This window comes from Sceloporus occidentalis, unplaced genomic scaffold (assembly GCF_023333645.1).
Source record: "Sceloporus occidentalis isolate IW3139 unplaced genomic scaffold, rSceOcc1.0.p SCAF_189, whole genome shotgun sequence".
In the NCBI taxonomy this organism is placed as follows: domain Eukaryota; kingdom Metazoa; phylum Chordata; class Lepidosauria; order Squamata; family Phrynosomatidae; genus Sceloporus; species Sceloporus occidentalis.
The window spans coordinates 266,208-483,854 of NW_028317169.1; the positions used below are offsets into that span (position 1 = coordinate 266,208).

At 38.5% G+C, this 217,647-nt stretch overlaps 2 protein-coding genes across 2 annotated transcripts; one reads left to right on the forward strand and one right to left on the reverse strand.

Annotated features, from left to right (window-relative positions):
* Positions 1–46,638: 46,638 nt before the first annotated feature.
* On the forward strand, positions 46,639–189,191 carry LOC149278422 (ADAMTS-like protein 3). The gene is made up of 23 exons (XM_089501981.1): positions 46,639–49,671; positions 59,975–60,100; positions 119,302–119,429; positions 121,106–121,151; positions 126,156–126,392; positions 146,056–146,182; positions 154,351–154,425; positions 160,177–160,334; positions 162,917–163,028; positions 163,672–163,810; positions 165,203–165,253; positions 166,612–166,816; positions 167,263–167,410; positions 167,947–168,031; positions 170,691–170,980; positions 171,555–171,684; positions 179,060–179,255; positions 180,053–180,232; positions 180,523–180,676; positions 182,199–183,246; positions 186,535–186,662; positions 187,337–187,465; positions 189,076–189,191. The coding sequence occupies exons 1-23, from the start codon at positions 46,639–46,641 to the stop codon at positions 189,189–189,191; spliced, it is 7,041 nt and encodes a 2,346-aa protein (XP_089358107.1).
* Positions 189,192–190,583: 1,392 nt separating this feature from the next.
* On the reverse strand, positions 190,584–192,770 carry LOC149278423 (zinc finger protein 862-like). Its single transcript, XM_089501982.1, has one exon. It carries the CDS (start codon positions 192,768–192,770, stop codon positions 190,584–190,586), a length of 2,187 nt encoding a protein of 728 aa, XP_089358108.1.
* Positions 192,771–217,647: the final 24,877 nt, after the last annotated feature.

The following is a 217,647-nucleotide window of genomic DNA, read 5'->3' on the forward strand; positions in this document are numbered from 1 at the left end:
CCTCGCCACGGACTTTGTGGTTGCCATCTGCTATTAGGAACCATCTACCTTTTCGGCTCACGGGTCAGCCGTGATAGATAGCCTGGTAACATATTTTTTTTAAGAGTTATAATGGCATGCTTTAAGATAGACAGGAAGGATCCAGTAAAAAGTGATTTAAGATGTTTGGATAGGGACAATAGTGGAAGAGAGAGAGACTGTGTAAGATAAAAAGGGATAGGATCAAGGGGACAAGTAAATGAACAGGAGAGAAAAAAGAAGAGCATTAAAAAATTCCTATGTAGTTATTGGAGAGAACTGGCTTAGGGTAAAGGAAGAAGGAGTGTTGAGATGTGTGTGTGTAAAGGCAGGGGTGTGTGGTGAGGGCAGTGTATAAATGTGTATGTATTGACAGGCGTATGTTAGTATGTGTAGATATATATGTATATATGTGTGTGTGTGTAAGGGCAGTGTATGTATGTATATGTCTGTATAACAACCAGCCAATAACCGGTAAGGTACATCGCTTGCCGTGATTGGCTGGTTGTTGTACGCTGGGTAGAGGGGTAGTCTTATACGGCGAGTATAGTCCAAACTCTATATTTGAACTGGAAAAGTTGGGGGTCGTCTTATACGCCCAGTCGTCTTATACGCCGGAATATACGGTATATACAGTATATGTGTGTTTGTGAGCTTGTGTGTGTGTATGGACAGGTGTGTGTAAGAGCGGAACCTTGAGCACATTTCTATTATGTTAACACTTCAGAGCTGCAGCATGGTTCCCCATGTAATTTTTTTTCCAGCTTTGGAGGACAATGATACACAGATAGCCAGACTTCACACAGTTCCATTCCACATCTCAGACCTTCTTTAGAATAAGTGTATTTGTGTGCTTGTAAGCTGGTGTGTGTATGTATGTGCATATGTGTGTGTAATGGCAATGTATGTGTATATGCGTGTTAATGGCAGTGTATGTGCATATGGGTGTTAATGGGCAGATGTGTGTAAGGGCAGTGTATGTGTATATGTGTGTTAATGGGTAGGTGTGTGTAAGGGCAGTGTGTATGGTCAGGTCTGTGTAAGAGCAATGCAGGTATATGTGTGTTTGTAAGCTGGTGTGTGTATCTGTATATGCAGATGTGTGTTTCTTGTAATTAAAGTTGTTGTGCTAAAGATATTAAAGTCAAACAGTGACACCATAACTTGATTTCTGAGTGCAATTTAGACAGGTCCAAAACTGTCCAGACACGTTATGTGTTACTGTAACATTGATGAGTTATAACATCAATACTGCTCTGGAGTCATCTGGCTAATGGATATATACAGGAAAGGTTCTTAACAAGTCAAACTATACATTCTGCCATATCTGTGAAAAATAAGGAACTAAATAGCATGTTGTATTACACAGGTTACATTTTTCTTGATGCTTTGTTACTGGAGTTGTTAAGTACTTGACGATAGCGTTTCAAATCTACAAGATCAGCATGTTAAAATAGGGATCAAAATAGCCTTGGCACACTGTGATAGGTAAAAGTAACAATTTATATTATGAATATCTTATCTATGGCCACGCTGAATGGGTTGACTGTAAAATGAAAATGTAAGAATTCCTCTAGGGGGAGCTTTATACACAAAAAAAATTATACTTTAGCATCGGGAGAAATCATTAAAAGTATTGAAATGCACTTAAATCAGAGATCTTCCTGTCTCGTGACAGTTGTGGTGCTATTAGTGTTAAGCTATACCTTACTCCCCAGGGTAATTTGAAAACATATTTTGCTTTTAACCCTAGTGCTACTGTATTATCTAAAGACTCCTAAGGTGGGAGATAAAAAAAAACTATTTTACCTCAATGAGAGAAACCCCTTTGTTCCCCTTATATTCCATGTGAGTGCACTTCTTACAACTCATCGCAGACATGGGTGTAGTGACAATAATAATTCTTTGAAATAAGTAACCCTATCATTATGAAGTACACCCTAGGACATGATAGGACCAGGTACTTTTTATACCATCCATAATTTTAAGGGTTCTCTTGATATTGATTACTGTAGCAGAGAACCTAAAACAGTCTATAAATCAATGAACTGCAGATCACAAATCATAATAGTAGGGGGATAATATTATATACTGTTCTTATGACTTAAAAGTAGGATGTTCGAGATGGATTTGTTGGTGTAATATATGTGTGTATATATACACACATATATTATTTGTTTTATATAGGGCCATCATATTCCTGTACAATGGATAAACATGACATAACAAGTAGTAAATAACATAACAATTCGGCTTACAGAAAAAAGAGGTAAGGAGGGCCCTGTTGATTGAGCTTACAATCTACTACTCTCTTCTACTAAATATCTTTTTAGTGCTTAGCATTGTTGTAAAAAGCCACGCTAATTAGCTGCAGACATTGCCTATATAATTATATGTGTATTACAATGCTCAAAAAACATTATATATGGTTAAAGTTTAATTTGGATTCTTATGGAGGTTCACAACAGAACATCTAATACTTCTGAAATAAAACACACATTGAATTTCTTCATTCATGATGTTTTATTGTTGACCTTGGTTGTAGGTTAAAGTTATGGTATATCTCATGCATTGTTCATAATAGGATATCTCTAGTCTTTAAACTTACTCAGATTTAGCTGTGAGTTGGAGTATCCTTCATGTTTCTGTTTAGCCATTGTGAGACAGGCTGGACCAGGATCAAGGAATTGTATTTCAACAAGAGTCAGCTAGAGGCCAAAACGTTGACTGCCTCTGTTATGGGGTCTTCAGTTGTCCACATATGTAAGAGCCTCTAATCTTTTCACATTTGTCTTATTTACAGTGGTATTTGACCTGCATCTCTTATACGTTATACCCTTATACAAAACAACAGAGTGCTTGGATTATAGATACTGGTTACACCTGCTTTGCTACGACGGCTTTGGTCTGTGACCATGACCCACCCCATTTTCTGTGGAACTTAATCTGGAATTATTGACCTGCAGCCATCCAGTGGTTTTCCGGTCTGTTCCAATAAAAAGGTTCTGTTCTTTTCATCCTCCTGGCATATACAGTAGTTTATGTACCTTAAAATATCACAAGCTGTAATAAACTTGTGCTAGCTTCGGCCAAGATGCACCCTAGGATAATGCAGTTAATTGATATTCAAGAGCATTTGACTTAACTTTAAAATAAATATTGGCAACAATTCTCTAACAACTCTATGGCTATATCCAACCGAACAAGCCACAGTGACTCATTTTGCAGAGCTGGGTCCCTCTGTAGTGAGAGAAAGATATGTCAACCATGAAGGTGTTTCCCCTGGCTGTGGCACAAATTTCACATTTAACACTTTATTATTATGGGCAGCAAATCTGGGTGAGAGAGGGGAGAGGTAATTTATCAAGGTTCCACTCTGCTTTTAAGCCAATAAAAAATTGCCTTGTCTTGCACCTAATTTTTATTTTATTTTCTCATTTCATTTTTCACAATGGAAACATAAAATATTTCCACGGACAAATCAAATGGTATTTATGCCTAAATCCATGAAATTATTCATGCCTCTGAACCTTAAAAATGGAACAAAAGGTGAGGGTGGCGATCATTTCCTATTATAACTCAAATTATTTAAACATACATCTTAGGTGTTTTAAATATCGTGTGCTCAAACAAATGCTTTTTTATCACATCATTCTCCATATGTGCCAATATTTTTTTTTCTCTACTTCTCTAGGAAAAAAACCCCTTCTACGCTCTTTTCTGGTATCCTGATATTCTTAAATCGGGTAGCCCAGCAAAAGCATAGCCAACATAAGACCTCCTGTAAATTGCCTTAGTACTCATGTAGGCTTTTAAAATAAGCTTCCAAAATAAACCCTTAAAGAAAAACCCTGTTCTAAGAAGAGTATTGGTGCATTGTCTAATCAAGTGCATCCTTAGTCATATAAAATATCTAATATATTGGATATGAGTTGGCTGTGTTCAAAAATGACACAAAAGGTGAATAAAAAGGACTAATTGGGAGGTTCCTGAGAGTCAGGACCAAATAACTAGATTTTGCTAATGCACCTAGGCAACACAACTGGACAATAGAAGATGCAATGCGAGGGAGGTGATCACAAGCTGGGTAACCCAGACTAGGTACATGCATAGGGCACTGCTGTCTAATTTGTAAGCACCCCTCTAGCACAGGACATCAGGTATGGAGAGAAAATGTGGTGTACAGGATGCACTACAAGGCAACCTCAAGTAACCAAAAACAGATCAAATTTCTATTATGTTTATAAACCTTGTCAACTTTAATGAGGAAGAAAATGTACTATTTTTATCATATGTTCTAATGTTTAGATGTTTTTCATTAGATGTACTTCATGCTTCATATTGCTGCTAAATATCTATTTGGGTACATATATATCTATATCTCTGGTGCAAAACTTGTAATGGGGGTTCTGGGGAGAGAAAAACTGCAGTTTGTCTGTAGCACCAAGACACCTTAAGAAGACCACAAACTCAAGCACAGTACCTAAAGCACTGTATGACCACTAAATGTCAGATGGTCAACCATAGCAGCTAAAACGTAATGTGTTATTTCTGCTAATTCTATTTCAGTGTTCCACTGCTTCCATTCACAATGCTGATTTTACCAGTTCCCCATTCGGATGTAAGTTAATTCTCATTCTTCTTGGGCCCATGGGCACATCGCTTATAATTCCACCCTATGTCTGGCTTCCTAGTAATATTGCTGCACTAAACACCTTGCAATCCATGGGCCTCCTTATATACCGTATTTGCTCGATTATAAGACGAGGTTTTTTTCAGAGCAAATGCTCTGAAAAATACCCCTCGTCTTCTAATCGGGGTCGTCTTCTAATCAGACCTCAAATAGAGGTCTGATTAGGAGACTAAGATCCAGATCCCCCGCACCGCTGCAGGGGACCTGGATCCTCCTGTCTCCCCCCCCCCCACACACACACACACACACACACACACACACTTACCGGTGCTTCCTGCTGTATTGCCGGGGCAGCGGGTTGACGTCTACGCGATCCGCGTAGACAACGTCCGCTGCAGCCGGAAGGAGGTGTGGCTAGCAGCGGGGGTTGTCTGCGTCCGTCGCGTAGACCTTCCCCGACTGTCAGAGATCAGTGCCACACCGGTGCAGGGAACTCTGATCTCTGACAGCCGGGGAAGGTATCCGCGACGGACGCAGAAAAACCCCCGCTGCCAACTCCACCTCCTTCCGGCTGCAGCGGAAGGCGATGTCAACCCGCTGACCCGGCTGGAAGCACCGGTAAGAGAGGGCTGAGGGGAGAGAGGGGGGAGAGAGTGTGTGTGTGTGTGTGTTAGTTAAATGGGGGTATAGGGTGTGTGTGTGTGTTAAATGGGGGCATAGGGCATTTCTGGAGTGGCGTTAAGGGGGCATTTAATAGAGCACTCTGCCTCCTGAAATGCCTTATACCTCCCTATATGCCACTCTGCCCCATAATATGCCTTTTAACCCCCTAAATGCCAGAGTGGCATATAGGGGTATAAGGCATTTCTGGAGGCAGAGTGCTCTATACAATGCCTTTTAACTCCCTTAATGCCATTCTGCCTCCTGAAATGCCTTATACCTCCCTATATGCCACTCTGCCCCATAATATGCATTTTAACCCCCTAAATGCCAGAATGGGATATAGGGGTATAAGGCATTTCTGGAGGCAGAGTGGCACATAGGGGGTCAAAAGGCATACCATGGGGCACAGTGGCATATAGAGGGTTAAAAGGCATATCATGGGCCACAGTGCCATATTGGTGTGGCAAGCCTGGGGGCAGATGTGCGTAACTGGGGGACAGGTTGGAAAATACAAGAAATAAAAACAAAAAAAATATTTTTCTCAATCATAGCTTTTATTAAAAAAAATAGTTTACATGAATTAACATTTACTGGTAAAACTTTTTTCCTTTGGGGTCGTCTTATATTCAGGCTTTTTCTTTTTTTCCTACGTTAATATTCAGATTTTGGGGGGTCGTCTTATAATCGAGCAAATACGGTATTTGCAAGGAAGAAGTCTGCAAATCCCGTTTCACTCTTTGATATATCAACACACTTAAAAAAATTAAATAAACCGATTTTAATTTTTAACAGAAGACATTTTCCATAAGGCAATAGACTGTGTTGCCTATCACTTATCACTCTAAGTCACTTATATTAAAATGTGTATATTATATTAACAGTGGTTTGCAATCCATTGTTATAACTTGTCCCCTCTGGCTGTCAAAGGTTAAAATGGAAACATTTTAAAGAAACTGAGATGGAAATCCGTCAGATCAGGTTGCCCAGGGGCCTCTTAAAACCCAGGAGCTACCAGGAACCCTGCCTTTTTATTTTGGCTCATGCTACTGTATTACAGGAGCATGTCTGTCTGTTCATAGAGGCTTTTCCATAGGGAGCTCTTAAAACAGCGCCTCCTTGCCTTTCACTGTGACGGCCAGTAGGTGGTGCCAGAGGGGGACAGTCAGCTGCTCACACTGTCACAAGCAAACCTGTTGCATTCGCATTCATCCCCTTGACTGGTGCAGGAGGCAGTAGCTTCCAGCTGTAGCCAGGAGCTGTATAGTCCCCCTGCTGAGGGTTAGGTCTGAGCCACACACTTTGTGATCACAATGATGCCCTCTGCTCTCAGCCAGGTCCTCAAAGATCACAGGAGACTATGAAGATCTGAAGACACATTACTCTTTGCACTGTCTAGACTGGGTCCTAACTTTCCGGTCTATAGGTACTTCCAGTATATATCTATGTATGGTACAGACTTGGGAGTCAGTCCTATCGAAGGTGAGTTGTCAAATTTTCGGTATCATTTTTTTCCAGTGAGATCAATGATTTAGTCTGGCAGTTACTGTGTCAGGAATGTAGGAATGTCAGTTATTTGAAAATCATGCATGCCATATTTTCTTTGCACAGTGACATTTTTATTTGTATCATTATTGTAAATATTTTTGTGTGCTTTCATTTATTTTTACTAATGGATTATTTCTATTAAAATGACTCAATGTTAATGCTTTTTTTATTCGAAAGTTGTTACACACTTCTCTTGATCTTGCAATATTTTAAGTAAGAAATTTAGCACATGAAATCCCAGTGTTTATACTTAGTCTGGTTTGGAAAGAGTTAATCAGCCCAGTGCAAGCAGAGCCTATACACTCCCCTGCAGCTGCTGTTGCTATAACTTTTTAAGTGAAGCATTCTGCCCTTGATATAGATCACTGTCATTCCTTTAAGGAATTTAACCCTTTGACTTTCAGAGTACATCACCACCATTTCAACAATGAAGTGGTGCCCATTGAATGTTAGATTATTTCCCATCAGATGAACAACCACAGGGTATGGTATCTTTATATAGCTCATCAAATCAATCAATATTACCAACAGACTAACAAATCTTTTCAGTAGCGGTGCTTGGCGGGTTAACTAAAACTTTAAAACAGGGCAAATTGTGACTAACAAATTTTTAACCCCTTTTGTGGCTAGTTTTATGTAAAGCCAAAAAAAAAAGCAAAATTGCAGGTTACAGGTGCAGGCAATTAAAGGTAGCGGTTGATCATCACTGACAATATTAGCGCCTGTGAATAGGATACACTGTGGCTTAGCACTCCCCATGCTTACCACTGTAGTATGGATTCAATGGGCATTTGTAAATTGTATAGAACATAGTACTATCTTTTCTCTAGTTTGTCTTGAATCTTTTATTATCTGTAGATTGTAAGCTCTTATGAATACCCGCTATTTCCTACTACTTTAGTAACCCCCTTTGAGCTTCCGCTATACTGCCTGTAGGATATATTTCTCTGTCGGTTACGTAGTCACACAGTGATGTTATAAAAATACATAACTACAACATTCCATTTTCAAGATGCCCTAATTTTACACCTGGGGAAAAAGATAAAGGCAAATGCCAACTTCTCTTAGCCCATGCCAATTTTACCGACCTAATATTCTAATGGCAATCAGATTAATATGACGATTAACCGCTCTTTAAATTAAACACATACTGCTGTATCATGTTATAAAAAAAACACATACACTGTAATTTGTGAAATCTGATCCTGTTTTACAAATTAACTGAGATAATTATACAGAAGTATGTGAAAATTATTTCATTTAATAGGCATTTGTCTGAAAGTCTTTACCATTTCCTTACCAGAGCAGTGGAATAAAGGCTATGGCATAGTGATAGTTTCCATAGTTGGCATTACTTGCATTTTATAGTGTCAGTGAACAAAAATGCAAAATATCTGCAGATTTAGATAAAATGAGTGGCAGGTGCACTGGGTATCTGAAAGCCTTTCCATACCTGTTTAATGAGGCAACCTTCTATAGAATATGTAGAGGGATATCAAAACAGGGATATGATTTGGATTCTCAAATGTCTTTCCAGTTACTGGAGATCACTTGTTCATATTAGGGGCAGATGGCAGATGGAACCCCCAAAGATCTGGGTGTAAAGCTTTCTGGGTGCCAGAAATGCATCACACCCGGCCCTCATCGTTAGCATGGTTCACACTGCCAGTATGGTGAATCTGGGTCCCAGTGGTCATATCCATAAAGCAGCTCTATGTCCCTCCTAATACAAATTATTGGAGTCGCCTCCCCCAACTTGGTATGCCCATGCAAAGGGTCTTCAGCACAAATCATTTTGGTGCCCAATGTTTCATTTAATTTTTATGTATAACAGTCTAATAGATTTCTGTAAACATAATAAATTATGCTAAAATTCAAAGGCATGAAAGTTCCCATGTTAAAAAGGCACACAAGTGTCCCAGGAAGGCTAGGTTTCCACTTGGGTTTTTGTCCTGCGTTATTTTCTTGATGAAAAACGCCAAGAAAACTGCCACTGCATTTACCTGCGTTTTGGCGTTTTTTCTGGAGTTTTTCCTGGCTATTTAGCCTTTCTGTGGAAATTGCTTTTTTGACCTTAGGCAGTTTTTCCAGCCTTTACAAGTTAGAATTTTCACCCAGCTAAAAGGGATTAGGATAAATGGCAAGTATCTGCCCCCTCCTGATGTCATTTCCTTGGTAGAGTTCTACTTAAACGCCCCGGCGGACCCTTTTGTCTCTTTTCTGTGGTTTGTAAGGCATGCTTTATTCCGAATGTCTGCTCCTCTAGGAAGATTGGCCCCAAATGATGGTGCAAATTGTTTGCTGTTGCTTTTGGCAGGCAGGATCCAGTTGGGTATGTTTGTTTGTAATGGCATGTTTGTTCCAAATGGTGTAAAATTCAATATGAACTTTTGTTTTGTGTGAAACTGTTTGTTTCCAGCCTATTTCTCGTAGGACACACAGATACTGGGTGCATCCTCTGCATTGTAACTGTGGAAAAAACGCCATAAAAAACGCCAAGGCAAAACCCACATGGCTTTTTCATGGCGTTTTTTCTCTCCCATAGACTTCTATTGGAGAAAAACTCCAGAGTGTCAACATGCTGCGATTTTGAAAAACTGCCACAGAGCCCAAAAAAGCAGTAAAACGCCAAAGAGGACTGAAAAAACGCCAAACAGAAAAACGCCAAGTGGATATGGCATTGTGCGATTTCCTATTGAAGAACATCTAACATCTGGCCGCAGCGTTTTTTCACTAATAAAACGCCGTGTGGCTGAATTGGCGTTATTATGGGCGTTTTTGCAAAAAAAAAAAAAAACAAGTGGAAACCTAGCCGAAGGCTTCTAAAATAACAAACTTTCATATGCATTGTTCAAACTTTTTTTATTTTTATTTATAAGTTTACTCACCTTTGGGAGAGGCTGCAGTTTTAAAGGCAACAAGTATTCACGCATTTTGTTACATGAAAAAATATATAAACTATTAACATGTCTATTTTTAAAGTGTTACTTTACGGTAAATTGTTTCAAACCTGCCAAACTTTTGCACAGTACTGTATATTCATATATCTTGCATAGAAGATAGCTAGGAGTGGGCAAAGGGGCAAAACCATATAGGGGATTCTGTAGAAACCAAAAGGCTCTGGTGCAAAAATTGCCCCTAACTTCACCAAGCAACATGTACCACAGTGCCATCTTTGCCCTCAAACAGCTTGTTAGTGCCACCTTTGCCTCAAGCAGCTTATTAGTGCCATTCTAACCCTCAAAAGGCCTGCCTTTGGCATCTTTGCCCCCAGCTTGTCAGTGCCCCCAGACAGCTTGTCTGTGCCATATTTGTCCCCAAACAGCTAGTCTGTGCCATCTTTGCCCCTTGCCCACCAACATACACTCTGGCACACATGTAAACACACATACATTTACATATGCCAACAGACACTCATACTCACTAACACACATGTACACACTCATTCTAACACACACACTCCATCTCACATCACTTAAATATGCATACTCTCACGCACATGAACACATACATGCACAAGCAGGTCAGACAGGGCCTTTCTGAACAATTTTGAAGTAGCACGAGGAGACAGGAACGAGTGGTCGCAGGGGTCTCCTGGGCCCCCTAGAGAGACAAGCCCCATCACAGTTGCAACACCTGTAGTTACGCCACTGAGAATCTCTCCATGCATTTTCAAGGGGGATGCAATGTAAATGTAAAAGGGCCCTCTCAGCAATCATTAAAGTGCATATGATGGCTGGAGTGTCCCTTTTAATGTAGGGTGCTTAAACGTTTAATACCTCTCAAATGAATACATTGATTTGGTAGTATAACATGAACTGGGAATGTTTTTCTTAGAAGGTTTAAATGTTCTCCATCATACCTGAAACTGACAGTCATGCATTTTTTAGGAGTTGTACTATGTTGGCCTCACTGCCCCTCTCTCTGTAATCTGAGTATGGTATGAGAGATGGTTGGTTGCTTACCAGCGGTTGTCTTTTGATGTCAGCCCGGCAGGAGCACTAGGTGCACACAGACAGGTAATGAGAGCACGTGTTCTATTTAAGTGGGGTTAAGTTGCTGTTAATTGCGTTCTCTAGTATCCTAAGCAAAAAATCCTTGGCAGATCTCTCATTATATTCTAAACTGTGAAGATTTAATCACATAAAACAACACAGAAACTTTTTAACAATCTTTTTCAGTTTCAGTGGCTGCTTTTGCATCAAGTGTTAAAGAATTATTTCTGGAAATAATTTGGGAATATCATAGTACTAGGTATGATATTTCTAATGATGCATTTAGTTTCGTAATGTTACATTTAGAAAAGTATGTGGGGCATAGAAACACTTTGTTAAAACATAGGAAAGGATTGAGTAACTTCAAACTACTGGTAGTTTTAGAGAAACTTTGAAATAGCTTCCGTGCATCATTTTTAGGTAACATTTGTGAGAGTGACTGTAATTATGCAGAAAAATGAAATTTGATGGCAGATAAGAATCCATCCAGTTTGCTTGTTTTTCCTTCTGTGAAGACCACAAACCTTATCTGGTATCTTTAAAGTGCACCTCAGATGGAGTGCTAGAGGATGCTTATACTTCCCCAGGAAAAAAAAAAACATTGTTTCTCATGCTTTTGGGCATTTTCCATCTGTTTCCATAGTGATTATTTTTATTTTATTTTTTTGCTCCTCAAATAAAGAAAAAAATATTTGAAGCAAAGAGCTTAGGGAGGTTTGTATGATAAGAAATAAGTAATATGTGTATATAGTTAACACGTACAGGATATACAGTTGTGTAAAAACAGGGAACCTGAGTGAATTAAAAAACAAATAATGCAGATCCTGACATAATTTAATAAAGAAATATATGCAAAACCAAATGTTCCTGTTTGAAAAAGTAGTCGCCCTCTTACATACCTTACAACATTTTAGAAGTCCAAATCGAGACACCTGTGATAGGATGTGAGGATGTGTGGTCAGACACAGAGGGGCACAATAACACCCGAGAGGGACCATGCTTATCATATTCAGAGCACTGAGCTTAAGAGTGCTGTGAGGTGGCCTCGTAGGAGCTGCAACAACACACACATTCATTCCAACTCCCTGTGCCAGTCAGGTGAGATCAGAGGTGCCTGAAAAATAGGGACACCTGGGAGGTATACAGTAGGGGGTTTAACAGTCAAACATAGAAAATGGAATTGTAGCAACAACATTCCAAAGCCAGCCGGTTCATGATCAAAGAACTGTTATAAACAAACATTAGCAGATTAGCTTAATTTTACCGATTTTCAGAATTTAAACCATACTTGTTCTTCATAACTATGTCCCAATGTACTGTCTTTAATCCTCACTAATTAGTACTTTTCAAACATTTTAAATGAGCAGACGGATACTTATTTTGGCAAGGCCCCATCCCTAAAAAATATTTTACGTGAGCGTAGCCTATTAATATCTAGGTAAATGATTGAGATGTTGGAAGAAATATGTTATCTGCACAATTCAATTTATAAACCAATTTCTGCTGTTTGTATACACATTATTTTGGCATCTGTGCTATGCAACACTGTGATGCACTCATACTCAGTAAGCATTCAGAGCTCCTAGAAAACAGGGATGGGGGGGGTGTAAGTTTCATAGTCTATTCACAATTGAATGGGGAGACACAGGAGATTAAGGAGAGGTAGGGCAATGACGCTCATACAATTGTCATGTTTCTTACCAAACCACCAAACCAGTCACGACATTTGTTGATACCATTTTCAGTAACGTATTCACATTGCAGCATGGACTTCAAGTTGAACTTCTGCAGAGTGTCAAGAGTCTTTTTCCCCCTTCATCTCCTTTTCCTTCTGTTCCTCCAGCTTTTTTAATTTATTTTTTTACGCCTTTTCTCTGCATTCTGCCTCTTAGTCTTTTTCCTTTTTGTTCTGTACTTTCTTTAACCCTATCTCTTTTGGCACTTCACTTGCTCACACATTTTCCTCACTTTTTTCTGTCTTCTTCCCCTTCTTCTTTTTTCTTTGATCTTTCTTGCCTGCTTTTTACATTTTTAATCCTCACATATGTTTAAATATATACACACACACAATATTTTCCGCATCCTCCATGTTCCTTGTGTCCTGTAGATCCCTCACTGAGCGGTGATCTGATCATCTCCCACAACATGCGGTAATCATCCTCCCTCACTGCCACCAAGAAGTGATGTCATTTTGGGGCATGCAGTGTTAGTGAGGGAAGATTATTGCCGTGTGTTGCAGTGCACGACCGGACAGGTGAGAGATATGGACCGTTCAGAACGCCGGGGCCCTGGAGCAATTGCTGCATGTGCTCTGCTGTTAATCCGGCTCCCTACAACCCACAAAATGATCTGACCTAAATCAGTATGAGGATGTGCAACAATGCAGAAAATCAGAGGACAAAAGTTTTTTAAAACAACTGTAAATGGCTTATTGCACGATTTGTTGTTAGGGTCATTTTAAGTCCTCAAGATTGTAAACTTGCGAGCCGGACAATTATGTATCGGTTTGTCTTCGTCTGTTAATTCTGTTTTTTTTTTCATACCCCTTGAATATATGTATTGTATTAAGCGCTGTGTAAATTGTTGGCGCTATATAAATCAAAGTTAATAGTAATTGATCACATTTTGAACACAAATGTTTCACATTTTGGGATGTGCTTTACTGTGTTGATGCTATGAAGAATTCACAGCAGGGGCATGCTCTCTGGTTCCAGGTGAAAACAAGAAGAAAAAAATTAATGAAAACATATTTTTTCATATTCTTTGGAAAAATCAAACCATTCAACACTTTATTTTTCAAGGTTTTTTTAATCTCTTACCATACTTAAGTGAATCTCCTGTGGATACAGATTACAGGGAATGATCATTTGACAATTTAAATTACCAAATGAAAACTGACCACTAAACTCGTATGTTTTCATTTCATTTGTCTAGACTGTTCAGTTTTTTCAAATAAATTTTCTCTCGCTGTAGACTACACTTGCATTGAAAAACCTGATGACCCCATTCGACAATTGCTCACTTATACATATATAGACAACACTTTATGGTTTCAGACCAGGGGAATGTTAGGAAAAGGTGGAATTGGCTTTTGCTATTCTTCACATTAAATAAGTCTGCTTTGGCAGGCATGATTTCCCTGTTAGTTTTGAACAATCCCGCTGGAGGTGATTAAATTGGCTGGAGGTCATGATCGCTAGTTATAGGCCCTAGGCACAAGTGAATTTTGTTATATGTTCCTTTTCATTTTATCAGGATCAGAGTCAAAACAATTAGTTTACAGTTATTGCATTGACTGAATGTAGAGGAATGTAAGACGTTAAGAATAAACTATAATACAGCACTACAAATGTTGGTTTAGAATAAAAAGGCAATATATGTGTATAACCCCTTTGAGAGAATGATGTGCATACGTGTAATGCAGCGCATGCGATTAGCATGTACCTTAAAAATAATTTAAAGGAACGATGTCATGATCAGATCATCAGGGTTCTTTCAAATTATAAAGATCAAAAGGGAATCTCTAATCTCTAAATGTGGCACTGCCCTATGATAGACAGTAATGCAAAATGAAAAATAGTTGAGAAAGTAGTAAAAAAAACCCCAAAAAAGCAAAATAGAAATAAATTATAAAAAGAACAAAAAATGGCCAAACATCTTGTACCCCTCCCAATGGAAATATAAAATTTTTCAAAAGTTTCCCGCGTAATTACTTTTAAAAAATGAATTCAGTAAATTGGTTTCCTCCAAAGAACTATGCATGTATTTCGTTATTCTTAAAGTATGTTTCTGAAAAAAGGGAAAAATGTGAGATCAATCTAAACCTTAAGGGTCAGAGGCTTAGATGTAATGTAAGGAAGTTTTGCTTTACTGAGAGAGTGGTAGCTAAACGGAGCAGCCTCCCAACAATACAGTCCTTACATCTGAAAAATGTAGGTGGGCCAAACTTTTCTTATCTGCCATCAAATTCTGCGTTTCTATGTAACTTGCGTTCTTTATTTATTTATTTTTTGCAGCGTGCATATCATATAGAAGAAATTGCAAAGAGTGTACGAAAAATTATTTTTGACACACTTGTGATAATAGCTTTGTGGTCAGATAGGTGCATGAAAAGCGATGGCAAAATTGTGAAAAAAACATATTTTTTAAATTTCTGCTAACATATGTATAAATAAATATATAAACTTGGTTTAAAAGAAGGCCTTGCATGTGGTAAATATAACATTTGGGTGTGTACTTAAAATGAGTAAGAGGAAAGTTACTGTTGTACAAGGACTATCGTAGGGCAGTGCCACACGATTGGTCTATAATTCCATATGTGCTAAATGGTCAATAGTTAATTGCTTTGTTAACTATGAACTGACCCTAAGTAATATGAGAAATCCCCGCTGTAAGGTTTGCCAATGGAACATATAATGGGTTTTCCATGAATTTAGATTTTTACACTATATATATACAGTCGGAAAATATGCATCTATACTTTTCCATCTATGCAACATCAGTGGTAGTATACAGTTCTCTGGTATGGCATTAGCAATATACTTGTTCATGCTTACTGACTCAAAAGCTTAGCCACGTGGCACTGAATACGTTAAAAGCATTGTACTATATTGTTTGCCTGCTATCCACTTACAAATATTTATGGCTTTTTATGTCCCATCATAGAATATGCTATAACCGGCATTATAGTTGTAAGATCCTTGTTGCATTGGTCAGGTAGCAAAGCATCATGGGAGTTGTAGTTATGCAGGAAAAGGTATCTTGTTGTCTATCCATGAAGTCAGACAAGACGGCTCTTTTTTCGTTTCATAAAATTATTACTTTCCTTAAAATACATTTTAAAAAAATAAATCAGAGTAACCCGTTTCTACTATTTCTAGTCTTTGATCTATTTTTGCTGTAGCTGTCCATTAGTGTTTTTACACTAGCTTTTAGGTACAGTTTTTTTGTTTTGGTTTTTTTAAATTTAATTTTTTTTTTCATCATAATTTTCGGGCATCATATGCTTAATGTTATTAATAAAATTGTTATAAAAAACAAACACACAAAAACACTATGGTGGTGAGAGTTCTACAAGTAATGGGTTGCGACGTGATACACATTCTTATATTTTTTCTTCCCAGTTTGAGCATCAAGAAATGTAACCTTTAATTGTTGCAAACTATATTAATCTTTTTAAGCAAGTATTGGAAATGCAACTGTGATAAGAGCTCTTACCTGACAGACGTGTGTTCCTGGTCTTGCAGATACATATGTGCTATTTCTGACCAATAATAGATTTTTGGTGAGAGAAGGCACTTAAGGGGTTTTCCTAACAATCATCTGTCATCAGATTTTTGTATAATTATATTTATATTATGGGTCATACTGAAGCTGTTTCCTCTTACTTACTTCCGCCAGGTTAAAACAAGAATGAGGACGTGCTGTCAAATCAAGATGACAAGTTTAAAGTTGGTAGCGTGGATAGTATTAGTTGATCTAACATGTACACTTTTTCAGGTAAGATCATTTTCCAGTAATAATCACCATGCTGTACTAACCTACACTCAATTGGATGTTACATATAAAAGTGATTTTCATGAACACTAAAGTTATTGCTATAACAAGAAATGGTATGATCCAATCTGTGAGAGCATTTACTTTAGTCGAGTATTTTACACCTCTCCTTTTACATTAGTAATGAATGGTGTAGATGCCATTAATAAATTGGTTCAGACCCACGTGTGCGTGTATGGAAATTGGTTTGATTGATTTCAAGTAGGCAATCAGTGGCAAGAAATTTTAGACCTAGGAGGAGGACGACAGCTTCTAGATGAGGTATCCAGAGTACCTTTGAATATGCATTCTCCTATAGTGGGGGTTACTTAATTTGTAAATAAGATAATTTTGTATGTATAGGACGTTGTGATATTAGGGCTATTGAGACAGTAAAAGCGGTTCTCTCAGTATTGGTGCCCATGCCCTAAAGTGTCACAATCTTGATAGGAATCCCCCCAACCCAGATCACTTCTGCTCCTGATGCTTTGTGTTTTATGAGAAAGGTAAAGTGAAAGATATGAAAGTGCAAGGATGCATGTGCCGCTCTTTGGAGTGTTTTATTTATTTTTTGTCAGAAGAATGAGTTGTCGACTTTTTTTTGTATCTAACACAAGGGTATGTTTCTTTCTTGTTTTAAGGTCTAATGCATGACCATGAGAACATGTGACTAGGTAAAAAGATATCGATGACTTCCTTGACATTTCATACCTTGCCAGGTTGTTCCTAAAAGAAATAGTTGTCAAAATAATGTGACCGTGCAGGCATGCACTAAGACCTCAGGGTAGCCTACACTCGGAAAGTTCCCAGGTATGATGGCCGAAGAGTCCCTTTAAAGGAGATCTCTGGCCATGCTTACAGTCATCAGACTATATCATTATATATATAGTTTTTTTAATAAATTTTAATTCAATTGCAAGAAATGCATTGATAATATTAAAAAGCATTCTAGGTCCAAAATCAAACTAGTTTGAAAGAAGGGAAAACCCCACACATTTCGAATAGTCTGGAGAACGTAGCCCTCAGCATAGACTTTTGTATTGACCTTTTTAATAGACTGTTCTCCTCCCTCTCGATTGTTGACTGTCTGACTTTAAGCTTCCTCTCTGTGACATAATTTACTTTGAACACTGCAGACGTCTCTTTCTGGTTGGTTGGAGAGTTGAGCTCAGTGCAGTCCGGGATAACCTGCCTGCAGCATTGCTTAGAACAGACTCCAGGTATGATGTCATAAATTGAAATCACAGGTGGCATGAAACTGAGGAGCAGAGGCTAATGAGAGGGCATACAGAGTTAAAGAGAAATGCAGTGATAAAACCGAATTTGCACAACTGCTGCCCGTAAATGGCTTTGCATGCACCTGCTCTCAGTCGGTGCAGCTCAGGTTACAGATTATCCCGGTCTGTTCCGGACAGATCTGCAATAACGCACACAATTTTGTTGCTCCATTGAATAAATATTTATACGTTTTGATACACATTATTTTCCAACAAGAATGAATTACATAATAAAATGTCTACATAACCCTACAGCCTATTAAACCATATGCAATATGTATAGATGATACAATAATCACTCAATGTACTGATTCTATTATATACCGTATTTGCTCGATTATAAGACGACCCTGATTATAAGACGACCCCCCAAAATCTGAATATTAACTTAGGAAAAAAAGAAAAAGCCTGAATATAAGACGACCCTAAAGGAAAAAAGTTTTACCAGTAAATGTTAATTCATGTAAACTATTTTTTTAAATAAAAGCTATGATTGAGAAAAATATTTTTTTTGTTTTTATTTCCTTGTATTTTCCAACCTGTCCCCCAGTTACGCACATCTGCCCCCAGGCTTGCCACACCAATATGGCACTGTGGCCCATGATATGCCTTTTAACCCTCTATATGCCACTGTGCCCCATGGTATGCCTTTTGACCCCCTATGTGCCACTCTGCCTCCAGAAATGCCTTATACCCCTATATCCCATTCTGGCATTTAGGGGGTTAAAATGCATATTATGGGGCAGAGTGGCATATAGGGAGGTATAAGGCATTCCAGGAGGCAGTGGCATTAAGGGAGTTAAAAGGCATTGTATAGAGCACTCTATAAGGCATTTCAGGAGGCAGAGTGCTCTATTAAATGCCCCCTTAACGCCACTCTGCTTCCTGAAATGCCTTATAACTCCCTATATGCCACTCTGCCCCATAATATGCCTTTTAACCCCCTAAGTGCCAGAGTGGCATATAGGGGTATAAGGCATTCCAGAAATGCCCTATGTCCCCCATTTAACACACACACGCACACACACTTACCGGTGCTTCCAAATTCCTGCTGTATTGCCGGGGCAGCGGGTTGACGTCTCCTTCCGCTGCAGCCGGAAGGAGGTGGAGTTGGCAGCGGGGGGTTGTCTGCGTCCGTCGCGGATACCTTTCCCGGCTGTCAGAGATCAGAGTTCCGGCACCTGTGCGGGGAACTCTGATTTCTGACAGTCGGGGAAGGTATCCGCGACGGACGCAGACAACCCCCGCTGCTAGCCACACCTCCTTCCGGCTGCAGCGGACGTTGTCTACGCGGATCGCGTAGACGTCAACCCGCTGCCCCGGCAATACAGCAGGAAGCACCGGTAAGTAAGTGTGGGGGGGGGGGGAGACAGGAGGATCCAGGTCCCCTGCAGCGGTGCGGGGGATCTGGATCTTAGTCTCATAATCAGACCTCTATTTGAGGTCTGATTAGAAGACGACCCCGATTAGAAGACGAGGGGTATTTTTCAGAGCATTTGCTCTGAAAAAAACCTCGTCTTATAATCGAGCAAATACGGTAATAGCTATTATCAGAATTAGAATCAACACATCCATTCAGTGAGCAATCTTGGGTTTTTCTTTGACTTTTCATTAGTTATTATTGATCATATCTCAACCAAGAACAGCTCGAGTAAACATTTTTGCATAGCAAAGGTTTAATGATTTAACAGATGCTCAGAGATCATCATTAATTTATTAATCATTAAAACCCCTTAGTGTAAGGATTTGAACAAGTTGAGTTTTACGTTTTTTCTTTTAAATTTGTGGAGCAAAACTTAAAAAAATGGAGTACTCAACCAAGGGAATGATCCGATTAGGAGTAATGATTCATAGATTGATTGCTACAAAGAATATATGCTTGTGTCTTTGTTACCACCAGTAGCTTTTGGTGGTAAATTCTAAATCCCTTGACTACGATTTCTTTCTACACAAGGGAGGAGGACGGCAATCGCCTGCAAGGAAACAGGAAAGTCTGTCTGTGCCTTCTGTTGTAATCATGACAGAAGGTAGCAATGATTTCATGATGTGGCTGAATGCACAGATGTGTGGTGGAGTAGGAGGACAAAGATATGTGCTATTGGATGGGAATATACAACCAGGAACAGAGGTGCAGGGACTTTGGTGCTTTTAGCCCAATAAAAGCTCTGGAAAGGCCACAAAACTATGTTACTTACTGGCAAATCCAGGCAAGCATACAAAAGCATGTACCGTAGTATTTTAGTACAGCTGCAGATTCCCTCCATATGCGTTTGCCCCCTTCATTTGCCCCCCCATATTAGACTTGTACATTCAGATTCATACAATTCTCCGCCATGCAACAAACAAAAACAAAGCAAAAATCCCAGAATTTTCATTCAAATTTCGTGAGACGCTCATTCACTTTTTCTCACTCTTATTCTCATTCACTCTCTCACACTCTGTGAATGTCTCCCTACCTTCTCTGCCAACTATTTCTTCTCTAGAATTGTCTTCATCTTGTTCTTCTGTCTTTCGTCTTTTTGGTTTTATCTTTGTCTGCATCTCCGCGGACATGGCGTTACAGTGATCTTCCGCAAGTATCCGGGGAGATGGTCTTCCAAATGTAAAAAGTTCCCAATTTTCATCCTAAACATATGTTTAGGAAATGGTATTCGTTGTCAAACAAGGGGGCCAAAAATTTACACCTGTCTAGTGCATATATGCTCTACTAAGATCTCTCCTGTCTGCAGGGGAGGGCTGGCAGCCTAAGGCCTGGGGGGCAAGTCAAGTCAAGTGGCCCATTGTGCCACCGAATCAGCCCATCTTTTCCTGATTTTCTAACGCATATTGATTATAAAAATACAAATATGATTCAAATGTGGTTTAACATAAGTAAATTTAATAGCAACAAAGGATGGTAAAAAAACGCAAAACCTAATGTCCCCCTGATGCTCAGCCAGGTAAATATCCCCCATGATACTGGCTGAGAATTATGGGATGTATAGTACACAGCACCAGGGAAAGTGTTTTTAAGGCTAATATGAGTACCCTACCAGGATCAAGTGGGCCCATACGCTCTCAAATATTAATTCCCTGTAAGAGCTGATTGGGGACATAGCTGACACTGGAGAGCTGAATGTGGACAGTAATGACATGGGGGGCTGAAAGGGGACAGAGGTGACACTGGGAGGGGCTGATTGGGGACAGAGGTGACACTGGGGAGCTGAATGGGGACAGCAATGTCATGGGGGGCTTAAAGGGGACAGAGGTGACACTGGAGAGCTGAATGGGGACAGTAATGACATGGGGGCTGAATGGGTACAGAGGTGACACTGGAGAGCGTCCGGCTTGCCATATTAAATAAAAAAAAATTAAAGTAGCGCCGGCCGGCGGCATCAGCAGCACGCATCGGCCGTTATTGGCCGCATAGTGACGGGAGCAGCGTGAGGGGTGAAAGCTCCGTGCGAGGGGGCGGAGCTTTCATCCCTCACGCTGGCATTGCTCCCATCACTAGGCGGCCATCGCACACGGCCGCTGGGTGCTGATGCTGCTGGCCGGCGCTGCTTTAATACCTTTTTTTAAATTTAATATGGCAAGCCGGGTCGCCCGGCGGCATCAGCACCCAGCTGCCTGTCTGTTTGTTTGTCTATTCCTGACTGCCTGTTCTCCCTATGATTCATTTTAAAATAAACCCACAAAGCTGTTCATAGCGGTTCTACCTACCTCTATTCACTTATCTAAAAACACATCTGTCAGGTCCTTCAGTGTAGTAGCGGGCTAAGCAATATATGGCCATATAATGGGACATAATCCCTGTTATTTATGATTAAGAAAGCAAGGCTTTTTAAATAGTATTTGCAGTATGTAATTTTTGGGTGTGCGCTGATTCCTTGCTTTGTTTTATAATCACCATAGCAATCAAGTGAATGTTTTTCTTATTGCTTCACTCTGAGCTCTTCCTACCAGAATTGAATTGATAACATCTAGTAAAATCTTTTGGGGCTGTCCCAGGGTCCACTTAATAATTATTGGTTTGACTAATTAAATAGAGACGATAACAAATAAAATCTGTGTGCTGAGCATAGAGTGTATACTGATTCAGATTTAAAACATGCTTTTATTTACGTAGACTAAATCCTTGCTTAATTACAATTTATTGTTGATTCTGATGCAAAGCAGGTTCAACCTCTCCTTTATGGATGAAATCATTGAGATCTCCCCTGTGTTGAGCCTGTTCTGCTAGTATTTACTTTTTCTGGAAGATCTGATCACCCCTCGCCCCCATTCTCCTGCCATTTTTAATCGTTTAATCTAGAGACAGCCAAACAATTGATTAAATTTAGACATGCTGTCAATTTTAATAACATCTGCTAACATAATCTGTTTCGGAACTTATATTTATAACAGGCTGAGAAGTTTCCATTATACAGTCCTCTGTGTCTCGCTAGCACATCATCAGCACTTTTTTTTTTTTTTTCTTCTGTGCATGGGAATATTTGGTCTTATCAGACATTCAAAAAAAATCCTCTATAAAGAAAAAAGTGTGTGTGTGTATGTAAGGGGGACTTCTAAATCATTCTCATAACTTAAATTACACGTCTGTCCATTTGAAATGAGTTCTCGTATTTGTGGAAAGACCAAGTATTTTCTCACATATGGATTGTGTAGTGGTGTTTTTATATCATCGGCTTCTGTTCTGTTAAAGCTGTACGGAAGGCCCAGAGCTGATGTGGTATTAAGTACTACTATGGTTTCCTTTTCTCTGATTTCACACTGGAAAAGCTTCTGTTTTTCCTATGTACAATATATTGGCTACTTTCCTACAGTCTTCAATATCTCACACGAGAAAAAAATCTGGGACTCGATGTAAAACCTATAGAAAATGTTTATGAAATCACCTTATAAAGTTTCTAAATATATTAGAAAAGTTATTCTACTGTAGCATTATACCGGAAGCAGGAAGGTAAGTGGTCTGAAATTAAAGGAGGAGAGAATGAGGCTAAAATGAAATAACATGATGAGTGGGTTGTAGTGAAGGCCAGCACAATGGTAATGGAAAGATATCAAGTCAAGTGACCTGTACCCATGATGCTGTGGGGACGACATTTGAAACTCTGTATTTTTGTTTTTTTCTTTGGGGATTTACGGTAGCGTCATTTTATTAGTGTTTCCCGAGGCAGTGATTCTTGATTCCAGTCCTTATTTAAAGAGACAGTCTAATGTCCCTGGCAACCCCAATAGAAACGAATGGATATTAAAGTTCTCTGTCAGTAACCCTAACCCTCTGTGAGTACTTTAATATGCATTCTTCAAGAAGAAAAAAATATCTAAAATACTTGACCTAGATGCTGCAGAAGATTCCCTCTACCACAGTCTAGCATTTATTGCCACTGATTGGCTATTTGATTTTATGGTAGCACTTGCCGTGCATGTGGGTCCGAACAGATCCATAACCGCAACAGTCGGAGATAAATCAATAAAATAAAAGTGTTCATACGGTTTTCTTGCATAACACGATAAAGAGCACAATTAATGTTTTGTCTTAGTAGAACAGCATCTTTAAACAATTCTATATTTGCCATAATATATGCAACATATGGTGGATACATCAATCTACAGAAGACTTAAAAGACATTTCTTTTAGAGTTCCTACTGTGACGACAACCTTCTGTAACAATGTTGACATAATGAAATGCTCCAGGGTGTTTTCCAACTTGGAAGGCCACACTGTTCAAAGTACATCCCATCCTAAGGGCCATAATGGCCACATCCCCCTCCACCACCAGATTTACATTGCTTGCTTAGAGTGACTTACTTACATTGACACTAAACTGCTAAATTACTCATTTGATGTTACTACTACTTGTTTAGTGATTAATGTGCTGGAAGGTACTTTTACAAACTAGTTTCCTCAAGATAAAAATATTACTGTAAACAAAAATGTTGAGAATGGGCAAATCCCAACAATTCACACAAGGTACCTAAACACTAGTAAACATTACCATTACCAGCAAATCTAGCGTAAAAAACAAACAAACCAAAATGTTTGTTGAATCAGATGAGATGACTCGTAAAATAACCTGTTGAATGGTTTCTCTAAAAGTGTAAACTAAATTGCCATGATTTTCAAATTAACTTTAAAGTTTATTTTCTCATAAGTGTTCATGTTGACAGTTTGATAAAAGATGAATCCTGCAATGTCGAATCACACAAAGTGCGCAGTTCTGGCGCCCTTTTGGTCTTACTCTTTCGTGACGGCCTTTTTCCTGTACTGTGAAGCAGTGCCACAGAGGAAATATTTCTGAAAAGTGCTCAACTCAACTGAACATAAATCTTTCTAAGTTGGTCACAGAAAAACAAGAAAGCTGCAGTTCCTGCCTTCGACCAAACCTTTAAGGACAGCAGCTGTGTAAATCACAAGTTATCTCTCTTTAACATGTCCGAGATATTAGGAAATTACATTTCAAAGACCACAGAAGCCGTACGAGGCCTCTCTTCACTCTTCTCTAATTGAGCTTGTTTGGAGGAGTTAAGACTAAACCTGCGTTATAAAGTGCTGGTTGTTCTGTTGTGAAATCCACCTGAATTTGTTCAGTATGCCTAAGCACGCAATTAAATACCTTCATAACCTACAGGTTAAAGTCGTATTTGTGTTCATGGTAATGTTACGGTTTCAAATTGGATCTAGTCCAATACGTGAAAAAGGGCAGGCCAGCATGATGGAATATCCTGATTAAAGAGATACCGTGCCAGAGATAAAACTATGACAGATTCCAACACTGAAAACAATCTACCATTTGTCTTGTCATTATTTTATTGTTCTGGTTTTCAGGAGTCATTCAGATTTATATTTCCTGTCTCTGACATTACATCTGCCCCAACCATAGACAAAACCAGTGCATTCTATGCAAATTGACCAGTTCTTTAATGAAGAATGCATTGGAATACCACAAGGAGGAAGTTGTAATTGGCTTCCTGTTCTCTGCGCGCATTGTTTTAGCAGGCCCTGCAAGAAACTTCAGTAGTAGATAATGTTAACTATTTAGTACCTTTCTAAAACTATTAGCGCATATATATATATATATATATATATATATATATATATATATATATATATATATATATATATGTATCCAGAAAAACCACAAAAAGTCACATATAGAACAACAGAAAATAACCAAGGTCATTTTCACGTTAATACCTAAAATCATACTCCAGCCCCTATCATGTAAAATGCATATTGGATATCATTTTAAGATAAGTGTTATTAGAAAAAAAAACCCTGAAATCTTTTCTTTTTAACATAGGCAATGTGGTTATTTTAATGGTAGTGATTTATAAAATAAAGTGGCTGGGTTATTTTTACAATGCCATTGGCTACGGCAATAATTAGAATGGTATTTAAATCAAAAGTTGATTTTGAAATATAATTTACCTATAAAGTTAAGAAGGGTTTTGGGGAGAATATTATTATGGCTAAATATTTTGTTGTTTTGAGGTTAAATTATGAAACAAAAGATGTATCTGTTTCTTTATTCTTTATGAAACCTCTATTTTTGCACATACCAACATACACAGACCCAAACAGTACATTAGATTTTTATATCTGTATAAAAATTACACTTGAGGTTACATCTGATAAGAACCGGTCACACCAGCTGGAAGCTGCTCTAGAATTGAAGTGTTTTCTTTTTCTTACTGGTCCATTTTATAAGGAAAAGTAGAGACAGTCTCAAGCCTTGCCAAATGTATGTTATGTCTGAAGTTTTACTGATAAAGATTGGATCTGTGCCTTTAAGAAAAGCCTGCTTTGGCGTCATAACAATATAAAATGTTTTGGGGGGGTTTGTCCGTAAAATATGTGTTTTTAGTATTAGTATTATTATTATTGTTCGTATTATCTTTTATTTATATTGCTTCAACTGTTTACTCGGCGCTTCTTATAGTCCATACATTCAAAGAGTATGAAAAAACTAGAATTGACTGACTAAGACAAACTGACACCCTGCTCATAAGCTTACAATCTAGAGATATATTCACACTTTCACTGGAACTTGTGTGCTTTTCTGTACCTATACATGGTAACACAAGGTCTGATTACACATAGTGCTAAGTTACACAATGAGGGAGGAAGACATTTTGTAGTGGAACACACATTTCCATCTAACAGAGGCATGCATGTGGGGAACAAATAGTGCACCTTTGATTAGACCCAGTGTTTCAAGAGGCCCTCAAAGCCATATTATCTATTCATTAACGAGCAAGTTTCATTAACATGAAGCATACTTGGGAGCCGACTCCTTCATACGATTTAATGATATATGATCATGACAACTGGTGCTTTTTCTCACTGATATGTCACATCCTAAACCCCTGCTTGAACATGGTTGACCAAATTAAGGAAATATTTACCTATCGACAAGTAGTGATTTTTGTTAGGACGATTTGGTTGCCATCATTATTAAGTCACTACAACATTACAGGGTTGGTAGTCTCTGGGTCAACTTACTTATGACATTCCAGCACAAGTGGAGCGGCTACACTCTTGCACTGTTATTTTAGTGTTTTATTGTCTTGTTCCCCCCCCCCCCAGAAATACAGAGTAGTGTACTACTGCCTGAAATCCTAGTGAACAGGATTCTGCTCAGGAAGCCCAGCAAACCGCTGACAAACTATGTCTCCATGGAATGTTTCGAGAGTTTTCTGTAACTATATATTTATAACAAGGAAATTTTGGGATGATAAATCAATACTCAAGGAAAATCAAATGCTTCTAATTTCCTTACTGTTTTGGCCCGTACCCATTGCTTGAAAACATTGTGTGTCCATCCCAGTTTCTTTTAGAAAGTAGCATTACCTAATGATACCCTATAACGTGCCTAACCTATGCTGGCCTCCAAGTCTGGCAATTCTCTTTGAAATATGCTCTCCTCCTGTATTATTTACAGGCTATGACGTGTCTCAGAATAGTCAGGTAAAATAAAACCACTGCCATAGAAAAAAAAGCACATTTAATTAGCATTTCATGTCTTCTGGCAATATATTTCACGTCAGTATCACCTGTGCTTTTTAACACAAACTGAAATCCTTTTAGCAGAGCTCTGCCCTGATATCCTGCGGAATGGAGAAGCCGTCAAGGGATTTTTTTACAACCGCTTTTCAACCCCCCCCCCTTTCTTCAGGCATCTCCGATTCACCTGAGGGCATGTTAATTAAATAAGTTGAGGATGTGTTGTGAACAAATACAGCTTCTATTTTAAAAAGAAAAGGCTTTTGGAGGTACAGGCAGTTCGTGTAAATATCGAATTTGTTGGGTGTGTAAAACCAGTTTCTGTTTCTGTGCTGCAGATGGGAGAAATGCCGTCTCTTAGAAATTTTTTTACTCTGGCCATTGGGACCATTAATGAATAACATGTATATGTCTGTGCATATACATACATCCTCAGTATATCCTCTGGTGTGAGTCTTTATATGTTTATGGTAATTTGGATTGCTTTTCTACCTGTGTTAATATATATTGATATATTTAATTGGGTGTTATTGATGGTAATAATAATGTCAGGTCGCATAAAAAAATGTCAGAAGTTCAGTAAATAGGTAATATTGACTTGTCCATAGGTATATGAAGCTGTGGGTTGGCATGTTGGCCACACTCAAAATATTTTATGGCAGGGACCAAAATGGTGAAAAAAATCCCCTCCACCTAAAATTAAGAAATAACGGAGACATTGCTAAACACTAACTTACATCCACCAGGCAAGCCTAAAGACTTATTTGGCCCACAGCTGTCCATGAGTGGTGGTCTGGCTTCTGTACCTCTGTCCTGGGCTTTGTATAAACGCTGTCTAGCACAGCAGACATTATCTCTAAGGGATCCATGTGTAAAGTTAATATAGAGGCAAACGAGGCGATAGCTACCCAAAATCCCTTGCACTACAGAATTCTGTGGGGAGAACAAGTCTTTAGGTTTGCCTGGTGAATTTAAGTTAGTGTTTAGCAATGCCTCCGTTATTGCTTAATTTTAAAGGGAAGGGTTTTTTTTTTTTAATCACCTTTCTTGTCCCTGCTATAATATAATCTACCTTTAAAATAATTATGCTTGAGACTCCATTCCTTATCCAAAATTAAAGATGTCTTTACAGAAAAACCTAAAAATCTGTGTTTCAAGAAGGATGATCACGTCTCTGGTACTGAAAGGGTTAATACTTGAGAATCGATATGTGTTGTAAATGCTTTCAGGCATGGGTACTGTATTATTTTTTTTTTATTATGTTCACTGTTGCGCAGGTTTTGTTTCTATTGTCTTCTTATCTCCTGCGCCTTCATAACCGTGTGAAACCAGGGATTTTAGTTTTCTCAGCATCTGTTCTTATTTCTATACCATAAAAACGTTTTATCAGGTGCACCAGACCATCTCCATTGGCAAAGAGTCTAGAAAAATGAAATTGTTTTAGCAAAGTTTCCCTACATCTTGCATTTCACTCTGAGCTTTTGCAATAAAATCACACAACAGGTAACTGTTCCGGTGAATATTTTGATATAAAATTCATATTTATGCCACGCATAAAGAATTAATGCTAGAATGATGAGAATCACCATTTTTCATTATATACATATCCCTTGACCATTTTGAGGATTTGCTGCTATATCACATTTACAGCATTTAGATTACTTGCCTCTCCTAGTCCTTAAAGCAAAGTACAGAAATCAAACATGGCTGAGAAGGTGTAAGACATAAGCCACTTTATTTCATACTCTTTCCAACAGGCCAAGTGGAACTACAGCTTAAACCTCTGCATGGGCAAATGCCAAAAACAGACCCAAGAAAACATTTTTACAAAGAGCAACATGGAAATTCACTTTAGGTTAATGTGTAATAGAGAATTACAATTTATGTTCAGGAGGTAAATAAACACAGGCCGAAACCTCAATAAGATGGGTGAGTGGGGAGACAGGATGGTGTGGGATGGTGGCCAAGAATATGGGAATTTATTAGACACAAATGCTAGGAGCATTACACCGTCCTGCTGCCTTTTCTGGAAAGGATGTTGAAGGTTTTGGCTACGCTTTCCAGTGGACACTGTTATTTTTATAATTTTTTTAAATGTACAATAAAAAGTATCAGAACAAAAAAATAATAATAATAATTTAAATGAAGCAGTGTGTACTTCAGTGGTTCTAGGCTGCTTTCCCTGAGTGACCCAGCTTAAAGACTATCTGGTCGCTGACAGTCACTGCTCTCCATAGTAGTATATGGTATCTTCAGAATTAAGTTCTCATTAACTTAATGATAGTGGAGCAAATAAAAAGAAGTTCAAAACAACTAGTACTGGCAGCTTCTGCATGTGCCTTATCAGATAGCTTTATAATAGATCCTTGGATCATTTTAAAAAATAGGCTCGCAACAGAAGCTATATTTACAGAAATGCACTTCTGACTTTATAAGAGCCTAAAATAAATGCCTAGCAGGGTTACATATCTATCCCTGAATAGTTAATGGCTTTATACATTCTTTGAATAAAAATAATGCAAGTATTACTAGTTGGGTAAACGTCAAATTTATTTTTTACCCTTAATAAAATGCAATAGTAATTTCAGAACACATACAGCAAAGTTTTCGATTACACTCCATTAGCTCCTTGCTTCAGATGCAGATTTCATCAGTGACGCTAAGAACTTTTGTTTTTTAGGACTACGTATTTTTGCCAACTATAGTGGCTCCATGGTGTAACTATTCCAACATTACGGCAGTTGCTATATATACTATTCTGTAAAGGAAAAAAATATTTTAATGATTAGTTAATTGAAAACCTTTGGAAGACTGCATTTAATTTATTATATAGCCTCCCTTACACTTAAGATTACTATCATTTTAGGAACAGAATTACCTGTCAGACTGCTGTTCCCATAGGATTATAACAGATCTCGAGTACCTTCACTCACTCTGATTTATGTGTATGTATAATGTATGTATTTTATAATTGTTTTAAAACCAAAACGTTGAAGCACATGAGAGTCTAAAGATAATACGTCCGAAAGCAAGATACAGCAAAAGTCACTGACATCATTCAAACAGAATTCACACATATAATATGAATCGGTACCTTGGACTCTGCGAGAACCAAAGGCAATGAAGTTGCGCTTTAAATACATGACAGCTGAGGGATACCTTTTTCTTTCTTCTTGTGTTCCCCTTCCAAATGCATGGAGAGATTCTGGAGAATCCCCCGGTATGCATTTGCCCCATTCCCCACTCCCACCTATTTGTTCAGGAGGTGCGTTCAATGGGAGCACTTTCTTGCTACTGACTGGGTGCATCAAGTACCACTGAAACCTCAGGGCACAGAAGAGGCCTGCAGTTCTGAAGTTGCATCTTTTCTTGACGGTAACTGGTTTCCCCCCCGGGTTTGAAGAATGCATATTGAAGTATTAACAAAGTATTTTAATATGCATTGTTGTCGAATATACTGCATGGGCTAACATCTCATAGCAACTCTATAAAGATTGTGAGTAAGAAGAGATCGTTGGTACCTACAAAAATAGTTAATGAAGGGAGTGAGGAAATACTCGCACCACTAGCATGCCTTTTAGTGTTTTATTTACGTATTCAGAATCTCATGGTGTTTATGACCCGTGGTATTGGTGATTTTAAAGGTAGCTATGAGCAACAGTTCTAAATCTACAATTTTACCAAGCTTTGGCAAACCATGGACTCTGGTTCAGAAGCATTGTATTAGGAGATCGAGTTATGCTTTTTGAAGGCAAGGGTAATTTACAAACCAGCTTATAGAGAACTGTCAGAATGAGAACTGATTTCCATTTAGCAGCGTCTGTCTCTTTTTAGGTTCCCATAATTTTAGAATGTACAGTTCTGTCACGCAGGGTCTGTAGACAATCCAGACCATTTCTTTCCGTTGGAATCCAAAAGGCACAATCGTGCGTCCTGGCATGTTTGAACAGCTGACAGAATGAGACTGGAGGGCCGCAGGCAAACTGTGCTAGGTAGCTGGAGTATTTGTCATAGACGTCTCAAAGACTGACAAAATAGCAAGTTCTTCCAGGACAGAAAAAGGCTATAGATAGAAGAATAACATTATCGTTTCCAGTAGCCAGACAAAAAATGTTTATATTAGAATTAAAGAGCTGTATTAAGCTTCCTACGGCAATACTTCATATTGCATATATGTTGTTTTTAGGTAAATGTTACGAGGCTACATGTGCTGAGAGAGAAAAGAGTCAAGGCACTTTTGTCATCAAGAAACCTCAAAATTGTTATAAAAATGTTACCTTTAATGGCTGAGAGACTAGCATTTAACACAAGCCTCCCAAGGCACTGAGGTCCCTTCAACTATATTTTTAAACAAAACATATTATGTTTAAAATGCCTGGAGGAGGGACGCTTTTGTGATTTCTTTATGACAAAATGACTGCTGGCCACCATATTTAGAACTTGACCATTTAAAGGACCATGAATGATGGAGAAGAGGTATATATAATGCAGGCAAAGGTGAAACAAATTTGTAAAATACGATGTTAAAGGAACACTCATGCCCTTCCATTTAATTAACATTAGAAAATAATAAATTTGACGCCCTGGGCCCGGAGTGTTTTTCTGTGGTTACGAAGCCATTCCTGCATGTTCAATCCTAAAATAAGCCACCTGAAAAGAATCCATTACAACATATATCCCTTTAATATTACTGGCGGCTGAAGAGGGATACCTTTTTTTTTTTTTGAAGCACACAGGAGGGACTGGGGCAGTACCATAAAGCTACCTTTCACGGCCACCCATATGATGTATTGAAACTGGACATATTATATATATGACTCTTCCTCAATAATTTGTGAGGTGGCCATGCGGGAGATATTCTGATCACCCAAAACTTTAGAGGATCATCCCTGCCCGCTAATGCAGCACTTTGGGGCAACTCTGTTAGACGGCAGGGTAGTGCCCACTTAAAATGGGACACTTGGGAGATGTAGAATCATGAGAATTGGTGTCAAGAGACAGCTGTGGCAATTAATTAATGTCCATTTTAGTGTGTGTGTATGTGTGTATATATATAAGGACAGATGAAGCCTAGTACATAAGCTCTCTGTTTAGCAGGTGTTTCACTCCCTTGTGGGAGCATGCCTGACCATTTAATGTATATTGTGCATGTACAATTGCCATCTGCCTCACTCATTTCTATTGGTCCAATTTGTTCTCTTCCTTTCTTTTTCCATCTACTTGTTGGCATGATTTATACAAGATACAGAAGTAGCAAGCTTTTCTATGCCAAAGATCTGTGTGCAAATTTCCATGTACAAAAAAATGAAATCTTAGATTTACTAAGATTAAGTTCTTAATGACATAATTTGCAGCACATGTTACAAATACGCGTGGTTATGAATAGATTGTCTGTGGAGGATAAACATCTGATATTTCAAATGGACTTTAATGTAATTTTGTCTTTTTAACGGGAAGAAACTTTGTGAAACAATGTGCATCAAGATTAAGGAATTAACCCGCTCAGTGGGCTCTCCCAAGCTTAAGTATTTTAAGTTACAGTATATATATCGATGATAAAGCTTTCAGTTTAAATATACACAAGGCTTCCAGTTCTTTCAAATATTGAACAATTTGGAGCAGTTGTTAGGTTAAACAGTACATTTCTGTAGAACAGTGTCAGGTACAGATTGGGGTGTTTCCTGCTGCCGTCAGCGGGACGGCCCACCGACGTCAGCGGGGCGGCCGTGTCCCGCAAGGGAAGGCTCCGGGTAGCCGGAGCCCAGAAGTTCCCAGGTATGGTGATGATGAACAAACCCCAATCCAAAGTGGCATTTAAACACATGGCTCTTTAGGGCAGTACCCATGACCCCCAAGCCCAGAGGGGGCAATGCCACTGTGACAAAGAAAGCATTAAAGTATGCTGTGTAATCATTATGGTGTTACACAGCATGTGTGAAATAAGTGTAAGTATTTAATAACAAGGGCCCAGTGGTATCGTAAGCTGACTGCCTCTTTTTAGATGTAAACAGTGTGTATGTGGGTGTATGTTTCCATCTATACTTTAAAACAAATGATATTGCGTGAAACACTAGCTATAACTGCAGGCAAAATGTGGACACACACCAAACTTAAATACCACGTGCTGTGTGCCACACACAAAATGTTATTCCCTGTAGTACACCTGCAAATATGCTATGAAACAATCAATCATAACATATATGCTACAAAACGTATTCTAGTCCAAACAGACATACCACATGCGTTAATGATTTATGGAAATCATAAACATTTACATACAACACGCCTGGGAAGTTTCAAACTGACCTGAGACCTTTCAAATTATTATACATATCCAGCTATGGAGAAACGGCAATAATTGGATCCTATAACTTGTACGCTAAAATCCGTGCCAGAAGACGTTTTGTATTTTCCTGCCTCTACCCCTAATTTTGTCCTGTTTATGGATTAAATAAATTCCTTTTGGTCTGCACTTTGTATGATGGCTGTCTGTCTTTCTTACCTCGGACTACCTGCAAGCAGCCAACATCCACATTTTGACATAATTAGTTGGCGATGAGGTAAGAAACCAGGATTATAATTTGAAGAAGGAAGAAGGATATCTGATATAATACCATCAGGAAAAAAAACAGACATTTTGTGGACAACTGACAGCAAAGATAAAAAAAAACAAACCCTCACAATTAATGAAATGATCGATGTCTGGGACCCTGTTGGGATTTATATTCATATATTGTATATATTGTTGTATGCTGACTTTACACTATCATTTTAGCAACAGTTGCTGAGTTCTCCGTAGTTTTATCTTTTGCAGAGGATGCCTGTGTTATTCAAAAGTTAAATCATTACAGAATTAAAATACAGGCTGTAATAGATATTAAAGAAGATAACATCTATCATCTGGAACTGTACCATCTGCCTTCAAGCATGCGCTAATCACACCAATTCTAAAGAATCCTTCCTCAGATCCCGTCTGTTTGTCTAACTACCGCCCTATCTCTCTGCTTCCTTTTACCTCTAAGCTGCTTGAACGGATTGTGTACAACCGCCTCATTAACTTCCTCTCCTCTAATTCCCTCCTTGACCCTCTACAGTCTGGTTTCAAACCCCTTCACTCTACTGAAACAGCTCTAACAAAAGTCTCCAATGACTTGCTCTCTGCCAAAGCAAAAGGTCACTACTCTATTCTAATTCTACTGGATCTCTCTGCTGCTTTCGATACTGTTGATCACCACCTTCTTCTAGACTCACTTGCTTCTATAGGCATTCGAGATACAGCTCTCTCCTGGATCTCCTCATATCTGTCTAACCGTTCCTTCTCTGTCAACTTCTCTGGCAAGACATCATCGCCCCTTCCACTTTCGGTTGGTGTCCCCCAAGGTTCAGTCCTTGGCCCTCTGCTGTTCTCTCTTTATACTTCATCTCTTGGCAAACTAATCAACTCATTTGGCCTCCAGTATCACCTATATGCAGATGATACCCAAATCTACCTGTCTTCTCCTGATCTCTCTCCATCTCTCCTGTCCCATATTACCAATTGCTTGTCTGTTATTTCTTCATGGATGTCACAACACTACCTGAAACTTAATCTTTCTAAAACTGAACTCATTATCTTCCCTCCCTCCATCTCCACTCCACTACCTGAATTCTCTATCACCATTAACAACACGACTATCTCTCCTACTAACCAGGTCCGATGCCTTGGGGTCATCCTTGACTCAAACCTCTCCTTCATCCCTCACATTCAGTCCCTCGCCAGATCCTGCCGCTTGCACCTAAAAAACATCTCTCGTATCCGCCCATTCCTCACCCAAGAATCCACAAAAACCCTGGTTCATTCCCTTATCATTTCCCGTCTTGACTACTGCAACACTCTTCTGGTTGGCACTCCACTGTCTCGACTCTCTCCTCTACAGTCTATCCTTAATGCGGCTGCTAGGCTCATCTTCCTTGCACGTCGCTCCTCTTCTGCTTCCCCCCTCTGTGAAACCCTCCACTGGCTCCCAATTACCTTTAGAATTAAATTTAAGATCCTGGTACTGACATATAAGGCCATCCATAATACTGCTCCTCCGTACATTTCTGACCTCATTAGCAAATACTCTCCTACTCGATCCCTACGTTCCTCCCATGGGCTAAGGCTCTCCTCCTCACTCATCACCTCTTCCTTTTCCCGTCTACAAGATTTCACTCGAGCTGCCCCATATCTCTGGAATCTTCTCCCAAGGAACCTTCAGCATTCTCCCTCCCTCCCAACATTCAAGAAACATCTAAAAACCCACTTCTTCAGAGAAGCATACCATCTTAGCTGCTAGAACTTCCTTGTCATCGATACAACCCTCTCACCCTTTCTCTATGCCTTATGTTTGTCACCCCATTTCCCTCTAGATTGTAAGCTTGCGAGCAGGGCTCTCTCCACCAAATGTATCGGTTTGTCTTAGTCTGTCAATTCTTGTCTTGTCATATCCCTTGAATTTATGTATTGTATTAAGCGCTGCGTAAACTGTTGGCGCTATATAAATAAAGGATAATAATAATAAAAGATAACGTGTATCTTGGAATATCGACGCACCTACAGCAGTAAATCCACATTTGTCTACACAGCTAGCATTTTCTCCTTTTACCGATTCTCTCCTTTTCAAAGAGAGAAATAGAAAATATATGAACAGATACTGTACAAACTAAGAGGGCAGCAATACTAAAAACACTAGAACACAAACAGAAGTATTAAGCATACAGTACATGTAGAGAGACAGACACACACACAATGAAAGCACCTTCACGCATAGAGTATACCTGGCATTATTTCAACTGGTCAAATGGCTTTTACAATACTTTTTATGTGACTCTGGGCTATTAATTTGGTTTCTTTTAATTTACTATTGAGTAAGGCATTTAGCAGGGCATGTGATCATACAATTTAATTTACGAACACATATCCTGTTTCCACTCTACATTATTTCACTTTTATTACAAAAATACTTTGTAGTGACTCATTATAATAAAAGTGTGTGACAGATGGATTTACTTAACAAATTAGGGAGTGCAGCACATCAAAAACACAGTCATGTAATATTTTAATTTCACTGTGTCATCTTCTTCTGATACGACCTCCTGGCTCCAACCAGGTGCAGAGCTATAGCCTGATCTCCGGACAGGCACTCGTATTAACACAACCAGACACATCAACTCACATGCCCGCCACCAGCCACTCAACACTAACACCCATACACACACTAACATAGCAACATTAACACTAACACACATCTGGGCACACAATAACACACAGACTTAAAAACACACAACCAGGCATTCACACTAACATGCACACTCAACATACCCAGACATATACAACATAAGCAGATACACGGTAACATCTCTTTCTTTCTTTTCGTGTTTTTCCATATAAATGAAGTTTGATTACTACTTCTTCATATAATTTCAAGATTAATATATACTGGTATTTTTTCACCTACTTTTGAGAAGACTCACCGTGCGCTTTCAATCACTATTTTTTGGTTGTATGTCTTTCTCGGTAAGGACAATTGCCCCATTTCCCCCTCTGGGATCCCTGGAGCCAAACCTTTCGTCTAAAGCTATTTTAAGTCACTCACTTTGTTACCTCCTATGAACAAACCTCAGAGCAAACAATTTCCTGATTTCCAGTACTAAGCATTGAAATAAGCATTGAGTGAATGAACCGCAGGAACAAATAAATCAATGGAAGATAAAAGCCATTCTTCCCATTTTTTTCACTGCCGTAAAACCCCAAACCTTATTCAGTTCTTGGTTTTGTTTTATATTGGATATAGCCTGATGCCTATCCCATTCATGCTTCAATTCTCTCACTGCATGAACCGTGCAAATAGCTGGGTGAGAATTCGGTTTGTAATTCCATGAAATGGTGTTGGCTAATATAACTCTTGCTTTGTAGTGTTAAAAGTCATGAATAAAGTTTGAGATTTTGGCAGAATTCATGTTTTCATAGCCCAAGGAATACTATTCTATTTCTGTGATCATTACATATGTGCATGTACAGTATTTATATATAGTTGCGGTACAAATAAGGAATAATTAGACTAAAGACAAATGAAGGGAGTTATATAAATGAGGATAAAGCCAACTGCCTAAATAAATACTTATAAGGGAAGGGATCTTAAAAATAGTAAAATGTGTCTCAGAGGGAGAAGTTCTACTTGAATTGTTCAACGTAAAAAAAGACAAATCCACGGGACCGATTGGGATACACCCAACGTTATTACAATAGCCTCAGTGTGTTCTGGCAAAACTTAGCAGACTTATTAAACCAAAAAGTAGGATAGAAGACTGCTAACTACAGACCAGTAAGTCTTACATTGGCAAACTAGATGGGCCAAATGATTCTTATCTGCCATAAAATTCTGTGTTCCTGTGTTTGGCCTTAATCAGCTTTTAAATGCATTGCGACAAAATATCAGTCATATTTCACAACAGACTTTTATTGAGACATCTTATGGCAAGTCCAGGGAGCGGTCACCTCGTTCTTGTTTGCCGAGAGCAGTTGGAGAGATCTCTGAGCCAATACAGACCACTGTTGTAGGGTTTCTTTGATCTGCATGACCACCTTTAATTAATGTGTAGTTATTTGTAATGTTACAGGTCTTCATCTGCAAGCCACTGTAAATGTAATGCTCCACAATCAACTTAAGATAAGCATGTCAGACATTTTATCTTCCACTGAATGTGGGGATTGTCTGAAGCTTCAATAATCATTCATCTACTCCAGTCTGGTGATGTCAGTTGCCAAATGGGATTAGTCTACTATATATACACTAGGATTCTAGTCATCAAAATATCACACTCAGAAGTGGAACATTAGTCCTCCGCCATCTGTAGGTTTAACCCTTTGCTGTCAAACCAAAGTCCCTAGTGAGCTTCTGTCTCATGAGGTTATCCAGGTTCCCCTCCTCCACCCACTAGTGTAGCTCAGCCCGCATCCCCACCTCACCTTTTGGACGAAATGACATTTAAAATCCCTGGCAGAAATTACATTTAATTTAGAGCTGTCCTATGTAGAATCATGCTTTGGCCATGTCTGGAAAATACAAGCGTGGCCAACAGTGAGTAATCTGCTCTGTTTTCCCTAGTGAAGTAGTTCCTGCTTCTGTATTCAAAAAGAACACAGACTTCATATTTTTTTTATATAACAACTTTTGTATAATTGTATATGGGCGTGTGCGCATGATCTTTAGTATTGGACATCAACCATAGGGGGTTATTATTATAATCTCTGTTCCATTCCCAATAACACTAGCCTGATGTAACTTTAACTACAATTCAAGCCAGTGGCAGATAATGCCAAATTGTACCCCAGTGAATAATATTTTTCCATGCTCAGTAACACAATGGTCTGGTCTTCAAAGCCAAGGAAATTTGAGGTAAAATACTTCACTTTAACACATTTGTTTTGTTTTTTCTTAACTAAAATAGATGGACTAGCTTATCGCTTCTCATAATTTCTTTAACATTTTAAAACAGATGTATAGTTTTGCCTGCACCTTGATTTGTCTACAAGGATTTTTTTTTACAATGAGCTTCACCAGCAAGAGTAGACCTCTGTGCTCTGCCTAATCTGATTACTTGTTGGCCATTTTCTTCCTATGCCCCTCTTATAAAATCTTCAAATAAAAAAAAAAACGTAAACCCAGCCCTTTCATTAAATACATATTGTGTGGTAAAGAGAATACATTACTTAACATATAATGTAAACTGCAGTTGTCAGGTCATTTGCACCACAAAACACTCAAAACACGTGCGAAAGACGAACAGACGTACTGGTGTCGTGCTGTTATGTGTCTGTCCTCTTGATGTGAAGGTCCTTATAGCGGGGTATGCCTGTAGGAAATGGGTATACATGAAAAAAGTATTGTTCCTCTTATTCTAAACATAATACAGCTCCCTTATAACATTTTTTCCACATTGTGTCTTAAACACAATCAAGCAACAGTCGTTTTGAAATCATCTTCTTAACCCCGATTGACATCTGGCTTTTTCTTTTTATGCATGTGATTATCACACAGCAGGTTGAACTTTTGCTTCCTCTAAGCGAGCTTAACTAAAGCATCTTGTTGTTTGCTGTTGGACGGATCTGAACTGTTCGATCTCGCACAGTTTTAATATTGCAGGATATGCAATTAATAATCCCCTCGCCTGTTTTATGTCATCGCAATTGTAAGCTGTGTGTATCATTTGCCAAAGGTTAACTGGAAGTCTGACTCACTTTCCCAATAGTTTAAACTCCTGCTTAACTGTTGGATTTTAGCCGTATGACTTAAAACTTTTCTCCGTCTGTCGCCAATAATTTCATTGGCACGCAGTTTTCCTTTAGTTTAAGATACTAGCACTATTTCCATGCACCGATTCTCTTACATACATACATAAACAGTACAGTGCAACAGTTTTAGGTAAGTATAAAAAATGCAGTAAAGTAAGAATGTTTTCACCAACATGAATGCTAATTTTTATTTTTATAATTTAACAAAAGAAAAGTGAATGAACAGCAGAAAGAGCTAATTATTTCATGCAACCACCCTTTGCCTTCAAAACAGCATAAATTGTTTTAGGTACATTTGCAAGTCAGGGATTTTGTAGGCATATAGTTAGACGTATGATTAAACAATAATACCAAACAGGTGCTTACGATCATCAATTTAATATGTAGGTTGACACATGATCATTTAATGAAACAGAAAGTATAAAACTGGGTAAGGAACAGCCAAACTCACAAGTGTGGTTTCTGAAAACAGTTTAACCCCTTAATGACCGCTCAAAATGCATTGTTTTCAATGGGTTTAGGGACCGCCCATTGTCCTTAAGGGGTTAATGTCAAAAGTCATACACCAGGGCAAGACTGAGCACAGCAACAAGACACAAGGTAGTTATGCTACATCAGCAAGGTCTCTCCCAGGCAAAATTTGAAGACAGACAGCGGTTTCCAGATGTTCTGTCCAAGCTCCTTTAAAAAATCAAAAAGAAAAGGCAGTGTTGAGGACGGTAGATGCAGTGATCGGCCAAGGAAACTTGATGAAAGGCTTATCGTGCTTACTTCCCTTTGCAATCAGAAGATGTCCAGCAATGCCATCAGCTCAGTTGGACCCTGGTAAACCCATCTACTAGTGGTACTAGCGAAGTGGTCTTCATGAACGGCTTACGGCTAAAAAGCCATATCTCCGACATGGAAGGAAGGCCAAGCTACTCAACTGTTCACAAAACCACAGGAACTTGGTTGTAGAAAAATGGCAGCAGGTGCTCTGCACTGAAAGTCAAAATTTGAAGTATTTGGCTGTAGCAGAAGGCAAGAGTGAAGGGTGATGGAGGTTCAATCCAACTTTAGGGCTGCATTTCTGCAAATTGAGTTATGGATTTAATCAGAATTAATGATCTCCTCAATTAGCATGTTGTCTGGTGCGTGGCAAATTTCCAGACACAATAACGTGTTTTGAAGTAACTGTGCCAATAAGGGCGCTAAACCCAAGATAAGGAGCGCAAATATTTACTCTGTGGGGGGAACAAAAAAAAGCTTTAGAGCGTAGTACTAAGCCTTGGATATCAAGTGCTAACACCTAAACTTAGCCAAGGCTTAGTACTACGCTTCGAACATGTATATAGTGAGGAGGGAGGGGGCTATATAGTGAGGAGGGAGGGAGGGGGGTATATAGTGAGGAGGGGGGGTAGATAGTGAGAAGGGAGGGAGAGGGGGGGTAGATAGTGAGAAGAGAGGGGGGTAGATAGTGAGAAGGGAGGGAGAGGGGGGTAGATAGTGAGAATGAGTGAGAGAATGAATGAATGTGTGGATGAATTGTCTGAATGAGGGAGATAATTAATGAGGTGGTGAGAATGCATTAATGAATGTGTAAATTTTTTGTAAATGAGAGAGAATAAATGATTGTGTGAATTAATTATGTGAATGAAAGTGTGAATTAGTGAGTGACTGTTAAAGTGTTTGTGTGTATGCTAGATGTAAAATTGATTTGTGGAAAGGCAAAGATGGCACAAGTACGATGTTTGAGCCTTGGGGACCAAGATGACACAGGCAGGGTGTTTATGGGACAAAGATGGCACAGGCCGGGCTGTTTGGGGACGAAGTTGACTTATGCTGGGCTGTTTGGGGACAAAGATGGTAAATCCTATGTGTGTAATCTGGGTGCTGGTCAGGTTCAATGTGGGCAGTGTGTACTCCAGAGCTGGCTTTGCGTTGTGCAACCTGTGATCTATGCCTGTAGTTTTATCTCTTGCTATGTTTCCATACATTATTATTGTATACCTGCAAATACGGGATTTGTATGTCTGATTCTATGCCTCCAGTGCTGAGTTCACATGTGAACAATAATAATAACAATATTTATAAATATATATATCATTGCTAACAGCAATCACACTCCTATCATGCCAAGTCAGCTAGTACATGCTGGAATCTGGGTATGCCTGGGCATGATAGGAGTATGATTGCTGTTAACAATCATATATATATATATATATATATATATATATATCATTGGTATTGAATTTTTTGTCCTATTTTGCTGTGTTACTTACTTTAAATAAAAGTGTGAGATTTTTTTTATGATGGGGGTCATATTTGGTTTCGGACAGGTAAATGCTGGATTTTTGGTTTCAGTCCATAATTTTCGTTTCGGTGCATCCCTAAGCCAGACAATGAAGTGGTAGGCCTACACCACATCAATGTTTGGGTTAGTATATAGTGATAGGAGTTATGCTGCACTATTATCAGTATAGTGATGGGGATTACGCTGTACCACCGTCAATGTCTGCCTCAGTATATAGTGTTAGGTGTTATGCTGTACCCTGTCAATGTCGGCCTCAGTATATAGTGATAGGTGTTATGCTGTACCCCCATTAATGTCTGCCTCAGTATATAGTGATAGGTGTAATGCTGTACCACCGTCAATGTCTGCCTCAGTATATAGTGGTAGGTGTTATGCTGTACCCCGTCAATGTCGGCCTCAGTATATAGTGATAGGTGTTATGCTGTACCCCCATTAATGTCTGCCTCAGTATCTAATGATAACAGTAATGCCGTGCCACCTTCAATGTCTGCGCCAGTATATAACCATAGAAGCTTTGTAGTTTTAAAGTGTTGGGGGGGGGGTGCCACATACACGATCCGCCCCAGGTGCCAAATACTCTAGGTACGCCCCTGCATATATTTATATATTTATATATATAAGTACTATATTCAGACAGTTGTATTTTCTGTTCTCAGAAATACACATTGAACAATAATCATAGTTGTTAGAGATTCCCAAGAAATGATCATCCCCGCAATAACATAAGCTGAGTTTAATAACATAATCACTGAAGGTGATTTAAGTGAATTTTTCCATATTAACCAAATTATGGAACATGGTCTAATGTAAGGAAACTGGATAAGGACATAGAAAGCATGCATATGGGGTTAATTAGAAATTGGCTTTTTTGTATTTGAGATTGGAGGGGCCGGTACCCTTAACCAACTGTGTGTGTCATGAGCCATAACATGTATACATACACACACACATACACACACACACACAGCTCCAATTTAGTTACTGTAGCTTTTTTTTCAAATATTTTTATTAAAGTTTTAAAAAAAAATTGTAACATAACAAATTATACATAGTAAATACAAAAGCATACTTATTGTGTTGACGTTGACTCCATGTTACCTTTAGTAGCACCTCACATGTAGCTCACAATGACGTTCATTGTTATATGAATCCAGTAAAGCCTAAATCAAACATCCTGGAAATATGTACACAAAAGTCACGACAGGCTATCAACTTTAAACTAGGATCTGCAATCCACTTGCTGCCAGATACCACTTGGGCATACTTAAAAATACATCTGCATGATGGGCCAGACATTTTCATGGCAGTATCCCAAACAATGCAGAAGTTTATCTGTGTCCGCCATGTTCAAGGATTAGAGCAGCGTGGTGCCTTTTTGCGCTCTGTAACATGTATCTGTATATATTAAGTGAACGTATATCCAGACAATTTGGAAACATTTCTTCTCTTTTTCTTCATATTATTTACATGCTGTACTGTGGTTACTTTTAATTGTTGTACCATCAGCTTCATGTAAACCGTTCTTAGGTCTGCTGACTGACATGGATTCAGAATGTTAACTGAGGACAGCACGCGACTTTGAGTCAATTTGATGTCCGTATTAGTAGACTTTTTTTTTTTTGTATCCATATCTGTCTGTTACAGTGTTGGCCATCATTTTCTTCATCTTTAAATGTACGTGTAATGTCTGGAATATGCCATATTCTTTGCGTTAACCCTTTCACCCCGCAAGAAGGGCACCAAGATGAACTTGTGAAAGTGATTGTGACAGCTGGATTGTTCTTAAACTCTGTTTCCTTTTCTTTAAATTAGCAGTCCTGTCATTTTTTCCTTATAAATGCAATCAAGGTTTTCCCAGGGGTTGTAGCATATTTGAATTTGTACGTGATATTAAATACATTGATATAAAACATCCCTCTCCAATCTTTTAATCGTCTGTTTAACATTGTTTTACTGTGACGGCGGGATGGGATGTTCTTTAACTAAATTCAAGGCTGCGATAAATATTAGCACCTAAGAATAAGCTGGAGAATGAGCTTGAGTATGTCAGTAAATAGAAAAAAGACCCTGGTTCATTAGAGACTAAACTTGTAAACTTGGTGTACATGTAGCAAGCTGGCTTCAGGGCAAGAGGTTGATTACCTTAAGTAGGGTTTTAAAATGTATAGGAAAACTAAAAGAAAACATGCAAAATATTTAAATATATAAAAATTAGCATTGTTCTGCTGAGATTTTAAGACACTTTACTTTAACTTTCATGTTGGTAAAATTGATTTAGTGGAGCACATGTGGTGATCAAACAAGTAAAGGGTATAATCATTGAAACCAAACCAAAATCTATAATCCCACATTAGGTTTCCTAAGCACAGAGTGGCTACAGTATACGTAATTAAAGTATTTAATCTCTTACTGCAGCCTTCTGCTCTTGTTGTTATAATGTTCAGCCCATTCCTTTGTGATCTAGAACTTCATCGCCATTTTCATATGCACAGTTTCATCCTTCAGAAAAGGCTGAACTGGGGATAACGAGCCGGCCCTGGCACTTTAACGCCTGTGGCCGCCTAATGGGATAAGTGCAGCCAATGGCTGGATATGACAAGCCGCACAGTTGTGTTTTTGTGCTCACGCAGTGTGCTGGGCTTGTTTGGCACTGCAGCACGTGATCTGCTGCTGGAGTGACAGATCGAGTGTCGCCCAGAGGCCTACCAGACATTTGCTTGGTGAACCAGATGGCCAGTCCAGGCCGGGTTTCAGACACAATATGTGGTCAACACTATTTATGTTCCCTAAAATCAAACTAATGAGGTAGCTTAGTTTATTATACTTTAATTCAAGAGTTCGTTTTTGGAACCACATGTGGATTTTTTTTTATATTTTATTGACATTATTTTGTATTGAAATGTTCTAGACGTTTCCGAAAGAGAAAGTAAGAAAGTGTAGAGGTTTAACTCAGAATAATTGAATTGGGGGGGGGGGGAATTTGAGGAATGACTGAATGTAAAGACAATTATCTCTAGGGTGACAGATCCAATTTAAAAGTAGTGTTTGTAGAAAAGCACCGAGGAATGAGAATAAGCAGTGGGATTTTTATGTTTGAGCTACAGTGTTGAATTTTATTCAGAAGGAAATGGCAAGACAGTGAAGGGATTATCATGGTGTGTCCGATTGAGAAGTTTGGCAACAATATCTTGTTGGACTTGGAGTGTGGACAGGCAGGTTAGAGGGATATTAACTAGGAGGATGTAGCAGTAGTCAAGGAGAGAGAGAGATGATGAGTTAGTGGATTAGAGTCTTGGCAGCTCTGAGTCATAAAGGAATGTTTTCTAGAGATGTTCTGTAGGTGAGGCCAATAAGTATTTTTTTTCACAAAGTATATGAAATTAAACTGAGGAACTAAAGGCAAAGATAAATATGACACAAGTGTATTGTTAAAAATAAACCTTGTTATAAATACACATTTATGATAACTGTTTGTTAATGCCATTCTAAGCAAATAAATTAGATACTGTCACGGGAGCCGCCGCGGCACTTACCTCGCGTGCTCGCGGCAGCTCCCTCCATCCTGCCGCTGGCGCCGTGCGGTCACGTCGGGGTCGCGGCTCCGCTCCCACCGCGACCCGATGTTGGCTGGGCGTCACGCGCGCCGCCGCGGCGCGCACGCCAGGGGCTCCCGGCGGCGCGCCCGTCAATGCCGCCGACGCCGTACGGTCGCAGCGAGGTCGCGGCTTCACCGCCGCCGCAACCGGACGCCGGCAGGGAAGTCCTGCCTCCACGGCCTCACTCGGGCTTGCGCCTGCTCGCCAGGGACGAGCAGGCGCGTCACCACCTTCCCCCACCGGGATCGCGGATCGGACCACTGCCGCGATGACGTCACGCGGCGCACGTCACGCACGCCGCGCACGGCACGCCGCGGCCTCATTGTGAGTAGACGGTTTCCTATTTAAAGGCCATTTGTTTTATCTGCTTTACCCGTTCAAAGTTTATTGCTTTTTGGGGTGTGCTGTTCTTTATGATATTACCTTGCCTTGTGTACCGACCATTGCCTGCTCTTTGACTACGATTCTGATCTGCCTGCCTCGACCTCGGACCTGTTATACCGTTTTGCCTCTTATCTGCCTGCCTCGACCTCGGACCTGTTATACCGTGTTGCCTCTTATCTGCCTGCCTCGACCTCGGATACGTTTTTGACCTCGCTGTTTGCCGTTGCACTTTTGACCGGACTACGCTACGTCCATATATCTGCATAGTTGGATCCTCCCCTGCTACCTGACCCCGTGACAATTTTGAACGGGTCTTACATGGATCCCGCGGATATGGCACGGCTGCAAGCACGTCAAGACCTCCAGGACCAGCGTCTTGCCGCTCAGGCCGCTCAACTTCAAACCCTGGAGCAAAAGGTCGACGCCATGACAGACCTGCTACGTTCCTTGACATCGCTACCTACCGTGAGTTCTCCACATCGCAGAGACACGCCATACGAGGACACGGGGGCCGTCGCCAGGTTTCCTCTGCCCGATAAATATTCTGGGGATCCGAAGGAGTGCCGTGGCTTCCTCAACCAATGTATGCTCCACTTCCGGAATAATCCCCAAGCGTTCCTGACGTCCTCCAAAAGGGTCTCGTTCATTATTTCACTTTTGAAAGGCGACGCATTGCTATGGGCATCTCCCCTTGTTGAACAAGAATCATACCTCCTTGAGGACTGTCCCGCTTTTATGGAAGCTCTCCGAACCGTCTTCGACGCTCCTGGTCGTAAGGAGACCGCAGAGTCCTCGTTGCTTGATCTCCACCAAGGGCGCAAAACCTTGGCTCAATACACCGTGGAATTCCGCACCCTAGCCCATGAGACCAACTGGGAAGAGGGCGCTCTCAAGGCTGCCTTCAAACGCGGTCTCAACGAGAAAATCAAAGACGCTCTCGTCTTCCACGACACCCCCACGGAGCTTGAGGATCTCATAGCCCTATGTCTAAGAGTGGATAAACGTATCCAAGAGCGGTTGCAAGACCACAGCCGCGGAAGAAAAACGGGACTGTTTGCCTCCGGTCTCACTAGAGCTACGTCCTCTACGTCCCCCTCGTCCATTGCCGATGAACCCATGGAGATCGGGAACGTTCGTCGTCTCTCCGAGGCTGAAAAAAAGCACAGACGGACACATGGACTATGTATGTACTGTGGGCAAGCAGACCACCTTTTGTCTTCCTGTCCCACCAGGCCGGTAAAAGACAACGCTTAGGTTGTACCGGAGAAGGCACCCTAAGCACATATCGCCTTACTTCTCCTCCCGCTACTCGATTGACGGTGCCTATCTCCATCCGCTGGGAGGATCATGTGGTGACCACCCGCGCCTTCATAGATTCCGGAGCTGCGGGCGTGTTCATGGATCTCCAGTGGGCCAAGGATAATCACGTACCGCTCCGCACCAAAGACACGCCTTCTCTGGTGGCGTCCGTGGATGGCTCCCTTCTGGGATCAGGGCTCGTGACACAGGAATCCATACCCCTAACCCTGCTGGTGGGGGTAACCCACCAGGAACAGCTCACGTTCGAGATGATCGAGTCTCCTCATGCCTCACTCATCCTGGGTCATCCCTGGCTACGCCAACACAACCCTCACATCGATTGGGACAGAGGAGACATACTGGCATGGAGCAACCGGTGCCATGTGTCTTGTGTTGTGCCTTGTCGCCGAGTCAATCTCGTCCTTGAGATCACGCCCACAGATCCCAGAACCCTGGTACCAAAGCACTACTGGGACTACTTGGATGTGTTTTCCAAAAAGGATGCGGAGAAGTTACCACCACATCGGCCCTACGATTGTGCCATCGAACTGTTACCTGGGTCCAACCCACCAAGGGGTCGTACGTACCCTCTCTCCGAACCGGAGAACAAAGCCCTCGAAACATACATCAAGGAAAGCCTAGACAAAGGCTTCATACGCCCATCCTCTTCACCTGCCGGAGCTGGATTCTTCTTCGTGGCCAAGAAGGAGGGGTCCCTAAGGCCATGCATCGATTACAGGGGTCTGAACCGTATCACGGTTAAGAACCGATATCCGCTTCCCCTCATCACAGAGATCTACGACCTCCTGAAAGGGGCCACCTGTTTCACCAAACTGGATCTCAGGGGTGCCTACAATCTGATTCGCGTTAAGTCCGGGGACGAGTGGAAGACGGCCTTCAACACCCGCTTCGGGCACTACGAATATAGAGTCATGCCCTTCGGGTTGTGCAACGCTCCTGCGGTCTTCCAGGCCTTCATCAACGACGTCTTCAGAGATATGCTTTTGTCCCACGTCATAGTTTACTTGGACGACATCCTCGTCTATTCCCCTACACTCGACGCACACCGACGTCACCTAAAGGCTGTTCTACAGAGACTACGGGAGAACGGTTTGTACGCCAAGGCCGAAAAATGCGTCTTCGAGAAGAACCGTTTGCCCTTCCTTGGGTACATCGTCTCCTCCGAAGGTCTTCACATGGACCCTGCAAAACTCGAGGCCATAACCGCATGGCCCCTCCCGCAAACGCTCAAGGCCATCCAACGTTTTCTGGGCTTCGCCAATTATTATAGACGCTTTATCAGAAATTACGCTACCATAGCCGCTCCCATCACTGCTATGACTAAAAACGGAGTTGACCCGTCTCTGTGGACCACATACGCCCGTCAGGCGTTCGACCGTCTCAAACAAGCCTTCGTCTCTGCCCCCATACTACGGCGGCCGGATCCTTCCAAACAATATCTCCTAGAGGTTGATGCCTCCGAAACCGGAGCAGGGGCTGTGTTGTCGCAACGACATGACCAGACCACGAAATATCATCCCTGTGCCTTCTTTTCTAAAGGTTTCTCCACGGCTGAACGGAACTACGACGTTGGGAACCGCGAACTCCTAGCCGTCAAAATGGCGTTCGAGGAGTGGCGCCACCTGTTAGAAGGCACGGAACAACCCGTAGTCGTCATGACCGACCACAAGAACCTGTTGTACATCGAGAGCGCCAAGAGGTTAAGTCCTCGACAAGCACGGTGGTCGCTTTTTTTTAACCGGTTCAATTTCTACATTACATACAGACCGGGCTCCAAAAACATCAAGGCCGATGCACTCTCCCGACAACATGACAGCCACCGAGACCACCAAACCGACGAGCCCATCATACCGTCCACACGCCTCATCGCCGGATTGTCCCTCCGCACTATGAGCAAAATCCGCATGTCCCAAGGGACCGCCCCGTCTTCCGGACGTCCTCCTCCGGGTCGTCTTTACGTACCTCCCAGTCTCCGCCCGGACGTCCTTCACTGGGGACATAAGTCCCTTCTCGCAGGTCACTCTGGTTTTCGGAAGACGGACTACCACATACGGAGAGCGTTCTGGTGGCCATCCCTTACCAAAGACATTCGAGCGTACCTCGCTGCCTGTCACACCTGCGCATGCCAAAAGACCTCTCGAAGACGTCCTCAAGGTCTCCTGCATCCGCTTCCCATTCCCACGGTCCCCTGGACACACGTGTCAATGGATTTCATCGTGGATCTTCCCAAGTCGCAAGGTAACACCACCATTCTGGTGGTTGTCGACCGCTTCTCCAAACAGGCGCACTTCATCGCCTTACCACGCCTTCCTTCGTCTCTACAACTGGCCGACGTCTTCCTCAACCATATTGTCCGTCTACACGGACTCCCTCTCCACATGGTGTCGGATCGAGGGACACAGTTCATATCCCGCTACTGGAGATGCCTCTGCCATAGACTCGGCATACAGCTCCATTTATCGTCGGCATATCACCCTCAGACCAATGGACAGACTGAAAGAACAAATCAAACGCTCAAACAATACCTGCGGATGTTCAGCAACGCACGCCAAAACAACTGGTCCTCTCTCCTCCCACTCGCAGAGGTGGCATACAACGGTTCTCTTCATGAGTCCATCGGCTGTACTCCGTTTTTTGCTGCCTTGGGCTATCACCCTGTCGTGTTACCTCCTCCGTCTTCCCGGTCTTCCTCGGTGCCTGCGGTTGACTGTCGTGTGTCTGACATGGACAAGCATTGGCAGCGCCTCCGGGATCTCCTCCAGAAAGCCCAACGACGCCACAAACGATGTGCCGACTCCAGGAGATCGCCTCCTCCGGCTTACCAAGTGGGTGACCGTGTCTGGTTGTCAACGCGACACATCCGATTACGCCAGTCGTCCAGGACTCTGGGGCCCCGTTTTATCGGTCCTTTCCGCATCCGTGCCGTGCTCAACGACGTGACGGTGTCCCTTGCTCTGCCACCTACCATGAGGATACCTAGGTCCTTCCACGTCTCGTTGTTGAAGCCGTTTGTGTCCAACCAGTTCTCCGGTCCCGTTCGATCTCCCGCTCCCCTCGACGTCCAGGGTCATGAGGAGTACCTCGTTGACGGGATCCTTGATTCCCGTAGGGTTCGCAACGGCTTGCAGTACCTTGTGGCCTGGAAGGGGTACGGTCCTGAGGAGCGGACTTGGGTTCCGGCTTGCTTCGTGCACGCTCCCCGTTGTGTCGCCCGTTTCCACGCGCTATTTCCCTCTCGTCCGGCTCCGTCGCGCTCGGGGCGCGCTCCTGGCGGGGGGGGTACTGTCACGGGAGCCGCCGCGGCACTTACCTCGCGTGCTCGCGGCAGCTCCCTCCATCCTGCCGCTGGCGCCGTGCGGTCACGTCGGGGTCGCGGCTCCGCTCCCACCGCGACCCGATGTTGGCTGGGCGTCACGCGCGCCGCCGCGGCGCGCACGCCAGGGGCTCCCGGCGGCGCGCCCGTCAATGCCGCCGACGCCGTACGGTCGCAGCGAGGTCGCGGCTTCACCGCCGGCAGGGAAGTCCTGCCTCCACGGCCTCACTCGGGCTTGCGCCTGCTCGCCAGGGACGAGCAGGCGCGTCACCACCTTCCCCCACCGGGATCGCGGATCGGACCACTGCCGCGATGACGTCACGCCGCGCACGGCACGCCGCGGCCTCATTGTGAGTAGACGGTTTCCTATTTAAAGGCCATTTGTTTTATCTGCTTTACCCGTTCAAAGTTTATTGCTTTTTGGGGTGTGCTGTTCTTTATGATATTACCTTGCCTTGTGTACCGACCATTGCCTGCTCTTTGACTACGATTCTGATCTGCCTGCCTCGACCCCGGACCTGTTATACCGTTTTGCCTCTTATCTGCCTGCCTCGACCTCGGACCTGTTATACCGTGTTGCCTCTTATCTGCCTGCCTCGACCTCGGATACGTTTTTGACCTCGCTGTTTGCCGTTGCACTTTTGACCGGACTACGCTACGTCCATATATCTGCATAGTTGGATCCTCCCCTGCTACCTGACCCCGTGACAGATACAGAATATATACGGTATATGTGTATATGTGTGTATATATATATATATATATATATATATATATATATACATTACTGTGCAAAAATTTTTAGTCAGAATACAGAAAAGAGAGTAACTCTGCACAAGGAAATGCTCAGACCCGTGAAACATCCATTGGTGATTAATAAAAAAAAATAAAAAATCGGCACTTACGAAAAAGAATTGTAGAAAAATGCTTCACTGAAATCCAAACAATAAACAAACAAAAAGCATAGAATAATACTGCAAAAATGTGAAAGAATTCTGTAAAGTAACAATCCTTTCACACATAAACATGTTAATAGTTTACTTTTATCATTCAACAAAATGTAAAGTAAACAGACCACCCTTTTGCCTTTGAAACAGCATCAATTCTAAGTACACTTTCACCCAGTGTTTTAGAGATCTAACCACAGTGCTTCTGTGGATTTAGGCAGCCTCAGCTAATGTTGAGATCAGGGGACCATATCATCACTTTCATCACTCATTCTTCTTTACATTGATAATTGTTCTTATTGCCTTTGGCTTTATGTTTGGAGGCATTGCCATGCAGTATAATACATTTGTGGCCAATTATATGCCTCTCTGATGGTATTGCATGATATATAAGTATCTGCCTGTACTTCTCAGCATTAATGACACCATTAATTATGGCCAAATCCCAAACTCCATTTTCAGAAATGCAGCCCCAAACTTGCAAGGAACCTCCATCAGTGGCGACTCTAGAAACAATATATAGGGGGGGCACACAAGATACCACAGTCAAACTGGGGGGGCATTCATAATTTCCACCATTAAATCATACCACTTCATACTGAAGTCACTACACCTTAAGGAGGGCATTTTATCTCTGGATAAGTATAAATTAAATAATTCCAACTGCCAGGAAACAGATAACCAAACACACACACCAACACGGGCTCTGTCACACCAACACCCAGACACACACACCAGGACAGGCTCTGTCACACCGACACCCAGACACACACACCATTACAGGCTCTGACACCCAGACACACACACCAGGACAGGCTCTGCCAAACCAATACCCAAACACATACCAGGACAGGCTCTGCCACACCGACAACCAAACACACACACAGGACAGGCTATGCCATACGGACACCAAAACACACACACACCAGGACAGGCTGTGCCGCACCAACACCTATACGCACACACACCCCAGGACAGGCTCTGGTACACTGATAACCAAAAACACACAAACAGCAGGACACAATCTACGTCACTGAGATCTACATCAGGATGGATTTTTCACACTGCATTGTTGTTTATACCCCCTTAGTGTTTTTGACCCTTGTGTATTGATGCCCCTGCCAGCACCCTTTTAGTATAGATTAATGTGGTGCCCCCACACCCTTGTATAATCGCCTCCAGCCACCACTATTTGTATTAATGCCCCCAGCAAGCCCCTCCTTTTATTATTGATTTATGTGGTGGCCCATCACATATACGCATTAGACATGCTTGTGATCTCAGCACTGAAGGTATATATCAAATCAACAGAATCAGACATACAGATCCTGTATTTGCAGGTATACAATAACAATATATAAAACGTACCATTGCAGGTATAGATCAAATAAATACATGAAAACAGCATTGCAGTTATTACCGTATTTGCTCGATTATAAGACAACCCTGATTATAAGACGACCCCCCAAAATCTGAATATTAATTTAGGAAAAAAAGAAAAAGCCTGAATATAAGACGACCCTATAGGAAAAAAGTTTCCTATAGTAAATGTTAATTCATGTAAACTATTTTTTTTAATAAAAGCTATGATTGAGAAAAATATTTTGTTTTTAATTCCTTTTATTTTCCAACCTGCCCCCAGTTATGCACATCAGCCCCCAGGCTTGTCACTCTGCCCCATAAATGCCTTAAACCCCTATATGCCACTGGGCCCCATGATATGCCTTTTAACCCTCTAAATGCCACTGGGCCCCATGATATGCCTTTTAACCCTCTATATGCCACTGTGCCCCATTATATGCCTTTTGACCCCCTATGTGCCACTGTGCTTCCAGACATGCCTTATACCCATATATGCCACTCTGGCATTTAGGGGGTTAAAAGGCATATTATGGGGCAAAGTGGCATATAGGGAGGTATTAGGGATTTCAGGAGGCAGAGTGGCATTAAGGGGGTTAAAAGGCATTTCTGGAGGCAGAGTGGCATTAAGGGGGTTAAAAGGCATTTCATAGAGCACTCTGCCTACAGAAATGCCTTATGCCCCCAATGTAACACCCCCCCCCCCAAAAAAAAACTTACCGGTGCTTCTGACTTCCGGTGTGTTGTCCGGGCAGCGTGTAGACTTCCGCTGCAGCCGGAAGGAGGTGCGGCTAGCAGGGGGGTTGTCTGCGTCCATCGTGCAGACCTTCCCCCGTTGTCAGAGAGAATTCCCCGGTGAGTGCCATCTTTGCCCTTCCACAATTACACATCTATGATACACACATACTCATTAAATCATGCTCTCCCTCATTCAGACTATTCATCCACATATTAACTCATGCTCTCCCTCATTCAGACTATTCATCCACATATTAACGCATGCTCTCCCTCATTCAGACAATTCATTCACATATTAACTCATGCTCTTCCTCATTCAGACAATTCATTCACATATTAACTCATGCTCTCCCTCATTCAGACAATTCATTCACACATTAATGCATACTCTCACGCATTCACACAATGCATCCACACATTAATTCATACTCACTCATTAACATGTACCCCTTCTGCCTCCCTTATCACATTCTACCCCTTCTGCCTCCCTTATCACATTCTACCCCTTCTGCCTCCCTTATCTCTTTCTACCCCTTCTGCCTCCCTTATCACTTTCTACCCCTTCTCCCTCCCTTATCACATTCTAACCCCTCTCCCTCCTCTTTCCCTACTCACCCCCTTTGTATTTCACTCACCTTTAAAGTCCTGCGGCGGGAGAACGAGGCTTCTGTCTTCACTCCTGAGCGCCTGATATGATGTCATATACCGGCGCTCAGTATGAAACGCCGGCACTGCGGCGGAGGTAGAGGCCTCGTGGAGGAGAGTGAGGGGGGACCGAGCGGTTGCTAGGCGCCCCTCTCTCTCCTCCGCGTCCAAAAAACAAAAAAATTGTTTCAGGCTGCCCAGGACTTAAAGTCCCATTGCGGGACTGTCCTGGGCAATCCGCTGGATGGTTCCAAATTCGGCGGGGGGGCAACAGGGGGGGCAAGGAATAACCTAGGGGGGGCAATTGCCCCCCCCCTTGCCCCCCTGTAGCGACGCCACTGACCTCCATCATGCTTGTTGCATGTAAACACTTATTCTTGTACTGCTCTTCAGTCCTTTTGTGAACAAACCACTGTCTGCTACAGCCAAATATTTCAAATTTTGACTCATCAGTCCAGAGCACCTGCTGTAATTTTTCTGCAACTCAGTTCCTATGTTTTCATGAACAGTTGAGTTGGAGGTATGGTTTTTTGGCCGCAGGTTTTCCTGCCTTTACTGTCTTCTGACAAGGCTTCATGGACAGTAGATGGGTCTACCAGGATCCCACAGCTTTCTGCCAATGCAAAGCTGATGGCACTGCTGGATATCTTCCGAATGTGAAATTAACCAAGCATGATGTATCTTTCCTCTGCTCCACTAAGTTTCCTTGCTGGACCACTACATCTAAGGTCCTCAACATTGGCCTTTTTGTGCTTCTTCAGAAGAGCTTGGACAGAACTTCTGGAAATCCCTGTCTGCCTTGATTTTCTGTCTGATGACTTTGCTGATGTAGTATAACTACCTTGTGTCTTGTTGCTGTACTCAGTCTTGCCATGGTGTAATGACCTTTGACTTCAGCAACCTTTTTTAATGAGTTTGGCTGCTCCTCATCCAGTTTTGTTCTTCCTACACATCTGTTTTTGTTTCAGTTTATGATTGTGTTTTAACCTACATATTAAATTGATGATCATTAGCACCTATCTGATATGATTGTTTAAGCATCTAACTATATCCCTACAAAATATATTACGTTGTGCAAGGAATTGTGCAAGGAATTAATGCTGTTTTGAAGACAAATATTGATTTAGATTTCTCTTGCGCTCACTCATAAGCATTTTGTTAAATGATAAAAATAAACTATAAACATATCTATTTTTTTACAGCATTTATATATAATATTAGAAAGCAGGTGATGGAAAGGAAAACAAATATATGTGGATATAATTGAGATTACTCATAACATCTTGAGTTGATCTCTGAGGAAGACCCTATACAGTATCTGTAAAGTTTCTGAAGATTTTATTATTTCTGGAGGAGACAGATGTTTAGATCATTGCAGCAGAAATATCTTGATTATTGAATCAATTGATTATTGAATATGTAAGTAAAAATCAGTTTTAGAGGGGCATAATGAAAGGACCGAAAAAGTGTACAGAAAAGTGACCTTGTTGCTGCTGACTGGATGTCATCCTTTTCAGTGCACACATGGTTCCCTACTGTACTGCAAGCACTGCTTAGTTTGATTAGGTTCAACAAAGATTTTGTAAGTATAAACAACCATTTTGCTCAGTTTTCACTTCTGTAAAACCCTGAAATCTTATTTGACCCTTGATGTTTCTTTTTTGGGATAACCTATCTGATACATGTTTTAATTCCCTGACTGATTACATCTCTACCACCAACCTCTGCTGGAAGGCTGTTCCACCACATTCTTCCTTACCTAAGCCCTCTAGATTTAGATTCTTGTCCTCTCATTTCTCCCTCTTGTCATTTAATGAATTCCTTTATCTGTTTAACTGTTTCTTCTAGATCCTCATGTCTCTCTTTTCTCTCAGGTTTGGGCATGACTAATTGACTTGCCAGCCTTATTGACCTGTTATTGTTTACAACTAGGCAGTTGTTTTTAAGCATTAAGCACAAACTTACAAGTAGATGACTGAGCTGTGATCTGCTCCTCTCTGACAGTCACGGTACCTTCAGGTTTATGGAACTGTCAGAAATGAATGAGGCACCAAACCTCCTCTGAAATACACGAACATTCTTTTATCTCAGACAAAACAAGTCTTTGCTTGCAGATTACATGATACAGAAAGATGGACATGGTGTGTCTCCTATTTTTCTAGTGGGAATATCAAACTGCTTTAATGTTAAATGAGGGTCATCTTGTTGGCTGAAAGTGGAATGGTACATTGTCAGCAGCAAATGCAGTTTAGTGCATGCGTCATTAATGGATTCTGATAAGTTTCAACACCGCATAGTGATATCGGGAAATTCACTGTCCACACACAGCTTTCCTGCATACTACCAGCCTTGTGTTTAGCTATAGTTTAATTTCATTATATATATTTGAGATCATTCATATCTTTAACTTTCCTTCTGAAACACATAGCCTTAATAGCAGATGTCTGTGCCGTCTAGTAGGACAGCAGAACAAATAGAAATAATAAAACTGGGATTTTTATTGGGAAACTGTCACAAAAATAACACTTGTTTGGAGCAGACAATGTATTGCTCTAAAATGCCACCTGTCTGCCTAATTAAACTAGACCTGTTGCCCATAAACCACTTCAAACCACTTTTAAGACAGTGTTAATATGTATACATCATGTTAAGGATTTCAAATGATTTAACTATTTTAAAGTTATTTTTTTATCATACATCACTGGCCATCTCATACATGGATGTTTGACATGTATGTTCCCATGTAAAATGCTGCTCTGTTGATGTAATCCCATCCCTGAAACTTTCAGTTGGTGGACAAAACTTGCTTTTTGTACAGATATTCTATATTATACCCCTGCACTTTATACATAATATACACACACACACACACACACACACACATACATCATAATAGCCTTCTAGTTCCTAGCTCTAGCCCTAAAAATAATATAAATATGTCCAGATATGTCTGGATCAGTAATCTCCAAGCCTTCCACTGTCCCATTTCTTCTTCAGTACTTCCCTATGATTGCATGGTATATTTCAAATTGGGAACATAGGGTAGCAAAGAAAATTCAAGCAGTCAATATATCTGTGTATTTGAGAGTTCACAGTTTTCAAAGCTAGCAGGATTTCCTGTGTTACTTGGCATTAGTTCATTCCACTTAATGAAGCCTAATGCTTTAAATTTGCTAATCTACTTGTTTGTGGTGATGAGGAGCACTGGATGCCTTTGTCTGGTTTCAATTATCTCCCAGCTTTCGTGTTGTTTGAGCCTCCTGAAAACTGGTATAAGGTTCATTCACTTGTGGTGAAGCAGAATAAATGGGCTTCCTAGAGAGATCAGCTCATTGTAAATGTGTGAAGGGAATGTATGATTATGTGAGTCCAAACCACTTCCTGAAAGCAACTTGTAATAAGACCAAATTAGTGTGTAGAGAGGTAAGGCCGAAAAAAGGAAGCCTCTGTACAATGAACAAGTTTCCCACATCACCGTCTTAATCAGGAACACTTATTAAGGTGCATTCTTCATACTTCAAGGCAATGCTTGACTGAGTACAATGTATCTGTGTGAATGAATAATTTGAATTATGGCCTACTTCTACTACCATGTAACCCTATTAAGCTAATTATGATTTAACTGGAAGAGTACAAACAAGAGCTACAAGATGAGACCTTTGAGTGCTCGATGTTGGGGCACGTTTTTTCAGGGCCAGGTTAGTTTTCATAATTGTGCTATGGTGAGATTTGGGTGACCCCATCGGCAGTGTTTAGGCTGATGTTTAGGTAGTTCACACTTTACCTTGAGAAACCTATATTTTTGGGGGGGAAGCTACTCATAAGTACCTAATTTAAAACAAACCATGTATCCGATCACATGGATAATATTTCTTAAATTCCACCATTATATAGATGTATAGATATATACTGTATATACGATACTATACATTTGGAGAGCAGGGTGGGACAATGCTACATTCTCATTCAGAGAAAAGAAAAAAAAATTCATGCCAGGTTTTGCAAAAGACTGGATGGTTGGAGGATCCAGTTCAAGATTCTTATGAAGCCTGCGTCAGGTGGAGGACATTTAACATCTCACAATCATGGAGTTCAGGAGAGAGGAAGTTCCCACTACAAAGAGAGACCCTGAAAAGTTGATCCCTGAACCAAGTGGGCCATTACTTGTCTGGACCCGAGTGTTTTGCCTGAGGGAGGTTTTCCAGAGCCTGGCAGGAAAGTAGTAGTTAGCGGGTGTTAAAACTTATATATATTTGCACACAAATATTTTCGGTAGTACGCAAAGCTACATAAAAGGTAAGTAAGCTTGAGTAAGCCGCACTCACTTACAACTCCTGTAACTACATCCCTTTAAACAAAAGCGACACATCCAAGCAAAGCTTTTTTGGCTTGTTAATTACAAGTAAGGCTTTAAAACCTTCCACAGGGTGTCAGTGAGTGTGTTTGAACCACCATTACCTCAGTCGACCTCAAATGGAGGCCTTCCAGAAACTAAGAAATGTCCACTAACCTCCTCGTTACATCTCTGTTGACCTGGTTTGTGGTTTAAACCATTGGGCTTCCTGTGTGGTTCGGTTGGCTTTTTTTGCATCAGCAAAATGTATATTGCATAATAAAGAAATGGTGTGAGAAAGAAAAGCCAGGGGTCTTTCTGTATATGGGAATGTGCGCATAGATTTATGATTTTAAAAAGACGTGTGGTAATTCCTAATTAATTGAATTATATGGTAGATGTTTTTATAGGTTAAGCCAGTTCCAGTTGTAGATTGGATTCTACAAAGATTTACCCCTTACTGTGTGTGTATGTATGTATGTGTGTTTGTGTGTGTGTGTGTGTATAATATATATATATATATATATATATATATACAGAGTGGATATAAAAAGTCTACACACCCCTGTTAAAATGCCAAGTTCTTGTGATTTTAAAGAATGAGACAAAGATAAATCATGTCAGAACTTTTTCCACCTTTAACTTGACCTATAACGTGAACAATTCAATTACAAAACAAGCTGAAATCTTTGAGGAGGAAAAAAAATAAAAAAAACGTCACAATAACCTGGTTGCATCAGTGTGCACACCCTCTTATAACTGGGGCTGTGTTCAGAATTAACCAATCACGTTCAAACTCATGTTAAATAGAAGTCATTACACACCTGCCATCATTTAAAGTGACTCTGATTAATCACAAATAAAGTTCAGCTGTTCTAGGATTTGCTTAGTTGCATCTCAGAGCAACTTGGCAGAGAGTTTCTAAAGCATCAGAGGGATCTCATTGTTGAAAGGTAGCAGTCAGAAGAAGAGTACAAAAGAATTTGCAAAGCTTTAGATATACCATGGAACACAGTGAAGACAGTCATCATCAAGTGGAGACAATATGGCACAACAGAGACATTACCAAGAACTGAACGTCCCTCCAAAATTGATAAGACGTGAAGAAAACTGGTCAGGGAGGCTTGCAAGAGGCCTATTGCAACATTAAAAGTTAATTTAATAGAAGTTCATCTTTCAGCATGACAACGACCTAAATCACACATCCAAATCCACAAAAGCATGGCTTCACCAGAAGAAGATTAACGTTTTGGAATGGCCCAGCCAGAGCCCCAGACCCCAATCCAATTGAACATCTGTTGGGAGATCTGAAGAGTCCTCGCAATCTGACAGATTTGGAGTGCTTTTGCAAAGAAGAGCGGGCATAGACTCCTACCCAAAAAGACTGATTGCTGTAATAAAATCAAAAGGTGCTTCAACAAAGTATTAGTTTAAGGGTGTGTACACTTATGCAACCAGGTTATTGTGAGTTTTTATTTAAATCCCCCCCCTCAAAGATTTTAGCTTGTTTTGCAGTAATGTTTTCTTTTAATTGGAAAAAAGGATAGCACAATTTCAATGGTACAAAAGCATTGTGTTTGGTCTAAATATTGTGTGTGCATCTTTGTAGTTCTAAAAGTATATTAATTGATAAAATTATTAAACAGTTGTGAAAAGGGACCCCTTCCCTCCCTTGAAATATCAAACCATTATAGAGGGACTTCTTTACTCCACGAAGGTGTGGGACTTGGTGTATATTGCGAGAATGGAGAGTTGGTGACTAGGGACAATGTCTCAATGCGGTGAGCAAGAGGTGCAAGCCATTTGTAGATGAATGGCCTTAGGTAGGATCCCATTATTGTCTTTGCAGAGAAACTAGATACAACTCCATATATTAAATTAATGGAATATTTCAGCATTTTTGGAGGGGGTAATGAGTTTTTGAGTCATATGGTACATATTATTTTCTCTACTCTTATATAGTAGAATTTACCGATCCTCGTATTAGTAGAGTAATGTTAATTGTACATATACAGCATATCCTTATACATCCATTCCTTGTTGCATTCACACATTTGTTCTTTTATTTGCTTTATTAGGCCGCCGCAGCACCAGAGCAGGCTCAAGGAGCGTACTTTCTGCCTGAATTTGCACTGTCCCCACAGGGAAGTTTCCTGGAAGATACAACTGGAGAACAGTATCTTACTTATCGTTTTGATGATCAGGTAGGTGGCCAACAACAAATAATTCACATAGAAAAGACAAATAATCTCTATACAAAATTGAATGCAGGACACATCTATACAGAATCAGTATTTCAACTTCTCGCTAGCTAATGTATTTATATTAAAACGGAGAGTCAAGTAAGAACTGGTCCATGTTTACATGTGTGTGAAAATCATTTATTTAACTTTTGTACCTTTTATATTGTATATGTAAACTAAAAAAATGAATTTTTAATAGAAATGTAAAGTCTAATTTATGAATCAGTACCAGTGTTTATCCCTCTCATTTAAATGTTTTTCTTCCAAAATATTGCATACACTGTGTTTCAATTTAGTGTGGATAATCTAAATATCCCTACGATGCTGTGTTGCCGGAGGTTCTTCAGACATCGTGGTTGCACGGATCAGCCTTATATACAAGGATCATTATATAATTTGCTGAGGTGATCATAGCTCTTCTGGGGTTCTTTAGAACAGTGGTTTGAAAAGATTTTTTTCTGATCCATGCAGGCACATCAGTGTTTTGATGGCCACACTGGCAAATTGCATGTGCTTACGGTATACTGCAATTTTTACAATGGCCTCCCATACTGGCCATGGATGACTGTGGCGGCTGCATTTGACAAATGTTGTTCTAGATGTTTGGAAAATATTCATTACAGGCAAGTTACCCTGTGAAATTCCTGAAACTCTCTCTGAACACTCAACTACTGGCCTCCATTTACAAGTCTGGCAGTAAAATGCTAGTTAGATGGCATCCCTTTTTCTAATTCATTACATGAATTTAGAGGCCCAGCAGATCTCATTGGTTAATACCTTAATAAGATAAACCACGTTGAACTATGCATATACCAGCCGAAACTTGTACCTGGCTGTTGTGGTTGATTACTTTTGGAAGAAACCAAGTGAGACGTCGATCAAAAGGAATCGTAGAAGACAATGTATTTATAGCAGTCTCTAACAGAGCTTCTGTTCAATTTATAGCAACTAATTTTAATACTGTTAAATATAAAAACACTTGCTCTGTAATAGCAGGGTACTTTTATATCCATGTGTGCTTAAGCAGCCAAATATTGACTAGCCGTATGACCTTTACTAACACTGTGTGTATCATTTTAGTCTAGTTTTTCCACTAAGATGAGCAGTGATGCTGTTAAGAAGGGACATATTCTAAAAAACACTTTTGCATAGGTACAACACATACTAACTTTAACTGATTCCTTGCTGTAGTGCTCACCCTAGAAGGAACCCTGGTTCTAGTGGTAACTGGTAGAGGTGGTTAATTCTGCATATTTTCACAACATTCTATATTTAAAATATTATTTTAACTGATTATTTTTTAATGTTCTCAAACTGAAGGAATGGAGAGTCGTGTCTGCAGCTGTGTGATTGCTGCCTTCAAACTGTAATGGAATCAAGTGAAATAAGGTTTTGTTCCATGTTTTTATTTCTCACTTTGTTGGTGGTACACTGTTTTACCTACCGCAATCATTTATTTCCAGAATTCTACTATGAAGGATTTGGTTTTCTTACAGAAATTAAGAATTTCTGTTTAACTGACACTTGAGGTGTCGCTTCCAAAGTTTAAACTGTTCCACGCATCAGACCACCAACTAGGAGAACTGTCAAGATACTTTTCTAGGCAGCTTGTTCACTGGCTTATTCTTGGATGGAGAAAGCCCTTTGTGGTCACACAGACCTGCCTTGCATTGTGTCACCCTACCCTGGCAGGGCATTATTTAAGACTTTCAGTAATTGAAACCTTGACTATATCTGCATTCTTTTTTATTTATACCCACATCCATCATCGCTCTAGATGGATATTTTTGTCTATCTTTTATTTAGCTTTTGTAGCTATATATATTGTATATATGGACTCAAAACAATACATTCTTTATAGAAATGTAAAATCTAATTTATGTATTTTTTCCAAAATATGTCATTCATATGCTTTGTTTAAATTTAGTGTGGATAATCTAAATATCGCTACAATACGCTATGAAATTTCACTGTGTTATCATTAGCATTTTCCATACAATCAAGTTTTATAGTAGTTTTGCATTTCTTTTAATAAACAAATAGCTCTTAAAGCAGGTCTGTCTTGTTTCCAAATTCTACATTTTACAGCCCAGTCTACCAGATGAAGCTATGTAATTGTGTTTACTGATTAAAATAAGCATTATTTACATGTGTAGACTATGGGAGCAGCCGTCTTTAACTCCACGTTCTCAGGCTCTAAAGTAATTTATCATGAATATCTCTTGATAAATTATTGCTTTTCTTTGTTTGAAGCTGTTTAGTCCCAATTCCCTAGCACTTTCTGTTCTGTTCTTGATGATCCCGGCTATAGTTAGACTTAATTTAAATGCAAGTAAACCTTTCCAAAGCTAAAGAGACACCACTTAAACCCTACCCTGGCATTACACGTGAAAGTCTTTCTCTTAGATTCTCTGTCCAGCTTTTCACTGTGCACGATTTGCGCGTGTTACTGTCTGTCTTACATTTCTGGACTCGGTCATGAAACCCAGTACTAATTTCAGTAATTTCAGTGATTTGGATCATTAGCTGTCGAAATGCTTAACTCCAGATCCTCCAGTGTCTCTAAGATTCAGTGTTTTCATAGCAGATAAGGATACCGAGAAAAATCTCATTTTGACATGGTAAACTCTCATTTTCACAAGAAATACAAGATCACGGTCTTATTTGAAGTAGTAGCCCAATCCACTTTGGTTCAGAGTCGGTGTAAAGAATAAGTCTTTGTAGTTAATCTCAGACAGACCCTTAACATTTCTCATGTTGCAAAAATGGCGTAGTAAATTTGCTGCTCTGCTGAAATTAACCCTTTTCTAACTAAATACAGCATTACAAACATCATTCTTAGTACTGTCAAAAGCCCATATCCTTCCAAAAATACTTAGTGAAGTAAAAATTATGTTTCATTCATAATTTGTGCTGGAAATACTAAATTGGTATGTGACAAAAAGTGTTTATTTGCTTATCATACAACTGATTACAATTAATGTTCTGTGTGAGCATGTTTATCACGGTCCTACTTTGAGTCCTACGGCAGATACCTTCTGGCAGATAGCAGTTCTTCTGAGTCCAAACAAGAAAACAGGTTGGTGTAGCATCTGTTGGAATATTATCTGACAGAACCCCCTACTCTGATAAAATAAATAGCTGATGGAGTCATCAGATGGAGCATGTGTTCTCATAGTCTGATCTCTTCTATACGAGCCATCATATAGTGATCTAAAATGAAGCAAAACCGGAAACATCACATGACAAAAAAAATCTTTGTTAAATCCTTTTATATAAGCACAGATGATGCACATTATGGGCATCATTATCCCATGATTGCTTTTTCAAGTTTACCATCTAACCTACGTCACTACATTTTGGAAGTGCTAATCATCAGGCTTGCATGAACACAGTTAAATGAAACCTGGGGTGTATCAAGCTTTTTTTCCCTGCTTTATACTTGCAATGGAAATATTGGAAAGAATGCAGAATGTTTTGTGTTTGCTGCTTCGAGTTACATATTTCCTAATCAGTCTTCATTATTACTGTATGCATGATTAAAGGTAGTGCGGTGACACCCAGGCAAGGAATTCGAGTGAACCGAGAGACACACACAGATGTCATTGTCTGAGAACCTAAAATAAAATTCTTGGGTCCTGAACCAAAAATGGCATCTTTTGTTTTTGGAGTAACACTAAAAAGTTTTAGCCAGTTAGTGACGAGAAAGAGGGAACTTTTCTTCCAGTGAATGGTGCTCACACTATGTCTGGGAAAGGGATTACAAGTTATTAAAAATGAGAGATTATTTTGTTCCAGGACTTCAACCCCCGGGGGGCTAGTTTTCTTTCTAAATATTTTTTAAATATTTTGTGTGTAGAATCATGTAGAATCAAGCTCTGATTGAACCGAAGGTAATGGTGAGTAGGTCTCCAGGTGGTGTTAAAAAAGTTAAAAGTTTGTGCATTCTAATATCTCTGAAAACAATATTTATAAAGCACAACATCGCTGTTGCGAAAATTGCATGCTAAAGAGAGATGCCTTGGCCAAGGCAACAGTATGGAGTGGGGTTAACATGCATTGTATTTTGCAGATAGCTACCAGGCAGGCAGTTGAGAATACTGGGAGTTGTAGTTAAACAAAAATGAAAAGCTCCAATTCTGTAATTAATAAGCAACTTCAGGACATTCATAAAGTTACAGGTCACTTATGGCAATCCTTGAGTAGTGAATATTTTTTTTCCCAAAGTGCCAGTCCTGAATCACTTACTTCTTTTACCTGCTATGAGAACCAACGATGTCAAAATGTGATAACTGATACAATATGTTGGGTCCAGCTTCGCTGTATCTGGTGCAATTTACTGTACTTCACGCTTGAATGGCCCTCACATAGAACGTGGCTAAAAACTACATGTAATCACATGCTCAATTAAGGCCCAATCCTGCTTAGTGCTGCATGGCATGTGTTTCATATCATATAACAGGGCAACAAGGAAGTCTACTTGATACCTTCTGACATCAACACACACCAGAGTCAGATTGATATGAAAAGGCTGAGCCAAAACTCATACGAAACATGTTTGTCCTTATTACCCAGCTGTTGCCCTGAAATCGCCCTAGACTATACTCTTTTACAAGCCGGGCTGTCAGCACTTTGCTTGACGTGTGTCATTTCTCACTTCATTTATAATCTGGTTTCTCTGGAGTATGTTGTCACTTTATAAACAAATTGCAATAAGATGTTGAAGTTCTTCCAAATTGGGCATCTGTCTAGTTAGTGCAACAAATTATATGTTAATATGTGTTGAATGTTTTTGGCTTGTTAAAACATCAGAAAATTAAAAAGTTAAAGTCTTCATTATGAGTAGAATGCACTAAATAAAGCAAGCTTGTCCCTTCTTTTTCAGTCTGTTAACCATTTAGTTAGATTAAACACATGAAAAAAGAACTACATAAAGTATTTTTCAGCAGATATTCTTTCTGTTTAGCAGTAATGGAGAAAATGGGCCTGGGAAAGGATTCCCCAACTGGCCTATGGTCTGTGCTGCCCACAAAAACAGGACAGAGGGGCAGCTACATTAGACAACAGGACACTTGGTAGGTATATGAGATTGTAAGACAAAAAGGTCACCCAATTTTGGACGGTCAGTGTTGCTTTGACTTTATTTTGCCTATTTCTTTTAGACTTGGCTAAATAAAAACTTCTGAAGCAGGACTCGAATATGACATATCAATTACCGTAACTGTTAGACAATGAAGCTTGCCGTTTCCAGGAGTGCGCTTTTTTGGCGCACATTTACATGGTTGTAGGGAACATTTTCCATTTCCGACATTTGTCGGTGAGGACAGTTCAGTATTGACCTCTTGTGAGTGTAACATTGTCTTCAAACAAATTGGAAACTTTTAGATGTATCAGCCAGACCTTGCTTAAACAGTTTCTTCATATAGGATAATCGTCAAAAATGTTCCACCTTATCTGTGTAATGGTTAAGGGTTTTGTAATTTATATAAACATCTTATAGAATTGACCTTGTAGACATTGGGTCATATTTGCATTTCTATAGCCCCTGTGTTACAGATGGACTGTAAAACATATTTGTCATGTAATGAAATGCCACAAGGCATTTGTTTTGGTGCACAAAGGGTGCTTCATCTAGGATAATTTCAGCGGGTTGATTAATAGAACACAAATGGGATAGATTCCTTTTTCTGTAGAAACATAATGTGCTCATATGGAAAAAATTCCTTGCATTCACTTTAAATCACTGGTTATCTTCTTGGTGCTATAGTGACGTGTACTGTACATTTAGCCCATAGAGAGTTGTTAACATGTTCTGTATCATTTATGCATACCGTACATTATAATTAAAAAAAAAAACACGCTATTGTGTCAGCTGCAGGTTGACTTAACTCAGTCGCTGCTCATTAGCTGTTAGAATTTTTAATACAAACTGTTAGGAACCAAATCCCATATTATGAAGTATCCTTACAGCCCTTGATAGATATAGGTCATATTAATAATGACCAGTTCTGGTTCAACTTTGGAGATGCAGATAACATTCCTGTGGATTCCACGTCATTACTCCAAATTTATAACTTCATCCCAGAACTAATTGTTATAAATATGGCCAATAGTATTAGAACATTAGAATGGAGAAACAATCCAACATTCTCTTTTAGTCGTGACTGCCAGCAAACCTCAGCTCCTATTGGCTCTGTGGATACTCTATTACCAGCCAATAGAAGATTGAGATCTAGGTATGAGGGCTAAGCCTGGTTTAATTGCTTCGTTGCTGGGGAGAAAAACACAGGAAAAAAAGCTTGGACTCTTTCTCGTGGTATTTCTTCCACAACTGAGAGAAATAGAGTTTTTCATACAAAAGAAAATATTTATTCTTCATATTTTTTACATTTGTAACAAATCCTCAAAGCCAGTGCCACGAACAGTCCTTAGCTGGTTTTCTTTGACTCAAGTGTTACCTACTCAGTCACAATCTTAGTTCTTATAATATTTTTTTTGAGAATGAGAGAAATATTAATCACCGCATGAAATGGATTTATTGTGCTTGGCTCCTTTCTGTGTTAGCTATTTGGCCACAAGGGAGACGGATTACACACTTGTTACACTTTATTGGCTGTACTTTCCTAAACACCAAACATACTTATCAGATGTTTTTTTTTTTATTATTGGATTATTAGTACTTGATGAAAAGTGCCTTTGTTTTGTTATTATCGAGCCAGACTGGATTGTGTATTACAGCATCCATCATCAGTTTAGGACGGCTTAGTAACAGCCCATTATGTCAAGAGTATAAATTAGCATTCCTTACAGTGTGACGTCAATGGAGCTTGGAGAGATAAATAGTATTTTATCCTATTTTAACATTTTTAAAATGTTCTCTTGTAGAGCAGTATGTATATATCTTTTTTTTTCTTTCTAATTTTGGGTAGCAAAGGCACTAATTAGGAGTCTTGGGTATCATCACATCAATGTACAGCATGAATAAGTCAGCTTCAGGTTGTGTGACCCAGAGACTCTGTCTCTTCCCCCTTAGACACTGATATTTGAAGCAAAAACCCTGATACTCCTGAGAGTTCCCAGGTATGTTTATAACAGATCTGCCACTTTAAAATAATTCATATGTAGATTTTAGAAAAAGAACTGTATGCATTTTTATTTTATGTAGATTCTAATATATATTTCTAGCAACAAGTTACCATGTAGCTGGATATGTTTATTTTTAATTAAAATGTATTTTTAATTAAAAAAGGTTTGTCAGTTTGGTATAAGCAGTAACTGCACAAAATAATAATAATAATCCTAAGAGTCCACGCAAAGTAAGTGCAAAGTGTTGAAAAATTTGAGCATTAGTGGGGTTACTATTATTTATTATATTACTATTAAACCTCACCTACTTTATACCAAGGCCCTGACCTTTACTGCCCCTTCTATAATTCCCAACATGTCTGTAAGGTGAAGAGGAGTATTTGTACACATGCCAAGACTTGTGGAAGTTATTGCTGGCCATGGACCATTGACGGGGCATAACTAGAAACCACAGGGCCCCAGTGCTTCACAAACCTGCCATTACCATCTTTGTCCTCAAACAGCCTGCCTGTGCCACCTTTGTCCTCAAACAGCCTGCCTATGCCACCTTTGTCCTCAGCCTGCCTGTGCCATCTTTTTCCTCAGCCTGCCTGTGCCACCTTTGTCCTCAAACAGCCTGTCTGTGCCATCGTTGTCCTCAAACAGCATGCCTGTGCCATCTTTGTCCTCAAACAGACTGCCTGTGCTACACATACACGCATACATACGTAAATGTACAAATTCATTTTAACATGGGATCATGTAACATGACCAAGCTGTGATCCCACTTCCCTAGGCTGGTTCAGTTGCCTCGCTATTGATCTATGAGATCAAAGGGTCGTGAATCAGTGGTCACATGTACTTGGCAATTATTTGTAGAGTGTTTGTTGGACATAAACTCTTAAAAATGCAATGTTAACCAATTTCCTTCTGAACCTGGCTTCCTCTGACTACCCAATTTGTGTACCGTACCCAGCATCAGCTGAATACCTGTCCTGTATACCTCATCTAGCATACTGGGGCTGCCTGCTCCATGTATTTGCCTGTGGCATCTCCTATCTACAAGTATCTGGTCTTACGACTTTGCTATCCTACAGCACAGATATACTGTATTAACCTCTACCTGAGCGTCCATACTATTGGGACCGTCAAAGTCCTTGGTCTGCTATCTCAGGGCTCATCCCTTGGGTAGGTTATCAGGGTCAATAACTCCTGTGGTGTGTGCTCTTGGGTTTAGGCAATCATGATATGACATGGGCCGGTCACAGGAGAGGTCTCTGATCTCCCAAACTAGCCCATTTACACTGCATAGTGGTGGCTGTAGAGGGGGCCTAGAGCAGCACCAAAGATTAATAAGTATTTGTCTGTGATACTGATGGTTTTTATTCCAACCAAGGTCACACAGGCTGTAGCAGGCTCCATATCATGTACTGTTTTGTTCCAGTTAAGCCTCCAAATAAAAAGCATTGTTGTTATTTAATAGTTTAAATATCTGTTTGGAGAGCTTAATGACGGATGTATTAATTATATGTAGGGTCCTACAGGGGGATTGCACCATGGGAACAACTCTATAGGCTTGTAGAAGTGGTAAGTGCCTATGTATATTGTCGGGGCTATATCAATACAACATAATATCTAGAACAGATTTTAGTTTTAAAACAGACATGAATGTAAAGAAGGGTGTACATGTTCAAGGGCTAGATTGACTCATGCACATATTATCTATATTGTTTATATTAAAGAAAATATCACTCAGTTTATGTGTGTGGGAGGACCTATTTTTATACAGAACATTCTGCAATTACCATGGTAATCGTCTAGTGTTGTGGTTATCCTCTTTTTTATACTAAAAGATAATAAGCTACTTACATTATGTTATGTTCAAGTTTTGTTAGTGGTGATTTTGACAGTATTCAAAAAGTATATTAGAATTGTGAGTTATCTTGGTGGTGAATCATATATTGGATTTCCAGGGGTCATCCTGGGTCATGTATTGATGTTTCACTGTAGAATGAAGTAATGGCTACATATTTCCTGAGTGCACCTTTTTATGTAAGTAATGCAACCATGTGCATATTACAGTACAGCGCTTTGCTTATTTGTCACACTGGTTTTAGGTCATTCAACTAAGTGTAATACAAGACAAAAACTATGAGTAAATACAAAATGCAGCTTTTAAATAATATTTTTTATTTATTGAACGTAAAGAGTTATGCAAAAACTAAATCACCCATGTGAAAAAGTAATTGCCCTAAAAACTAATAAATGGTTGTGCCGCCCTTGGCGACAACAACTGCAGTCAAATGCTTGCAATAATTGACAATGAGTCTTTTACATTGCTGTAGAGGAATTTTGTCCATTCTTCTTGGCAGAATTGTTTCATTCAGCCCCATTGGAGGGTTTTTCGAACGTGAACTGTCTTTTCTAAAATCATGCCAAAGTATCTCAATCGGATTCAAGTCAGAACTTTGACTAGCCCACTCCAAAACTTTAATTTTGCTTCTTTTGAGCTAATCAGAGGTGGACTTGCCTGTGTGCTTCCGAACATTGTCCTACTGCGTAACCCACCTGTGCTTGAGCTTTAGGTCACGAACTGATGGTAGGACATTCTCCCCATTCTCCTTCTGGATTTTCTGGTAGGGAGCAGAATTCATGGTTCTATCAATTGTGGCAAATCTTTCAGGCCCTGAAGAAGCAAATCAGCCCCAGACCGTCACACTATCACCAGTGTGTTTTAACTGTTGGTATAACCTTCTTAGTGTGGAATCCTGTGTTATCTTTACACCAGATGTAACGGGACCCACGTCTACCAAAAAGTTCCACCTTTGACTAATCAGCCCACAGAATATTAACCCAAAATCTTGGGCATCATCAGGATGTTTTTGGCAAAATGGCATTTTTTGTTTACAAACGTCTTTGTCTCGTGTTAAAATTAGTTGGATGATCTAAAACATTTACGTATGACAAATGTGCAATAATAAAAGAAATCAGGAAGGAGCAAATGTCTTTTCACATTACTGTATGTTGTGTTTTAGTGATAATGGAACATTGGGTCCTCTTGATTTGCAGGTCTCCTCTTCTCTTCAGGATCTCAACACCAAGTGTGTACATTTTTCTTTCCTTTTGAATTATGAGGGTTCAACATCTGAAAACTAACCAGCAAACTGGCTTTAATTCAGAGCCTGGCAGGTACCTCTCTCCACACAGTAGCTGGAGAGCTATGAGTAGGCTGTGGAAAGGCAGGGCTCTCTGCCACAGAATTAACGACAGGGATGACTATCCCTTTACACATGAAAATGGTTTATTATAGTAATGCAGTCATCTCTTGGATTACACACTGAGGGACAGGCTTTATATGCTCTGAAGCCACTGGAATTTAAGACTGGGTGAAAACCACCATTATGAGCCATAACGGGATATTTAACACAGTGCTGTCTTTCTTTTGACTTAGGGGGAAATTAAATATATAATCCTAAATGACCGATAAAGATCTTGATAATGGTTCCTCTGATATTTACCATTAAGTTAAAAAAAAAAAACTAAGTTGTAGTAAGCCAATTCCTAACATACAAGGTGCTTTTTCCATGCTATCACTTCATCAGATAATAATGGGAATGTTTTAAGCATACCACAAACATCTAATGCTAGCATATGCTGGTAGATACAGTTACAGGCCTGGAACCTGTGAGTGACATTTTTCAATTTCCTCTGGACATCGAGAAACCAAACATTCTTAGCAGATGGTGTGGTGCCTATATAAACTTTTATGTTGGCTAAACAATCAAACATGAATGCCTTTTCATGAAATCCTTTAAAAAAAAAATCTCCACTTTTCAAGTTAGCAATATTGGGTTTATGGGATTAGTTCAGGATCTATGTTCATTATTTCAGTGTATAACCAGCCTTGATGTGGCAAACAAGGAATCTTGCAGAACTTCAAGGATATCAACAGGTTCTGTTATAACAGGGTTTCTCTTCATATAATTGCCTCTGTTTTGGCCTAGATTGACCATCTGGTACACCAGGCACTGGCCTACTAGGCGCCATATTCACCTTATCTGCAGTGTGTAGCCTAGTGTGCGGCTGCGGATATCCAGCCGTCGGTTGCACTACAGTACTTTGCAAAAAGTTTTAGGCAGGTGTGACATGCTGTAAAGTAAGAATCCTTTCAAAAATAGGCACGTTAATAGCTTATTTTTATCATTTAACTAAATGCAAAGTGAGTGAACAGAAGAAAAGTCAAATCAATATTTGGTGTCACCCCCTTTGCAGTCAAAACAGTATTAATTATTCTAGGTATACTTGCACACAGTTTTCTGTTGTTCTAAACATCGTGGAGAACTAATAACAGTTCTTCTGTGGATTTAGGCGGCTTCAGTTGCTGCTCTCTCTTCATGTAATCCCAGACTGACAATGATGTTGAGATCAGGGCTCTGTGGGGGCCATACCATCGTTTCCAGGACTCTTGTTCTTCTTTACCCTGAAGATAGTTTCTAATGACTTTGGCTGTATATATGGGGTTTTTGTCATGCTGCCGATTACATTTTGGGCCTCTCAGATGGTATTGCATGATGGATAAATCTCTGCCTGTACATCGCATCATTGAGGAGACCCTTAATTCTGACCAAATGCCCAACTCCATTTGCAGAAATGCAGCAATAAAGTTGGAAGGAACCTTCACCATTGCCTGCAAACACCCATTCTTGTACTGCTCTTCAGCCCTTTGCCAAACAAACTGCCTTCTGCTACAGCTTGGTGGTGAATAACGCTATCCTATAAATTAATGGGTAAAAAAGTATACAAATACAGTAAACAAACCAGTGTTTCTTTTCTGGCATCACTATCCATACATCTGAGCATCACAAGAGTTTTAGACCTGTCCACTACACTTGTCCATGTTAAAACCATAGAATGCAGGGCAGGAATAATGGCAGGGAAAAAAATCTACGGTACTCTCTCTGTTCCTGTGAAAACACTTAGAATGCTCCATATTTAATATTATGATATGAATATAAACAGGAAAATATGAGCTTGGGTTAACATTAGCTGTACTGAATAAAAATGTGGGTAAACATGAGTGTTAGCAATAAATCATTCTTACATAGACTGATTACATATACACATTTGACTTGATGAATGGTTGTGCAAGGATTCAGACAGTATGGATCCCTCTGGTATAACGGGATCCTAAAGCTTAGAACACTTTTAGATTTGTATCACAGATATTATAATTTATAGGCAACAGCAGTAAATTCCAGATGTTATAGATAACATATATATATATATATATATAATATATATATATATGCCTAGATATATATATATATATATTAAGTGTTTTACTAGAAAATATAGACCGAAATATGCATATATATACACAACTCGGATTTAAATAAATACTGATAGTTATGTAAAATGATGCAATTGCATATACAGAATTTCTCTTGCCCCCCTTCAAATGCATTGCTTTTTCCCCCACTGCCCTGCTATTTGCTTTGGCAAAATCTAGTTTCAAACGATAAACTCGCTTCCGGTCAGTTACGGTGATGATTCTGTAAGGATTGCGGGGAGGTGTAACAAAACCATGCTTCAATGGGGTGTTCTGCTGCAGCGCTGGAGCTGCAGCTTGTACTAAAGGTAAGTAGTATTTTTTGCATGTTGAATGCAATGGAGTGTCCCTTTAATAATCGCGTTACCATGTTTTCCTTTATTTTTTCCAAGAACAAGTAACAAGATACATTTACTTCCTGGACAAGGTATATTTATCACCCATATTAGCTGTTTTCATATGCTAATGCCAACAATTAATTTATGCTATGTCATTTAGTGTAATGATTTGTCCAATAAGTTAATTGTACTTAGCTTAAGCATTTTAGTTTATTGCAAAGACAAAAGGAAAAGGCCAAAATAGTTTTTTTAGACAAATTGAGAGATTGGTGTCTCGGTGGCGTTAAAAACCGTTAAAAAGCTTTTGAGAAATTCTATACCCTGCCTGAAACTTGAGCCTAGAAAAGAAATAAATCAAATCAACCCTGGCATTTTTCCACAACAGTGTTTCTACAATCTGTTCAAAAGACATATATTAATGGAGTTAGTAGCTTGTCACTTGTTCAGGTGGCTTGTAAATAGAGATGTTTGTATAACACCATTACAAGAGGAAATAGTAAAAAAAGGAAATGGGGAAATTAAGACCCTCGCTGGGGCCTTAGCAGTAAAATCAGAAGGTTGGAAGCGCTAAATCATATATTTCTGCATGAAGGCAAGCAATAGTGTAGTCTATTTTGTCAAACATTGGCATATTTCCAATAATGTACACATTAGTATCAGAATACACCACATTGTTATGGCTTGATCAGAATTACACAACTTCAGCCAGTTATCAACCAATAAATTCTATGCATTATACTTGTGTATCTAAGAAATTATTGTTCAAACTAAGGACGCACAGAATACACTATCCATCTTCCAATTTGCATTACCTGGTTACATAAAGATTTATCAATATATTAACATACCAAATTTTCCTAAAGGCGTCTAGTCCCAGACCTTAAACAGCAATGACTCTTTTGAGATAGGAGATGTGCCATGAGATTCATCTGACCTTTGAGCCATCTCAGCTCTTGGTTTAAGATAGGTCGAACTACTTGCCCCTGCTTTCTGCCCAGTTCCCTTTTGCTAAAGGCTGTCTGGACCTAGCCCTGTCCATACAGTTGAGAAGCCCTGCCGTTATACTGTATATACTGCACATATCTACAGTATGTAGAAGTGAAATTCTGTATAAAACATTAGCATAATGGTAAATATAATTTTTATTTAAATGTGGCCTTTGGGAGTTCATAGAATGGTCTCTACGTATTGGTTGGTTTGGCAAGAGTTTCAGAATTGTATAGGATTACAAGCATTTAGCAGAACAAGCCGTTTTGTTTAGTGTTGTCTAGAGAGGTATGTTAAAGGGGAAAAAAGTATAGTGGTCTTTTGAGCTATAAATTTATTTAAAGAATTTATTTCTCAGCTGGTGCCGGTAGTGTGTTTATTATCTCTACCATTACATTTTAGTTATACTGTTTACATAGTTGAAGAAACGGCTTTAGGTCATTCCTTTTTGTTTTATTATTCCTGTGTACTAAACCTGTGAAGACACATGCCTTAAAGTGTTCATCAGTGGTGATTAATCACAAAATTTATTTTTATTAAACCCCTAAACCTGGGGTGTCCAAGTTTTTTTTTTCTGAAGTGTGCCACTTCAATACAAGTGTATGTGAGCATGGGCCACATACCCAGACACATACACATTCCAATATACCCAGACAAACACACTTACACACCCAAAGACACATGCCCCCACACTCACATACCCAGACACACAAACACTTTCTCCATGCAGGGGAGTAGCTTTTGGCCATGCACACTACTGCCCTTTTTCCCCAGAAACTTCCTGCCAACTTAAGACTGTTTGCACACCTAGCCTGCCTCCATGGCTGCCTAGCCATATCCCTCATGAAGCTTCTCCCCCACGAGAAGGATAGCTTCAAGTATCTTTCCCTTGAAAGTTTCCAGGTATGCACACAACGGACAACAATTGCAGCCTCCAGGTCCTCAGAGAAAGGAAGTTTAGATTAACAGAATAAGGCTTAACCAAGTTTTGTCATTGCTGACTATTTAATCATCAAGAAGAAAAATATCAAGACTTCTCCTTTAATTCGTGCTGCGTCAAGAGATTGATTACATTGTCCAAAGCAGTGTAATTTGTATGTTTTTGGCGAGGGGCGAATCATTATTTTATTTTGGCCTCATTATTTCCTTTGAGAGACATAGAACCAAGACCGAAAAAATATATATAAAAAAGAAAATTATGTGCCTGGAGGGAAGCCTTGGGAAATTTTGAAACCACAACTTGGAAACAACAGAAGTTAACCATTTAACTTTTTGAAAGACTTGTATTACATCAGTGGACATGATATTCAGTTGTATATTTTATCATTCAAATGTCAGAATGAAGGATATGCTACTTATGCTACTTTTTAAGTGGAGGAGTCAAGAGCACTTGAGAAATGCAACACCTGCTCTCCAATTAAATTACTTTCGTTATCCATATTTACTGGAAATTATATTCTAATCATATAACTAAAGTAAAGAAAGTATGGAGAGAGATGTCATTAGCTTCCATTGGGAAAAAAATCTTGTTTCTATACAAAATAGTAACAAGAGTCACGATATTAATTTAAAGCTAAATGCAAAGTTATGCTCTGCTCCAAGATGTTTTCCTTCTGTAGCTCTTTGCTTGTCATCAAAAACCTGCCATGGAAAGGAGATTAAAATCAGCCCTAACACTTTAAGGCCAGTGGCCAATAAAACAGGTACAAATGGTTGCTTCTTGGATAGACTTGGCGACACGCTACGTCCTTACACTTATGTAGCATGCAACCTTCTAAATCCAGCTGGTGACCACACACTAAAAGACGAGATCTACTGCCTGATTACACCGTGTCTATTTTTTTAATGATCGTTGACTTCTGTTAAGTTCTTAATTAGTTCAATTTATGCATTTCTTAATACCGTTTCAAATAATCATCTTGACCTTACAATATTGACTATTTAGGTTAGTGAGTCTTCAGTAGATCTTAAACATTCTGTAAGTTATTTTGGAACATTCTTTAACAACATGTTTTCCTAATAGTACTACACTAAGCCTATTGGAACTACTAAAAGGTTAACCCATGCATCCTAAGTCTTTAAAAAATAAAAAAGCTTTGCCCACCTTAAAAAAAAAAAAAGATGTTAAACCGTGTAAGCTTTCGGGACCTAAGACCTTTCTATAGACCCAAAAATGAATGTGCCTTCAACATCTCTATATTGGCCCCAATAAAAGATATATCAACTTCAACTAGGCCTACATCTTCTCTTGGGCCAAAACAGCTACATCAATTTATTATATTATACTTAGTATAGTTAACAATTTACATCTTAAAAAAAACCCAAAACATTCTCTTGTATTTGGCCATACAACCTTCTTGTATTTTATTTTATTTTATTTTTTTTGCTTCATATGCCTTATTCGGGGAAAATGCAAGGCTGGTCCAACATTCTAACGCTCACTTTCTGTTGTTGAACTATTCACAGGCAATGTTTTCCATGTGCTGTTCTGATGGGGAAAGAAATTAATTTGTACTATAGTTTTTAGGAACACTGTACAATTTAGCGTTTGCTCAGGAGACCCAACATGTTCATCCAAACTAAGAGCTGAAACGTCTTGAATCCAAAGGAATTTGAGAATGGATACAAATCAGTATAAATAATAATAATAATTGTTGCAAAAATAGCTGCTCATTACAAGGTAACTCCACGTGTTTATTGGGAAGTAAAGTTTTATGATAATAAAACACTGAGTAGGGTGAGATCATACTATTCCCAGAAAACAGGCTGTATAGTTTTATTGAATCTGTAAGCCAGATCACAATGCACTTAATAGACAGACCCAGTTATACTGTTTATTTGATTAGTAAGCTAGAACTGATAAAATTTAACGGTGAATTGTTCAAACTTCAGTATCAAAGTTATGATATTAGGTTAAAAAAAAACCACCTTACAGTTGTAGTACAATGATACCTGGTATGAATTATAATATATGGCAGTGCATATTGTCTATTAAATGAGTAGGATAGGCATAAATCTATCCTGAATCTAAGATGGGGCCAAGGTCTGAGTCTTAAAGGTTAGACTTGTTGGGCCAAATGGTCCTTACATGCCGTCAAATTCTATGTTGCTGTGTAAAGCAGTTTAGAGTGTAGAAGTTTGGCAAACATAAAGTCTGTCTTCAGTCTTCCCTCTTTTGGCCATATATCTATCACCTGTGTGTTTATTTAGTACAGTATTGTTTATTGGGAAAAAGTGGTTAAATTGTGATATTAGGACCACTTGGGTGCTTTGCATCCATGAGAATAGGTATTTGAACCCCTTTAACAGATTGCAAATATTCTCCATAAGAACATAATTGTGTTCAGTATAGATTGGAAGTTGCTCATATTATACTTTTCCAAAGCAATATGCTTTACATCTCTTTACAAACAAGTTAAATACCTTGGCCAAAAAACCCTACTCTCAGCAATTGCTGAAAAGCCTGTTCACATCCTGGACAGCAGCATATACTTTAAAATGGTCCCTGGACCATGTAGATGAGTATTTTGATTGAAGAAAAGTTCTTAATTGACGCCACCTTAATTGCTTCCAGACAACTGGATTGACTTCACCTTTGTTAGTTATTATATTGTCTTGTAACATGTTTAACCGCAAAACCAGATGAAAATTAATTTACGCATGTCTTATATTAATGAGTTTTTGCAATGAAATCGAATCACTTAAAGGAGTAATTCATTCTTAGGACTTTTTCTTTCCAGCTCATTTTGCAAAGTCTGGCTTTTTTTATTACCTTTTACTCTACCAGCGTCTGTAATTAAGTTAATAGTATGGGCTAGAATGTGTTATGTTGGAAATTCAGTTGCTATCAATTATTATGCTCTTCCGTTCTCAAAAGTGGCAATGTGCCTCTGGATATCCTCTGTTCAGTCCCCGCACAATCGAATGCCTATAGGCACAGGTGGGTGTCTCTGTCATTGAGCCCATTAGGGTAACCATACTTTCCAACTGGGATTCAGTGATGGGGTGTGCTTGTGTGGTGGCACGACATCCGCAGTGGTGTATCAGTCACATTTGCATAAGCACCAGCTAAACAATATATGCTTGTGTGCAGTGGTGTATACTGGCCCTGGCATAGGGCGACAGTTCCATGGGGCAGCAACCTCTCTGCTGCATAACAGGGAGGCTGAGTACTCTACCCTAGTTAAATAGGGCATCACTGATCTCCCCTGCTGGTCCATTAATGCTATGGAGGGCTGTGAGGAATAGTTTTCCTTCTGCACCACACTTCTTTAATAGTGTAACGCCGGGATGTGACATCATTAACGCAAAGCGTTGTGTGCTTGAATGTTAATATTTCATTGAATCTTCTATAGAAACTCTAGATTTCATGTTTGGATACACACGTATATGTATGCACATACATGCTGTCTCATTTAAAAGATAGAAGAAAAAACAAAACGTCTTCATAATGCCTTCCCCTATAGCCGCTCCTCTAACTGCATCCCCAAAAATTTGACTATTTGAAATGTTAGGATGGATGGTGGAAGCATGAGAGAGGGAGGTTCAGTACTGTAGCCAAACCAATGTAATAGCATTTAACAATTAACTTAGGTAATATTAAAACATATAATTTGACAACATATAAGAACTGTTTGGCCATCTAGTGTGATTCGTGATGTAGAGACTAAGACTCGGTTTTAGATTCAGAAAAGTCTTATGCTAAACACGGATATTATGATGACAGCCCATAAATGATGTACAATCAGGACTTGTGTCTACAGCATCCTGAGAGGACTTGCTACCCACATCTAGCAAATACAACTTCTGTCCAATATGAAAAAAACTACTAAAATATATTATCATAAGTGAACTTATCGCTCATATCCAAGCATTAAATGATGGCTAGTGTCATGACTTCTAGAAATCTAGATTTCTGTATTCATTTAGGATGTAGGCCATCAACATTACAGCAAACCATACACTTGAATTGAGTCCCTGAATTCCTTTCAAATACCCAGTGGAATGTTTGCAGCTATGGTGGTCGTGCAGCATAAAAAGGGTTCTGAATGTGGTTTGGTAAAATCCTCTTCTGTTTCCTGTGAATATAAATGGTGAAGGTTGAACCACTTCAAAAATAGTATATATGCTTTACTTTAGTACCATAAAAAAATCTTCTTTCCCCTAATTCACAACTTGTTGTAACCCATGGTGATTTGTAAACTTTATGAATACAAATTCTTAAACTATAAATTTTAAGATAAAACCAAAAAGCAAAGACATCTGTGAAATTCCTTTTCTTGACATAAAGATTGGGGAACTGAAGTTATGTTTTTCCTTCTGTTTTGTTTGAAAGGAATTTAGAATAATAAAAAAAAAATAGGAAAGGATTGAGGTCTGTGGGCTGGCATTGGATGGTAAAATTGTCCAAAATTTTTTTGACTAAGTTATAAATGCAAAATGTTTTCAGTTATTATTAAATCCATGACATATCTCAGTAGTAACCAGAAAAAAATATGAAATAGCACAGGGGTGTTTGTTCGACTGTGACAGTCCTTCGGACAGTAGTGTGGACACCTATGCCTACTCTTAATTCAATTCATCCAACTGTAGCCTGCAATTTTGTTTTTTCATGGTATCATACTTCGACAGTGTTCCTTGCATTTGGAGGTTTAATCCATCTTTCGTCTTTTCCCATGCCAACAACTGTCCTAATTTGTGCTGGACAGTCCCAATTTTGCCACTCTATCCCACTGTCCTGCTGAACTCTACCTCCTCACTTTTTAGAACAGTGGTAGAGCTTGGCGGGACAACAGGATTGTCCACGCAGTGTCCATGGGACCTCAAAGAACATTATGCCTATGCGTTTTAGTGCTGCGGCACTACCTCACAAGCTCCGCTCGAGTTGGAAGGTATGCTTTCCTTTAATAATGCCCCTTTTTAGGAGCAAAGAGTGTTTGGTGTGTATGGCTGTATTATACAACCCTAATCCTCAAAATAATACATATAGAAACAGCAGAAATGTTATCAACAAATATGTGTAAATAACATATATTTTAATCTTCTAACTCCCCCCCCCGCTTACTTGTAAAATAGTCACATATAAGGTTCTACCCCAGCCACACTACCTGACCATCTTAAATGTTGGGAGATATGTTGTATGGAGAGTGACTAAGCTCTTCTGGGAATCCGGTCTACCATTTTCCATGGGCAGTAATGTGTTCATAAATATTTGGGTGTTTTTGATGTAAAAGTGCTGCTTTTTAAATAATTTCCCTACTTGGCACATGATCCCTGTTGTCTGCAAACACAGGAAAGCATGACAGGTCAGTGGGACAGCAGGACAGTGCCTAAAAATCGAGACTGTCCAACTTAAGCTCCATTAGATCTGGCACACCGTGTCTGGAGAAAAGATGATGTATACAATAATGTAAAGTATTTCCCCCTTCCAAATTTATTCTATTTTTGTCAGATTTAAATGTTCCAGATCTTCCAACTAATTTTAATACAAAACAATGACACAGTGAGCAAACACAAAAAACACCTATATCACCCATGTAAAAAATTAATTGCCCTCCTAAACCTAGTAACTGGTTGTGCCACCCTTGGCAGCAACAACTGCAATCAAACGTTTGTGATAAATAGCAATGAGCCTTTTACATCGCTATGGAGGATTTTTGGCCTACTCTTCTTGGCAAATTTAAATCCAGCCACATTGGAGGGTTTTTGAGCATGAACTGCCTTTTTAAGATCATGCCACAGCATCCCAGTTGGATTCAAGTCAGGACTTTCACCAGGCCATTCAGAGGGTGACTTTGCTTGTGTGCTTCAGATCACTGTCCTGCTGCATAATCTAACCGATGGCTGGACTTTCTGGTAGGGAGCAGAATTCATGGTTCCATCAATTATGGCAAGTCTCCCAGGTCCTGAAGCAGTAGAGCAGCCCCAGACCATCACACTACCACAGCGTGTTGGACTGTTGGTATGATGTCCTTATTGTGGAATGCTGTGTTAGCATTTTTTGTTTACTCGGGTTATATTTGTTATTTATTAAAATTAGTGTGACAAATATGCAGAAATTGAAGAAATTGAGAAGAGGCAAATACTTTTTTACTGCACAGTTTATATATATCTACTGTTATGAAGCTAACACTCATAAGTAGCATTTGTGCAAGAGAAAATAATATATGAACAACCAATGTGGCAGATCTGTGAAACTCTGTTGTTTCAGTACACTCCTTGTATACGTTTAATTTTTTTAAAATAACGATAAGTTGCTATCCTTATAGGCCCAGTGACAAGTAGATTCGGAAGTTCCTTAACGCTCTCTGAAATCTTATATTTGACGCATTACGCAAAATTCTAAGCTAAACAGATAGGTAAAAGAAAAAAAAATAATAAACATTCTTTTTTTTTTTTTAAATGAACAATTTGTGCTTTACAAATTCCTTTTGAAATTATGTTAATCTGATGGTTCTCTGGAAAGCTCCAGGTCAAGAGGTGAAGGAAACATGAAATGTTTAGAAAACAGAAAAACTTTATTTATTTTGCCAGTGAAGGCCTGCAGATCCTGTGTTTATTTGGTGCCTAAAATACCTTTGCTCTTGAAGAATATGGGTCAAAAATTCCTTCTTTCAGAGTTTTGCTTTACTGAAAAAAAACTTTCTCTAACGTGCACTCTTTCACTTGAAGGATTATAGTTGGTTGCTATTGACATAAGTGTGTGTACTAGAAAAAGTGCAAACTGGGATCAATTGCCTAGTGTCGTGGGAAACTGTGGGTTCATAAACCTCTGGTCTTTTACCCCTGCTGTGGCTATACATATGTTTAAGTGACTATTGTTTAAGAAAGAAATTCACTCCAGAGTGTATTTAACTCAATCTTGAGTTGTAACCTACTTTGTAGTAGCAGGCTGTAGGAGAGGTACCCACCACATCTCACGCTAAAAGTTACAGATAACACTAAATACCAAACCGTTTAGTTTTTGCTTCAAATTATGTGTTTTTACGGTAGCACTTTCTATCTCCTAGTGTAAATCCCATTGAATCCAGAAGTGACTGAAACATTCTGATTGTCTTGTTAGGACGAAGCCATCTTTTTCAAGGATAAACTTTAATGAAGGTTATTTGAGAGTTGGCATTTAAGCACCCCAGTCTTCTATAGACAGGGTCCTATTCAACAGCTACTGGACTAGAGGTTGAGATATGATAAGTGAATGAATCCTTTAAACCAGTGACCAATCTCATAGACCAGCCAACACCAACATTTCATTGGCTCCCATGGTCTTAAAACAATACAAATTTAAAACTTAAAAGTTACTTTAAATTAGGCAACTGAAGCTTTCCTTCTACAAAATTACATTTTACTGATAGCTGAAGTATATTGAAATTTGTGTCAGTATACCAGCAATTGACTCAATTATGCTGATGCGTTCGTTTTCCTTGGGGAAGTCATCATCATTATGATAAAAAAACGGTCGTACTTAAGTTAGAATAAAACTGTCTATAAAGATCTGAAAAAAAGAGGCACAGGTGTGTTGTATCCTTCTCTGCGCATGTGAGGTACAGTAGCTTGGTGTGGCTTGTATGGTCTGTAGTCTGGACATAATATTCACAAGTAAACACCGCCATGCTGAAGGGCATGCCGGTTAATGATCTTGTGCCTGTTTTTTTTAGTTACACAGAGGATGCAATGACATGGCCTGTGGAGTGTTTTACATGTGCAGACCAGTTTAAGCCCCGTTATACAATCCCATTTGTTTTTTTGTCTGTATTGTCAGCCTGTGATTCCACCAAAAATGAAGACCATTATTGACACTGGAGAGTATTGCCTTGTTTTAATGTTTCTAATGTTCTATTACGACTTTATTGTACTGTTCTGGATGCTATATACTTTCTCTGAGAGAAAATTCCTTAAATAGAGTTGGTACGTACTGTGCTCCATAATATTGAATGTTCCCCCCTTAAGCTTTCTCTTGTAGCCTATTGATTTTAGATGCTGGCCGGGTAGCTGCATCCCTCTAATTTAAGGGTAGATTAACAATCAGGCGTATGCCCTGGACCCCTGATGACAAGAGACCCCGTGAACAGCTTACTTGTCACTGTGCCATTTAAATATTTGCCTACACCTGACAGCAGGACCAAGTGATGGTGATGGTGATGGTGATGTGGGAACCGTCTTGGTCTATCTCCTGCAGCAGGGGTATTTTAAACTAAACAGGATCCATTCCTGGAGGATGGTTTCATGTTACAGGATCAGCCAGTAAGATACTGGCTTCTGGCAATGAGAACAGAAGCTGCCTGGCTGTCTCTAAGAGAAGGGGAAGGCTCAGGGTTAGCAGGGTGCAGTCACAGGGGCAGAGATACTCTGTGCAAATAAGATCTTGGATCCATGTGTATGAAAGTTGTTGTGCATGGATAGCCCTCTGTATTTATGTACGGATGCATGTGGCTACATATATGTTATATATGTTAATGCCGACTGCCTAGCAAAAGCTGGGAGCAAATGTTTGACATGGTTAAAGCAGGTTTGTCAGCAATTTTTTAATGTAAGGACTATACAACAGGAAAAATATAACACATATCTGTTATGTAATTCTGTGTACCAATTTAAGAAACAATAATTTACATTGTGAATGTAAGCTTTCAGATTGCCCACAAGAACGTTATACATTTGCAAGTATGTTTTTCACTATTTCTCTACAAATCTTCACTTGTAATCTGTATTTTTCAGACTGGGGTCAACTTTTAGATAAACTCACTCTAGAGATCTACACGGTCAAACTTTCACCAGAATAATAAAAAAAAAAGAATGACTTTGCTTTAATTCTAAATCCCTATAGATTCACACATGTCACTTTTACCAACTCAAGGTATAATCTGACATTTGATATATTAGCCTCGCATAACGTCTGCATACATTTCTAGAATCTCAAAATAGCTGAGCAAATTAATTCAGTCTGTTTTTAAATAAACATTTTTAGACAAAAGTGAATAGGATGTAAAATACAGTCCTTTCCATGTACCTCCCAGAGAAACCTAAAATACTTGGAATTTCGGTTTAATTTTTTTTTCTCAGTAATTGCCTTTAGTATTTGTCTATGGTATCAAGCACAGCATCCAAACCAGACTGGGGATCTGTTGATAATTAAATACATACATTTGTTGTTTTAGTGTTAATGTATTAGTTCACCCTTGCCATGCCACGTAACAATTAGATATATTGACATGCTGACGTGTCACCAATCTGATTATCTCATACAATCAATTCACAATATACAACATTAAGTGAGAACTCAATCAAAAATGTATATTTGTGTGCGTGTATAGATTTATTATTACAAACGCCAATCTATCACAAATAACCCCAGTTTTTTTTTTGTTCGATAAGAAACAATCGTCATGCATAACTGATTTTATTTTGTTTAGCCTTTGATACCAATAGCATAAAATAATGCATTTTTGTCAATTTCTTTATCAGATATATCAGAAATGTTCAGTGCAAAAACACTGATTAGATTCATTAAACAAAAAAGAAAACCATACATTCTAAAAATATTTTGAAAATGGACAAGACTCAAACTATACTGTTAAACAAAACCAGCAGATTGCAGCCACCATCAGCACTAGTTGGCAAAACAAATATGCCCGTCTTTTTGGCTTTGAAATAGTTAAACTGTACGAAAAGGTTTATGCTGTTTATAGAATGAAATGCACAGCAAAAGTGCATATTTTTGGCTAGAAACAAGCATCCATTATATAACTATAATATGTTTAGCCTCGGAGTAACCTTTCTTTGTAATAATACACAACCATAGGTGGTAAAAGGAACAATTTCTTTTGGCAAACTGAAGTACTCATGATGTCCATCAGCACTACACCAACATAGCTCCAAATTAAAAGAGAATAGAAGTATAAACATGTTGGGAAAATTAAAATAGTTTCATCAGTTTAACATAGTGCAGATCGTTTTTTCTTCTGCTGTGTTGGGCATGAGTTATACTGTTATCTGTGGGTGATCAGCAAGACATTGCCAATGAAATATAGGCAAATGATGGCCATAGTAAATGACCTTGCTAGGTCACTTACTATGGCCATCATTTGCCTATATTTCATGTATGAGGTATATGAGGTATACAGTAAGTTAACTTTCTTTTGCAGGAGAAGCTCACTGGGTTTGGCCTATCAGCAGCTCCCGGTTCAGTGCACAAACCCATTTATCACTCTAATACCACTTTTTCAATGACATTTTCTAATGCCCTGTTCTTAACATGTCAAGTCCACCAAAATCTAATTAGCAAAAGATGCATGTTTCAAGTATATTACACCATTCCACTGGAAAACATCTGTAACAGGCATGACCTGAGTAGAAACAGGTCTGTAGAGCATTAGGGTGATCACATTGATCAATACTCAGAGATAATAGTGGTCCTTATTTCCTTATGTCTAGTGCTCACCATCTGCCTGCTCTTTAACTTAAACTTTTGTTCATGTCATTCATGACTTTGAGGGTAATTTTCTGATGCAATGTTTTTCTTTACTCCTGTAAACTAGTGTTCCTATAAATGGTTATTTTTAGAGTGGCCTCTTCCCAGCTTTGGAAATTTCCTTTAAAATGGCCAAACCTACATTAAATGCGCAAAAAAAAAAAGTTTTAAAAACCATAGCAATGGAAACCTGTGCGGTTTGGAATAACGTTAGGAAGTTAGGAAAGCAAATAAAAAATGACAGTGAAAATTTCCATGTTTTTTCTGAACAAGGCAACGAGTTGTTTACAACTCCTTTATTTCACTGCAAATGAGAATAGATACACTTCTGTCCATCTTGCTTTGTTTTTAATTATTCAACAAAACATAAAATGTGTTGTATAAACAGGTATGAACACAAATCATTCACTTATCATGTCAATATATGTATGTGTTTTTACTTTATTAGTGTTTTGTGCATAGAAAACAATATGTTTCTATGTGTCCTTGCTATTGGCTTCATGATTGGTTGCTCAATTTGCAATCTCTGTAACTTGCTTTAGAACTGTTTTAATAGCCGATCAAATGCTCTGCATTAAACATTTTAGTTTTTTTCTTTAAAGTTCATATCAAAGATGCTTTATCTTCTCGCTCTCCCTTTTTTCTCTCCCTCTTCTTTCTCTCTCTCTTTTCAATATATACAGATAAGCATGTTTAATAAGTTGCTTTCATATAGGGTCTAAAAGTGACCGAGTACGTAGATTCTTATGGTTTACTGTAAACATTTTGTCTACTTTATTACTCTGGCTGTGACTCGAGATTGTTTTATAGTATGAAACTGCTTAAATTAAAATGAACATTAAAAAAACAATAATACATTTAAATAAATAGCTTACTAGTGATAAAATAGGAAAATACAAATCAAATGATACTTCCTCTCTTAAAATGTAGCTTCGTATTAGTGTGTTTATTTTGTCTTCATTGCTCATGTTAGCTTATACTGACACGTGTGCACACATTTACGCTGTATCACGTCACACCCTGGTATTTATGAGAGAAGCATCAAAAGCCAGTGTCAGGTGTCACTTCCTGACTCAAGGCTTTCACTGTTATCTTTAATCCAAGAGTTTTAGTACATACCATGTGTAGACACTGGAACTGGGACATGACCTGTAGGTGACATGAATGCAGCAACCTGCATGTTTCCTGTTCTAGCCTTTAAAAACATTTATAATTTCCATATTATTTTTATTAAAAAGTTTATATTTTCAGCCATCGAGGAGACTAGTTAAAGTCTCTGAGATCCCACCTGCCATTAAGTGGACACATTATAACTAATGAGGCTCTGTCATGTGCCTGGACAGACTTCAAATGTGGGTTCCTCCACTTTAGCAGCTAAAATGACTTAAAAGGCCCTCCAAAGCCATTTAGGATCACCTGTCAAGAAGCCAGCAATGCAGACGATGCTAGCGTTGAACAAATTGTTTCATTCTTTCTCTGCAAGTATTTATGACACACATTTGCTTTCATTTTAAGAGGTTTTGGCACTTGATGCTGCTATTAGGCCAATTTATTATTTGAATTTTTCTCAGCCTGTGCCTTGGAGGCAAAGAGCTAGGAGTCATGGTTCAGCTGTTAGTTCTGTCTGCCACCTGCCATGTCATGTCTCTTTCATTTAAAGTGAGTCTCCCCCACTGGACATCAGGCTTGTTCATTTTAGAATCATTAGCTTTGATGGATTCCGCATCAAATAGTCAGGTGTTTTTCATTATATGGTCTGGGTTGGATCTGCAACACCTATGCCATTCTCTGTTAGCTACTTGTACCGTAATAGCTGCTGGACTGTACGGTTTCTTCTCCAATTCGTAAAATCAGTTTTCATAATTTACTCTTGTTATTCTGGTTGCGCAAAATATTTAACTTCTTTGATGTTCATTTGTTTTTGTGGTCATAATATATGGGACTAGAAAAAGAGAAGCAGATTGTGATCTATGTCAATAAATCACTTTGAGTTGTGGCATGAAAGCATATGTCTTATATAGGGTTCCTCCCATGTGTAATGAAAGCATAGAAACCATAGTATATATGTATGTTGGTATACACACGTCGCTTATACCATATCAAAGGTATAATTCAAGATGACTGCTCCTTGTAGCCTTACTTCAGTGTTTTTTGCAAAATCCAATTAAAGTCCATCTATATGCAAATACAATAAAGCTGTTAGGACTTACTTTGGGGACATACTTTCGTTTTTGAAGGGCCCGATTCCATCTGCTCTGCTGAACATAACACTCTGATAACTAACATTGGCATTAAAATATCATCTAAAGAATACAGAAGCCGATTATAAAAAAAAAAAAAAAAAAAAGTTATACCCAACTTTGTTCAATTGCTGTTATCCTTATCTGATTAATTATAGTTTGTAGTCATGTGACATAAGCAAATCAACGTCTGTGTCATTTTATAACTGTCATTAAATAACACAACAGCCCATTTGACTTTGTTTAACGTACCGGTACTTGTGCAAACAGCTTGTATTTTGTCTAGGTGGAGAAGTGTATTTTAAGCTTTCTACACAGTGCTATCCTAAACTGGAGTTGCTTGGTTTGAAGTTTGACTATTCCTAGTCCCTAACTACAATGTTTCCCATTGTAATCCATGTAAATTGAATTTGAGGGGAACCTTTCCTGTATGGGTGGTCCCTTCCGAGAGATCAGATCAGAGACATCTCTGCCACTTGAAGAAAATCTATGTATTATCTGAAGGAAATGAATATTTACTTTTACATGTAATTTGGAGAACTGTGTATTTTGACACAAAAGTACACAGAAAAAAAAAACACTACGTTGTGTGTTAGCTGAAGGAATACCACATTTATCTTTTATTTGACTCTGCAAATAGTAACCCAATGTGCATAAATAACACATTTCATATACAGGATATATATTTACATATATCCTGCTTAGTGTAAACTGTATAGCTCCCAAATGAACCTTCGTGCCAGTAGAAAAGCGATCACTGTAGAGATATATGTCCACTATTTCTAGTTTTGGCATTAAATTAAACTGAAATGTATATGCCAGAGAAGGAAATTGTTCAGGATATTAACATAAAACACCAAACGGTTTATAATACAGTATAATGCAATATTTAACATCTAACTTCAGAATTTGTTCTATTTTTTTTCGATGGTATTTTGTGTAATGGTAGCTAGTTGAAGGAGGATATTCCAAGTTATATTAATTGATTTGTCCTTGTATGGTAAATACATCAAAGCTAGGATTTGGATATATATATATATATATATAAAACACTTTCAAAAAGATGGTCAGCACTCTAGGTCTTTAAATTGACAATTTCATTTTATTCAAAGTCAAGTCGACGTTTCAGTCATTACTGACTTTCATCAGGAATGACTGAAACGTCGACTTGACTTTGAATAAAATGAAATTGTCAATTTAAAGACCTAGAGTGCTGACCATCTTTTTGAAAGTGTTTTATATGGAAACTGCTGGTTACTAGCACCGGGCTTGGAATATTTGGAATGGTGTGCAATGGACTCTGTGAGTAAATGGATATATATATATATATATATATATATGTATATATATATATATGTATATATATGTAAAAGGGTGAAGCCGTATTAGTCCAGTAGACACAATGTCAAAAAATAGAGAATTGCAGAGTATGCGGTGATACCTTTTTTATTGGACTAACATAATATTTAAAAAGACAAGCTTTGGAGAGTTATCCTCCCTTCATCAGGTCCGAAGCAATACTAATCAACATGATAGAGGTTACAACTTAAAACAAGTGGTGGTATTAGAGAAGGGGGGGTGTCGTAAATAATAGGTCTGGAGGTGAGAAATGCAGAGAGGTAGAGAGATAACCGAGGGACAGAACAAATAAACTTAGGGAAACCAATAACCACAGTAAAACATCAAAGATAATAACAGCAATTAGACACACATTGGATGTTTAGATGAAGTTCATATGAAGTTCTGGTAGTGTGTAAGGAAGCCAGAATCCCCATTAAGTCCCTCTTTTATGGTGTTAAAATGTGTAATCATTTTCATCTCAAATGTTTTTCTTTCCTGAGAGTCTCTGAAATTTCCTTTGAGTACTTTAATTTTTAGGTTTTGGATGGAGTGATTGTGTGAAATGATGTCCATATTTTTCTTCCTCATGGTTTTTGATGGAGCTTCGGTGCAGATTCATTCTAAGGTGCAGCTTAAACCCAGTTTCTCCAATGTAGCACCCTTTGTCACATGCAGAGCATTGTATCATGTACACCACGTTTGCCGATGTACATGAGTAAGAATCTTTGATGATGTATGTTTTGTTGTTGTGACTGTCACATATATGTTGGCAAAGTTTGCAGCGGGATTTGTGGCATGGTACAGTGCCATTCTGTGTATGCTCCTGTTCTGGGGCCAGTTTGCTGCGCACTAATCTTTTCCTTTATATATATAATATATATATATATATATATATATATATCTTTATTTTGTTGGGATCACAAACTCTGCACATTTTCAGAAAGGTGATCAATTCATAATTTTCATGATTATTAATAATAATGAAATAATAAATTACATAGATACATTTGGAAATTATTTTTTTGCTCTTCGGTTTAAAATCTTACAAATCCATTTTTCAATGTCAACTATACTGTTCAATATAGTATTTATTAAAAACAAATAATATTTATTGTAGTTGCAATGGTGTGCAATAGACTGAAAATGTGTTTAGTTTTGAGGGCATCCTGGTCCCATAGAACATTTAAGTCTATATATATTTCCATGTGAACAGAGTGGGATAAGGTCACCTTTCTCGTCGTGTTTACTTCAGACTGTACATCCTTCGTTACTTAAAGGTTCTGTCTTAGCTATGATTTATAGGTTTGCAAAATCCTAAAGTATATTTGGAGAACTTAAATGAAGGAAGAACATAATGCACCAGCATTTTACTGTAATTATTTTGACACAACAGTCCTATATTATTGTAGCAGATGTTAAAAGTATCAAGAGCCAATATGTGGTTTTTCACCATAACCAGATTGGATTTCCTTTTTCCTGAAACGTTCGTACCCAAACACTGCCTGCTTGTTAGCAGTTTAATAAAACACCGCTCCAATACGACTGCTGATACGAAAGACTGAACTCGCTGTTCATTTGGCTGTAAAAATTGGGCTATAAATATACTAGTATAGGAAATTAGCCATGTGTGTATATTGTTGTCAATAGTGAAGCACAAGACTTTATTGCAGCTCTTATGATGCTGGTGGCGCTTTGGGTACGGTGAGCGGGTCTGGCCATGCTCTACCTGACACTAGTTGCAACTCAGGTATTCTGATTTCAACATCAGAAATGTTGGGGGTATATATATATATATATATATATATATATATATATATGATTCATTCATGCATTCATTCATTTATGTTTAACACTTTTTAGCATTTAGTGCATTCATGTTAATTTTAACAACTTAAAAACTTTGTGTTCTGCAAAACAAAATCTATAAAGACAATGTGAACGACACAGAGGAATCAGCTGGGAATGACCTTGGCAAGCCCTAAAAGTGGCACTGTTATCTAGAGATGTTTCTGGCACTTTAAAAAATCTAAAGTGTTCTTTGTGATAAATTCCCCACTTTGTTCTTATTTGGCACCTTGCGGCTGCTTTGTGATGGTGTTTTAAATTAGTGATGATGTAACCTGTTAGAGTAACAGTAATTTTAGCTGTTACCAAAATTGCTTCTTCTGAGAAAAAAGCCATAATGGGTGTATTATTTTGGTCTGGAATTCTACCTAATTAGAAAGAATGATCTCTTTTGTAAAAAGTTTATTTTCCTTTAATAAATCTTTCTTTTTGTATATGTGCTATGACAAAATTAATTAAATATGACAAACTTTACTTGTAATTTAACCAGTGCAAAGAAATTCTGTTACTGTATCTCTGGGAAGTTTAATAAGCGGTGCGGTTTTTGTGAAGCATCTGTCCACAAAGCTAGAGATGGTTCTCATAACTCTTACTTGTTATCCATTTAATTTTAACCACTAATGAGGTTTAATTTTGTTTTCATCTGTAACACTGAAACTGTGTCAGAAATAAGAAACAGACTGGAAAAGTGTTGCGTTGCCTAAATACAGACTTTGATGATGAATAGTTAGAGGACACTCTTTATAAAAAGTACATTATTCTCAGTTGTATTATTCCTATGTAAGTGGTAGGGTTTTCACTTCTTGACTGTTTATATTATAGGCAGATCTAATTTAGGGTAGGTGCTGTGAGATTTAATACTGCAGTTTTCTAATCTCTTTCCAAGTACTGCTAAGAAATACAAATATCTTTCTTTAGCTCAGTATGCCCAGTTTCAAGTGATGTGTTTATGACGGGTAGTGCACCCGTCAACTGACCCCCTGCACCGTATTCTGTCCTAGGCTAGTGTGCCGCTGCTATATTGGCTGATTACAAAGGTAATCTATGCTCGCCCCAAACAGACCATTTAGGCTATGGAAGACTGTGCCAAGAGGGCATAGCATCCATCGAATGCAATAAAAGGTGCTGTCTACGTTTATCAGGACTCCCAGCAGAGAGGACGGTGCTGGTGGTTGACGACCACCTCAGCAGAGAGGTGTGTTACAATTTGCACTGTTTAGTGTTTTTAGTGTGTATTTTGTGCGTTGGAAATATATGGCATAACAATTTATAATTTTGAATATGGCTTTTTTGGAGCCATTGCTGGTTTCTGAAATCTCTGCAATAGGAGGTGGCTGCTCAAGGAAATCTAACAGGTCTTTTTAGGATTATTATTTATTATTTTTATTATTGTGATTTTTATTAAATGGAAGCCAAGTGGTTAAAGTGGATTAAAGCTTATTCTATGTATAAGCCCATGTGATATTTTTTTTTACTTCACTTGAGTCACTGACTACCATCTCCTGGCATCTATCAAATGAAAAAATGCTCTACTTTACCCCAGGGTTAGCATCACTAGGATTTAGTAAGCAACTTACGAAAGGCACAAATGGAAAGGCTGCATTGATTAAGAAGTACAAGTCTGGATTGTGTCATCTTTTGTAAGTGGTCCTGATTAAAATGACAATCCAGACAGGTAATAGTCTGTTGAACCTGAGGGGCCGGCAAGACATTGGGGTAGCTGGGCTGTAATAGAGCTCTTAACCTTTTTTGTGACAAGGGCTATACACCAATCCACTGCTAAACTACTTAAAAAGCAGCATAATTAACAGAGGCATATTTAATATCAAAGAGTCATTGTTTGGGTGTGGAATTTCTTTGTGCGAGATGGAATGGGAATCTCTCCTTTTCTAATTGAGGTTCTTAAAAGGCACAAGCATATCTTTCTATTCTCAAGAGTAATGTGCGTGTTCGCATCAAAATGTAAATGTTCAGACTCTTTAAGGGTGATGCAGCATCTGCTAAACAGATGTGGCCATCCTGTGTGCTCTCCAAAAATCAGAATCTGACAGGAATAGCATTATCCCTTTCTTTTAACAAATACAAGATGTTAGTGTTTAAATCTGTCCTGAGAGATTGCTTTATATTAGCCCCGTTTGCAGTACAATTGCACACTGTTAATATCTCGACCTGTACAAACGCTAGGATATATTTCGGCAGACGCACTCGTAATTTTGATGGCAAATTGGTTTTGGCAATATCTGAATTCTCTTTGATTGGATTCAACCATCCCGGTAATATGTGCAAATACTAACACATGTGTTAGAGAGTCAAACAGTGGCACAGGTGTTAAGCTCACACTATTTGAGAAAGTATAGTTTTCTCTGACCCTGAAACACAACTCCTCGAAAAGAGACGCTAACGTATAGAATCTAGGATTGGTAATGTGTTCTGAATAAGTTGGGATAATTGTTTCTCCACCTTGCCTTGGAAGACCACAGGTACAGGTCACATTTTAACAGTTCATGCATAGAAATTGTTTTATAGTAACGGAAGTTTCTCCATGTGAAAAGCAAAGTCATATAAGCATGACACATGTAACCTATACGCTGCTCATAAACATGTGAATGAATTATACAGGCAGCAAACATACTATACACACTTACATACTTGCCATATGCCATAAACCTTATACAAATACATGGCATGCCCTGGTGAAATAAGACACATACTTTGCACTGATTTCTCATATGAGAAATACAGTTTGGATTGTAAGCTTTCAAATAGGGCAGAGACTAGACAACCTAAGTTTGTAATACCTTTTATTAGAGTGTATTAAATATTGAAATCAGTGAATAATTTTCATCTAACATTGGGAGCGTGCATCGAGCCACTGCTTTTTAACCATCAGAGAAGTTGGGAAAATGTCCATCTAATCAAGTCAAATAAAATCAGTAAGATGTAATCCTCTGGAGAACATACTGCAAACATTGCAAGTCCAGCTGTGAAGGATGTATTCATCCTGATGTCTTCGGGGGAGTTCCATCCCGGGAGGCCATCCAACTTGCAGATGAGCACTACTGCTTGGAAAGGAAACCCCAAAATGTGTGCAAAGTGAGGAAATGATTAATCAGGAACAACAATATTTGAATGGTCTTCAGGAACAATGGTAAGCCTGGTCCATGTGTGTGTGGAAGCTATAGATTTGTGCTGCCACCTGTGTTTTGCTATGCATGAACGCAAATGATAAAAGTAGTTATGTTCAAGGTTGTTTAGTTCTATGTTATTTATTTCATATTTAAACCGCTTTTAAAGACACCAATCAAAAAGATTAAAACAGACTTTTATTCTGTAATATGCTGTTAAAATTGGTTACATCTTTAGTGTCTTTTATGGTTGTTTCAGATCACATTGGGCTCTTTGTGTGCCGAATGGCAGTGTATACTAAATGAGGTACAGCTGTGCTAAGTGTATAGTGAAGGCTTGGTCAAACTGAAATAAATCTACCGAGTTAGTTAATTTTGGGACTGCTTTGATAAATGCTCCCATGAGATGTTAACTTTTCAGCGAAAATCTGTCTGTCTCAACAGATTTCCATTAAATTACCCAGCAAGTAGTGACTTGTCTTAAATAGTATACCAATATATGCAAAGCCATGAATTGCATTAAAATGTATTAGTAGTTTAAAAGGATGATGTGTTTTATTATTATTTATTATTAAAGAAAGGGTAGTAATGCACACATTTTTTTCAATGAGGCTTAGTAAATAAAGAGTATTTTTTTCCCAGCTAAACCAGTAGATGCTGATCGCTTAGTTTTTCGGCAGCTACTGACCATTGCCGGCAGGAAGTTTTGCAAAGGAGTCTAGATTTGCATGCACCCAATAATTTAACCTCTAGTGGCATATGTCTGCCACAAGAGCATGCTAGCCGGCTGAATAGCATAATGGGCCAATATGTGTAGACGTGATAATATAAGAATGTGGTAGTTCCTCTCTGGCATCATCGATCATGCAGTACACTTTGATATCACAAAACAGAATCATACTCCATGGGGAAAATGCTGTAACTTATTACTAAGAATACAGTTAGCAAGATGCAGTTAGCAATTTAAAAATTAGTGTGTTTAATGCTAACATTGAGTCTCGAGACACAGGGTGTGTACATCTGTCTATGGGTGCAAGAGATAGAATATGAGATTGATTCGCAAACACTCAAGTTCTTTGGAATCTGCATTAGGTGTAAGTCACTATCAATTGTAAAGATCTCTTACAGACTAGTCACTGCAAACATTTCTCACCTTGGTATCATAGTGTTCTGGAGATGATTAAACCTTATTTTATGACAACAAATGCATGCAAGATAACGTACTTCTATTTTAAGCCATGTGAAAACATTCAGCTATTACGTACATAGTATGGTGGAGGAAGGAAATGTAATTATGGAGTGTCTATGTTGCATTTGTAGACATGTGTCCAGGCCGTGCATCTGTATATCCACTTTAACCACAGGTGTTGACCTTATACACAACCTTACCTAAATCAGAACCTTATACGATTCTAAGCTTGTTTGAGCAGGGCCCTCCTCACCTGTTGTTTCTGTAAATCAAATTGTTATGTTATATACTACTTATTATGTCTAGTCTACCTATTGTACAGAACTACAGAATATGATGGAGCTATATAAAACAATAAATAATAATACAAGCACATCAGTCAAACCAGGCTTATTGAAACATGAAGACAGGGCAACAGAACCGTTTTTTGTACTCTGCCGTGTTTCAGAGGAACAATGATCTCCAGTTACAACCCATCATTCTCTGCTGGTAGTGCCCACTGAGTAAAGGTTATTGCTCAATCATGTCTCTAATGAGAGATTTATTTATACATCGACAACACAGCAATGGGCACCTCAACTTTTTTGTTTCCTTTTAAACATCAAAGGGCCAAAGGGCAATGGCCTTAAATGTAGGACAATGAAGACCTAAGTAGAATTTCCCCCTTCCCCAGAACACGATTACTCTGTAATAGGAATTAGGGTATGAATGAGCTTGATTCCTTGATGTATGGGGTAGGGTTAGGTAAATAACGCTTTTAACTGGACTAGTATATGGAAAACGGACAGTGTTCTGCTCCATTCCAATAAGTGCTGCCCTACACTTATTTTATTTCCTTCTGAGAGTCTGGTCAACCCAGTAAATGGGGTATATGGGTATAGCATGGGCTTGCCAGCTGTCCTGGTGCAACGATTAGCTTTTAGCTGGCTTTTAATATGATATTAAATACTTGAGGGCCACAGTTATGTATTAAAGAATAATTTACTAATAAACGCCCTTTGTTATTTTTTACAACCGGTCAGCAAAATCAAACTCAGAGTTCTTGTATTGCTGTGCTTGAAGTTCATTCTTTCCTAAATACACCCTGCCTTCCTTTAAACACATTCCTTTTATGCTTTGGCATCACGGGCCATGTTATATAAAAGAATTATTGGAGCAATGTTCTGGCATCTCTCAGTAACAGGAAAACAGCTTGTTTTTCTTATCTACGAAAGGCACATAAAATTGGCCTCTGTGGCTGAAGGGATACACTAGGAGCTGTACCATGCACCGGCTGTCAGTAAATCAATCTCTTAGATATATATCTATCTATTATGTTTGTAGAATTGTGCGATTTGTTAATCTGTGTCTTTGGTCCAGTTACCTTGCATGCTCAAATAGATTGTTTAAGTTCATTTTAAAGGTAGAAAATACATGAATGGTAACATGCAGAGACACGTGACTGCACTGATGGCCGAGGGGTAGGTCACTCATCTAAAGTGTTGCCTTTTGTTTACTAAGAGAGGTTGGTTGCCTTTTGAATTACGGGCCCTCGGTGGTTATCACTAACAGTGTTGCGTTGGACTAAGGCCTACTGCCAGATGCGCCAAATTTATGGGAACCAGATAAGAAGGGCTGCTATGGAAAATTGTTAATCTATGGATGAATTTAAGAATCCATCACTGAAGTGGAGGACATATTGCGTTAAACTTTCTTTTGACTCTGGCATTATTTGGTTATTGCAGGAAAATGTAGGTGCCCAGATGCCCAGCTCATCCCAATACCCACTCAAAAAAACAAAACATTTTTAAATATTTTTTATTATATGTTCATCTTACTTATTTTACAACAGTCCCAATTACTAAAGCAGACCACTTATGCCTGGACTTTTTCTGCCACACCTAGAGAGCTACAGCTGTGTTATTTAACCCCACTAGACCAGACCAGGTGTCTCCAATTAACACTTGCCTAAAAGATTAGTACAGCCATTATTATCATTAAAACAATTCAATTATGAATATGTTGTGCTTTAAAATCATGTTTGTTCTGTGCTCAAAAGTTTGGAAACCTATCAAGCGTAAAGAAGCAATTAAAATATAACTGTCTGTTCTAACGGCACATTATCCAGATCCTTTCTGGAATTCTCAGTCACGTTGTGCAGCAGGTGAATGTATCTTAGAAGTTCTGCTCACCAAAAGACCTCTTCTCTGACTGTAAAAAGTCAACAAAATATTCATTTAAAAGGGCAGAAATTACTTTAATTCAACATTTCCCTGTATTTTAAGGATATTAAAGATAAAGAAATACCTGGCAATTTCCCACGGTAGGCTAGCGGGAATAGTTTTGGAAGGAGGTGAGGTTAGCTGTGTGTAGAGAAAGAAATAGCAGCCGGGTGGGAAGTGGGCATGGTCAAAAGCTGCTCCCCTGCACAGAGAAAGAAGAAATTGACTTGGAGACCCGGGGAAGCAGGGCTTTTCCCGGAGATTTCAAGTCAAACCCGGAAAGTTCAGAGGTATGAAAACTAAAATTTGGGAAGGTCATACCTTGTCTAGCACTTTCAAATTTACTCAGGCTTTAACCATGGTGGCAACAGAGGTTGTTTATTTTAGAAGATGGCATGCTATGTGTGCCCAGTTGGTTGAAACTGATGTTGATAACCAGATGCCTCCCCAGAGGCATGCCCAGTTAAATATTGGAGTCCTTGTTGTGTTATGTGCCTGATGGATTGTGTGAATTTGGTAGTTCCAGTGAACTACTATTAAAAGATCTTTCTTGAAAGCAAATCTTGGTGCAGACTTGTTGGCTTTAGAACGTATTGTTTTGTTTGGATTTTAGTCTGCCAGGGACAAAACTTGGAGACAGTCTTTTCACTTTAATGGCTTATATAGCAGACTATTTCAGTTACATTTAGGTGATCCAAGTGCCCAATTTATGACATGTCATGTACCTGGAAAATGCATTCTCAGAACATTTACTTTTTTGGAGCCAACAAAACCATCTAACGAATTAGAAAAATAAAGCATATGATTGAGTATGACTACGGGATTATAAATGGCTGTTATGGTTCCCTATGGGAATCATAGTGTATTTAAAGATTATGTATATTAAACATTGTTTTCCTGTGAAACACATTCCAAAAGCTTAATTACAATATACAACTCAGACCTTTATGGTTCCGTCAAGTGTCATACAACTCGCGTTATCCTTAAAATATACATGGGTTAATAGATGAATGGTTGGATAGATAGATAAAGGTATGATTTGGAAGCCATTAGTTATGGTGTCTATCCTGCGCCTGATTAAGGCCCTCTAGAGCCCCTAAGCACATGGCCTTTGCCCCAACTAACATGACGTAAACACTTGTTGGATCGGCGGCTCTAATAATGTGCCTAATGGATAATTCAGTACAGTGTCTAACCATAAGCCCCCATGGCTCTTAAAAATTAAGTCTGGCTTCCAAATTCTTTGAATTCTTTACAAAATGTGCCTGTCTTTTGAGTTTCTTCTGTTCTCTGTAACCTTATAATGTGCAAGATCCTTGTGTATTTAAACTACTGCATGCAGAAAAGCTGTTTTAACGATCCCTGGATGTTTTCTGTTGTTCACCGTTGTAGCATTATAGAAAAGACAAAACAGCTATTATCTAGGATTTCTGTGTGCCACTGAATTGTTGCTACTTATAAAGACATTTATAAGTCCTTAAGGCTTTCTTGTGTTTTCTCATGCACAAATAAATAAAAAAAACAAAAAAAAAACACATTGGCACGGTCTAAACTTCGTGCTTTTTACATTAACGAGTCTCTGCAGAAAAGGAAGTTACTTGGTGAATGTAGCCGGTATTGTTGGCATTTTGTCAAATGTAGGGCTGCAACAACTAATCGATAAAATCGATAATAATCGATAATGAAAATCGTTGCCAACGAATTTCATTATCGATTAGTTGAATCGATTTTTATCGATTATAAAATGAGGGTTTTTTCAGAGCATTTGCTCTGAAAAATACCCCTCATTATATAATCTGTTTCAGTGACTCACAGCAGCAGCTCCTACTTACCAGTCCCTCCCTGTAATCACTGTGACAACTGGCCCCGCCCCCTTCCTTCTGCCAGAACCACATGGCTGTGACACTGGGGAGGACGGAGAGACATATCTGGGGGTATAAGGCATACAGGGTATATAAGGCATATGTGGGGAGGGCAGTGTGGCATGTCTGGGGAGGATGGAGTGGTGTATAAGGCATATCTGGGGTAGAGTGGAGTGGCATATGTGGGGAGGGCAGCGTGGCATGTCTGGGAGGCAATGTGGCATGTCTGGGGAGGATGGAGTGGTGTATCGGGCTATAAGGCATATCAGGCACCACATTGGCATATCTGGGGGTAGCGTGGAGTGGCATATGTGGGAGGCAGCGTGGAGTGGCATATGTGGGAGGCAGCGTGGAGTGGCATATGTGGGAGGCAGCGTGGAGTGGCATATGTGGGAGGCAGCTTGGAGTGACATATGTGGGAGGCAGCGTGGAGTGGCAAATGTGGGAGGCAGCATGGCATATGTGGGAGGCAGCGTGGCATGTCTGGGAGGCAGCGTGGCATGTCTGGGAGGCAGTGTGGTAAACTCAAATGTGCATAAATTGGGGGGGGGCTGGTTGGGAAATAAAGACAAGAAATGCATTTTATCAAAGTTTTTTTTATTCTGCTGTTTGTATTTAACATCATTTGTTTATTAAATTATTTTAAATAAATGAAAAATTTACATTCATTTTTTTAATCGATTAATCGAAAAAATAATCGGCCAACTAATCGATTATGAAAATAATCGTTAGTTGCAGCCCTAGTCAAATGTAATATTCGGTCACACAGAAAATCCAGACCTAATTTTGGGTCTCTGTAATATCTGGTAGTCCTTGTTACTTGGGAGTCAATTAAGACTAAATCTGTTCAATAATCCTAATTTAGTATATCATGTGTTGAATTACCCCTTGGACATTGTGTACATAATTGAAATGTTGGGATTACTGAATAGGAATTGAGATACCTGAATTATTATTTGCTACTTCTTTGTTTACAGCAAGTTAATTTAATTAAGTTATCTAATAATGTGGAATAAAAATAAATATATATATATATATATATGTGTGTGTGTGTGTAACCTGTTTTGCCAACGACCTGTCGGCCAAAGCAGGCCGAATTCTGTAGTATGTGATGATGGACGGGTATTTCAAGGTTGTTTTAACAGAGAAAAATGTTGTTAAATGTAAGGACATGCTGGCACGAGACAAAATAAGTTTGGTGGAAGCAAAACAAACACAATTACAGGTGTGATATGAAGCCTGACATTGGCAGTACCATACAGTCCAAGGACAAAAAAAAACCTAACCTCTGATACTTTTCTTATGTAGATTTTTTTTCTTTGCTTGTTAAAAGTAAGAAGAAACAAGTGAGTTATTGCAGGAATGTCCAAATTAAATGTTCTAGTGGAGATCAGTGGTTTTCAAATCGCTCTTTAGGGAATAGGGGGGTCTGCAGTGAAAGCCAAGCCTGGCTGTGTATCTGTATTATCCAGTGCTGGTTTCCTTTTGATAGTTTACGGGGAGCAAAGTCGCAAGCTAATAGTTATGTATCTGCATCACTTGGTGTCTCTGAAGAATGTATGCCTCATGTTTAACCCCAGTTAGATCAGTCATCTGTATTAAGTGGAGTCAGTGTTACTTACTAAAATTGATGAGACCACAACTGTATTGAAGGCACACTCCATTGCGGACACGGAGCTAGGGGATGAGGAAAATGGGCAAGGGCGTAGGGGGGGGATGATGTGGAACCCCTATTGTAAATGTCCCCATTTGCAAGGGGACTAAATGATAATTTAAAGAGGACACTTGGCTATCATATGCCAAAACCCCTTAATGACCAGTGACATGCCAGGCACAACAAGCAAAAACAGTCAGTTAACGACCAATGATAGGCCTGGCAACATTGCAGCGTCCTTTAAAAAAAAATAAACAAGTTCTCAAGAGGATTTCCATGCAAGTCAATAGAGGCCAGCTTCATAATCACAATGTGATTATTAGAATATAAAAAATTTGATTATTGAAAAAAAATGGAAATAAAATAAATTGGTTAAAAATTAAAAAAAAAGTTTGGTAACATTTAAAAATAATTATGCAGTGATGTCACCATAAAAGGAACCATCCAGTTCCAACAAAATGAATATAAAAAAAAGTAAAAGTACAAGCCTTTCAAATACCCATGGGGTGTCTACTTTAAAAAAATCATGTTTGATGAGGAAAGTTGAATTGGCTGGGTTCAAAGATGTCCCAAATAGGGTACAGGCGCATACTGACCAGATGTCAAAATGAAAAAAATGCACTTCCAAAATGTGGCCTTTTAACCTCCTAACAACCCGACAAACCCATGCATGGGGTGTTGCACGTATCGGGGTGTTGTTTCACAGTGACGTATACCAGGAGCTTTTAATTCCTACCTGAACTACAATTTGTGTGAAAAAAATTACTACCACAAACCAGCAAAAGGCTGGTGGTAGAATGTGTGCATGGGAAGGGTTAAATACAGCATTTGAAATACCTTGGGGTGTCTCAAAAATATATGGTTTGATGGGGTGAATATACCGTATTATAAGACGACCCCTCAAATTTTGGATGCTGGGATTCGGAGGTATCATAGGGGATGAACCGAGGTCTGATTACAAGACGACCTCGATTATAAGACGAGGTCGATTTTTCAGAAGTTTTTTTCTGGAAAAAACCTTGTCTTATAATCGAGCAAATACGGTAATTAGCCAGCTTCAAAGATGTCCCAAATACCACATGGGGCAGAGTTACCAGATTTTGAAAAAAAATGGTTTTGAAATTGCAAAAAAAATATAAAATCATTGGGTATTTCTAAAATCAGGACAAATATTAGAATCCACATTTTTTTTTCATTAGCTTTTGTAGATAAGTAAAGGATTTTTCAAATACAAGTAAGAAAGTTTTGGGTTTTTTTCTTTTCAGTTTTTCACCATATTTATTATTTTTTTAATAGGACATTAGATATGATAAAAAATGATATCCGAAAAAAGCCCTTCTTATTCTGAAAACAAAAAAAAGAATATATAATTTATGTGTGTGCACTAAATGGGAGAGATGAAAATTACAGCTAAACATGAGCACTGCAAAAGTGTTAAAACAGTTTTGGTCACGAAGGGTGCAACCCCCCCCAAAACAGCCCGGACCTTAAGGGGTTAAAGTGTAAGGGAGTGTCCATGTAGCTCATACGTTACATGTGGCTTAATTATCTTGAAAGCTAATGTTTAGATGGTGGTTTATGTTATGTCTCTTTCACTAGAGAAACTATAAAGTGAGGGCATTAATGGGGACTGGGATTCTTGCCCTGCATAATGCCTTGATTTGATTCTTGAAGACTCTAAGCACATTTACTTTTATGTATTTGCAATTGGACATATATTTACAGACAACACAAAAAATGCATACTAGGAGAAGTAGTATTTTTGAGGCAGCTTTTTGTTTTATTTTATGGGTATACTGGGGAGGTACTTTCATCTCTCAGGGACAGTCCATCTATGATATGCACTTTATTGTATATGATAGCTAAGATGTGCCATTAAATTTGTGGTGCCCCCATTGCAAATGCATGGAGAGATTCTGCAGAATTTTCACCATATGCATTTTCCCTTCTTCCTACTCCAGCATACACCTTTTTCTGTATTGGAGAAGTGTTTGGCCGAACACATCTCCAGACACATGATACACCAACCTCCTGTGTGTATGCGAGAAAAGCGCTGCCATTGATTCCAGAGCTGCAGCGGCTACCTAAGCTAAGTACTTTTATTTTTTTTTAGAATGGCATATTAAAGTAATCACAAAGTACTTTAATATACATTCCTTTTTAGTGGGGCTGTCAAGGACAGTAAACTCCCCCTTTTATCTTACCTACCAGCTACACCCCTCTGCCGTCTCAATCATCCCTGTGCCTCTCTAGCTCTAATATTGGTAGAGAACACTGGGAATGTTTGCAAGTATGACTGCTGGCCTTTTATGATGTCCCCATTTGGTAATAATGTTGAGTGTGAAGGTAGTTTGTATGCCAAATGTGTTTTGGCCTCTTTATTACCGGGCATTTGGCTTGGCTTGTTGGAAAGTCCCCACTTGACCCTGGAATTGATCCATGACATTCAGCTCAGAGCCACCTTTACCACACAACATTTGGAGCAGCTGCTCAGAAGCCAACCACTCCGTTAGAGAGTCACTGCTGATTAACCCAAGTAATGGAAATTCGACTGTGAAATTACACCTGCTATTAGCAATAAAGCGGGTGATGTTTTACTGAACAAATGTAAATCAGTTTCTTTCATGGAAAGGGATAAACAAAACAGGTCTAGGTCTACCAAGAAAGGAATACAAACTCTTACTCTTGACCTTTTTTATACAGCAAATCTGGTTATTTGGCTGAACCATATACCATAGATGACAGCCATTCAACTCCTCCTACGTGTATTTTATTTAAAAAAAACAAAAAACTGGATAGGACAAGAAGGTCTTTTGCTACCAGAGATCTCAGCTGCACTGGGATATAGAGTCCCTTACTTTTAAACCATACATCTCTAAAAAAGTTACGCTCAAAAACAAAAAGCACAAGCAATGGGAAGTTTAATTAAATGTGATGTGAATTTGGTATCCCCACCTCAAACTTGGTGAAAAAGCATCCTAGTTTTGATTTAGCATATTTATAAAACACTCAGAACTTATCTTTTTATAATATTTTGTAAATCTTCTACCTTTCTATACATTGCTATTTTTATATATTTTTAATATAATAATTTTCATTTTCTCCACGAAGGTCTTTTTCTTCCTTCTAATACGGTTAAACAGATTCTCTGCTTGCTGACGTTTATCATAAGCTGGAATTGACCTGTGGTTTAAAAGCTACTACCAGGAATTCTCTTTAGTGCTCTGTGAGCGTGTGTTACTCGGTGGAATTTCCAAAGTATGTGGTCAGGCTTCTAATTGACTGGGAGGTATAATCCCAGAACACTTCTTGCATCTTTTGAACTTATTTAAATGCCAATAATTCCTACAAGATGTACATCTTAATTTACCTATACTGTACACATCTGTTTTAGATCACTTGTTTTTCAGCTTTGATTATACATATACCCATATACGAGTTTGAAAGGAAGCAACATTTTTTTATATGTAACTTATATGAGGACATATAAGGGAAGCTAAAAAAACATGTTTATCACCAGCATAAAGCCTACAGTATTCCTAATATGCTTTGGCCAATATCATTGCTGTATAGAAAGCAACACACACTTGAGTGTTTCTTCCCCAATGAAAACCCTGTCTCCCTTTATCTAACAGCCGATATTCCTCCAGTAGCACTGTGGCCTGCAGAATGTTTCTATGTGAAACACTCTGCAAGACTACTAAGCTTCACCCCTTTCTTTTAGAGACAGATTAGCCTGCCTAGCAGCTGCTGAATCAAAAACCCAGCAGCTAGTGCTGAATACACTGTGAATGAATGAATGTGCTTAAGTGTAAAGACTAGCCACTGCCAAATGTCAGGTGTAAGTAAACAAGCGGCATTACTCTATGAAATTCCACTTGTCTTATTGAAAAAAGGGATCAACTTGGTTTGCTCATGAATGGGAAAAATATGCCATAACTGTGGAACTACTTAAGAGGGATGTTGTTTTCTGCATGGCTTGCAGACTGTTTGACTTGACCCACAAGTACCCTGCCAATGATTATGTTCGTAGTTAAAGCTTTCATCACTTACATGTAGAAAAAATGTTCTCTACCTGTGCAAACTATATATATCCTGGTATCATTAATAACTACCATAGTTATCATTATTATTAGTATTATTATTATTATTTATTATCTTTTGTATATATAGCGTCTACAATTTACGCATCACTTCTTATACTTCATGCATTCAAAAGGTATGACAAAAATTAAATTAACAAAGACAAACCATTACATTTGCAAATAGAGCCTTGCTTGGAGGCTTCCAATTTAGAGTTTTAAAGTTTTTAATCCATGCATAATCCAAATATATACTTCAGACAATAAACTATTAAATAAAATGATGATACAGTAGACCGTATTGGTTTTTAAAGAAAACTAGGAGTGTTACAAACTCTAGAAGGCTGCAAGTTAAGCAATGTATACGTAAGATATGAAAAACCATAACTCATTGTAGAAATATAGCAAATGTATTCTTACAAGGGTTGCCATGTATTATTTTGTTCCATTTGCTTTTAGGGAGCAGCCATGGGGACAAATTGTAACTTTGTTTTAGAGTTGTCTGGCACAGGTTTGGCTAAACAGTAGCTGAAAAAACACATCAGGCCCAATTAACACCTTACTGATACTTCCCTGTTACAAACATTTTCAGGGCATGACTGTTTACGTCGATGGCCAACTGCCAGACGTTAATAGGATAAACAGCAAAGGACCGCTAATACACACAACAACTGTATCATGTAGCTGCTTTTAACTACCCAAAAGCTTATCTTTTTCTTTGTTTGCCCAAAAATAGGTTTCAACTAAAGATCCCATTTAATATAGAAATTTAGATACATTAGTTTGGTGTTTTCATTCACCTTTCAAGTTTTCAATAATAATTACACAGTATATACCATCACATGAATCTCCTTATATGTTATATTTAATTTTAATTTATACCTGCAGAGTTTCCCAATAGAAATGACTATGGTGTGGTATTAAGTCAGTGGCATATACTTATATATATTCACATATATAGATACTGTTAATGATGGAGTCTACGTGTCCGCATTGAAAGGGTTACATTTTCACGGCGTATTGTGCATTTCCTTTTGCACCCTTGCAAGGTGTTCAGTTTCTTTCCATGTGTCTTGTGGATTAAAGACAAAGTTTTTATGGTGTGGAATGAGTGTGTAAAAAATCTATCCAATTAAATTGTTCTAATACTCTGCGTAACTCATTGAATCGATTAGCGGAAGTAGTTTTTATTTAATCTCAATTTTGTAGGGCTCAGAGTCCAGAATCTACAAACACTTCTTAGGGATTAATTTGAAAACCTGTTAAATAGCACTCGTTATAATTTGTCAGAATAACATATTATCATTTTTAATCAGTCGGTTCCTTAGCCACTTAGGTTAGTGTTAAATTTTTAGAAGTATTAAGCAAAACATGTTAGTGGGCTTAGTCTCTAACACAAATGATGAAAAGAATATTTTGTTAGGCATATGTGTGTCACCCTCAGACATCCTATGATGAGGTTCATCACCTCTGGTAGCCAATGTCTCAGACTGTATAATGTGTGTGTGTGTGTATAATTCTGCATATGTGAACAATGGATCTCCTCCCCTGGCTGGCAGCACCTGTGCACTGGGGGAAATGCATAGGGCCCTATTATGTGGAATACCTCCATGCATTTGCAATCGCTGTAGGTGGCTGGCCATGAGTTATGCTCATTGTTGAGGAGGATATGCTGCTCAGCATCAAGGACAATTTTAATCAAGTTTTTAAATTTGTTAAAGGTTTTTTTCCTGTCTGATGCTTAACCGGATGCTGTTCTCTTTATCTGATCCACAAAGGCTGGTGGACCGATAATAAATTCTCCCTAGCTATATGAACCTTCAAACTGTAGCTTATTGGTTAAGACTATCGAGGTCTGTTATGGAAGACCCCATACATGTTATGGTACGGGTCACTTAATACTCAGAGTGTAAGAGAAATAAACGTTTTAAAAAATAGCTTTTGAAATAACAAAATATATTTTTTCTAAAGCCATTGGGATTTTGATAAAGTGCTGTAAGCACGTGGAACAATAACCATGGTAACCAATGAAATATTCCAACATAGCGGCCTGGATTGCTCTCCATAAATGGCCTTAGGTCATGTTTACCAAACTATGTTGTCTTTGGCTTTCCAGTAGAAAACTGAAGGTGACTTCTTATATAAGCTGAAACTTTTGCTAGCTTATGTTATCTCATATATGTTCCTTTGTGTCTTTATTTCGCTGCACACTCCTTTTAGCTGGACTGTTGGACCTATTGCTGTTCCTTGACTACTTTCAGGATTATGAGTTGCAAATAGGCTTGCTTTAATACTGAAGATTATTATGAGGCAGGGCTAATAAATGGGGGCCCCTAAATACAGTTTGCAAGAATTAACAGTTTGGAGGGTAAAAAAATCCTAAAGGGGATTTTTTTACTTTTTTGATGACTCTATAAATATGTTTTGAAACCTCCTTTGGCTTTTTCTTCTTTTTAGTTTCTAGTTGTGTCATGGTGGGACTTCCGCTACCTAACATTATGGCTGACACTATCATTATACATAATACATCTAGAGTTATGCATATGGAACTCTACAGTGGCTTTTCAGTTTCTATCATCCTGTCTACAAATCTAAAAATGACAATGGATCAGATGAAGCAAACCAACGATTCAATGTCAGCGCTTGCTGGTTTGTGATATTTTAATAATTTCCAGATAACTGTATTGCAAGGTCATGCTAATTTTAACGTGTGGCTTTTAATGTATGCTCAAACTGGCTGCCTTTCAAACTACAAACATGAGCTCTGATAGAGTTTGAGATTTAATTAAGAGTTAGTTGGCACAGGATATTTTTGGTTCACAAATTGTAGTTTGCTAGGAACATTAGTTTTATACATGGCTCCTTCTCAAGAATGTTATCATAAATTGTGTGTGATAATGCACTAACTCCTTGTCTCCTTGGTTTTAAAACTTAAAATCAATAAAATCCTTTCCCTATTCCTAACCTTCCTTAAAATCCTTTTTCCTCATTAGGCATTATGGGTGGGCGAATCAGCGTTCCCTCAGCACCACACTTGTCAGATTTCATGGGCACCTGGGGCGGATCCGGTATGTGGCACCCCCCACACACAAACACTTTAAAACTGCATAGCTTCTATCGTTATATACTGGCGCAGACATTGAAGGTGGTACAGCATTACTGTTATCATTATATACTGAGGCAGACATTGACGGTGGTACAGCATTACACCTATCACTATATACTGAGGCAGACATTGATGGGGGTACAGCATAACACCTATCACTATATACTGAGGCCGACATTGACGGGGGTACAGCATAACACCTAACACTATATACTGAGGCAGACATTGACGGTGGTACAGCGTAATCCCTATCACTATACATTGAGCCAGACACTGATAATCGTGCAGCATAACTCCTATCACTATATACTAACCCAAACATTGATGTGGTGTAGGCCTACCACTTCATTGTATACAAAAAACAAAATACTGTCTGCGCTTCTCATCCTAATAAAGTTGGCAACAAATATATAAACATAATATAAATGAGAGGTTTTGGTTATATGAATTGGCCAAAGCATAATTAAGCTCACCCGCCACGTACATTGTACAGCCAACACACTGTATTTGCTGCATGCTCACACTGTTTGGTAGGCCTCATATTATACATTTGTATTATTTGAGCCTGAGACTAGCTTAGCGCACCGACATTTTTTCTTTTCTCTACCACTTCATTGTCTGGCTTAGGGATGCACCGAAATGAAAATTCTGGACTGAAACCGAAAATCCAGCATTTACCTGTCCGAAACAAAATATGACCCCCCACCATAAAAAAAAAATCTCACACTTTTATTTAAAGTAAGTAACACAGCAAAATAGGACAAAACAATTCAATAACAATATTAATATATTATATATATATATTAATATATATGATTGTTAACAGCAATCACACTCCTATCATGCCCAGATCCCAGGCATACCCAGATTCCAGCATGTGCTAGCTGACTTGGCATGATAGGAGTGTGATTGCTGTTAGCAATCATATCTATATATAGTTATTATTATTGCTCTCAGTACTAGAGACATAGAATCAGACATACAAATCCCGTATTTGCAGGTATGCAATATGTATGAAAACATAGCAAGAGCTAAAACTACAGGCATAGGTGATAGGTTGCACAACCCAAAGCCAGATCTGGCGTCCACACTGCCCGCATAGAACCTGACCAGCACCCAGATTACATACATACTATCTTTGTCCCCAAACAGCCCAACATGAGTCAACTTTGTCCCCAAACAGCCAGACCTGTGCCATCTTTGTCCCATAAACACCCTGCCTGTGTCATCTTGGTCCCCAAGGCTCAAACATCCTGCTCTACATCAATTATACATCTGCCATACACACAAACACTTTAACAGTCACTCACTAATTCACACTTTCATTCACATAATTAATTCACACAATCATTTATTCTGTCTCTCATTCACACAAATTTACACATTCATTAATGCATTCTCACAAACTCATTAATTATCTCCCTCATTCAGACAATCCATCCACACATTCATTCATTCTCTCACTCATTCTCACTATCTACCTTTCCTCCTTTTCTACCCCTTCTCACTATCTACCCCCCTCTCCCTCCCTTCTCACTATCTACCCCCCTCTCCCTCCCTTCTGACTATCTACCCCCCTCTCCCTCCTCACTATCTACCCCCCTCCCTCCTTCCTCACTATCTACCCCCCTCCCTCCCTCCTCACTATCTACCCCACTCTCCCTCCTCACTATCTACCCCCCCTCCCTCCCTCCTCACTATCTACCCCCCCTCCCTCCCTCCTCACTATCTACCCCCCTCCCTCCCTCCTCACTATCTACCCCCCCTCCCTCCTCACTATCTACCCCCCCTCCCTCCCTCCTCACTATCTACCCCCCCCCTCCCTCCCTCCTCACTATCTACCCCCCCTCCCTCCCTCCTCACTATCTACCCCCCTCCCTCCCTCCTCACTATCTACCCCTCCTCCCTCCCTCCTCACTATCTACCCCCCTCCCGCCTCACTATCTACTTTGTAGTTAAAGGTTTTGGACTTACCATTCAGAAGTCCTGCGGTGGGAGCACGACGTCTCTCCCCTCTTCCTGCTCTGCCACTGCTGAGCGCCGAAATATGACGTCATATTTCGGCGCTCAGTATGACATGCCGGCACCGCGACGGAGTTAGTGAGGGGCGTTGCCATGGGCTAGGGTGACCACATGTCCCGGATCCCTGGCAGCATCATCACTTTTTTTTTTTTTTTTACACGGAGAAGAGAGAGGGGCGCCTAGCAACACTAGGCGCCCATCACTAGGCGGCCATCGCACATGGCCGCTGGGTGTTGATGCGGCCGGCCGGCGCTACTTGTCGGCTTGCCATATTAAATAAAAGAAAAAGAATTAAAGTAGCACAGGCCGGCCGGCCGCATCAGCACACAGTGGCCCTTTAGATTAGATTTCGGCAATTGTCCCCCTGCCCAGCCCGCCCCTTCCCATCCCACTCCTTCCCATCCCGCTCCTTCCCATCCCACTCCGGCCCTGCTTGGGCCCCCCTGAGTGGCAGAACTCCAGGGCCCGGTCGCAGTCGCAACCCCGGTAGTTCCGCCACTAGGTGTGATTGAGTCATTCATCCACATAACACGTTTCCACTGCTCCAGAGTCCTGTGGCTGCATTGGCACAGGACTCTGGACTCGTTGATGTGAGGCTTGCATGCAGCTGCTTAGCCATGGAAACCCATTCCATGAAGATCCCACAGCACAGTTTTTGTGCTGGTATTAATGCTAGTGGAAGTTTGGAATTCTTCAGCCATGGAATAAGTAGAGCGTTGGCGACTTTTACGCACCATCCATCTCAGGACTCAGTGACCTCACTCTGTGACCGTGGTCTTCTGCTTCATGGAGTTTTTTGCTGTTCTGCTTAGTACATAAAATCAGCCACTAACTGGAGGGCAGGTAACACTGGATATGCTCAATAAAAGGAAACGTGGGCAACACAATTGGATGTCCCTTTGATGGATGTGAATATAAAATCAGAGCTGAAAAATGTAAAACTGAATAAGCGAAACACTGAAGATTAATTAAGAGTAACACAACTTACTGCTTTTGGCGATAAGTTCAATTATAGTTTTATCTCAACCATGATATTTAGCTTTTAAACTGTTAACGAATCTGCTACATCTGAAATAAAAAGAGTGAAAGCAGACTATAAAGATTGTGAATATAACAATATCTAAGGTATCTCCACCTAATTTCTGTTGCAGTGGTACTAACACCTAAAATACTATACTGTATTGTACACTCATATACACACATATACGTTTCAGACATTTTAGGTTTATTAGGTAATTTCCTAATATTTGAAATACCTTGTGCAGTAGCAATCAAAATATGATTGATGTATTTGAACCATTCAAGCACCCCTATGAATTGAACAAATGGAACATTCCACATTTTTTCCTGCCAAGCTGCTTCATGTCAAACTGTCGATCGGTTGCTTTGATCTCATCCAATCAGAATGCTCCCTGTTTTTAAACTGGAACAAGTGAGCACTCTTGGGGAAACATGAATCGTGGTCTCGTGCCTCCCTTAAAGCAACGCTGATAGGATAATTCTGCTTGACAGATTTATAATAGAAGAGTTAAAAATCATGCTGGAAAAGTGGAAATACCTTTCCTAATTCTGGTAATTTATTGGTAAAACTGGTAGCAGAAATTATTCAAACATATCTCTACATTGATAAAGGAATGTTTAGGAAGTCATGTTTTTTGACCTTCTCTTTCGAAAACATCAAAAGCTTCTAACAAAATATGATACATTTATTATAAACGAGTTTCAGAGGACATTTTTATTACATGAACCGAAATCCGGGATAACAGATTGTTTACGAGGATTTAAATCTACGAGAACCAGATGTAAAGCCTTTCATACTTGTATGATATTAAGCAACAGTCAAAATAAATTTTTGCATAATTGGTGCATTGCACTTGTTAAACCTTTACTGGTATGTGGAATATCTGAGAATATTAGAACTAAGAACATGGTTGAATTTACTTTGTAATTATAAATTCACTGAATCCGTCATAAAAAACTGCACCAAGATGTCCATATTTTACCGGCATTCACACTTTGGTTTATTAAAATTATTGGACAAGTGGTTGTCATTCCCAGGGATTAGTAACACCTGTCAACAAGCCTTGAAAGAGGCTTTGATCAACAGATCTCTTACATTAATATAGACATGTCACCTTCCTTAACATGGACCTGTCGCCAAAATTAAATGTGACATTAATGTGTCTTTTTAAGAGGCAGTGAAGCCTGGACTTTGCTGGAGGAGGATTGGGAGCCTTCTGGCCCCTTCCTCTCTCTACAAACCCAGCAAGGAGTCTCACTCTTCGGGGTGAGACTCAAGATCCGACCCTCCCATGGGGGGGGGTTGGAATTTGTCCGAGTTCTCCGTGAGGGAACTCGGAATCGTAGTCTGGCTTCTGTTGCCTTGTGCACAGAATGCGGCACCAAAAGGAGCACGCACCTCGGGCTTCCTAAAAGGAAAAAAAAATTAATGTGTCTAGAAAACTGCCTATATGTTTTAGCAGTTTTAACCTATTATTTTTAAATGAGGTACTCCATCCATCATATGCATATGATATGTGTGTTCCCCTTAAGTTTTCGTGATGTCCAAGAAGACAAAAGGCTGAGTTCTGCAGTGGTAAAATTGTTCTTACTATTGTATAGTATATATAATAGTACATCCATTGATGTATATCGCATAGGCCGACTAGGACCAGGCACGAGGCGGCAGATTGCCTTCTCTGGCGATCAAGCCCTCCAGTGTCCACTGAACAATTGGCTGGTTACAAGAGAGATCCTTGATCTCCCCAACAGACCTATTTACACAATGGAGGCTGTGCCGACACTGAATGTCTTTTCGTGTACCAGAGATCCAACCACAGCGGCGGAGAAGACTGGGGGGACAAGGGTGGCCCCAAAGGTCAATATACCACTGAGTACATCAGCAATTACTATTGTAAAGGTAAAGTGTATGGTAAAGTTAATGACATATTTTATATCCACCGTTTGCTTTTCATGATGTGTTTCATCGGTTTGTATACTAGGTATATCTGATCGTTTTTCTAGACTGTGCTAACCGGTAAACATGCTTCATCTTGAACTGATTATATTTTCATGGTCCATGATCTATAAATATTTCTTAAGGTACACTTAATAAACACTGTGGATTATTTTCCATAACCACCGTCTTACCTTTTAAGCATTCCTTTGAGTCTTGATATTTTTCATAACTCAAGTTATTATTTAACCTGCTATTGATTTGGGAGAATAAGCTTTTGAAAAATCACTTCCAACTCTGTGGTGTCTTCAGGCTCTTACGAGTTGGATAGTCTTTGCTCTAAATCCCTTAAAACTTCTGAAGTTGGCTACAAAAGGCTAGTGCCTGGTATTCAAATTCAGTGGTATTTTTATTGCTTATTAATGGAAGTTTCCATCTTCCTTTCTTGTTCTTCTTTAGCTCAATTTCCTTAGCTCTAAGCAGGCTGTCTGCTCATGGTTTTTTTTGGTTTTTTTTTTAAAGGTGCAATTTATGTTCCAACAATAATCACCATTACCTGATACTCTATTCTGTTCCATCCTTTTCTCCAGCCACCTAGATCACCACAAACATTTTTGTGTACTAATCCCCAAAGTAAGTATAGAATTGGCCTGTATAATTAGGGTAAAATATCCCTCTGTGCCACCCATGGTACATTACCAACTATAACTCTGTAGGAAGGGTTTATCTTGGAAGTAAGAGCAGTAATTGCTTCTGCAGGGCATCTACTGCATTTAATGAGAAATATATTTTATTGTATAGTTTAAAGGGTGCTACAGTAGGGGTAGATTGTAATAATACCATTGGTAAATATATTAAATAGTTTTTCATTGGATGAGAATCAAAACTTATTGCATTTTGTCATTTAAACTAAGGAACAAACAGGGGGCTTTTCAGTTATTGTTGACATGCAACTCCCACGATGCTCCAAAAAACACTTGCTCTCTCCTTTTGGAATGTTGGCTGTGCCTTATGGGAACTGTAGTTCTACAACAACTGGATCGCTACCTGTTTTGTACCCATGCTATAAACAAAGTAGCTTCTTCTGCACATAAATTCTAACATTTGGCTTTCCTACCATGCTATAAATACAGATTCTAAAGTTTTCGTTCCATTTTTCTATGAAGAAGCAAGGCCCTATATTTGTAGTCCCTTTTCTACATCCTTGCTCAGAAGAGAAGTCTTTTAGGCTTTGGATAAGAATATATATAATATATATATATGGGATCTTTTACAGGAAGGCCTAAAGTTGTATGTGTCTCTTAAAACTTATTTCTAGTTTTAGGAAAACATAAGCACCTTAAGCATCAACCGCATTTTATAACATAGGGCAAGACTGCCATCATGGTCACCTTGTTAAATGTTAACTAGTCCAAACTCTTCAAAGTGGATACCATTTGGTGACAATCAAGGGGCCAGCTAACATCCACTGCAATACACAAAGATTTTTTTTGATTGGTTGCTGAGATCTGTGTGGTTAAATCATAACATAAAACTGTCCCACAAATTCTATTTTAAAACACATTCTCATGGCAACATAAAGCTGTTCTGGGAAGCATGCTTTTGGATAGAGGAGTCTGGGAGCATACGAGTTCAATCCTTTGGATTCCACTGGCTTGCTTAATTATTCCTTTCAGTCAAATGACCATCTACTATAGATGCTTGTGATAATACATCCTCAAGAAAGAATGATGTTTGTTGTTTTTTATGATTTTGTCACTAGAATAGATGTTAGTATAACAGTCCACCTTGCAAATTCATTTTCCTTCCTTTGCATTAAACTGCAGATGTAATAACTTTTTAATTTACAAAATATTTTGTGTCACTCAAATTATTTATAAATAACTTAGATTATAATAGACCCCAAAAATGATCCAATTTGTGACTTTTGCTTACAACATTTTTCACTGATCAGCAGCCGTTGGGAAGCACTCTTGGCCATAGTGACATAAAGTTGTGTACAGGAAATATAAACCCAATAAAACAGCCATGCCAAAAAATAATATTTTTTTTTATATCCATGGGTCATTTTTAATGACTTTTGTACCCGCCTAAATCAGTAAAATTATTTATAGCCAGTGTGTAGCACTCAAGTACCCATTAAAGACACGATGTCTCCAAATAGGTAAATCATACTCCATACTCTTCCCCACTGGCCTTTTTGATCATACTACTGTCTCTTTCAGTAATTTGAAATGTTAATCATTTTTACCTATGGTTTTTGAGCATGGTTTTAAAAACGTATGATAAAAATGTATTTCGCTGATGGAGAATATTCTGTACTCGTATTTCCAGCAGTTTAGGCAGGACGCTTTATGGCATGAGAGTCATGTGGAGAACCACTATTTTTACATGCTGGAATTGTCAATATGAAATTCTAAGCTCAATGGTTAATGATATTTTAACAATCAGAGGCTGTCTGGCTCATACAGTGTAACATTGTTTTTGAAGTAGTTGTGAAATGAAAAAGTCTTTTCTGACTGTTGGTTAGTAGCCTCTGAGGGCAGAATTTTCCACTAATTCATTCGGTCAGCAATGTGCTGTTTAGTCCACTGGGACACCAGTCTTTCTTCTAAAATCTTTCTCCATTCACTGCAAAGTGAAAAGTACCATATTTTTGGGAATGAATAATAAAACTGTCACAGTTTCGTCCAGGTCAAAAATGAGTTTGACTAGTGCCTTGCTATCAATGCATGGCATACAATTTTACACTCAAAGCTTAGTTTATTTTATGTTTTTTATTATTAAAACACCATTAAAAAAAATCCATGAAGATGCCAAGTTTATAAGAGCAATTAGATAACAGTCACTGACAAACACATGGTTGATATCTAATAATTTTATCTTAGAAACTTATGGTAACTATTTAATATCCGGGAAGAAGATGGTACGTCACCTACCTAAAAATACCCATTTTCACTTTTTATTTTTTTGGTCTTATTTTTATTTTTTATTATTATGTACACTTTTTTTTTTTTTTTTCCCTCTTGATTGTTTAGAACGTGGTTGGCTTTACTGATGTCTGGAAAAGGGGCATTATTGTATTTTTAAATATGGTTTCAGTCCTCTTACTATTCCAGGTGAAAATGGGTAAGGAGGTCCTTAACCAACCTTTCTTTAGAAATATAGTATTTGACAGCAAAGAGGGACCATTTTGCTCATCTAGTTTGCCCATTTTCTACAGGGACAACCCCAGATAATTAACAGGTTACAAATCAGCTGATTGAAATGGAAAGAGTTAAAGTGAATTTGATTTTTACACTGAGTAAAAATACAGCAAATAAATGTAGTGCGCCAACAAAAACACATTGTGATGCTTCAAATACCAGTTGGATTAGTGCACAGATTGGCAAGGGAAGTACGTTTCCCTTCAAACCCCAGTTTTATGTTTTTTTTAAGCTTTTAAGGAAATCTTTGAAAAATTCATGTGTCTCAGTGAAAATATGTGTTTGAGGATTGGACGTTTGACTTCTCGACAAGTAGTATAGCCGGCCATTGCTATACCTGTTAACCACTAAAATACTTAAGTGTTCTAATGTGGAGCTAGGAGTCCGTTTCACTGCATATATGTTTAAAATATAACTCATAACTTTTGAGTGAAACTTTTTTTTTTATTCCTTTACCTTAATTGTATATATATTTTTAAAGTACTTAGTACTTCTCCGTTCTTAATATTATTTGTTTGTGGAGGCAGGCGACAGGTAATTCCGAGTGGCTTGGCAGAGCATTGTGAGAGTTGTAGTATTGCCTTTCATGACCTGAAATAAAATGACCTGTATTTTTGTTAAAAGATGTTGTGATGTTGTTTTTTTTGTGACCATAGATTTAAATCTACATTGTGTTAGATGTCACTTCTGCAGTCAATAGAGATAAGATCTTTTCTAGCAAGGGCAAACCCTGTCATTAGAAGCAGGACGGGTTTGAATCCTGGTGACGCCAGTGATAAACATTAAGACGTTAAGCAAGTTGAACTGCTCCTTTCTGAGCCTATATCTTTGTTACTGGCATCAGCATAAGAAGCCTAGACATGACTCGCTTCCCTTCTCTGTGTCACATCAACCCCTTCATTTTGACCTATAGTAACCAGCACCTCTTTTACTAGCCAAAGTAAAAAGTGGTGATGGCTTTCAAATAATTCTGAAAAGAAACTTTGGGGCAAGCAGGGCTTCCACTCTGGGCAGTGCACTTAGTAGAGCCCCTCTACTTAGGACTCTCTCTCTTAACCTCATAGACTTTCTAGGTCTCAGGGAAGTAAAGCTCAACTTAATTTATGGCAAAACTTGGTTTAAAAGACTGGGCAAAACAAACAGTTACATAATAATCATATTATTAATGATCATTATATTCATATTTAAGGCCGTTCAGATACTGGTGTAATCATACAATCAATTTTTTGATTCCATTAAAATACAGAGCAACAAAAGAGCAACAAAAGCCAGGGTGCGCCATAACTATTAATATTAATTCACATAACATATTAACTATGTCATATAAAATGAGTATTGTGAATCAAATGTAAAACACTGATACTAGGAGTTTCTAACTAGGTGTCTGCTTAGGATCAGACCTTCCTATTTAGCTGAAAGCATGAATTTCATCAAATTCTTGTGAATAATAAATCATTAATTTTGCAATGTTAGAACTAGCCTGCTTCTTGTCTGACAAAGACTGCAACGCATTGGTTTCCTACTTCTGTCACGAGATGGTTGACTTTTGCTTTGTATCCATGTGTTTCGAGTATTGCAAAGAAGGCCCTGCCGCCTAAACAAACATTAACCACTACAATTAGCAATCATCAGGGCACTTAATAATTTTCATCTATGTATATATATATATATACCGTATTGGCTCGGATATAGGCCACACCCGAATATAGGCCGCACCCTAAAAGTTAGGTGCTTTTTTAATGAAAAAAGTTTCTGCCCCCCCGAGATATGCTGCCACTCTGTCCCGAAGATGTACCCCCCCGATATATGCTGCCACTCTACCCCCCCGAGATATGCTGCCACTCTATCCCCCCCCGAGATATGCTGCCACTCTGTCCCCAAGATGCCCCCCCCCACAAGACTTACCGGTGCAGACTCCACAGGGTCTTGCGGGGCCGGCGGGGGACATCTACACATAACACGTATTCAACTTCCGGTGCTGGCACTTCCGCCGTGGGAAGTACCGGCAAGGAAGATTGTTTGCGCAGACGTTCACCGGCAGTGGCGATGCGAGCATAAACAACCTCCGCTGCCGGCACGTCTGCAAGATGTGCTTTAAAAATCTCCCTTGCCGGGACTCCCCCCCGTGGGAATTCCCGGCAAGGGAGATTGTTAAAGCACATCGTGCAGACGTGCCGGCAGCGGAGGTTGTTTATGCTCGCATCGCCGCTGCCGGTGACCTTCCGCACGGTGCGCTTAGACAATCTCCCGTGCCGGCACCCCCCCCCCCGTGGAAAGTGCTGGCAGGGGAGGCTGTCTAAGCGTATCGGGGAGTAGGATGCATGTCCCGGGCGTCGGGCGCTAGACCCCGAATATAGGCCGCACCCCCACTTTAAAGACTTAAAGTGGGGGGAAAAAGTGCGGCCTATATTCGAGCCAATACGGTATATATATATATATATAGGCAAGCTACATGATCTTTTCAAGCTGTAAAGCACTCATCCAGTGAATATTAATGCAGTTAAAAACGAATTAAAACAGAAGTATGAATTTGCTATCGAGCTGTAGAGTTTTGAACAATTTTAAGAAAGAGGTAGAAAAAAATTGAATCAAACATGGAAAATATACTCAGTGTCTATTGGACTAACCTGTGCTTTATCACACAATGTAGTTAAACTTTAAACAATGACTTATCAAACGTTAAAGCGACACTTGTGCCATCATATGCGCTTTCATCTCCGTTGAGAACCCCCATGCACCCATGCAGAAATTGGGAGAGCTTTCCTGCTGATTATTGGCTGCTTCAAACAGTCAATCAATGGCCAGAATTACCAGACCATAGAGAGGGTGGGAAGCTGCAGCTTTGAACAATGCATGTAAAAGTACTTACAAAGTACATTGTTTGTTTAGGTGTCTCCCTGGGACACTAGAGTGTCCCTTGAAATGGGCAAAAATAGCATTTTAGAATATTTCACTTTCACAAAATGTATTTATCATGCTGATTGTGTTGTAACAGCTGATAAAAGCTTACAGTGAAAATAACTTATTAGTACACGTTCCTTTAAAAAAAAATGTGGAGGTCTTAATTCAGGCGAAATATGCTGTATTTAGTAGATGTCTGCTGATGGGAGTGCATACATAATAATAATATAACATTTGTTTATTCCATAGACCTCCAGAATTACCCGCTCTGACGATGATAAAGACACCGGCTGGGATGCGTGGGGAACGTGGAGTGACTGTTCTCGTACCTGTGGAGGAGGCGCTTCATACTCTTTGCGGAGATGTCTGAATGGCAGGTTAGCGATAATTTTTACCACCAGCTGTATTATTATTCTCTCATTCTTATTATTAATTGGTTCTAGTTAAATGGATTTGCTGCCCATTTTATAAATATTACCTGAGCTTTCTCTAACAACAATGTTTGTAATCAACAGGCTTTCCACACTGGCTTTTTATGTTATATTATAAAAAAGCTTTAAAAGGAAATAATAAAAGATAAGCTGTGTGGGATATCAATGCAGCCTGATATGGGAAAAATATATATTTTCACTAGATCGACGATAAGTTGACCTGAAGTTTTGATGGACTGTTGTCTACTTAACAACCGTCAATTAAAATTGTAATTTGTATTATTCGTCTGTCATTTTGCGCGAACATGCTCTTTTTCTGAATAACTACTTTTATATAGTCTGTTTGTGAAACGGCTGTATAATTATCATATATCACTTTTACTAAATACTCTGAGAGACACGTGGAAATTTGGAATGTTTTTAAATCCGAGAACACAGTATTCCAAAAGGATATAGTCTATGTATCTAACATTTAAGTATATCCCTGGTTAAGGCAATAAGAAAACCAATTATATAGCTGTATTAGTACAAAATAAGATTGAGCGTCTCTTTGGAGCTGAAATCCCTGGTTCCTCTTTCATCCTCTGATAGCTATTTTTCTAGGGGCTCAGACTGTTTGCAGTTCATATATTCTTCTAAATATTTTGGTCACATAAAAAAACTATGAAAATCTATAATACCCACTGTAATATATCACAAAGTCAGAAAATGTATCTTGGTAAACCCCTGCCCTCATGCCAGGCCTCTAACCAGACTTCCTAGAGCTAAAAGTGTACAAAAAAAAAAAACAAGGCAAGAAATCAGTGCATACCCAACGAATACCTACCTAAGGAATAAATATTGGGGATTCCGTTACACTATATGGCCATGTATTGCTTAGCCAGCCACTACATCAAAGTACCCACATTTTGGCAAGTCCTATCTAATTTTTCATGGCTATATTGCTCCCCAGGGAGCTGGATCAGTGGGGCTGCACTGCATTTTAACCCAAACGAGACCAAGGAACTTGGTCTTTTTTGGACACTATTAGTGAGGGACCTGTGTGGCAGGGAGGGCTGCTCAAGCCTAAGGTTTGGTCAGATAAAGTGTCCATCTTTGGCTGTTTGAAACGTGATGGTGAGAAAAAAAAAAGACAAGCTCAAGTCGCGATCCGTTCATCATGTGAAGTAAACATCATTGGGGATGTGTTGGATAGTGCTGATGGTGCTTTAAGTTTTAAAGCTTATTGATGTAATATATATATTTATATATACATCCATATGCTTTGTTTATTAATATACGGTTGTTTCATGTGACAAGGTTTTTTTTAATGACACCCGAGCGTGCTGTTGACATACATGCCCAAACTATTGTCTTTTGAAGGGGGTAAACCCTGGATTCCCGAAATATTAACATCCTCTTCAATTCATCATGCTTCAAGATTGGTTGCTTAGTTCTTATTCCCACTTTAAATGCCACCACAGTGATTTTAGCTTATAAACATTTATTAGCCACATTGAACTGTACAATCATATATTTGTTTACATTTGTTCTAATACACATACAATTTGAAAAAAATTAGATGAAAGCAAACTGTGGAAAATGATAAAATTGTTTCTGGGATGCCCCGTCTTGTCTTTCAGGAACTGCGAAGGGCGAAATATTCGATACAGAACATGCAGCAATAATGTAAGTCTAAAGTGAATGATTCATTTCCCTTCTGTAATATAAACTTGGTGCAAGTCTTCTTCTACTCGTTTCTGGTCTCCATTTGAAGCTGGATCTGACTGTCAGTGCGAAGCTTTGAAGTAACACTTTTCCGATGCGCTCTCTCTCTCCATAGTGGACTCTTCCTGCCAAGCTGTGATTCAAAAGGAAGTTGTACTTTAGAGAGGATTTTAAAAAGCTATTTTTCACAGCAAAAGAAGCCAATATTTATTGTAGTATTGTCAGTGAAGAAGACATTTACGTCCATTAAAATGAAAAGATTTCCCTGTAGTCGCTCTCTTATGGAAGCCTGTATTTCAATGTTTATTAAATTCACATTAATATTTAATTTTGTTTGTGTTCTGGATAACATCTGCATATTTCTGTTTTCTTATGACACAATACTGGCCCCCTGTGGACATAAAAAAAACCCCCAAAACTATAGTTTAAGCAAAATGAAACTGGTAAGTAAAGGGTGCAAGCAATCCCTTCATAAACAAGAAGATGAAATACATTAACCCATTTATTAACGAGAAGGGCAGCACTAAACAGTCAAGCTACAGTGACTGCCTTACACTGATCAGCAACATATAGAAAGCATGTATGCCCTTCACAAAAATGGTTGATGTTATCACCTTAATTAACATTAACTCTTTAACCAGTGGTTACCAGTGTCTGGACTGTAGTTTTACACTGTCTCAAAGGAATCATATTTGAGTCCATTGTTCAGCAGCAACACAAAGGTCTCATATTTGTATCCACCTTGGATTCCTTGTCATTCTAGAACTACAATGTCCATAATTATCACTGTGAAATATACTAGTTTATAGTTGTATTTGGATCCGGACAACACTGACTGACTGTATAAATATTTACCTAACAATGTTGCTTTCCCTTGTATTGGATTACATCACAAAAATTGTGTACTGTATTTCATTCTGTTGCAAAAATTGTATAGTAGCAAAAAAAAAAAGCAGTTACAAATAGCAATGTATGAGAAATGGATTTAGCCATATCAGCCCAAGAGCAAATGGACTGTTTAGTCAAAGTCGATACCGTTTATCTGGCCAACATATATAAAGTTATGTAAGGTTTCAAGACCTCAGAGATCTTGTGATCATTCTCCTACAGATGGAATAATTGATTCCCAAAACTCATATACCTTTACATTTAGACAAAAGGATGCAAAACGTTTTTTCCAAAGGGAACTTGCCAATTTGTGAAGTTAGTAGTTATGCTGACTTCTGGAGGTAATACAAACTAGGCTGGTGTTGGAAGATGAACTCTCTAACAAGGATCACATGCTACCTACTCTTCATACAGAACACACACAGTGGTATAGGCTGGAAGAAAGAGGCATGTTCCTAATAAAAGTATTTAGATAAAAGTAATAAGTTCAAATCTCATAAGGTTTACACCAACCGTGAAAAACAAGAGCAAAAACTTCCCAGCTAAGCATGCCGCTAGTGGTAGTTAAAAGGTAGATATAAGGCTTCTTGTCCATCTCATATTGGTTTATTAAAGATGGCTTTGCAAGTAACAATGTAGTAATTAGTAGCATATGATTTTATCAGGTAGTGTATTTATAGAGGTTTGCTGTTCGGTTTTGTACTCCATGGTTTGCTGTTCGGTAGTGTATTTATAGAGAAAGATGATTGCGATTCCAAGCTTTATTAACAATTAACATCTTTACCTTCAAAGAAATTAGTTTCATCTGTAGGTTCTGTTGAGTGCTCTCATGATAAGTGTTAGGACCATAGTTTACATTGACGTTATTAAGCTTATGATCCGAGAAGCATACGACTCGGGATTTGTAATATATACAATTATGATATTGTTTATTATTAGAGCTATAGGATTGACTCATTCCATATGAAGGCATTTTGCCGTGACTCATTCCATTTTATAGTTGTAGTAGAGGATAAGTATATAACAAGTATCTGTATTGTTTTTCCTTTCTAAACCACAATTCATAATGATCCTGCCTGTGCTATAGATCTATTTTTAAGTTCCAACATTGCATACTAAAGCAATGATGTACATTGAAGCATTTAAGATAAGTCATTGCAATTCTTATTATAAAAGGTTATTTGAGCCATTTCCATAATTGAAAGTTTAGATTTTTTTCTGAGCTCGGCTCCCATCCAGAACTTGTCATGTGGAAGAGGAAAGCAGAATGCTTCAGGATTTGACCTTTGTCAGGAGCAGATATAAAGTCTTTGAGGGATTTAGTAGTCTCTGAATCACATTCCAATAACAGCCATTTAGTAATTTGATGGATGATCCCCCTTGTGGTTTTATCATGTATGGAATATGAAGACAAATAGCAATAAAATAGAATTTAGACAATGCAAGACCCAGGGGTGTTCATGGTGAGATAGTGTGCTGAAAGCATAAATGCGGTAGCAGTATCAGTTTAACCACTAGGAAAGGAGGTGTAGTTTAAACAAAGCATAGATAAGGACATATTAAAAATGGTATTAAAGCCACAAAAGGCTGTCTTCGCTTCTATGAAATGTGCAGGCCTATTCAGTACATCATCAATTTGCTTGCAGATTGAACTCAACTCACCCAACTCAACAGAATTTGGTTTCCAGTAAACAGCTGTCAAATTGCAGTTGAACACCCCTAGTCAAGTTGGCTATCATAATTGTCAATACGTAAAATTTGTTAAGGACTTGACCTGTCTCAAGTCAGCGCTCCTCTGAGTAGTCAACAAGATTTTGTTGAGTTGGAACCTTTTTTTAAACTCAACTGGCTTTCTATGGAGATACAAGTCAAGTAAAGACACAATAAATTAAAATCTACTTGGGTTGGTGTGAATGAATCCGCAAGTGGCTCTATTTAATTCAACTTAATGGCCCACTTGATTTAACTCAACCTTTTTGTGAATAAACCCGGGAATCCTCCTTTTTGTAAATTGTGACATTTCTTTGTTATGAGACGGAAAAGGGAAAGAAACATAGTTTGCATAGTTACATAGGCTGAAAAAAGACATGCGTCCATCAAGTTCAGCCTTTCCTATATCTGTTTTTGCTGTTTGCTGTTGATCCAAAAGAAGGCAAACCCCCCCCCCCCCCGGTTTCGCTCTTTCCAATTTAAAACAGTATTTTGCAAAAGATTGTAAAACTTGTATTTAAATTGCAACATAGAAGTTCATGCAAATTATACTTGATAAAATGTCAGTCAAACAATCTACTATAACTGGCTGAAACACATTATTGAAAACAAAGGTGTTTCAAGTGTTACTGAAATCTCATACAAGCATCTCTCAGATTATGTGCCTATCAACCTATTTATATCATATTATTTTTTGTATCATATGAGATCTAAACATTTACTAAAACATATGAATGAGACAAATGTTTACATCATTGAAGTATTATTGTTGGCAACATTTGGGGAATTCAGTAGTTCCAATAATTATATTTCTAATGCTGCATTTAGTCATGTAAGTTATGTTAATGGAATTTCAGCAAATGTTTGCAGAGCATGGTGATCTAGAGACTTTAAACTGAGTATGGTTATTATATAAAGAAAGCTTACTTCTGCCAACAGATTCGTTAATGTGTTGACGCAGGGTTTTCGAGCATTCTTCCTTCTTTCTTTAATTACATTTCTAAACCCATGTACATGTTTTAATAAGATTAGGTTTCATAGAGCCAAAACCCCAATCTTTTATATTAGATCATGTCTCTCCTTCATGGTTTGCTTTGGTAGTTTAGCACTTTACAACTGCCTCATTATCTTCTCCTCCCTGCCAGTCATATGGCTATTACAGGTGTCTTTTATTCTGGAGACAAGCCTCAGTGGCACTAACTTGAATTAAATAATATATTATGCAAACATAGCCTAACCAGTTAACATTTGGAGTCAGATAATATTACCAACTAGGAGCTGGTTAAAAATCTGATCATTCCTGATTCTCAGTTACAAAACTAATACAAAACAATGTATTCCAGATGTGAATGCCTTTACAGAATAGTCAAGTAGCCTATTCAATGCTTGAGATGTTAACCTTTTTGCAAAAGCTGATCTCATTCTAAGCTTAACATTGATAAAGCAGTGCTCATATATCTATATATGATTCATGTTTTCATTATATTCTGTATATTAATCTAAAGGCCAGGGTATTGGTTTCCAATTAAGCCCTCAAAACAATTGCTAAACCAGATCTAGAAGTAATCCTGGTTGTGTCAATTTCTATCGGACCGCCTCATCTAAGCAGAATTATCGTTTGATCATTACCTCTTTGGGAGTCTACCATGTAATATTAAACTAGGTTTTCATCTATTTACTTATTTTGCATAATATAATTCCCTCAGTTATATGCTGTATTACTAGTGCCCAAGGGGTTACCTTGCTGTGTTGCAACTCTCTACATGATATTTTCTTATTGTTTGTTGGATTATCATATTTTTCCTTTTCCTGCCACTTGTAACTAACACATACATACACTTAAAAACGAACACACACACTGACTCTAACACACATGCTAATATATACCACTCAAACACATGCTCGTTTTACCCACATACTAACACACACTATCTTCATAGTTGCTTGTGACACTGTGACCCTGCTGAGCTCCTGCCTCTGTCAGTGGGCTAACCCAAGTCAGACTGGCCCAGTTTAAATAGCTTGAACTAGCCCAGGGTGCAATTACCTACAGGCCAGTCAACTCCTGCCCAGGTTTACCAAGATGGCACAAGAATTACAGGCCACACGAGTCCCCTGTGGTCTATCATGATTTTAAACTGTAGTGGGTGGAATGCTTTGTGAAGTGGTAGTGGGCATGCTATCCGGGGAATGGTAGGAAAAAGCAACTGTTGGAGATTTAGTGCAACCAGGACCCCTAGTGCCAGTCTCGTTGGCAGTAGCGAATACAGACAATATGAGCTATAGTCTAGCAACAGCAGAAAAACCTTGTATGATTACATATGGCAAATTATGAAAAAATACCTAATTGTTTTTCCAATATTGCAGGACTGTCCTTCTGACGTTGGAGACTTCAGGGCACAACAATGTTCAGCGCATAATGATGTTAAGTACCAAGGACAGTACTATGAGTGGCACCCGGTCTATAATGATGCTATTGCCCCCTGTGCGCTCAAGTGCCAGGCTGTGGGCAAGAACTTTGTGGTGGAACTTGCACCCAAAGTCCTTGATGGTACTAGATGTAACACAGACTCCCCGGATATGTGCATCAGTGGGATTTGCCAGGTAAGTTTACAAAAGCACAGCACTAAAACAGTATATTGTGGCAACCTTCTTGCCAAAAATGCCATCACATTACTTGTAATTGTATTGTTTCTTATGTTAATATTCTGAACATTGCTATCATTGTCGTATATATATTTTAAATGTAATGAAATGTAGCAGCTTTACATGTTACACTAAGCATAATGTATTTCCATATTTTTTCAACATAAAATATATATAAAATCTGTGATTGATAGACACAAATTTAGTACATTATTTCTGGGTTTGGTCATGTAATATTCATTTTCTCCCGTCTACGTTTCAATTTATGGCAAAGTATCACCATAGAGGTCACACTACAAGCTGCATAATGTCATGCTTGAACCCACACACATATTATGTATGTGACAGTGTGAAATCGCAACGTATCCTGCTTATTGAATTTGCTGTCTCTTTGTACATGAATAATACTCAAATTGCGATTCTACTCTTTACTAAATCCTAGTACATCTAAGTGATTTTTTAAACATTCTGTTGATAAGCACTTTATTGGTTTGTGTGTAGGCTGTTTCAAACAAATTTGTTGCAATGCTTTCATAGATTTCCCCTAGTATATTCAGATTGAAAATAGTTATACATATTGAAAATAGACCTGAAATCAATCAAGTGCAACCTTTGTTTTAAATACTAACATTGGTTGATCTAAAAGAAGGCAAATGAAAGCATTAGCTGCCTCAAATCACTTATCTTGGCAGTGTAGTCCACATCTTAACTGCCCTGACTGTAAAAAACAAAAATGTGTTATGCCATACAAAAAAATGTATTTCAATCCAAAACAATGCCTCTGTGTTGAGTGATTAAAGGGAGTGAGTGAATTAGAGGGTAAAGGAGGCAGGGAGGGAGTTGAATATGTACAGTGAGAGTTTATGATTAAGTGTGCGTTAGCATGAACGTGTGTGTAAGGGAGTGTGTGTTGGCATCTTTCTATGTTGAAGCACATTTCCTATTTTGCCTAAAACCTTCTGCAAGGAGATGACATTCATGCCTGGTATAATTAGCTTCCATATTTTTGTATTATCTACTAATACAGAGATGTTGCTTTCAGAGCTTTTTTCCGGGTCATTGGTAAATAAACAAATTAAAAGAATGGGACAGACCCCTGGAGTTTAGCACAGTTTGGTGTGGAATGTGATGTGGTCATTTTTCTTCATCATTAGAGTAGATTTATTGGTTAAGGCCTACGATTATTTATCCCATTTTAAACCTTAGAATAAGGTTGCTGTATATTTTTTCAGCAGTTCTTGAGTTCTTGCCAAAATATTATATTCTTAGCATTAGCTCAAATAATACAATTTTAAATGGGGGGTTTCTATTTCATTGTTGGCACTTGTGGACGGTGTAACTTTGTCAGGATATACATGAATTTGGTGATATCAGCCAATTAAACGGACCATAAAACTGACAGTGCTTGAAAAAAAGCAATTCATAATCATAACTCTGAGATCAGTTTTTCAGCATGGAAACAATGACCAACTTCTTTTCAATTGTATTCAGACGATTGTGAGATGTAGTTCTAAAATGAAAAGCCTGGAAATCATCACATTTATATTTACAGATTAATAATTACATTTAGTTTACTGTATTTTGTTTCAAACTTGTTATTAGAAGTTGCATTTTTGTAAAAAAAAATCAAAAAAAAAATCTATACTTTGCTATAGCTCTCATAGATCTTCCTATACAAACAACATACCACTTCTCTTCCCTGAACACCATGCACAGGGAACATTCGAGGTTACATTAACAAAATTAAGCCATGAGAGAATAAAATTTTGCACTATACTGGTTATACTTAACCCTCATTATGGTTATGTCTTTTTTGTTTTAAATGCTGATTTACGTTGCTTGTTTTATACCTGCTACAAATGAAAGGTAAGTAGCTGTATCCTAAAGAGTTGTTTTTTTAAGATTGTTCAAATGTTTATTCTCTTAGTATGCACAACCTTAAGTATATCAAGAATAAAAAATCAGAAACAGGGACAGTTTATTTGAAAATATACAAGATAAATAGAAAAAACAAAATCTGTTTATTGCTACAATTTAGGTATTTTGGCTACAGTAACAGAAAAAAAACCAATATAGCCTAAATGTACCGGTACATCGATAAACAACACCTTTTTTGTGCTTTGATTTAAATCTGTTGTTTCTGTCTTTATACCAGAGCCTTTGAACAGTAAGTAAAATCATGCGTTGTTTATTAAGCCAGCAGAAAAAGTCTTTGAGTGGATAAAAGAGTAAAACTAAACTAAAATAGTTAATGGATTGTCATCAGATGAAAGAACGGTAAATATTATTTTGGAGTAGATCTTAAAATCTCACAGAATGATTTTATATATTAAAAATATAATTTGTAAAATGGTCTCTGTAAAAAACAAAACAAAACAAAACCCTTTGATCCATTAAAATTCTTTTTTGTTTCGATTCAGGGAATCAAAGCAACATTTTGCTAATGACTAGCTTGATTGCCAACACGTAATGGTTTGGAATTTGTGGAGCAGGCATGATCTTCTTGCAGCTCTCGGGCTTATTAAACTCCCATGAGTCAGGCATACATCGATGTCTGGCTCAGCTTTGTTGGAGTTGTGGTTTAACAATGACTGGGCAGCTACAGTTTTGCTACCTTTGCTGAATTGCCTTGGATAGATACACTTCATAATGGATCCTTACGAATAAATACATACTCATTTTTGTAATTCGTTTTACATTTATAAGATTTAAAATATACAGGATTAGATAAAATATGTTTATGCAAAAATAAATACATAAAAACATCTTAAAATTGACAAGGCATGCAGAATAACGGATACACTTTTGAATTTACTGTATGTAATGCATGTGCAAACTGTTCTATATAGAGTAATGTAACATATTAATTTATAAGACACACCGGAACCATTAGGTTATAATGCATTTAGTCAAAGCCTGTATGGTAGAGTCATTAGTGTTCTATTGGAGCTAGTAAAGCCTTGTATCTAGCATTAGCTAATAAGTAGAGGGCCAGTTTGGTGGCATGATAACTTAACACCCTTGATAACTCCCATAATTTGCTCAGTTTGTGGGCAACTTTGGAATCAGAGGTTGCTCTCCAGAGCTGGTGGAGTCATAAAGCGTTCTCACTTTTGATACTAATGAGTTTTCACAAGTCATCCCAACTTTAGCACATGTTATCCCAACGTTATTCTCAACTTTTCATGAATTAATCACAAACAATACACTATCTTTTATGACAAATTAGGCATATACGTTCACATGAGGGCCTCCCCATTATATTGACTGCCTTTGATTTGGCAGCAAACATTTAAAAGCTATGTACTATTTTTTTTCTTTGTTACAAGCTTGTTTCAGTCTTTCACACTTATAAATGGGATATAGTTGTGTTCTCTCACCAGTTACTTTATATAGGATAGCTAGTGCTGAGCTTATAAAATGGGAATTAATGGAATACAGCCAACACCGTCTGGCCCGGGGGGGGGGGTAAGTGGCCCCATCGGCACCTTGCCCCCTTGGTAATTAACAGAAGCACTTGCACACATATTTAAACATACACTCAGAATTACACAAGCTTAAACACACATACACTAAAACACACTTTAACACACACTTATACTAACACATGCACATTCACAATCATTTTAACACGCACATATGCATGCATGTTAACACATACACTCACATACTAACACTCACATACGCACTAATGACGCTTCAAACTTACATATACACACTTATGCCAACACACACTTACGTATAAGCACTCATGCTAATACATACACTTATGTATCATGTATCATATGTATCATACTTACACACACGTCCACATATACACTTCCACATACACACTCCCTCTAACATATCTAACTTACACTTTTGTTAAAATGTTTGGGGTCACTTAGAATGTCCTTGTTTTTGAAAGAAAAGCAAAAGTTGTCAATTAAAATAACATGAAATTGATAAAAACTACAATGTAGACATTGTCAATGTATTGGGTATTGTAGCTGGAAACGTTTAATGGAATATCTTTATAGGCGTACAGATGCCCTTTATCAGCAACCATCACTCCTGTGTTCCAATGGTATGTTGTGTTCGCTAATCCAATTTTAAGTTTAAAAACCATTTTGCAATCATGTTAGCACAGCTAGAAATGCCTTTGTTTTTTCATGAAAACAGCTAAGTGACCCCAAACATTTGATAGGTAGTTTATACCTACACAGTCCATTTAACACACACCCGTATGCTAATACACACTCAATGTAACATACATACATACATACATACTTACTTCCTACCTTACTCCCTTATCCTCTCCCTCACTCCCTTACCTACTCTCCCTTATCCTCTCCCCCGCACTCCCTGCCCTTTAGCTTTCCAGAGCCCTCTTTTTAGCTGCTTGCACACACCGTGCAAGCAGCCACAGTTTTACTGCACAGTCACATAACATTGCGTTACCTGATCCCACTGAGCCCACCGCTAAATACAGCTCTTGGAAAGACCCTTTGCTTTAGGGCTTTTTTGTTAATGGAAAGAGGCCATAAAAAATGAATATTAGAAATATTCATTAGAGTATTAGAGATTTTACACCATTTGTAAATTAGTGCTAACTATACACATTCTGTCTTTTAAAGCTTATACGAATGCCTCCAGCTCTAGAAACAGAGATGGCCATGACAACAGACATATTGGGTTCTTCTGGAAAAGCCCATTTTTGAGCAGTCTTTTATGAAGTCTAAGGTTGCTTGTACAAAATAAAACCTGTGATCCTAACTCCAGATTAATAGGACTAACAGAATATCAGTGCCGAGTTGGCCCATCTGTAGAGTGCTTAAACTCAGCACTTGGACGAGCTGTCAGCGTTATTAGTGAGAACGTGACTTACTGAGCATTCTGTGGCTTTGCTGGATGAGGAGGCCCCTCCATTGGATGGGACGCAGAGAGTGTTTATGTCAGACTAGTAACGAGTGCGCTGGGAGGTAAAAAATCTGGAGAGTTTTACTGAATAACAAGAACCCAAACTAACAGTTCATACGGTCTGTGAGTATATTTCAAACCGTGCCTTGCATACTCCTTTACATTCATAAGGGCAGACCAGACAATTTATTCCTGTCTTGCGTTTCCGGTGTTAATATATTGTACAATATACATTTCAAGTATTTTATTACAAATACAGTTTTTTTTGTTTTGCTTTTAGGAAAACCTATGAAATATACAGTATTTAATGTGTACATTTGACATAAATAGCAGCTCTGCTAGATATGTGTGTGTTAATGTTAAATGATTAACCCTTTAATACTTAGAGATGAGAATTGTCTCTACTTCCAAAATGCTTTGCTCATTTTGCTTACTGTTAAGGGATTCACATCCATTTGGAATATGCAGATAAATATTACAAATGAATTAGCAGACATTGCCTTTTTAATCACAGCCTGTTATATTTCTTTCCTTCTTCTCCGTGTTTTATTCTCTTCCCACTTCCCTGTGTTTATATAATGTTAATGAGTCTCTCTTTCTTCTCTTGGTGTTTGGGAAAAGTAAACCGGAAAATATGATCCTGTCCTCAGGGGATCGGTCATTACAAACTCTGTGGCATCCAGACAATACACCTTATTTTCGCAAACAGATTTTTTTTGGTCCCTTTATAGTCAGACTAAAAACCCGAAATATTTTTTCTGCAATTGTGCTATTTCACTTAACTGAATATTTAAAAACTTGCATTGAGATTAAAGAATAAAAAAAGTGTGTGACATTGCTAAATTCAAATAAACCACAACATAGTAGGAGCTAAATTGATTTGATGCAATGTTGTGGTCTGGCTTATCACAAGCAGTTTAGGGTATCACTGATGAATAAAATACATAATAATGGAGGGTATCTGCTATCGGCTAAGGAGCTGGTCCTGCCAAACTAACCCCTACAGATGCTGCTGAGAACCAAAATCCTAAATCCGAAATTTGAGACTAAGCCACAGCTTGCAGTTCTCTACTCTTCTTGAGCTGGACTCCATTGGACTCCAACTTGGCTGAAAGCCAAAAGACCTACCTTTACTTTCTGCCATGCTTTTCTTTATTCTGGGAATCAGGTCATGAAGTGTAGAATAAAAAATTACTATAATATTTGCACCCCAGAAAGGATTGGTCTCCAACTTTGAAAATGTGCACATACCGAGGTATGGACGCTAAGCATTGTGCAGATGAGTAACAGTATTGTAAATTTCAGCAAAGCATTTCAGAGCTATTTGGCCCTCAGATGTTGTCCCTGTATTATGTTCAGTTATAGAACTATACCTGCCCCATGTGGCATATAAATTTAATTTGTTAACCTTATCCATTTAGGCTCTAGTGTTTTTTATGTGTTTCCACCCTATGACCAATAAGTTTTTGCCTGATTCCCGGGCTGTCATGGTAAATGGGCTGATCCTCATGTTCCTCAGCCTGGAGATGACTCCTTCATAATGTACCCTTATTTAATGACATCTGAGCATATCAGTTTCTTCTATTTTTGTGGGGGGGGGGGCAATATTTGAATATATTGAACTCCCAGAGCAACAAATAGTTTTTGAAAGGGATAATATTAGAACTAGGGAATATGCTATAGGTATATCCGGAAACTCTCTGGAGCCCTCCTTCTTTTGAGTGGCTTTGTGAGGGGGTGGGCCAGTTGACCATGTAGGTGGAGTGAGTCAAGTATAGAAGTGGGGCTAGCCACAAAAGGTATAAAGTAGGAGGAAAAGACGTTGACAAGAAGTTGTGTCTTAACGCTGCTCGTCCTGCATACGGAAATAGAAGAGGAAGTGGAAGAACCAGTGAATCAGCGCCTACTCAAGAAAATTCCCAGATGTGCCCTACTGACAAACTCCACAGGTGTGCATGTCTCCCAACTGTCCTGCTTTCCACTGGACAGCCCAAATTTTGCCACTCTATCTTGCTGTCCCGCCGAGCTCTACCTCTGTACCACTTTTACAAAGGTAGAGCTCGCCGGGTTTTGGGACCGCAAATATGTAACTTGGCGTTTTCTTGTACTGGTAAAAACACAAGAACCAAGGCCTCAAGCATCAAAATTGTTAAACATTTCAAAGCTGGCCATCACATCAGTTACAATGTGTTGGTAATATCACTACAAAACTTTCAAAAATGTTTTATACAGGTGCCAAGTGAAATTGTAACCAGTGGGCTGTAATTAAACTCCTGGCTCCTCTGTTTGGCAAGTTATATAAGAAAAAAAACACTATTTTTCTTATTTACTAGACGATTATTCATGGCTATTGGCCAGAATAAGCATATGGACACTTCAAACTCTTTTTAATATTTGAGCCAAGACTTCTATCTCAAAAGAGTATTTTGCTAAAATGTTTAGTTTTCATTACTTTTTGAAATATTTAGCTCAGTTATTAGTAGGTGTTTTGTCTTCACTTCCACCTTTCGGCAGATGATGGAAAGTCTAGCATCTTTTAGGTTAAGAGACTTTTAATTAGTCTCATAAACATTAATACTCTCACTTAGACATCTAAAATGCCTCAAAATGTGTGCCAGATACATTGGAAAGTATGATTCTCTATTACTAGATAAACTTAAACAGAACGGTATATCTGATTTCAGAACCTCTTGGATAAACCTTAGGTCTTTATAGCCTCAAACGTGCGTCCAGCTTGTGAACTTATCTGCTTTTCTAAATTGTGGTCTGTAATTGGGGATTGTTAAAATAAACCTAACAAATGGTGTCCACCTTGTTGTGTTGTTTGGAATATTATCCAACAAAGACAGTCAGTAAGCCAAAATATAACATTACTTCTGCAAATTGGTCTCACTTGAGTTGGGGTCTGCAATGCTTCCAAAAATGTAGGGAAAAAAATGCGTTCCCGAGTCTGTAATTAAATTCAGGACATGTCAAGTGCTAACTGAAATTCAGTATAGTTATACATTTGGAAACTGGAATGGTTTTCTAACAGCTGGATTTAAAATAGGGCAGTATTTGACTTCTTCAAATATTTGCCCTCATTACTGACAACATGTAGATCAGGAACCTCTGGAAAAGTCAGATGTACAATTTACTAAAGTTATTTTTATAATAATTTAATATGTATACAGGCCATCTTTTTTCAGTTTTTAGTTTATCAGGCTGTAGATTTTGTATCTTGTGGATTACTAGGAATGTTAGAAAACCAATTTCAGTATAAAATAGTTTATTGTAATATTAAAAATGTGAAAAGTAAGTTACACTACAGTCTACTATGGGGCATAATTGAAAAAAGGCTCATAGTGGGCTTGCTGGGTTTACAAAAAGATATTGATATATAGACTCGTTAATTAGACAGATCTCTAATTGCATTATGTTATTTTAATAAATGTTTAAGGCATATTAATTGTGGAACCACTAAAGTAAAGTCTTTAAACAATCCTTTCACATTTGTATTACCATTATTATTATTCTTATTATTATTATTCGTAGTATTAGTTTTCATTAGACTTGTGCATTCGTCTTCGGGCGAACATGGAAACGAACACGAAGAGTGCGTTTTCGTGTTCGTTCCGAAGACACGCCGAAGAGAAGACGGCGGCGGTAAAACGTAGGCGAAGACGAAGACACACACCACGAAGATCTTCGTGATTGTCTTCGTCTTCGTCTACCATTCCCCCCCTTCATCTTACCTTGTCTTGGCTTCTTGGCTTCGCGGCATCGCGGCAGTTCCCGGAAGTGGAAATCCGCAGGTTCGCCGTCACGCTACAGGGCAGTGCGAATGAGCCTATTGGTCGCCTACAGGGACCTCCTCTGGCATCAACCAATTGGTTGATGCCAGAGAAAGACCCTGCAGGTGACCAATAGGCTCACTCGCAGGGTCTTTGTAGCCCCTGACAGCGAACCTATGGATTTCCGCTCCCGTTAACCCCTTCGATGCTGCGTTATCTAACACAGCATCGAAGGGGTTAACGGGAGCGGAAATCCATAGGTTAAAGGGCCGTGCTAGCGAACAATAGGCTCACTTGCACGGCCCCTTAACCCTTTAAAAAAAAGTTAACCCCTAACTAATTGAACAGGGAGGGAGACCAGTGGCATCGGCAGTGCCGATGCCACTGGTCTCCCTCCCTGTTCAATTAGTTAAATGTCCGTACGAGCGACTTTATTGGTCGCTCGTACGGACATTTAACCCGGCACAGACTAACTAATTGAACAGGGAGGGAGACCAGTGGCATCGGTCTCCCTCCCTGTTCAATTAGTTAAAGACCAGTGGCATCGGCAGGGCAAGTTGCAGCATTGGGGTTTTAAAACCCCAATGCTGCAACTTACCCTGCCAATGCCACTCATCTCCCTCCCTGTACAGAGTTAAATGTCCGTACGAGCGACTTTATTGTTCGCTCGTACGGACATTTAATTAATTGAACAGGGAGGGAGACCAGTGGGATGTGCCGGGTAAGTTGCAGCATTGGGGTTTTAAAAGTCTGCACGAGCGACCAACAGAGTCGCTCGTGCAGACTTTTAAAACCCCAATGCTGTAACTTACCCGGCACATCCCACTGGTCTCCCTGTTCTATCAGTTAAATGTCCGTACGAGCGACTCTATTGGTCGCTCGTGCGGACATTTAACTGATAGAACAGGGAGACCAGTGGGATGTGCCGGGTAAGTTACAGCACCAGGAGCCTAAAAGTCTGTACGAGCGACCAACAGAGTCGCTCGTACAGACTTTTAAAATCCCAATGCTGCAACTTACCCGGCAGATCCCACTGGTCTCCCTGTTCTATCAGTTAATAAATGATAGAACAGGGAGACCAGCGGGATCTGCCGAACAATTACGGCACCTGGAGTATAACAGTCTGTACGAGCGACCCTATTGGTCGCCAGCAGGGGGCTCGTCTGCCATCAACCAATGGCAGACGAGCCCCCTGCTGACGACCAATAGAGTTGCTCATACGGACATTTAAACTCCTGGCGCCAGAGCGGCTTTAACCCCGTTTTAACCCCTTAACCGGGGAAAACGAAGAAAACCCGAGCACGAAGAGTGTCCGCGAATATTCGCCCGAAGAGAAGACAGGACCAGGCGAATATTCGCGGAATACGAAGTTTTTTTTTTTGCCGAAGACGAACACGAAGAGCCCCCTGGTGCCCAAGTCTAGTTTTCATACATATAGGGCCACCAATTTATACAAAGCTTCTTAAAATACATATTCAAGGGGAAAGACAAAACTAGAATTGACAAAGGGAAACTGATACATAAAGAGAGCCCTGCTTGCAAGCTTACACTCTAGAGGGAATGAGGTGAGGAGAAACATAAGGTATGGCGAAAGGGGAGCGGTAGTGTGAGGGTGGTATTAGTGGCAGGTAAGTTCTAGCTACAAAAATGGTATGTGTGTCTGAAGTAGTGGGTTTTTAGATTTGTTTTGAATATTTGGAGGGAGGGAGAAAGCTGGAGGTTCGGGGGAAGTGAGTTCCAGTGGTATGGGGCAGCACAAATGAGATGGAAATGAATGTTTACCCTTAGAACCAATGTGGAGTTTTTCATCCTCCAACCAGTTCCCTTTTAGTTTAAGCCCTTAGGTTTGATCAACCTTGGGACTTTCAAGTGCCTCCCTCAATCTGGTAGTTAATAGAATAGTCAGTCTAGCCAAAGAATGCCAAAGACAAGGTGGGGATGTCATAACTCAGGAGCCATGGGAAACCAGCAGAATCACAAGAGGTGTTGGCAGTAAACCAACAATAGGCTGGTACAAGACACAGGCAGAACCATCAAAGGGCGAAGACAGGCGTGTGATGGAATGGGATCAAGATGTGATTGAATGGGATCAATGTGACAGGTTGTTGGGTGCGAAGAAGAAAGAATAGTGGCTAGTTCTTCAGTTGTAGGGAAGAAAGCAGTTATTGTGGGATAAGAAGGGGGGGTGAAGGTGAGGGTTGCACAGTAGGGAGGTCTCGTCTGATAGTTGTGATCTTGTCTTCAAAAAGAGTAGCAAGATCTTGGGGGTGAGAGAGGTTTGTGGAGAAGTAGAGTTGTTTAGCAATAGAGAGGGCAGAGGTCTGGTTGCAGAGTTGTCAGAAGAATATGTACTAAACAAAGTAGTCACTGCATTTGGATATTGCAAAGACCTTAATCATGAATCTGTTATTTGTAGTTAGCTCTGGACTCTCTATCACCTAGTGTCAATTTGTCCTGACCAAAATTCAAGTCAATTCTAGCATTTTATAACATTATTATTATTATTATTATTATTATTATTGTGTAATGACAGTAACACATTTTTCAGGAATCAGTGAAATCAGTTACTAATCCCTATTTCTGGTAAATCTAAGCATCTTACGCTATGGGTGCTTGCTGACATGTATCAGAAGACGTGTGTCTTTGCACGTGTACCCACTGACCAATTCTATTGAACCCATATAAAGCAGAATGAATCCAGCTAGCTTTTTTTTCTTTTTTTCAGTGTTCTACCCTTAAACGTACATCTCAAATAATATGTGTAAAAGAAATGTAAGTGATATACTTGGACAGACATGGCCAGTCCTCACAATAATATTCCTGATTCCACAGAGGGTGGTGCCCTCTGTTTCCACATTCAAAGCAAGAACAGCCATGAGCTTCTATTAAACTTAAAAAATAAAAATAAAAAAAAAAACAAAAGAAAAAAACAAACAAAAAAAAAACAAAACCTGCCTCATCTTACACATCTTTCTTCACTATGATAAATTTTCATTTATTACCAGTGTTAAATGTATATTCTACTGGCTCCAACGCAAATGATCCTAGCTGCACTTTTCATTCCTTCTGCTTGTAATTCAGAAATACATAGTGAATTTTATATACGGTATTCTGTGCCTGTATAATACACAACAGAATGCTGATGTGTAGGCATGTCTAACAAACGCAATTGAGTGAAAAACTTGGTTTGTATTCTGAGTTATGTCAGTTATCTGCCAGGCACCTTCCCAAAATTAATACGCTCTTGACAGGTGCCCATATTACATAATGAGAAACCCAGCTCTGTCTACGGCAGAAGAAGAGGGTGTTTTGATTCACTGGCTACAATTCACCATAAGGCTATATCAGGTTGGTCATGTAATACTTGCCCAATATATAACCCTTACATACACAGTAGATGTATGTTAGCCAGTAAGGCAAGCTGAAATAATTGGCAAATGTACATTGGTGTTTTGCTACTATCTTTTTATGAAATCCTTTGGCTCATATAAGGTAAAAATAATATTGGAATGCTATCACATTCTGTCACAAGGATGTAATATGTAAAACCATCTGCTTTTATCATTTTCCCACTGGCAACAATAAAATTCTAGAACGGTGAAACCATCCAAGATTTTGCCATATGGTAAAATAAAAAAGAAAACAAATGGATTAAAAGTGACCTCATTTAATTTACACTGTTCTACAATTGAGACTAAACAGAGAATGTCTAATTAGAATACGGGTCAGATAAACCCAATTAGCCTTCTTCGCAAAGGTCAAAAATGGGTCAAAATTGTAAGAGCACTGAGTTCTTGTAATTCATTTTTTCTCTTTTAAAGGTTTGCTGAAGTGCATCAGATGTGAATATTTAATTTCCAAACATCCTAAGTATAATAATCACTTCATCTGTAAGATTTAGAAAGTTAATTCTACTTCTGCTCCATAAAACACACTCGGTAATTGTTTAAAGGAAGCCTGTTTTCTTCACAGGAAGCGTAAGGTTATTTTTGCAGGTTTCTTTAACATACTGGTATAGTTTGGAGATGAGGTTGACAGGGAGGTGTGTACATTGAATAGAAGCATTTACCCTTGTGGATCTGACTCTACTCTGTACAGTGCTTATGGAAAATTCAATATGAGTATACATGCGACCAAGGCACAACTCCCAAGTGAAGCTAATGTCTTCTCAATGTACACACTAAATGTACAACGAGGCTTTGTTTTTTTTTTTTAAATATTTGTTGCCAATTGTGTTCCATAGTGACTATGTAAGGCTAAAAAAAGATATAAAGCAATCATAAAAATATAGGATATGGTGACTTCTTAGTGCTCATAAAGATGTACTTTCTTAAAGGGAGATTAAATTTAACCATTGGCCTTAGTGCGGCCTAGACAAACCCTCTGGAGGCACAGGTCCTTGTGGTCTTCATTTGAGACTTGCAAGCACCCAATGATAGAGTAAGATGAAGCTGATTCCACTCGGGATGCTGCACCCCTCCTGCCTGGCATGCTCCAAAGAGATACTAGCAGATGGTGATTAATGTTTAACCCCCAGAATCTCAGACAGCTTGTGTCTAGTAAAATGGTTGGCTAAGGATCATAGGAGGTAAAGGTCAGAAAAAAGTGAATGCCTAATTGGCTACCAATGGAATAGATTTCCAGCGATAAATACTATCTGATGTCAGTGTTGTGGTCTGGGTACCATTTATAAGTGCTCTTTTTTTTCTGGTTATTCTCTTTCAAGCTACATAATAACCTTCCATGACGAATAATCAGTTGCACACTTTGGCTGTCATGTTTAGTTCATCTTAGGTATGACCCATGATGTCTGTGTGCGGTGTTAGCCTAAAGGGATGAATGTTAATGAAGGAAGAGATTTGCAGTGTCCGTGACCTGTAATAAAAGGATAGTTCACTTTGATTGTGCAGTCACTTATATTTGCAAAGTGCTAAAAGGAGGAGAATATTTAGAATGTCATCTAGGTGGACCTTTTACCAAACTACTTTGCATTCATCAGAAGAACATAAAACTTAATCCTGAGCTGGCTTTTTAATAGCTTAAGCAATTTTTATGTTTAAACATCTTTATTTGGCTTTCATAACGATTATTTGCACGAATCACAGTGATGCACAGGTAGAATCAAGCCTAAAATCTGGTCTATGCAGTACTCAAAGAAGAGTACAAAGGTAAGTGGAAAATTCTAACCAGTTTGAAAAATAAATTTCCGAAGTTAAAGATGGTCCATGCGCAAGCAAGAAGGAAGGGGAGAGTAGTGATTAACAGTTTATAAAGCACTAGATTTAAAGCAGCTCTGTTTTATAATAGAAAAGGTCTTTTGGGACCCATATTCGTTTGTACCTTTTTCCCCACTTGGTGGTCAGAAAGTTTGCTGAAAACGACTGTATCATCCTAACACCCCAAAAACCACCATAATGTGCCTGCGAATGTCAGCGCTCAGCCTCTCTTGTTTTAATCAGTATACACGGCTATATATATATATCAGCCAGGGTGCCGCGCAGTACATAAATACATGGTTTATCCACATAAATGAGCCATCAACGTTTCTGTCCATCTACCGGACCTTTATCAAGGTACGATAGTCAACACAAACCAGAACTGAGTGTCACGCCAAAAATCCTTGGCAAATATGGCCTGTTGCTTCCAATGAATTGCTTCCTATAAAAATAGGCCGAAGCGTCGACATTTGATGCTATTCTTATATTTTATAAAAGTCCTGTGCTTTCCTGAATATCTTCTACTTGGTACTTGGTGTTTTTTTAAATAATTGAAATAAAATACATAAATTCTTCCAACATGTCTTATGTAAGTACAAATCATTGGCAACAAATCCCTAGCCTGTAACTACAACCTCTAAAACAAAAGTGCCCTTCTTTGGCCATCTGAGATGTTGGTTTGCAATACCCTTTGCAAGTTTCTTGGCTGCTAAAAGGGTCCTAAACTCCTTAATCTTAGTAAGCAGTTTTGGGTATTAACCATTTAAATTGATTGCATCAATTATGGAATTTGTAAAATATATTTCACTATATTGACAACTCATATGTCCATTTGATATGGTGCAGATGCCTTGAGTTTTCATTCAGCCATATATCGTATTTTCTATATGTATTTTAGAGGTGTTTTTTTTTATTTTTTTTTAAAGGAGCTGGACCATTCATAAAAACCGATGCAATAAACGCTGATAACATTCATACCTTCACAGAGATAGGTTAAGGGAAGTGAAGAAGACATTGTAAGGAAAACGATGGCTTTTCCCTGACAGTCAAAGAGTTTATTCCTATACCTTACTCATATCCTCTTACTTTCTCTAATGATATCATCTCTCATTTCCACATCCTTTCTTTCATTATGTTTTTCCTAAGGATTATTTTAGCTTGGATGTATCATATCCTGCTCAGTGAGTAACAAATATCTCCTCTTATCCCAGAAAAAAAACACTGTGATCCTACACACATAAGAGTGTTTGTTCTGTGATTGAATGTTTTGGTATCTCAGTATCTACCCTGTTTCTTTTATTGAAAAATAATTTCCTCTGGACATTACAAGTTTGCGTTCCACCATTTGTAAAATGTGTGAAAGGATTTATATTTCCTGGTAAGGATTTCTCATCATACAAACCAAACTCTTGGTATTTTGTGTTGTTTGAGCAAATGGACTACTAAATGATTTTCCCTGTTGCACGGATGGATTTCTTCATTTAAAGCACCTATCTCTATTTTCCAAACGATAGATGTTTTGTTTTTTTTTAAGTCATTTATGTGGTATAATTGAATGTTATCATCCAAGTATTTTTTAAGTATTTGTTTTAAATTGTTTCCCACAATTAAAGTTAAAAGTATAGTTCTATAATGTCCGAAGACAAACTTCTGCCTTGTAGTTTGCATTGTAATGCAAAAAAGGGTCTTTTAATCTGAAGACTCTAACATTACTGCCATATTTATTAAGGCAAAACAAGAACAATCCTGAAACAGAAGCAAATTAAATATTTTTGCAGATTGTTACAAAACCAGTTACAGAACCTTTAGTATTGTAAATATGGCCCTTTACCAAGATAACAAGCATTCCCTCGTCCCATATTTATACCTTATGGCGCATAAGAAAGACAATAAGGGTGACACATCTCCTGATATTTAGAATATAGACAATACAACAGTTATCCAGCCAAATATCCACGCTACTGTAAGCAATAAGGCAGGGGCATAACTAGGAACCACAGCGCCCCAGTGCAAAAATTGCTCCGGGGCCTTCCAACTTAACCAAGCAACATGTCCCACAGTGCCACATTTGCCCCTAAACAGCTTCCGAGTGCCACCGTTGCCCCGAGCAGCTTATCCATGCCATCCTATCCCCCAAACACTCTGCTTCTGCCATCTTTGCCCCCAAACAGCTTTTACCTTATTTGCCCCTTGTAAACTCACATACTCTTGTACATACACATTCATGCTCACATCCATACAAACATACATAAAGACACATACCCCTTCTCTTCTGCCCGCACCCCCTTAACTCTCCTGCACCATATGCAAGCAGCCTCTGTTTCACCATGGGGTGACGTAACGTAACCTGACCCTGCTATGCTCCTGTCTCCCCATGCCAGTTCAAAATTGTTCAGAAAAGGGCTCATCTGACCTGAATTGGCGTGGTCCAGGTTGGAAGGTCCCTTTTTGAACAATTATGGACCAACATGGAGAGACAGGAAGCAGATATTTATAACACTACAATAACATTCTGACAAACAATGCGCATGAAGCTTTGGAAATAAATCTCAATCTTTGCCAACAAGTAGAGTGAAATGTTACTAGTCCACATAGAAACATAGGATGTGACAGCAGATAAGAACCATTTAGCCCATCTAAATTGCCATCCCAATCCTCTATTAGTATGATGCTCGATTTATCTACCACTCTTTCAGTGAAGGAACATTTACTTCTGTTACATCTAAGCCTCTGACCCCCTTATTTTAGATTATGATCACTTGTTCTAGCTTTAGTTATTTACATTTTTCTATCTCACCCAACTCTTCTTTCCTAAAAGCTATACATATTGAGACCCCTTAGTCTTTTCTGATAATGGAATCCTGCAAACCATTCGCCATTTTAGTAGCCTTCCTCTGAATTCTCCCCAATATGTCAATATTCTTCTGGAGATGAGGTCTGCAGAACGATACACAATACTCTAGATGAGGCATGACCAGAGATCAGTAAAGGGCCATAACCAGCTACCTCTTGCTGTTACTAATACTTCTAACAATACGAGCTAGTTCCATGCTTTTTCCACCTAATGTTAGTTATATAGAAATTAAGGGTCTCTTGGATGCATGCGTATCAGAGTTCAGGTGATTAGCTATTGGAATCTTGTTTTGTTAATTTGTTGGAAGAATTGAGGGTGGAACTGAATTACACTAATAGATTTGTTTATGTACTTTGCTTCCCTTTCTAAATATTAAATTTTTCAATTTTGTTCCATTTGGAAAAGGGTAATTTTGGTGTAATTCATTTTTTTTTTTGCTAAATGGCTAATGATTATTAAAGTGGGAAACTGTATAATTTTCAAGTAAATTCAAGCATAGCACTGTGTGTATATATATATATATATATATATATATATATATATATATATATATATATACACGCACACACACCCATATGCTAGTACTCGAACGTTAACTTCTATGAGACATTTTAGGAAATACTTTCCTTGCTCTGGCCCGGGACTCACATCCTATTACATTCTTCCATCAAGCATAAACAGAGGTCTGCAGGTTTCCTTTCATCTTTGAAATGGAAAATGTGCCATATTTTTTTTTTAAGAGAGAACGTGTAGGCCAATGAAACATGGGATACAATTACAAAGGGTTTTGCTGATAAAAATACCTGTGTTTATTTCTTAGCTGCCACAATAAGGCACACCTTCATAAAGCTTTCTGTTTCTCATTTGGAATATCTGCGTTTTCCTTCATCGATTTCCCTTTCTCTCTCTTTATGAAATCTACCAAATTTTATTTATAGAGTTTCTGAGGCTTTTTTTAATAACACACTAATTTATTATACATTGAAGAGATTATTATTGCCCGCTGCTTCATAGGTCTGCTTCAGGTCTAAGCTAGAGAAAAAGCGTCAGCATTAATATGAGCAATGGTGGCACTATCATTTAAACAGATTAAGCAGCTGCTTGTAGCCCCCATAGACCTAAGTCCTCCCCTCAAAGGGGGAAAGACACACATTCTTTTTTTAAACTTATATCATTGCATTATTTATTTTTCTAAAGCTAAGTTGCAGTCACAAATATTGTGTATAAGTATCATTTTTATATGAATTTGAGATGGGACCCCTCTAAATATTCACTGTCCATGTTTAATGCCCCAACCTCTGAAACTAGGTTAAAATAAAAACAGGGAAAAATCTTGAAGTTCACGGAGGTTCTTCAGCTAAAAAAATAAATAACCTGCTGTAAAACCAACATTTATTAGTGACAAATAATAAAAGGAATTGGGATTTTTTTATTGTCATTATAATGGTGGGTTTCCCCCCTTAATACCATTTATATAGAAAACGCTCTCCTCCATCTAAAAGGCATAGGCTTCTTGCATTCAAGATTAAGTTGGTTTGCAGATCAGAGATAATGTAAGTAGTCCTCAAATACATTTCCATTCACTTGACTCAATTTTATTGAAAGGCTAAAAAAGATTTAGGACGCACGTAACTCACACTCCCAATTAGTTGTGTCCTAGATTTTACCTTTCCAGTTCCATTCAGGCAATTCAATTGGAATTAAAAGACCATATGAACCATTGGTAGTAATAGCTTATATCTGGGGCCGTCCCATGTTGATTTTATTCACTAGTTTTGACAATCATTTTGAATCATTTTGTGCTTATGACTCCTAAAAACAAGAATATATTGAAGAAAATGTTAATGTTGAGAAAGTTAAATTGCATTTAAAAATTTGTAATTTAGGAACACTTCATTGAAAGCCTTTATTCTTGGTGAGAAAATTGTTCAGAAATACTGGTTTGCACCATTGAATAAAGGCCACAGAAATAGGGGAGGTAGTGAAGGTAGTTATCGAACTGTACAGACCTTCTATGGAGGTCAAGGGAGACAGTGTCAGGCATAATGAAATAATAAAATAGGCATAAGTAATGGAAAAAATACATTAAATCATATCCTTGTGGGACTTTTTAAGTCAACTTTAAGATATGGAATGTGTCAAAATGTACATTTACACTGTATATCAAAATACTTCAGTGACTTATTGGTAGACCTATAGCGCCTACTAACTGAAGTGGTACCGTTAATTTCCTTTTGTGCTTAAAGTGTGCATGTTGAAGCTAAAGTTTTAAGGATGTGCAGCCTTTATGGGGGAACAGGTATCTCTTTTATCATGATGGACTTGATACCTGACTTTTTCTGATTACACTGACAATCTATATGTGAATTGTCGATTTGGCATGTATTCCCCCAATTTCCCATGTTCAAAATGATGTTTGCCCCTCTAAGTGAAACACATGTGACGCACACTCTTTGCTGTTAACATACTGTAGTGTGGATAGAATTATATTATTTTTTTGTTAACTATGTACTTGAGGAGTACTAACCATAAATCACTCAATTATGGGTTTTATCTTATCCCAGAAGTATTTGGATCCCTGTGCATACATCTATATTGAGCCAATAAATTAAACAAAAAGTGCTTGTGAACATAGAAAACATAGGCACGTGTCTAGTCAGCCTCTCCTACTGAACATCTGAAAACTAAGCTTAGCAACTTATTAGAAATGATACATTGTTGTAGGACTTGCCTAATTTCAACTGAGAAGCAAGATCTCGCCTGACAGAATGAGGCCAACTCATAAAAATCAAAAGGATAACACAATAAATAAAATTCCAGAGACTCAAGCATGTGTACTATAGAACTCCCCTTCTGACTTCTGCTGTTGATATTGGCAGGCGGTGGGCTGTGATCGGCAGCTTGGAAGCAACGCCAAGGAGGACAATTGTGGTGTTTGTGCTGGAGATGGTTCTACATGCAGACTGGTGAGGGGACAGTCAAAGTCTCATGTCTCCCCAGATAAGAGTAAGTACAATCCTTTACAGCCTGGCCAACAAAGCACAACCTTGCCTATTGGACGTGGCAGTGCATGCGTGTTAACAAATTAAACTAAGTAACCTTTTATGAAGATGTGTACAAAAAATTATTTAGATGCTGCTTTGAATGCATCTTTATGGCCCCCAAATCTTCTTAAAATGCATTAGTTGTAATGCACTGTATTTTTAATTTCATGGATGTTATAAGACCTTCCATAGAATAATAGGAATTTTCAAATTCCATTTTCTTATCCTTTCCTTTTTTGTTTCTCTTATTTTCATTTTGTTTTCTTTTCTTATATATGTAGCCATCAGTATATTTATATGTATGTGTAAATATAAAAAATATGTTTAGCTTGCTGAATAGCAGTTGATCTCTTCCCATTTCTGAAGTTTCCCAAACTTACAGTTAGAATCTCACACATGTACAAACCTTAAGAAATCAAAAGTAATTTAGTAGTTATACTGTTTTGCATTTGCTTTTTGTGAATTTGGGCCCAGTGTCTGATAGGAGGATTGTGCCAAAGCATTGCACACAGCATATCATTCTGGCAATCAGATTATTCATTTTCTGTGCTCTTTATTCTCTGTCTTTAAACATCTCGTCATTGCAGTAATAAAACAAGGTCACGCACTGTATATGGCTCCCTTGAGATAATGAGAACATAGTTGATATGAATAAAAGGGCCAATACTTTCCCTAAAATAAACAAGATAATCCAATGAACTAATCTTTAACACTTTTAAAATGGGACATTTGGCAGCAGTAGCATTATGTTCTGATTATATTTTATATACTACTTGTTATTTAGTCTATTATATGTTTATGTAGCTAAAAGAATCAAGAATGTGTGCATACAGTTAATCTATGTTTTATTTTATGTACTGTTTCATGTCTGCCTCTGTGTCTTAATTAATATTCTTTGTTTCCAGGTTTAAAATATTTGTATTATGGTTTTGTTTGAAAGATTAACATTACAATTAACTTAAAAGCACAATCAGAAACCATAACAACATTTGCTTTAGACATTTAGACTTTAGAATGATCTTCACAAGGTCTTGTACAGAATTCCCCCAATATGGGCTGTCTCGGTTTTTGATGAACTTGAGAGTTCACATAGTAATAAATGTTGGAAAGGTGTTGTACTTGGGCAGACTTATTGGTGCAAAGTGGTAAACATGGTGCAATCACCAAAGCAACTGATGGAACGTTTCTGTTGGTTGCTTTTCTTTTACCGCTGTCTACCAGATTTATTCTATATATATATAACTTGATATTAAGATAACAATTGATATTAAGCATAGAGTGCATCTGTGTAAGGCTTTTTTATGTCACAGACACCCTAAATCACAAATAATGTTGATGTTCTCCACATTGGTAAGTGAAAGAGAAGACTTGTTAAAGTGTACCCTATTTCTTTAAAACCAGAATTGTTCTTTTTCATTTAGCAAAGCAAAAAACACAAAAGTTCCCCATATAGAAATTATGTTTTATGTTTTCACTTAATATATAGGCAAATCCGTTAGACACACAGGTAAGTGTCCATAGCCATTACAGTATCAAAGAGAAAGTCAATGTGTCTGTATGTATATATGCATACATATGTATACCTACATAAACAAGACACACCGAATAAAATCAAATATACATGTTACAGAGGTAGATAATATCGTATATCCCTGACTTCCTTTAGACCCCGATGTCCACTCCTATTGTTTTAACAAAGTCTCCCTTTCTCTACAAACACATCTGTTATCCAAAATTGTATGTGCAAATTGTATATTTGTGTTTTATCCTTGTACTGATATAAAAAGTCTAATTTTCTGATTCACAGGGATGTCCATTTAATCTTCCCAAAGTTTTAGCTATTATCTGCCATAACAAAAATTTACCTTATTGTTTGCCAATCTTGTTACTTTATCCATCCCAAAAACACCCCAAGAAAGACACAAGCAGTGTTAGGATTACTAACAATTTAAACTTGGTGAGTTGTAATGAGAGCAGAAGGAGATTTTTTTTTTTTCTTCAATTAATCATTACATTTTAACTTTTAGGTGCATTCATTTTTAAAGCCATTAGAGTTTTACATTGGCTACAGTTTGAGTCAAATTACAAGCTTACTCTTTGTTCTGACCCATTTTGCTCAGATCTGGGGTCTTTCTTCTATTTTTTTAAACAGCCCCTCCACTATAGATGCTGAATGCAAAGGCGGTCCTTTTAAATCGCTTCCTCTATTTATTTTTGATAATCTTGGATTTAGTTTAGGTAACCAAACATCCTTAGGGGTTATGTGTGGAAAAGTAGGAGTAAAGAAGGGAGTGTTAAAAAAAGAATGTTAAACTTAGAACAGTAGAAACATATTAACAATTGTCCCAAAGTTCTATGCACTATGCTTTTTAACTGAAAGGGTTCTAGAGTAAAGTGCAAAGTTATGCTTAAACATACTTTTGACAGTAAAGGTTTTTTAGAACATGATAGCAGGGCAGAAACCATTAATCTCATTGACATTTAGTAGTATCTGAAACAAGGTCAATATAAATATATCCCGTTTTGCTTTGGTGATGATAAAGGAAAAGGGCAGGGACACCACAGACACTGTGGGATTCTTAACTTTAGCAGGATTTCCTTCCAAATGCATGAGAGGATTAATTTATAGATGACAGCACAAAAGGCCAGGACATCTGGTCAATTATATAAGGGGCGAGTGTGCTGAACATCCTCTTACAGTGATGGGACAGTACAATGTAAAGTACTGACCAGTTGAATGCCAAGGCAAAACATACCACACCCTTATGTTCTCAAGGGCTTCGACTTACCACGTTACCAGAGTTTTTCCATATAGCGGTAATAATAGCTGCTCTGATAGTATGTATAACGTTACTGTGCTGACTGCGTTAAAAATATGGTAAATATTTAAAATGGCTTATAAGTCAGAACCATTTTGAAAAATAATCTTCTGAAATGTACAGAAATTCCATAGTTAAATAGCAAAATAGATCTGGTTTTCTGCATGAATATCAAAAGCAAATCTGTTCTCACAGGGTCAGGGCTGTGCTTCAAAGGCACAAAGTACTTCAACCTAGTCCTCAAGTACCACCAACAATGGTGGTTTTTTATTTTCCATTACATGAGCACATGTGAGTCTTTAATTGGCACATCTTTTAAATTTAGGCCTGAGGTGGATTGATCCACCTGCGTGGATCTGAGGAGGTCCTGAAAACATGGATGACATTGACATGCACCAAGCTTATATAGAGAAAAGAAATTATACGCAACCATTAGAGATGTCTCAATGGATGTGCTGATCACTTCTCCTACGTGTCTCTGCTTAGAGTTGTAATTGCCACTTTATCACCCCTGGTTTCAGGGGAACCAAAACATCTGCAGAACCTGCATATCAGAGTGGCCACATAACCAAAACAAATTGCCAATATATTGACATCATTTTCATGTCCAAAAAGTATTTGGGATATTTTATTGTAACATGGTGCTCTGTATTCTGCTGCAGAATGGGGCACCGTGGCTGCTTTGCCTTATGTGTTTCCTGTGGAAATGTTCATGAATGACCACAGACAGCAGCTTTGCATAGACTTTTTTAGCTTAAAGTATTCCCTTATATGGCCTTGGTTGAGAAACGTTCTGCGTCTGCAGGAATGAGGATAATCTTACGTCAGTCTGAAAACACTGGGAATGAGTCAGGCCGTTGAGGCATTATGTGTGGTTGTGTCAGGTGATTAGTTTGATAAATAAAAGTCTGTGTATTGATACAGCTCCAGAAAACTCAATCTCGCAAACACGGACCTTTTCAAACAAAACATTTTGTGTTTCATTCAACAAGTGACATATGAAGTGATTGTTGTTATTAGCTTGTGTGAGATTCCCTGTGTGTCTGCATGCCATGAATGGTATGACCGCATGTACATTAGCCCATGTCAATGCCAGACATGCAGAAAGATTTATTTTAATTTATTGATATTATTATATGACACTATTTACCATAATTGGTTTCTGTGAAACTTGTGGCCAGTCACCTAGTGCCACTTGTGTTTCGGGCTTATGTGTAAAGGAATTTTGAAGGAAAGTACTGAAAGTAAAGAAATCAGCAGTAACAGTCCATTGGTTGCCATGGTGATTATACCACTTTTACCATCAGAATTGCTCAACATATATAAAGCACAATACCACAGATAAATCTATCACAAGTAACTGAATCATCATATAGATTCTGAAAAAAACTGATGCCTTTTATCTCAGTTAATAAATCTGAGCTAATGCTTATTATGCAATTGTAATCTGTTTAGACCTATTTGTGTAATTGAGCGAGGCATTTAGAAAAGCAATACATTTTAATTACCTATGTTGTAGCGCTATAGAACACTCATCAAGATTCTGAGCTCCTAGAAAAGAGAGACATCAGGGGAGGAAAGAGGGAGAGAGATTTGGGGTCTAAAGTGGGGCTGTGCATCCTCATTTTGTTTGAGGGTGGGCTGCTAGCCCAGCAACAATAGTGATGTATGACTATAAGTAGTAAGCAGTAAGAAGACATAGAGGTCAGTCTAAACAACTATGTAAAATTAGAACGTTGTCCTATGCATTTTAAGCTCTAGAACACATTGTTTTCCAAACCATTTGCCTCTGTTTTAATGTATAACAAACATGTATACCTTTCCCGGAATGCATCCCTTACGAAAAAATTACTGCAGTTTTTCTGAAGTAATACTGCAGTTTTTTGGACATGAAAAAACTGCAATACTGCACTTTTACTGCAGTATTACTGCATTTGTACTTCACTGTACTGCAGTTTTACTGCAGTTATTTTTGTACGGAAGTACAAATGCAATAAAGCTGCAGTACATTGAAGTACAACTGTAGGTTTGCAGTATAAAAAAAAGTGCACTAAATGTGCAGTAACACTGCAGTACAACTGCAGTACAGTGAAGTACAAATGCAGTAAAACTGCAGTAAAAGTGCAGTATTGCAGTTTTTTCATGTCCAAAAAACTGCAGTATTACTTCAGAAAAACTGCAGTAATTTTTTGTAAGGGATTCCTGTGGTAAATATTAGGGCTATAAGGATAGATGCACAAGCAAACATTTTTAGCAGATTAAATCTCCGTTCATATGATGTTAAATAGTTGGCCTATCTAGTAGATTAAAGTTGGTCTTGCCTCTGTTCAGAAGATGGCCAGCTTAAAAAAGAACATGTAAAATACCAGCTTCTGTTTTCTGGAGCATAAGCTTCCAGTCAGTGGCTGCATAAGATCTTGTATCACACTTTTTCTCCTTGTTGGCATCCTCCTTGTCCCCAGGGGAGGGCTGGCAACAAAAGGCCTGGGGGCCCATTGCGCCACCGAATCAGCCCACCATCCATGCCCATCTTTGCCTGATTTTCTAATGCATATTGATGTAATGTGATTGGGAGTACATCAGTACACTAAAAAAGTAATCATACACGGGTATGCAGATTAAAATAGAGTAAATAACACAAAACATTTACTTTTCCTCTCACTGATTTCTGGGCTTAGAAAGTTTTGTCCTCAAATTCACAAATTCAGGAGGGTGTTTTATCTCTGGATATGAAAAAAATAAATAGTTCAATTTATTCCTACAGTAAGGACAGGGTCTGTTGATCCTGTTGTAGTTGTGTGCAAATCTAAGAATAAGAAACATTGCTTTGTGTGATATGTTGGTATGATGATGTTGTAGCAACAACATTTCTGATCTAACATCCTCATGATAACAGCACAAGCAATTCAACTCAGTCCAAATATGCTGTATCAAAGTAAAGAAAGAGACAGGGTCTTCCTAACAAAATGATCCAGTTCGTTGAATTTTTAGAACCTTTGATTTATACTAACGTCCAATATATGCAACAGCGAAAGATAGGTAACACTGTGAGGTCCATGGAAATCACAGCGGGACACACTGTTTTACAGTTCATTAAGACCCCACAGAAGAATCTGATGATGTGTAGCCTTTGCCACATGTGCCTTTTTACCTTTAAAGAGAAGTGCACTTTAATCATATTGGTGTCTGCTTCTCTGTTCTTCCATTTTTGATGACATTATTCTACCTGCCCATGTAGCAAAGCTGTAAAATGTTGCGATATTCTGGTAGGCATCTGTATATTTGGAGGTTTTAGTATTGGGATTTTGTGTTTGGAAGCAGTTGATCTAGAACTTTCAGTCAGTTGGTAGTTACGTTGAGATGGTTTAAATTATTTTAAGAAAGCATCCCTGCCTTGACATACGTATTACTATGGAATCGTTCCATTAATAAAAGAGGTGCATATGGTCAGTGTCAATGTTCATCTTTTACTAAAAGCAGATAATTCTAAAAGCCTGACAGTGTAAAGGGGTTCCAGGAATGGAGCATGTCTCCGATGATAGTTTTCAGATATAATATAAATTCCATGTTTGTGTGAAGGTGTTTACTGAAGCAAGTAAGCTGTTTACTTTTCAAAATGGTTTATGAGCTCAGCTTGGCTGTAAAAGTCTTCCCTCTTCAAGTATATTTTACTGGTTGCCATAGTTTTATAAACCTAGAGGTCAGTTTTTTTGTCACATGTCTTGCGATTTTTATTTTTTTTTTATTGTTTTTTCTGAACCTTACAATTTAGTTTACAGATATGACATTTTGCATATACATCTTGATTATTCTGTTACTTTAATAAACAGTTACTCATTGTCTGTTTATGGCAGTAGTAAAAATTTAAGCATAATTTGATAGCTAAGATTCAGCGCTAGTTCTTGTAACTAAGGTTTTTTTTGTGCTTAGTTGATGTGGCAAATGAATGTTGTGTAGAGCATATGTATAACTGATGTAAGTGGCAAAATAGTAAATTGAGGAATGAGGTGAACAAATCAAAATTAAAGAAAAGGGCAATATATATAAAGTCTGCTATTTTAGCTGATGTGGAAATGTAACACATAAAACGTGACCTATTCAGTAACAATAACTGATTGTACACGTATACATGTAAGATAACCAAAGTGTCTTAAATTGTTTATAACCTGTTCCTGTCTGATTCATAATTAGATAAGTCAGTCCGTGTTAAATTACATTTTCCTGTGTATTTTCCAATTAGTATATGTTACAGGGAGTTTTACTATAGGGCAGGAAATGGGAAAATGGGAGAACTGAAAGACTCCAATGAATAACTTCCTTAACATTGCTGACAGTTACAAGTGCAGAATAACATAAGGGAAATTTAGAGGAGTATCGTTTCACTCGAACCGTGTTCATAATATTAAAGAAGTTCCCATGTAAAATCTGGAAGTGTATCTGAACATAAATACCAGCTCTCATAAATAAATGTTTAATAGATAGAAGGAACTATAGAAGAAATAGTTATGAGCGGGCATGCCTTTCAGCTTCCGCTTTTATTTTCTGCCAAGCTGCTCTTCAATGGCTAGGTTCGAAATTATAAAGCTGTTTAATTCCAGATGTCAATGTCATCTTGTACATACTTACTTCTATAATATGTTCATCTCAAAGTAATATGTGCCGACAAAGCAGTTATAGCCACTTTCCAAATACTTTATTTTGGAATAACCGTATAGGAAAGTGGTTGGGGGTACATATTGGCTCTGCCCACTTTTAAGCTTTTTCCACCAAGTCTTGTAAGATCTTGTCCATTTGTGGTCATGCTACATTACCCTCACATTCTCTAAAAGTCATTAAATGTATTTTGAGGTTTATTGTGTTATTGAATGAGGAGTTAATGTCATTTTAGAATGTGAATGTTAGATTGGTGTGCTAAGTAAGGATTGCATAATACAATATAGGTAAATTAAGTAGACTGTGTTGTGAAGTATTCTTTTAGCTGCTAAACCATCAAGTAATGGGTCCAAACAGAATTTCATCCAGTAGGGTACAAGGAATGTAAACATAGGGTGCAGGGGTCCCATCCAAAAAACCAATACGATAAAACCCATTACCCTCACCTACGTAAAATTATACATTCCTACAGAATGCCTCCCTCCAAGAACTCATAGGAGGCCTTTTTGTATTCTTTTTTTAAAAACTTTGGAATAAAATCAAATTTAGTTGTACTTCACCTGCTTTTTAATTTAGTCACATTGCCCATAGCAGTGCTAAAGTCACACGATACCGCAACATCTGTTTTGATCAGTGTAACCTTTTTATTTTTCCACAGGAGAAGAAACAGTAATAGCTGTGCCTCATGGGAGCCGCAGCGTGAGAATCACAGTAAAGGGGCCAGCACACGTTTGTATGAACTCTTTTAACTACTTTTCAGCCAACTGTGTTTATATGAAGATGTGTTTGAGATTAGTACATGTTTGTACCCCCTGGCAGCCAACCTCATAACCTTCGCTTTAGAGACATATTTAACCCCTTCATTCCCCTATAGACGTACCGGGACGTCCAAAAAACGCATATGGACGTCCTGGCACCAAGACCGAACAGGGAGACTCGCCGCAGGACTGCTGAAAGGTAAGTACAAGGGGGGGCGGCAGGGACGGAGGAAGGGTAGATAGGGGGGGGGCGGCAGGGACGGAGGGAGAGGAAGGGTAGATAAGGGGGGGGCGGCATTTTGCCTTGGGCCGGCCCTGGTTGAAAGTGCCCGATCGCGCAGTTGCAAACGCGCCATCGGGCATTCCCTTCCGGGTTACGTCACCGATGACCTTCCGGGTTACGTCAGCAGAGGACAGGATATCCCCTGTTGGGATATCCTGCCCTCCGATGAGGCACAGAGACGCTGCGATCTCTATGCAGGTCTGTGAGGACCTGCATAGAGATCACAGTGTGATCGGTGCAGGGGGATCGCGGGGAGGGGAGTGAGAAACCATCTCTCTCACTCCCCCTCCCGTCCAGTAACAGAAAAGCAGAAAAAAAAAAAGTTAATTCATTTAAAAAATAATATTAAATAAATCATTAAAATAATAATATATATATAATACAAAAAAAATTATAATGTGAGCTGTGATGTCATTGTGACATCACTGGCATGTTCAGGAGGTCCCTAGGAGGACCTCTAACCATTTCTGTGTAAAAATAATATATAAAAAATTTAAAAAAATTAAAATAAAAAAAAAAATTTAAAAAAATATATAAAAATAGATAATAAAAAAATTATTAAAAAAACTTACTTCCCATTGCCCTAGCATAACATCTAGCCAGTATAACCCTTCTGCCCCCGTTCACAATCCCCAAACCCGTTAAGCCATAGGCATAAAAATTATACAAAATTGTACACCTTATAGTATGCTCCCTGGTGCTGGGAAAGTATGGAAAATCTATATAAATTAGGTATTTCTGAAATCAGGACAGCTGAATTGATAAACTTGGAGGGGATTTTCCATCACTTTACCTAATTTTGTTAGGATTCAGAGGGAAAATGTAAAAAAAAATTAGTTTAATTTTCTAATCTTTGCTAGTTTTTACTAAATTTCTCATTCTAAATTTTCAGCTAATCATCCAACTATGGTATCAAACGAAAGCTCTATCTCTCCTTGAAAAAACAATATATAGTTTATATGGGTACACTATTCACAGGAAAAGAGAATCATCTCTAAACCGACATACCCCAAAAATGGCAAAATTGCTCTGGGCTTTGAGGTACCAAAAACCCCTGGGATTGAAGGGGTTAAAGTACATTCCATTCATTATTATACATTGTTTTATAGCACTTTAAAGAACCATATTGCCAACTGAACCAATTATGTATTAGTGCCAGAGAACTGATCAAAATGTTTCAAACAAATAACACAATTAATGGAGAAGTGGTTATTTGCAAAAACTGAATTGTATTTCATCTCACTTTTTAATTTATGCATTGTGAATAGCAAACCCCCCCTGTAGAAGGGCCAAAATAAACCTACATAACGCATGATTGATTTTTGAAATGAATATCAAAATATGATATTATTGAATCTTGTGGCAGATTTATATCTGGCCTGTCTAGTTTGCCTGTTTTTGTTCTGTCTACCAGACTTTAAACCTTACTTCTTGGTGTTACTTTATTTTCAACTTATCTTGGGTTTTCTTGTAAGATAAATACACTAAGGACGCTCTATCATAGCATATAGTGAGGTTGGTTTTTACCTGCATCTCAGAAACACGGGTAAACTCCATTGTCTCAAGGATTCACTCTCATGGAACCTGATATGATGTCCCATAATTGACCTAGAAGAGAACTACAATTAATCCAAACCGCTATGAGAAGTTTGATCTTAGCACGATAACAATTTAATTGGCTTTGTTGTAAATATAATCATGTAGGCTTTTTGCTTATCTATTGCAAGTGACTATAGGAACTTATTAACTGCTTATACACTTAATTTACATTATACAAATTGACCGCTGAATAAAGCGGAGAAGATTTTTAAAGCTGAAGTGGCTGCATAGACCAGTTTAACATATTTAATGTCTAGAAATCTGCAAAGAATATTACATCTATTGATGTTTTCCACAGCTCTGATCTTGGGATGATGGAAAAATGTACAAAAATTAATGGGTCCTATATTCAGAAGGTTATTCTCTTTTGTGTATTAAAACGTTAAGAGAATTACAAAAACTCCTGTGCACTGAATTTCAAGTAAGATGAAAGAAAATGCAATTTAAGTATTAGGTTATGTGAGGGGAGTTTTCCCAGGGAAATGCATTGCAGGTTCCTCCAGCAGCTCAACTAGGTGTCATCCCTGCGCAGAAAGGTTAGCACAGATTAATGTTTACCAATGCTTCTGCTACCCCCTTAATGGGTGGGTTCTCCATCATCTTTACCCCACCACAACTAATATTGTGTGTGCTCCACGTGTTTCTCTAAGCCTCAAGCAATAAGCCAGTATCCAACCTCCCATTAAGAGCAAAATAGTTGTCCATGAGTGGTGATCTGGCTTTTGCATCTATGTCTAGTACAGCGGACATTTATTCCAAGGCATTCGTGTATAAAGTGGATATAGAGGCAAAAAGGTGATGATTGTTAACATTGTTTGTATTTGCCTACCCAGAATCCCTTGCAGTAGAGGCACCACCACAAGATTTCTATGGGAACCCTAGGTCTCTGAACTTGTCTGATGGTTGCAGATTAGTGTTCGATGCCTGTGCTACCCCCATAATTTACCCCGCTACAGCTTATGTTGTGTGGGCTTCATATATTTTTAATTTGTAACAACAAGTCTGAAATGTGCATTCACTAAACTTGGTGTCTGCAACCACCCGTGATTACAGGCACATCAGTAAGCTTCAAAAGACATGTGGGAATGCTGCAAGTATACCCTGCTTCATATGAACAAAGCTAGCTATAGGAAGTCAGTATTGTGTGCAAAGTTGTGTCGAGTTTAGTGTTCGTGTGTGTGTGTGTAACGGAGGGCATGCGAGTCAGTGGAGAGTTACTAAAGCAAGGTAACAAGATGGAAACTGGCCCCTGTACCGAGATGACCGACATGATGATGGCGATAGAATATTGCCCTGTTACACCACTGTAATTTTACATACCATTAATTATATTTTTGTTGAGCTCACTGTAGTCTTTTGACCTCTGCTATAGCTCCTAAGAACATCCAGTTCATAAAGGACTTTTTTAGCAGATGGGGCAGACAGAACTGATTTCATAGGTACAATTTATAAAGGCAGGTGTGCAGTAAAATGTGAATGCTTTCAAGCATAGACATGTTAAAAGTTTATTTTTTATCATTTAACAAAATGCAAAGTGAGGGAACAGAAGAAAAATCTAATCAATATTTAGTGTGACCATTGATTTAGTGTGCCTTCAAAATAGCATCAGTTCTTCTTGGTACAGTTGCATAAAGTCAGGGACTCTGTAGGCATATAATTAAGTGTATGATTAAACAATTATACCAAACAAGTGGTAATGATCATCAATTGAAAATGTAGGTTGAAACACAATCATTAATGGAAACAGTTGTGTAGAAGGAATAAAACGTGGTGAAGAAACACAAAATTCACTAACAAGCCGAGGTTGCTGAAGACAGTTTTATGTCAAAAGTCATACACCATGGCAAGACTGAGTACAGCAACAAGACACAAGGTTATACTACATCAGCAAGGTCTCCCCCAAGCAGAAATTTCAAGGCAGACCGGGGTTTCCAGATTTTCTGTCCAAGTTTGTTTGAAGACGCAAAAGAAACGGGTAATGTTGAGGACCGTAGACACAGTGGTCGGCCAAGGAAACTTACTGCATCAGATTAAAGACACATCATGCTTACTCTCCTTTGCAGTTGGAAGATGTCCAGCAGTGACATCAGCTCTGCATTGTCAGAAAACAGTGGGAACCGGGTCCATTGATCTACTAGAGAAGTCTGGTCAGAAGTTGTCTTCATGAAAGACTTGCAGCCACGTGTTTCAACTATTCACAAAAACACAGGAACTGGGGTTCAGAAAAATTTCAGCAGCAGGTGCTCTGGACAGATCAATCAAAATTTTAATTTGGTTGTAGCAAAAGGCAGTTTGTTCGCCAAAGGGCTGAAGACCTGTACAACAGTGGCAACAGTGAAGCATGGTCAAATTTAATGGTCTCCTTAATGCTGAGAAGGCCAAGCAGATAATTATCCATCATGGAACACCACCATGGAGGCATCTGTTTGCTCCAAATTTATTCTGCAGTATTACAATAACCCCAAACATTCAGCCAAAGTCATTAAGAATGATCTTCAATGTAAAGGAGAACAAGAAGTCCTGGAAGTAATGGCATGGCCCCCACAGAGCCAACAGCATCAAGTCTGACTGGAATTACATGGAGAGAGAATCCACACGAGAACTGTGGTTAGTTCTCCAAGATGATCGGAACATCTTTCCTCTCAAGTTCCTTAAAAGCTGCCTGCAGTGGCACCTATTTTGGCACCATGCTATTTTGAAGGCAAGGGGTGGTCACACCAAATATTGATTTGATTTTTTTTAAAATTCACTCACTTTACATTTTGTTAAATGATAAAAATAAACTAATATTTTTTTGTAAGCATTCTATACATCTGAAATGTCTTAAATCTACTTTAGATATATGCGTCTTTGTTAATGAAAAAGAAAAAGCACTGGAAATAAGGAAAACTTTCTGTGACTAATGGCTTGTGCCATTGGCATATAGTCATCTTTGTTAGTGGCAGCCATTAATCATCTTGTTTCTATTACAAGTTTTGATTGGTTGATTAATTAAGTCTAAGGTAGATGGAGCAAGATGGAAAGCGAAACATCATCACAGGTTTTTACTAGGAAATATGGGAGTAGTGAATGGCATACGACAAACGTTCATCAATTGTGCAGACTAGTCAAAACATTAACCCTGTCTCTGCCTGAGGTATACTATACTTCTTGCATGTTAGTCACACACTCAAACTGTGCAGACTGGTGTAACTGGAATCCATTAGCTAAGCCCCCGATCCATTGTAGGCATATTCGGCTGCAGGCAAAACACTGGTGTCTGCAGAAACCAGAGAAGTGTCTTCCCCCGAGAAATATATAATGTAAGAATTTAGATTCAGACACAAGTAAACCTTTCCTTGAACGCATTACGTAGCAGTTGTCTCATCCAGACTGACTTATTTCTGCGTCTAGAGAGGAACCCGACAGTTAAAATAAAAAAATTAAAAAAAAAGGTACATGCGTGCAAGCTGTCTAATGTTACAACCGAATATAATGTATTTCATTTATGAAAATATAAGCTTTGTGCTTGACTTTGTGCCAGAAGAACCTGTTACAGGGGCCTTGGGGGTCAAGCCTAAAATGTAGGTTACACAAAAAAACAAGGCAACATGAAGAATGGACAGTGACTGGATGGATTAGAAAGAGAATACAGGACATAGAGATGAGCATAATAGTGGTGGTAATATTCCATAAGTACTTTAATATGTTTGGCCATATATGGAATTGGATGTTACAAAACAGAAAATATTAATAATAAAAAGGGTTGTTGCTCGTAGCCTAGATGAATCCTGGTCAAAACTGATACCGCTGAAACATGCCTCTAGGTTTTGCGTATGAATTAATTCTTGCCATCTCTTTGCAGTTATTGAATCAAAAACCTTGCAGGGTGAAACTGGGGAGCACAGCTTCAGTTCAGCTGGAAGCTACGTCATAGAAAATACAACTGTTGAATTCCAGAAGGGTTCAGAGAGAGAAATATTAAAAATACCAGGTCCACTGCGAGCAGATTTTATAATCAAGGTAATGCAATAAAATAGTTTACATTTACTTTTATTATTTTCCTCTTTAATATTTTTTCAGCACACCACTGTGGCACCTTTGCCCCCAAACAGCCTCCCTGCGCTACCTTTGCCCCCAAACAGCCTCCCTGCGCTACCTTTGCCCCCAAACAGCCTGCCTGCGGCACCTTTGCCCCCAACCAGCCTGCCTGCGGCACCTTTGCCCCCAAACAGCCTGCCTGCGGCACCTTTGCCTCCAAACAGTCTGCCTGTGGCACCTTTGCCCCCCAAACAGCCTCTCTGTGCTATGTCCCCCCACATACAACCATGCTATCACACACATATTAATTCACTCATTCACAAATATCCATTCCCTCATTCAGATATTCATTCCCTTATTAAGATACTCATGCATTCCCTCATTCAGATACTCATGCATTCCTTCATTCACAGATACTCATGCATTCACTCAATCACACATACTAATTCATACACCCTCTCCCACTCCCTTACCTGAACTGCACATTTCTCTGTGCCGCTCTCAGGCTTCCGCAGGGGCCCACTGCTTTTGTCTGGGTTGCTCACAAACTGTGCAAACAATTTCTCTTTTACTGCCCAGGGGAAGCATGAATGCAGCAGGGTCATTTGATACAGAGCTAAGCAGCAGGCCCCTGTGTAAGTGATCGTGGGGGTCACCCGGCCCCCTGTGCTTTGCTCATTATTGTTGTAATTAATCTTACTTACTTTGGCCAGAAAGTATGCTTCGTGAATTTACTCTTTGGTGGACTTCTCCTAACTCCCATGAGTTCCCCACTCTTCTGTTCAGATTGATATCAGTGGGGACTTATCTCTCACAATGAAAACTCACACAAAACCTGTAGCACAAAATGTGGCATGGTTTTCCTGCCATTATAGGACTTGCTGGGTAGTGAGGCGCCCTTGTATATTTACCACACAGGAATAAAGCTGTCCCTATTAGTGAATATCTTGAAAAGTTTAGATTTAGGACTATACCAACGTAGCCTTAAGTAACTAAACACTTTAGTGGGATCAGCTAAGACATCATCAGCATAACACAATAAATGCCAGAATTAGCACGTTTAGGCAGTAGAATGAGTGCTGCTATTTACCTCTCCTCTATATCCGTTATTACTTCTTTTTTCCACAAAACATATCTCGCAGATTAAACATTATGTATCTGTATTACAGAGTGTGTATGCATGTATGTGTTTATTTCAGCTGATCTGTAGCCAACTTTCCCCGTAGGCTCCTCATAACTTCAACCAAACCGTACACATCACAAGCCTAGGATATGGATCCCACTTGTGTGGTGGAATATGCTGTTACTGGATTAAGGAAATTGTTATAATTATATACCAATTATATACAAAAAAATACCTGAGGTCAGACTCATGACATAACCCAGAAATTATTTCCCACATATTCATTGCTTTAAGGCAAAGCGGCCATAACTACCTTGGCAAGCTCTGTTTCAATTCCTTATTATGCAAAGATAAACACATATTGAGTTCTTTGTTGTCAAATTCAATTTTCACCTAATACAGAAGGTAGCTTGGGAGCTGGCTGATCATCCTGTGTACCCACAAAACAAATTCTTAAGACCTTGAACCAGGGGCAAGCAAATAGTATATCATCAGCAGCTGCTGAACACCTGCTTCCATAATTGCGTACCTCATGAACACTCTGAATTATAGAACACAATTAGATGACGAATAAAGAGTTAAAATATTAACCTTTATGTGTTGTGATTACCAAACCCATGAACTGAACATTTAACTTCATGAGTTCAAGGTCAGCATTCTTCTGACTGCTGACAAACTAACCAAGAAGAACAGTTTACTGTTTATGGTATACTGCTTAGATTGAACCAATTTCTATTTTCAGTAATATGCATCAAATTTAGGCTAATTTTGGATTTCGAGTTTGTTGCGCATAATTTTGCAGTCTTGTTTCCAGAATTCTGCTTAACCCTTTGGATGACCAGTAGTTAAAGATAGCATCAAAGCAGGGGAGGCCTTGAAACATTAAAAATACATCTAAAGCAAATAGAGTGTGGCTAGTGCGCACAGAATATGGATTGGGCAAACGTGTCTGGATTAATGTTCATGATCCTCAGAAACTCGATGCATAATTGAATGTTTCATTACATCTATAAATGAACTGTGGTTCCACTGTGTGCCCTATTATAGTATGCCTTTGTGTGTGTCACGTTTTGTAATTTACAGTTTTTTTTTTTTGTTTTGTTTTTTTTAACAAATGCATTTTATTACCTAACTGCATCACGGTAGACTTACAGAGTTCTTTTGATATTCAGTAAGGGAATGCTTTGCCCATAAAATATACTATAAAAATATACATTGTGATAATTTTAAGACTTGGGTTGTGTTACTGTAATATTATACTAAAGAGCAGTATAGTTACTTGAATACTTTAATCATGTTTGATTGGTTGAGGGAAAATTGGGATTTTAACACTGTGTAAAAACATTTGAAATAGATACGTATATGTAGAGCATGTCTTACTTGGTAAGTGTGAAATTGGGTTTGGTTGGTTATGCGCAATAACCTGCCGCAATCTCTCCAGACCAGGTATGTCGCCCCTAAAGACAGTGTGGTGCAATTCTTTTTCTACCAACCCATTAGTCACCAATGGAAACAGACGGACTTCTTTCCATGTACAGTAACATGTGGAGGGGGTGAGTAATTAAGGTATTCCGTAAAATGACAGCTAAAAGATGTTTTATAAAACTAACAGTATCCATTCATCTAGTTTGTTTTTTTGTTCTACTTTGAAAGTATTTGGGGAAACTGTTGGTTGAATGCTGTGAAAAATAGTTTTACAGTTCCACCCCATGCTTCCCCTTGATAGTTTGTGTGGGGTGGATTCATCAAGGGTAATTCATGCAAGCTGGTCGTGCAGAAACCTCCGTTAACGTCATTGGGAGTGACCAAGTCCTCTTAGCAATTCTGAAAGCGTTGAAGGGACTATAATGAATCTATGACCATGAAGGTGATTCATGAACACAACGTTGCCATTAAGTCATAATTTGGTACAGACAAAAAGTGAACAGTATCAGTGGATAGTGTGGGAACCAGTATTCCAAAAGAAATAGTGTGATTCCTCTAGAAGAGTTTTCAGAATGTGGGCAAACGGCAAATAAAATACTTTTTGCATCTAAACAATTAAAATTAAAATTGAGTTAGTTTACAGTTTGTGCGCTAGCACCAACATGACTGGGATACGACGAAATGCAGAAATTATTTTTTTAAAGAAATGTTCATATATCTCTATACTAACGATCTGTAGTTTTAGTGTCATCCATTGTATATTTTATTCAGGATATCAGCTGAACTCGGCTGAGTGTATCGACATTCGGTTAAACCGCACTGTCCCTGACCATTACTGCCATTATTATCCTGAGAACAAGAAGCCGAAACCTAAGCTAAAGGAATGTAACATGGATCCCTGTCCCTCCAGGTACGGAAAGAAATATATTTATTGTGCTATATGTGTGGCGTAACAATAGACAAGCGAGTTAAAGCTGTATAACACATTTCCCCTTACACAGAAAGCTATAGAAAATGCAAATACAGTATACTGCAGGAGGATGTTCAGGTTGTTATTTTACCAAATACTATGAAAAGTCATAGGAAGCCAGGACCAGCACAGCTGTAGCAAAGGCAGCACTCTTTCTGACTATTTCTACTTCCTGTATCTAAATGACCCATTTCCTTAAATCCCTGCAAAGCACTTCTCTGTATATACTTACGACACATGGGGATAACCTGAGAAAATGTAATAAACAACTCATACTTACATGGGATTTCTAAAAGCAACGAATTAAGACCACCCTTGTCTGGCTATTGTTGTCTGCAGGGAAACATGCATGGCTGCTTAGTCAAACCAAATTATAATCCCACTCATTAGAATTCATACTGAATTTTACTTTATTTAAGTAATCAAATGTCTACACTCGCCTGCTGTTTCTCCTCTCTGTGATGAAGGAGAATGCTGTATTTCTGTGTCTATTTGCAATAGTCCCAGTGCTATCCATCTTCTTTTGAGATACTTAGAGACACGTGATTTTAGTGTCAGTTTCTCCACCCAACTCTATATGTCATTTAAGCCATACTTTTCCTGTCTGTTGACAGATGGCGGTTTGTAATAAATAGGGTGACAAAGTACGGGTAAAAGTACGGGTAAGGGCAGGTTTTCATACAGTAGGAATGTGAGAGTGTGTTGTAAGAAGGCAATTTTAAGGTTCTACAGCAAATTGGAGAACTAGAAAAATCGCACTAGAAAACTAGGAGTAACTCACACTAGACAGGTAATTGGCCCACACATTTAAACTACTCCAGCCATGGGCTTCATATGGTTGTTACTGTCCCCTGAAAACATTTTACAACCGATAGGTGTCAACTCTACCTATGACATGTGATTACCTTCTCTGAGGAAGCGGTCCATTTGTAAATTGTCCTAGTGTCCTATATATACTATATAGCAAGTTAATTCCCAGCTGTGTTGCACTATGGACATTCATATGTATCTTGTGTATCACATTATAGCTATGTGCATTGTAACAGTGACACAAAAAAACAATGTTGTAATTACTACCCCTTTCAGGCGGCTTAAATATACCTTCCTTCTTGCATGCCTGGTTGCCAAAATTGCCAGTATGAAACATTTGGTCCATACCATGCTCATGGTTGAAAATAATGCATATAACATTGTCTATAAAAACTACCATTGCTTAGCTATGTGTTATAACCATCGTTGTGTCTGGCTTCAGACTTGTATGATTCCTTTTATAAGAATATATTAACTAAAAGTTTGCTTTTTATATATACATATATATATATATATTCACAGTGACGGCTTTAAGGAGATAATGCCCTACGACCATTTCCAGCCTCTCCCACGGTATGTTGCAGTAAAAACATTCTCTGCCATCTTTGACGTAAGTGATATCTTTTAGCATTATGCCAAAGCTTTTATCATATCCTTGTTTTGATGGGATACATTTTTTTCCCTTAAATTACGCAGCTGTCCTTAAATGGTATCGTTGTGGAAAAAAAAAGTTATGAGAACAGCTCACTTGAAATTTGTATCTGGGTATTATCATGCCACATAAATGTCAGAGAATTTAAAGGGGTTTTTAGGAAGGGGAAAAATAATAACAGCAAGATGAGTTTAATCAGCAGGTCAGGAGAGGATATGTTTTAAATTTAGCAGCTGAGGTTCTATGCTATTGGGGAAAGCGACTGGCAGGGAAGCAGTTAAATGATTTCAGATATGATTGCAGCTGATTCATACACAAAAAAAAAAAAGGTTTTCGCTCAGAGACGACGCTCTCCTAAATATTTTTGATGACTAGAAAGCAGGGCCAGTTTACACTAGGGAACCTTTCATTGACAATGGCTGCCTCTGGGAAATTTCACATCCAATTATTTGTGAAACGTCTTGACAATACACACATGCCGAAGAGCATCACGATGTATAGGTCGATTCTGAGCTGTTTATATCTTCCTATCTGCACATTACGTGACTTTATAAAGCACTGATGGTGGGCATGTGTTTTTCCCTTTTTAGAAGCCATAGCATAAATCCTCCTTACTGTACATATTTCAATTGATATCAAAGATGATTTGCTATTAACCCTTTGGGTATCAAATATTTTGTTTGCTCTTTCAGTGGTTCAAATGATTTTATTAATACAAAAGATGAGGGTATATACTCAAATGGAAAAAAAAGGCAAGTCTTATGGAAACGGTGTAAAACGATTGCAGACAAAAAAAAGTGTTTTAAAGCCAACGGGAATGCACATGAGGGCCCAAATAGACCCTCACTTGCAGCATTCCCCAAGCCAGCTCTGGACGTATTTGGCATTGTTGATCATTAAGAATTATATTGTCGTAAAAAAACCCCAAAATTTTAGTTGTTTATATTGACAACCATTTTAAATATTGTTTTTTTTGCGGCACTTCCAATTTATGTGGCATTGCTAGCCTTTAGTCTGTTCTTGCTTCCTTTGCAAGAATTCTCTCTTTTTTTAAATTTAACTTAATTATCAGTTTAGTAACGTGAAACAAAATGTTACATGAATGAAACAGAAACAGTGTAGAATGGAAAAGAAAAAAAAACTTAATTTGGACATAAATTGTCTTCATGTGCAATTATGTTACATACTTCTTTTGATGTATATATTTAAACTACATGTATGTTTTAAAGCAATTATTCTGGGTCCTTATTAAATGTGTTTATGTTGTTATTTAATGCAGCTGGGAATACAACCCTTGGACCGCATGTTCTGTCTCATGTGGTGGGGGCATTCAGAGGAGGTCCATTGTATGTGTGGAAGAGACAATGCACGGGGAGATATTACAGGTGGAGGAGTGGAAATGCATGTATGCACCGAAGCCCACCATCATGCAGACTTGCAATCTCTTTGATTGCCCTAAGTGGATGGCCATGGAATGGTCACAGGTAATAGCCAAAACCATTACCACCCTGTGAAGGCTCTCGTCTTCTATCGTTTCTGTTGCATTTTATATGGGGGTACCTTCAGATATAGTTTTTTGCTCCCATGTACCCCTAATGCCTGCCCACAAATTTTTACATAATTTTGTTTTACATTATTTTTTTTTTGCCTAGAATGTAAGCTTGTGCATTGATCCATTGGTACTATTCAAACATTCCAACAAAAATATGAAAACTAGAAAATCCATTATAGCTACATTACCATTGTTGGAAAAGAATGGTGTGATAAGTAGTGATAACGTGTTCTATTCTGTCTTCCTGTTTCATTCTTGGTCCTGATTGGCCAGCATTTTACTTTTGATTGGATCCCGATTCATTTGAGTTGCCATCCTTATGCCACATCTAAATACACTAAGCTATGAATCATGTTTTTCTTTATTCAAATTTTTCAGTGCACAGTTACCTGTGGCCGTGGTTTGCGCTACAGGGTGGTGCTCTGCAACGATCATCGTGGGCAGCACACAGGTGGATGTAACCCCCAGCTGAAGCCACACATAAAAGAGGAATGTATTGTTCCAGTGCCATGTTTTAAACCCCGAGGTATGGTTTCTTTTTAGTCTTAGTTTTAATTTGATTTCTTAATAACACTCAACTTTTGTATTTGGATTCATGCAAATTGTTATTTAAATGAAATTTGCCAGTTTTGTTAATTTGTACAAATGTCTGAAAATGAGGTGCGACGCCAGCGAAACAAACGATAATGGAGCAGATAGCTCAGAATTTTTATTTGCATTTTGTTGCTTTCTCCACTCTCTCTCACTCATCCTCTTTCAGGCTCTCACTCACATTCTCTCAATGTCTCCCTACCTTCTCTGCAAACCGCTTCCATGTCCCTGATTGTGAGAGAGTGAGTGAGAGTGTGAGGGAGTAAATGATGGTGAGTAACAAAGATTTTTGTTTACAAATTGAAAAAGCTCTCTGAATATGTCGTAACTGAAAGGGCAGGGAACAAAATGTGTTATTCGAAAATGTGTGAATATAAAACTAAACAAAAAATTGTTGAAAGTAAGAAGTAGGATATCTCGTGTGGTGTGTCACATTAAAAAAAAAAACTTTGTTTTTTATTTGTCTGCTAGAAAAATTCCCAGTTGAGGCAAAGCATCCGTGGCTTAAACAAGCTCAGGAGCTAGAGGAAACTAGGACAGCTTCAGACCAGCCAACGTAAGTCTGTATTTTTTTTTTTCTGGTAGCACAACACAGACTATACATAACAAAGCCAGAAGAAAATGTCTGTTTGTCTGAATTTCTCCAGCAGCTGCTGTTACTCACTCATTCACTCACCTTTTTGTTTATTTACTCACTCACTCAGGGCCGGCCCAAGGCAAAATGCCGCCTGGGGCGAATTTTAAAATGCCGCCCCCCCTCCCCCTCCCTTATCTACCCTTCCTCTCCCTCCGTCCCTGCCGCCCCCCCCCCCATTATCTACCCTTCCTCTCCCTCCGTCCCTGCCGCCCCCTTTGTACTTACCTTTCAGCAGTCCTGCGGCGAGTCTCCCTGTTCGGTCTCGGTGCCGGCTTGTAATGCTGAGCGCCGGAAATCTTCCGGCACTCAGCATTACAAGCCGGCACCGAGACCGAACAGGGAGACTCGCCGCAGAGGAGAGAGAGAGAGGGGCGCCGAGCGGGTACTGACAGCTTGGTAAGCCAAAACCACTCGGCGCCCCTTTCTCTCTCTTTCGCTTTAAAAAAAAAATAAAAATGCCGCCTGGAGCGGTTGCCCCACTCGGCTCCATTGTCGGGCCGGCCCTGCACTCACTTGTTTATTTATTCACTCACTCATTCATTCTTAAAATAATAAAGCATACATTGTTCAGTTGTGTTTTTTTTAAGCTGTATGTATTGAAAAAGAATTGCCTGTTCCATACCATAACCTTCATTTTCTAATCAATTTTGATACTGAAATCAAAATTAAACTGTTAAAAAAGTTAAACTGGCATATTAATATATTAACTTTTATGTGGCAGAATATCAATTGGTGTATATGCCATCATACCTTGTTATGTATCCTAAAAGCATGTGATCCTTTACGTTTCCCCATGATGGAGCTGCGGTTTGATTTTGGAATCACCATTGTTGACAGTGCTTCAGTAGTAATGGGAGAAATATGGGTGGACTAGTTTTGCTAAATTGCTCAAGTAAAATGTATTTTAAATTAAAAAGGAAAGTACTCAGATAGTATTGTGTTTCTTACCACTGGGCTAAATCAGTGGCTTTTAAGTGGTAGAATTTGTTGACTTACAATGTGCATTGCTACTGATTTGAAGATCTTTAAGCATCAAATTCGCATAATGTTATGTGATTTATAGTTGAACAAACCAGAAAGGTCCAGACAGGGCATGCAAAGCAACATAATGGAAAGTCTGCCACATTTACAATGCAGGCGCTCAATAATATAGCATGGAGGGCTGCAACTCACTCATGCGGCCAAAGAAACAAACAAAGGCAGCAATGCTGTAGGCGATGTCAGCAAAGTTTATTCACAAATTGGCATGGAGGACAGAAGCTGTCAGATGCCTCAATTGACTCATTTTGCACAAAGGCTGGGGTGGTGGTACTTCAACTATTTATAAATGTACTTAAGTGCAAAAAAGAGTCACATATTTTCTGTTACTATGTCAAATCATTTATTGGTGGTAAGTCAAATCTTCTATTTTTCAGAAGGGATTTTTTTTCAATAGAGTCTGAAGGGGTTTAAAGATGTGAACTTGCTGATCAGCAGGACATCTTGTATATAGATAGAATCCATAAGGGCCAGATACAATCTTCCAAGACCCATCACACAGTGATGTTACTGAGTAATAGGTAACTGTTTACCCAGCTATTGCTTGGACTTCCTAGGGTCCTGCAAAACACTCCCTTTAGTCTACTGGATTTTAGATTCCAGATCACTGAGCGACTTATGGAAAACTTATGGAAGAGGTCTTGGCTGTACTGGACTCTATCACCCCATGTAATGTGTGTTGTATATTATGTTGTGCAGCTGTCTTCCGTGCTCAAACCTGCACATTGCCAAACCAACCTCATGTTAGATAAATACCTTGGCCTCTGCGGTATACCACGGCTAGTGTCCCATTTATACTAAAGTTGAACATTGAGAGGGTTTTTTTATTGGCAGATTATAATACGACTTGCTTGAAAACCTGAGCCAAGAAAAATGTGAGCTTGACCTTTTTTTTTCTCTCTAGCTGTGGAATGTGATGACAGTCGGAGACCATCATGATTTTAAAGGCTGCCTCCTGGGGCCCTCTTTGTTACAGTACAAGTTTCAGCATTTCCACAATGCTGTGTATAATAGTTCCATTATTTTCTTTAGAGTGTAGTGCAATCAGGAGAGATCTATAATGTAGAATTACAGTTGATTAGGGTGACAACAGGGCCTCCATTGTACACAATGTATGTGCTGAAATACAATGTGTAAGTAGAATTAAGTCACAGATCTGTGTCGGCACACGTAGGAATGTGACCTCGGATGTTTATGTATAAATGTCAGGATATAAATATTGTGAGACAAAAACCAGAACACCAAGTATAACATCATAATTAATCCTCTGCTAAGAATCAATAAATATAATAATAAGTAACCCTTAGGTCATTTGGGATAGCTTCTATGGCATGCATTCTGCAAAGGAATGTTTTAAAAATATGATCCACACCATATCTTGAGGACATTTAGTCGGTATGGAGCAGTTTAAGTTGAAGAAAAAAATACCATTTTTATTTTCTTTTAAAAACTGAAGCATTAATAAAGGTCTATGTAATGGAGGTTATCAATTAACAGCAGAATTTTATTAAACGGATGTATTGTTGGTGTGTGCTTTCAGCTATATTCCCGAAGCCTGGTCACCATGCAGTACCACCTGTGGTTCTGGGGTGCAAGTGAGGGAGGTCAAATGCCGCATTCTTCTGACATTCACTCAGACCGAACTGGATTTACCTGATGAAGAGTGTGACGAAGATAAACCAATCACAGAAAGAACCTGCAATGTACAGCCATGCGGAGGAGAATATGTGGCTCCAACCTCAGAAATGTCCCCTCATCAAATAGATTCCACCGCGCCTTATGACTGGGAATACATTGGTTTCACTCCATGTTCTAGTACATGTTTGGGAGGTAAGTCTCATATGCTCTTTCTCACACAAGAAGTTTGTTTCTGAGTCTAAAAGCAAACACAATACTCGTTACATGCTTTGCCTCTGACAAGACTCCCCTCTTCATACCGTGTGGCCTTATTTTAGCTATGTAAAACGATCCCCAATATCTATTTAAAAATGAGGACTAAACCATACATTTAAGTATTGTATGGATTGCCCAGTGCATTTTAGAGTGGCCTTAAATGTCCCCTCTTGTGGGAGTTCATATTAGACATATTAGGGGACTTATTTCACAAAGTGAGGAATTGTGGGCCCTAAAATTCTATTTTATTTTGTATTTCACTGGTGTTATTTGATTGCAGTTTATATTGCATGTCTCTTAAAATGTGATAACAATTTACTTGTGATCTGAAATCCAAAATTAGTAATTATAATTGTAGTTAGCCACCCAGTCTTGGGGATTAGAAAAGAAAACCTTACATTAGTTAAGGAGAAATTATTTTAATTATTTTAACTGTATCTGAAAGGCAATTATTTTTGAGTAATCTATGTGCAATTGTCCATAACACTTATATTTCCTTTTGAAAATCCAGGAAGTCAGGAAGCAATTGCTGTGTGCCTGCATATTAACACAAAGCAGGTAGTCAACAACAGTCTGTGTGACAGTTCCATGCGTCCACCGGTAATGACTAGAGCATGCAACATTAAACCATGTCCTGCCAGGTATGTGCCATATGTGGAACTTGTCCCTATAATATTGGGTGTTTCTCAGGACATAAGGTATTAAAATGCATAATTTGGAAGATTCTATATTTGAGCTGACAAATTCTTAGGTTCACATAATCTTTAGGGGGTGGACAAAAATGCCTGAATCTTAATCTTACAATCTTTATGCAAGATAATTATACCTATATATGACACATTGGACATACTAAACAGTATTGAACATTTGGTGCTACAAAAGGCAGTCTTCCATTTTTTACTATCTTATGGCCCTGTTTTTCATACATAGCAATACATGATTTTATTTGGATCTATATTGTATGCTAATCATGTTTCCTTGAGGTTCTAACTTTATTGGCCATACTCTTTATAAGGTTGGATCATTTATATTTTACATTCATGGGTTGAAATCAGGGGCATGCTAAGGCACCCATGCACCTGGTAACTGAGAGACCCAGTGGGGTCATATAAAATGCATTAGCTGACCCGGCACAGGAAATATAGAAAACAGGAGGAGGGAGAAGTGTGAGAGCTGCATGGATAACGGGAGAGGGAGAGAGTTTACATATGTGTAATTGCATGGTGTTAGAATGGGTCTGTGTGTGTGTATGTGTTAGTGTTTGGAGTTAGAAAAGGTATGTGTGTATGTATGTTTAAGGGTATAGTGTAAGGGTGAGTGTGTGTGTTAGCATTTGTGTGTGAATGTATTCTGTTAGCATGCTCATGTATGTGCAACTGTATGTGTTAGAGTGTATGTATTTGTGCACGGTGTTAGCATCTGTGTAGGTGGGTGTATGGTATTAGCATGAATGTGTGTGTCGGTATGTCAGTGTACAATGTTAGCATCAGTGTAAGGGTGTTAGTGTATGGTCTTAGCATGAGTGTGTGTGTCAGTGTTTGAGTATCGGGGTAAGCCTAGGATTAGTAGTCTAAGGGCCAGTAGTAAGATAGGGTGTGTATATATGTTTAGGTGTATGGTGTTAGAGTGAGTTTGAATGCACGTGTGTTTTAGTTACGGTCGGGTGAAGAATGAATACTAACCTTGATAAACCCTATTGATAAAGAAAAAATCACAGCAACTAAACTTTTTTTGTTCTCATTCATGGTATGCTTCCAACACACCAATACAACATGTAATACATTTAAAAAAAAAAGTAAAAAGATTAGTAAGAGGGACACCAAAAACAATGTATGTACAAGAGTGCAAGAAGAATGCCGGCATTACCAGCAATATAGTAAAATGTCAAATTACTTTTCTGTACACCAGAAACATGTTATACTGTAAAAATACATTTATTTAATATCAAAGTATGAAAGCACAATGATGGCAATGGCAAGTGGAACCATAAGTTCAGAAACAAAGAAACAAAAAAGCTTAAATAAGCTTAAAAGGCTGGAAATTGTTACCTGTGAAAACTTTTTTTTCCTTTCATCTACTAAAATGTTCCATTATAATATAGGGATGTGTCTTGGACACCCTTAATATTTTGTATTAACGTGTGAAATACACTCTAAATGCAACCGGACATACGCTAACATATATAACAACATATATATATATATATATATTTATATTAACCTTAAGTCTTTAAAAGTTTAACTAATATAATTTCCATTTTAGACTCCAGAGGAGTGTTCATTGTGCTGCTGATTCAGTCACAGTTAAACTGGTTTAAAAAAGTCAGACAAGACCACACTTAAAGGGGCAGTTAAACATCTGTAGAAAGGAAACTTTCCAACATGTTGCTGATTAGAAATAGTTTAGATGGAAAATTGGCATTCCAAACAGGAACTCGTTATAGACAAAGCAATAAAATAGAAATGTCTGAAAAGGCAGAAGTTTGAAGTAGTATTAAGATATCAGATTCTATACCTCCAGTGGAAGTTTGGAGATGTTTGTATAAGGCCACTATGCATGATACCGAGACATGTAAACAATGCTCAAGGTATGCATATTTATTTGTGTCTAGAGCAGGGCTACAAAGACAAGGTACAAGGCGAAACCCACTACTAACCTACCTCTACCGTCCTCTCTCGAGTGATAAAGATCGGTATCAAAAGTGTATTTTGGTAAATGTGTATTATTATGTTCATGTGTTCTAAAAGAGAATGGGTGTCAGGTGCTGTTCCACTTAGGCTGCACTCTCTACTATGTTAATCAAATAGACTTTAGCAGATCTGTCATTTTCCCTCTAAAGGTTGACATAAAAACCAACACAATACCTTTTTAAGAAGTTTTTTTTCACTCTTATGGCAGAACTCTATCAGTCTCTGCCTTTGTGTCACATGACAAGCGCTCTCACCAGAAACATATAGACAATTATTTCTGAGAAGGGACCGGGCATTCAAAAGTACTAGGAAATATGTTTCTGATGCTGCATTTATTAAATGTTACATTTTGTAGTGTAAGTGGTAACACAGATTTAATGGCAAATTTTAAAATCCATACAAAAATATGTTTGGATCCAGACAGGAATTAAAGACTCCATGAGTTTCTTTTTGTTATTTTTGTTGCATCCTGGGGAACAGAATGTATGTTGTACTTATATTTCCTATATTTTGTTATTGTTACTACAAAAAAAACCAACAAAAATGTGTATATATAGCGTTTTCTTTAGGTCAATTTTAAAAAGTGCAGGTACTGTAAACATCTCATACAGTATATGGATGTGGTTATGTTCTGATATTTTCCCATACTGGAAAATCCTAACCCTTCAAGATTTTTTACCTATTTCTGGGGTATTTGGTAAATAAATTTTTCAATTTAATATCGAATTAGAAAAAAAAGTATTAGAAAAAAGGAAATATGGTAGACTATAAATTAAGATTGCATCTGAAGGAAGAGACTAATAGTTAAAATCAGTAGGAGCATTAAAAAGTAATACAAGATCAAAGCAACTATGAAGTACATAAAGAAATGAATGTGAACCAAATCTGTTTTTGTTGTTGATGATATCACATAGTTATTTAAGGATGAGTATGGCAACTCATTAATGGTTTACTGTGATGGGCTTCATTCATGTGCATAGTTATCTTTCAAAGCAGAATAACTCACCGGTAAAGATGGCCACACTTTAACACTTTACTGTATAACAAGAAAGGGCCAGGTACCAAGAGATGAATTTATTATTAACCTTCTCAATATTACACATCCATCAGCATTTACTATATTTACCACATCTGGCAGACACATAATGGAAAGATCTTAATAATTCAATAGCAGAAATCTGTCGCCAAGACAGAAATTTTAAGACTGCAGTAAAACTGAAAGGAAGCTGAGATAAGATGCAGAAATCCACACGGTCCGACCTGGTACATGGAGTGTGCCAGATTCTTCCATCTTTATGATTCTACTTTGGTAGAATTTTGAGTAACTATCGTTTACACTGAAAATAATTTTAGTCTGCTGTCTTGAGTGTGAACGGTAACTGTCAGGCTTTTATATGACACGCCAATCTAGAATTCTCCACGGGTATGGCAATTTTCTTGTGATTTTGAAAAGTAATATAATGGCCTGTAATGGATCCAAAGGTTGGACCCAGAAGTGAACATGTCCTGGCAGCAAGCTTCTTTTACCTCAGCCAGAAGTCAGAAAAGGTCTTTTTAATAATGATTCAGGAAATTGTTTCACACTGAAGCCGAAAGAAGATTTCATGTTATGGTTTCATAATGATTTCTCAGTTTTACAGAAGAGACATTTCTATAAAATATTACGCTAATACATCTGGCATGTTTATGTGGTTCATTTAGGTTTTTCTTTTTAATTCAAGCTAATGTCGGTATGTGTGACATTCTTTGATTACGAGAGGAAAAAAACCAGTTTGTATTTTGATTTTTGGATTTTAAGAAATATACTTGTTTTGTCAGAAAACCTCCCTAGAGACTTTGTTACCTCATCATGTTAAAATGGAAATATTACCCCAGGTATCATATTGAAAGACAACCTAGCATAAGAACCATAAAATCCTTAATTGAACCAATCTAACTAGACCCATTATGTCTGGAAAGTAGAAAAGCTATAGGGTCACTAAACAGTTATTCCAGGCCCAAATTCATCTGTTGGATTCTAACGAGAAGAAGAAAGGAAACCAATAGCACATAACGTTACTCGTAATGTTTTATTGCAATTGCTTTCTTTAGTATTTGTGCAATTAAACGGAGATTTGTTCCGGACCACAATGTTATGTACATGTTGGGCCCACCTATGGATGTATGCAGGCTACACACATATGAAAATAAATACTATGTTTCTTAATGTATTGTACTCTCTGGTTCCTGATGACACATTCAGCATTTCATTTACTAGGATTGTCTATCTCTGGCCACACTCTTTACAAGGTTCCATCATTATGCCCTCTCTAATCCTTATTCTCTGAGGTCAGTTTACTGAGGCGATAAATAACATTATATTAAACATCAGAAGAGCAAAAGACAATAAAATACATATTACTAAAAGGATACAAGTACTTTCCAAACCCACCTGCAATGGATTTATATAAAAACATCGCCAGCGCTGTACGAAATCCAAAATTGTGATGTCATATAAAAACAAAGCAGATTAGTAATAAAAGAATACCCAAACCATTACTTATGGTGCCTTTGAACAGCCTTTATATAGAACATGGAATTAGTTTTTAGTTTTTATTATTCTTTTTCCGACAGCTCACTTTTATAACCTGCATGCATTTTCTCACAGTCACTTAGCTGATACTAAATTAAATCTGATAACGTTGGATAGTTTGGCAGCATTCTGAAACTGCGTAGTTTGGGATGTCAAAATAGATGTGCGTTAATGTGCTTTTCATAAAACTCTGGGTGAAATGTGAGCCTGTGTGTCCTAAAAATGATGTCATGGTCATGGAGTGCTTCACCAGCAGTAGAACATAAGATCCATGACCTGTTTGTACTACAGATAATTGCTTTTATAATCAATATCTACTACCGATGCTTTGCATATATTGAAGAAAGGATTGCACTATTAAGGAGCATAACAGCTATTTTGTTATTTAGAGCAGGAGGCCACCATAAGATCATGGAGGCCCACTAGATATTGTAACCTAGAACTTACTCTTAATTTGCTTTACTGAAAAGTATTCCATTAGCTAATTACATAGTTGTTCTTATGCTGATGAAGTTTGAGACATAAATGTTAAGTGTGGGATTTTTAAAACATGCCGGGTTGGTTAATTTGTCCACCTTGCATCCAATGCTCATTGTCAGTTTGAGTGATTTGTCAAAGTAATACAAGATGTCTAAAATCGCATTTCTGGCATAATGGTATACATACAAAAAACGCTTCTTACCCTAATAAAGTTGGGGTCAAGGCACACTCTCAATAGGGTGAGATCCTACTCTCACCTCCTACATAGTGGGCACACAAAGCAGTTTATACTGCTACCAAAACCTTATTAATGTGTTGGGGGAGGTGCAATTAAACCTCCTCCCTATTAACCCCTGGACAGCAAGCTGCAACCAGACTGATGAGGAGCCAACAACCTCAAATATGTGCAAACAGGGAAAAGAAAATGTCGGTGCGCTGAGCTAGTCACAGGCTCAAATAATACAAATGTATAATACGAGGCCTACCAAACAGGCGTAAGCATGCTGCAAAAACAGTGTATTGGCTGTACAATGTATACAAAAACCATAATATAAATGAGAGGTTTTGGTTATATGAATTGGCCAAAGCATAATTAAGCTCACCCGCCACGTCAAGGCACACTCTCAATAGGGTGAGAACCTACTCTCATCTCCTACATAGTGGGCACACAAAGCAGTTTATACTGCTACCAAAACCTTATTATAATGGTATACATAGTCAGCTGATAAAATGACATATGTGTGCCTGCCTAATGGATACATGCCCCCCTCTGCATGTGTATCTGGGTTGCAGATGCATAATAAAAGATCTGCTGGACAAACGGCATTTGCCGGTTTGCCTGTTGGCCAGCCCGAGCCTGATTTTACACACACTTCTCCAGATCTGGTAATTCATTTTGTCAGGTTTGTTAGTGCACCAAGCTAACAAATATATGATACACCACTTTGTATGGCTTGATTATGTGCCAGGCTACTTTTTGGCCTTACCATCGCATTTCAGAAATAGTAGTTATAAAATTGTTTATACTTTCTTGCGATCGCAGTTCTACTGTCAGCCTGTGAAACCTCTATACTTCACTCCAAATGTGACAGTTTGCGTGTGTTGGTTCACATGGCACACCCTGACTAATATTCCACGAAAAAAAAATGTTCTGAAATAACTCATAACACTTCTTTGTAGAAGTCAGAAATAGGTATTATAGTAAATATGCTTTACTGTATAAACAGTTGACGTTGAAAGTGAATACCTTTTTGTATAACAGGTTTCTCTGTTTTTTTTATTGTGTAAGTCTCTTGCTTAGCCATATAACACCTTCTATAGCTCTTTTTATGAACTGTGTAATAAAGCGTATCTTAGGAGCCGCGCCATAAGTAAAGCAACTCTGCTCTCACAGGGACGGAAGAAAGAGTATACTGGGATTTACAAAAAAAAGGGTAATCTTAAACAGATGGCAATACAATTACAGAAGCAGCTAGACATGCAAAGATTCATTTAACAGAGGGATGCACAGGTTCATTGGAAAGTTGAATAAGGTAATTTAAGGGGCTCCAATGAGGTATATTAGCTTTACCAAAAGAGAATCCTCCTAAAAATAAGACACGAAGGCTTATAAAAATAATAGTAAGCAACATCAAAGGAAAAAATGCACACACAGAAAAGCATTACCGTTTTAAATGAAAACAAGCAGAAAGCCTAGACGTATGGAAGAAATACTGAGGTCCTTTATTCCATATTCTCAAGCAAACCAATGGGAAGGGATTACTTTTTGGAATGTAGTCTGGCAGAACCCTGGTGAATTGCTGTCCGTTCTAATGACTATGAAAGGGGCCTGGAGTGATATGAGCGGCTGAGATTGTAAACTCACGAGCAGGGCCATCTTTATCTAATTTATTGGTTTGTAAAGGTCTGTCAATGTTTGTTTTGTTACACCTCTTGAGTGTATGGACTGTAAGAAGAGCTGCTTATAAACATAATAATAATAATAAAATACTGTATGTATATACGGAAAACTTTCACATATATATTCTCAGGTAATGCTGCTCAGTATTTAGTACTGGACACCTTGCTGTGAATTCTATTGAATCCAGAAATTAGTACTAAAGTATGTACTAGAATGGTCCGTTTAGCATTTGTTGCTGTGGTGATAACACAGCTATTTATACTTTGTACCAAAATCACATTTTCTGTGTAGTCTCTGTTGTGCACTTCTAATCGCATGCCAGTTTATTCCCCAGGTCTATCCTCTCATTATCCAAACACTTGTTTTTAACGCAGATGGCAGACTGGTCCTTGGAGTCGGTGCTCTGCCACATGTGGTGTTGGGATACAGACGAGAGATGTGCATTGCTCGGGTCAGACAGAGCCTACAAATAATTCAGAGCAAGAGTGCAAGGATACAAAGCCTTCTGCGTTACGGGCCTGCAACCAGGTAGACTGTCCTCCAGCATGGCACGCTGAGGAATGGCAACAGGTATTTATACAGCAACATTCTAACTTTGTGTTATCCATGGGGGCATCCCTTGTGGTTTAGTGAGTCATTCAACAATGCCCTATAGCTCCCCTGGACATTTGTGCGTGCATGCGCCTGGCTGCTGCATGTATTTCTAACAGAAGGTGAAGTTGCAGCACTCCCAGTAAGACTTAGAACCATGTTGTGTGAAAATCATTAACTGGGGTGTTTAAGCGTCCCAGGATGGGTAATGTTTGTTACAATTAATTTCTTTAAATAAAGTACTAGATTGGAGTTCTCTAACTTCACCTCCTATGAAAGCATTTTCTTAGCAGACCTGACATCTTCCTGATCTCCAAGCACCACTTATAAGACAGTAATCAGGCCCTTGTGCTTCTCTTCACTTGTGGCTGCTGCCAGCGATAGTTTTTGCCCTATAGACACCAATGAGTTTGTCGAGACTTGTAACTGTCACACTTGATATTGCCATAAATACAATCCCATTTCACTTTCCCCAGTCTATATACTGAGTTTCTGGAGGGTAACATCCCTGCTTTGCACGTCTCTTGGGTACTGAAATGACTAATTCTGTACAGTGTTGGAATGTTATATGTAAGCAAAGAAATAATAGTAGGCTTCAACACAAAGGATTTATTTAATTTGGCTATAGAACTTGCTACCATCTAAAAGTGTCTGAACAAGTGAGCCTGCTATGTGAAAAGATACTTTTGGTATTTTGGTATTGCATATCTCACAAGCGCCAGGCTATACTGAAATGATACCGGTTGTTCTTAACAATGCTTTGCTTGTTCCCTTAGTGTTCACGGACATGTGGTGGAGGTGTCCAGAACCGCAGAGTGAGCTGTAAACAGTTGTTGGCAGATGGGAGCTTTATGAAGGTTTCAGATGAACTTTGCCAGATGCACAAGCCAGCTAATCAAAAGCCTTGTGGGAAGGAAGATTGTCCCCCACAGCTCACTGTAGGAGAGTGGTCCAAGGTCAGTAGATGCAGGGATAATACCATATGAAGAAGTACTCTTTACACTCTGATAATACAAGGGATGTATTTTCCTGATGCAGTGTTAACATATAATTGATTTGTATTGCACATTCATAATTGTTATTTTTGATTGATAAATTTAATTTGAGTCATGCAAACTAAGATTTGGCCATCTTAATTACAATGTATTACTTTTCATTTATTGAAAATAGAAGAAACACAGGAAACTGAGACTGAGAAAGTGTCATTGTAAAGACCAGTGTGCCATACCTGTCTTTTTATTTATAGTGCTCTGTAAGATGTGGTGTTGGAATCCAAAGGCGAAAGCTGACATGTCAGAAGATAACAGCTAAGGGCATAGAAGTCCCTGTCAATGGTTCCTTTTGTCATGGCCTTCCTACCCCAGCTCCGGTTAGATCATGTCATATGGGCTCCTGCCACAGTAAGTTCAACCCATGCCATATAGTAAAATGTGGTATAATGTACTGTAAATGGCTTGCATGAAGACGTAATCCTTTAGGGCTAGGAAACTGGCCACAACATGGCTTCTTGTAAAACACAAATGAGTTAGATGTGTTCTCACTAAGGATGGGCAAAGCCTATGAGCTACGGTTCCCAGAAACCACTGAGGGCAAGTAGCAGAAGTTCACCCATAGTTAGAGGCCAACACTCTTGCCTAGCCTGCTCCAGATAAGGGTTTGACAATCCTTGCAATTGAACTCTCCGTCCACTCCTTTTGGTTGTTGATTTACCATATACTTAAAAATTGCTTCACTAGGAAAACGTTTCCTCTGCTAGTATATGCTTGCATGCTTTCTAGAACCATTTGCATCGGTTGTGTTTATCTGGCACCACCTGGCTGATTTGGCTGAATATTTTATAAGGTGCCTAAAGGCTTAGCAAGGAGCAGAATTACAAATACGGCTGATGGTGGTCATTGCCATTTTTGGCTTTGGAACTGCTCACACATGCTACAGGTGCAAAGAAATATGCCTTATTTTGAGTATCAAAAGAATGTGCAGATGGAACTGTCACACGTTTTCGCTTTTGAAGTTAAAGCTTGATGAATAAAGTTATTCTCAGAGACTGGGCTAGATTTGGGGACTATGTATTATAACCTCATAGTAGTATAAAAAAACAGCTCTTAAAGCTTCATACATAATAAGAGACTTCTTTGCTTGAGCCTTATTTTAGATTAACATGCCAGCCGGCTGAGACTTAAGCACATTTAAAAACCTTCTGGATTTTAAGGAATGTTCTTGGCACAAAGTTAATCAAATGGAGCTGCATATCTTTCTTAATATAATTAAATGTGGCAAGCTGATTGGCAAAGTGGTAGCTGTAAACATTCATGGTGGAGAGTGACAGTCCTTTAAACACGGATGCTGTCAACTGTATTAGTTTACAGGAAATGGGAAATGAACACATTCGTTTAGCCCAGAAAGGTTGCTATTATACCAAAGGAAGTTCTCATGGTATTGTAATGTTTTATTTCTTCCTTGTGAAATCAACATTTAACAGACCACTTGTTTTGTTGATGTTACTAGCTAGTCATTTGAACTGTCACCATCACAGCTTTTACCTAAATAAACCTATTCAAATACCTATAGTTTTTGTTTGTCAATAAGAAAATTTATTTTGGACATATTTCATTTAAACATGTAATTCCTGGAAGATCAGATCTATGTCAATGTGGTATAACTGGCATTATTTGGTAATTATTTATGTCCTGAAGTTCTTTCCCTACTCCCCCACCCCACAACCAAAGGCTGCCTGAACCAATCAACAATGAGCAACTTAACATAAGTGCATGGATAACTTTTTGGGGATGATTTTCCCCATGGTTTACAAGTAAGATCTGTTTCCAAAACAGTACAACTTATAGATTTGTATAGTATATTGTGCCAGAAACTGAGTTGCTTTGTATTTATTGAATATTTTTTTTCCATTTTCCTTTTTCAAAGAAAGTAAAGAACATCAAACAAAGCAAGAAACTCCAGAAATCCTCAGCATTCACAGGGTCTATATTCAGACACGACAAGAAAAGCGCATTAATTTTACCATTGGAAGCCGGGCTTATTTACTTCCCAAAACATCAGTGGTTATTAAGTGCCCAGTACGAAAATTCCAGAAGTCACTTATAAAATGGGAAAAAGATGGGCAGCCCTTGAAGCCCTCTAAAAAAATTGGTGTGACAAAATCAGGATCGTTAAAGATCCACAACCTGGAAGTTGAAGATATTGGAGTGTACAAGTGTGTTGCTGACTCTGCTTATGAAACGTTTGTTCTGAAACTCATTGGCACAAACAATCGACTTTTGGAGCCTCCAGGTTTTGAGAAAGATCCTAATGAAGCTAACCGCCTGGGAGAGAAATGGCACAAAATGAGTAAGATGTGGGAATCATGGAATAAGAAAAACAACGTTTACTTAGATGAGAGTCGGGCCAGGGATGACATGGTTTTGAGAAATCTTGAAACACTTGTGACAAACTCTGCAGAAATATATGGGTCCCAAGAGTTTAAAGATAAAAGGCTAGAAGCAGCTGTTTTACAAGGTGCTTATAGCATGGACACTGCCCAATTTGAAGCTCTGGTGAAGAACATGAGCCAGCTTATTGAAGCTGGAGAGATTAGTGATGATTTTGCAAGCCAAATAATATCCCATGTAGTGGCAGAGTTATCCAAGCCACATTCCACTCCTGAAAAATGGAAGGTGCCCAGCGAAGATAACATATCAGACTTCAAGACATCTGCTAAAGAGCCAAATATTTCTGTGCGTCTTAACAGCAAAACCACAGAAAAGGGCACAGGCAAGCAACAACTACTCATTACCCGCAAACAAAAACATGCCCATCTGCTATCTACTAACAGGACATTGCATTTGGTTATTGGAGCTAATGCCTTCATCACCAACAACACGCAGCTTATCACCATACAGTGTGAGGTGGACGGAGACTCCAAGACAAAGTTCACTTGGACCAAGGACGGAGAAGCTCCTAAATTCTCTGACAAGTTAGTAAATTGCAATAGTTTCAATATTCATTCTCTCAGTTTGTTCATCTCCTTCACCTTCGGCTTATGTCATTTAATGTGTCAGCCAAAGAACATACATTGTTACCTACGTGCAGATCAGCTGATTTGTATTTTTTAAATTGAACATCAAAGCTTTAGCACAGAAGCAGACATTGGTGAAAGCCATTTCTTGTGGCATATCACATGTGTAAAGTGATATTTAAATCTCTGCTTACACAATATTTCCAAGTTCATCACACACCACAGGGGGAGCTTTTGTTCAATTGGGTATAGAGGGTGTATGTGTGTGTATGGAAAGATAAGCCACCTAGACACAAATCATAGCCTTTGTCATAGGATCATTTTGCTTTGGCATAGGAGCTGGTGGGAACTGGGAAGTAAAAGAAATGAGTAGTTTTATTCTCCCCATTGATTTCTGATTGTAGTAATAATAATGATACTATGTTGTTTTATTATTTCTGTTTCAGAAATACCATAATTTTGAGGGCCAATTAATTAGTTCATGGACGGTTGCTCCCAGGTGTTGTAGTAAATTACAAGGCATAAGGAAACTTCCTGGATTTATTATAGATTCCAGAATGGGCTTACTGATAAAATCCTCTTTCCCCAGTGGTGCTAATTAAGAAAGTTTTCTATGGATCTTGTCGAGTTACAACATGAGTCCCTTAAAATACTGTAGAAAGTGAATAGTTTGAACCTTTTATGTGTTGGTATTTTTATTGACTGAACTTAGTACTCTTTGGAATAACAACATTTTTGGTGTTTACCTAATCTGCTGAGGTTAACATTTTCATAACTAAATGAAACATGATTCCTAGTGCTATTGAATAGCTGAACCCTTCCTAGAAATAATTATTTAATCAAGTATAATTTTGCTACATTCAGATTTTTGGAAAGGTTGCTTAAATTATCATGTGACACGAAAGCAGACAGTGATAAGCTGGTGCCATAGAAGCCTGCAAAGCCTTTTAAAAGTTCATGTCTCATGCCTTGGAGCCTTTAATCACTCCAGTTACTGACCATCAATGAAGCAGGACTGAAGAGAAATCATGCCCTAGGAAGCTGGGTTCTTGAATCTCAGGGAATCTCCGTGTTTATTCACGTAATCCAGTAAAGTCTGCTGTTGTGTCTGTCCTTTGAATGTCACAATGAGGTGCAGAAGGTTGTATTTTTGGCCCTCGGAGACTGTGCCGTTGGGCACAAAATAGTGGTTCACTCTTGAGATGAATTACTATTTATTCCCCAGTTGGCTTCATATTTTGTAATCATCCTGAATTTTGTTTTGCAAACAGTATCCAGACTTAATCATCAGAAGAGAAACAGTATAAGCCAGAAATAAGACCCAGTTCTCTGACTTGGCAGAAATTAGTGATAACTATTTGGCCAATAAACTGGGGCCTCTCTAGGATTTCTGATGTACTTTTTGCATGTTTCCCTTTATTAAATGTGTTCATTTTCCAGTCCTCTTTATCTTGGAAAAAATCCCCTTTTATACATCCCCTGAGCTAGGCGATTAAATGCTGAATACCAAAAAGCCTCTAACAAATATTTTTATAAAAGATCTTAAAAATTAGGCAAGCCATGTCAGAGATTTGAAGGCTGGTGTTATATGCACATTTCTGTATTAGTGACACACAAGAGACTTTCTCGGTTTCTCTCTTGCTGTGCCACATGGTAACTTTAAAATGGCAAGAAATATGAATATTCTGCCAGCACAGAATCCTACTGAAATTCCCTGTGTAGTGATTGACGGTTCTGTACCATAGTCTACTTGTTCAACCTGAGAATTAAAAGATTAGACTTTTTGTTTAGTTTTGGCAGTACATTGAGCCTAGTTGTATTCTGTGGGGATATATATATAACACCTCGTATACCATGAGCTTGGGGTATTAAACTGACAGGCTGCTTAGCAAACTGCTTGGCCATCATGCAGGACCAGGCAGTGGTTTGCAGTAATTATGGACTCCTAGCTGAGCAATTTGCTGGGAGATCACGGCTTGAGTCGGGTGGCTTAGTGGAAATGATTCAGGAGCTCATGGATTCAAGTAGCCTCATGCAGGGATAACCTATAATTTGGGTAGGAACCCTAACACTAAATTTACTGTATCAAGACTTTTTATATGGCTGATAAATGAGTGTTTAGCTGACTTTATTACATTTCATTTGACAGCTCCATTTATTTTCTGAACAGTAAGTTAAAAGTGTCTTAAAGGTATAAAGAATTTCTTCTCACCACATTACCTTTGTATAATGAAGCAGCCAACTTGGAAAGAGATGTTTGCAAGAAGCGCCCAAAAGGCCCTACATATGCATAGTGAATCCAGCAAGGTTATTTGTTTTTCACAACATTATCTGTTGAACCATCTATGATTCTATCCCATCCATCTATGAACATCTATGAATGGTATTCCATTAACCTGCTCGTGGAGTATGGAGTTTAAATCATTCTTGTAAAAATGCACTAGGCTAAACATATTAAATATTTCTAATGTTTTACTAAATAACAGCATAAATACCTCCTGAAGCCCCTTACACGTTGTCGGTTGACAAGCTTCAAAAGAATCAGGACCATGACTTTTCTGTAGGGTTGCATAATTGAGTTGGTCAGTTTCTCTGATGTATTAGCAGTTTGACCAGTTCTGGGTTATTTTGGGGGGGTTGGAGAATATGATTAACTTGACACACCAACTTGACTCAGTTCTGCTTTATATAACCATGCTGTTTCATGTTCCATTACAATTTGTAGGTTAGTAGTTGACTTCAAATGTGTTCTGGTTGACTTGATTGAAATCTGGAATCTAATTTGCGCTACTCTGAAATTGTCACAGCACTGTTCATGGAAGCTAACAGTTCCGTCATTGCAAATCAATCTAAAAATGACTATATATATATATATATATATAATTATGCTTTCTATTCCTTCTGTTTTATCTGTGGTATTCCTGATACAAGTAGGTTCATAGTCAATAATTCCATATATTAATTAAAGAACTAATGGTTAAAAGATCTAGGGGGCAGACTATAACATTTCAACATACCAATGAATATCCAAAGAGTACATTGTATGAAACAATACTTACATTAAATTAAATATGTACTTATATTACATGAAATATGAATTCAGCTTCCAATATCGATATGCTTTTGTATCTTAAGCAGACCAAAAGCCGCAATATTTAAACTCTTGCTCCTTACAGAGAATCCTATCATTTTGCACATTAAATCCAGGCAGTTTGAATAATTCATGTGTTTATGCCCTGACTTTAGGATTGTGCTGCAGACCAGTGGGTGGTTATATATACACAGCCCAAGTATTGAAGACATGGGCTCATACGGATGTACAGCAACCAATGAACGTGGCTCTGATGTGGAAACGTCAAACCTACACTTTGCAGGTAATTATTTGTCGATATTTTAATGTGTCCATTCCAGTCCGACCTGAAGAAGACAGCTGTGCATTGCGTATTACAAGGGAACTCCTGTTAGTTACTGTCCTATCTAATCATCCCTATTAAATTAAATTGATGGTTAGTTCTTGCACAACATTTTTTTCTATATATACTTAAGCACTTTTAGAACTAGCATAAAGAACATCTTTCCTGGAATCTTTGGATGGTGAAACAATACACATAAATAATAATTTAATCAAGATTGAAATTTTGCATCACTTATGCTTCATGTTCCATGTGCCAGAAAAAATGAAAAGGTTTCTTAAATTTTTTTGTGTCATATTAATGTGATTAAACCTTGAGAGCAAGATGACATTACATATATGTTAAGGATTATTTGCTTTACATGCTAAAGAGCATAATTAATGTTTTGTCTAAGTGAAACTGCACCTTGATACTAATTAAATGTTTCCTAATAGATAGGTAAAACTATTCTATAAATTATCCACATAGGGTACAGCTAAAAGAGTTTCCAATTGAATGCTTGACTGTAGGCATATACAGTAGACACACTTTTTTTTAATTTTATGTTTATTAAGTATTACCAAAGTTGCAGGATTCGCTTCTCCTACTTTGTTTGTTTTCTCCTACAAATTTTCTTTTATCAATTTGAATTAAAGAAGCACCAACCATCCAGTCCTCCAGAAGGACTATCACTAATCTGGACAGTAGTAGCGTTTTTGCGATTGCTGGAGATACTGTGGTGACAAAGACAGGAGTGAATGTGACACTGGCATGCCCTGTTAAAGGTGAGTGTACATTTTCAGCCTACTCACAGTAGATTCCCAAGTAAGATCCATTTGGTCCATCTAGTCTGTGTATGAATTATTTTTTAAGACCTGAAGCCTCGTATGGGTCCTGTCTTACAGTATATTTAGGATAGCATTAAATCTATTCCATGCATGTTTAACTTTTATGATTTATGATGGAAGATTGTTCCAGTTATCCATAACCCCCTTAGTGAAGAATAGATGTGAGCTGGCCTGGGAGGCATGGGGCAATTCAAGTCCTTTATTAAGGGCTGTTAACACTGGGCGACCTGGGGAGATGTAGCATGTTACTGTGTGGCTCAACAGTGGTAGCGCAGCAACTTGCATTGTGTGCAAGCAGAGGGGAAGGCAGGAACCAGACAATGTAACGGAAGGTGTGAGTGTGTTGTTGGTAAGGTAGATTGTATGTGTAAAAGATTAGATGGGGAGCTGATATATAGCGGTGGGGGCCAGGAGTGCACTTGACTGTACTTGCCCCAGGTCAAAATGTGCCAGCCCTCCTCTGGTAAAGAAATACATGCATACATTTGCTTAGCCTTAAATCAGCAACAACAGGCAACCATTTTAAATACCCCATTTTGAGCACAAGCATCTCAAATTGATTAAAATACTTGTCTTCAGACCCTTGAGGACTGTAGTTGTGCAGCCCTGCTTTATATTATAGCTTTTAGTAGTTGTACTTTTCCTGCTTCGAAATGTACTTACCAACTCTACCTTGTTTAGCCCATTTAGGTATTCAAATGTCCCTATCAAATCCCCTCTCACATTTCTAGCAAGCTATACAGCCGGAGTATATTCTGGCACTTATTGGATGAGAAAGTCATCATAGTTGGTCGTTCGTAACACATAGCTAAGTTGGTGGGAAGAAATATTTAAAATGTTCTTAACTGTTTACTTTATTTGTTTACTTAATACATTGCCAAGTTGTCATCCCTATAACTATGATGACAGTAAAACTCAATAAATACTGGAAACCAGCCACATAAAATATGATTCACATACATTATTACTATGTACCTTTACATTTTTTTTGTTAGCATCAAAATGTTATGTTTTCTAACATTTGCAAATCACATAGACTTTTGGGAAAAAGAAAAAAAATACTCCAATGCAGATCTTGTACAACAGATGTCAAATTTCAGTTTTAGATGAAAAGCCACAATGGGAAGCAGGGTTTTGTTGCGTGCACACATTATATAAAAATATGCTTACATGCCTAACATTGTCATTTGTTAATTCCCAGTCCAACACAGGAGCCTTGTTGAGTATGTGAATTTACATTAAGCATGTATGCACTGCCCAAAGTCATTAGATGGAGAAGAAACACTTGGCTCCCAGATGTGTGTTATGCAACATTTTCTATACAATGTGTGAATGGCTGAGATACAAGTCATGAACATGTGCTATACTTACAAATTTGAATGTGTGTGTGTGTCCAGATTCTGCTTAAGTCAGCAGTTCCAATAGACTGCTGATGAAAAAAGTAAATACTATTACTAGATGAGTAATAATTCAAGGGTTAAAAGCAGCAACATAAATGTGACTTTTCAATGCAGTTTAATGATTGTAATGTGCGGTGACTAAAACAGCTCATGTGATCACTGACGGATACAAACCTAGTAATCAATTGATCACGTCTGCTTTGTATAATAGCAGCAATGGCCAGCTTCAGGCAGGGGACAGCATGGGATTATGTGAACATTAGCCTTGCTTTACCATTTGTAGCAAAATAAGAACAATTATGTCACACAAAAAAAGAAGAGGAAGCATTAAAATGGAAAATATGTCCAGACACTCGCCACAAAAACAACATTCCATTCATTGCCTACACATGGGATAAGTCACTATGAAATATCTTGGTCCCCACAACCTCAATAAAAATCAGAAATGGGTGGGTGGGATATAAGTAAGTCTGCCCCTTCATTTAATTCAATTGCCCTGTAGACTAAAGGCTGATATTTTTTAGAGCAATCTAGCATTGTTTATGGCCATTGTTTGACATGCTTTACTTTTAAAACCCTTAACCAGTTTGTGAACAAGACCTAAACTTCCTGATGAATCACGCACTATAATGGATGTTTCTCAGTCTGTATGCAGGTATTAAGTGGAGTGCCTCAGAGGTCTGTCCTCGGTCCTCTTCTTTTTAATTTATTTATAAATGATCTCCCAAGCTGCATTGAGAGCCATGTCATAGTTTTTGCTGATGACACAAAATTAGGCCGGCAGTGGCAGATGAGGTTAAATATAGAGAAATGCAAAGTTATGCATTATGGTAAAAATAATCAAAATACGACCTATTCTTTAAATGGAACATCCTTGGGGGAAACTACCAATGAGAAGGATTTAGGAATAATGGTTGACAACAGACTTGACAACAGTGCGCAATGCCAGCAAGCAGCTGCGAGGGCCAATAAGGTTTTGGCATGCATAAAAAGAGGTATCCATTCAAGGGAGGAGGGATATCATCTTGCCTCTTTACAGGTCATTGGTAAGACCTCACCTTGAGTATGCGGTACAATTCTGGGCACCGGTCCTTAAAAAGGACATTATGGAATTAGAAAAAGTGCAAAGGAGGGCTACGAAATTAATAAGGGGATTGGGAGATACTAGTTATGAAGAGAGACTAACAAAGTTAAAATTATATACGCTACAAAAAAGCCTTCTCAAAGGGGATATGATAACATTATATAAATATATGCAGGGCCAATATAAAGAGCTCTTCAGTGACCTGTTCATTAACAGAAATATACAAAGAATAAGAGGTCTCAAAGGTTTCATAGAAGACAAAGGAAGGGATTCTTTACAGTGAGGACAATAAAGGTATGGAATTCACTGCCAAGGGAGTTGGTGTTATCCAATACATTAGATACCTTCAAAAGGGGCCTCGATATTTTCTTAGAAAGGCATGACATTCAGGGATATAAATAGAATAATATTAATACAGGGGTTGACAAATTTGTTTTGAATCTAGGAGCCAGCTAAAAAAGTTAGGAGCCAGGATTATTTTAAACTAAAAGTTTTATTTTCAACAACAAAAATAACAGATCTTAAATTTACACGTATATATAATATCTTATATAATATCTTATATAATATCTTAGTGTTTTTCACTTGGCTTTTTGTGGCCATGAACATGCCTTGTATTTTTCGAACTAAAGTACCAATGGTCCACAGCCTTTGCAGGATCAAACTTTTTCACTGATGGTCCATTCATGCTGATCATTAACAAATCACCTAAACTTTCTTCTTGCATTGATGATCTGAACTTATTTTTTATCAGGTTCATTAAGCTAAACCCTCTTTCACAACATGTGGTTGAGACAGGTAGCACAGACACAATGGATAACAAGTTTCCCAAAACTGGAAACCTCTCAGTATTGGAGAGTGCCAAATCCAGAAGCTCACTCAGTTTCTTTCCTTTTCCAAGGACCTTAAATTCATACCACTCATTTAGGAGTGTATGCATGCATTTTTCATGCATTTCAGGTGGTGATAGTTGTTTCTGAAAATGCTGAGCCAAAGCTGTAATGTCATCAACACCATAGTCTTGTAATGCTGTTCCTGATGGCCAGGCAAAGGTATCAAACACTGCAGTGGAGCTTTCAATACTCCTCCCACCCAGAAATCGCTCTTCCAGGTATTTAACAGCATGTTTAATAAAATTCTCTTTTTCCTGCTGGATTGATAATGTCACAGTATTGCTGAGCCCATGTAACTGTACGTTTTGATACAGTCCTTTAAGTGATGTTCCTGTCACAAATCTCTCTTCATGCTGTTTTGGTGCATCTTTGAGTGATTTTAATGACGATACCGTGTTTTTCACATGCAACTCGATTGTGCTTAAGAAAAGTTCTTCCCTTTGAAATAAAAGGGAAAGGTTCTTAATAATTTCAAGGTAGTCAAGGAGAAAATTGAGCATATGTACAAATTTGAAATCCGTGAGTTTTCTCAACAAACCATGGGCAACTGCAGAAGCACTGTCTTTTTCTGCAGCAACACTTTCAAGGTGGACTGTGACACATTTCCAGTCTTTGACAAGTGCAGAAAGAGCACTGACTTTGCTGGCCACCCACCTTATGTTATGCAAGTACTGAAATTTCAGAATTTTATTCTGAAGATTTTCAGCCACCTGCTTCAGTTGTCGCATTCTCTTGGGTGAGTACTGGTAAAACTGGTACAGTTTCTTTAAAACAGAGTCAAGGTCATCAATGAATTTTGATTGTTTAATTGAGCTTAACACACTTAAATTTAATCTGTGTGCAACACAGTGAATGCCAATTACGTGGGTCAGGTTTTGGCGTATTTTCTGCACCAGTCCATTTTCAGCTCCAATCATGCTGGCAGCACCATCTGTACCAATGCCAATCAGGTGGCTTGAAGAAAGCCAGTCTAGGAGACCATGCATCTTCAGATCTTTAGTAACAGTTTCTAAGTACCCATCTGCAGTAGCCATATCAAGAGGTAGGACTGACAGAAAAACTTCTTTGACCCCATTGTTCTTGATATACCGGACATACAGTATTAGTTCCTCTATTCCTGCTTTGTCAGTTGATCCATCTAGCAGCAAACTAACATATGTTGCCTCTTTTAGCTCACAGGTGAGTTCTTTCCTTATTAAAGCTGCAATATGTGAGATAAATTCTTTGCATCTCTTATCATTCGCATATTCCTCTCTCACAGCAACTCCTAATTTCCCTGTCAACTCTAACAATCCTTCAAAGTCTGTGTATGGCCTGTTGTTTTTTGCAATATAATAGGCCACATTAAATAAAACCTTCATATGGTTGAACATGCCTTCGTCCATTTTCTTCAAGCATGCAGCCAATGGTGTAGCTTCTGGAGCCAACAGTGCATGTTTGGCCTGTAAACATTTTTCATGCTGGAGAGACTTTCCATGCTTTTTGAAGGTCTCAAGTTTAAAAGGCCCTGAAAACCCTTTCACAGTTTTAGATGTTTGGTCAGCAATACCAGGGAAGGAGGCACAGACCTCGCATATGGCTATACCTGTGGTTTGGTCAAATTTAAGCCATGTGAGTTCCTTGCACCAGTCTTGCTTAAATTTCCTTTTTCCAGAATTTTGAGAGTGGCTTGTCGAAGGGGACTCTTCTGCTGGTTCATTTTCTCTTGTGCTGTTTGTTTCTGCAGTAACCAGTTCCACTGCACTTTCCAAAGACGAGGTGTTTGCAAAGAAATTTGTCATTCGCAGTTGCTTTGTAGTCTCTGGCATCCCAGCTTTTCTTGTACGCTTCATTTTTTCTGAATCCATTAACAAAGATATTTGCATTTTAGTATACACGTTATTACTAAATAACCGTATTTGCTCAATTATAAGACAAGGTTTTTTTTCAGAATACCCCTAGTCATATAATTGAGGTCATCTTAGGCATTTAAGCAAGCATGGGATAGGCATAAGGCCAAGCTAGATATAAGATAAGGGCAGGTACAAAAGGAAAGTACTCAGAGGTTGGGTAGACTGGATGGGACTCCAGAAATGCTTTTTAACCTCCTTTATGCCACTCTGCCTCCAGATATGACTTTTTTACCCCCTTTCTGCCACTCTGCCTCCAGGGATGCCTTTTAACCCTCTATATGCCACTCTGCCTCCAGAAATGCCTTATACCCCCTATATGCCACTCTGCCCCATGATATGACTATTAATCCCCTTAATGCCATGCTGCCTCCAGATATGCCTTTGAACCTCCTTTATGCCACTCTGCCTCCAGGGATGACTTTTAACTCGCTATAGGCCACTCTGCCTCCAGAAATGCCTTATACCCCCTATATGCCACTCTGCCCCATGATATGCCTATTAATCCCCTTAATGCCATGCTGCCTCCAGATATGCCTTTGAACCTCCTTTATGCCACTCTGCCTCCAGGGATGACTTTTAACTCACTATAGGCCACTCTGCCTCCAGAAATGCCTTATACCCCCTATATGCCACTCTGCCCCATGATATGCCTATTAATCCCCTTAATGCCACGCTGCCTCCAGATATGCCTTTGAACCTCCTTTATGCCACTCTGCCTCCAGGGATGACTTTTAACCCACTATAGGCCACTCTGCCTCCAGAAATGCCTTATACCCCCTATATGCCACTCTGCCCCATGATATGCCTATTAATCCCCTTAATGCCACGCTGCCTCCAGATATGCCTTTGAACCTCCTTTATGCCACTCTTCCTCCAGGGATGACTTTTAATTTACCATATGCCACTCTGCCTCCAGAAATGCCTTATATCCCCCTATATGTCACTCTGCCCCATGATATGCCTTTTAACCCCCTATATGCCATAGTGGCATATAGGGGTAAAAGGCATTTCTGGAGGCATAGGGCACAGTGGCATATAGAGGGTTAAAAGGCATATCATGGGGCACAGTTGCATAAATTTGGATGTGTGTAAATTAAATAAACACAAGCACAAATAATATATTTAAATAAAATATTTTATTTATTTTTTAACATTTTTACAATTACCCTGCAGTTGCACAGTGCTGTCTGAAGAGTTCCAGTCCTGCGCACGCTCTTTCCAGGGAGACTAGATCGCGCATGCGTGCCGCGCGATAGGTCACGTGACGATATCGCGTAACGTCGTCACGTAACGTCGCTTCTCCGGCTTCGTTTCCATTCGGGATCGGCGGAATCTTCAGGTACAACGTTCGTTGTTGTACCGCGGTGCAAACTTTGACAAGCTGACAACTCCTGGGCGCCAGGACAAAAATCTCAGTCGCCATGGCGACCTGGCGCCCGGGATTTGTCGAGCCCTGTATTAATATTTTAGAGCTTCTTGATCCAAGGAGAAATCCGATTGCCTCTTGGAGTCAAGAAGGAATTTTTTCCCCCTGATGGCAGAATTTTTGCCTTCTTTTGGATCAAGAATAGGAAGGTAGAAGGGTTGAACTTGATGGACTTAGGTCTTTTTTCAACCTTACGAACTATGTAATGTTATATTTTTATCCGGTGTTTATATGTTTTTGTGTTTTTTTTCAATAGCCAGTCTAGTGGCCTAAGTTACTATTTTAGTGTGTATAACAGGGGAGTTGGGCATGAGTGCCCTAAATCTAATTGTTTAATACAAATCTATTGATTGTTTAACATAAGGTCAGGTAGGTATGAAATTTAGTTTCTGGTGCACCCAAAAGCTGTAAGAAGTAACAGTTCAAGGCTGCTATTTATCCAAAAGAAGGCATGGAACCGGTTTATAATTGTGCCTCAAAAAAGGTGAAAAATTCTTCCTGACTCCAAAATCTGATTATTCAGTAGCTAAACAGGCTATAGTGTATAATGTACTTTTTAACATTTAAAGTAAACAGTGTTGTACTAAAATACACTATTGAGAAAAACCTTATAATGTGTTTATTGCAGAGGTGATTCTTCTACAGAGGTCACAATGTCCAAAGTATCCTAATGTTGCTCACTGAATACCTAGAATGTTGACTCTTTGTTTTTTTGCGTTTTTTTGGTCAATAAACAATGGTGTCAACATTTTTTCCCCAGTAAATGCGTATGTCTGAGTAGCGACTTTTTTGCAATAGTTCTATCATCAATTAAACATATACCGTGGCTCTGAGGAGTTCCCAAATTCCTCATGACATCAAAAGGAAAAATATATACTCCCTCAGAGATTTCACTTCAAAGCTTCTTTATTCACCACAAAAATGTTACATTTATCATCTAAGGTTTGCTGCTTTAGGAAATCTGAGTTACCACAAAAATAGTCAGGTTGTGGGGATATAATTTAGCGAGAAATTATTGTACATGTTGTGTGTCTAGTAATTCCTGATGGATACGTTGATAAGTAGAAATTCCTTTTAATCTAATCTTGTTGCAACCAATGGAACAGTTGGATTTGAGGACTTCATTGTACATTACCAAAAATGCAGAGAAATATTGTTTTTTCGGTTGTGTTGCTTTTGTTTGCCTTTTTAATTTGTGGGGAGCTGAAGCTCGGCTGTCCAGTGAAAGGGAGTTCCAGAGATATGAAGCAGTGAGGGAGAAAGACCTTAGTGGAGATGGAGCAGAAGATGTTAAAGGGGTAGAGAGATGCACAGTATGCATTGGGTATAGAGGGCTCCAGACAGGCCCGGACTGGCCATCGGGCCGGATTGATTTAGGGGCTGATGGAGCTGCAGCTCCAGGCCCCTACCTTAAAATAGGCCCAGTCAGGACACATTAACCTGCCCCTTAAGCCCGCCGCAACTGCGACCGGGTCCGCCACTCTAAGGGGTCGAGAAGCCCCCACCAGGGCCGGCCTTACGGGGGTGCGGCCGCACAGGGTTTAAATTAAAACATCAGGGTTTGTTTTTTTTTTACTTTATTTAACATCCTCCGTGTTAAATAAAGTTTTTGTTAACTTTATTTAACATGGAGGATGTTAAATAAAGTTACCCCCCCCTCGATGTTTTAATGTAAGCCCTGTGCGGCCGCAGACCCCTAAGGCCGGCTCTGGTGGGGGCTTCCCGGCCCCTTAGAGTGGTGGACCCGGTCGCAGTTGCGGCGGGCTTAAGGGGCAGGTACCCCTTATGCCCTGCGTTAATGCGGCCATAGAGGCCGCATAGGCCCAGTTAGTCCGGTCCTGCCGCGGGCCCGGCCGCAGTTGCTGCTTGCTCCGGCAACAAGGTAAGTAGGGTGAGGGAGGGGGGTGCAGTGAGAAGGGACAGAGGGGGGTTAGATAGTGAGAAATGGGGAGAGGGGGTACATAGTGAAAAGGGGTACATAGTGAAAAGGGGAACATAGTGAGAAGGGGCAGATAAGATGGGGAGAGTGGGTAGTGTGAATGCGTATGAGAATGAATGAATGAATAAATGTGTGGATGAATTGTGTGAATGCGTATGACAATTAATGAATTCATGTGTGGATGAATTGCTTGAATGATTTGTGAGATTGCATTAATGAATGTGTTAATGATTTGTGTGAATGAGTAAATGCAAAGATGGTACATGAAGGGTGGGCTTTAACAATAAATAAATAAATAAATAAATAAATATGGGCTGCTCGGGCTTAAATGCCCGGGCCTATATTTTGTCCCAGTCCAGACCTGGCTCCAGCTATATGGAAAAACATCAGAGACACAATATAAGAGCTAAAGAGCCTCCGGAGGGACCCTAAGGAGGGTTTTAAAGGCGATGCACTGCAATAAAACAGAGTACTAGTTTAGGGGTAAGGTGTTCTGGAGGACAGAAAACCTATGCTGGTAGCTCAGTTGAGAACAGGCTGCAGTAGAGAAATATGGAGAGCGGGAAGACCAGCAGACATGATGTTTATCATAGTCAACGTGGGAAAGGATTAGAGTTTTTGTTCTATAATGAAAAATGAGTTTTGCTATTTTTTTGTAGATACAATTGACAAGTTCTACTTAAAAGTAACTTAAAACATACAAAGGGCTTATTTGTCTTTCTTGAGTAACTGTATCAGACCAATATTCTAATGTAATGTACAAAGCCACATAAAGTATTTAACCTGCAAAGTTTTGTGTATCTGGTACATATTATTGCTAACTATCTTCCCAGAAAGGATATCTACACTCCAACTTCAAGCGATAGTAACTCACAAGCATATATTTGGTTTTATAAATGACTTGGGTAACCACTGTTTGTGTGAATAATTTACCTAGCTAGAATTTCCAACATTAAACTCTTGCTGACCTTGGCAGTAGTACAAAAACGTTACGGGAATAATATTTTTGCAAGGATAAACCACTCTTTTTAATAATTTACTTAGTGTGTTAGGCACAAACAAGGCCTCCTTTTTCACCATGGATATCAAATTGTCTTTTCCATTTAACTGAACTTTTTTGGTGGCATCGCATGAAAAGAGACTCTTTCAGATTAGCTTGAAAACGTTTCCTAATAATTTAGGGAAAGACAGATGGAGATTTCATAGAAAAAAAGGTTGGACTCCTTAAAATCTTCTGATTTCATAATTCAATATTTGGCTGGTAGTAGGCTTTCCCACATACTAATAAAACATGCTACAGAAGGCACATGGCAGACTTTACTAGGACAATCTTCCCACATCAGAAAATACATTTGTTTGCAGAATGATGGGAAGAACTCGCTGTGTAGTACAGACCACTTGTGGTTAATCAGAGTACACATTTTGGTGAGATATTACATAGATGGTTATTGGACTTAGCTTGAATTTTAACCCTATTATGCTTCTTCTGTGCTCCGTTCACCTGCAGATTATTTGATACATAATTTAATGTAAATTGTCGCTAATGTAAGAGTCGCTAATAGTCATCTAAGTCCAAGAGAGCTTCCACCAATCAAAAAAAAAAAAACACATTGTTGATTATTGCTTGCATTTCAGCACTGATTTAATGCATGTGCTCATTGGGAAAGCATTACGTTTGAGACTCCAGGAATGCCATAGAAATGAAGTTGGAAGCTGTAGATTGGGATGGATGGGTGACAGAATCCCATGATGTCAAACAACATCTGGAGTACCAGTGCTGCCCAGCCCAACACTGCAATATAAAAACATAGAATATGATGGCAAATAACAACCGTTATCTTGTGTGCCCATTTTTTATGCTTTCCCACTCTGCCCATTTCAAACCTGACCTTTCTATATTATAATTATAGTAACCGTCCTTGATAAGGGCGTTCCAAGTTTTCTTTTCACTAGAGTGAAGGAAAAAAAGTATTTGATCCCCTGCTGATTTTGTACGTTTGACCACTGACAAAGACATGATCAGTCTATAATTTTAATGGTAGGTTTATTTGAACAGTGAGAGACAGAATAGCAAAAAAAAATATCAGAATAACGCATTTCAAATAAGTTATAAATTGATTTGTAATTATTGTGAAATAAGTGTTTGACCCTTTTGCAAAACATGACTTAGTACTTGGTGGCAAAATCCTTGTTGGCAATCACAGAGGTCAGACGTTTCTTGTAGTTGGCCACCAGGTTTGCACACATCTCAGGAGAGGTTTTGTGCCACTCCTCTGTGCAGATCCTTTCCAAGTCATTAAGGTTTTGAGGCTGATATTTGGCAACTCGAACCTTCATGGGATTAAGGTCTGGAGACTGGCTAGGCCACTCCAGGACCTTAATGTGCTTCTTCTTGAACCACTCCTTCGTTGCCTTGGCTGTGTGTTTTGGGTCATTGTCATGCTTGAATACCTATCCACAACCCATTTTCAATGCCCTGGCTGAGGGAAGGAGGTTCTCATCCAAGATTTGACGGTACATGGTCCCATCCATCGTCCTTTTGATGCGGTGAAGTTGTCCTGTCCCCTTAGCAGAAAAACACCCCTAAAGCATAATGTTTCCACCTCCATGTTTGACAGTGGCGATGGTGTTCTTGGGGTCATAGGCAGCATTCCTCCTCCTCCAAACATGTTGAGTTGATGCCTAATAGCTTGATTTTGGTCTCATCTGACCACAACACTTTCACCCAGTTCTCCTCTGAATTATTCAGATGTTCATTGGCAAACTTCAGACGGGCCTGTACATGTGCTTTCTTGAGCAGGGGGATTTCAGTCCTTCACGTTGTGTGTTACCAATTGTTTTCTTGGTGACTATGGTCTCAGCTGCCTTGAGATCATTGACAAGATCCTCCTGTGTAGTTCTGGGCTGATTCCTCACCATTCTCATGATCATTGAAACTCCACGAGGTGAGATCTTGCATGGAGCCCCAGACAGAGGGAGATTGACAGTTATTTTGTGTTTCTTCCATTTGCGAATAATCGCACCAACTGTTGTCACCTTCTCACCAAGCTGCTTGGCGTTGGTCTTGTAGCCCATTTCAGCCTACAATCTTGTCCCTGATATAATTGGACAGCTGTTTGGTTTTGGCCAGGGTGGAGAGTTTTGAATCTTATTGGATTGATTGCTTCTGTGGACAGGTGTCTTTTATACAGGTAACAAGCTGAGATTAGGAACTCTCCCTTTTAGAGAGTGCTCCTAATCTCAGCTCGTTACCTGTATAAAAGACACCTGGGAACTTGCTGATTGATTTTTTTCCCTTCGCTGTATATTTCACTTCTTCAAGCATGGATAAAGAGTTACTATTCTTTCTAGTTGAGCAGCCTTTTTGAATTTATTTTATATGCGTTACATAGTATTTTTGGTACTGGTCGTCACTTTATTACACTGCAGTTAAGTCCTTAATAAGCACCAGCTTTGGAAATCTATTTAAGATTGCAAATAAATTTGTGTTTAAGTCTTCTCTCATTCTGGCTACGATCACAGCCTATGGAGTATACTTAAACCCCATAAAAATGACCATTTCTATCTTTGCTTCAAGCTATTCATACAAAAGGCTGGGACCAAATAATTCTTCAGGAATTGGAATCATCCCCTTTTCACTAAGACTGTTGTTAATTAAGGTTCCACTTGAATGTAACACTCTTGTATGTTAATGCAGCAATAAAACTGATTCTGTTTTATATTCAAACCCTTTCCAGAAATCGAATTTATTATTTTTGTCAGGAACACGTCATTGTCGTATTGGGTTGTTGTCATAGAAATTAAAAACCCTTGTTAGGCTTCTCTGTTGTTTGTATGTGATTAAGAGGAAATAGTAAAATGAAGGATCTCCTAATGTTTATTTACTTGACATACTAGAGAGCGCAACAGTGGAACAGCACCTTTAATACTCATAATTACATGCACTACGTGTCACACTTACTATTTGTTTAAAATAGGACACGGTGACATAACTGTGTAACCGAACACCAGGTTAGAGTGCGTGTATTCATTATGCTAGAATAAAGATTATCTAAATGTCTATATCCAGATTTCATTTTAGAAAGCCAACCATATGTTGCTTCTTGTTAAATATAAGTATCTTCAAGACATAAATATTGCTACAGAGACTGCTGCCGTCAGAAAATAAAAATAAATGATTTACATTAATGTTCGGTTTTGTTGAAAATATTCTTTGAAATAGTAAACCAGTGTCAGGAGGGAAGTAATCATTTTCAGTGTTGCCGTGCAGTGGTTAACCTGGCAGGACACAAGGCCTTGCAGTACAGACACAATGGAGCCCCATGTTCTACCTCCCTTATTTTAACCATGCGATGGTTTAACCAACGGGCGTTTTCTCAGAAGAGGGATTTTAGATATTTGGTAGAGGTTTAACATTTGATTATACGTTTTGTATACTCACCCTCGTGGATAACAAGTTTATATTCCAAACATGTGTTAACTTAAAGGACCAGTGAATTTAATGATATGTAACGAAAACAAACTCACGAAACTGTTTCTTTAGATTTAATGCACGTTAAAAGGTACGCTTACAGGAATAGGACTGGCAGTTGGCACCATGCGTTCATCGGGTCTATTTTAGGATATATGGATACCGCTGATTGACGTATCATGCTGTGATCACCTTGGCTCCAGAACCTCCCTAGCACTAAGAGAACACACATAATCATACTTGGGAACTCTCTGGTTTTGGCCAGGAGTCTCCAAGTTAAGGGCTGTTTCTCAGAGTCTCCTGGTCACTTTCTCTTTTCTGCTGGGCAGGGGAGCATCATTTAGCAATGCGCACTCCCCACCTGTGTAAGACTGTTTGGAGCTAACTCCATCCCTATGCACAACCCTACCCCACCACACACGGCTAGCTTTGGCTTTATGGATTGATAGCCTTGCGCTCTCATGATGCCACTCAAAAAGGGAAAACTCTCTGGGTAGCCTACCCTGGGAATTTCATAGATACACACTTAACAAGACATGTTTTGCTTTTTCATATATAAAACAGGCACTAAATAAGTATATTCTAGCAGAAAGAGGTTTTCAACTCCCTTTTAAATGGGTAAATTCAGTATCAGTATCGGTATTTAAGTGTGATCTGCACACATGGGACAGCGTGGCAGCTCAGCGAGACCAAAAAATGACAAAGCAATTCTAGGCAAATGAAGCCACCCTCTATTTAGGAAATAATGTGGTGCTCTATTGACATACAGCACAATACGGGAGGATTTGTATTACACAAAATTAATTGTGCATTGTGAATGAACGGTTGTACAGTAGCTGTGTTTGCATGTGTCTAATGTTTTATATCACATTTACTCCCAAAGCACAGTAATGTGAGAATATACTCACCTCGTGGATATAATTTGTGGGTCATGCTCCGTAATAAACCACACATTAACTGTAACTCAAGTGCATGCCCCTTTACCCTCTGGCCCATTAAATCCCGCGGCTGTGAACAGAGAGAGAGAAAAAACGACGAGAACAAACAAATCCAATGCCACTTTGTTCATTAGAGAACAGTCTCTCACAAATCTTTCTGCTGCTTTTTAAAATTTTAGACTTCAAGATTTAATTAAAGTACAGAGCCCTGATGAAGAATATGCATGTCTTGTTTACACACGCTAGCTACTCATGTTGCCTCTAAATGGCTTCAAGGCATGCAAGCATGTAGCCAACTCCTGCTGGGCAAGCCACAAATGTAGAAGTAGAGCCAAACCATAGCAGAGCCAGGCTTTAACTTGGCAATAAGGAACAGAGCAAAAGGAAGTGAAAGCAAAGCTTTAATAAAAGTCAAAGTCAACCACTTCTTCCAAAGCGTTCTGTTCTTAGGATGGCCTAGCCCAAACACAACAGTTGGCACCTATAAAAGTACTGGATATATATATATAGAAAATGAATTCTTTGGGCGATGCCTTTTATTTGGCCAACACAGAAAAACATAGCCAAAGACTTTAAGGGCTTCAGTGGTCTCTTCATCTGAGGAAGAGACCCCTGAGGTCACAGAAGGGTAAGTGACTCTACACCTTTTTGATGGTGTCCTAATAAAAAGCATCAGCTTCAACTAAAGATTTGATATATTGAGGCACATCACATGTTTTTTTTTCCCTCACATTGATGATATTTGAGTTAGTACAAAGTAAGTAAGAAATATTGATCAGTTAATACATCTTTACAAAGACAGATTTGGTGGATGAATGCTACATACATTCCAACAAGTGCCTGCTAACCCCGCTCCCACTAATGACCTATCTATTTACCTTGGCATCTTCTCCCTCTTCTTTATTGGAAAAGCTGGTCTTCAACAGTGCAGGAGCCAACCTTCCCCATAAAGATGGTAGGATTCTCACTGTTAAGATGGTTTCTCCTTATGGAGTGATTGTGCATTGGCAAAATGTAATTTATAAACATGCTCTGCAGCTTCTATGCACATGGGGCTATATATGATACTCTTAGTATCGCCATACAGTCTGAGCGCCTAGAAAAGAAGGTGAGGAAAGAATAAAGGATGTCCCAAAGAAAGTCTGCTCTTCCTAAATAGAGACACTAGGGAGATATGATGATATTTCTTTTTCATCAAACCATGCCATGAATTTTCTCAGAAGCTCTCATGCATCAGCACACACCTATGTGGTTGGTAAAATGTCTTCTTCGCAGGACTCTCCAAGCACAGCTGCAGGCCTCCTCCCTTTTCAGCCCAGTAGTCCCCTGACCTCGTGTGTATGTTTGGTGTCTTGTTTTCAGGGTTTGGTAATAACATTTGTTCAGCACACTGAGGAAGTCATAGAGATCCACGTAGCACTGCCTCGGATATGTTTATATCATTCTTGTCCTGATTTGTGTTTCGGTTTTACAGCCAAAGGCTTTTTCAGTCAACACATGTGGTATAAATATCAACACTGCTATTACTCCAAGTTAGTCTTGGATAATGTTTACAGGATTCGCAAAAAGGAGCCTTTGTTTTTATGTCAAAAATATCTCCAAACTGCCATATCAGAATTTTAAGCTAACATAGGAGGGGAAAAAAATGAAAATCCTGCTTAATTGCATGCTGCCTTTTTTCTGTCTACGAATATTCAAGGCATCCTAGGGCTGTTCATCTGATGCCACCATGTGGTAAGAATCAGGAGTCCCGGTGATTTCAGAAAAGGAGTTTATAACAAGCTGATGACAATTATTTGGTTTTTGCTCTGGCATATTGAGTTAACATTGGTAACTATATTGATCTCTATGTCCGTTTCAAACTTTGCATGTAAAATATATTACCCATTGGATTTTTTCTAGACAGAAGGTTTATGTTGTCCCAACGAGCCCTAAAATAAGGTCTCTGGAAGGCAGATTGTTATTAAAAAAACTGAATTGTTTAAAAAACTAAATATGGAGACTCCCCTGTATGCTTTATTGATTAATGCACCGTTTTGTGACAATGATTCCGCAACAAAGCATGTATTGGTGCATAAGTGTTCTACATATGGCCATAACGCAACAACAACGTCTCTTCATCCTGCGATAGGTTTGCCTCGTCCAAAACTTGCATGGTTAAAGAAAGAATTCCCAATGGCAAACAATTCATTTCTGCATTCCAACGGTTCTCTTCTGCTGGCAAATATATCGGCCGACAACCAGGGGACCTATATTTGCATAGCAACAAACACTCTAGGAAAAGCAGTAGCAGCGGCCGTCCTGAACTTATCTGGTTAGTATCAGACTTCTCTCCTACATTTTTCTACTATGACATAGTGTGCTGCGCAGTTTTATAATGCCTTTGACTTTTATAGCATTTTTCAGAAATGACATCTGCAGTGAAAGTCCTCCTACAGTTATTTTCTAAATAACTTTGTACATAAAAACTGCTTTTGCCTATTTCCTGACTGCTACAATTTAAGTATAGGTTGCAATGTTCTGGTTTTTACATTGATATTGTGCTGTATGTGGAATGCTCTTGGTCAGATCCTGAAATGTCTAACAGCAAACTCATTCTGTAATTGTCTTAACTGATACGAGTAAATACTCACTTTAGATCATGCATTTTTAGCTAAAGGTTGTAACGCAACACTGCTATTGCTTCTAGGTCTGATGTTTCCAATTTGAGTTAGTATAGGAGAGTGTTTATAATTTCCGTTGACTTGGAAGTTATGAATGTTAATACTGATATATTAGCTAGATCCTTAAAGCAATTGATGCCTTATATGTTCTAAAAAATGTGCATAGTAAATGTTAAATTGCCAGGAGGCGGATAATGAAATAAATTAATCTAAAGGTCATTGGTGGTATTGCTTGTTATTCAAGATCCTGGGCTAGATTCTATAGAATGTTTGCATGAAATACCATTTGCACATAGGTTCCATACGCTCACTAGAAACAATGGATAACCATAAGTATACCATACACACAAAAAATTGCCTTGGAATGCCCACTAGCAATGCCTCTGCAAAACTGAATCAAGTGGTCTTATTGCTTTTTTTTTTTTTTTTTTTTTTTTTTTTAAACAGGACAAACGATGCAGGAATCTTACCATGAACATCCCAGCCGGAAAGGCAAAACACGGTTTGCAATGGCATCTCCAAGGGGTACTACCACTGTGAGTCAACCTGGAGAGCTCCTACGTATAGGTGGGTTTTTCTTCACATTTTTAGGGGCATAAGACATAAAATAGTTGTTAAAAGTGCAATACTAAGTCAAATATAGATTACTGTTGATGCCATATGCTTTGGTCACAGGACCCTCAAGAGATTGCAAGATAGATCAAGTGGGGCACTAGATTAAAATATGTGTAGGGTCCCACTTGTATTCCTGCACCGCATTATTAAATACTAATAGAGTTCTAGTGTTTCTGGAGCAGACTCGTGTGAGAACGTTTTGCAACAACACCACTGGCTAACTTTCAGATAATTGCTCGGACACATTTTACTGCTGGTCTCTGGCTGTTCTCGAATAGAGATCATATGTTCATTTAGAAGCCAACTATGTACTCATTGGGTGTATTTATTGCAGAAAGTGTTCTTAAGTTAGTAGTTTATATTTAACAATTGATAGACATATTCATCATACTAGCCAAAAAGTATGTTTCAAAGTGTAATGACTTAAATGTATAATGCTTATAGGTTGTCCAGTACAAACCAGCCACCGATCTACAATACATTGGTTTCTACAAAAGCAGCCAATAGAAGGAGTAAAAGGCCTGAAGTACCAACTTCTCATCTCAGGCCGAGTGCTGGAAATAAATCCTGTATCCGAGGCCTATGTTGGAGAGTATAGATGTTGGACTTCAAATAATTCTCGGACAGCGTCTGCCTGGGTTAACGTCACTCTAGATGGTAAGCATTTTTTTATCTATGTGTTATCTCAAAAGAAAAAGCATGTAATGTTTTTCTACATACTACATATATATATATATATATCATGTTTAAATTAGTATTCAATGCTGACTCTCGTTAGGATGCAAAACATACCAATAACTCCTGGTACTGGTTAAAATATTCCTTTTGTTAGTAAACATAAATCAAGATTGAAACTAATTGTTTAGCAGAACAGATGCTTGATCTGGAATTGTTTGTTGTATTCCAGAAGGGTGTTTGGCACAATAATTCTGACTTCCCGTAACTAGCCAACCTTCTTAGATCCTTTTGTGCCAATGATCCTACCCTATGAGTGCCATAGAATGAGGAAGTGACAGAATGAGCAATAAGATCATGCAAGGATTAAAGAAATAACAATGTTCTTTATACATAACCCTGATGAATTAAGAGGCCATTCGCCTATGAAGACGAACAGCTTGTATATGCTATGCCATCTGGTGTAATGACATATGCTATATATTGCTCAACGTGTGCTTTTCCTGTATAACAAACGACACCATGCCCAAAACTGAAGTCTTCTTTGACATCCTGGAATTTGACGATTAGCCATTGTTTAGGGTGAGGTGCTAATGAATTGCAACTTGCATATTTTATTGCTAAATTACCGTCAAAGGGGTTCCAGCAATTTAAACAATGTAAATTATAAGAAAAGGAGCGGAAAAGAAAACAGTGGGAAACAATGAATTAAGAACTGCATGACGAGTTGCAGTAACAAGCCTGTGGACACAGCTGGTAACTATCATCGGCTGCTGGTTACCACAGTAAACCCGAACTCTGTGCAATTACATAAAACATCGCTCAACTTAGTTTAGTACTTCATCTTAAACTGGGTGTCAAAAAGGGCAAATATATCCACGGGAGATTCATTGACGAAACACAAAGGGTGTAATTGTTGGGGATCTCCAGTTTGAGAAGCTCCCATGCACCAGATGTCGCAGAGATGCATTTATTTATGGATCATGTGCCCTTTGTCCGCAATTGAAATCAAGGCTGGTATTTGTTTAGGGTTCGCACATCTGGAAAAAGAAACACTCACATTGACACTAAAAATGGCAAATAACAAATATACAAAAAGAAACTGCCATGGAGAATACTTTACAGTTCATGGGAAATTGTGCTGTAAGAACCTAATGACATATTGAAGAATGTTGACTTTAATGGAGGATTTCTGCGTGTGTGTCTGGGGTGGAATAATAAAGGGTGGCAAAGCCATTTTTTGTTGATATACCACAGCCATGTGTACAATGATATTGAATGAATTAGGTAAAAATTGCAACATGTACCTGACCCTTTAAATTATTACCCGGTTATTGCTTGAACCACGAATAATTGGTTTCCATCACAGCCTACAGATTAAAATATGGCGAGTGGACTCCTTGCTCATCTGCGTGTGGAAACACTGGAATCCAGTTTAAGGCTCAGCAGTGTGTGAGTGCCGAGGACTACAGGGTAAACAACTCGCTGTGTGAACATATTCAGCCACTCGTGGACAACTCTCAGCCCTGTAACATACAAGATTGCCCCCCAAGGTAAGACCCGGGTAAAATGGAGTGCATTGTAATTTCAAACTCGAGAATCACCAGCTGTACAGAGAAGAGTTGTATTCAGTGGCATGACGTCCATTCCAACAGAATAGCCATTTGTACTTGAAAAAAAGGCATTTGGGTAAAATTATTTTAATTGAACTTGTTAGGGACCCCAGTGATTATCTTCACTGAATGTAGCTAAGTTCATCCAATAAAACAATGAGAACATATTTCGAGATATTATTGAGGAGGAATAAGGCTAATTTCTGATTACATTATGTTTCCAAACTATGTGTCAAAATCACAAATGACACGTGTATTGTTTACAAAAATAAGCTGTGATCAAAATTCACTCACAAAGTCGGGTATTGTAAAAATTGCTGTATTGGCAATATATAACTGTTTAACGTATCATGACGAGTTTACCTGTGATGTCATTCCTGAAAGATTACGTAAAGACTCTTCTCACTTTGCTCTGTAGCAGATAATGAAAATGGCAGTGTATGTGTGTGTGTATATATATATATATATATATAATCGATGATATATAATAACTCTATGACATTTTATTTTGTTAGATGGGCCACAGGTCCGTGGTCTGATTGTCCTGCGTCATGTGGCGCAGGATTCCAACAAAGAGAAGTAACTTGCCGGCAAACAAAGTCTGATGGTAGTGTTAAAGTTTTGCCTTTAAATTCCTGTGGCTATACATCTCGACCAGCTGCACGAAAGCCATGTTCCTCTGAGTCCTGCATGGAGTGGAAATCCCAGCCCTGGGGACAGGTAAACACTGCTGTAATCAATGCTGATGTTTGGTATTACTTACTATTCTAGCAAGAGCTTCTGGCTCCCATGCAGCTTATTTTGCCCATGTTCCCATAATGCGTAGCTAAAGGACCCCATGCAAATGGAGGTGTCCCTGCATGATCATTGCGTAAAGAATCATTATTGAATAAGCTATTATTTTTAAAGATGCTGATGTTTAAAATCTCTCCTATTTAAAATTGCGTAACTTTTTTTCACACATTTTAGATTCGTTTTTTGGATCTCCAAAAGATTATTTTCTGAGTCTTCTAATTTTTACTAAGGATAATAGTTTACATGGAAATGTCCCCAAAAACTGAACATGTGTTGGCGTGAACATGCTGCATTAAGACAAAAATTCATCTCGTGCTTAGTAATTCTTTACTCCTTCTTTATTTACAATCAACATAAATGGTGTTTGCAGCAAGGGAATAATAAATGCATCGCCTTTGAGTTTAGTGTTATAATGAAAACATCACAGTAATCCTAATTCTAGTACCATTCGCACCTTTAAAATGTGGTAGTTATAGCAGGATTTGGGAACGTGAAGGTATGTAGACACTATGCAATTTAGGTTGTTCTGTGTGTGGAAAGGTAACCCATAAAAGTTTTATTGTAGAAAAATTTTATTATAGTAATTTTGGGAAGGGAGCTGCACCAAACCAAACATCGCAGTGTAACAGTGTTAAACCCCGCTGGCAAAAAACTGCCATGAGTAAGAGAGTTTAGTTTCTCACCATTCTGTAATTGTGCGTAATTATAAGTGTCATTTCTGAGACTTTAACAAAAGCACCAGATCTGAACCGGTACAACATGGTAGCAACTAAAAAAGTAAAAATGTCTATTTTCTTCACCTTTCTTTCAATATCCCCCACTCTATTTCATTGTGTATCTGTTTTTCCATTTTCTCCGTCTTATTCCCCTTATTTTTCTGTCTCCTATTGTTCTTTGTATTCCCACTGTTCCTTACTGCTTTTCATCCTTGTTATTGCCCAGCTTTCTGCTCAGCTTTTTGAAACCATCCTTGTCCAGTATCATCATATCTGATCCCCCATCTCCACTCTTCTAATAGAGCACTAGCTGAGCCCCACCTCTTGTTTGTGTTCCGTCGTGAGACATGAAGGGGCATTTTCCATTGTGGTTTAATGGAAGGGATATAAAGTGTGTGTCTTTCAGCAGTGAGGATAGGTTTCTGTGCAGAGAGGGCTAGTGAGGATAGGTTTATAATCACTCCAACAAGTTCATAGCTATGCAAACCCACAGGAACTCCCATGTCCATTCACCACTACCAATTACTTTTATCCACATAGCTGGCTTGCTTAACCATCACGGAATTCTTCTGCCCCCAAACTCTGTTTTTCTGGCTACCTCTTTTGAGCCACTGACTGTTATTAGGCTGTTCCCTGATGCTGTTGTCCTAGGAAAGGGTGGCTGGTTATTGGCAGTCGACCCTACTGCTCTCACTTCATCTGCTAGTGTCACCAATGTCACAGGTTAAATTTAACAATGTTTTACAATTATACGTAGTTATTCCCAAGGCTTGTTAAACACAAATGTTCATACAGATGTCAAAGATTTGATTGTGAGAAATATGTCATTCTATTTCAGTGTCTGAATAGATGTGCCGGCCAAGGAATGGGTTTACAGCAGCGCCACATAGTTTGCCAGCACCAGAACGGAAGCACAGTACCTGACACATACTGTGACAGGCGAAAGAGGTATTGTACAAAGAAGATGCAATGTGTACTAATGGAACTGTTGTTAAGATCCACATAAATGTGGATCCAAATTGGTAATCCTGTCCTAGAGGGGCTCAGCTTTGTGTGCCTCATTCTGGTTCCTGGTGGTCTGGTATGGTTGACCTGTTCAGCAGTCTCTACCATGAATAGAATTGATCTGGAAACCCAGGATTCCCATTTAATAACCCAGCTGCTGAGGCTCAAGAAATGAGCAGACCAGTTGGCAAGCCATACACGTCCTTCGGACAGCCTTTTAGGATTTCATACCCATACTAAAACAAACAGGCAAAAAACAAACGGCACTCTGTATCTCTCACTGGTCTTAAGAGGGAAAACAACTCAAAAGTAAATGCTACGGAGAAACACGGGAGCACTGTCTGAGTTTCTTCTGAAGAAACCATCTTTGTATAACACTCGCTCATCATTTACTGGGACACATGTACTTAGTATATAACAAAGCATAACATTTTAATGTTTGATTATTTTAATTATTAAATTGCTCTTTGTAGCAGGGTTTAACATGAGTTGTTACAGGATGTATCTAATAATGCCTTTTCATATTGTATCCATCTTGTCTAAATACATAATATGGTGCTCGATGCTCCAGTTTACATAATAGATTGAATTCATTCACAGCTATATTTCTATACATACATAAATATAATGAAATGTATTATATTTTAACGCCATCAATGCCAGCATATTCAGTTGTGCCAGATAGCGAATTGTATGTTGGTGCCTGGAACATGTTTCTATATTAGATCCAACAGAATGTATTTTGTTTGATGTTGTCCTCAGGCCAGCTGCCAGGAGAAATTGCCCTTCAGAGATGTGCAACGTGTTTTGGAGGACAGGTCCTTGGCGGCCTTGCACCGCAGCTTGTGGAAATGGCTTTCAGTCCCGGAGAGTAGATTGCATTCACAGGAAAAATGGCAAAGTTGTAGCTGACCAGTACTGCATGTGGAAACGGAGGCCGACCACTTGGCAGCACTGCAATGTTACGTCTTGTGGAAGTATGCAAATGTTTGGCTATTTCAATCATTGACAATTGCTTTAAAAAAAATGGCCTTAAGAGAACAATGAATGTTTGGGAATGCAGAACTCTGCTTATATCAGCAAAATTGCATACATATAATGATATTATACACTGCACAGGGTGCTATGTTATCAACTCATTTTAATAAGATCTTTTATTTTTCAGAAGGAGAATGCAAGGACACAACTCACTACTGTACATTTGTAAAACAACTTAATTTATGCTTAGTAGATCTCTACAAACAGAGGTGTTGTGAATCATGTAATGGAACAGACCTCTCCTCCTGAAAAAAGCATGTTGTGCGTTAAACGAGAAGATACGAGAAGAATCCTCCCGATTGTATAAAGTCTGTATTTAGGAAGACCAACCCTTCCAGGTCTATTCAGTGGAAATCCCGTTTTTGCTACCAAAAGTACTTTCATGGATGTGTTGAGTTCTATTGCACTTGGTTTAAATGCCAGAACTACATGTCCATATCAACCCACCTTGTATTAATCAGACAGGTGTCTTCAGAGAATGCTATTGGCCAAGATGGTAGCTGACTATGAGGCAGTGCTTTATGAGTTAAAAGAAAGCATATGCAAATAAATCACAAAAAAGGGTAAAAGCCTTGTATATCATCTCGGAGTTGAGAAAGCACAATTAAATGAAAAGAGATGTATCATTTATGTCCTATATAAAATATTAGGGGCACCCAAGTGAAATTCCAGCGGGTGTCTAAAGCAAATAGACGCTACATCAGAAGTTCATTTGATGGAAAGAAGAAATTCCTTAAAAAAATTATAGTAAAAGGAAATTAGAATTATAACAATAGATACCTTTACTATAAGGCAATGTAGAACTTTTTTTATGGAATATAAAATAGTGTTGGGTCATGTTTACTAAGCTGTGTTTTAGCAGAAGACTACAAGGAGGATGCAATTCGCTGTCATCCATCTTATGGCCGAGGATGGCTTAGTAGATATTTCCTGTGGATTTTGGAAATATATTTGTCGCAAATTGTGCTATCCATTTAAGCAAAAAGTTGTTACATTTTAGTCTATTTAGCGCATGACAGAAAAAAAACCTTACATTTCACATATGTAGTTGGGCATTAGGAAAGGGTTTATAATCAGTACATGCCACTGGGGTTCAAACAAGGAGCTTGTAGGGGAGTTTGTGGGCGTTTAACACTCTGACTTCACTACACTTTGTGGATGACAAACCCCAGAGTTTCCAATTCCTCTTTGGTGAATAAACTTCATTTGCACCCTTCATTTAGTGAAGGATCTTCTTAACCTGGTCATTTTAAAATCCATACAACCAGTTATAGTATACAGATATATCCCTTAGCATTTTAACTTTCATTATTATTAACTACAGTTATTGCTACAATTTTAGGCAACCGACGCATCAGGTATATACTACAGTATATGTGTGTGTTTACAACCTAGTGTGTGTGTGTGTGTAAGAATGTACGGTGTGTGCACCTCTATATAATCAGGACTCCAAAAAAGAGAAGAATTAACATTATGGTCTGTTTTCTTTATTTATAACGATGTATATTGGATAGTGTCCTTATAATCCTTTAAATACTAGCTTTGATAGGTAGCAGACAGCAAGAAGGGACTTGGTTATGTTTGGCTTTGAATAAGAGGACATCAAAAATAATTTTGAAGAAGAAGCCATTAACCCAGTCTTGATTAGAATTTGAGTCTTTACAGTGAACTCTGAATAACCATCTTAAAGTACTTCATTTTACACCATGAAAGTCAAAGTAAAAATGATCTCTGTATTAATTTATTATCAATAATTTTAAATGACACTTATGCCAGTTTGGATTTGTGGGACGACAGCCAAGGTGACTTACCAAATATTTCATACAGTCTTTTTTTTTTACCTATTCAGGCCTTAATATACACCTTTATTATCCAGCTGGCAGTAATATGATCTCCCTATAAAATAATTACTGGACAACTTTACTATACAACATCAAGAGGATCATGCATATTGTTTTTAGCATAAAAACATAAAGATGGTAATTAACAACATAGATGAGGCTCAAACTGCATATAAGAAAATGAAAAAGCTAAAACCCATTTTCTGACAAGGTAGCATAGTCTAGCGGCAGCAAAAAGAAAATTGATATGCCTAAAGCATTCAACCGTCTGTACTTGGTCATGGAAGAAAGATTGAGGGCAAAGACCTCCAAACTGGTCTAAACATTCAGCAGAGATACCGTTACTGTATGGTTTCATACCCCAGGATGAATGCATAGGACCAAATTATCATAAAACAGTATTGTCAATTGGAGCTAAGATATCACTCTTTTCCCAAGTGGACTGTAGACAACCAAGACTGGACTGTATTACATCACTGATGTAATGAGCTGGTTGCAGATCATTAAAAAAATGAGAAGCACCCCTGACCTATTATAGATTACTGAGTCAGTAACAGGATAACCAAAAAATAATAATCTTTTTCTTGCTTTTAAAAGTTGGAATAGTATATCCAGAGAAATAAAGCATATAGAACATGGTATGAAAGGTATTTAAGTATGTGTAGGAGTGGGAAGCAGCAGAACATACTATGAGGATGTTTGCAGACTGGCAGTAAAGCTGGGATCTCATACCCAATCCATTGGCTCTTGTGGTGATACGACCACCTTTATATTTTATAAATAACCATAATAGTACTCACATTTTATTCAGATACAGAGCATTTCAGATGTGTATGTATATGTATATATATATATATATATATATATATATATATATATAATTGTAGGAGAACAAAAAGGATTTACATGACTTCAACAAAGGTGTGCACCTCACGGTGAATCCCATGCCGTACAGGGAATGCCATGTCTGCAACTCCTTCTTCTGGTGGTGGTCTATAGGAAGGAAGCAATGTCAACCTTGTCATCTGGTGGCACAGATCCATCAGTCCCTCAGTAACTCTGAAGGGGACCATCATTATGTTGTGGCACCTGCTGTCATCCACACTCCAGGTGAGCCCAGTGTGTCCCAGTCTCATTGCTTCTTTCCTCTGGATTACCAAGCATTGACAACCCTTTGCTACAGGACAAGTATGTAGGAAGGAGGACGAAAAGAGGGCACAGAGAAATGTTGACAAGTAGACTGGAAGGTGTGCTCCTGAAGCTTTAGGAGCTATCACAGTTTGTTTAAGGTTTTCATTCAGAGCATTTATATGCAAAGGGAGTTGAACGCATAACATGACGTTTCGGGTGCAAGTGAGATTTTTTCAAATATCACCAATTTTTGATGCATTTAGTAAAAGTTACTAGTCACAGGTGGATTTTTCTGATTTTGTTGTTGCTTGTAATGTATTAGTGAGTAGTTGAGCGGTGTTGACAAATGCACAGATCTAAAGTTAGAGCTTTCGTTGTGATGAACATTCACTGCCCAGTTTAGACTTCAAGTTTAAAAAAAAAAAGTGTAGGAAAAGCATAGGCCTGAAATGGCATGAAGGTAAATGTGATGGACATGGCATGTTCAAAATGGCTTAGGTATAGACATCAGTTGCTATCCAACTTTCCATGGCCCACCTTAAGAACAAGGTGCCTTTAAGCCTCTGCCTAGTCTTCGTAATGACAATCCACCTTGAGATACGTCTCCACGTTTCCTCAACATCCTATACATCCGTGTATCAAATTAGCCGTCTCTCAACAATGAGAGTTCCCCTTACAACCCAACCACTTTGTACAGAAATATCCTGCCTTTCATATAGCTGCACATCACTGAATGTTAGACAAAAACTACTGTATACAGATACTCCAGTACCTTTGTCTTTTAAATCATATAGGGGTCTTGATTGTTATTAAAGATTTATAACTTAAGAGATTAACTTTGTAAAAATACTGGGGGTTTTTTTGTACATATTTATGGTCTGATTTAACCTTCTGAATGCCAGAGGGGTGAGCAACGCATTACTCCAGCAATGCGTTACTGAAGCAATGCGTTGCTCACCCCTCTGGCAGTCAAAGGGTTAAGTGCAATATTTTATTGTTTCTGTTTTTGTTCTGTATAGTGTGTAATAAATATTGTGGGACATATATTTTCTTATTACCAAATCATTTTTGTTTTGTTCTGTATTTAAAATATGACAATTTATAGCACTTTTTTGTTGACAAATGTGTCTTTAGTTAAGCATGCATGCAATATGGAAGCACAACAGCTAATATTTGCTATTATTCATTTGACATTCCTGCAAAGCTTCGTTGTATCATTATCATCAACAGAAATGTAAAATGGTTTTTTTTTTAATGTCTCCCGAACAGAGTTACAGTATTTTGGCAATAAAAATTATACCTGAGTTATACAAATGATGGGGTTCCTTGTGTTTCTTCTCAGTCACTGTGTCACTATTCTTCTATTTACAGTATATGCATAAAACACTGTGATACTAACTAGCTTAAGACATAAAATGATTGTTTATATGATCAACTAAAACTTTCTTTGCATTAACTAGCACTAACGTAAAACAAAATGCTGTTCCAAAAACCTACTCCCCTTAATTTGTATTTTGGGGCTCTCTCATGATGTATGGATCCTGTTTTTGGTGTAAATGGCTGTTGCTCTAAACACGTCCTGCATGTGATTTTGGTATTCCCGTGTGTGTCATTATATTGTGGTGCGTACAAACACAAAGTACCAGTTTTTCACAAAATAATCAAGCGATATGATAACAAAACACCTATCTGGATATGAATAATTAAAAATGCCATTAATGCATCAAAAAAGCCAATTCTGCAGTTGCTTGACTTGCATCCAAGCTGCAACGGACCATCAGCCGCACAGGGCAAATGCCCAGTGAGTTGGCACCTGATGGCCCTTTTATTTACTGGCCCATTTAATGTGCCACTGCATGCTAAAAAACATAATAATATAATAATAATATTTACTATGAAGGGCCAACCCCAACAACTACTAAGCTGGCCCTCCATCATGCATAATTTAATTTGGCGAGGAGACTTTGGAGTAAAATTAATGATTTAACTATACATAATACAGGGTCAGCCTAGCTCTTTCTGCAGCAGAAGTGTATTGGGGATGGGTCTTTATATATGTATGGCAGCTGAAACATAACTCTCTTGTCAACTCTCTCTTTAATGAATAGACCCCTATAGTGTAGCGCGCATGCATGTCATTTATTAGCTGCTGGTCTTAAAGCATCAGGGCTGGTTTTTATCCCCAGTCTGTTCCCCACTAAACACCACTGGCTTTGCAGGACTTTGGGGAGTAATTTCAGCTTATAGCGGGTAGAAAATTGGAAGATCTGATGGGCCAAGTAGGGGTCTGCAATATGTAACCCTTTGTATCCTTACCAGCCACACACAAGCAATGCAGACACAAACCGCCAATGCCCACTTAATATCCACTTCATTCAGTGCCCGTAAAGTCTTAAATTGGCTTCATAGGTTCGTATCGCATACAACGTTAATATTGTTCTTTCCAACTTGGTTTCCCTCCCGAGCAAGCGTAATTCATCAGCATGCCGTGCCGGATTTCTAGTATTCCTTTCTCCCAATGTCGCTTTAATAGTACAGCGCATTTTTTTAATGTGTAGAAAGTTGCCAGAAAAGAAACATTGGTGTTAGGGATTGATTTTTATCTGGAATGAAATCTGGCATTTACTCAGTATTTTAAACAAGATTCTTGGTGAAGGGAGCCTACAATCTGAATTCTGTGGCCAGCTTGAAGTCAGCACAGAGTGATTCACTTCTTAGCCTGAACGCTCCAGGAGCCAGGGAGTATTGGACAATACATCTCCGCTCACGAGACCCCAAAAGTACTCCAAGGTCATACGACGTGTCTTAAAAACTACCTATTTAATATAGTGTCACAAGGTGATATGTTCAGCGTTTGAAGAATTCCTTCCCCTCAGTTTCTGGGTTCAACTATTAATCAACATTACTTCAGTGAAATGGTTCAGCTTTACCTGGGGGGAAATTTCAAACAAAAAAGTGTAGTTCCTTTCCCACCAAATGTCAGCGAAATAGTAGCTTTCAACACTTAAAACGCCAAAGATACCACAAGTAGCAAAGGAATTAATTTCCTTTAAGCTTGACACTCTCCCCTCTAATAAAAACACAGGCTTCGTGTTCTGTCTTTGTGGGGTGACTGGTAATTTTCTACGGACTGTGTTTCGGAGAAGGCAATGACAGTCGTGTTATGCTTGGCTTCGTTCAAAGGATTTACATTTGGTTGGTTGATTGTAGTTCCACATCCTCATTTTCCCAACCCATGATCCTGACAGAGAGGCTAAAATATTACACGCCAAATCAAGCAGAAAGGACTTCTGGAAACTCTCAATGCCTGGCTCTCTGCTCTGGTCAGTTAGCAGTAGTCCTAAATATAGAGTATTCACTTTACAAAATGGGATTTATTTGGTGTAATGATCATTTAGGCAAAGAATCAAGCAAACGCTTTTGTCATACTTTATTTTGAGATTCAATCATCTAACACCGCCACCATTTTAATTATGTTGAGTTAGTTTGAACACAGCGATACATACGAATCTAAATAAAATGAATTAACAGATCTGAAGAAAATATTTGGATTTGTGACTTTTTGCTTGGAAATCCTGAGATGGTGAATATATTATATATCGTTGCATTGCTCGCTAATACTTTAGTTCGTTGGCACCAATGTTTGAGAACTAGACAATACTGGCCCTTACACTAGCCTGATTTAGACTAACGTTTTGTAAACCTACGTTTTTATTTAACCCTTTAATGACAAAGCCCGTACATGTACGGGCTCAAAATGCAGTTTTCAATGGGTTTAGGGACCGCCCATTGTCCTTTAGGGGTTAATTACCAAAAAATAACAAAAACAGAGAGGGAATAGGCCACATGTTTAGATCTAGAGTATCAGTAGTAATAGTAGCTACAACATGGATAGGGGTGAGAAATCCTGGGGAAATAAATGTAAGGGTAGATAAGACTACTAAGAAAAATAATTTAAATTTAATAGGGCTTTTAATTACTACC

Excerpts from the sequence above, each read along its gene's own strand:
- LOC149278422 (XM_089501981.1), top strand. The coding sequence starts at position 46,639 with ATGGATCTCCAGTGGGCCAAGGATAATCACGTACCGCTCCGCACCAAA. Across the intron at positions 49,672-59,974 it reads GGATCCTTGATTCCCGTAGG|GCCGCCGCAGCACCAGAGCA; the intron begins GTTCGCAACGGC and ends TTGCTTTATTAG. Across the intron at positions 163,029-163,671 it reads TACAGTAACATGTGGAGGGG|GATATCAGCTGAACTCGGCT; the intron begins GTGAGTAATTAA and ends TATTTTATTCAG.
- LOC149278423 (XM_089501982.1), bottom strand. The coding sequence starts at position 192,770 with ATGCAAATATCTTTGTTAATGGATTCAGAAAAAATGAAGCGTACAAGA.